General features: G+C 46.1%; 5 protein-coding genes and 4 long non-coding RNA genes across 29 annotated transcripts in view; 6 read left to right on the top strand and 3 right to left on the bottom strand.

Moving 5' to 3' along the window:
- The first annotated feature begins 2649 nt into the window (after nucleotides 1-2649).
- ZXDC (ZXD family zinc finger C) lies at nucleotides 2650-15012 on the top strand. Its single transcript, XM_048070803.2, is given in 11 exon segments — nucleotides 2650-2754; nucleotides 2757-3795; nucleotides 4294-4446; nucleotides 5538-5616; nucleotides 5732-5862; nucleotides 6797-6967; nucleotides 7296-7981; nucleotides 8761-8845; nucleotides 10607-10779; nucleotides 11654-11755; nucleotides 12800-15012. Coding segments are annotated over 11 exon segments (2811 nt in total). The 3' UTR covers nucleotides 12887-15012.
- A 142-nt stretch (nucleotides 15013-15154) lies between these two features.
- On the bottom strand, nucleotides 15155-31568 carry CFAP100 (cilia and flagella associated protein 100). Of its 5 annotated transcripts, none has more exons than XM_013195387.3 (16): nucleotides 31433-31568; nucleotides 29615-29785; nucleotides 29106-29192; nucleotides 28183-28289; nucleotides 26908-27100; nucleotides 26274-26341; nucleotides 25461-25624; nucleotides 24801-24881; nucleotides 22510-22685; nucleotides 22269-22383; nucleotides 20688-20736; nucleotides 19248-19399; nucleotides 18453-18588; nucleotides 17783-17985; nucleotides 16667-16760; nucleotides 15155-15670 (listed from the first exon to the last, which is right to left on the bottom strand). In XM_013195387.3, exons 2-16 carry the CDS (start codon nucleotides 29679-29681, stop codon nucleotides 15557-15559), a joined length of 1806 nt encoding a protein of 601 aa, XP_013050841.3. In that variant the 5' UTR covers nucleotides 29682-29785; nucleotides 31433-31568; the 3' UTR covers nucleotides 15155-15556. The 5 variants fall into 5 exon arrangements, with proteins under 5 accessions (XP_013050841.3, XP_013050840.3, XP_047926795.2 ...); XM_013195386.3 differs by having other exon boundaries at nucleotides 20688-20739; XM_048070838.2 differs by having other exon boundaries at nucleotides 20688-20739; nucleotides 22269-22685.
- Nucleotides 18703-52478, top strand: LOC106045067 (uncharacterized). Its single transcript, XR_007165883.2, has 7 exons — nucleotides 18703-20003; nucleotides 28987-29118; nucleotides 29535-31663; nucleotides 39542-39627; nucleotides 44809-45016; nucleotides 46430-46626; nucleotides 47334-52478. It is a non-coding gene; the product is annotated as an uncharacterized lncRNA (long non-coding RNA).
- Nucleotides 52479-53664: 1186 nt separating this feature from the next.
- KLF15 (KLF transcription factor 15) lies at nucleotides 53665-66766 on the top strand. Of its 3 annotated transcripts, none has more exons than XM_067003006.1 (3): nucleotides 53665-53935; nucleotides 57893-59000; nucleotides 64727-66766. In XM_067003006.1, exons 2-3 carry the CDS (start codon nucleotides 57958-57960, stop codon nucleotides 64893-64895), a joined length of 1212 nt encoding a protein of 403 aa, XP_066859107.1. In that variant the 5' UTR covers nucleotides 53665-53935; nucleotides 57893-57957; the 3' UTR covers nucleotides 64896-66766. The 3 variants fall into 3 exon arrangements, with proteins under 3 accessions (XP_066859107.1, XP_013050846.2, XP_013050845.2); XM_013195392.3 differs by lacking the exon at nucleotides 53665-53935 and adding an exon at nucleotides 55173-56122; XM_013195391.3 differs by lacking the exon at nucleotides 53665-53935 and adding an exon at nucleotides 56263-56826.
- Nucleotides 66767-74631: 7865 nt separating this feature from the next.
- On the top strand, nucleotides 74632-191339 carry LOC136791594 (uncharacterized). 6 transcript variants are annotated; one of them, XR_010833898.1, is made up of 8 exons: nucleotides 74632-75451; nucleotides 92939-93023; nucleotides 98014-98481; nucleotides 102278-102341; nucleotides 102509-102643; nucleotides 132311-132423; nucleotides 172795-172952; nucleotides 190002-191339. It is a non-coding gene; the product is annotated as an uncharacterized lncRNA (long non-coding RNA). The 6 variants fall into 6 exon arrangements; XR_010833896.1 differs by lacking the exons at nucleotides 132311-132423; nucleotides 172795-172952; nucleotides 190002-191339 and adding exons at nucleotides 108070-108187; nucleotides 108321-108413; nucleotides 108499-112479; XR_010833899.1 differs by lacking the exons at nucleotides 132311-132423; nucleotides 172795-172952; nucleotides 190002-191339 and adding exons at nucleotides 108070-108180; nucleotides 108321-108413; nucleotides 108499-112479.
- LOC136791597 (uncharacterized) lies at nucleotides 148641-152421 on the top strand. The gene is made up of 3 exons (XR_010833903.1): nucleotides 148641-148752; nucleotides 149700-149819; nucleotides 150990-152421. It is a non-coding gene; the product is annotated as an uncharacterized lncRNA (long non-coding RNA).
- A 5602-nt stretch (nucleotides 191340-196941) lies between the features above and the next one.
- Nucleotides 196942-223331, top strand: SLC41A3 (solute carrier family 41 member 3). 8 transcript variants are annotated; one of them, XM_067003004.1, is made up of 11 exons: nucleotides 196942-197066; nucleotides 198837-199155; nucleotides 209767-209874; nucleotides 210702-210773; nucleotides 211580-211724; nucleotides 213816-213962; nucleotides 216557-216701; nucleotides 217376-217455; nucleotides 219212-219346; nucleotides 220157-220305; nucleotides 222413-223331. In XM_067003004.1, the coding sequence occupies exons 2-11, from the start codon at nucleotides 198865-198867 to the stop codon at nucleotides 222596-222598; spliced, it is 1458 nt and encodes a 485-aa protein (XP_066859105.1). In that variant the 5' UTR covers nucleotides 196942-197066; nucleotides 198837-198864; the 3' UTR covers nucleotides 222599-223331. The 8 variants fall into 8 exon arrangements, with proteins under 8 accessions (XP_066859105.1, XP_013050816.2, XP_013050826.1 ...); XM_013195362.3 differs by lacking the exon at nucleotides 196942-197066 and adding an exon at nucleotides 197702-197833; XM_013195372.3 differs by lacking the exon at nucleotides 196942-197066 and adding an exon at nucleotides 197709-197833 and having other exon boundaries at nucleotides 198837-198871.
- A 5276-nt stretch (nucleotides 223332-228607) lies between these two features.
- CHST13 (carbohydrate sulfotransferase 13) lies at nucleotides 228608-275116 on the bottom strand. Of its 3 annotated transcripts, XM_067003007.1 has the most exons (8): nucleotides 274851-275116; nucleotides 272025-272095; nucleotides 271248-271397; nucleotides 265604-265742; nucleotides 263888-263976; nucleotides 257616-257897; nucleotides 232386-232468; nucleotides 228608-229888 (listed from the first exon to the last, which is right to left on the bottom strand). In XM_067003007.1, exons 6-8 carry the CDS (start codon nucleotides 257842-257844, stop codon nucleotides 229043-229045), a joined length of 1158 nt encoding a protein of 385 aa, XP_066859108.1. In that variant the 5' UTR covers nucleotides 257845-257897; nucleotides 263888-263976; nucleotides 265604-265742; nucleotides 271248-271397; nucleotides 272025-272095; nucleotides 274851-275116; the 3' UTR covers nucleotides 228608-229042. The 3 variants fall into 3 exon arrangements, with proteins under 3 accessions (XP_066859108.1, XP_047926907.1, XP_047926914.1); XM_048070950.2 differs by lacking the exons at nucleotides 263888-263976; nucleotides 271248-271397; nucleotides 272025-272095; nucleotides 274851-275116 and having other exon boundaries at nucleotides 265604-269370; XM_048070957.2 differs by lacking the exons at nucleotides 257616-257897; nucleotides 263888-263976; nucleotides 265604-265742; ... (1 more) ...; nucleotides 272025-272095; nucleotides 274851-275116 and adding an exon at nucleotides 252976-253180.
- Nucleotides 275117-277311: 2195 nt separating this feature from the next.
- The window catches only part of LOC136791595 (uncharacterized), a 21887-nt gene continuing 15159 nt past the window's right edge, over nucleotides 277312-284039 (bottom strand). The window contains exons 4-6 of the long non-coding RNA XR_010833900.1: nucleotides 281698-281768; nucleotides 279594-279677; nucleotides 277312-278254 (exon numbers count right to left, since the gene is read on the bottom strand). This is a non-coding gene — a long non-coding RNA (uncharacterized lncRNA). The remainder of the gene's footprint in view (nucleotides 278255-279593; nucleotides 279678-281697; nucleotides 281769-284039) is intronic.

Consider the following 284039-nt stretch of genomic DNA (forward strand, 5'->3'; position numbering starts at 1 on the left):
CACATTGACAAGTTGTACGATTGAGACGTGAGTAGATGACAGCCAGATTTGACAGCCTTTGCTTTGACATATGTTATGCGTTACCTATTATTAATAACCACACTGGGCTGGGCCTAAAGTAGCTGTATCATATAAAACCACTCTAGTTTTCACAGCCAAAAGAACTGGGATACTGTTTTGTCATGAGGAACATACAGAAAATATAATGGCTTTCTGTATTATGGAATGTATACCTGCTCCATATTAACCCTAATGCTGAATTGAAAATCTATCAAAGACAAAATTTTGAAGAAATATTATGGAATTTTCACTTTTGTGTTATTTAGTACTGACACCTGACAGCGTGCTCACCTTCACATCCCAGACAAAAAAAAAAAAAAAGGAACCCTGTTTTCTTCTTTGCAACTTTACTGCCAAGAGGACATAACCTTGCAAGTACAACTATATTTAATGTCACCCAAGTCCCTGGGAGTTTGTAACTCTGGGCCACCAGTAGGGAGATACAGAACCTGAAGGCATATACACGAGCTTCTAGCTGAAGATGAGGTTATGAAATCTTTGTCTATTAATTAGTATGAATATGGCAAACGGATTACAGAAAGGCAATGAGCTGACAAGCAGCTGGTCTTATTTAAGACTACACACTGCTGTTAATTTTTGAGTTATAAAGTACATAGAGTTATGTGCTTACTCTTAAGTCTACTTTGTGGTCCTTTAACTGTATATTTCAAAGCACTTAACATATGCAAACTGAGGTTTACAGTACCTTTGGGAAAGCAGGGGGAAACAGCAACCTTTTCCCGCCTGCTGGGAGGAAAGAGCAGGTGCTTTTGAGCGTACAGAAGCCATAGACCAGGCCAGGGTGAAGATTCCTATTCTGAGCTTGGCTCAGTCTCCTTATTTTTTCTGCTCTCTGCTTGTTTGCAGAGAAACTGTGACTATGAATGAGCAATTGTTCTGCCTTGTTCAGTGAGGATGCAGATGTCATTTCTAGGTAGATGACCTCACTGCTGGAAAAGCTCAATGGAGGCAGAGCAGTCTCTCAAACCATGTATCTGCAGTCATTGTATCAGACCCTGACAGTGGATATAGAGGTAGTGAGTTTTTGTAGTGAGGTTTCAAGCTTCCCCCAGGCTGAAATGTCCTTCCTATGAGCTGCAGTACCTCGATGCTTTCCTCATAACACAGACACCTATCTGAAAACCTTGTGCGTGACTGCAGATAGAGGCAAGAGAACATCAGAGCCTGGGGAGGAAAATCAGCGTGCAAGATGCGTGTGTGTCTAAGTACAGTGGCTTTTGAATGCATAAATTTTCTGATGTCTGCTGCTTGCTTTCCTAGTTAGAATCTTGTCAAGTCTCTCCTGGCAATGGCAAGTTAGATTTGCGGCTTTTTTTTTTTTTTTGGCCTTCAGCTTTGACATCCATCAACTGGGGATGAACCTATGGCTTGAGCAGTAGGTCCTGGGCAGATTTTTCTTTTCCTAGGAACATGCAGGAGAGCTGCTCAAAAGTGAAGTCAGGATGGCCTGGGGCAGCCAACAACAGGAGTGACCCAGACCCAGCCCCAGTCAGCAGGGGGGTAAGAGGGATTTTGGGGAGGCTGAGCTCAGGCAACCAGAGCCTTCAGCCTCTGCAGAGTCAGCTGTGAAGGTGCAGAGTGGGGGTACCTACAGCGGTATTGCAGCAAGTACCAGTTCCCCCAGAGCCAAGTGTGGCTGGACAGCAGTTCCCCATCCTTGCTGTTGGAGATTTGATGCAAAATTGCTCTGAGGAAAGTAGAAGTAATTTGCCCAGTGGAATGATCACAGCACCATCTGCTGGGCCTGCTTGAAGGACTTATGTTATTTCCACCACGAACTACAGGAAAATTCTGTTTTGCTTAAAACTGGAGAGAGAAATTCTCCCAAATAAGTGGGGAAAAAAAAAAAAAAGACCCACACCTCTTTTTATGCATTAACTAGCTTTCTAGGTGGTGGTTGTTTTGTTTTTTGTTTTGTTTTTTTCAGGACTTCCACCACCTTCAGCATCCGTATGTCATTTTAGAGCCCCTTTCCTCCTGCCTGTCCCTCCCTCTGTTAGTGACGCTGGCAGTAGGGTGAGGGTTGGACCAGGTGGTCCTGAAGGCCTTTTCCAGCCTTAATGATTCCAGGATTTCTCGCTGGCCTCCCTCCCTCAGGTTCCCTCTCTGAGGGGCTGAGGTGAAGGAAGCAGCACAGCCACGCTTTCAACGTGAGGGAAATAATTTGCATTCCTCCTGGCTGGTTCATGATGCTGTTTTTGTGATCCCAATAACAGTGAATGGGCTGTTTTGCCAAAACATTCACGTATTCCAACTCTCCCACCATGGCTGCAAGTTTAGAAGCGCTCTGCCCTGGCACAACTTCTCCTTTGGCTTTAACAGGAGTAACAATAATAATAATACCGAAACAATTCCAGCGATGCCTCTTTGCAGGGCAGCCAGCACCACATCCCCAACCCCGCTCCTGCAGCACCTCCCGCCCGGCCCCGCTCCGCAACTCCGCTCTCCGCCTTTTCCCCGGCGCCTCCCGCTCCGCTCCGCGCGGCTCCGCGCTCCGCGTTTCCCCGCGGGCCGCGCCGGCCCCGCCCCGCGGCTCCGGTTTCAGCCGCTGCTACAGGGACCCCCAAGATGGAAACGCAGGGGCTGCCCGCCGCGGAGGCGGCCCGGGCCCGGCCCGGCGCCCAACATGGCGGCCCCGCCGCGCCGCCCGCCGCCCCGCCGCCCGCCTGGCAACCGCCGCCCCCGCCGCCGCCTCCTCCTCATCCTCCTCCTCCTCCTCCTCGCCCGGCCTCTACGTCAGCTTCCCGGTGCTGCTGCTGGAGGAGAAGCCGGAGCCCGGCTCCAGCCCGCTGCCCGGCCCCTGCGCGCCGCCGGCGGGGCCGCCGCCGCCGCCGCCCGATAGCGACGGGCTGCTGCTTGTCTTCAACGTGGTGCGCGGCGCCGCCGAGGCCGGCCCGGGCGGCGGGGAAGCGGGGCGAGACCAGCAGCAGGAGGAGGAGGAGGAGGGCGAGGCCCCCGGTTCTTCGCCGCCGCCTCCTCCTCCTCCTCCACCACCACCTCCTCCTCCGCCGCCGCCGCAGCCTCCGTCCCCGGCGCCCCGCGAGGTGCTGGAGGAGGAGGAGGGCTCCTTCTCGGGCACCATCACCATCAACAACCAGAGCCTGGTGGTGCGCATCGAGAACGGCGTCCTGACGCTGGGGCCCGGCGCCGAGCAGCAGGCCGCGGGCTCCGCGCTGCCGCCTCCTCCTCCTCCTCCTCCTCCTCCTGCGGCCGCCTCGTCAACCTCCTCCTCCTCGTCCTCCGAGCCCCCGGGCGGGCCCCGGCCGCGCTCCCCGCCGGCTTTCCCGTGCCCGGAGCCCCGCTGCGGCCAGGCCTTTCCCCGCAAGCAGCAGCTGCGGCTGCACCGCCTGACTGCGCACGGTGGCGGCGGCGGAGGGGGGGAGGAGGAGGACGGCCGGGGGGCGGCGGTGACGGCGGCCCGGCCTTTCGGCTGCCCGGTGCCGGGCTGCGCTTGGTCGTTCGCCACCGCCTACAAGCTGCGGCGCCACCTGCACTCGCACGACAAGCTGCGGCCCTTCGCCTGCTCCGCTCCCGGCTGCTCCAAGCGCTTCACCACCGTGTACAACCTGCGGGCCCACAGCCGCGCCCACGAGCAGGAGGCGGCGCACAAGTGCGAGGCGTGCGGGCAGCGCTTCCCCAGCGCCGCCCGCCTCGCCGCCCACCGCCGCCGCAGCCACCTGGAGCCCGAGCGGCCCTACCGCTGCGATTTCCCCGGTAAGGCGGCGCCGCGATCGTCCCCCGGGTTTTCGGGCCCTTCCTCGCCCAGTGGGGCTGGCACCTGTTGGGGATGGGGTCTCCCGCCCTTGCCCGCTGGCTGTTTCGCAGCCCCCGCTCGGTTTTCTTCCCTGCCGCCTCGCCTTCCCCCTCGGGTCGCCTTCTGGGTCTCCAGCAGGCTCCTGTTCCCCACCGCCTCGGTTGTCTGGGAGTTTGGCACCTTCCTTACGGCTTTGGTAGCCTGAAGTCGAAGCACAGGTCTTTGGCTATGTGCCCTAGGCCGGGCTCTACATGTTCTGATCACTCACCTTGTCTAAGTAGCTATAACCCATGCAAATAACACAAACCTTGATTATGTTTTTCTTTTTTTTTCCTGTGTGTCTGGATGTACTATCCTGGAAGACGATGAAGGTCCCTAACTAAAGCAAAACAAAACAACACACCTTTCCTGAACCACTTGTGTATCAAGCTGATGCGCTGTTTCCCTTCTTCCCTCAGGCTGTGAAAGAACATTCATCACAGTGAGTGCGTTATTCTCCCATAACCGAGCCCACTTTAGAGAGCAAGAACAATTTTCCTGTTCGTTCCCTGGCTGTAACAAGCAGTACGACAAAGCCTGCCGACTGAAAATCCACATGAGGAGTCACACAGGTATTCACAGGGGCACCTTGCACCTTGGGGAAGTACGTAGAAGATGATGTGTGAGCAGTGAATTTCAGTTTGCTGGAAAGGCTGATCGTCTTGAAGAGAGGAACAAAGACATGAGTTACTTAAAGGCAGTGAAAATGTTTGATTCTTGGGATTCTAGGAGTTCACTGGACGTACTTGTCAAATCTGAAATAACGATCGACGTGAGAGATAAGGCTTTTGGCATGTGAGCTTGTTCATAAAAATTATCCTAGCTCTATTCCCAAGTTTGTAGACATTCAGATCATTATGTAAATTCTAATCATGTTCAAAATAAGATGCTGAAAAAGATTCTCAGAACATGTAAAATGTCCGTGCTAAGATTTGAAACAGTGCAAAGATAAATTTCAGGTCAAGCAAGCACTCCTGACTTGGAAGGACTACTGCTGAGCTGAAATCTAGCATTTTAATATTTTAAAGACAATTTTGTGTACTTGCTGCTGTCCTGTGTTTTCCTGGTTTCATGGATTTACAGTGCGTTTCAAGAAGCGTCACTTTATTAAGTGAAGGTTAATAGAAGTGTTGTAAACTAACTTTAAGTACTTCATTGTGCTGTAATCAACATATAGTCACAGGTCATGAAAACAGGAAAACATCATTTCAGTTATGTTTCTTTTCAGAACAATGCCATCACTGGTTATTGAAGCACCTTCAAGATAGCTGTGGGTTATTTGCAAAGAGTATTTGGGAGAAAATTAGGAGAACACTGGGGAAGGTCTGGTTTTAGAAAACAAACAAGGAAAGGTAGGGTGGACCGTGACTGCTGAACATAAAGAGCACAAAACCAGGAAGGACCATGGTTTTTGATAAGCATAAGATGGATTGATAATGATCTGTGCTCCCAGGTGCATGTGAGAAAAGGCAAAGTACTTCTGTTAAACAACATTCAGACTTCAGGAGAGGGAAGGGGACATCGCTACTCAGAAATTATTTACTTGAGGGGATGGTCAAGTCTTCTTGTCTTAATCTTATTCAATTTAAGCAGCTTTTGAGATTTCTTGATAGTAGTGTGTAATTTGGTATTAGATTATTAATGTAACCTTTCTTTGCTTAAGGTGAAAGGCCTTTTATTTGCGACTTTGAAGGCTGTGGCTGGTCATTCACCAGTATGTCCAAGCTGCTGAGACATAAAAGGTAGCCTTTTCTGGTTATGCTCTTCTAAGTCACTTGCTGTTTTTTTTTTTCGTTATTATTGCAGTAGTTAAACAGCGGGTTTAATCTTGCCGTTGGTGGTTTCCTTCCTTTGTAGGAAACATGAAGATGACAGGAGATTTATGTGTCCAGTAGAAGGCTGTGGGAAGTCCTTCACAAGAGCAGAACACTTGAAAGGCCACAGCATAACCCACCTTGGTACAAAACCATTTGAGTGTCCAGTAGAAGGTACAGTTCAGCTTTTGCATTAACTGATAATTGGTGTATATATAGCCCAAAGGTAGTGTGCTTTTCCCCAGACACAAGCTAGTTACAGGATCAGAGAAATTTAGAGTCAGCCTTTTAACTGAGATTGAAGAGGTAAAACAGAAGATGTAACTGAATTTGAGTGATCACTTTCAAATTTATGGATTGCCAAGAAAACAGCGGTTCTTGCTGTAGGTTGTTTTTTTTTTCTTTATGCTAAACAAAAACTGCTTTATTCTGGAAAATCCTACTTCTGATGCTCAGTTTCTGCAGCTCAGATTTATGACTTGGTTCATCAAAAGCAGTGAAAAGTGGTACCATCCAACACTTCCAAGGCCCCATTTTGTTGCTGTGATGTGGTCTTGGCTGTTCAGTGGTTGCTCTGTGATAGGCTCTGCTGCTGGAATGGCCGTGTGAGTGGTTTCTGTTGTGGTTTGTGGTCACGTGGGAACCTAACTGACGCTCCGAGTTTCTTAGCACTGCATCCATCACTTCAGTAGGATTCCAGGAATGTAAATGTCTTGGGTCTGATTTTGAATATTCTTCTTCATAAAGTAAAACAGCTCCATTTCGTGATTGTTTCTCCTTTTAATGTTTTTTTCCAGCAGCCAGCATGAAGAGTTTTCTCTTAAGATGCCGTAGTGAGGAAGGGATGTACTTTACACTGAATGATTTAGCATTTCGTGTTGTTGGAAGCGAGGTTGCTGAACTATTCTACCCGCTGAGATATCCTCAGTGTAAAACAAGAAAGTGTATATGTGGCTGTCTTCTGATTTCCTCTAAACATATGTCCAGACACTGCAAAGCAACAAATAGAGTCTGCAGAGCTCTTTTGATTTGTTTTGTTAAGACACTAAAAAGAAATATCAAATTGAAGCTAGATGAATCTATAAAGCCTTCCATATCTTTTTTGCAGGCTGTTGCGCAAAATTCTCAGCGCGTAGTAGTCTGTATATTCACTCCAAAAAACATCTTCAGGATGTGGACTCATTAAAGACGCGTTGCCCTGTATCAAGCTGTAATAAATTGTTCACTTCCAAACACAGTATGAAGACACACATGGTCAAACAGCACAACTTCAGTCCAGGTAATGTATTTGTTTCAAACTGTGGCAAGGTGTAATCGAACACCTAGAAGTTTTTAAAAGCTTCCTCCTTTGATCTTTCATATTCTTTCATCCCCATTGTCTTATGAAAAGGGGCCCGAACCCTGCCCAGAAAGATTAGTTGCATTTAGTATACTGTTCCTGTTTTATCTTCACTGTGTTCCCCAAGAGCAGATGATAGTATGGTCTGTTTGTGCATTTTCTTATCCATGTTTTTGTATCCTAATAGCTCCTTCTCCTGATAAGTCATAGCATTTTCTCCCTTGTTTGTCCTAGCAATTAAAGATGTTTAAACTGTATTCTGTTGCAGATCTCCTAACTCAGCTTGAAGCAACCAGCTCCCTCACACCCAGCAGCGAACTTACCAGTCCGGGACAAAGTGATCTCAGCAACATAGACCTCGTGTCCCTGTTCTCCAACGTGTCAAGTAACAATTCTGGAATTGCAACAGATATGGCGTTAGTGAACTCTGGAATAGTCACGATAGATGTTGCTTCGGTAGGCTCAACTCTTGGAGGAAACCTGCCTGTCAGTAACAGTTCTTTAAGTCAGGCAGTTGATCCGTTGATACTGGTGGCCAGCAGTGATATGCCGCAGAGCCTGGACAGTTCTCTCTTGCTGGGAACCAGCACAACAGTTCTACAGCAAAGCACTTTAAATTTGGATGATGTACAGACTGTCAACGCAGAAGCCTTGGGTTCGCTAGCGTCTCTGTCAGTGAGGAATTCCAGCCAAGATGTGCACAGTTTGACGTCCAGCAATAATTTAACAATTGACACAGCCACTTTGACTCCTTCTAGTAGCCTTGGTGGTACCAACGTGCCTGAGTTACTTACGCCAACTAAAATTGAACGGAATTTGCTTCCCAGCTCGGACGTTGTTGGTCAGCAAGAGGGCAGCAAAGTAGTGACTCAGTTTGTTTTCTCCAACCCTCCAGGAAGCTACAGTGCTCAGAAAGAAATGGATCTTAGCGCAGTCACTGGCAGCTCATTTTTGGTATGCGGTAGCTATATTCATTTACCCTTAGATGAGTGAGACACCCTGAATTTGGGGATATCCATTGCTACTTACACCTTATAGGCAGACTCCTTTCTTGGAGTTTGCAGGTGATGTGTTTTGGCTTTTATTGGATGAAGGATGTAGAATGTTATGTTGAGTTGTGTGTTGTCAGAATCAGAATGGTGATAAGTTCCCTTAAGAACAGTTGCAATTCTGGTGGGGAGAGTGAAGGGAAAACCTTTCAAAATAAGGGATTTTAAAAATATCCATCCATCTGAGGATGAAATGGGATGTACAAGAAAACCCAAGAACAAGATGTTCTCATGTACATTACAAGTACATGTAACATACAAGATGATCTCATGTACATTAGCTGCAGGGAAAGATTTAAGTTAGGAGAGTAACTGAAACATATTCATCTCAGTCCTCATTCCCATAGCTGTTTCAAATAGTCATTCCTTTCTGCTTTATTATGTTATTGGAAGCCTGTTTACTTACAGCATGAAGTATTCTTTCTATTGTGATGTTTACCATGTTAAAATCTAAAAGCTTACAAATACAGAGCTAACTTCCTTTTGTGTTGAACTCCAGATATTAAGTACATGCAGGTAAGTTATTGAAACCCTAATCTGAACAGCATGGGAAACTAGAATTCAAGTGTTTGCAATATAAAAGATAACCATGACTGGGAACTCAGTCTGTTCTCATTGTCTTGGTTAGTTCTTGCATTCAAAACACTTTGCACCCTTTGCCTTTTTTTTTATTTCTCCCCTCAGGAGAGCAGTGGGTCTGCGAGAACAGACTACAGAGCTATTCAGCTAGCCAAGAAAAGAAAACAGAAAGGGAATGGGAGCAGCACAGGTGAGAAGACGCTCATTTTGTTAAATTTGTTAAACACAAGTATTTAGGGGTTTTGGCAGTGAAATGGGAGCAGCTATCAGAGTACATTCTTAACTAACCCATCCATTTATCGGTAGTTAAAATAATTGTGCCTATGGTGTACCATTTGTTAATAATAAAATCACATTCTGTGGAATATCAAATTCACAGTTTACAAAGAATTTTGCACCCTATGTTCTGTGATTGTTAAAAAGATATGATGCTTCCATCTCTTCATCTGCTGTTGATTTTTCTTATTAAAACAAACAAAAAGCTATGGTCGCTTTTGGTCTTACCTTGTGGGTTCTCATTTATTCTGTACAGACAATGAAAAGATCAGCTGGATTTCTTTAGCTTCTGTTTTTCACTTAGTAACACTGTGTAGGTAGTGTTAAGGAATTGATTTCTTCAGTTATCCAGAAATACTCAAACCTCTCTGTTAGATTATAGTCTTGTAGAGAGCAGGGTGAAATTTAGGTCATAATTTCAGACGTGTCCTCTTTATCTTAAACAGTAGCTTGACTCAAAGCTGTCTGATGTGATCGTACCCAGTTACTTTGTCAGATCAAGTGTGTTCCTTGACTCTCTAGGCTTGCACAGACTTGGGCATTTGAATTATGCCTACCCTTGAGGCTGGTGTGGTCTTTTATACGTTTATATCTAGTTTAGTTCTTCCTTGCTGCCTCTTCTACCTCTGAAAATAAAGGTGGTAAGTTTTAAGGTAAGTTAAGGGACTAGTTCTGAATTGGGCACTATCATGTTTCTGTATCTGTAAAAGCTATAGCTGCATGTATTGTCTGGTTCAGTGAATCATCATGCAAAAAGATAGCTGCTTTATGAAGTTAGTTCTAAGTGTGTTCGTATCATCAAACATATCTTCTGTACATTGGTTTAAACAGATGATTGCACTTAATCTGTACCTGTTTATGAAATGGCCTCAGAAAATGCCTATTTCCTTTCTTACTCAAGACTCCCAGCGGTCAACTTTTCACCAGCTGTTACTGCCTTAATGCTACTATGTGATTGTATTTCTAATTAGGCTAAATAAAAATTGTGGAGAGAAATTTATTTTTAAAAGGAAGTTGCCAAAGCCTTTTATTTACTATAGATCAAAAAATAATCCTGTCATCTGGTTATTCTTTGTATCCTTATGTTTATTTTGATTACGTTTGTGGTTTTCAGCCTTTGATAAAAGAAGCTGGTTCATCTTGTTTTAAGCTGAAAATAATTCTTAAGGTGGTGATAGGTGTACTTCTGTAGCCTATTCTAACAGTACTTCAGTTTTTTTTATCTGGAAGTATGCGAGCTTCATTGCTTCACTATGCTTTTTTTTTTTTTTCGATTTGGAAAAATTGTGTACATGACGTCTCAGGAAATGAGTTGCAAAATTAAAAATAGAAAATGCACTTCTAGTTCCTAATTCCTCTCTATAACTCCACAAATGTGCTGGTATTTCTGTTCTACCAGAGGGGAGAGCCCTAAGCTTAGCAATTTGTGATGTGGTTTTAATGGCATTCATGTTGAAAGATAACTGCTCAGTCAGCAGTTGGAGTTCATCAGCTGATTGCTGTCTGGCCTTTTAGCTATCAGATGGTGCTTAATTATATTGCACTGTTCCAGGCATTTGCTATGTAGTGCTAATTAGTGGTACAGTGTAAATTAACTGCATAAAATTGAAAAATGCTAGCAAGAAACTTTGGCAAATTGCTTCTGACTATCTAAATATTAAACTGTCTTTTTCAGGGGCATCTGGCTCTGGTCAGAGGAAAAGCAAAGGTGGTAAAGTAAGCCCTACTAACTTTTCGTCATCCAATACTGGCAGTCGACTGGGTGGCAACATTGTTCTGCCAAATGGGGGGCTGACAATAAGGGACCCTGCCACTGGAGCACAGTATGTGCAAATTCAGCTTCTTCAGGTAAGAGTCGAAGAGGATAAACATGCTCGTCTCTGTCACTTGAACTAGCACGTTTATAGACAAATCTGACTGTGAACTCAGGTATGACTGTCCCTGGAGAAATACTCTCCTGGAAGTTTATATGAAATGCGGCTTTAGAGAGGTCTAGATGTGCCTGAGAACAGCTGGTTCAGTCATGCAACAGCTGGGGCCAGAACCCCGATGCATTGCACAAGTGGATAAGATATTTTTATTTGTTTTAGTGCTAACATTCAGTCCAGTCTGGACCATATGGGCCAGACTGTAGGGAGCATCCTATTCAACTTCTTAAGCTGGACTTTTTCCTCTTTGAAAAAAGAAAGTCTTTCCCTTTGACAACCCACCTCCACTCCTGTCCCTACCTTCCACCAAAATTCTTGCATTGCTCCATCTTTGTCACATATACAAGGTAAATAAAACTGACACGAAGAGTTTCCTGCAAAATGAAGTTTCATCTAAAACTGGTATTCCTCTAAACTGTTGAAATAAAGTTTGGCTTTTTTTCTAAAAATGCCTAATAATCCATGTGAGCTAGTTAGTGGAGCATGTTGGGCAGTACATTTTTGGTCTGGTGCATATCTTTGTATTATCCAGAGAGAAGGTAAGTTCCACTTTATTCCTAACAAGGATATTCAGTATGGAGGAAGCTATGGGCAGAGTTCTTCCTTTCTGTCTTTCTAGGTTTGGATTTAAGTAGTAGTTAGCTTTATACATATCTCGGTGGGTTTAGGCTTTATACTAGTACAGAGCAGTTGCTTTATCAGATCTTTTAAGACTCTAAGGTTGAGTGAAATTTGCTGTATTGTGCCGAGATGCTTCAGAGTCTTGTAATTGCATCATGCTTCTGCCTTCACAGGATGATCCCTCAGGAGAGGGAGATTTACCCTTTCAACTGAGCTCGCAGTCCTCCTCATCACATTCTCAGCTTACAGTGGATTTACCTGTTCACATACTTCAGGTACAGCATGTCAAAGCTGTTGGGTTTTATTGGCTTGCTTGGAAGTGAATATAGCTTACTGTGAACCCTGATGTTCTGCCTAATGGAAATACCCCATTTTCCATTAGGAGTTCAGAACTGCACTGCAAGATTTATCTTGTGTGTGTTACCAACCTGTGACGCATCATAGCCACTTGTTTTTCTTCCTCTGCTAATGAATAACTAGGCATTACTAATTTATTACTGAAGTGCCCCATTCTTGTTTTCCTGATCCCATTCTGCAGGTATTAAGTAGGTCAAGAAAGGGGATCAGAATTGATATTCTGATCTGTAACAGGCTACGTGAAGGGTGGGAAGTGGGCAATAAAATCTTGATCCTAGATGTCAAAGAGGTGTTTATATGGGCATGGCTGTTAGATTAAAGTCTGCTCACTTCTGCAATCCTTGGTTTTATTGCTTGTTAACTATTCAGTGTCAGTGGAAATTTAGTTGTTTGAATGCCGAAAGCTTCATATGGCTCAGTGTCTTGCTGCTAGCATGAATATTTTGGTATCTGCTGTTCCGGTAAGCTGCTTGTCAGTGAATATGAGCAGCTGAGAACCAAGCAGCAATGAGTGATTAGCACATACATAGACCAGATTTTCTACTTGACCTTGTGGAGCTATGGTTTTGTTAAACTCTGCCATGCAGTATTCTTACCAAGTGTGTGTGTCTTGGATATAGAAAATAATTTTTTGTATTTGGGAGAAGCACTTTACTATGATAAATGTAGAAGTGCAGGAGTACTAGGATCATTGGCTGTGGTAGAGAGTTAACAGGGGAAAAGCAAATAGTCAGTGATGTTAAATTTTATCTCCCTTAGTAATATTCGTGCAAAATTTTCCAAAGAAAAACTGGAGTGGCACTGTCTGAGTGGGTCCCCAAAGTAGGAGAGCTTTATGTTTCCTCTAAACAGCTAAAAGCATTTCTCCGATCTTGGTTAAATGTCAAGGTAGTCTTAGTGATAAACACTAAGAGCATCTAGAGCACCACTGAACTCTTCATGCTATCTATTTGCTTTAACAGGAGCCACACAATTCCACTGAAGATGATGCAGGTTCTGATAACTCTCAGTTCACTGGAAGCACAATAAACTTACAGGATCTGGAGTGACCATTATTAAGAACTATTACTTGAAAACAAATTGGGCAATCATGTCTTGACAAAGTGAGGTAACTGTGTGGGTCTTTTTCCAAGGAAAATATGAAAACTAGGAGTACTGGACTATGGTTGCACTCTTTGCAATTTGCTAAAGACAGTTACAGCTGAAAGATTTTCTTTTAAAAAATGTAAATCCTACTTGATGTGCCTGTGTAGTATAACCTGTCTGCCTAATGGTCACAGAGACTGAGGCAGGCTGCTGTACAGTGTTGTTTCAGGGAGAAGTACTGTATTAAACTTCAAACTGAGGTAATATTTACTGTTTTCACAGGAAAGCAAGTATTCTACAGCTAACAAGTACAAATTTATAAACCTGCCTATGACAGTTCAGACTTCCCTTCCATTGGTCTCCTGCTGGAACCAGTGGCATTGAGGAATTAAAAGCTAAAATTTGCAAGTATTTTACGCGTGCACACACACAGATTGTTTTGGCCCCTGTGTTTTGGCAGAAAACTGGAATAAAATGTCACATACAACAAAGTTAATGTTCTACACCATGAAAATGAAATGCTCTAAAGTCTTTGTTTTAGCAAGCTAGATTCTAAATGTTAACTTAGCTGTGAATCAGTTTGTAGCTCATGTTGAGTTTCTCCCTTTCCTTGCTCCTGCATCCCAAATTATCTGCTGAATTCTTCCAGCAAAACTTGAAAAAAAGAACTGCAATAGAACTGTACTCACTGTAAGTGATTAGCTAAGACTCCAACAGTGTCTGAGAGAGGTTAGTTTTATCTTTGTGTTCCCTTTTTTGGGAGAGATGTTGACCGTCACGTAAATTTTAAGCACCTTGATTATCTCTCATCTATGAACTGCTGCCAAGTTAGCTGTAAACTGGCCACTACCCTTTTTTTTTTTTTTAATGGAACACTGTTAACACTTTTTCTTTATTGATATCACAGAGTATCACATGCACGTGGAGCTTCCGTCTGGTTTACAGAATATGCAGTTGTTAGAATATGTTGGGAGGGGAAAAGAATTGTTACCTAGTAAGATTTGTTCCGCTGAAAAGCTGCAGTTTCTGCCGGGGGGTGGGGGGAGAGGTTGTATGTACTGTACTTATCTGGATTGAATTGCAGACACCTAAGTACGTTTAGGGTTGTATAGGGGGAAAAAAAACCACCATTTGGTTACATTTTAAGGTGGCAATTTAAATGTTTCTTATGGTAATGTACTGAATGCCTATAAAATTATGTATAGGAATTTGATAAAAGGGTGTATGTACTGTTTTTTATTCTCAATGAGGTGTGTGTATGCACGTATGTGTATATTTTTTATGAAATAAGATTATGTCATGCAGAAGAACGTTGTGATCTTTCTAACCTTGCACATATTTATTTATTTTACAGTTTTACTGATGTTGAATTCACACGAGGTCATTCAGAAATGCTTTTACTTCCTGTGCCTTTTGAACTATGTATGTGTCCAGAAAAATACTTTTTTCAGTTAATGGGAGGGGGTGGGGGGGAGCATACAGGTTACGTTTAACTTCAGGTCCTGGTTTATAGGCAGTATTTTATCTTCTGGTTGAACCAGTTTTTATTTTTTCTATCTTTTGCTTAACTATCTGAGCATTGAAGTCTCTCTGTTCCTCTCATCCCGAGTTTACAGTACATGTCCAGGGAATCTCATAACCCTCTCAGGTGGGGTTTCGAAACCAAGCTAATTGGTAGGGGATATACTCGATGGCTGTGACCACAGCGTGGAATCCACTCCTGAGAGGTAGAAGGGTTGAGGAGGAATCATGCTGAAGGGACTACTGGTGCTTTTCCTAGTGGTCACTGTGCTCTCTCTGGAAGCTGAAACTCCTCAAGCTCCCATTGCCTGTGTTAATCTGTTTTCAAGGACCATACCAGTTCTTAATCTAACAAAATGGCCAAGGAACACTCCATCTTTTTATGGGACTTGCAACTGAATCTTTATACTTCTGAAAATGTACCTCATTCAGCTTTGTAAATGAATGTAAAGCGCTAACCTCTGGGGGCCGAAAATTGGATCACTTGGCTTGAAGTCCATTGCTGGCAATGGATACCCGAAGAACTGCTGGTGCAAAAGGGTTAATAAAGCTTTTTTTTTTATGGTCAGTTTGTCACTGGGTGGTGTTCTTTGTATGGATGCATCTGACATAAAGCTAGCGGTCAACAGCTTGGTTTCTATATAGCTTGTTTTTTCCTTTTCTGGAGTTACTGATGTGTAACAAAACCCATCCTTTGGACTAAGGGATAGCCTTCATGTTTATAGTTATTCACCGGATCTCTGATTTTAATAATAAATGTCTGGTAAGTTCCTGACTTAGTTCTGCCATAACAAAAAATCGTTGCTGTGATAAATCTCACTAGTCAGGTTTGTAGGAATAAAGCTTTCTGCTTCAAGAACTGACTGAGAAAAGCATTGTTGCCTGCAATGAAATGAGAGAAAATTTTATTTCCTTAAGGAAAAAAATCGGGGGGTAAAAAGCGTTTACCTGACACTAGCTCTTTTCCCTGGGATGTTGTGGTATAAGATAAGGAATTTTATGAAGTTCATACGCTGAGTAAATGGCTTAGACTCTAACAGACTGTAGATCTAGGAAAACCTTTTTTTCTAGAATGATTATCAGCCCTACGTGGTATAGCAAAGGCTGTGCTGTCAAGTGAAATAATAGAGTAGTTCTTCCTTCTCCTTATCCATTTGTTCTTGGCTGCGCTTCTTCTTTTCCTTCTTGGCGGGTGGGCTGGAGCGGAACATCAGCCTCCTGCCAGTCTGCAGAGAAAGCAGAGGCCGTGCACATCAGTGCTGTGCTGAGCAGCATCTCTGAGCCCCGCGGCTCCTGCTACAGCTGCTTCACGCTGTGGGGCTCTCCTGCTGCCTGGAGCCATGGGCCTGTGCTGGCTGCTTTCTAGGCAGGCTTGAGTGTGTCTGTTCAGCGTGGTTTTTCTATTAAGTATAAGCATCAAGCACCTGAAGACGATCCGTGTGCTAGTACTTCAGCTTCTATAAAGTACTGTAGAAGATGTTTCTGCAGCTGTTTTCTGACTAAAACCTTTCTGTACTGCAAGAGGGTGGAAGGTTGGAATCTGAGGGAATACCTGAGGGAGCCTGCAGAACTATTTTATGTTGAGTAAAGGGGCCAGGACTCATGGTACCTGTTCGTGGTCACCCGTCCTGTCACCAGCTTGGTGTGTGACAGAGATGGGCTGCCCTCACGGTCACCTTGACCTGTGAAATGTGCTCGCTTGGTGTGCAGCAGGAGCCATGGCCTGCGGTTCTGCACGTACCTCTGAGGGGGGAAGTCTCGGTTTGTTGTGATGAGGACCATGCAACAAAAGGTATGGCTTGGTGATACAGCTGAGCTGGTCTAGGGGCTTGCTGCTTGTGCAGGGTGTCCTGCTGCTGCCTTGTTCCTCCTTTGTTGATTTTCCTACCCATTTTTTTTTTTTTTAATATTGCCAGGTTATCAAGTTGAAATGAGCTCAATGAGAAAATTAGCAAGAACCGGAGAGGACCATTTGGTCAAGTCATAAGAATGGGTGGACAGTAGAAGGACACAGAACTGGAATAACTCAGCACAGCTGCCTTCTGTCAGTTGTTTAACTTACATGAATCCTGTAAACTGGCCTACACCTGAGTGTGGGTGTCATCCCCACGCAGCTGTGGAGGCCTCCTTGTAACAGCTCTTCCCTTGTACCTTAATGGTACCCGCAGCTTCTCTGAGGTGGGCTATGGAGACAAGATGTTCCTATGGATTACTGCACTGACCTTTATTTTTATGGTTGCCTGTGCTCTTTCAAGGGCCCGTTGCAATCTTTCCTCCTGCAGCTTCTTCTGTTGCTTTAGCTTTTCCTCTCTGAGCCTTTTGAAGGGAATGAAAAAAGGATTTAAACGTACACAGCTACACAGAGTACGCTTTTGACATACATGTTGTCTAACAGTGTAAGTGCAATGGAGTGTGGAGGTTGAGTATAGACAACGTTGGATTTTAAATGATCTTTGAATGGTTTTTTTTGGCATGGGGGGTGTGGAGGCAGGGGCAGGGGTTGGTCAGATTCCTTCCTGGGTTCCTCTCTTCCATCCCCAGAGAGCACTATGTGTGTGTCTTCTTTCTTTTGTCAGTTAAGAGTGCAAAATCATTCACAGCACATCAGGAAGAAGTATCGCACCCTTTCTACTACAAAGGTGAAGAAAAATGCAGAGAAAGAAACTAAGTAGGAGCAAAATGTCAGTGTTCTGGCTTTAAATGCTCGAGCTATTTTCTCTTCTGATTAATCTGGTTCACCTGGGGACAGCCAGATACAGCCAGCTCTCCAATTACTTCTCTGCTGTTTGCAAGGGGAACTTTCAGGTGGGTAACTGAAGCAATAGCAACATCTCAAAACCTGAATTTATTGTGTTAACTAGCTACTATTTCAATTAAAAAGCACAAATTAAATTTAGAGTTCTTTAGAAGAAACATTTGGAAACTGGTGTTGCTGCCAAGTGCCCTTATGTACTTATACGGAGGATTAATTTTCTATTCAATTACTTTAAATATTGTTAATGCAAATTGTCTTCTTAAAACTATAGTTCTCATCAAATTTGCTCAGACAACTTTTTTATCTTTTCTTTTTCTAGATTTTGCCTTTCAGTTCAGGACACAGGCACCTTCCAGGTCTTTTCTAACATAGCTGTGGGCTGCTGCTTGCCGGTGAAGAGTTGTGAGTACTGTGAATTTGAAGCAATACAGGAGTAAAATGGGATCCATTGGTCACCTGGGCAGTCAGATTACTGTTACAGTTTCCAGGGTTGATTTGACAAATTTAGTTCTTTCAGTGGTTTTGCTGTTGATCCTCAGTGTTTAAAAAATAGAGGCCCTGTTTCCAGAGGGTCTTGTCTTACCTTATCCTCCGTTCCTTTTCTTTGGCTTTCTCAATCTGTGCTATCTTTTCTGGTGGGACTCTCTCCAGGTTGTCCAGTAAATCATTGAGCTGTTTTTCTATCGCTGCTAGCATCTGCAGTGTCGGCAGGTTTGCCTCATTGTCTCCAATGCACTGGCTGTAGACCTCCTGCACCTTTTTGTTCAAGCTTGTGAGCATTTTGTCCTAGGGATAAGAGGAGATAAGGTGAGATGCACCAGTGAGCGTCTGTCCAGTAGAAACACCACATCCCTTCAAAAGAATAGAAAAGGAAATCAGTAGATTTCAATTCCCTCAACAAAACTCAGTTGTTTGCTTCTCAATTTGCTTTGCAGTGCCTGGGTGGATGGCTGTATCCAGCCGTTCTTTTGTTGGCCTCCTCATCCCAGCTTTGCTGTGGCCTGGGCCAGGTTGCAGCAGCCTGGGTGCCTGTCTGGGTCCTCGTCCCACCTCACAGTAGCCGCGTGGTGTGAGCACGTTTGTCCCAGTTTGCTGGCTCTGCAATGCCCCAAATCTGCCCTAGCTGCAGTTCCACCGCTGAGAAAAATGCTGATCCCAGCCCTCTGTCACTTTTTACCCAGGATGATTACGGTCAGTGGAGAGGAACTGCTCATTGCCATGCTCTCCCACCTTGCCTTGATCTCAAGGAGTACCTGGACATCAGCATTGTGTTCTTCAGAAGAAAAGACTTGAACTCTGTGCTTCAGATCTGCTGCCCTCTCTTCTTCTTTGGCGATGGCGGATTTGAGGTTGACCATATCCTGCTTCAGCTGTCCTATCTCTTGCTCCCTAGGCCAGAAGAGAAGGGAGGTATTTTGAAAAAGGAATCTCAGAACCCCTTGGCTGCTCTTCTGCTTTCCAGCCCAGGACCATCCCTCCCGCTGCCGGCAGATGGAGGTAACACTGCATGCCAGTTCTGGACAGCTTGCACTGTAGCTCTGAGAGCAGAGAGCTTTGGATTTTCTGGAATAACAGTTATTGTGTCGGTGTGGGGGAGGGAGAAGTAGCATAGCTAAATAACACTCAAGAATTTCTAATGAGTCAATGCAGGAAGTAGATTGCATTTAAAAACATTCACAAGGGGTTAAGGTGCACTGCAAATGGGAATAGGTGTGCCTACCTGCCATATAAATACCGTGCTGCAATTACATTCGGGTTCCCTGCTGGCTTCCTCTGGGAAGGGTCTGCATTGAGTCAAAACAGATGCTGGTCTGGATCGCTCCAGGTTCCTTGTTTCTTGCTTTGATCTTTCCTTATGAGAATTACATGATACTTCCTGGCGTGTGTACCCCACAGAATGCTAAGTGCATCAGTTCCCCAGCCGGTGCCTTGAGGACTGTGCAGCCTGGTGGGAAGGTGCTAGTAGATGGGGGGGTCACTTGTGTTTGAAAGCTGGGGCACAGGGGACCCCATTCCCATCACTCACAGAATCGCAGGATCACACTTACGTCCTTTGGTGTGTGGTGATGAAAGTGTTTTGGAGCTCATCCAAACATTCCTCTATCTCCTGGGAATTCTGGATGAAGGACAAGTTCTCTTCCTCCATCTCCGTGAAAATAGACAGCAGTTGTTGGGGATCAGTAAAATATAGCTCAGGCTCCTGGAGAGGAAAACACGTGATGAGCTTTTGCCCTTTCCTAGCTTCTTTTCCATTGTGCTACATGGAGGGTTGTCTACAACTGGTGTCATCTGCCAGGAGGTGTTATGGCGTTATTTTACAAACAGCACAGCATACACAGAGTGAGGGCAAGAACTTGTACCTGTGCCAAAAAATTCACACTGGAAAGACTTTTCTTCCATTCAGAAAGAAAGCATTCATTAAGCATTATTAAGGAGTTATTTGTGGCTCCCCCCAGCAGGGCAGCCAGGCATGATCCCCAAATATGACTATGTTCCCTTAAAAAAAAAAAAAAAAAAAAGTTAGGGGAAACTACCAAGTAGACCCTGCCCTAGGTTAAAGAAGTTTTGCTGCTCAGCGGAGTGGCTCTCTGGTTTCTTATGGCAGTGTGGGCTAGAGGGGCTGTGGCAACAAAAAGCTGAGTGTTTTGCGCCCAATTCTGAGCATTGATTTTTGACTCCTGAAACCTTCTGTCTCTTTCTTTTCTCTAGGACCAGGTCTGTCTCTGAAGCCTTGCCTTTTTATGGAGAAGGTTTATGTGATTTGTTATCTGCAGCCAAAGTGATGAACTCAAGAAAAGAGGGAGGTAAGGCTTACTTGGTTAGAATGGCAAGACTTACAAAAAGTCTGTGTGCCTTATAGCACTGGCTGACTTGGGGTGGCGATGCTGTTAGTTTTGCTTTAATTTCATTCAACCGGTATAAAATAGGGGAAGCTCTTATTTCAGTTTTTGCACAGATGGTACAAAACAGGCATGAACTGAAATAAAGGGAGTGAAGAGCTTTGACAGCTGGGGCTGAATAAGTGCTCTTGCATGTAGAGAGGTACCTGGCTGTCCACATACAAATGTCTCCTACTTTCCTGCCAGGTGTTTAGCTTGACACTACCTCAGTAGCTGCACCAAGTTGAATTTTGGGGAGTAAAAAGTGATGCAAACATCTGAGTGAGAAAATTTCAGTTTTGGACATAAAATGATAACTTTCCTAATCTCAAAACCTCCTGTTGTGACATCTCGTATCTTGTTGTGGGTTGGCAAGCTTTGAAGCGATGGTGGGTTTTTGGAAAGCAGAGGAGGAAAGTTATATGAAGATACTTATAATGAAGGTTGCTAAAACCATGAATGTTTATGAATATATAAACATACATTTATAACTAGTGGCCACAATAACACCTCAACCCCATAATGAATGGTTAGAAGGTGAGAGAAATTAATAACATCAATAAATGACACAGGACAAAGTGTAAATATTTCAGTATAAAGACTTCTGACCTCATCTTCTTCGTCTGAGCAGGTTTCGCTGTCTCGCTCTTCCAGGGAACTTCTGAAAAAGCATTTTGTGTATCAGGCCCTTAGAGAAATGACAGCTCAAAGGAGACCTTGTTAGTATACTATGAACATGGCAACTAGCCAACACTGACACCTGCAAACAACATCTAGTTTCAGCTGCAGGTAGCCGGCAGCTTCCCTTTCCGTTGTGTTGGCTGTTTGCTCCTGAATACTCCTTTGAACATTTGCAGGTTTGCCCCCCATTTGTCTGTGGGCTACTTGGGGGTCAGTAGAAGCTAGAGGTCACACCAAGGTGCACTGTAGAAACTGCGTCTGTCCTCAGACAAGATGGTTTTTGAGCTGCTTCAGGCTCTGCTGGCCAGTGGGGTGAGGACTCAACAGATGAGCCTGACCTGAGGGTGTTGATCCAAATGCCTGTAAATGTGGTGGGAAGCTGGGCTCTTGCGTAATGAGAAGGCTGAGGCAAAAGACTTGTTAAAAAGACTCAGCAGCACAGTAAGTGTAGAGAAAGCTTTGTGCTCTGTGTGGAGTGAGCTACTGCTCCCGAACAACATGCTGTGGCCACCACAGGAGTCTGCAGCTTCTACTTGCCCTTGGAGAAGGCTGTTAAGTGCTGCTTCTGCACAGCCATATGCCATTTACCAGCAATGCAGTCTCTTTCTTCCCTGCTCAGCCCCAGGGATGAGCCTGCGCTGCAAAAGCAAGGCAAGAGGAGCCTCTCTGGCACTGGCAGCTGTCTGCTCATTGCCTTCATTTGCACCTATTGCCCTGGGGCCATGGGAGGGGTGAAAAACCTCAGTTTGCATCATTTTAGTGCCAGCCCCGCTTGTGCACGCATTGTTTCTGCCACGTGGCAGCAGCCCAGTAATTGCAGTGGCTTCACAAGGGGTGGCACAAAGCAGCCCTGCTTGGGAGGGCCTGGCACCTGCAGTGCTCTGAGGGGAGGCTGAGGAGCTGGCCCTGCAGGTGGAGACTTGGCTTAAACTCTACTGATAACCAGGTGTTTTTTGGTCTCAGGCTATACAATCACCGCGAACCCATGCTTTGCATTTCCAGGCAACTGTTTAATTTGCCTTCCAAAAAAAAAAAAAAAGGAGTGGGCCTTGCTTGTCTCTTACTATCAGCTGCCCTCCGCTGCTCAGTCTGGGCCTGCCCACTTTATGGAAGCCTCTTACTGAAAGCATGTGGTCAGTGCAATATGGACCTCGTTGATGGGATCGATGTGACCAACAGTGGGACCCAGTAACCCAGCCACAAACTGGCCACGGAGAAGCTTTGCTCCAGGACAGTGCCCAAGGTCTATGATTCCTCCTGGGGTCACCTTTGGGCCCAAACCCTGGGCAGGCTCTTAGCAGAGGATTTGGGGACGGAGCTCTTTCGGGGTAGGTGTACAGGTACTGAGTTGCACATCTTTGGAACATCTGATATGTTGATTCGTTCCAATAAGACCCAGACCTATGCATGCTGAGAGCAAAGGTGAGGAGTAGGCTTTCTCTATCCTGACTCCCAGTTGAGCGTTCTCTGTATTATTTAACTCTGTTGTTCTCGTTGTCTTGCACTTACGTTTTTTTTGTTGAGAGAGGCTTCAGGAGGCTTTTGAGCTGTGGCCTGATCTCACGTAATAGCCTTAAATTCAAACTTTCTGCAGACAGCAGAGAACTTGGCGCATCTGTATAACCTGTAGTGTACGGACAGGCAGCATTAATCCTAGCTGTCAGGTCTGGGCCTGGACACAAGAAGGGGTGTAGACTTAAAGCATGGAGCTGTCCTGGTGAAGAGTGGGCAGCTCTTCCATGGCACTTACCCTCCTCTGCAGCAGTAGGAGGGGAGGCACTTCCTTTGTTAGCTTTGGAGGCTGTTTTCAACTGCTTTGTGTTCTTTTTCACGCGTTCCTCCTGCCACTCTTTTGGAGATAGCTGATAGAGGAAGTCCTTGTAGATCTTGTACTCTTGCAGAGTATTCTCAAATCTGGATATGTCACTGGAGTGAGAGAAGTGGGCAACGTGTTAGCAAGAAGGAAAGTCCCTGTTGAGCAGGTTCTTTCTAACTCTTGACAGTCAGCTCCACTCAGAAAACGGACAAGAAGGCACATGTCCTTGTGGACACACAAAGACAAATGCAAACCTCTCCTGCATGTGCTCGCTATGGTTCCTCATGTGAAATCCCTCTGGTCACATCTCTGTGGCCAGACCCCTTCTGTGGCACTGGGCTTACTAATATAGGAAAAATACTAGAAAAGTTTGTCTAAGTGACTGGCATCTGGCCAGCCTGAAAAACAGGCAGACAAGTTCAGATCTAATTGCACATGTCCAGAGAGAGTTACCTGATGTCAAAGCAGCAGCATTTTACCCACATCTCCAGCAGAGTCTTGAAATCTGAGCAGCAGGCCTTGCAGCTTAGTTTTCATATCTGTCAACTCTGCAAGGCCTGTGCAGCTAGAAGGGAGTGAACAGAGATCTCCCTCATCCACGTGTCTCCAGTAGGAGTGGTGACTTGCTGCCATTTGCAGCTTTGCCAGTGTCAAAATACACTGATGAATGTCAAAATACACTCTGATGGTGTCAATTGAGATGAAGAGGCAGAGAAGTACATTTAGAAGAAAAGAAATGCTTCCATTTTGCTGTCTTGTCCCACCCAAACTTCAGCCCCTGTGCCTTGGCTTGGGAAGCCAGCAGAGAGCACCCATGCTCTGCAGGTATCTCCAGGGGTTTAATGTGGCCCGTGTCACCTTTGGTGTGGAAGACGGAAGCGGTGAGATTAAAGGACCTGACCTGGCTCTGAGCTCAGTGTGAGCAAACATCTAGAAGGGACATTACAATAAAGCAGTCAAGTTACCTTCATTAAACATCTGTGTGTTACTTCAGAAGGGCTCAACAGATGCACGTGATGAGGTATTGTGCCTTGGCTGGCAGGTGATAACTTGTTCAGCTCTTTTACTTTCCCCCAAGTATCTGTCGCCTCAGGAAAGAAATACCTGCTCCCTGCACGCTGCCCATAGGAGGGAGCATGGCAGCATTTAACAAAATGAGTAATTAATGTATTACCAAGTGCTCCTGCTGCCTCTAAAAAAGCTCAGTCTTTCAGTCAGTGAATCAAACCCCAAGCCACATTCTTAGCTTTGGTGCCAAATAATAGCATTTTTACTTGAAAAATGAATACAAATCTTGCCAGCTCCACTTGTCATGGGAATTATCATTTTTAAAGAAACTATTAAAATGCCTTGCTGTAGTTTTATTTGTTTTTAATCTGAGACTAGGCATTTCATTTTGGTTTTAGATTAGTTCTTTTTTTAAAATACTGTTAAACTTGTTAAACTGTTTGTTGTGGTTTAACCCGGCTGGCAGCTAAACACCACACAGCCGTTCGCTCACCCTCCCCCCTCCCTCTCTGGGATGGGGGGAGAGAAACGGGAAAGTGAAGCCTGTGAGTTGAGATAAAGACAGTTTATTAAGACAGGAAAATAATAATAACAATAATAATAATAATAGTGATAATGATAATAGTATTAACAATAATAATGTGTAAGAAACAAGTGATGCACAATGCAATTGCTCACCACCCGCTGACCGATGCCCAGCCTATCCCCGAGCAGCCGGCCCCCCCCACCCCGGCCAGCCACCCCTATATATTGTTTAGCATGACGTCAGATGGTATGGAATACCCCTTTGGCCAGTTTGGGTCAGCTGTCCTGGGTCTGTCCCCTCCCAGCTCCTGCTGCACCCCCAGCCTGCTCGCTGGCAGGACAGAGCAAGAAGCCGAAAAGTCCTTGGCCTGGTGTAAACACTGCTCTGCAACAATTAAAACATCAGCATGTTATCAGCGCTCTTCTCATCCTAATCCAAAACATAGCACCCTACCAGCTACTATGAGCTACTTAACTCTGTCCTAACTGGAACCAGGACACTGTTAAATTGTTTTAGAGAACAAAATCAGCATCTGGAAAACAAAAGCTCTAACATTTTGTCTAGAAATCACTGAAATCTTTTGACTTTTAAAAATAATGTTTTTTGAACTTTTCTCCCCCCTAAGGACTGTAAAGGGTATAGTGCTGTAGGGACTGTTAAAGGCTGAGCAAGAATAACGTGCTGCTCTTACCTTTGGAGGTTGTTTATTTGGGAATTGATCATCTGGATCTCTGTTATTTTCTTTGTCTTTGCTGCAGATTCTTTTTCAGCACTAGAATGCATCAACATAAGCCATGAAACAATTTAGCGATAAGCAGGCAGTGAGCTGTGATGCATATGAAACAGATCAAAGATGGGGAGGAATCCTAGAAATGTTTTGTTTTTTTTTTTTTTTTTAATGGTACAGATGTACCGCAAGTGACACTTTAATCCTGGCTGAAGGCCCCACTTGCCTTGGTAAAGGGTTTGTGGTCAAGGTCAAGGTGTCCCTACTTTGGCTGCTGCTGAGCATCACTTGCTGCTGTACTTTTATGATACCTGTAATGGGACAAAGTGCCCATCTTGCCTCTCTTAGGGAACTGTTCCTGCTGTGATGGGTTGGGGAGAAGAATCTGCCCATTGTAGGGGTGTTGTGAGAAGAACGGAAGTGGTGGGGACAACATTATGTTCTTCACTGCAGCCAAATTTTTGCAACAAGGGGAGAAAATGCTACCGGGACTGTAACTCTGGGAAAACCCAGACACACAGAATTTGAGGTTGGATGCTAGCCCAAACCCTCTGGGGAGGTCAAGGAAAAAACCTTCTGTCCTGTGCAGAAGAGTATATGTGTGGTTCCCTCAACGTCCTTTACATTTTCAGGGCTTGAACGGAATTTTTGTGGTTCTCCTTCAGGAACTCATCAAACATGGCAACATCCTTCTCCAGGCGGTGTTCAGCCTTTTCCAGCTTTTTTTCCTCTTTCTTTGCTATGTTCTCTATCCTTTGAATCTCCTCTCTCTTCACTGCCATGGCATACTGAAATGAACCCAAAAGGCAAATCGGTTAGTATTAGTGGTGTGTTGTTTTGGCTTTGTTCTTGGTTACCTTTTTGCCTTCTAGTTGTTGGCAGAGAGGGTAAGGATTTCAAACCAAGATATGTCTTAGTGCAAATGAGGTACACAGAGGCCAGGAGATGTTTCAGAAATAACATGTAAGTGGTGAAACTGAAGGCAGAATCAAGAAGTCCCAGCACTGAATTAACTCCTAGCTGATAAAGATTGATTCAATGGTGTTTTAGTAAAACAATAGGGGTAAATAATGGGGATATTCCCGCATGGCTCCCATATTTTGATTTCATAATGGCTCCCAGGTATAAACTACATATGGTGCAGCAGAAGCCAAAAGGTCAGTGTATCTGCGCATCTTGTAAATGAAGAGGAAATAGTTGGATGGCTGCCACTGGGTGGTGTGAGTGACCTATGTTCACTTCTTAGTTGTGGATTGCTGGCCTATGTATGGATTATGAGCCTCCAACACAGGGCTTGGACAATCAGTTCATGAGGTCTCGTTTATGCCCTACTAGCGTAACCTCTATGCGATGGATCTCATTATGGGGGGAAAAAAGCAACACAGGGAAGAATAATTAAATGAACAGAGAACAACATCCTTAAAGAAAGCCAAGTACCTCAAGTAAAAATATTTCTCTTCTGTCATTTATGTAGTCGCGGAAGGTCTCCTTTTCTAATGGGTAATCTGAAACAAAGACAAAAAGTTCATCAAAACTGGGGGGGGAAACATGGTCATGCAAAGAACAGTGAATATGGTGGCTGCTGTGAGCATGAATGTGCTTGGCACTGAAGGCAGCAATACCAATTATTTTATTACTATTTTGACATCAGTTAGGCTCAGTTGGCAAAGCTATTCCCCATGTTAGAGGCAGGAAGTTTAGGGTCATGTCTACTAAGCTGACCTAAATGTGAATTTTAGTGGAAATGTCTCCATGACACGAGGTCCAGCAAACTCTCAGCTGTCTTCTGTGCTGCTTCCCAGGACTCCCAGCTACTGTTGTGGCCACAGGGGATGGCGGAACCCCGGATGCTGTGGTGGTGGTGACACCTCCTGCGTATGTAAATGCATGAGATGGAGACAGCCTGGCCACACAGCGGCTGGCAAGATGCAGCAGATAACTATCATGTCTGCAAGAAGAGCTCACCGAAGTCAGCTAGAGCTAACTGCTAGTCCCATCCCCTGTGTGACTTTTGATGTAGTCTGCTATCCAGCTGAGCAGCACTGCTACAAAGACAGTAACTGTTCCCTACCTTTTTTAATGGCTATCTTCCACGAAAGACACTCCTGAAGAGCTTTCAGTCTTTCTTCATCTGTTGCCTGTTTTCTGTTTTCTTCCTCCTCCTCCTTTTGCAGAGCTTTCCTGAACCCTTTTTGCTTTGCTTTTACTTTAGTGGAGTATGTCATTTTCTCATGGATTTTCATGGTCTTCATCTTTTCACGTTCCTGTGAGGAGGAGTCAGTTATGCGGACAGCTTGATAATGTGTTTTGTCTTCTGTGGTTTTTAATGACATCAGTGGTTATTCACAGTCTAGAAATTTGCAGCAACTGATACCCTGCTGATGCCTGTTTGCCTGGTTTATCTGACTGATCTCAGTGATACCCTCTCTTGGTGCAACCAAAACACTGTTTCTTTTCTTAGCATTTGTTCTCATTAGTTTGTTGACTTTGCGTTCTGCATCCAGCCACCAGCTGTGACAGCTGGTACCCACTCAGTGTCCTCATTTTTCCTTCCTGGGTTATTCCTGGGACAGAATGGAAATTGTCAGAGATTCATCCTTCCCCTATTCAAAGGGTACAGGACAGCCCACATTCAGTTACCACCTCAGCCAGCCTTCACACAGGCATGTAAACCCTCAAGTTTGAATTGAGGGTCTCTCTTCAAACCCTCTTTAAAGCTTTGGTCTGAAGTCTGTAATTCATTGCTCCCTCCTCAGTGTGGGTCTGGGTTAGGCTGAGGACATCACGCAGCAGACATCCTTAGTGCACTTCCTGCTAGGCCCTTCCCCATACTTACATAGTGATATTGAACCCAAGCTCAACCCAGACTATCAGTCATCAGTCGGTGAGGTGAGGAGGCTTGCCTAAGCTTGTTTGGAGCCTTCCCTTTGTGATTTAGAAACAAAAAAGACCTCTTGCTTCCACACTACTGCGTGGCTTCTGCAACCACGTCAATGCTCAGGCCTCTCAGAGGCACCATAAGCTCTCCGTGACTTCCCGCCCCCTTGGATCACATGCCCTAGGGAAAATCCACAGTGGAAATAAGGAAGAAAGAGATGTTCCACAGACGCAGCTCTCCGGGCTAGTGCACTAGTGACCAGCAAGCTTATGTTCACATCTGCCCTTGGTAAAGGTAATCTTTCATCATGGACCTCAGTGGGCTTGTAGCTGATTTGGGGGAATCTCAGCTGAATATGGCAGGTGTTGTTTCTCTCACGCAGTAGATTTTGGTCTTACTTTGTATTAGTTGGTTGCCTCCCCTAGTGAGCCCCTTCTATACACACTGGTGTAAAACATGTGTACGTACCGCCTTAGCCTTTTTTCTTTCCTTGTCCCTTATTAAGAAAACATCAAGATCCGGAGGAATTGTAAAAGGATTTTTCATTGGGTTTTCTTCACCCTCTTCTGGGAATTCTGCAAGAAATAGACAAGGATGTAGAAGGTGCAAGGCAGAACATCAGGACCTAGTGCAAAGGGACACTGCTGTGTTGCACCGCAGCAGCACATCTCCTGATCAGAGACAATGTATGCCTCTGGCTGGTGACAGCTGACTGCCTACTTTAACTTTGAACATTAGCATTTAACAATCCCACTCCAAGATTAGGAGCCCCAGTATAACAAGTGTCAATTGTTTGGACCTTCTCCAGCTCTCTTGTGACTGGTAGGCACATAGTCCTCTCAGGAGGGGTACTTGGAAAAGTATTATACATAGGTCATTCCTATTAATATAAATATAAGCTTTTAGTTAATTGTCAAAGCCTCAAAATAATTGGTTTATCTGGAAATCAGGAAGGCTTTAGCCAGACCCAAGTCTGAAGAGCAGAATGCTTTTTGCCCCTGTGCAGGGAGACTCTGGTTCACAATTTAATACTGTGATATAAAGTCAGCCTGGGTAAATGCTCAAGGTAAAATCAGTGTCTGAGAGACCAAGAAAAACTCAGGAAGGACCTCAGATCTTGGCTGTACTAGGAGATCTATCAGAGACCAGACTGATTCCTTTGCTCTTCTCTGAGGAGCTGTTGGTGGCAGAGCAAGAGCTGTGTTCCCTTACAGTCCATCTTCCCATTTCCAAACCTTGTTTACTGAAGTGTTTGTTCACTGTTTTCCTCAGGCAGAACTTTTGCTGAAGCTTTTGGGAGTCTGTCTAACCTGATCATGGGCAGAAGAGTATGAACACAGACCTCTCCTTTGACCTAACAACAAAAAGCTGCCAGAGCGTCATGACCTTACCTGACAGCACAAGGTATGTTTCCATTCCAGGTTTGGAAGAGAGACTTTCAGAGATTGACTCTTCATGTGGAGATGGCATTGTTGACCCTGGCCCAAAGAAAACCATAAACAAATCGATCAATTGGAACCTGCCAGTAAGTGATGCAGTAAGGTTTTACAGCAGTGACGGCCTAGGGGCTTTCTGGATCTTAACTGCTGAGCCTTTTGCATCGGTGGGAATTAAAAAAAAAAAAAAAAAAAAAAAAGCTTCAGCAAACTGGAAAATGTTTGTGTTCTGACACCAAACAGGAGATGTTGATCCTTGGCTGATGTGAAGGTTGTGTAAAACAAGAGTCCTCCTCACATACACAATGATGGGAAAGCAAAGACAAAACAATTTGGAGACAATAAGCAGCTCGAGTCCCTTGTCTTTTCTTGTTCCATCCACAGCTCCAGTTCTGATCCAAACCCATGCTTTCATCTGCCCATGCTGGTTCACAAGCAACATTTTTACTCCCTAAAGCTCTTACCAGAAATTGCTCCAGTACTGTGGGTTTCTTGTGATAAGGCTGAATGACTGCTGGACAACACAGACATGCTGTAGGGAACTGGTTCGTGTTTAATTTTAGGCTGGCAAACTGTTGAAGATTAGCTTTTTGTTTCTCTGAATCCAACCTCTTTTGTAGTCTTTGCTGTGGGTCCTAGGGGAAAAGACATAATTGTAATGATCTCACTCACAAAGAACAGATAGATCATTGTTACAGTTACCCTGTAATCAACAAAGGCAGCAAGCTGGGTCCAGGGAGGTATTAGTTCAATTGATGTAATTCTGCTGCTGGGACCATTCCTGATCCACAGTGGTATAAGACACAGCAGAAAATATCCTCTTCCGCTTGCACTAGTTTTAAGGCTATTTTAAAGCATCATTATTTGCTCTGAACAGCCTCCAGTTTTCATGTATTTTGAGCTAAACTCATCTGGCCTAATTTCCACGTACGTCCTTGGTGCTTTGTGTTTTTTACTGGCTGTGTTTCTGCAGCTGCCCAATTAGTCTTATTCTTCAGAGGTGTCAAACTTTCAGCATTGATGAGACACAGAGACTGAGGTAGAATTTAAGCTGTTTGAATGCACCCCAAATGTTTTCTCTCTGCTTTTCAGATCCTGAAGTACCTTTTCCAAAAGCATCATTGTCTGTTCACTTAGATTTCATGTCTCTCTGAACCTGGGTGTAACTTCATGGGATTTTTTCTCTAGGGGTCTCCCATCTGTGTCCTGCCACAACATAAACTTTGCTGATGTTGTGAGTTTTGGAGGAAAAACCCATCGGGCCAGGTATAGGAAGGCAGTGTTCAGATGAGTACACTTTGTGAAATACACAGAGCAGTTCTAGCAAACATTCAGCCCTCTCAGTGCATACCTTGGCTTCTGTAATCCCAAAACCTTCTCATAAAAATCTTTTTTTTTCAAGTGGTTGATTACAATTTCTGTTATAGGGAATGGGACTGAAAAGCAGAACTAGACAGAGGATACTGATATGTGGGAAATAATTTGTCAGGGAAGCTCCCTGAGATAAAAAGTGCTTTGTAATACACTTAGCTAAGTATACAAAGCCCTGTTTCTAAGATTAACTTATAAATATTAATTTTATGAAGGTATTTTTGTTTTGAGGATATTGTTTTTGCGGTGGTTGTTTTTTTTAATAGATTGTTTGCACAGCACTTTGGAAATAATGCCAAAAGCTACAGAAGCGCTAGTTGTGCTAATTATAATTATTAAGCTCTATAATGCTAATGAAAAATACTTTGTTACTAGAATCATTTGGCATATATTTCACTGCCTCTGACACTTTTATGTTTCAGTAGCTACACATCAATGTCCAGCAGTATGTGAATCAGAAGATAAGGCATTCATGGCTTTAATCTACTGAAACATTTATTCAGTGATTTTCCAAGCACCAATCTGCTGTGCAAAAAAAAAAAAAATTAAAGCCAAAGTAAACATGCAAACAATTCTAAAAATAATACAATAAAATCCATCCACCATGTTCCCAGAGTATGTGATAAGTGTATGTGCTTTATACTCAAATAATTTAAATGATACCATCACTCACAGAGAAGGCTTGTGCTCACTGGGAAATCGCTTCAAGTTCTGAGCTGTGGGGCAGCTATTGTAGGGACAGATGTGTCCCATTTCCCAGCTGGCACGGAGGAGGAGACCATTAGTGTGTGTGATTTCCCACTGAAACACCCCAGTGCCTCTGCTCGTCTGAGCACGTAGTTATATCCGATGCTGACAAGCAAAGAAAATGCTGTGGCTGCCCTCACCCCTTTATTTTTATGGCTTCTCACCCAAAGGAGACCTCCACTGGGCTTCTCTCCGCAGACGGCCGTGGACGCGGTGCAGCAGACGCGGTGCAGCTCGGCTCCGCTCCGGCTGTTGTCCTTCTGTTTGTGCTGCCATGGGAACCCCTGCGCCTGCTGTCGGGTGGCACCCGGCCCATGCACCGAAGGGATGCCTTGGCCTGGGTTCCCTGCAGCAGGGACAAGTGTCCCTGGCCTGATGGCACAGGGCTGAGCCAGGTGGGTCCTCCCAGGAGGCTTCCCAACACAGGTGCTGCTACGTGCCTCCCGAGCAGGCGGCTCCCTTAAGTACAAACCATCTGTCTGGATGGTAAAGGGAGAAAACTCATCAGGTGTAAAAGGCTCCCCTCCCTTGCTGGGTTTCTTTATTTTGATCCACCTGGCCTGGGGATCAGGCATTTAACCCCATCTCAATGAGCAAAGCAGTGGGTTGAGGAGATGAGAGTTGGAGCCCTGGACTGTGGAAGTGACTGCAATTTTTAGTCATCGTGTGACTTCATCTTTTTTTCTTTTTTCCCTCTGCTTTGGTCTTTCTGTTCACAAGGTCTGAATAGTCTCAGTTCAGGGGGCTGACATGTGGTATGGGTGAATGAACTGTCATTTACTGGATTCTCCCGAAGTCAATAATGCTATAGAAACTCAAATAATTTGAAAGATGATTTGATACTTTATCAGTTGAAAAAAGTAATATGTTTTAAGAAGGAAAAGATCTTTAAATACCATTTTTTTCTTTTTCATCTTTCTGAGAAGACCAAATCAATTCCAAATGGACCATGTTCTTCTCTAGACTCTTTAGATTTTCTATTAATATAATTTCAGCTTTCTGAAATAGCGGTTTCCTTCATTTACAGATAGGTTTCCAAACAGCTTTCTCCCTCTGAATAAGTCATGCAATAAATAGCATGATTTTCTGTAAGTGCAAACTCTCATTTGATTGTTATTGTTCTTTTCCGTGATTGCTGATTATCGAGACATTGGATTCAGGCAACAGAAGGAAAATGCTTATAAAGAAAGAAATTTCTCTTCATTCTGCACATGATTACTTTGATTTTAGCAGTGATGCAGAAAAGTGCTATCTTTGGTATATTTTGGGAAATTTTCCAAATGTACTTGGGAGTATGTATCGAAAATGAGACTGTAAAGTAATTTCCATTACCAAAAAAATAATTCAGGAATGAAGTGTACTTAAGACGCACTTTTCTAAAGGCATAATATCAAATGGCCTTTGTTCGGAAATACCAGTTTATTACAGAATTGCAAATTTGCAGTAGTAGTAACAGCAGTAGCCATCACGGAAATAAATAACAGGACTAAGACATTGGAACAGCTACAGCTCTGTCTGGCGTAATCTCTACATCAATGAATGATGCATTTATATAGGCATTGCTCAGTTCTGTGCTATCCTTCCTAAACGCTTATCTCTGTTCCTGTTTGGGGAAATTATTTAAAATCGGAGATGTATTTTGTGAATTCTTGGAAATGCACAAGCTCTTCATAGTTTTGGTTCCTTTTTCATATCCCGCACTTGCCACAAGCCGCTTAGGCTTTTTGTTTCCTTGAGGGCATAGAAGTTTTTAAGGCCAGAAGGACATCTGGGGTCTATTCTTGGCCACCATTAACTTGGTTAATGAATGGAATAAGTATCATGTGCACATCATGGGAAAGCCTGCTTGGTGGCATAGGCTGTACAGCTGACTGATGCTGTAGCTCATTAGGGATTTCCGGGTTGTGCAATGTAGCTTCAGGGCACTGCATTTTTGGGTCTTATTAAATGTCTGGACAGTGCTTCCCTGGTGCAGATCTGAGGAAGACAGGCTGCACGATAAGAATTGCAGATTGCCTCTTGTGTTTCCAACAGAAGGATGTTCTGGGGGCTTTTAGGGGATGGTTTTGTTAGGAACTGGGATTAGGATTGCAAGATATGGTTATTTCTTTGCTCCTTTCATTTTTTTTTTTGCTTGAAGGAGTTGCTTGTCTTCTCTACTAGCACAGAGGTGCTGTGAGGGTTAATTAGCGTTGGCAAAACATTTTGAAATGGCTGATTGAGAAACACTGCCAGAGATGAAAGCTAAGTAAGTATCTAGATAAATAAATATTCCTTTGTAGTCTTATCTTTACAGGAAACTCCCTGTGTACCCAGGATACTGCACAGGTCACTGAGCAGCCATCTCCCCATTGCCTGGAGTCTTCTCAAGGGGAACTCATTTATTTAAGTATTCTGCTTCAGTTTCTTCAAAGTGAGACACAATACGTACCACACAAAGGGAAAAGCCTTAGTAACCAGCAAATGGCACAGGAATACCAAATGGTTTGGCAGCTTTTTCATTCTCTGGAGCTCTTGTTCCTCTGTTTCCTGCTGAGTTGTGTGGCTGCAGAACCCAGAGCATCCCAAGAGGAAGAAGAGGAAATCAGAACCTATTTCCAGTGTTGCACACAAGTTAGGAGAAGGGATCTACAAGTGAGTGTCCACAGCAAAGTGAAGAGTTCCACCGAAGGTGATGAAACCAGCACTCTGCTTTAGTGTGTTCAGTGTGGTCTTACGGCTTCTGGGTGCTTTTCTGCTGGCGGGTCTCTTAGGGAGACTGTTCTTGTGCCTTTTCCCTGCTCAGAGGGGAGCAGCTTCAGGTTGGTTGTGGAGACATGATGGGGAAATTACAGCTGCTCACACCCTTCTTGCAAGGTCCGTACACACCGCTGAGCTCTGTATAGACACTGAGTCAGGGAGGAACACTGACTAGGTGGTTCTCCTCTGTGCTTTATTTACAGTACACATCCCTGCATCGGCACCACAGCTCAATGAAAGACGACATAAAGAAACAGTACTGGAGACCATATCTTATCCCATCTGATCAAGCATTAGGGCTATAGCATGTCTCTGCTTCTCTGCAGATTTTTTTCCTTCCCAGCACCTGACTGTTGTAATGGCCATCCATGCTGAACTGCTACACATACCAACTGCTGCATGTGCACGGCAAACCCAGGGCCTCTTGACAAAAATGTGGATGTTTCCTTGTCTCCTTAGGTTGTGGGGCACAAGGAAGTGGTGGCCTAACAGAAATAGAGGTACCATGACTTGGGCTGGAGCCTTCCCAAACAGGGACAAGCAGCTAGTGCAGAAAGTAAGCAGAAGACCTCCTGTGCACAGCAAAGCTGTGATACCCAGGTGCCCTGGCTCCATGGGGTCTATCTACTGGCACTGCTGTTTACCCCCAATTGAAGCTCACTTCTAGGAGGGATTTTTATCTCATGTAAAATTTTCCAGCTGGAAAAACATGCCCGGTAACCTTTGGACGGCCAGAGCCAGCCATGAGGTGGCAGCAACCTTGTATTGCCAAGGCCGGGGATTTGGCTCAGTGACCCATATTTCCCACTCTTACCATATATGTGAGGTCTCTAGACATGAGGCACACCAAGAAAAATCTGGCCCATCCTCTGGCTGCTGAAGAAAGAAGTGACACTTAGAAGTGTCCCCAGACAGGGGGCTCTGCAAGAAGACCTGTGAGCTCAACTCTCATCATCGCAAACAAACTGATGGAGCAAGACTCTCTCAGGTCTTTAAGTCCTGCCACTGATTCTCACACCCAGTGTCTTCCAGGGCTGCCTCATCCAAAATGAATTTGTGATATTCTTGCAACAAGAATTCTTCTCGATTCAATCTGGTGGTTGAAAGCTGATAAATACTCTAAAGAGACATGTGGAAATGACAGGACAGCCCCTGTCATCCATCCTTTTGCTGAGGGTACTTGTGTAATGACTTGGGCAGAAAGCAGCAAGTGCATGATGATTTGTACTTCACCCTCTCCTTTTCCTGCTGAGATTGTGGATTCTTTCCTGCTGAGAAGAGGAGAAAATACTCTGCAGTCTTTTTTTTGGGACCCTCTCCAGACCTGGGCCAGTTTCTTTTGCAATGCAGACCTTATTCTAGCGTGTGCCATGGTGGCAAGGATCCTCCCTTGCAATGACTGTCCACAGTACTCTTCTTAGACAACTGCATGCAGATAAGCTCTGGGCTTTGCTCTGTCTCCTGAAATAATGCAGCCAACACTGAAGAGTCGGTTGATTCAGGCTCTCTGACTTCTGGCCTGGATTAGTCAGTGTGGGGACACCTGCTGATCTGTCTGCTGATAGTGGCCTAGCAGAGCATGATGCAAATGCAGCTGAAGATGACAGAACCACAGAAAAATACCACCTGGGAGAGACCACTGGAGGTCTCAGGCCCAACCTCTTGCTCCAAGCAAGGCTAACTTCAAAGTCGGATCAGGCTGCTGAAGGCCTTGTGCAGCTGTTTTGAAAACCTCAAAGAATGGACGTTTCAGAAACTCTCCAGGTGACAGGGAGGAGATCTGGGAGGCTGAGGTTGGGCCCCTGAATGGCCTCTCACGGCCTTGTGTTGGTAAGGATGATAAATACATGACATAGTTGTGATTTCAAGGCCAGTTCTGAATACCTGTTTAGACCTAATCCCAAATTGAAAACTAGTTCCAGATTTCCCTCAAAACTGAGTACATTTGGGGCCTAGGAGTTTGTGTTTGGCCCATTGGAAAGAGAGCCACGGAACTGAAGCCAAGGAGACTTTCCTAACCAGGGCTATAACAAGGGCTATAAATTCTTGCTATTTGCAGGGACAAATGACCCAGGAACCTGAGGTTGCAACTTCATGATTTTACATTAAGCTCTTACGGCACAGTTCCAGCTGTTTTCCTGGCCCTTGCTTCATGGCAAAAGTACAGCTGCTGTGACTGTCCAGCTGAAAAATACCCTGCCTGAGGAAAAGATCCTTTTATTTTGATCACTGTGATCAAAGGCTGGGGGAAGGTGGGATTGGCCCTGTCAGTGCCAGTCTCTGCTTAGGGAGATAGAGAAACTGTGGCTTTTTGTTAGTATAACAGGTGGTGCTGCAGGCTCCCTTCCTTCAGTAGGGGCATAAGGATCATACCAAAAAGGATCTGTAAAGTAAAGGGCTGATTTCTAAGAGCTGTAAGAGAGAGCACATGCTTTATGGCTCCAAACAATTTCTGCTCATGTGGAAAGGATTAAAGAGAAAAAACAACCCTGTTATTCACTTTGCTCCTGAGCTGTTTCGGTCCTGTCTTCTTCTGCAGAGAAGCTTTGACAGGAGTTGTTATCTATGGTCCTAAACTGCAGCTCATATCCCCAGGGCAGCTCATGGGATCCGTTTCCCTTGCCAGAGGACTAGGCGTCAGTGGGTACCTGTCATAGCAGTTCCTAAACGTGTGGCGCAAGCCTGGCTGTTTCCTTGCAGGACCTGCCTGCTTGCATCTCTGCTTTAAGGACGGAGTAGTGGGGCAGAGAGAAGCCAAGTGACTCCTCTGATGCCGCACGGTGGGGCTCTGGCAGGTCAAGCCCCAGATCCACAGCTTCTCTTAGCTGTTCAGCTGCAATCACAGACAGCGCAAACATGCCCCTCATGCAACAACAGCCTTGTTACTTGGAAATGCTAGAAAGTTTCCACATCCTGTTCCTATTCCATTGACTGCACCTGCGTGAATGCCCGCTGTTCTCTCCACCAGGGTGTCAGCAGATCCTGTAGCTTGTTTTCCACTGAAATGTCTCCTCTTAGGTAAATATTACATCTGAGGTTGCTTTGCCAGTGGCTTTCCTACCTGGAGTTTGTACAACAGGTCAATGCCCTGCTCAGAGATAACAGGAATACTTGCTGTGAGTGCTGTTTGCTGCTGTGATATGCCATCCTGCTTTTCCCTCACCAGCTTCTCCTTTAAAGGTTTTTGAATGCTGCTGAAGTCATGGAGGTTTCAGCAAAGTGAGGGAAATTTAGGACAAACTCTCTAGTGCTTGGACAGAGCAGAAGGGCTTGTTTATTCCAACAGCCATGGCTTGTAAATTATTCATCTGTGCGTAATTGAAACATGCAGATCCTCAAAGGTCATGTTACAAAGGGTGAGGTGAAGGATCAGCAAGCTTTGAGCAAAACAGGAAGGTTAACAGGTCCTGGGGAACCCTTCTCCATCCACCTGCATCTGCTCAACAGGAATTCTTGCTTGCAGAAGAAAACTGAGTCTCGGATAAGTGAAGCAATGCACAAATGTGTGTGTGGTGGGGAGGACATCTGTAAAAGCTCTTCCTGTGCCTGTTTTCCCTCCAGTGGAAACACAGATGGAAGCTGGTTGCAGTGAAACTTAGAGAGAGCCTATGGGCACACACAAATATCAGTGCACAATAGTTTTTAGCCTCTGTGAAGTGTAGAAAAAGTTTCCAAAGACCAAGAGAGATCAGAATAGCCAACTAAGCAGAAAAGAAGCCAGCACGCTTCTGCTCAGCAATTCTGTCTCCAGACAAAACCAGACTTCAACTAATTAAAACGAGCAGATGCTAGCTGGAACATTAATTGGAACAAGTATCATCTTCTGTCTGCTTAAATCTGTGTTCTAGCTCTCTCCTAGTAGGTTTGGATATATATAGAGAGTTAACTCTTTAGCTGGCTTATTATTTTGTTACACACAGCATGTAGTTAGAAGAGTTTAATGAAATATCTATGAATAGATTTGTGTGTGTATATATATATATATATTTAGGAGCAAACAATTCTCCATCTAATACTGCAAAGACATCAAACCCAGCATTTTCAACCCTTCCTTCTCACAGTGTTAGTAATAAAGCAATCTTCCTCAGCTTTGAGAGGTCTTAGAAGTAGCACTGGGCACAGGGCCAGCTGCTGTTCTTCCCCATCTGCACTGTATTAAAGGATACCTCTTCTCCAACCTGTGCTCATTTGCTGCCCTCAGCCCATGTTCCTTCTCGTTAATCTTGATATATGCTCCATAGAAAGTGCAAAGTGCTTAGCTGATATCTGATACACTTATAAATAGCCTGTCTGCCCTGCTATGGTTCTGCAGCTATCCCAACACGAGTAAACACCCAACGTATTGCACTCTTCCTGGAACTGGGATGCTATTGAAGATTTTCCTCTAAAGCATCCAAATTTGCCTCCTCTGGAAGCCGGGTACTTGACTGCAGGCACCGCTGCTCTATTCCAGATTGGCAGTTCCTCAGTCTCGTCCTAGTCTCTGATTCCTCCCTAAGAGATGAGGGAAAGGCAACATTTGGGATAACGAGGCTCTTTCACTGTTCCCTGCTCTCCCTGCTCCGTGGGTGCAGGTCGGGGCTCCCTCTGCACAGCTCCAAGTCCCAGACCTTCCCCTCTGCTTCACACACAGGTTGCCCCCAGGCTCCTGCTATTCCCTTCATCCTCACGCTCCCTGTTTCCTCCTCCTTCATCGAGGACAGATTCTGTTTCCTTGCTGGACTCACTGAATCTGTCGTAGGTCTGGCAATCCCTGCAGAGATCTGTCCTGCGATGCTTTCCTGAGCACCAGTGCTCCCATCTAAATGCCACACAGTCCTCTGCCTTCCAGGGAACTAGGAGCAGCAACAACCCTGTGCAAACTCCTCCGTCCTTCCTTGGTGCATCTCTCTTAGTCCCTTTTTCTTTTGGTGACCTCCTTGAGTGATAACTTTCATTTCCCACCTGCATTTGTACTGAATGAGCCTCAAATTCAGCTCCCCAAGAGCCCCCCAAATAGAGCTAAATGTAGGCAGGAGAGGCCGATTGGGATATTAGAGATTATCCCTGACTCATTTTCTTGCAAGTCTGATGCAAGAAGTGAGTCAGATCCCTCCGACAAAGCTTGACCCAACAGCCCCAGCCGGCAGCCGGCCGAGTGGCAGCGTGTGGAGCTTGTGTCGTTTTGCAAATGGAATAAAGGTCACTTAGCACAGCGGCGGCTTCCTGCATCTGCCGTTAGATCAGAGGCATCTCGCCTGAAGAAGCCTTGCAGCTCGCTTACCCCATTGCCGCTCGTGGGTGGGATAAGCTCCCCAGAGCCCTCAGCAAAGGGGATGTGTGCTGCTGAGCGGTGACCCTCTTTCTTTACCAAGGTGGGGCAAAGGTCCCTGCCCTGCAATGCTGAGCTGGTCACGCTCAAAATGCTGCCAGTCCTCGGCCCCTTTGCAGCCAGGGCTCAAAAACCCTCTCCCTCCTCTGGGCATTCTCTCGTAGCAATGCTGCCAATACTAATCCTAATGTAACTCTGCTTTTTGGCTGCTTTCTCTTCCTAGGTGTTGATGCTGTCATTACTGAATGACACCTCCTCCTTTCCCCGCAGCTCGGCTGCAGAAGGCATCTCCTGGGGCCGGTGGCTGAGGTAAGCGGCTCCGTCTGACTCCTTGCGTTGAGTTCTCAGTGCCCATCCTCCTTCTGGAGGTGTCTTGTTGACTACCAAGAGCCACGGGTGAGTGGCTCATGCACTGCTATCTGATTATTGAGGCAAGGAGATAAAGTTAATTGATATTTGTCTCCTTATATTCACCTCCCACGTAGCAGCAGCATCTCCCCTTATCAGCGCCCACCCAGCTCCTCTGCCATCTAGGTCTCAGCGGTGGTCTGCTGTCTGCCCTGTTTTCCCTCTCAGCTGGTTTCAGGTTCAGACTGTGCCCATTTTCTCCCAAAAGGAGACAAACTCCTGATGTGGATTCTGCAGCTGGCATCCCCTCAGCCCATCCCCACCTCATAGGGACACCTCGCATGGAGCTGCCCTGAGAGTGGTGCGTGCAGCCGGGCTGTCTGGAGCGAGCACCAGTGTTGCTGCCTTTGGGCTGGGGCCTGCACCACTGCAGGTTTCATGATCCTTAGAGTTGTTTTTAGTTGCTGCTATCTCTAAATGTGCACCCCAGAGAAGTAAGGTGGATCCTGACCCAGGACTTTTCCCTGGGGAGAACAGGGGAAGTGGTGCTCGACACCTCTGATGGAGCTTCTTTTGGGTATGGCAGCAGTCTCGCTCTGCTGAATGCAGACTTATGCCAGGTTAAGCCCTCACCCCTGAATGCCTCTTCTGTTCTTGTTCCAACGCAGCTTCTAAATTGGAAACCCTACCACCTGCATATGATATGAACAGGGATTTTGCAACATTGGGAGGGCTGAGTCAGGGCACAGGGACGAGAGCTATTTCTACTGCCGAAGAGGCTCGATTGCATTCAGGTGCCCACTGCAATGGTTTCCCTTCTCACCCCGTCTCCCCAGGAGTTGTGCAATGTTGGCACCGGTCAGCCTGGTGGCGGAGGAGCGGCCGGAGCAACTCGGTGAGCTCACTGCCTGCCCATCGCTTTTTCCCCTGTCAGCAGTAGCATGTCCAAGGTAAACCATCTCATTTTGGAACCGCTTTGGTTCAGGCTCAGACTGGCAGCCCCTGTCTTGCTGTGAAATTTCTCGATACGGCAGCTCCCATTCAAAGTTTAGTATCGCAGCAGGACACCATCCAGGCATGGAAAGAAGCCTGCAAACCCTCGCCGTGCTGCACCCTCTCCAGTGGCCTGCCCTGCATGTGGGTTACACAGAGTAACCTTCCCTGAGCCCAGTTACCCCAGGCTGTACCCTGCAGCAAAAGCCATCTGGTGCCTGTCCTTCAGATCCAGCCCCTCTGGCCAGCACCCCCTTGTAAGCTTCCCAAATAAAATTTAATGGAGCTTGTTAAAGCTGTTGAGATTGGTGGCAGCTGTGGGAAAGGGTCTTGTAAATAAGAGTGCTTAGATTTCTCTTATCCTCGTATTTAGTTTCCTGTAGGCTTTTCAGTGCTTTCTGAGCCTGAGTTATGGCTAAACCATTCTCAAGGACTAGTTGAAGTCTCTTGTTTGTTTTCTTGATGCTTTTCCTAGTGTCTTGTAAATCATCTTCTGTCTTTGGCAGTGGTAAAGGGTGAAGCAAGCAGTTCCACCACTGCAATATATCTACATTTTGTTACAGCAGGAGAAACAGAGCCCAGCTCCTGACTGAAGGTCTTTTGAGTTGTTCTAAGTTTTAATGTATAGCATCGCTTTGGGATCAGCCCAGTGAACACTCTATCAGTTTGCCTCATTCACCTTCCACTCCCCATGCACTGTTAGACCTGGGACTTCGTGCTATGCTCCTCTGGGTCGTGGCTTGGTCTCTTATCAGAGGGTAAATCCTGCAGCTCCACCAGTGTGCAGCTGCTCACAGTGGCCCCATGAAGCAGCCCACGTGGCTCGTCTGCAGGCATGTGGCCTTGAAGTCTGCCGAAGAAGGCTCCTGGCATGTTTTCTCCTCAAAGTTGGGGATGAGGGAGGAGGAGGCTGCAATAATTGAGCTGAGAAAATTTTTCGTCTCCTGTCTGGGTCTCAGTGGGCTCCAAAGAGGGTTGAGAAGTGCCAAGTTCTCAGGTTGGCCCTGTCCCATGTGGCGGCTGCCTTCCAGTGTGGCTCAGGAGCCTCTGCTCGAGGTGACTTTTCAGCATTTTAATTCCTTTCTGCGCCTCTTCTTCTGGGTTGCTGAAGCTTTTCTGCTGGCTTGTGTTTTTATGAGGATTTGTCTCACCCACTGGGCTCTGATGGCTGGGACACCTTTTGGTCCCTGTTTCCAGAAAAGCATCGCCGCTGCTGGGCCCCTACCCAGGACGCCTGGATGTGTCCATCGGCCGCCCCGGCAGGCTGCCACTGCAGTTCTCTGGTCCCTCTTCGAGCCCATTGCTCCCTCCCCATTGCTCATTTTCTCTTGGCTCAGCATAAACACCAGCCCTCAGCGTTCTCCTTGGAGGTGACAGCCCATGCCTGAGTCCAGCAGTGAACCATTTGCTCCAAGCAGCAAACGGAGCCGCCTGGAGGCCCTCAGGGCTTGCTTTGCTCCTGTCTGTGTCCAGCTCCTTTGGTGCCTTTTGCACCACATGCTCTGCTTTCTTTCCCTTTCCCCAAAACATCATCCCCTTTTGGCTCCCCCATGAACCTTCCTTAATTCTCTTATTCCAAAAAAGACCTGAATGTCTCCATGTACTGATCCTGACTGATTGATCCCTGAGATTTTTTTAACCTTTATTTCTCTTGCCCAAGCAATTGCACTGTCCTAACACCAAACAGCAAGTCCAAGGGGGATTCAAACCCTCTCCTTCTGCCTCATGCAAACTTTCTGGCTTGGGAGGGGAAATAGGTCTTTTGTCTATGATTTTTGCTGCTGCATGTGAGCGTACCCTCTTTTAAAATGTTTTTGCTTGAAGACAAATTATTATAGAGTTTTCTGAGCAGACTTGCACCGATTTCATGTACTTCTGCATGCCCGAGGCCTGATCCTGGCAGTGCTGAGCTGATTCACTGCGAGGCAGAGTTATGCCCGGTTCCTCAGCAAAGTCTGTTCTGGTGTTGCACAACGCATCTGTTCTCGGGGGGGCTGTGCGCAATCTCCCGTCCGGACAGACGTCTGAGCCTGATCCTGCTGGAGTGACGTCAAGGGCTGCAATACTGTACCTCGTCCTGGCACTCTGCTGCTGCAGCAGCTGCAGCCGCGCTGGAGGTCATGCAGCCGCTGCTGCTTTGACCTGCAATTAACAAGTTACCGACAGGCAGCACGGGTGGCCCTGCAGCTCCAGAAACCTCAGGCTGGAAGCAAATGGAAGTTGCTTTTAAAAGGAGGATCCTCGTGTTTTGACCTGTGAGCAGGGCAGCGGCTGGGATAAAACTCCAGCAAATTTGCAGCCTTTCCTGTGCTTGGGGCTCGGGCTGGCACAAGTGAATGCCTTTTGTCATGGAGCTGCAGCAGCCAGCACCACAGAGAGTGCCAGTAAATCACTGGCCTTGGCTTGGTGCTCATCCTCATGGCACTGATTAAGAGAACAAGAGTACATTATCTAGAAGCAGCTATTGTGAATACTTGCTGCTGAGGTCTGCTGAAGGCAATAGTGACGGGTAAAACAGCAGCCTCAGCTTGCACCCAACCCACCATGGTGGAATATAAGGGTGGCAGATACAACGGCTACACCTGACTGCAGCAGGGAGGTGTCCTGGTGCTGCAGGGAAGGAGGAGATCCTCACATCCTCGGGGCAGCACACACTTCCATCCCTGCACCTCGAGGCACCCTGGCCTCTTGCACTCCCCAGAGGCAGGGCAGGAGAGCTGTGAAATGGCGTTGAGCTGCTCAGCAGGAGTGGATTCGCTGGGACCTCCTGGCATCATCACAAGCATTGCCTGCGCCTCGCTGGCCCGGGCTGATTCCAACCCCAAACTAGAGAAATGATTCTTCTAAATCTTTCGGCTGGTTGGCTGAGTGCTGGCCCAGGCTGCGGTCCATCTTGACAGCTCTGCACATAGGTCAGAAGGAAGGAAAGGGTGTCTTGCAGTTTCAATTTTTATATGAATGCCCACGCACTTCTTCGGTTCTTCTTCAAAGCTGCTGACAGAATAAGTACCGCTCCCAATTTTAGATTTTGGAAGTACTTGGATTTTCCGAGTTTTAAGTCCAGCAGGAGAAGTTCCAGCATGACGTGGGGGCACAAAGTGTCCTTGCCTTCAGGCAGATCAGCGCTGTTCAGCAGTAGCTGTGCACAGGGCATGGCTGCATGGGGCAAAAATAGCAATGGGAAGTGGGAAAGTAACAAAAGGTGACCTGCAATGTTAGCGAGAACATTTGTGATGGCTCATGAAGTGAAGAAACTGGAAGACACATAAACCTGTGTAGATATTTTTTAAAAAAGAATAAATTTTCATGGAGTTTAAGAAAATGGGAGAGTGTTTTTTAACGTGTAGGAAAAGAGGTAAGGAAATTATCCTTAAAAAAAATGTAATTTTGATCTGGAAATAGGGCTGAGACAAGTCTTGAGGGTAAATATTTAATTACTGGATCAATTTTAATAAAGATCTAGAGTTTACAATTGATTTCTTTATCCTCTGCTGCACCAACCAGTGAAATTCCTGGTTAGTACTGGTGTGGGTCCTGTCAGCGAGTAACTTATACTTGTGATTATAATTGACTTTACATGCTAAAAGTGAAAAACTTGACATCCCAGAACCAACATGCTTTCTGTGCTCTCTCATCAGTGAAAATTTTTTATTTCTGGGCGTAAAAGCAAAATTAATTTTCTTGACTGGTCACCCTACTGAGGTTGCGATACTTTGCAGGGCAGCAACTAGCCTGTATTTACCTTAGGGGCTATGATATTTAGACAGGAATTCCGTTGCAAAATGGAATTACAATAGTGAACTTTAGCTAAACCTGGCAAGTTAGCATGACCAATACTTGACTGTAATAATGGAGTTGATACTTGTTTATTGACAGGAGCCATAGTGCTATCCAGAGAAGCCCTACTGCATGCACTAGTTCATGGGATGCTGACAATTAAATACAGACTGAAGCACTTCAGTGCCAACAGCTGGTGCTGCTCTGTGTCTCTGCCACAAGTAGATCCCACGTCCACTTCGTCAACTATTGGGTGATGTGCAGTGGTTTAGTGCCTTTTTTTTTTTTTTTACACTGAATTAGCATGTCATTAAGTAGAGGTTATAGAAGAGTGAAATGGTTAAATAAGATGTGTTGTTCTCTCCCATTCAGTGATGGCAGGTTCTTCCTGCAGGAGCTGCCACATTCCCTGTGACATTGGCACAACTCAGGTGTCCTGAAAAAAAGGCTTTGTCATCATCTTTTTGCCATATATTCTGCACTGGACAGTCTAAATGCTTTTTATGAATATCAGTTTGTTCAGCGTCAAGACTGCTATCCTCAGGGAACCATTGGAAAAAACGAAGAGCAAGGAGATGAGGTGAGTTGCTTCTGGCCATATAGACGTTAATTAAATAGGAGCAGAGTTGGGAAAGGACGTGTTTTCCTCCAAAGCAGTGTTTATGGGAAAAAATATATGCCAGTGATCTGAATTCAGCTCTTAGTTATTTCTTGTGACGCTAGTGGAGGTGAATATTTTGCCCAGGAACACCTACAACATAAGAAAATGTGAATTTTTAGATCACAGGATGCATGACTAAAATTTCCCTAAACTTTCTGACAAGTCCAAGGCTGGCGTGAATGAAAACACTTCCTATGATCACGTCTGTATTTTGGGGAAGTATAATCCAGGTCTGCATCTGTGTTTTCTTCATTGCTTACACTGCTACTAAGGATTCAGCGGATGAAGAAATAGAACATTACATCACAGTGGATCATTTTTAAATGAGCAGTCCCTCTGGCTTGTTTATTTGTTTGTTGTTAATTATTCTGTTGAGAATATCTGGCCTGTGGCAAGCAAAGCAGTCAGCTCTCAACAGCAGCGAAATAAATCTCAGTCCAGGGCAAAACAAATTGGGAAGAAGCTCCAGAGAGTGGTGCTATTTGAAATAAGTTGAAGTATTATTTTGAAAGCTTGCATGGAAGAATGGAGTTTTGCCAACTATTACAATTGGACTTCAGAGTAACTGCTGAGTGGGTAATTATTCCCCCAGGAACACGGGAGTCTGGACAAATGTAAGACAGAACAAGAGGGGAAAAAAGTGTATGGAGAATTAACTTTAGAAAACAAGCTAGAACATTAGTCACAGGAGGGATATAACTCAACATTCATTTAATGTTTATTTCTGTGATGAACAGAAACGTTGTTCTTAACCCCTGTGCTGAAGCAGGAAATAGGAGCCTTCTCTCTTCTTTAGGCAGCTGGAACTGCTTTGTTGAAGTTCATATCTTTGATAAGCGGGTGAAGGGGAGGATAAAGAAATGTGCTGAACATGCTGCAAACCCAGCAAACGGGCCTTGTGCTTGGAACAGGGAAAGAAACCACCTGTGGAGCTTGTTGAGATATTATGTGGTGTCTGTTGTGGTCTTCAGTGACTCCCCCAACATGAAGATGGGGCAATATCCCAGGGTTTAGAAGCTAATGCCCCCCTCCCCATAGGAGTACTTGCTCATGGTCTGTCTTCAAGCCATGGTCCCACTTTCCTTTGTGCTGAGCAGCACCTCAGCAGCAAGGAGGTAATTCAGCTCTACTGCAGGTTGGAGGAGCTGAAATACAATGGCAAAAAAAACCTCAAAGCATGTGAGACTTTTTTTGTGGTTATATAGTGCACATGTGGTAACTGTTGAACTGTAGACTTACCTGTAGAGTGTCTACACTCAGCTTTTGTGATTCATTGCTCCCATTCTGATCTTAACAGCAGCAATTCACTGAGCAGTCCTCTTTCTAAAGCAGGATCAGTATTGCTTTGGATGTTTGGCATTTTGGAAGATGACTGTAATTCAGGTGACGCTGGAGAAGAATGAAACTTCACAAAAGCATCTCATCTATTCAACACTGAACCTACACAAATGGGCCATACGCACTGAACTGAGTGCCTGGAGTAACATCACAGCCAAAGGGTCCAAACCCCCAGCCTTGGATCTCCCCAGGTTTGTGAACTTTGGCTCTGTCTCAACTCTATAACCTCCAAAGACGTTGACTGAACCTCCCTGCTGGGCTCTCACCACATCTCTGGCCAAGTGATGGGCTCCCACTTGCCTGTCCAGCACTGGTCCCCCCAGGCACACGCCTGTTGGTGCTGCGGTGTTGCATTTCTGACCTGTCGTTGCTCCGTGACCTGAGCGAAGGTTACCAGTGTTTTTGTGTGGACTCTGTGTTTACTATTTAAGGTGAGCAAGAGGCTCTGGATTCCACTGGTTGGGTCATCCTCTCTGTTTCCCAACTCAATGTAAACGGACAGACAGACAAGGTAGCTCTTTCTTGAAAACCTCCAAATTCTATTGCCAGTTTCTGGCAGACTCGGTGCTGGCAGCACGTGATGGATACAACACAGTCATAGCTGTTCATTTTTGTAAACGTTGTCTGCAAAAGCACCATCTTCTCTTAACACCTTGAGCCATTTCCCTGGAGTCCTCAGCACCAGGCTCCTGCACAAACACACCCAGCTCTGGCGTATTCCTTCCAGGAGAGGGCAGGGGAATACAGTTTATTGCAGATTCACTCCTGAACAGGAGCCAGGTTTAGTCATGTCCCAGATCTTCCTGTATGTCTTCTAGTCTATTTTGCTTTCCTAAACGCAGTAGAGAGGTAAGTGCTGAATCTTGAAGTGAGTCAGTGGATTTTGTCACATTTACAGACCTGCCTGTTCCTGAGTCATCTTCATGAGGGACAGCTTGGACTGCGCTGCTGACTTTGCTCTTGGACCTCTAGGAACGAGCCTCATCTGTCACATTGGAAGCATCATTGGCTCCTGCACAGCCTTGGGACCAAGGTTTAAACAGCTGAGGCCCAGCTCTTCTGCTTCATGTCATCACATCAGGGGAGGCAGTGATGGGACAGCATGTCTGTCACTCGCTTAGCAAACCCATATTCCTGCAGGAGATGGCCTGATTCCCTTGGCCGTTCAGAATAGTAATTGGTGCAGTTCTGCTCTTGGGTGTGTTTGACCACAGATTAAAACCCAGGAGGTCTGCATCGAAAGCCAGGTTTGGAACGGGACCTGGTTGAAGATGGTTTGGAAAAATAGCAGCCAGAAAGTCAGCTGATATTTTCTTTTTCAGTATCTTAATGAACAGAAAGTTTGGGAGAAAGTCAGAAACTCTCGCCAGCTCTCCACAGTTTTTAATATTCCAAAGGGCATTAACATACAAAAATCCTAAAATGAGTTTCTTCCATCTTATCCCCGCCTAGACCTATAACTCTGACTTGAAAAGACCACATAATTTCCAAACTAGTTAAGGAAAGAAAAAAATATATGAAAGAATCAATAAACTGTTGGCCCTGCAGCGCAGATGCCCTTGCAAGGCCAAAGAAATGAAGCCCTGAGATTGCTGTTGCCGTTTCCACCTTGTCCTGCAGAACCACAGTCAGGGATAAACATATTCTTTGTGTCAATATTTCTGTAGTACCGAGAGAACTTGCAGTCCTTATCTGCGAGTGTCAAGGACTGCCGAGTTAAAGCGATCGTAACGTTACTGGGGAGTTTGACAGGCTTGGGTGCTCGCCCTGGGCTGTGTTATGGCTCCGGGGCTGAGAGCTGCAGCCTGGCAAGGCTCGGTCGGACACTGCCACCGGCTTTGTGGCAGAGGAACGGGATCTGTCTGCAGGTGGCTGGTTCAGGAAAATCTCCAAATAGAAGTTGAACTCGTAAATTTTTCTTCGCCTGATTGTTTTTGCTTCTCTCATTGGGAAAGAGCGGCCTCGATTTGTAAATCACATGTAAATGTGCAAGTAATCAATTCAGCCTTGCTAACTCTTCTGCTAAGCGGTTGGTTGGCTCTCCAGACTGCTGACAGTTTGCTGCTGCAGCGACGGGGAATAGCAGGGGCTGGGGCAAAAATACCACAGGTGACCTCTAAGGCAGCAAAGCACTTACCCTGTGCAGCACAATCCCTCTTTTTGCCCATCCGTGAAGCTCAAACACTTTCCCTTCCAGTCCCCTCAAAAGCGAGAAGTCATTTGTAACACAAAACTGCAAAACTTACAGAAGATGGGAAAACCTGAGGCAGGAAAAAAATCAGCCTCAGGACAGCCACATGTGGAAAGGCAAAGTGTGGGCAGAGCCAAACAAGCCTTAGGTGCAAACTGCTGAGCACGGAGCAGCCTTTTGCTCCCTCTCCCACCTTTCCCGGTGCTGTGCTACGTGGCGTAGCAGCTTGGGAACAACTTCAGCCCGCAATTTCTTTTTGATTTTACAATGCAGTGCTATTATTATCTCCAGGAAAATTTTAAAAGCCTTGAATGCTGAGCTTTATTTGCCTTTCCTGACTGGATCTTAGCACACAGCCATCAGACAAAGGACAATGGAAAGTGCCTTAACTACGCCTTAGCCCCCGTGTTTGGCGGGGCAGTAGGAATGCCACAGAGGCTGTCTGAGCAGGGGAACCAGTTTGACCGAAGTTCTCTCCTGAAAGGTGGCAAAAAAGGCGATGGAAATTCCCCAGGCAGGATCAAGCCATAGAGGTGACAACTGATTTTTAAAGAACTTGGCGACGAGCTGGACAGGGAAGGAAGTCACTTAGCAATGCACAAAAAGCATGGGGCAGGGGAAAAGGTGCGTGTATTTTACAGCAGGGAGAATGGGTTCAGTTTTGCTGCAGTACCAAATAAAGCCACTGGACAGAAGAAAGCTGACTTGAGACATTGGTGACAACGGCACAAAAGATCATCCCCAAAAAGCCTGCCCCAGCCCAACAGTCATTGCTGGTTCTTGTGAAAAGTTGGCAGCCAAAAGTGATCAGAGTATAAGTCTCGATATGTGTATTTCCTGCTGTTATGCAAAAGCTCATAGTGTCTCCAAAACCTTGAGCAAAGCTGAGATGTGTGCCAACTTGCTTTCACTGTCACGGGGCTCCAAGGAATTGATCAGTAAATCAGTTCGCAGCTTGAGAGGTTCATTCAGTTATCCTGGATGGATGGAGAAGAGGCTGGCATTGCCACTGCAGCTCGTAAATCTCAGGTTTGGGTTTAAGCCCAAAAGCACTTCTGTGGACCCCAGAACCAGGACTGTGATTTGAGGCCTCACAACAGTCTCAGCGTGAGGCGAAAAAAACCTTCTGAGGTAAAATCTCTGCTCAGAAAAGATGCTGTAGAGGATGAGGCTGTGGGCGTCTTTCACCAAGGATGACCCCAGATCCGGGCTCCACGTGACACTGACTTTTGCATGCATTGTCATTATTCTCTGTTACACGGTAGTGGGTTAGCACAGGAATGAAATTGTTTGTGCTGAAATGAAATATCAGAATTCGTGCTTTCATGTATCCTGTTTGTTTGTTTTTAGCATGTCCCTTGTCTGTCTAGAATTTTTGTCTGGTCAGAAAAAAATGGACTTTGGCTATTTGTCCGGGGTGTCCTAATGTCCGATAGCCTGGACAGAGCAGGAATTTCTACAAGATTGCTGGACCTCCAGAAGTCCCAAAGGCACAGCCTCTGCATGTATGTACAAGGACTTTCCTGAAGTTTCCCAGCACAGCTGATCCCACATGCGTGGCTAAGGGCATCTGGACATGTGCAAGAATTTTGGTGCATCCAGAACCTGTCACACAGTGGGTGAGCGAGCTCACATCAGGGGTTCGTCCTGGATGCTCTGGACTCCTTTCCCCTGGCAGTATGTGTTGCCTGCATGCATTTTTAATTTTATTATTTTATTTTATTTTATTTTATTTTTCCTAGGGAAATCTCCAGGAGAAATACAGAGGCCCTAGTTACACTTGGTTATTTATTGCCATTGCATTTGAACTCCCGAGAATTGCTCTTGCCTTGTACTGAATGGGTATGAAGCTCTGTAGGGTTCTGCAGTGTAGTTGAAGTTACTCATCCCGAGCCATCCAAAGTGATGATGAACTGGAGCTGTGTTTATTCATCCCATGGGTGTCCTTGGGCTCAGACTCACAAGCTCGTTACCTGATTTACCAAATTCCCACCTGCCTCTCGAAGCGACTGGTCCATAGCAGGTGGTAAAAAGCCACGGATCCCTCCTCTGTGTGCAGCCGCACAGGGCTAGCACCAGCACAAGCGGCACATCTGGGTCTGCTGGAGACCCCTGGAGACACCAACCTCTGTATTTGCTTCAGTAAGAGCTGAATGCAGCCAGCCCTGCGGGATACTGGTAGGAAAACAGAAAGGTTTGGGCCTAGTGAAGTGGAAGCGGCTTGAAAAGCAGAACTGGGACATGCACCGGTTCATTTCCATGTGAGTAAACATGGGATTTCCCTACCCCTCCTGCGACTGAGAGACAGTTGGAAATTACTGTAACTTAAATCTAAAGAAGTTGTCCAAAATTCAGAGCAAACACTAATGTGTCCCAGTGCATTTCTAGGTCATAATGATAAAATTAAGACTGTAAATTTGGGTTGTGTTCCTGGCATTAAACATTCTAAGGTAATTCCATATCTGCACAAACCAACAATTCTGATTCCAATAAATCCAATCCTGAGGGTTTGGGATTTTAGCCATATCTAAATCTAATCCTTTGCATTGCATCAAGCTAAACTTCACCTACTCAGGGAACAAAGGGATAGAAAACAGTGAAACAAGACTTGCTAAAAATCTATTTGGGGTACAAATATTCAAGGCCAGTGTTTTTACCAATGCAATGCTTTTTACATCAGTGAAGTTACACTAATGCAGGATTTGGCCCTGGTGTTTGTGTATAAATATAGTATTAGGAATCTGATGAGCGTGCACTTATGCATTATTCATTGCGATACGAGGAAAGGAAGAGCGAGGTCCCTGCACGAGAGCAGGACACAGCGAGCGTGTGTGCGCTGCTCTGTGCTGCAAGCTGAAAGGCAGCGCTGAGCAAGCGGGACGGCTGCAAGGGCACCGAGCATCCGGAGAAAGTGGAAATTGCATCTCTAATTCCTCTGGCTAAACCGAGGGAAGGTGAAAACCTCACTAATCTCTGCTAAAGCAAACTCGGTAGGACAAAACTGGCTGAAATGAGGAAAGCGTTTCCACTTTGTTGAGAATGTGCTGTGACCCCTTTTCTTCACGGTCCTAACCTCCGTGTGTCTGGGGTGGGGAGGACAGGCCACAAACCCATCCCTCCCGTCCCTTGCAGGGCACATCTCCAGCCTACGTGCCTCCTTGCAGACCATTCCTGTGGCCCCTCAGGGTTTTGCCCAGCCCAGCCCGGCCGTTGTAGCCCCTCAGGTCCTTAGGTACTGGGTGCTGCCTGGGCACCCCCAGGTCCTCCTGCATCTGTCGGGGCTTGTCTCGGCTGGAAGTCCTTTTGGAAGAGGCTGTTTGGTGTTTGCCAAAGCGTGAAATGTGCTGCTGGAAATTCTGAAGCAATGAGGACTGAGGAGAGTTTTCCTCTTCAAGGCACTGGGCTGGAGTTGAAAAGAGAATAGGCTGTGGCTTGGTTCTACCAGAGACATTTGGTTCAACCGTCTGTGCTTCAGTTTCACCATGAATTCAGAAAATGACATTAATGCTTCATTTTTCCTACAGGACAGCAATTTGCAGCCCTGAGGCCCACAGTCCTGCAGCATCAGAGTGAAGAGATCAGAAAGGCGCCCAGACCTATGTCACTGGGCTGTGCCCAGCCAGCCCGGCCTGCGCCTTCCCAGGGATCAGAAAAATAAAAAAAATGTGACTTGAAATATCTCTGATGTAGTAGGGAAACCCACTGCTGCAGGAGCTGGCAGCCTGTGCGTCCAAACAGCAGCTTCCTCACTGGGCTTCACCACTGCGGGAGTTAAATGTGGATCCTGATCGCCACGACATTGCATGAATAGTGCTATATTTGCATATATAAAGCTTTAAAATTGTAAATTTATGTATAATTTGTGTATATATAATTAATGCACATGTACCTGTATATACATATATATATACACTAGTTTGTTTATACATATATACATACATACATACTAGTGTATTTAACCAGTGTGTGTGTGTATATATATATGTATAACTGGTATATACATGTGTGTATATATAATCAGGGTATATATACATGTATATATATAACGAGTGTATATATCCGCGTATATATGTAACGAGTATATATATGTATATATATAATAAGTATATATATACACATATATATGTATACAGTGTATATATACATCTATATACACTCTCAGACATATGGTCTGATTTTTGGGTGGTCCTGTGTTGGACTTGGTGATCCTTGTTGGTCCCTTCCAACTCAGGATATTCTGATTCTATGATTCTATGATATATGTAACCAGTGTGTATGTATGTATATATATAATGAGTGTATGTATGTGTGTATATATATGTAATGAGTGTATATATGTACATATATAACCAGTGTATATATACCTGTATGTATGTAAGCAGTATATGAAAGTGTGAGTGTATGTATATGTGTATATATGTGTATGTATATGTGTATATATGTATATACCTGTATATATGTAAGCAGTATATGAAAGTGTGAGTATATGTTTATGTGTATATATGTGTAAGTGTATGTATATGTGTATATATGTGCAAGTGTATGTATATGTGTATATATGTATATACCTGTATATATGTAAGCAGTATATGTATGTATATGTGTAGGGAGTGTATATATATGTACACATATAACCAGCGTGTATGTGTGTGTATGTATGTAACCAGTGCATATATCCGTGTCCATACATGACCAGCATATACATACGGACGCGGTGCACATACAGGTGCATATCCGTGCACATACACACCCCGCCGAGCCCCTACACGCGAGCCTACAGCCCCCCACGCCCGGCAGCGCGATGGGGAACACCCCCAGCCCCAGCACCCCCCTTTCTACCCCCCCCCCCCCCCCGGGCATCCAGCGGCCGCGGGCACGGCGGGGGCCGGGCTCCCATCGGGGCCGGGCTGGGGCCGGCCCCCGGCGCCGCGGGGCCAATGGTGGCGGCGGAGCGGGGCGAGCCTCTCCCCGGCCCCCCCGCCGCCGCCGGCCGCCCGGCCCGCGGGGATAAAGCACTACGCGGCCCGCGCCGCGCTCCGCACCCGCGCTGCCGCCTCCCGGGGGAGCCGCGCCCGCCGCTCCGCACCCCGGGGCTCGGATCTGTCACCGGGGGGGGTGGGCTGGGCTGGGGGCTACTACGCTCCCGGGGGGGGGGTGTCTCGGCTTTGTTTTTTTAATTTTTATTTTTGTATCTTTTTTTGCGTTTTCTACTCTATTTTTGCACCGCGCTCCTTCGCCTTGTCGTCGTTGCTTTCGCATTTTTCTTGGTGATTTTTTTTTGCCCCGGCTCGGCTTGCGGAGGAGTTCAGGTGAGGGTTTGCACCGGGGGGGTGGGATGTGGCAGCGGGGGGGGGCTGCCGCAAGGCTGGGGCTGGGCAGCGCACAAGGGGCGGCGGGGGGGGTGCGCTGCTCCCGGCCATCGGGGCCGGGTGGGATGGGGGGGAGAGCTACCAAAGCCTCCTAAAAAGTAGAAAAAGGATCAATAAAATAGGGGAAAATAATAACAACTTCGCAGCGTTGGAGATCTGGCAGTGCCGGGGTGAGGATTGTGGCCCCCCCCCCCCCGACCGCTGTCACCGCGCGTTGTTTGGGGAGTTCGGTGCCGGCCCGGGGTGCGCGCCGCTCGTGGAGGCCGAAGTTTGGGTCTAAAGGTGGGGGCACTTTGCAGAAAACAGGGAGAAAACAGGGCTTTGGGAAGGGTTTTACAGCATTCCAGAAGCAGTGGCGCTGAAAAAAAAGCGGGGGAGGCCCCTAAATGTAGCCCCCCACCCCTAGTGTCCGATGAGCAGTGCAGCCACCTTGCAGCAGGGCTGAGAGTAAACGGGTTTCCTGGCTCGTGGCTCCTTTTTTTTTTTTTTTTAAATTATTTTTTTATTACCCCCCATGCATTTCCATTTTGATTTCTTAGAAACGCTGGCCCTGGTTCCCTGGCCAGTTTATGGCTCTGTCCGTGGAGCACGAGTCAGCCTGAACAGATATTAAATCTTCTAGGGAGCAAGGGAAAACAGTAAACAGATTAGTCCTAAACTAGAAAGAGCTGTAGCAACATACATGGGAAATGACTGTCAGCATATCTGAACCCACGTACTGCTGTGTTATCTGTGCTGGGAAATGGGTCCCCATGTTGCAGCAAGTTCCCAGGACTTAACGTTTTAAGGTTATTCAGAGACAGAATATGCCTTCTCTCCCTATTTCCCTTTAAGCTGGTGATTAGACGGACAGATTTTAAGCAGAACAACATGTTTCTGGCAGGAAGGACTTCGTAACAACCCAGGGAACTCTTAAAAGTTGGAGCCCGTCGCGTTGCCGTGCGCTGTTGAACAGCTGCTCTATTTCACTCCAGAAGCGGCTGTTTTCCAGTGGCTCGGGCGCTCAGCTCCCCGTATAGGTGCTTACATTTCTGACATGTTTTCATCCCTTCCAGGGATGCAAGTGCTTTATGTAAACAGCATCATTAGTTTTCATAGCTCGCGTAGCCCTGGCTTTTTTTTTTGTTTTTGTTTTTTAAGCTTCTGGTTTTGGCTTCCGACAAAGTAGGGATGAAAGCCTTTTAGTTGTTAGTCTGGCCTTTAGGATAAAATAGAGCCTGGGCCCGATCCCGCATTCCAGGCATTCCCCAAAATCTTCTTGGCTGCTGTGCAAGTTTTGCGAGCAGAAAGCAGCTCTGGCCCGCAGTGTGCCTGGATCTGTTTGCCTCTGACAGTCCCCTGTCTTCTTGAGACGACTCTGGTTACACCGAGTGACATTGCTCCTTGTCAAAAGCAATGGGGAAATGAGCATGCTGGCTGGGTTCTGCTGAGGTATGCTGCTCGCAGCAGCTGCTAGGGCTCGGTTGTTTTTTTCCCCCCTCTCTTTTCAGTCTTCATTCAAAGTAAGGTTTAGTTTTATTCCCTGTGAAATCTACGGATATTTTGATATGTGGCTTCCTAGTTCTTGCAGGCATTTAAAGAAAACTTGAGCTTTTTTTTTTTTTTTCCTTTTTTTCCTTTTGGAAAAGCAAACCTTGCCAGCTGCTCTGAGTGCACGCTCATTCCCTGCGCACGCAGAGCACGCCAGCTTTTCTTAGAAAAAACACGCGTGGTCCAGATTTCACTCACGGCACCGTTCTTCAGCAGTTCAGGCTGGAGCAATGCGGACAGACGAGGGAGGATCGGAAAGCAGCTGAGGGCAAGAGCTCCTCTCTGCCGCCCGTGTCACAAGGCAGTCACCCCTTCCTCGTGCAGGCGCGAAGCGAGCTGCTGGGGTGAATTCTTACTGGGAGCAACAAAAACTTCTCAGAAACAGGCTGGGTTTTCTGTTTCACATCGCTCAGCTCTGTGACTTCTGCCTGGAGGGAAAGTTCCCCCAGCAGAGGTTTTTTTTTTACAAAAACAGACGTCATGTGTCTTAAACACAGCTCTCCTGGCTCTTCACTTTTACTATAAGAGATTATTGTAGGCTGAGGTCGCAAAGCAGAGCCACTAACCTCTGTTTGAACTTCCTCGTGTTCAGCACATGTGAGTATTCTGTTATCGGGTCAGAGGCGTAGCTGGCTGACGGGCTGTGCAAACCAGGGAAATGCCATCTTACTTTTAAGTCTCTTTCTGTCAACCTGTCTCTGCGTCCTCGTGTGCATATAAGGGAGGAAGCTGTGTCTTTAAGAAATGTAGAAATGTGTGGGTTTTTTTTCCTTGTTTCCTGTGAAATATTAATAGGTGCTGCTGGGATGGAGCTCTTTAAGGGTGTTGTGTGAAGCATCTCATGCCGCGTTAGCTGCTAAGCACATAGATGGCTTTTGATTTTTCTCCAGAGAAGGCAAAGACGGGCAAATTCTGGAGCTCAGGCAGCAAGGATGCTCGGCAGTAGCAATAACAAGCTTCCCCTTCCCTGCACAAAACTGGGAGCTATTGACTATTCATGGCAAAACGTCCAAAGCGCAGCGGCAGAGCCTGTGGAAAATGACAGCGTGTAACAAGCTTGACTGGCATTTCCTTCGCGCTGGTCACATGCCTCCTAATTCACACACACACAAAACCTCATAGGCTGATCAAATGACTTCTATCTCTGCGCTCCGCATACCTTCCACAGAAAGAGTTGTTTTATTATGCACATATACAGCTCTGTTTTCAATCAGTCACCTTGAGCGGATGACTGAGAGCCAGTGTTTGCTCCGTCCGGAGGTCTCTGCAGTTGCTCTCTTAAGGGGCACAGTCTCCAGCCCGTAAGCAATTTTTTTTTTCTTTTCCACTGGGGTGGGGGTGAAAAAAGAAGAAAACAGACCCACAGCTGCCCCTCCTGCCTCCCCCTCCCCAGAAACCTTGCTGGGAATTTTGCTCAGCTTAACTGGGAGAGCACGGGACGTGCCCGGCTGCGCTAGCGAGGTCGCGTTTGGCCGCGGTGCCTGCACGGGTGGCAGCGGGGTTAGGGCTCACGGTGGGGTGGCCCCACGGGACACTGCCCCTTTGCCACCTCCACACGGGGGGCACCGGGCACAGGGCTGCCCTCCCCGCTCAGCAACTGGCACGAGGCTGGGGTCAGCTCGATCTCTGCAGCCGGAGAGAGACGGGAGCGCGGAGTGATGGGTGAAACCAGCCACCAGCTGCCTTGCCAGGCCGTGGCAATTAGCTCAGCGCCGTGCCAGCCTGATTAAGGGCAGCGCAGGTGACGATGACGTTGGCACACTGATTCATTACATCTGGAGGGGAAAATCCGCCTAGTAAATGCTGAAGCACAGTAAATATTCCTGGCTCCTGACAGATTGATCCTTGCATTCCGCTGATTAGCCTATATTTGTGGAACGGAGGAAGTTAAAAATAAGGTTGGTGGAAAGCTACAAGATAAGGAAAGGATTTGCATTTTATGGACACCAGCAGTAAACTTGATTATTTTTTTTTATGGGTGCTAAAAATTTCAACACTTTTTTTTTTTTTTTCCTTCTCCGTTCCCTTCTTTGGCTCTCAGTTTCACTGTTAGGTGAAAGCCCGCAATTTATTTCCTCTGGCCAGTAATATTCTGGAAGGGAGCTGTAAATCTAGAGTACACACGGTTGTGAAATGGTTCCTGAAAGAATTCTTTTGCAAATATGTGGTGCAATCCTGCAAGGCGCTTAGGCCCTGACAGTCCTTTGGGGGTGGTAGAGACGTATCGCAGCGTGCAGCAGCATGTGCGCACCGAGGCTGGATGCTTGGGACTTTCCTGTGAGCTACAGGGCTTTGCGAGGGTTAGTTCATGGAGGTAAATGATTACACCGAGTTCTGACTGCTGCTGTTTTGTTTCCCTGCACCCAGGCTCCCACGTGAACTTTTGCCGTGTGGTATATGCTGTTGGGATACCCGTAAGAGATCGCCCAGGAATGGTGGATCACTTGCTGCCTACCGATGAGTCCTTTTCATCTACGAGGTCTTCTCTGGGATACTTTGGGGACATGACGGCAGGGGTGAGGTCCTACCAAATGCTGCCCTCTCCCCTGTCAGAAGATGACAGCGACTCGTCCAGCTTTTGTTCTTGTTCCAGCCCGGACTCCCAGGTTCTCAGCTCCAGCTATGGGAGCACATCCAGTGCGGAGAGTCAGGACAGCATCTTAGACTACTTGTTGTCCCAGGCATCTCTGGGGAACACCGCCGCGTCATGGTGGGACAAAAGGAGACTTCAGCCCATAGTCAAAGAGGAGTACTTTAGGTTGCCTGAATTTGCTGTGGATATGGAAGACTCTGGACCATTTCAGCCCACGCTTGAGGAAATTGAGGAGTTTCTGGAAGAGAACATGGAGCTGGAGCTCAAAGACAGACCTAAAAGTGAGACCAAGGACTTGAGAGCTTGCAGCCAAGTTTCTGTTGCCTCGCTACAGCAAAAAGACCATATGTTACCCAGCGCTAGTTTAAAAGAGAGTAAAAACGAACAGTTGAGCAGCTCGACGGAAGGTGGCCAGGCTTCAAATGGAGGAATGCCCCTGGAGAATGGGATACCGGTTATGCTCCAAATTCAACCTGTACAGGTCAAACAGGAGTCCAACACCAGCCCTAGTTCCCAAGGACCAGCACAAGACAACATTAAAATTGCACAGCTCCTAGTCAACATCCAAGGACAGACATTTGCCCTTGTGCCCCAGATAGTTCAGTCATCCAATTTGAACTTGTCCTCTAAATTTGTCCGCATTGCTCCCGTCCCCATCGCCGCCAAGCCAATTGGGCCAGGAGGCATGATCCAGGGTCAGACGGGAATCATCATGGGTCAGAAATTTCAAAAGAACCCTGCAGCAGAACTCATTAAAATGCACAAATGTTCTTTCCCTGGTTGTACCAAGATGTACACGAAAAGCAGCCATTTGAAAGCCCACCTGAGGAGGCATACAGGAGAAAAGCCTTTTGCGTGCACGTGGCCAGGTTGCGGATGGAGGTTAGTATTGGGGTGCAGCAGGGTCCAGTTCCCCTAGCCCTTTTGCTCGTTTCACCTAACTTGCTGAGCACTCTCAGCATTTGCACTCATTTCTGAACAGTTTCTGTTCCCAAAAGTGGCTCGGTTTGTTTGAGGATTTGAACTTTTTTCTTACTATTAGGTAATCCAGAGGCTTAGATAAATTAAATGGCAGAGCATCACCTGCTGCCACCAGCTGTATGAGTGTCTTTAAAGCCCATTATAACTCGTATTTCATTCCAAGATGGTCAGATTAAGCCTGTTACTGCAGGCAATGCCTTGCAGTCACATTGATCTATCTGGTTGCAACACACCAGCTGCAGCAGATGCTCAGCTGGTACCAGCTGAGGGCTGTAAATGAGCTGGGTGGTTTAGGACAGAGTCACGGTGTGCATGGCTGTGTGGGGCCCCAGCTGCAGGGGGCTAAGCATGATCAGTGAAGGGCTGTGAGATGTGAATGCAGTTAAGAAGAGCATTTTGTGCAGTTTCGTAGAAAACGCACTCCATCCTGTTCCTTCTGGAAATGCTGGCAGTGGCACTCCAGCCTGCTCTGGGTTTTATTCTCTGCATTGATTGAGAAAAATGCGTGGGTGCTGCTCAAAATTGCAAAAAGCTGTCAGATGTAACAGCACACCCAGAAGGCTGAGATGGAATTGAGTGTTGCTTGAATGGAAGATTGCAGGTTTGATTGAGCAAAACGTTTTGTACAGGTGATCTCTACAAAAGTAGAGGTGATTTTTTTTTATATACCAGTAGAAAGCATTAAAACTTTTTAAAGAGAAAAAGTCGAATTTTTTTTGACAGAAACTTTGATGGAAGCCTTCATCCCTCTTTCCAATTAACTGTGCTAATAGTCTGCCTGCTGGCTAGTGTTAATAAAGAGCACCGCAAATTATGATGGGAGCAAAACATAGTCCTAACTCCCTTGTAGTAAATTAAACCACATTTCTTTGAAAGAATATCCTGCAGAACTTCAGTGAGCAACGGCTAATGAGGAAATGGGTGGTGGTCATGGGGAACAGACAAGGTAAAAAGTAACAGGAGAGGGTCGAGTAAAAACGCAACTATGTGAGACATGCAGCAATTAGAGATGGCTGGATTGGTTTGAGGGAAAAGGTCAGAATAGGGCTGAATCCTCTGTTCCCAAACTGGACCAGTTTGAAGCCTCTTGGAGGGACTGGGGGGATCATTGCAATTGATCTCTTTGGTGATTTTTTTTTTCTTCCCCATTTCAGTTTGTGGTGTTTCTGCAAACAGGCAGGGATTTTCTTCTCATTTGTGCCGGTGGCACTGCTGATAAGCTGGGCTCAGGGGCTGCTGCTGGAACTGCACTGAAATTAAAGCCCTGTTATTCCCCGGTTGGTCCCGCCAGGCGCAGGCGGTGCGGTTCCTGGCCTGTCACAGGGGCACTGCTCCTGTTTATTCGGCTGTCAGAGTACGTGCGCGCAGGCAGCAGATGTGCCTCCTGCCTGCGAACGTGCCTGTGGGTGTCGTGTTGGCTTTCCTTGTGCTGGGATGTGAGCAAAACCCTCGTTTCCGTGGCAAATGCATGTGGCACGTGAGAGTTTGGGTCCGGTCCATGCCGAGATTTACGCCAATGCTTCCGGTGACTTTTGTGGCTCAGGCTCAGGAGTCTGAAGCGTTGCCTCTGGGTGACCTCTGGCTCCGTCTCCCCGCAGGGCTGCTGCTTTCCGGACTGCAGAACCAGGGGAAGCATTTGGGGAAATGCCTGAAGCAGTGAGGGAGGGATGCTGACTTTGCAGCCGGGTGCCTCCTGCTGCAGCACGGGGTGCATGGTCGGGTAGGCCAGGAGATGTGCTGATCCAGCAGCACGGAGCATCCGCACCTTTCGCTCTCTGCCAGCCACAGCCCCTTAAAGATGAGGAGCCCAAGAGGGAAGAATTGATCCCCTTAGCTACGAGGAGTTTCTCCTGTCCACCAGCAGCTGCTGGGGGAGCTGTGCAGACTCACTTTGGCTGTTTGTATTGTGTTTGCGTGGCACAGGCAGGTAGCCGGCCCCCAGCACCCCCAGATGTCAGCAGGGCATCCACGGAGGTGGGAAGGGAGGGAGGCATCTCCCGGGGAGCCCTCCTCACTGCTTGCTGGGGCTTCATGTGTCCCACTCCCACACCGAAGGGCAGACCCACCCGAGCGCTGAATTGCTCAGCCCCCTTCCATCAATAAGGCGTGTTTACCTTTTCCAGAAGTGCAGCGAGAGCTGTGGTCTCGCATGACTTATGTCAAATGCATCCGGACTCTCTGTCCTCTCCCAGTTTTGTATCATCTCAAATGAATTTAAGCGCCGAAACACTGCTGGGCTCTGCTTCCCTCCCTCCTTCCCCCACATTCTTGTGCTTGTGTATTTATTTTTCACCAAAGACACTTAAGATCTGAGCTCGCTGAAGATGGTCATTTCGAAAACAAAACAAAGTGTTGCCTAGCACAAGGCGGCTGAGTGGAGGGGATTAAAGCCCGCCCTGCTCGCTGGGCAGCGCTGCCGCAGGGAAGCTGTGTGCCGTAACCACACCAGGGCAGGGCTGCGTGGGGGCTTCGCCAGCCCCCAGGACAGTGGCAGAGCCCTGGAGGAGGCTGAATCCTCCTTGCTTGTGCCCTTCCCTGGTGCAGGGAGAGAAATGTTTTCTGCAGGGTGCAGAGGAGGTGGTGAGGAGCGGCCGGTGACCCATCGCGTTCAATACCCCGCTGGACCGGCCGGCGCGCTGATCCGTGCCCGGCCAGCTTGTGCCTTTGGCAGCCACTGGTTCTCTGCCCCTCAGACATCCCCACCAACACGCAGGGCTGTGGCACGGGCCGGCCCGAGCAGCCGTGCTGCGTCAGGAGCCGGAGAAGCTCTCGCTGTCCCTCCCCTGGGCAGCAGCACCCAAGCTGCCCTTGTTCCCGACACCTGCGGGATTAGGCAGGCGCGTTTAAGGGACCTGCACGTCCTGGGGCTGGGGGCACTGCCCGCAGCTTGCTCTGCAGGTGGCAGAGGTTTGGCTGGGAGGGTTTAGAGGCTTGGGGCAGGTCAGGATGCATGTCCAGAGCCTCCCCTCCACCGCAGAGCAGAAGTACAGCCTGGGGCAGTCCAGTGGCTGGTGGCCATGGTGGGGGCCGTGGAGGACCAGCTGAAGCGCCTGGCCTTTCCTGCCCTGCGAGCCACGTGTCCTCGTGTGGCCAGGAGCTGCGGGACACGTGTCCTGCACACCAGGGAGCTCTGAGGTTTGTCTCCGAGGGAGATGCGCTTACAGGTCTTGTGGCGGTCCCACCAGACAGGGGGATGAAGCAACTCTTCCAGTTGCTGTGGGATTGCCTGGTTCTTGGGTGTTTTCGGTGCCAGAATGTGCTGCAAATATCATTTCACCGTGGAGCCAGGCCGCCAGATCCTCCCAGCTTCCTTGTCCTAACCTTTGCGTTGTTTTTTTGTAAACACACCGATAGCTCGAGGTTTATTTCTGTGGGCTCGTAAGTTGATCTTTCCGTGACTGCTGGGGAACAGTATTGCAACATTCCTGCCTCTTCAGCTAAGGACATCGTTATGAGGCAGAGTGTATTTTTATCGGATGAACTCATCCGAGCTCCCAGGGTAGGAGCGGAGCTGCTCATTCCCAATGTGCACCTCCTTCTCCCCCACTCGCCATGCGATTCCCATTGAAATGCACTTGTGGAGCTCTTGTGCGGGATTAGCCGTGTGCTACGGCACTTCTGTTGCAGATGGTGACCTTAACAGCCAAGGACATGGGACAAAGCAACCCAGCCACATCTGGTTTTGCTCCTTCCCTGGGTGATAAGGCAGTATATAGGAGGACAGCTCTTTGCAAAGGAGCTTCCCTCTTGCTGCTCCCTCTTTTCCTGGATGTGGTTGCTATTGCCATCACTGGCAACTGGTCTATTCCTAGTCCTGAGTCCCTCTGAGACAGCCTGCACAGGCAACAACCTGCGCTCTCCAAAACGTTGCCAAATCCCACTTGCCCATAGCTCTGCAAGACCGTCCCTCTAGGGATGCGGCACTGGGACCAGCTCACTGCTAGAGACTTGGGAGAAGCTCCTGGCCCTGCTGCTCCCAGGCCCAGGCTGTGGTTTCAGGAAGCCAAGGCTGGAAGGAGCAGGGGTGTTAGAGCAAGCAAGTCTGCAGGTCCCAGAGGCAAAGAGAAGCTCCTCTTGTAGCCTTTGTGAAGATGTATCCTGGGTTGGTGGCTCCATTAGAGCACTTGCCTGTTGCTCTTGATGGTGAATTTGACTCTTTCACTGTGGAGACACCACAGCAAGGACAAGGCAGAAAAGCAAGAGAACAGGTGAGGGAATCTCCCCTAGAAATGCCCCTGGGGGAGCTGCATCCACACCACACCTTCCCCAGGGCGAGTATTTGCATCCGCTCTGTGCTGGCTGCGGGGCTCTCTCCGGGTAGGAACAGCAGACCGAAGAGCTGTGGGAACCGAAGGAGCTCTTCCCAGTGTTCCCAGTGCCTGTGCCCTGTTCTGCAACTAGTGGCGGGAGATCACTGCTAATTAAAACCTTTATGTGGAAACTTATTTTTCTTGCATGAAGGACTTATTCATAGGAGCCCAGCAGTCCTGTTTTTCCCCTTTCATAAAAATAGCGTATTCACCCGGTTGGTGATGTGATATTTTGCTCCAGAAGGGCACATTTTTCTACATGTTCTTTCCCCCATTTATTCCACTAGTGCCCATGACTTCATTTATTTATTGTAAATAAACAGCTGATACCATTTCTTGCAAGCTCGCTTTCTGTGCTGCTCTTTGTTACTGTGCTGGCAACAAAACACTTAATTGCCCTTTGTCAGGCAGCAAATTTTTTGTACCCATCTGGACAGGGCTGTTTTAGCATGACAGTGCTAATTAACCCTGTGGCTCCCAGTCATGTCCAAGCTGGAAGCAGAGCCAGCCCTGCTGCCCAGACCAAAGGGTTGGCTGATTGGAGTTCAGTAACGCCTACGAGACTAGCAGTGGGATTTGGGGATTTTTCTGTTGAGGTGGAAAGTGGGGAATATCTAAAATTAAAATGACTCTGAGAGACAATTTTGGTAATTAAAGTCCCCATCTTGATTTCAATTTGCTCTTGAAGTATCTATGCTAATGGCCATGGGGCCCACCTGGATTTCAGCTGTTACAGCCCTGAGCATCTCTGGTACTGAGATGCTAATTGCTCTTCATTTAGCCTGCAGGAGCATGTGCCAAGGCCAATTTTTCAGCTGGATCTGATAAGCCAGATAGCTTCTGGGTAACTATATCTGGCTGTTATCTGGGGTCCATCTCAGATAAATGTGCTATAGTGCTGGTGGGAGCTTGGAGCAGACTTTACCTGCGGGACGTTGGTGGTTACCTCTGCTTGGCTTTGTAGGAAAGAGGCTGGGAACTGACTCTGAAGGGCACTGGCAGAGGGATGAGGAGCAGAGCTGTCTTAGTTGAGCTGCACCCTTATGATTGGGCTTAGGGCAAGGTTTCTACAAATGGTGCTTCCATGCATTGTGCCAAGTCTAGAGTTTACATGGGATGAGGTTGTGAATTGTGTGTTTTCATCACTGTTGCTGTCCTCTGGCTGGGACCAGGGTGGCTCTGTTGTGTGTCCTGGCCCTTTCAGTTTGCATATTTGGGCTTTGCTGCAAGCAGAGTCTCCGAGTGGCCTGAGGGGACATTTGGGGGCTGTAAGAGAATTTATTCATTTTGTCTGAAAAGGCTTCTCTTCTCCCGCAGGTTCTCCAGGTCAGATGAGCTGTCTCGGCACAGGCGCTCCCACTCGGGGGTGAAACCCTATCAGTGTCCCGTCTGCGAGAAGAAATTTGCTCGAAGTGACCACTTGTCCAAACACGTCAAGGTGCATCGGTTCCCGCGAAGCAACCGCTCCGTCCGCTCCGTGAACTGATCGGTCCTGCTTTCCCCTTCCCGCCCAGCCGTCCTACAGCAGCCGATGACAGCACTTTGCTCACTATATTTCTAGTGATAATTTATTTGTCTTCACACAACAGTCAATGCTGTTACTTGATACCACCATGTCTGAGTGTCCCATGTCCTTTAAAGATGATTTGAGAATGAAGTTCTTTTTGGGTCAGGGGAGGGGGGTGTTCTTCCTTTTTTGTCTTTTTTTTTTTTTTAAGGATGTTATTTTCCTTTCCTCCTATCTTTCCCTCCTTTGCTGCTGCTTCTTTTGGAAATTACAGTGTTTTATTTTTAGCTGTTTTCTGCTGCACATGAAAATGTAAGAGTTGCTTGCTGCTAGTTAATTATAGCCCTGGCATTCCTGAGGGCTTTGCTCATGTACAGGCCATTCATTGTGAGTTTTTATTAAGCTGCTCTATTTGTCCAGTTTGGAAACAGCAAATTCCTTTTGAAATGAAAACAACTGCTTTGTTTTTGGGTTGCCTGAGCCAAGGATTTGTAGGGGCTGGCCATAGGAGGAGGAACAGTGGGAGTCGGGGAGAGGGGGAGGCGAGGCATGGCGGGTGCTGCAGCGTGCCCCCACGCCTCTCTCATTTCTCCAGCTCACATTTACCTTTTCCTCAGTTAGGGCTATATATAAATATTTATGTATATATATTCATACATATATATATGTATATATTTAAGCAAAGGTATATCCCAAACAAACCTGAAGCTCAGGCTGGGTAAAATGGCTTGGCGTGGAGGCTTCTTGGTGTGGCTCACCGCGTACCATGTGCATGCTTTTCCTGCCCTGTGCTGCCACTGAGGGTGAAAGGATGCCCACGCATCAAAAGAAATGCTGCTTTCCTTTGACTGTTTGGAAGCATCCACTGTCTTTAGCAGAAGATCTATTGTTTAGAGTGTAAAGCAACAGGAAGCCATTTGTGAGAATGGCTGCGTTCTGCTTCCATCTCCACTCCTGTCCTCTTGTGTGGTCCTTGGGGAGAAACCAGAGCACCAGCCCCCAAGGTGCCCAGTGGTCCTGGTGAGCACTGGGCATCCCGAGCATCCCCTGCCCACACTGGCTGGGGCTGAGCCTCTTTTTCCCTGTCCATTTATCAGGGTGTGCCAGTGGCTGGGGACAAAGGGAGCATCATGGCCTGGTGGGACAGCACCAGGAGATCTTCTGTCCCAGGGTGAGCTTCAGCACTGAACCTTCCCTTACCAACAGCCATGTCAGAGCTCCACACAGCTGGGCTGGGCAAATGGGTGAGAACAGTAGCCAAAAGAAACAAATTTATATGGTAGATGGCTAAGAAGGGAATTTAAGCAAATAATCAGATGGTAGCAGGCAAGCAATTTTGTTTGTGTTTCTTCTTCTTGTTTTGTTTTTCCTTTTGAACTCTGGCGATTGTAAGAAGCTTTAGAAGAAAATAGAATTCAGTAATTAGGAACGATTTTATAATGGATGTTGCATTTCCTTTCCATTCACAGACGGCATCTGTTTGTCTTTTTGTTGGCAAAATGGGAAATAGCTAACTGCCATCCTAGTGCTAGGCAGAGCAGGAGCCCGCGCTGTGTAAGAACAGCAGGTCTAGCTAAAGCGAATGCATTCCTTTTGTCCTCTAGAAATTAATATAAATGAGCTATCATCTATTGACTGGTTTATATCACATCCTATGAATGTATGTAAATAAAACTGTACATAGATGCATATCTATATAAAATATCTTTTAATAACGTATCAAAATTTGTGTAAATTGGAAACAAAAATACCTATAAAGCCAGTGTACATAAGTTACAATTCTGTATATTTTCTTTTGTTCTTCATAAAAATATATTTACTTTGACAATAAAATGAAAATGGAAATTTTATATCCCTTTTTGAAATTATTATTCATCAATTTCCTTTGTAGCCAGCTCTGTAATCAAGAAAGTGGTTGAAATCAAGTTAGTACTTGAAATTTTGATTCACCTGGATGTAAGTTTTCAGGTGCTGGGGAACAGAGAGGTGATGGAACAGACCTCAAGCCGCCTTCAGTTTTTCCTCACCTCAAAGCTCTTGGGAGGTGCGAGATGTTTCACCGGAGCTCTCACGCCTCGCCTGGCAGCCGCTGGGCCCCGAATGCCTTCTGTGGTTTCTGACAGCTGTGGAACAGGTCTGCAACTGACTATTAACCACAGTCAGGCTGTGGTTAATACATTAGAGCAAGCAGGTTTTGAGGAAATTCAAGCTCTAGGGGCTAGCATGAAGGAGGAGGGCTTCAGAGTCTGAGACGGTGACGGTGACTCGCTGTGTGACCCAGGGCAAAGGGCTCACTGCCATGTGCCTCAGTTCCTTGTCTTGTCAAACGGGGATGACAGTTCATTGCGGTGACACTGTGGGACTTGACTGCTGTGCGTGCGATCCGTGGATGGAAGGAGCCCGCAGTAAGACCAGTCATGGGATTAGATTGTGAAAGAATGGCTCAGCACGGCGGAGGTCTTGGTGCCAAGGCGCTTCAGTTGGCTCTGCTGCGAATCCCACATCTGAAGGAGAGATGTGTGGGACCTGCGGTACAAAGCATGCCTCAGGCCTGAGGAGAAGACACCATGTCCTGCAACAACCATTGCTTCCCATGTGCAACAACACAGGCACGAACATGATAGTCTTGTGGTTTGCAAGCTGGGACATCTCTTGCAATATGCTTTCGGGTGCTCGGCCTCCACTGGAAGAAGAAGCCAGCAATGTTATTGGTGTCCGCTTCTGAGTCTCCATGGGAGCAATGGTGCAGCAGGTCCCCATCTTCTCCCAGCAAGAAACACCCTGAGACTAATGGGGATCCCCTGAGACTTGGGGATTAAAGCATCTCCCTGAAGTACAGCCACCAAAACAGGCCAGCTGATGTGCCATGGATCTCCAGACCTTTATTTTTCCCAGAGCACTCCTATGAGCCTGGCAAGAGGACTGAGGGACGTAGCAGAGCAAGCTCTGGTCACTCTGTGGTGGTGTTACCTCCTGAGATGTAGCCTGAAGACCAGAGTCCTAAGGACAGCTGCTTTAAGAGTTCTAATGGCATAGAAGCTTTAATTAGCAAACCTGCACCAAGAGGATCTCCGATTCCCTTCTGTTCTCACCCTATCGACATTATGCATTGAACAAGTGGCTTTATTTTAACCAGCGTCTCAGTCTCCTCCCCATCTCCTTTGGAGTTCTGATATTGCTGTAACATTGGGTAATTCACCCTGCAAGGTACTTGGGGCAGAAGTTGTTATTTTTTTCTGCAAGAGGCAGTACTTACAGCTGAAGTGGAGTAATGCAAAATACCCACTCTTGGAGCAGAGCAGTACAGAAATCTTAAGATCTAAGCTATGTTTTAGCCTGGAATATTGTCCATGAAACACTTATTCTCTCTTACTTTTTTTTTTTTTTTTTCTCTTTTCCTCTTCTAAGTACAGTTTCTGTGTGGTTTGTGTGTGTAGTTTTTTTCTTCTTTTTCTTTATTTTTTTTTCCTGGTTTTAGATGCTTAGCTGTAGGGAAATATAAGTTTATATAAAGTTGCAACATTTTGCTCAGAAGAGCAGGGTCATAGCTGCTGTGAAAGGAGAGTTAGTTCTGCATGAAAATAAATGGTATTTTCAGAGGTTTGTCACACACAAAAAAGTAGAAATTTAAAAAAAAAAAAGTTTTGGGTGTTAGTTTTACATGGAATTACTGGCCTGCCTAGGCTGGGCTGTAGGTCTTGCTAATTCATGAGAAAAAGGTGGCTTTGCCTTAAGCCTGGTTACTCTAGCCACGCGAAGATAAACATATATTTAAGTTCTTTGATGCTACATCTGTAGATAGGTTTATTATGTCTTTGCTTTGGCAACTCTGCACGGTAAAGCACAGCATGGCATCGTTATGCATATACCTAAGTCTCATTGACTTGAGACATCTCTAATTGGCTTTCTGAGGCATGAATGGACACATGTGCAGTGTTACAGCCTTTGTATAATGACTGCAAGCCAGTCCCTAATGCTTGTGAGTGCTCTGTGTAATTCTGAACGGTTTTACTGCCGATTTCTGGCTGTTTATATTTTAGCTCTTCATCAGAGCTAGTGGTGGAGGAACAGTCATCTGGGAAGGTCATTCTCAAGGTAAGGATTAAGTGTAAGGAATGAGAGTAAAGTGACATTTCTGTAAGGTGACCTGACTTCTGTGACCTGCAGCTAATCAGAGGGCAGTGGAGTGATGTGTCCGAGACCACAGAGCAAAGCAGAGGGAAAGCGGGAACAGAACCAAGAAGTCCCAAATCTCCTTTGCCCCAGACAGTGGCACAGACTGCGTATCAATAGCAAACAGAAGGTAATAGAAGGCAAAGAGTGATAGGACGTGTAAGTGAGACATCAGATAAGCAAAGAAAGGTAAAGACGGGCCATGAGATAAAGTCGAGCTGCGCTGATAGCGTCTGCTTTTGGAAAGGATGCCAAGGAGAGAGAAATGAGAGCTCGCTTGCTGGTACATTGTGCTTGGGACTCGTCCAGGCAAAGCTCCCTAAAAAGGGTCCTGCTCCCCGACCACATTACATGTTTGCAACAGTTCCCTGCTCCCTGCCCTCCCTGGGGGTTGTTTCCACTTAAATCCTTGTGCCAGGAGCCTTCTCCTTGTCTAAATGGCCACTATACATTTAATCCAAACAGCCAGGTGACTCCAGCACAAAGCCAGTGGCAATAAGCCAGTGTTAATTATTACCCTGGGCCCCTTGGGTTATGTAAGCCTGGATGTGCTGTACCATGGGCACTCGACTTGGACCTGCCCTCCCCGTCTGGGAGAAATACCAAGGACCTGCCAATGCACATAGAAAGCTGTTTGGAGCCAGCTGGGATTTTCCTTCTCCCCTTCTGACAGCACCTATGAAACCCGTTATTCACTCGGCTCAGTGATTGCCATGCTGTGTTTTCTTGTTATTCAGAGACATTGCTCTTAAAGAATGAGTTGTGCTAAGTTCCCACTGACTTCAGTGCAAGCCAAGGACAGCGACTGCCATGGTTTACCCAGGGAAAAAAAATCCCAGCTAAGGCAGGAACTGCAGATCCCGGCAGGTCCTTGGCTTCATTCAGTTGTTTCTTCTGGGACATCTGTGCTTTTGTGGCTATCAGCCTCTTATCCCACAGGTTTTAGTTTTATTCTAGCTTGCTGGGGGGAAGGGGGGTTGAGGGTGTGTGGTGTGTGAAAAATAGATATTGTAAAGAATCTTCTGGCCTTAACACCTGGTGTGTGTTTGCATGCAGCAGCAGAGATAGGACTTAGTGACTCTTCTAGTCCAATGTTCCTATATTGTAAGGTTTGTAGCTACTCAGTGCTCAGCATTTCCCAGGGCTAAGCTTTGATCTGCTCTGCCCACTCCGCAGGTCTTCCTCCAGCTGGAGCTGGAGCACATCCTCCAGCTCTTGCTGCATTCCCTGCCCAAGTACCACTTTTCTAATGGTTTTGTGGTCAGGCTGACTCAAAGCCCATGTTAGCACTTGGTCTCCTACAGCTGGATGAACCTCTTGGCCCTTGGAGACATTGCTGTGGAGAGCTTTCATCAGCTCACCTGTCCTGCCCTATGGAGCGTGTATGCCTTGGCCAGCATGTTGCTGAGCCCCAGCTCTCTGTCTAAGCATCCTGCAGTGCAGAGCAACATCCAGCAGCGCTCTGGCCAGCAGGAGCAGAGGGCAGTGTTTGCATCTCCACAGAGCCAAGTCGTTAGGTAAAATGGGAGTGAAATGCAGGGGTGATAAGTAACTGTTGGAGAAACCTGCTCTCATCTTGCTTTCATTAGTTGACAGTAACTGCCTCTGCTCATGTTGGAATTGTAACTGTCCTGAAAGGCAGAGAAAATCAAGGTGAATGTGGCCTATAATTTCCTGGAAGGGAGCGGAGAGGGGAATGAAAACAGAAAGTGAAGCATGTTATGGTGTAACAGACCCCATTTGGTCTTTTTCCAGCATGAATAGGTGACAGGCTCATTGCACGCAGGAAGGGCTTTGCGTCTTGTGTAGGAGGAGGGTGGTCTCAGCCAGCAGCCAGCGGCAGTCAGAGTGCAGAGCCCTGGGGCAACTGCAGCTCGGTGGCAGGGATGGCACAGAGGGGAGTCCCTGGGCTGCGCCTTGGGCAGCTGGCAGGCATGGAGAGACAGGGCTGGGATCACTCGCTGTTGGTCCCCTGGGTCCTTCCTGCTATAAGGACACTCCCTTTGCTCTTCTGGACACTGTAGCTGATTCTTGGAGGGGTCTTGAGTGAGTCTTAGCACTTCCATAAGCAGAAATGTTATTTATCCATATGACGCGGATACCGGGAAACTCAATAATTACAAAACTCTCTGAGATCTTTAGTGGAAACATCTATCCAGGAATTGTTTTGCATGTGACTGAGGGTGGAGTCCTGCAACCCACAGAAAGAAAGGTACAAAGAATCACTGTTCTGCATCTAAAAAAGCCTCTGGCACCTGCATCTCCTATTGACTCCAGCGGGCACCAGCTTGAGCCCTGCTAGTTATTCCAATGTTATGGTTGCAAATGCAGAGATGGGGCTGTTGGGCTGAAAGGAGTCCAGGCATTCAGTACGCTCGCCTTCCATAAGTGAAAGAGTGACGTGAATGTTCAGGTTTGGCTGTTGACTGCTGGCTTCTTCTGAGAAGACTATAAGCGGCAGCCAGGTAGTCTCTCACTTTTTGTTTCTCTGGTGTGTGTTGTTTTTCCATGGACAGCATGTCCTGGACCTTAGAGAGCTGGCTGGGTCTTGATTCATTCAGCCCGGCTGTCCCTGGTGGCAGATAATGCATCAGGGAGGGCAAAGGGCTTGGAAATTTTATTATGTCAGAGAGGCTGGAAAAACACCCTGACTGTGCTGAGGGCAGCAGCGCGTCTGCACGCGGGCTGATGGACAGGAACTGGGGTTTGACCATGTGGTGCTGCAGTTCTACGGGGCTGAGGTGGGATGTGAACGTCCTGAGGCAGGGCTGATGCGGGGAGCCCCTTGCTGTCAGTGAGATCTCTCTGCTTTAGCTGATGGGGGAACAGCCTCTGATGATGGAAAGGCAGATAGATGTCTGTCTCTCCTGGAAGTGGCAAGGGCTGCTGGGGAGGACCAGGTTTGGCTGGAAGGGACGAGGAATGATCTGTCCTCTCCAGAAAAGCCAGTTAGGGATTTACTTGGCTGGTGAGCTCTTCCTCTCGCTCCCTAGGAATTAATGGCACAACTGGAGGGTGTTCATTTACCTGCCACCCGGGACCTTTAGTCTCCTCACAGTGTATTCCAACAACTGATAAACAAACACACATTAGTAACACATTTCTCTTCAAGGGAGAGTGGGTTTTCTTTGGCCACCAAAGCTCACAACAGTCCTTCTCAAGCACTGCCCAGCTGCCTGAGTGCGTGCCCCTTGCCCAGTATTGCTGGCAGTGCCTTGCAGATAGTCCAAGCTTCTGCATGAGATCAGAGGCACCCATGAAAGTTTAATGCGAATCAATCTGTGTCATGCCTCAGGAAATGATTAGCAAATTAGAATCAGTCCTGATGACTTCATGAGAGTTACCTGATCCCTGGTGGCTGGAGGACCATGAATCCAGGGAGAGCTGGAGCTACCTCCTTCGTTTTGCTCTAGCAGTCGCATGCTAATCTCCATGGAACAAATTAGCTGTGCTAAGTTAATAACAATATTTGGCACTTCACTAGCATCTCTCAGCTGAAGAGCAGAACGTGCTTCCCACTGGGGATTTAAGCCTTTCAAGCCCCTTGAAGAGTAGTTGTCACCTTCATTGCACAAAGGCAGAAAATGGATTTAAATGATTTGACTAGTATTTCTTGGGCAGCTTGTAGCAGAGCTGTACAGCAAACCCAAACACAACATTTCCTTCTCACAGGCCCAGACCTTCATCACATGAAACGATTTTGAGACATGTACACTAATGTGTAGATGCGATTAACTGAAGCACACTGGGGAGGAGTGGGGATGCATTTTAGCCCTCTGGATAGGCCTAAGATCTGTACTGTAGAAAACCATGAGGTCAAGCACAAGGGGTGACAAATGTGTTCATTTTGCTTATGTAGCATGAGTGACGTTGGAGCAGGTGTACTGTGGTCTCTGCGGCTGCTGCAGAACCCTGGGGAACAGGAGGGGACAGCTTGGCTGTATCTGCTCGTGGATTTTTGAGTCTTTGCAATGGCCCTAGGTGGCCTCTGCAGATGGGTTCATATTCTTCTGTGGGGGCCCTCTTGGCTCCCACAGTAAGTGGCAAGAAGTTCAGCTTGATTTCCTTTTATTGCTGACTTTGTCACTCCATAAAGCACTTCTACACTGTTTAAAACTTCACCCTTATGGTGTGAAGCTGATTAGCACCCTCAGAGAATTCCTTGTGCTAAAATCCAATGTGTACCTTGCTGGATCTTCCTGTTCATCTGCCTGCAACCTTTCCTTCCTTGACTTTGAAACTTTCCGCTTATCAGGAATCTCCTCAAACTCATTTGTTTTAAAGAAAATGACCAGTTGCTGATGTACTGTATGTGAGCTATCTATCTAGCTGTTATCTATTAACACAAACATTTTGGATTGTGTAAGAGTGCTCATTTTGAAAGTTGGTACAGAAGATCTAGTCCAATTTAATCTCTGCTGTTTATTCTGATCTTTTATTCAACTTCTGCAACTAGATAATTTGTGTTGGAATTAATAAACTCTACTCTTTGTTGTGATAAGTGCTAATTATTGTTTTCAAGGCAGTTAATTGGATCAACAAATAACTAGTCACTAGCTAGAGAGATGTGCTGCTGAGAAACAGGTTTTTGCCTGCCTTGTTCATAGTGACTACTTAGGTACGTGTAATCCACCCAGAAACCTCATAAGTAGGGTCTCTGTGACATAGATGCAGTGTATTTGTAGAGGCAGGCAGTTTAATCAGATGGGCAGGACAAAGAAAGCACAGTTAGGGCTGCTCAGAAAAAAAAAAAAATTCAATTTCACTAGGAAATGCCAAAATTGTTCGCCAGAAGATATGAGGGAGCATGAGAGAGAGCTGGACTGCTAATGTGGTGGCAGGCAGTTACTGGGGATGTTGGCTGTCCTGGTTCAGGTCCCAGAGCTACTGGGTTGGTCCCTCAAATTGGCTGCATTGAAATGGTGCTCCTTTCTTGTTTTCTTGCCACTGAGGCTTCCCTTGTGAACTGAACATGTCTTGATTTTACCAGAAAAGCTCTATTGATAAGCTAATGTAAAAGACAAAAGTATGCAAAACTTCATAGCCTGCTGAGGGTTTTACTTAAGTGAGGTGTTGTTTGGGGACTTACTGAGGTCATGCAGCTATGCAGCGAGAGCAAGGAGTGCAATCCAGTGAAAGCGCTTCTCTCAACTTTTGTCCTTGAAGAGCCCTTATGAGTCACATCTGTGTCCACACTAATGGAGGAGCCCTGGGACCATGGGTCACGAAGGTTAGTACAGGCAGTGGACGACTCTCCATAACCCCTTTGTCTCTGCTCTCTGAGCTTCCTCTCTCCTGCCTGGTCAAGGTCTTCCACCAGTCAAAACTTTCCTGTCAAATAAGCTTCAGATTTTGTCTTTTTTTTTTCTTCTTCTTTTTTTTTTTTCTTTTTTCAGATATATATTTTGTCATATGGGAATTTTCAGGAGAACTGTCTGGTTTTGTTCAAACCTCAGCAGCTATCTTTGAATTTGACTTTTCCCTCACTTTTCAGCAACCCCAGAAATATGATTTTTCATGACAAGGCCCTTTTAATATTCCAGGGCAAATGCAACACTGAAGAGATGTGAAGACTCAGCTAAAGTTTTTAGGGCCTTTAATTGGAGGCAGCCACAACACAGTGATAGTTCTGACTAGCGTTGCAATGTGACAGCTACCATCATGAGGGAAAAGAGAAAATATTGCAGAGAAAAGATGTTCAGATCCTCTAGGTCATATTCTCAGTCATTTCTAAACTGTACCCTCCACCTTGCTTTGCTTTCTCTGGTCAGAGATACTGTTTAGGCAATGCAGTGGCTTTAACTCCCCTACATTGTTAGACAGACACAGGGACACTGGTGGCCGCCTTGACAGAGGTGGAAACGTGATTTGCAGACCTGACGTCCTGCCTCGTGTTTGATCTACGTGCCTGTGGCTGCCAGGTTGATAAGCAGAACACGGATTTGGAGCCCGTCCCATTCAGGCTCTGAGTGCGGAGACCAAGACAAAAAAATGGTCTCACTCAAGGGAAGTCTCGGCTCTGTCAGCAAAGGCTAAAGTCTTACTGAATTTATCAGAGCCTTGGCTTTACCCTGTTTGTGCTTGAGCACCTCCCTGCTCAGGGTTGATGACTTCAGGCTGGTCCCAGGTGGGATGCGTGATTCCCCCCAGGGCCTGGGGCTAATTAGAGACCTCGGCAGAGGGCACCTCCAGGCCCCTGTAAGGGGAGGAGCTCAGGGGCTGGGTGGGGTGGTAATGGGGTGCTTGTGGCAGGCCAGGGGTAACTATTTGGGTGCAGGCCTCTCCAAGACTACTCAAGGAAAGTCTGCAGGGAGGAGCAGCTGGCCTGTGCAGAGATGTTTTGAGGAACGAGCCTTCAGCAGGTAATGTGCTGGGGAAGGCGTCACTGACATAGTTGAACCCCTTGAGGTTGTTTTTGAGGAAAAGAGGGTCCTTGCAGGGGTGAAAGTGGCTTGAGGGTAAACACTGTTCTCTTGTGTTTGAGCCCACACAGTGATGAACCGTGCTTGGCTGGGAGGAAGCTGAGGTGTTCTGACCAAGGTATCTGAACTCAGGGCCTGGGTTGAGCCTGGCCTAGCCCAGGGGGACGTAAGGTCGACCCCTGGCTCTGTTCAGGTGGCCAGAACTAGGCTGCACCCTGAAGTGTGACTTAGGGGATCGTGTTCCTGTCTGGACGTGTGCTTGTTTCTCTTCTCCTGGCACAGAATTGAGGACTTCCTCCTGCTCCACTGTCATACTGTGAAAACAAATCTCTTCTCAACTCTTTATTTTCCTCCTCTTGGGATAGAGGAGGCTGTACGCTGAGCTTTAAAGGCAAGCATATAGGCTGTTTTTGGGGAAGTGGGGAGGAGCAAATGCAACTTAGCCTCTGAGCTAGAGAGTTTCCTAGTGCAGGGCACAGTCCAGATTTTTCCACATGTGGGCCTGAGCCCAGACATCACCCTGACAACATGCGGGAACATAAATACAAACAAAAATAACTTCCAGATGAGGGATGTATGCAATGTCTTGTTTTACTGGCATTTATGCTTGCTTATTTGGCTGAAGTCAACAATCAACTCTGCTTATTGCAGCAGGCTAGCAGGAGGATGCTAGGAACAGCAAAAATGCCAGTTCAGCTGAGCCCACATCCCTGGGGGACGTGAAGCCCATGACAGTCATCTCAGGGAGGCTCCACACAGTGGGCAGAGGGAGGCAGGGCCCAGGAACAGCCTTATCAGAGTGAAATCTTTTGGGAGACCCTCACCTGTAATAGTTGAGGAATTCTTTGGGCCCCATCTCATGAGCCTTCTCTCATCTGACCACATTCCTTCAGGTCCCCTCTTTTCAGGTCCATATAGGACTGCACCCTCAGGAAGTGAGAGCAGTCCCCTGAGGACAGGAGGCTTTGCACTTTTTTTTTTTTCACTTTGCAAGTGATATTAGTGGGTTTTAAGGTGTATCTCAAACTCCTTTAAAGTAGTATCTCAAACTCCTTTTTAAAGTCAGAAAATAAAAATTTGATGTCTTATGCTCACGCATACGTGTACATACATAACTCTTTTTCTATACATATGGTTGCTTAGAGCAGTATATTTTTGTACTACCAGGACACTTAGACGTGATTCTGTACTGCAGCCCTTAGAAGAGATTCTGGTCTACCTAACCACTGAATTTCCTGTTGTATTATCCCCAGCAGTTCAGGGCAACATCATGGAAAACACCAGTTTAAAGCTGGTGAGAGGGGAAAAAAAAGGCTAACTGGTGCTGGGTGCCCTTGTGTGTACTTATCTTTTATTCTCTGGAAAAATTAGTCTGTGGCTGTAGCCTGGTTTTATTACAATAGCCAGTCCCTGATGTTGCTGCTTTGAGTCTAAGATGTCTAAAAATAACTGAATAAATCACTCAAATGAGGCAGTAAGCAAATAGATTTGCCCACCTGTTTATTAATAAACACTTGCACCCGAATCTATATTTCTATATTAGAACATGGCTCTGCATCTCCTGTGGGTATAAAAAGAAAAACACCTGGCAAAGAGCGAGGGCAGTAAGGCAAGTACAAAGTTTCCACAGTAAACATATTTGTGTTTGCTGAGCAAGTGTTGCCTTAGGAAGGCAGGAGAGGCAAGCAGTGAGCGCTTGCTTGCAGAGCCTCGGATTACCAAGCACGGGGAGAGCTGACTCCGACAGCTGCAGGTCTGCAGATTGCAGCTAGATTGAAACATGGGCAGTGTTTTTGGGAGAAGGGACTCACAGGCATCCTTCCCAGCCTCTTTCAACGCCGACTGTATGCATGCAAAGTCCAAGTGCGCTTCCTCCTTGGAGTTTGGTTTCAGAAAACAGCCAGGGGATGGTGCAGTAGTGAAGCTGAGCTTTGGTGGGGTTTGTTTATGTTCTGGGGTTTACCACTTGGAGGGTTCCTCCGCAGGATGGCTCAGCATGTGCTCTAATCCTCACCCTTGTGGAAATATCTCTGCTGCCTTGCAGAGCAGTCCTTTCTCAGCATCAGCGTAGAGGTGACCCACAGTGAACCTTTTCTGGTGGGACCTGTGTTCGTTTACTGGCAGAGCTGTAACGTGGGGGGAAAGGACAAAGGAGGCAGGGAGGAAGCTGAAAATGACTGTGCTTGGTGTAGGGTTTATGGGTGTGTGTGTGTGTGTGTTGGGCTGCCCTGATGGTGAGTGTGGTATGCTTGCTGTAGGATAGAGGTAGCTGAAAAAAAAACCAAAAACAACTGGATGTGACCATCCTGATGGCTCCTCTTGCTTTCTCTTCACTGCTAGAAGCTGTGGTGCACGGCTGTCCCATTTGTGTTTCTGCCCCCTCACAAGGTCAGCTGGAACATGCTGAATGAGGGACAGAAGGATAGCAAAAAGCAAGCAAGGTAATATCTGACTGGGATGTGTTGAGGTGTGGCAAATTTCAGGACTGTGTCTGGGTGTCTCAAGTCTTTATATGCAGTTTCCTAGCTCTGCAAGTGAGACCCAACAGCTCGAGCAAGGATGATACCTCCTTATAATTAAACAAATTGTTTTGCATTAGACTAAGACAAAATTTCCCATCAACTACCTCCAGCTGTAATGGTGCAAAGGTGATGACAAGCTTTCATCAAAGCATGATCTGAGCACATGACAGACAGCTGCACCTGGACCTAGCTCCTCTAATGTATTTATAGAGCTTTGGGTTCCCCTCTTCCACCAGCAGTGGCAATAAAGATTGTTTTTGTGAAACTGTTGGTCAGTATTATCATATTTCACAGCTTTATTTTACATGGTGATTTTCCTGACTACAATGTGTTGTGATAGCGACTGCTATCTGCAATTGAGATCTGTCTGCAGTTCCCTCTTGGGAGAGGAGTATCTCCAGGTCAGACATAACTTTTTTTTTTTGAGCTAAGTTAGGGAGTAGGAAGTAGAGAAGCATTTTTCCTTTTAATTTTCATTAAGAGCTGTGTCCAGTAGGGATAGGTATAGTCAGAGACACATGGGACCTGGTCTGGGCAGATCAGAACTGCAGAAAATTGCTGAAAGCAGTGGTCTACAGAAGTCCTCCTTCAGTATATGACTGCCAAAGATGTGTCGCTTTGATCCTGAAATAGGAGCTGACCAAGTGAGGTATCTCTGCAGCCTTCCTTGGAGTGTCCTTGCTCAGCTGGAGGGCAAGCATAAAGTAGCCTCAGCTAAGGGGTCCCTCCTGGCTGTTCACAGGATTTTCATTGATGAAAAGTTCATGTTGAAAGCTGGGAAAGGAATAACCTGCCAGACATTTGAAAAAGCACTAAGGGAGGCTAGACATGTTGAAGCAATAGGAGGGGATGGGTCACTTAATTTTGCCGCAGCAATCTCTTTCCATTTGGTTCTACTTGCTGGGCCCAAGGCATAGCGTAACTCATCCCAGAACAGTTGTCCAAAGGACAGACTCTAATGAGGTTAAAAATGATTCACGCTCATTCTCATTACCTCTTAAAATAATGTGTAATGCCATTAGTTTGTGGAGATCTTTGAGAAGAACATCCTTAGACATGTGTTTCAAGTGATTGTCAGACCTAAAAGATCAGAGGAAGCAGCTCCCTGCCTGAGTCTGGTGTTACATGATTTCTGGTAGGAAGCAGCTGTCGGAGCCTGTGCCACTGAGGATTTGGACGTTATTTGGGATACACATGAAAATTTCAATGGTCTCATGGCTGCACAGCTATTTCTGAAGTACCTCCACAAGGCAACCGCTAATACAAAGTGAGCTGCATGTTTTTAAACAAATAAGAGGATTTAGGTTAAACATTAACTTTTGGTCATTTCAGCTCTGATAGCTTTGGCCTTCAGGTTGATCATTTAATAAGCTCCTTCCTGTTGCTACAGCAACTGCAACCCTGGAACACCTTGATGTTCAAGTCAGCAAAAAAATAAAATAAAGCTTGTTCTGAAATTTGTTCAGGCTTCTATTGATAAGTGTCTGTGCTCAGAGTCAATTGTTCAGACAAACAAGGCTTGGAAATGTACCGTGGGGTTTAATGCAATCCTTGCACAACCCCATCCCAATCCATCGGCTCTTGCGCACAGCTGAGAAAAAAAGACTTGTATTTTTTTTTTGCCCTTCTGACATGCATTAAGCCATTCAGTGATGCTGTTTCAAGAAAGCAAACAGACTCGTTTGTTCTTCTTGGTGAGTTATCGTTGTACGCAATGTAATTCTGGCACAAGAACGTGCATGCCCTCTTCAATCTGCTGTGCACCAGTGAGTGAAGTGCGATGCAAACTGACTTTTAGAAGGACAGCTTTCATCTGCATCTCCTCCCAGCATGTGCTTGAATGCAGCACCATGCCAAATCTCAGCTGCCTTGCCTTCTGTCCCTTTCAAATACAACTTATAGCCAGAAGGTCGTTTCTTCTTTGAGCCCTCCCAGATTTAAAGCATTTGAAACTTACCCTAAATGCTGATCTTATTTTACAAACAAGTTCTGGGATAGCTTCTCAGCTGGTGTAAATCAATATTGCCGTGTTAAATACACTGCAGCTGTGCCATTTAATGCCAGATGAGGTTTTGGCTAGTTGGTTTTGCAGCAGTAGAAACTTTTCAGTTCTCTTGCCTTCTATTAATTTTATTCTTAACACTGTGTTTGAGTTCCTCTCTCTAATTTTCAAGGACAACTATTGTTTTGTATTGCTATGTCTGGGCAATTGCATCTCCATCTCTGACATGTGCAGAGGTCCAGAGTTTAGAGGGGGAGCAGTATGCACTTTTCTTTCTAGGAAGAGTGCTCTCCCTGAGAGGTAGCAATATTTTAATGAGATGTGGGGTTAGCTGAGTGCTCATCAAAGCTGATGGCAAAGCTGTCTTTAGAGCACAGCCCTGAGGGCATCTTGTTTGAGCTGTGTTTCACAATTGTTTTTAAATGTAAAGCTTTATGGCTTAATTTACAGTACAGCTGGCAGGAAACTTTTTTTCTTCCTTATCCTAAAGAACACTTGAAGCCTTCTAAAATAGTCCTGCTCCATGGTGAGATGAACTGACAGCTCCCAAACTGGAGGGCAGAAGCAGCTCACTGGAACTAGCTAAAGGTCCGGTCGTTTGGATTCTTCTGGGGAAGCTTAAGCATATTTCAATCGGCAGTCTGAATCCAGGCAGCCTGAATCAGTCTCCTGTGTTGGGGCGGATGGCCTGGCCAACAGTGCTTTGCTGCTTCATGCTTTTACTTCCTGATCTGGTTCTGAAAAGTACACCCTGGACCTGAGATAACATTTTTCCTGAGCTGTCACTATGAAAGCTATTCCCAGGAACTGTTTCAATTTCTGTGAGTCTGCATTTTCTGTCAAAATAACATTTTTGTCAAAAACCTCCAGACTGTTTCTCATCCAAAGCCTGTTGAAGTCAATGAAAAACATTCCTCTTCAAGGGAATTTTAATTACTATTAAGTATATCAGAATAAAAGCATAATCACATTAGGAATTTGCTCTCTTGACAGAGGTCCATATTGATCTTTGTTTTTTTCTGCACTAATGAGAAGTAGGAATGGGGCTATCAGATAAGGGTCTGGACTTCCACTTGGTCTGAAGAAATGGGGTATGAGACGGGTTCATGCCTGCCAGAAAGCTTGTGTTCCTTTCCCTCCTGGAATAGTCAAGCAAGGATAGCCTGCTGCAAAGGACAGCCTTGGTCACACAGTAATATTGTGGTCAGATGTGTGTTAATATAAATCCATGCTGAATTTAAAAAAAAAAAGGCAAAACAAAAACAGTTCGTAAACCAGAAACATGGCCTTTTCTTCCTCCCTCAAAACTTTTGGCTGATAGAGCATCATAGATCTTAAACATGTCTGGAAGATGTTCAAGAGACAACAGTTGCAACATCATCGCTTAAGGAAAAAAAGTACATAATTAAAAACAAACGACAAAAGAGAAATGAAATCACCTCTCCACCTAACTTCTTCCACAGGCATGCATGTGTGTACACACACACACATACACACATTCTCTCTCTCTCTCTCTCGCTCTCTCTTTCTCTCTCTCAAAATCTTGGTGAGCTATTAGCCTGGATGTTACTCAAGTCTTGGAGTGATCCAGTTCTCTTGGGAAGAAGAAGAAAGAAAAGCTGCCAACTTCATGCATCAAGTGGAACAATAATCCTGAGCTAAGAGAAAAGCTTCCAAGTCTTCAGATGGTGAATTATTTATCTGCTGACATAGAACAATACACACTTTGTAGTTGATGTACGAGATTTCCTATGTGTGTCGCATTAGAAAGCATGGGGGTGTGGAGTTGTATAATTTTACTCTTTTTTTTGATAGGGGAAACACCCGCTCCCTCCACGGCTTTAAAATCTATAATTAGCCACAAGGGAACCCGAATGTCTCCAGCAGCCCTTTCTGAGGTGTTTGGTTATGTTACTAGGACCAAAGGATGCTGTTGGCAAAAGTTGTTGGAGTCAAAGCCCCGGGATTATCTGCCAGCCCCTAGGGCTGGAGCATCCCAAAGGGCCCCAATCAGTGCACTGCAGTTGCTTTTTAATTTCTTCTTTTTTCCTTCTCCTGCATTATTTTTCTTTCTGGCTTTGAATCTGTCATAAGGATTTTGTCTTCAAGACTGCCTGTAAAATACCTCTCACCAGCGTGCTCTTGGGAGGGTAATGGAAACGTGGTTTGTGATTCAGCAGGGAATGCCACCTTAGAAAGTGAGCCTTCATCCCAGGATGGCCAAGCCTTGGCCCTGAAGGTGAGACCTGGCTGAAGGCAACTGCTGTTGGGATTTTGTTGCCTGAAGCCCCGAGTGGCAAGAACATGGCTCATTTTACCTAGAAAACACCTGAACTATTATGACTTAGTCAAAAACAACAACAACAAAAAAAACACCCTATATAAATAGCACCAGTTATCGCAGGGAAAAAGACTTTGTATCCTGTCACAAAGCTTTTGAGTCAGCTTTTAATTGCTTTAATCTTTATTGAAGGTAACGTTCTGTGGACCAGCTGCAGTACAGCCTGTGATCAGCAAACTGGTGCTGTGCTCCCCAGCATCCCTGAAGTAGGCAAGATGCTGCTGCAGCAAGAACTGCTAGAAATAAACCCCGGTACTGTCCTCATGCAAAAAAGCACCCACCCTGCATATTTACTGTGCATAATGTAAGGCCAGGTTATGGGCCATAAAAATACTTTGGAGTTGTTCAGCAGCGTTAACCACAACCATCTCTTGGTGGAATAAGTGCACATAACTGCTAGGTAGATGTCCTCTGCCTGGCCGGTCACGCTGCCTGCCCTCTGTGCTGGCTTTCTCAATGGAGAGGCCCAGGGCTGAAGAGAGCAGCTGGTCGTGGGGGTCAGGGTCAGGGCACGTTGTGTTGCCATTGCCCGTTTGGGAGATCAATATAGGACTTCGGCCTCCGCCACTTCAGCACCTTTCGTTGGGACTATCCTCACTCGCGTTTAATGTGAAACAGGTCGGGTGTGTCCCAAGATCACAGTCTGGGGAGTATGAGTGTTTTGTCCAGGTTGCTCGCGTGCGTTGATTCCTATTTGGATGCATTGTCTCTGCTCCTGGAAACTGTCTTTTGATGTGTAGCCCTCAAAGTAGGAGAGAAGGGGAAAAAAACAGGCATGGAGGAATGGGAAGAAGATGAGGATGCAATAGCTCCATCTCAGGTCCTGCTGTAAAATAACTTCATGCATTGGTTTTCAGAGAGCTCAGTGACAAGCGCAAGGCATCTTTTAATTGAAATACTGTGGACGGGATGCCAAAAATAAACCATTTTTGTCTGTCCAAAGAAGCTACCCTCAACTTGTGAGGTGTCTTTCAGAACAGGACAAAGCTGCATGGAAGAGCAAGAAAACATGGTGTGGGGTTGTTTCCCCTCCCTGACCTAATGTGAAGACTGGTTCTCCTCGTGGTGAGGTGTCCAGGCTTTAAACAAGATAGGAGACTGTTTCCAGTTATACTAATCAGGCCAAATGTCAGCGAAGCTGATTTAAATCCATTCCCTCAAGCTCAGCTCCCTACCTGGGCTGTTGTTTTGCAAAGGAGTGTTGATTACGATTAGTGCTGATAATCACTTTTCTGATAGAGGTGTTATAAACCGCGGTTTTATCTTGTGGTATCAGTACCAGCAAAGGGAGAAACCACAGCCATGAAACTTTACACCGCTTGCTGCATTCAGTCAACCAGCTTGGTGCAATAAAAGAGCTCACACAAATCTCCTTTCAGAGCCTTTGCTTCTTTGTCTCAGGATCGCAAACACCTGCAAAACTCTCTGCAAATATCTAATCGCCACCTGTAACGTGACCAAACGGCGGCACCATTCCCAGCCTTCATCACCTTCACTGTCCTGGGCAGGGATTGCCAAAGTTGCTCTTTGCCTTCACTTTCTTTGAGCTTACGCAACTCTGCTGTTCAGCGTGTTGCAGAACAGCCTGGTGACTGATGAAATAGCTTGCAGAGATGACAGGATGGAGTGTAGGTCTTCTCACAGCACTCTTGGAGCACAGCCACGTGTTGCTATGGGTTGGGGTCTGTCAGAAAGCTTCAGGGTTTTTGACCCACATGTTCATGCTAAGCACAAGGTGATGATCGGATATTTGGAACAAGGAAGAACTCCTTGGACCTTGCAATTAATTTGGGTCTGTATCCAGAACCGATGTTCTTTCAAACCCTAGTATTTTCTGTCTTAAGACCTCCCTGTTCTACAGGCTTGGGATCCCACCAGCACAAAGGCATTTTGTGGTACGTGTTCAGAGTAGCAATCAATGTGCCAAGTGTACATCAGGAGTGGAGGTAACGTAAGGTCATTTGGCCTGCTGGCACCACCAAAACCCTCTTGACCCATAAAGCTGTGTATGCCTAGGTGCCCTTTATTCAAAGTGGGGGACATTTGACATGTGCCCGTGCCTGTGTTGTGTTGGTGGGGCCAGCTCTGCAGTGGGATGTCAGCAGGAGCTCAGCTGAAACCTGCCTCACCTGGGACCTTTTGTAAGCTCTAAGATAGGGAAATCAGCTCTTTATCTCCTTGGAGAGATGTGTCCTGGATCTAAGAAGGTAACTACCTCAGAAATAGGGGTTTGTAGGAAGGGCTGAGATGCTCTGCTGGCTGTGCTTCAACCTCATTCAGTTAGTGACGTTTCCACACAGGGAAAGTGGGCACAGAAGTAGCTGAACCTGACATTACCTGTTGAGTTGGTCTTACCATCGCTCTGGGTCACTTTTATAAATACTTCATCAGCAGGTGCTTGCTGCAGGCTGCAGCACGTTGGAAGATGATCAGGCAGGAGCTTTGCCTTCAATAAAAGTATGAGAGAGAGAGGGGCTGTCTAGTTTGGCCCGCATGCTGTTTTTAAACCTTTTTGGAGAAAGGCTCTTCTGCATTCATTTAAAATACGGTTAAACTGTTTGCAATGAAACAGTTGAGAGCTTGCAGCAAGATATCTGTACATCTGCCAAAAAGCAGGGATGCAGAGGGAGCGATGCAGCCTGGTGGCAGGTCAGTGCTGACCCCCCTGCGCAGGAAGGGGCCACCACGCGGTGCTGCTCCCGGCAGACCTCACACCTCGCCCTGCAGCCGTGTGGGTTGTGGTGCCGAGTGGATTTGTTGAGGATGCCGTGGCAATGCCAGATGTTGTCAAATCCAGACAACTTCACTTCTCTGAGCCTGGAGGAGACTGCGTGCCTTCCTAGGTTAAGGTCTGGTAGGAATCCCGTTCCCAACCAGCATAAGAGCAAACAGATTTTGTGCCTCCGAGAGGCTGAGCTGTGGAAATTTCAGCCTTTAATTCTCACTGGTGTGTGTGCTGACGGCAAGTCCGTTCCTCCTGAGCAAGGCACTGCCCTGGGACAGCTGACAGGGTTCACTGAACTGGAAACTTGAACCTCTGTAACTCTTTTTGGACCCTGTATCTGCTTAGCAAGTCTTTCATTTTAACCAGTGCGCTCATGTGGCACAGTTTTAATCCTTCACTGCTTTTGAAGAACAGTCGCTTAAAGTGAAATCTCGGCCTCAGAGGAGTCAGTGGAAATTTTGTCGCTGACTTTGGGCACTCCTCTGCCTTTTGTGTCCCCCCCCCCCTCAGGGTGCTGAGCGAGCAGAGGGGAGGGTGCTCGAGTATTTCAGGTCCCAAACGAAGCCAGGGGGCTGGGAGGAGGAAGTCAGGGCGCCCAGCTGTGCATTGAGCTGCTACTGCCAAGGGCCTCCTGCCAAGTCCTGGCTAAAGTGGGTAATATGTACTTTACATGCCCCATAGACATGGTCTCTCCTTGCTCGGTGTTGAGGCCACGACGTACCAAGCGCTTCTGTGAGAAAGAAAAATACGCAGGTAAATAGTGGCAGCCCTTAGCTCCAAACATGTCTCGGTTGGTTGCTCCTGTTTTCTTGTCCAAGGAGTGGTTCAGCTAAGGGAAAGGTGATTTGAAGCATTACCAGGGCATGGAAAACACCTATTAAAAGTGGAATGCTTTGAAATACTGGAAATGGCTCCTTTGTGCAAGAGTGGCTGTTTGCCTTGGCCACTGACCTGTCCTTAGCAATATTCTCTCCTCACAAAACTGTCCGAGAGCTCCAGAGTGATCCTTGACCTGGAGGGAGTCGGAGCTGGGTAAATGTCCTCCTCCCCACCAACCAAGGGGCTAGCTGGGAGAAATGGTGAACAACAAGAGCGCCTTTGAACCCTCTGAAAATATCTAGAGAGATGGTGAACACTGAAGGGAGGGAGGGAAGGGAGTAGGGTGCTTACTTTAAGTAATTCAGGTTTGAGTGTCAGGAGTAAAAGGCTAAAACTGAGCAATGGAAACCGTAGATTTAAATGTCAGGGTATATTTCCTAACAGGGATTTCTGTCAAGCTGTTGGATAATCCCAAAGGAAAATGGTGGAAATATCATACATTAGATATTTCTCAAATTAGGTTTGGATAAAGGCAGCAGAGAATAGATTCTAGCAAAAAGCAGTTGAACTAGCTAATCTAGGAGTATTTTCCCATCTCTAAAGTGTGATTTATGCTATAAACGCTGCCAGACCCTGCAAACTAATCTGTTGTGTTAAAAGTGACTCAAACATGATTGCTTATATTTTTATACCCCTCATGATCTTAAGCTTTTGGTTTGCCAGGAAGAGCTGGAGTATCCAGGACACACTTTACTGTGAATGGGTTTCATGAACTATAATTACCAGGCAATAAATCCATACAAGTGGGAAACCTCTCAGCTCTTGTGCTGGATAATAGGAATGGACAGGAACTGACTTTTCTGGGGGGTTACGTTTTTGTGTGAACTTGGAAGGAATTGAAACACAAATGCTACTTTTGAAGGGCCAGTTAGGGCAGAGGCCACAAAATTGCTCTTTACATTAACAGTAAAAAATGTATTTGCGCAGCTATTTCTTGGATGGAGGCTAGTGCAGCGACAGCTGGTTTTAATTATGCAAACAGATGCAATAGCTGAGCAATTACAACTTGATCACGGGCCCATGAGAAGCGAGGGGATCTTTAGCAGTCCGTGCTTAAACTACTTGTGTTGGGCAGGATCAGACCCCCAGGTGAGAAATCTTGCGGTCAGCCCAGTGGTTTGGGAAGTGGCTGGGAGTAAGACTTCTCCCATGGCAGGCTCCGTTCGTGCTCTGGCACATCGCGGTCTGATTTGGGGGTGAGTATGGGTCCTGGGGAACGCCCAGCTCGACTGTGGTTCATTGGCTCTGTTGGACTTTCTTCCTGCTTCCAATGGCGTAAATGACAGGAAAATATGACTAGGAGCATCCCTGGGCAGTTCCCTGCCACCATTTGGGGGAGTTGGCAGCTGTATCTTGCCAGGGGAGTTTGCTACTGATCATCCCTGCAATTACTATCAGGGTAGTGGATTTATGAGAGACCTCAAAATAAGTTTCATATTACTACAGACACACTGCAAAGAGAGTCTCTTGCCCAAAAGAGTTTAAAATTTAAACTCAAATATGGAGCTATTGATCTGTGAGTGTTTTAGGCACAGATCACCAAGTACCTGAGGACAGCCAGGCTTACCACCCCACTGAAGGCAATGGGACTTCGATTGTCAGTGATGATATGAGTAGGGTTAAGCCTCTACAACTGGTATTTCTTTATTCAATGTCTTTAATTATTATTTTCCTCTCCCTGCACCTTAAAGGGGATGTACAAGCTATCAACAGGTGGGCCACAGCTTCATCTGCGTATGAATGTATATGTCTATATATGTATAGATGTATATGTATGTATGTATAGATACATGTTATATATACTATACAGAATTTAAAAAGAGGTAAGTACAAGCTCCCAGCTGCCCAAGTGCAGCATTCTTAATATCATCAGTCACAGGGCTACACTGGAGCAAAGACCTAACACTGCTGAGAAGGACAAATATGAACTTATCAGAGAAAAGATGTGCAGTTCCTTGTGCATTCAAGGAATTGTGTGAAAACCCAGCCTTCAATGGTTTATTATAAAAAGCCATGGTTTCTGCAGGTGGTTCCCATCACCCCTTCCCCTCCTCTGCCCCAGGACAGAGCCTGTTCACTGTGTTCAGCTGAATCGAGAGGAAAGTCATCTTCTGAGACAGTCCAGCCGTCAGGCTCTGGGTCTGACCCTGAAAATAGGAGCTCTGACCCAGATGAGGTTGGGCCCTGTTGCCTTCTCAATCTGTTTAATATCACTGACAGCTCTGTAGGAGGATTGTTCCTGGCATGTGCGAGAGTACAGACGAAGCATTGCTCTGCTGATTAAAACATGTGCAAAGCAAGCTGTGTCAGGTGCTGTCCCCCTGCCTCAGGGAAGTCTGCCCAGCCCGGATGGCCAGCTGAGACCCTCTTCAACCCTTTATTAGAGATAAAGGAGGGTGGGAGACTTCAGAAAGTAGGCCTGTCCTGTTGCTTTTAAACACCACTTTGCAAAAGGCTGACTCAAACTGTTCTTCCATGGACTGTAGTGTGGTGGTGACGCCCACCCAAAGCTCTCTGACATGGCGATGTCTGGCTTGGTTTCTCCATGACAGAAAATCATGCTGAAGTGGAGATCCTCAGGTTGGGTTGAGAAATGGTGACCTACCTGTCGGAGAAAAACATTCGATGCCCAGCCTGAGGGTAGGAGCCCGCGCCTTCTGCCATCTGGTTGGTAAAATTACAGCTGGGACCCAAATCAGCCAGGTTCCTTCCTTCCCACAGCTGGACCTGCCCCTGGGGAACATCCTGCCTGCATCTGGCTTGCAAGTGTCTCCCTTTCCTCCTCCTGTCCCCTCTGGTGCAGATCCTCAAATCCCTCCCTATGTGGCAGAGAAGGAGATGGGGGGGGGATCTTACAGGGCTCCCCTTTAGAGCCGGCTGACATTGCGTTGTCAGCCCTGTTCCTTCCAGTCCTGTTTCCTTTTCCACATGCAGCTCCACACTTCTATTAGTCTGCTCCTTCTGCTTTTCCCATGAGCAAAACACAGCAGGAATTCAGTCTTGTTTTCCTTGTTGTGCTCCTGTTTAAGTTCATTCCCTTATCACAAGTTCTTCCCCTACAGGTGTCCTCACAAATGATGTCTGAACTACTGTCCTAAGCTAGGAGGAAGTGTCCTTGTCTGTTTGGTAATGACTTCTGGCCATCCCAGAGCAGGTGCAGGAGCTCTCTCAAAGAACCCGAGGATGTGCAGAAGCGAATAAATAGGAGGTGCTGAGCACCGTGTGGAATCAGACTTGGCAGGAAAGGGTATCATGAGAAAAGTCTAGGCTCTGCATTTGGTTACTCCTCTGCCATATGGCCTTGGGCAGACCATTAACCTTCAGTCCTACCTGTCTGATGGGAATAACATGCGGCCCACTTCAAATTAGAGCGGAGACCTCTTAATCCTTCCAGAATTACACCCTTCCTATGCAAAGTCTGAGTTTTATTAAAGATCTTAGACCAACCTTTACCTCACAGTGTTTGATCACTTATATTTTTCCTTGGCTAGATGTCTTTTCGCTGCAATTCCTGCTGTGACTTTCCCAACACTGCCCTTTCTGTCAGTCTATATATTTTTGGTTGGAACTGTAGATCTCTGGACGAGCAGTATCAAGTATTGTTTTGAATATTGAGCAATTAGACAATAGAAAGCTCTTCCACAGAAGCCAGTAAAATAGTCTCTGGTGCACACAGAGTTATCACAGCGCTTTGGTGCCCTGTTCCCTTTTGCTTTATTAACCCTGGCCCTGTGGGCATTGAGCAATGAGCCAAATGATATCTGTGCTGCACGTACAGTCCTTTCTGCTGGCCATTTCTACACAGAAAGACTGCAGGTCAGATTTCTGAAGCTGCGTACTTATACTTGCAAATATGTTTGCAACATTAACATAAAATAACTTGCAGATATCCCTGGTGTATGCACGACTATTTAGCCAAGAAATGGGCATGCGCTCGCACTGATGTGAATAGGAGCAATTTTCCTCTGTACAGTGGCTGTAGCTGCAGCAGGGATATTCTACCCCCTCTCTAACACCTTGTATCTGCAGTTATTTTTTTTGGATGGTTCATAAAGTGACTCTGAGGGAGATGATATGCCTCCTTTGTGTGAGATCTAGGGGATTTGTGCCTTTTTTGTGCAAGCAAGCAGGATGTTTTCCAAAGGGGGGACTGAGAGAATGATATGGAAAAGAACTGTCTGACAGGGTACGGCACACATTCTCCGGTAGAAAAGCTTATTTCAGTATCACACAATGGGCTTTATTTTTACTTCTGCTGGCTTCTTTGGGGCTTTGTTGGCTACATGACAGCAACATGCGAACAATATGTTACTCATCCAAAGCTACCTGGCATGACTACCCAAAAAAAGAATAGAACAGTGAATAAATATGGCTCAGAGGGAAGTGACGACAGCACCCACATTTTCAAATAGGTTAATCTTTGTTTAAGTGGTGTTTTGATGAAGAAGGATTAAACGATTTGCTGGAAATGGCACAGTGTGACTAATGAGAGGATTCACAGTTATGTGATAGGAGAGGAAATATCAGAAGGGATATAAGCCATCAGGCATCCACACGCTGGTGGACTGTCAGGAAAACATTTTGTTGATTGGCACACGATACCACTGTTGGCTGTTTTTCTAATTTTCCTCTGAGATGTTTCAGCCCATTAGAACTATCTCCGGAGGATCCAGAGATGAAAACACGGGCTCAGAAGTATCTTGTAGCAGCTCCAGGCTGTGGCTGCATGAACCAGTTGGCCTGAGATGAGTTTGGGCTGATTTCTGGCCTGTCCGTTCCTTCCCAGTCACAGCCCAGCCGCCCACCTTGACACCACAGAGGACTGAAAGCATCTTCCTGGGTGGTTTTCATGGCCAAAGAAGCACACTGACATTTACTGAAGGGTAGGAGCTGCACGCAGGTAGATCTTTCTGGGATGGCAAACTCGTGATTTGTTGTTTGTGCTTGGGCAGGAGGGGACAGAAGCAATGTCATAGCCCCACTGATTTGGTAGGGGAGCTGATTTTTCAGTTATATAATGAACAGTAATGTTGTGTTGCAATTCTATGCGTATTTCCTCAAGAATTTTCCAGTCCTTTATTAGACCTTTTAGTCTGAGTACCAATAGTATTAGTGACATATAATAATAATTAGTTCTACTTTACAGAAAGTAGCACTGAAATAGAACAGTGACTTAGCAGGTGCCTAGCTCAGGGCTGGAATAAAACAAGCCCCCAGCAGCCCTCTAACCAAGAAGATATAGCACCATAGTCCATGAGATGAGTGAGTTTTTTTCTTTCCAATAGTTTCAGTACTTGAGCCACTCCACTATTTGGTCTTGGTGTTTTCTGGATTATAACAAAGGAGAGGACCCAGGAATGGTTCTGTGAATGGCTCTGGACAGAGGCTCCACGTACAAGTAGAAAATATTGTTACAAGAAATTGTTTAGCTAAATACCATCAGGCTGTTGTCTGCATCAACTGGTAAGGTAGGGTAAGTCTGCAGGTAGGCGATTTCCGTACTCTGCAGGGCTGTGCTACACCCACGTCACTGTGCTGTGTTGTTAAAGTCACAGCTGTGTTGGTATTGCAAGACTTTGGGGACACCACAGAGTTTTACAGTCAAAGTCAGTAGAAAGACTGAGATAGCACCTGGCAGCCCAAACCAAGCCCTAGCACCAGTGCTCACACACGAAACAAACCACCTTTTCTTCCTGACAGAGATTTTGATCATTGAGTCCTATGGCACTGGATACAAAAAGAAAAATGCCTGTATCAGGAAAAATCCTTTAAGAGAGAGAAGAGGTCTCTATGCTCTGTTCACTTCAGTTGCAGTATTTCAAGACTTATCCAAAACCTAATGGATCAATGGGAATCCTTCCAGTGACTTCAGTGAGGTTTTTATAAGGCTGTAATTCATGGCCTGGTTGCTGCGATTGTGCATGTTCCTCTCGCAGTACCATTGAGGGCTGTGTCTCTGAAAAAGAATTAAGCAAACAGGGCTCCTCATCGACAGCTTGCATATGGCAAGGAGTTTCCTCACTTGAGAAGGATTTGATAGCGAGGTTTGTCTCCAACTGTCTAAAAGTTTTCTGCAATAAGTGAAGGGAGCAAAAGCCATTTTTGACCCCACTTACAGATGGGTTCCAGCTGTATTAGGTTTTAGGCTAATTTTCTGAGAAGAGGTAAATGTTTAACATTAAGGAGGCTAAAAATGCCTTAGGATTAAGGAGCTCTTTGGAGTTAATGTGAGTGTTTAGTAAGGGACTGCAAACTGTGTCTGATTCAGAGGAGAAAGAGCATGCTCTGGTGTAAAGGTTCAGGTTCCCCTGTGGTTATTTTCTTCCCTTTAGACAAGGGTCTCAGCAGCACGGCATACCAATCCACCTGCTACACCTGGTTCTCTGTTTCTTTTTCTCCTTGTGCTTTTTGAAGAATCTGTCCCATCTGTTTTTTAACCATGCTGCTCATTTGCCCCCCAAATCCTCCCTTTGCTCTCCAGCATCCCCCCTGAGCCTCATTTCCCCACCGGCCACAAAGCCAGCTGTGGTCCTTAAAAGTCAGACAGGGTTTTAATAGCCAGTCAGCCAAGAGAGGCTGGTATTGCGTGGCAGCTCATGTACCTGCTTGCACCCACAAACAAGGCCTTGCAATCCCTGCCTCGTGCTAGAAAATAACTGGGTTTGAAACCACAGAGCTGCAGACACAAAGACAGGGCTGTGGTCAGGACAGGGCTGACTCTCTCTAGGCAGCATTTAGTGATGCAGGATATGAAAAAAAATAAAGATCACAGTACGTACTCTGTAAGAGTGTATATATGTGTGTGTGTGTAAACCCAGAGCCATGCACATTCATAAACAAACCACAGAACACATTGCAATGCTTGAACACACTCCAGTGTGCCTATGGACATCTTGTTCTCTCCCTCCTTCTGTCCTTGAGGTATCAGGTTTCCTTGTTTACTCTCTGCCTCATTCAGGATCTGGAATTCCTAAAGAGAAGCAAAACACAATCATGTGACTGAAGACTCATTTCCAGGAAAAGCGGAAGAGGTTCTAGGAAAGGTCAGTGCTCACATTCTCACTTGCTCCCGTCAGAAAGACAGGATGGAGGAGATAAAACTGGTGTGACGTCCCTGATCCTTTGTCTCCATGTGAAGCCCAGGGTCAGCTCTAAAGGAAAATTCAATGCTTAATGCAGAGTTTCTTAGTCCTTATGTTTATTTTTTTTTCCCTTCTTTAATGGTTTATTCACATGGAACATGTCACACAGAAGCAGGCTTGCTGCCTCCTGGGCTGTCAGTTGTTCCAGTGGCTTTCTTATCTTCTGTAGGGTTATTTTTGCATGTGCTGCCACAACTGGTCATGGCTCTGGCTGTGATATCACTAAAAAGACCACATGAGACATCCAGGCGACATTGCTTACAGGGGACTCCACATAAATGTACTAATAGAAAAAAAAAAAAAATCAGCAGCCCCAGGTCCCACATACCAAGAGCATCAATGAGAACATTGTTAAAGCTCTTCTCATTTTGCGAGTGCAAGTGGTGAACCTTGATTGGGGTTACCTGGATGGGTAGGATCTGGGTGCCTGGCCATGTGCTTTCAAAGGCTCTGTACTATAGCAAGTCTGCAGCACTACATGTCCCAGGACCCTAGCATCTCTCTCCTTGTGATGGGGCTACCTTGGCTTCCTCAGGGAAGCCCTCTGCTTTTTTGGAGGCTGTAGTCATGGTTCCTGGCACACTCACAGTGTTGCTGGTTGTGGATAGGAAGGCACGTAATGGACACGTTCTGCTGAAACTTAAAGCTGACATGCCTTGATCAGCAAAGATGATGATGGATATGGTGGAAGCAAGTGGTAGAAAATGCAATGGAAATTTCTAGTTACCTAGCCAATGGAAGACTGGAGGACAGGGCTCACAGGGTTGGATATTGGTAAAAGACAGGTAAACAGATCCCTACAGGAGCTGTCAGGTGGTTGGCCCTGACCCACAGGGCCATTTTGGCTATTGCTGCCATGAAGGAGGTAGGGATGGTAGCTGTTCTTGGGAGCTACTGTTGAATCTCTCCTAGAGGCTGCAGCTGCAGCTTCCATCCCTCTGATCCTGATGGCAGCAGCAGGATAAATTAGTTGAGCTTCCTTAGGTTCTCCATTTCTGCTTTGTGTGTTGGTCGACCTACAAAATTTCCGAAAAAGCCTATGCCATTCCTTCTTAGGGTGTGTGGCTCTACTTTTGGCCATGCTGTTGTAAAGTGCCCAGCTGGGCTAAGAGCATGTTTTCCTTCATCCACCATTTTCTCCAAGTCCTATATGGCCTAGAAGTCACTTTGTAATGTCAGAGACTGGTCTCTCCTCAACTGATGCTATGGCAGACTACCCTCAACTGGGTTTTGGGGCTGATAAATGAACCCCAGGGTGATGAAAGATAACTCATCTTGTTCTGATAACATTGTGGTTAACAGCAGAAATTCCAATTGTCTAGATTTTTGTGCTGTAGCTGTGTGTCTTGGTGCTTTGTGGTGCTGATTTTTTTATTTTATTTTTTCTGGTCTAGCTCCAACAAGAGCATGTACAAGCATGCTTAAGTTTCAGCAAGAATCTTGCAAAGATTCTCATGTGCTTAAGTCCTGTCTTAGATCCAGGCTCAAACTCTCAGCCCCAGGCAGGCAGGACCAAGCCTGTAACAGTTCTCTATTACTGCACAAAGCTTCTGGAAAATCCATCTGTCTGGAGAGCTGCAGCAGGTCAAGGGTTTAAAACACTCCCCAGACATCCTTCACTTGTGTAACCAGCTCACACATCTATACAGGCAGCCCGCACAAAGTCCCGTCGCGCTGTGTCAGTATTGCAAGGGTCAGTGGTGAAGTTGCAGGGGAGAGAAGTACCAACAAATCTGCAGTTAACACACCGCTGCTCCTTTGCTGTGAAGTGAGAGTGGTAGGTACTCCACGCTCCAGTGACCGTTCCAACACAAATCGGTGTTAGATTATGGAGCAAATCCAAGACTGGGAGAAGCAATAAGGAAAATCAGTACCGTCTGCAGTCTTTGTTCATGAGGCACACTAACTAGGTGTTATTCACGCAGGTGGCTGTAAAATCTGGAATGTGCTGCTATGTTCTGAAAAGAAAAATCATAGCCGTAGCATGGTAAATACCTACAGCACCTGATGTGGAAGCTCAGGAATTTCAGTAAATCCTGATTCACTGGCTGAAGTCTAGACTGCAACTTAAAATTCACCATACGGCCTGAGATCAGGGCCTTAGTTCCTCTTGCTGATAGTGGTCAGTGGTGATTATTTGCAGGCAGAGAAGAAATGGGTATGGCTAAAGCCTGTACTTCCAGCTACAGCCAGCAGCAAATTAGGGACCTTCTAAGCCACAAGTTACTTCAGGTTAATGCCAGAGATCACCCATGGGCTGATCCTCTGTTTGAACACACTCATGCCTTTGGCCTACATAATGTCCTGCAGCAATCAGTTTCGTGGCTCCATGAGGCTCAGCGTGAGATATATTTGTGTTTATTTTAAATGTATGTCATAGTATGCTGTTGTATGTTGCACTTTTGAATGTGTTCCTTTGCCCATGAAACAACAGCAGGTAATTGTTCCCTGAGTTCAAGTCCCTTTTATCAATCAAGTTGTCTCACCACTGGGCTCTTGGTTACTCACAGAGGTGAGACTGTGAAGAGAAAGTCCTGGACCAGAGAAGCCCTATCCCAGAAGATAACCTGACTGACTGCTATGTCAGAGTTTGCACTGACAAACTCTGTTGGGTGCAGTCTGTTTGCTGACCAGTGGGCTGCCAGGCTGCAATTCCAGCCGGTTTGAATCAACAAGCCTGGCTCTCATTTTCCTGAGATCTCATCAGAGCTGCTATCAGCTTGGATCCAACCTGGTGGATCAATGAAAGTTATGACGCTATATGGATTTGTTTTTCAGTGGCATTGATAAAAGAGTGTTGCAAGATCCTCATCTCAGACTCAGTCTGGCTAACTGAAGGTTGTGAAATTTCCAAAGACGACAAGGGGAAAAAAGAGCAAAAAAGCAAAAAAAAAAAAAAAAAAAAAAAAAAAAATCACTCTCCCCTGTGTTGCAACTCTGAGTGCAATCAATTGCAAACAATAATTCTCTCACTGGACACTCAGCTTCATTTTAGTTGGGTCCATGGAAAGTAATTTCTATATATATCAGCTAGATGTCTGACCTGAGGGTTGAAACAAAGAAATCTGCTTACAGAAATGTTGCAAATGCAAAATTCTGGCACTGCAGTCCAAGTTCTGCCCTTGACTAATGTAGTTTGTCTCAAAATTGTGACCACGTTGAGCAATTGTACAGGGGAAGGGAAGAACTGAACCATTCTGAACAACATCTGTAAGCTAAAAACCAAGAAGTGAGTTCCACTAGGAATGGAAATACTTGATTAATGAGCAACACTGAAGCGAAGATATTTGCTGTGAAACAGCTCCCAGATCTACACTGCTGCTTCAAAGCATTCCTCCTCATCTTGGACAACCATGGCTTTACCTGCTCTGTGCTGGATGAGAGGATCCAGTTCCCCTTGCTCAGCATTTCAGCTGCTCTCTGAAATGCTCACCTCTTCTGCTAGCCCACTAGCTGTGGGCTGGTGACTGCAACATGAAAGTGCTGCGTTTAATTGGATCTGATTCCCACAGCAAACTAATGAAGCATCTCTGGTATTAATGGGGACACTTCAACAGCTGGCCATGACATAAAGTCAGGAAGAGTCTGCTGAGTTTTCAGTGATGTTGGTTGGATTATGGCAGAGCAGAGAAGCCCAAGGTCTTTGTGAAGGTAATGTACAGGCAGTCCCTATCACAATGAGCCTGATCAGAGTTTAGCAGGACTTTCCCAAAACATTCTTTTAAGCCAATTCAGAGGAACGAGAGAAAGGGGAAGAATCAACACAATTTGCACGTGGGAGTTGAAGAAAACAACATAAAAGCTCTAGGAAATTTTACTCCAGCTTTTGCATTTGGCAGAATGGCTTCATGATGGGATTTCAAGTGCTCAGAAATCCCCTGGCATATGGTCCAGAACAAAAAATAATCTAATCGAATCCAATCTCATCTAATCTAATTTCATTTCTCACTATTGTGAAATCACCACAAAAGCATCTGAGACATTTTTACTTCTTTTTAAATGCTGACCTTCTGCAGGATCAAGTCACATGTATTACTGCTATATAGACACTGTTCCTTAGCAGAATTATCATTTAACTGAACAGCACTATGTTGCAAGAGGAAATCCTTGTCAATGACAGCTATGACCAGGAGAAGCCTTGTGAGTGTTTTTACTAGGATCACCATAAAAACGATAGGAATATGCCACGCTATGACAGTTGTTATGTTTTGCCCACTGTGGAACTGCCAATGTGGGTGACCTTTCAGCAAGAGCAAAATATTGCAGTTTACTGATACCTCCACGGGTCTGATTTCAGTGACCTTCCACATGCATGCAAGGAAGAGTTAAGACAATCCTGCAACTGAATCTGAAGGAGCAGGTGTAAGAGTAGGTCAAAGCTCTTCATATCTTTTAATGCAGTAAATAATGTTGTATATGCAGTGTAACAACCACTTGAGGTGGTGCTTAACACTTCACTCTTCTATTTTTCCTTGACAAGTATCTTGATCGCTGGATTTCTATATTTGTAATTGATGTTACATTGGACTCTGGATATGAAAAGTAATGACAAGAGAAAGTGGCGGTAATTTCTGACTCAACATTTTCATCAATAAAAAACTTTCCTAAAATGACTGACACTGCATTGGCCAGGGCAAAAGTCTGATCCCTTTGTACTTACTATATTGCATTAAATCATAAAATTGTACGGGATCACATATAGCAAGGTGTATGAGCAAAGGCATCAGCATCTGACGTGTTTTTAGTGAACCACCTTGAAGTCCTCCAAAGGGAGGTGCAATCAGAGGGTGAAGTGTTAGTAGTTCCTCTGGCTTTTTATGACTCCTGTTTTGCAAAGTGTGATCATGTGCTGTTGTTTTGAACTTCACCCTGTGTTTGTTCTGTTTCCTAGATCTGCCTTTGTGATGAGCGCTCCCACAGTAATCAACCCTGAGGAAATTCATGTCTGGACTGATGAAGCTCAGTTTTATTCTCAGTTCCTCACTGAGAATATGGAAGGCTTTATTCCACCTGCATTTTTTTTTTTCCTAAACCCTTCCTAATTTAAAGGTCAATGAATTAGTTCTGGCTGCTTTGCTGTCAACTGTTCCATGCCCTCTGCACATGATCTAGTACTTTTAGGATCTGAAAACCAAAACCACATGTGAAATGCGCCAGGTGGACTTTCTGTTGCTTGGTGTTTTGTGAACAGGGGCACACAGGGTGTGTGTTTAAATTCTGAGCTGGGTGTACTAAGCCTGGATTTCAGTGAACCAAGATACTGTGCTGACACCATAGATATGGACTGATCCTTGATACTGGGTTTTGTTTTTCAAGTTGGATACAATACCAGGCCTGTGTTGAGCTATATCCATGCAGCGTGAGTACCTCTGTATTCTACCTTCTCATGTTTCCTGTTTTGTGTCCAAAAATGTCTTGGGATTGTCATCTTGCTGAAGGATACCCAAGGGCTTCTACTGAATTCAGCCTGTTTTCTCTTTTCTTTAATGAATGGTCACAGAATCGTATTTTATTCCCAGGAGAATCCTTTAAACTCCTCATGTCAACTGTAGACTGTGCCCTGCACAGAGCAAAAACTGTCAGGCAGACAGGAGGAGGACTTAAGGTTGTGAAAATGGCCACTCAACACCAAGGACCTCAAGAAAACTTGGTGTTCCTACAGAAACAGAGCTAACCCGCTTCCACACCAAAGCACTGAAGGCTGGCAGGGGCAGAAGCAGTCCACGTTTGCATGCATGAAGACTCCACATTATGAAAACCTCCCAAAAACAATACAAAAAGAAAAATAAAGTGTTTCAAAATTTGAGCCCAAAGGAAAAGCAAATTGACGTCTAACAAAAGACTGATTTTCTTCTCCCGTAGAGAGGTGTCTGCCACTTACTCGAGCTGGCAAGGCAGTGTCTCAAAGGGCAATTTAACCACATTGCATAAGGCCTTGGCTGGGTGGCTGTAGAAATATAGGGCCTCTTATCTGAATGCTGGCCACAGCTGTTAGAGATCTTGAAGGAATTATCTCTGTGCCTGTCAAACATCTGCTTTGTAAGCAAACAAAGAAGCTGAAACACTAGCAGTGCGCACGACCCACTGCAGCTCATGCAGCAGAGCCAGGAGGCAGCAAATGGGAAACTTTTTCCCTGGCATCAGAAACCTGATGTCCCATGAGTGACTCCGATGGATGGATAGGCCTTCATTCCTCTGTGTTTTATAGACCTGTGCCTTGTCATTGAAAAATAGCCACTGTGGTCCAAGCACTGATCTCAGTGTCTTTGGTAAGCTATAAATCATCTACAGCTCTATGAATACTCTGGCATATAGCCTACAGACCTACATTTATTTTCTCTCTCACCACCCAGGAATTGTTTCATATAAATGTGGGTAGACCCAAAAGGTCTGGTGCTAAAAATCAGGATATGCATTGGATGCCTTGACATTAAATATCTTCTTCCCTTCCTGTCTTCACTCCCTTAGCCATCACTGCATTTTTCCTCCAAAATACATTCACAGTGTTTTGTCTTTGAACCAAGCTAGCTGCTTTCCCGTAGCTGTGATAGTTTCTCCATTACCAACACCCCCCCCCCCCCCCAACACATAGTAAATACCCTTTGAGAGCCTGGCCACAGAGAGTGTGGGATTCTTGTATGCTGTGTAACCAGAATACTCCGTGCTCTTTTGTGTGTTTTTTATATTAACACCAGTCCCATAAAAACCCTCAATAACTGCATTGTTGTGTCTCCTTTTGCACGCATGCATGTGGGTCCAGATCTGGTCCAAGTGCAATGTGAACATTCAGTCTCCTGAATTGTAGGTGTTGTGGGAGAATCTAGTCCAGCTATGAGGACCAGCAACTGTGTGAGGATACTGATTTTGTATTTTGTCCAGTCAAGACTTTCCTCCTTTGTTCTCTATCAAAAAAACACTTGCACTGTAGAGGAGGATGGGGACAGTATGAATGGATGAACAACCAGATGAATGAGTATGAAGGGTTGTCCTTTGTTATCTCTCATCTGTTCTCCTGGTAGAGACCTCTAGGTGTTCCTACAGCGTGTTCCTGAGATGTTTATTCACGTCTTTTTGAAAATATCTTAGTTCAAAGTGACGCAGCTTCACATTTTCTTTATATGTCTAATCAAATGCAAACAATTAAGATTGCCTAACTGAACTCTGTGCCAACAGGTAACTACAGTTCAAAGGGCTTTTTACTTAGTTAACAGGTTGGACAGCATTTTCTCCACACCCTTCAAACAAAGTTATGGTGTAACATCTAACAGGGCTTTCCTGTCAAAATCTCCAGTTCTAGCGTGAGCTCTCAGGCCAACTGCCTGAGGTACTAGGTCATGAGGGACACCTCTGGGCTAAGGAGAAAATCAATGCATGTCATTTAATGTTCATACGGAAAACTGGGAGTGCAACCATTTCATGCTTGATGCAAGACCACAAGGCTATTGCTGGTTCTGCATGTGTCAGCTGGACACTAGCAAAGCAGTATCACCTTGCAATGAAAACAATCCTATCAAGAACTATTGACTAATTTCCATTCCAGTTAAGTTGGTGCAATTTTTATCTCATTAGTCTCAATGACACTGGGCAGAGGAGGTGTTAATATAAAGGAAAATTGTTTTTATGGTTACAGCTTAACACCATAAAGCAGAGAGTGTTTTTTGTTCCAAGCTTTACCATAGATGTGGGTTGCTTAACAAACCTGTGCTGCAGGGCTTTTAATCTACAGCGTGAGCAGTTACATTTACCTGTGAAACTAAAATCATTGCTGCCTTCAAAGCGCTTTTCATGGACAGCGCTGGTGTATAAATACCATTGCAGCGTAGGTGGCTTGGACTTGTCATAGAGAGATCATCTCCAACTGTCTGCTCAGATGCCGTATTTTGAAGATTCACATAGTTAAGTTTGTGCTCATCGTTCATGTGGATAGTTGGATTTACTTTAGTGCAGGCTGGAGGTGGTATTTGGCTAGAACAGTGAGTGTCTCATTGTCTGAATGAAATCTGAATCTTCAAAGAAAGGAAAGCAGCAGGGAATGGACTTGGCCGAGGACTGGCTGTGAGATATGAGGCTCTGCAACTCCCAGGTTCAAATCTAGTAAAGTTAATAGAGATCGCATGGCTTTCCTGCCATCTGGCAGCCAGTTGTGAGTTGCGTGCATTGTATTGGTGAGTTCTACTATCAAGTTTCAGGACAAGTGACTTCATTAGCTTTAAGGACAAGCTGGGAACTGAGAAGGAAGCTGAATAAACCGTATCATCCTATGACATCCTAGGTTTGGTACTTAAGAGTGATGAGTGAGTGGAATGAATCAAGTCTTAGTCTTACAGCTTCCTTTTTTTGACAAAGGAGGAGAGACCTTAGAACAGATGAGCACCAAGTGTTCTTACTGGGAAATCAAGTAGGCTGAAATCTTCTATCAGCTATGTGGTCCTTTTCAAGACACTGGATGACCGTTGCGGTTTATCAGGAAAACTCACAGACCTAAACATACAACTTCTTTGGTTTGGCTCAGAAGACAGGCTAACATTGTGTTTATCCAGCTTCCTTGCCTTTTTTCAAAAGGGTGATTTTTTTTTTTAGGCCTTCAAAGTCCCGGAATGCAAGGGAGTTGTAGAGGGGTGATTTGCCAGCATGGCCAGCGCACCTGCAGGAGCTAAAAATGTCCAATACCCCATGGATATGCAGTGGTGTTATAAAGCCTGTATCAATCTTGCAAATTTCAGGGTTTTTACCCCTGAGGAACCTGAACTAAGAGCCCTGACCCAGCTCAGCTCCAGGCTCGTACCCTGTCATGACTTTCACGCCGCCTCAGCTGCCATCACGCCTCAGCTGGTGGCCATTTTGGAGCAGTTTAGGGCTTTTGTATGCTGTGAAACTACAAGCCCTGTGATTTCTGAAGCACGCTGTTAATTTAAAAACAGCTCTCAAGGCATGTTGTGGTCTACTAGGAGGGTAAAGTGTTTTCCAAATTTCTGCCTACCCCACCTCATTTCTCAGGAGAGCTCTCATTTCTCCACAGGCTCTAGAGTCTGCTTGCAAACAAAACAAATGAGGGATCACTGTGCTTCTTTCAAGGGGGTGTAAATTCGTAGGTGAAACATTGGAAGGAATGTATTTTCCAGCAATTTCTTAGTTTTCCTTTTTCCTCAGCACAGCTGAAGAAGGAATTCACTGAGGGCCACCTGGAAGCAGTGAGGCTGGAGAGCTCAGCTGACGCAGGTCAGGATCTCTGATGGGCTGAAAGAGCCCTGTGTAACTCAGGGAAGCCATTTTAGTTCATGGGCCTGCTTTTTGGCTGGAGGTGTTTGGGTTTGTGTGTGAAATACAGTTGTGTTAAAAGTTTTTTTCTTTTTTTTTTTTTTTTTTTGTTTTTGCTGTTGTTGCAGGAGTGAGTAGGCTGGCAGTTTTGGAGGTGGAAGAAGTGAAGTGCTTGTGTGTTCCCCATCCTCTGAGGGCACCTGAGGAGAGCCCTGTCCCAGCACAGCCTGCAGCACCACTTGGGGAAGCCTCCAGGGTAGCAGGTAAGGCTCTGCGTGCCCCGTGTCATTGCTTATTTGCACAGTGTAAACGCTGTAAAAACTCACCACGGCGTGTGTGGGGAGGAAGTGCTTCACTATCTAGAGACTTGGGTGGACTGTAGGTGCATGGAGCTCCTGGCATGTATTTCTCTGGTGTTTGGTTGCTTTCTTTTGCCTACATTTGCATTATCCATCTTTGTTTCTTATTTGTCACTGCTTACCTGGAAGCTTGTAGCATCTCTCTTTGTCACTGCAACATCTCTTTTTAGGTAAGGGGATGTGTTTGTGTTGTTGGCTGTCTGGAACTGAAGTATCAAAAGGTTGGCTAATATAACTGAGGTCACGGGAGAGGCCTAACTGCAATGTGTGTGCATGTCTCTTGCTGCCTGAGCTCAGACCTGGAGCTGCTTTTGTTACTGCATACGGGGTTTATGCCTCTCTTCACACTTTGTTTTGAGTTTATGGTCACAGAAATGATTTGGCAGATGGTGCTGATGTGGTTCTTGGTTATGAAGTTTCAGTGGAGGGTAGGGTGAGTGTTTCTGGGCATTTTCAGGTGGAACAGGGTGTCCCAGGCCAAGGCTGGAGTTTCTGATGCTGTGGAAAAAAGTCAGTGTTCTTGCATGAAACCAAGCAGTAAATCATGGGCAGTGTGTCAGGCTGAAATAAGAAAACAAGTAACAAGCTCCCTTGTCACTCCTATTTCCTTAGTGCTAGCAAATAGGAACTAAATTGTGATTGTGCAACTGGGGAAACTGAGGCAGGGAGTGACTGAGATCACACGTGAAGTCATTGAAAGGCTTGGAGTGTCATCCAAGCATTCTGGGCGTGACTTGTTTGAAATGATGAGTCTTGGTGTCTCAGTTTGAGGTCTGTAATAAAGTCTGGTGAATGTGTGTGTTTTCCCCTCCCACGGCCTCCTCTATCTGTATGTTGACTCCTGTCTATGAGATGTACAGTGCACAACTCTGAACATTGCAGAAGTAAATTGTCCGGTATAACATTTGGTTTTGAGAAATCCTTACCTTGCATGCAAGTTCTTCCTCAAGTAAGAAAGATTAGCTATGGGAAATGGTTCTATCTACATATAAACTGAAGCTACGGGTCTAACGTAGGGGAACATACTCATCTCTTGTCTGCTGTAGTGCACAGGTGAGAATGGGCTTCCACTGTGCCTGGTTTATACAAAAGGTTTGTACAAAGAACAGCAGGTGTGGCTGCAAACCTGCTAGAATGTATTTTTCTCAGTGTGACTAGCGCATGTTGAAATCAGGGTCTCGTCAAGGAAGTCACAGATGGGTCTTCGAGAGGGACAAAGAGAAGTTAAACCTTAGCGTGTTTGGCATGTTAATGTGGGGGCTGGAAGCTCTAAAGGGAATATCCCAGAGGCATGTGGTGAGCAGTTTTGGTTTGGCACAGATAACGGGAGGCTGCATTCATAAAGGACTAAGTGTACAAGTTTATTAAAACAGTAGTAGGCTGTTGTCTTCCTCCAGGATAAATCTCGTCTTCTTTCGTAACACTTCATAGAGCGTGTTGAGACACAATTGAGAACACTGCAATTCTGGTTTAGAAGCAGGGAGTGTTCCTGTGAATGGAAAGGCTCTATTTGAATTAATCATGGGTGATTAGGCATCGAATGGCCTCTTCATCTTTTTTAGATCTGAGGTCCCCAGCAATAGCTGATGTGAAAATGGTGTGTTGTGCATGACGGTAAAAGCTGGCATGTGTGGGCATGTGTGTAGCCTTGTTTATAGGCATGTATTCAACTTCTACTTTCCCAGCCTTGCAGTTTCATACTTTGACCAGGTTATGTCTCACTGCTCTCTGCATGATCTTTCTCTTGTCCTCAGAAATATTTTTTTGGGGGGGAATTGCAAGGAAGTACTGAGTTGTCAGGAATGTGTGTGCATGTAGAAGCAATACTGGTAAAATCATAACCCAAAAGGGAAGATTGAAATGCAGACTACTTGCGCTTGGTTTTCTGAGGGGGGAAAAAAAAAAGGCATTAAAATAAAACTGCTACAACAACAACAAAGCAATGCACAGAAAAACACATTATTTCATTTTTCTTACTCTTGTCTGGTTAACTTTTTTTTTTTTGTTGATGAATAAAAGCAGAAAACACACTGAGCCATTCCTTTTTGGCAGTGTCCCAACACGTTTCAGATGTAGGCCTGCCATTGATCTATTCAGCCCTTTCTCTGGGGAGTTTCATGGTGAGTCTTAATTCCTAAAGGCTGTCTCTCTTTACACCTCTCCATGTGTTTGCTCATTGCAAGGGAGAAAAATCTTGTCAGATGTCTAAAAACTGATTTCAAAGTGGAGTAAAAGATGAGATGTCTTTTTGTTCTGCATTTGTATAGCCTGTGCTCAGCATGGGCTCATGACTGAGACTCTTGATTCATATATCAAAATGGGAAAACTAGTAAAATAAGCTGGTATCTGGTGCAGGCTAAATTCCTAAATCTGGTCAACGGGCAAAAAGCAGGGCTCTCCAAATGCCAAATAGACCATCTGTTGACATGTTATGCCAGGTCTCTAGACCGGCAGTACAACTCAAATTGTGAAACTGTCTAAAATGTTGCATAGATAATAGTCTGGGATATGAAACTTCTAAGTTGTGATGAATCTGCAAAAAATCCTGCAGTGTAAGTTGCACTGTCTGGGAAGGCAGCGGTCGGACAAAATAACAATTCAACTGACTCCCCAAACCAGCCTACCAGTGAAGCTTGACATATTGCAGGGCCAGGCACTGCATTTGATGAGAATGATGCATTTCAAAAGATTGTCTTAGACTAGGACATTGTAGTCAACTGTCGTATTCGTGTTCTTGAAAGGTACCTCTTGGCAAAATATCTTTATTGAGACTGTCTTTAACATAGTGAGTTTTTATTGTAATGATTCATATGAAAGAAGATGGATCCTTGACCCCTGCTGAATACTGGTTTGCATGCTGATGACTCTTTAGAATGAATAGAATGTGGGGGTAATCAAAACTTAGCCCAGTTTGAGGTAGGTTGAAAGGAGGAGGTGTTCCTAAATGGATGCCATGCTGTTAATTGCTGAGCAGGTGTCTCCCAGACTGTAAAAAGTCTTTACAAAGCTGCCTCTGGGAGGCAAGATGCTGCTGAGTTGATTCTAGTCTGACAAATGGCTACAACACTTGCTTAAAGAGGCTGCTACAATAATTCAGCTGAGATTAGCTATGTTCTAGGTTTGTTTTTACCATCTGAATGCTTGTCCTTTCCTAGTTCCAATTTGTGTGATTACGGGCTTAATCCTTTTGCTGTGTTGTTGTAATATGTACTATTTTGTACAAATACTTTTTTTTTTTAAGTGCCCCAAGTGGGTGCGGATAGAACTGCAGCACTCTTAAGATGGTTGCTTTTTTCTCCTAAGGTAGAGAATCAAATTAAACTGGTCTTGCAGATCCATCTGCTGTGGTAGCTGCACTTTAACCAACAGACATTTCCCTGCAGGTTCCTCCAGTAGTGACCTTATTCTGCTGACTTCCCTTTTGCAGAGTGAGATACTTCCCAGCTGATGCTGCAGTGAGAAGCCATGGTTGTGGGCCCATTCTACAGATGGGAGTGTCCTTACCCTAGTTTCCATAAATTGTGCGACAGAAACTGGGAGGTTTCTGTACTAAAATTAAGCACAGGCATGCACAGAATTGGAGAGAACAGAAGCAGGATGTATCAGTGTGTGATTTCATTTGTAACTGTGTGTGTTCTTTGAATTTGTATTAGAAATGCATTCATTTTTCTGTATCTGCTTGGGAGACCTTTTTCAAGAAAGAAAAGGAAGAACAGAAGTGTTTTACTCTAGGATTGTGATGGTTGCTTTTGGCAAGAGGTGGGATCAGTTTCTAATTTGACAGGGTCACTCCCTGTTATGTCTTACAGCATCTTGTTCAAGCATCTGTCAGTGTGTTGGAGATTTATGGGCACAGATCTTTAATGGCAACAAAATAAAGCTTGTAGTATCAGCAAAATAATGGTCTTTTGGAGACACCTTGGTTGGCTAATTGAGGGGCCTCCCAAGGCCTGCCTGAAGGAAATGTTTAAAGGCAAGGAGGCAGTGTCATTCTGCAGTGTGAGAGGCTTTGAAAAATAAGCATATGCTTGTCTTATGTAGGTGACAAACAGATTTCATGGGTGTAGAGAGACTGTATGCTCAGGGTCCATGCCCCAAAATGTTTTCTGGAGCTGCGAAAAGGACTGAAGGAAGTCTTGGGGAATCTGGGATAAAGCTGTGAGGAAGACGGGCTTTTTAGTAGGGCACTGTAGATTGGGAATTATGTAGATTTCTCCTGGTAGCACCATGGGACCTTTGTATTTTAGAGCTGTTTTATTATATGGAGTCCTAAATTCTGGTGACTCATACCTCAGAAATAGCAGGAAAAGTTTTCCTTTTTTATATGCATTCTTTTTTTCTTCCAGTTTACTAGTGGCTGAAGTCTGCAATATCATAGCTGCAAGTATGATGGTCATCACCTGCCAGCTGTGGGCAGGGTGTGCTACACATTAGGTCTTCATTGAGTCACTGGTGAGGGCTAATTGTGGATGCACAGACTGATCCAGCCTGTGCTAAGGTTCAGATTTAAGAACTTTGAAATAATATTTGGATATGCCTGGCTATCTGTGCAGGCAATGAGGAACAGTTATAACTGCCCCCAGATTAGGAGCATGTGGTAGAGATCAGACCATGGCCTGTGAAGATCCATCTTCTCATCCGTGCTTGTTGCCAGTGGACGCCTATTTCAGCAGGAGTATCTCAGTGTAGCTCTGAGACTTTTTCAAAAATGCTGGTTTCCAACAATTCCTGTTCCTGCTCTGAACTTCAACCTCATTCTGTGCTGAGACTGATAACTGTACTCTCAGTGGTGACTAATGAGTTGAGAGGTGATTATAGGCTTAGGCAATATCCCCAAGCTATGGGAAATCCTTTCTAATACAGTGGCACACTGAAGTGTGACACTTACTTGATAGGATATGGTATAGCTCTTTGCTGTATGACTGGATTTGCTTGCTCGTTTCCAGTCATACTGGACAAATTGTGTCCAGTATGTGGCAGTAATTGTGACAAGGAGATGTACTGAAGGCTCCCTCCCTTCTTGGTTACTTGTGTGTTAATATGTGGCTGTTTCCATGGTTTTCTTGTGTGGCATTTATGGGAGGAACGTGGGACCTAGAGCTAGGAGACTTGTCACGTGTCACCATTCAGCAGGGCTTCAGCAGGGTCACTTGGCTGTGCAAGAAAATGTGCTGACTCTGCTCCCCATCTTCTGGAGCTGTGTGTGTGCATCTGCGTGTACTTGTGCCACAGAAGCAGCCAAAGGCCCTTCCTACTCAGAGCGTCTGTCGTCATGTGTTTTAAATAATCTGAAGCTAAAACGGGAGCATTCACTTTCCCTTCCTCTCCAGGAGCCCAGAATAGGCAGCAGAGTCTGCCTTAAAGACTTGCAAGATGATTGTGCAAGATGTTGGCAGTGAGAGCATGTGGCACGTGTCTCCGCAGCTGGGGAGCTGTTGCAGGTAGGAGGTAGGGGACCCTGTGCAGGACTGCAAAAGATGCCATCATAAAAGCCCAGCCTGTGTTGCCAAATTGCAACTCCTGTGGTGACGGAGGTGAGTTCTTCTAGGAACCATGACCTTTGGATCCGCTTTCCTTACAGTGTGTTATGTCCAACCACGAGTCTACAAACTACGTACAGGAGTCGTTTTCCCAAACAGAACACTTCTGTCTTCCAGTAACACGCAAATATGAGGTAAACTAAGTAAGAAACAAACCATGATTAATTTAATGGCAACAACAGTAGGACAGATGGATGGTGATGGGCCACTTCTCTGCAGGCTTCTGGGTGGAAATGTACCCTGAGAAGGTGTGCAACTCACATCACTGGAGGCCAGTGAGCTGCCCATGCTCATGCTTGCTCGTGAACTGCTGTGGAACCTCAGCTGCACTTTTGTGAACGTGTTGTCTCCATGATGCCTGTACAGGAGTGATTGTTATTCATATAAACATCTTCCCTCTCAGGCAAACAAAGCCATTTGTGCCCAGACAAGTATTTGCAGCCCTCCGTTCTGGTAAATCATTTTTTAAAAAACATTGCCACTCAGCTGTGGAGAGGAAATAATGCCATCCGTGAACAAATAAAGGGCAGCAAACAGTCTGTGGTCTCCTCAGGCTAGAAACTGTTTGTTCAGAAGATTTAGCACTTACTATCAAGTAACAAATATCCTCACGAAAGCACGGACTAGATGATTGGTGTAGGGTGCTTGTTTTGTCTTGTCTTTTTTTGTTGTTGTTGTTCCTAGCCTGCCTTCGCTGTACCCATTTGCTGCATGCATGCTGTACCTGGCCCTTTACGTGCTGATCTCTAAAGACAGTTGCTCACAGAGTATGATTAAGTGTCTTGGACAAGCAAGAGCAGCGATCTCTTAAGGAAAGGCGAGAGCAGTTAAGAATTGCCCTTGATCTGTTGACTTTGTACCACCAGAGATGAGATTTTCTGATTCCTCCTTGTTATGGCACTGTCAGTAAAACATCAGATACCGATATTAGTTTACTTGGGCTGTGTATAACGCAAGACAACAACAACATCTTGACAAAGTAGTCCAAGAAAGCTGCTCAGAGATCGGGAAGGGGATAGCACAAACTGTGTTGCAGTCTGCACCATTGGAGCTGGCACATCTGTCACCTGAGTTTTTGTGTACAGATCTGCAGGTGGAGGAGTACCTCTGAGCATGGTCTGTCTTCCAGTGCACTTGGTCTTCTATACATATATACAAATACCTTATTTATAATCAAATATCTTCTCTCCTATCTTTTTCCCCAAATAAAATGGGGAAGTATCCTGCTATTGTGGCAAAGTCCAGCAAGACCTTCCCCCAAGCTGTCTCTCTCTTTCTCTCCCTGGCTGTTATCTATGCTATTTCTAGTGTGTCTGCAGAGATTTGTTAACTGAATTGGATTGTAATCCATTAGGTGCAACCCTTTGTATCACTAATTGCTACTGAATTCTTTGCTTGGATGTACAGGCCTGTTTCAACTAATGGAAGACTGAGCTGAGATCAATATGGGAACAAATTTTTTATGGAGTTGGGTAGATTGTACTTGAGATTTACTTGAGGAATAAAATGACAGCACGTAACTTGGAGGTTGTTTAACCTGGGATTGGAAGAATTGTGTTGTCTTGAGTGGGAGCCAGGCTTTCTCAGAGGAGCTTGCTAGACTGTAACTGCTTCACCCAAGCAGCTCTGAAAGAATGCTTTTTTGTTGTTGTTTTTTTGATCAGCAAAACTAAGCCAAGGAATACCTGCTCTTCTACAGCTCACTCTTGCTGGGTTGTGCCGAAGTGACACTCTGTAGGGCCTGAATGTAAATCTGACTGCTACTGAATGAATTAGGCTAAAAAAGCCCTTTGGGGCTGGGTGGGAGGAAGACATCAGGCATAAAGGGCAGGACTGTCCTCAGCAACAAAGGCAGTTTAAGAAAGTGTTTGTGTAACTCAGTGGCACCTGAAGTGGTAATTCTGACACTTCAGCTCATCTTGAAAATGTAGGGTGTTTTATTCCAGGCAAAGAGTTATTATTTAAAAGAAAAAAAAAAGGCAAATTCTTGTGGTGGAAATATGAAATTAATGAAAGCACCTGATGTCAAATGATAGGGGGATGTTTTTCTAGTGGCCATTTGAGTGCCGAATGCCAGAAGCTTCTCTGGCAACTTCAAAATTGGCACTATTTGGGATCATGGGCTGGTAACTTACTTAGTAGCATCTGTCATTGATTATTCTTCCCATTCTATGGGCTGTGAAGAACACATTGCATAAAGGACATGGTCATTTATTGCCTGCATCAGGAGCTACATAGCAAGCTGCTGCTGGAATTAGAGTTGAGTACTTATGTATGGTGGTGTAGCGTGCTCTATGTATGGCAGACTACCTAACAGTCCTGCTTAGCAATACATGGTAGAGTAGTAAGATGCAAAGCAGTACATGATGAGATCATTCTACATAGCTTTAAAACCTCTTAAGCTGTGAGACAAAATGGTTACCTTATATTTAGAGTGACCTGAGTCATCCTGAATAATGTTGACTACACTCATAACCAGAACTGCAGTCTTAACTATAGAGGTTACTGCATCAGGACTTGCCTGTGGATACACTTGTCTGTGTGAGTAATTGCAGTGAAGTTTGTAACTCTTATTAAGAAGGTACAACTTCTGGGAACTGGGTCAGATCAGGCCTTGGTATCTTATTGTAGGGTGCACTGTACAAGAACACTTTGTTCCATTACACGTGTACTTGTACTGATAGCTTTTAGTGCTGTAATAGCTGTGATTAGCGGCCGCTCTTCTCCCACACAAACATCTTTCCCATGTAGATTTTCTGGCAATTCTCCCATTGATCTCCTGTTGGATGTTGGTTTTCCCAGAGCCTGGGAGGTTCTGCCGCTTCTGAGATGGGCAGGTATGGGAAAACATGCTGCAAGAACGGCTTTGTGTCAACACAGTAGGAAAGTACCTCTGTCTATGACACAAAGGTCAAAACTTTAAATCTTTAGAATTAAACTGAGGTATTAATAAGCAACCAGAAGGTGGTAAAAGCTAATAGGAGGAAGTACGGTACAGATGAGGTTAGAAGCAATTAAAGCACTTGTTCATCTGCGTAAAGCTCTGCTCTCAAGTTTTTAATGCTACAATCACCAGCAGCAGAATGAAATTGCATAACTAGTCCTGCCCCTGCTCAGGTATGCAGCCACCTTGATGTCCTTGTGACTGTGGGGTGTCCTGGCTCAGAAACCTCCTTCCCTCATTCTACTTGATGAAAACTCAGCCCTGCAGAAAGAGATGGCCACAGTGCTCCTTCAGTGCATTGTGGTTTCGTGTTCATCTCAAGCTCTGAAGCAATGTTTGTGCTAGGAGGTGAACCAGGAAGGTTCTTGTTATGTTGTGCTGTGTTATTTAACTTGTGACAACACTTACAGAGTTGTAACCCTGCTGAATTTTGGCTGAGGTGTGTGGCTGCATGCTCCAGCTTCCCGTGATTAGCGTAGGCTCCAGCAGTGCTCCTTGCCTTTGATCCTAGCGTTCAGTCAGCGGCAGGTATATTTTTAAGTCTGAGGCCAGATTCTGCTTCTATGTGAAGCCCTGCAGCTTAGAATAGCTCAGCTGATTATGTGAGTGCCTGAGACCAAAGCTGGTGTGTGTAGCGCGGTGAGCAATGCGGCCGGAGGAGCAACCAGCCCCTCCGAGAGGGCCAGATGTCGCTGTGACCTTGCTCGATTGCTATTGTATATAAAGTGGCTTTTGTCAGGCAAATTAATTCAAACACTGACATGTAACCAACAGCTGAGAAATCACACCCAGTGTTTGCTTAACCTGTTGCTTTGGGGGTCTGTCTGAGTTATGTCACTCTTCTGAAGCAAATACTGTTAAGGTCAAATTGTTTAGCTCCTGGTTCCTGCTTGGTAATTTTGATCTATTTGCGGTTGTCATGAGGCTTGCTTCAGTGCTCCTTTCAATTTCTTTACTTCTAGCCCAAGTGAGATGTATGTGTCAGATGAGGCAGGGAAAGTAAAGATGATAAAAGTGATATGAGAGCACATTAAGGGAGGAAGCAGATGACTTTCTGTTCTTTCTGTTGCGTGTGCAACTTCCCTGGGGTTACCCTGCCTAGTGCAGTTCAGGGGGAAGAGAGATGCTTAACTGTGCCAAAAGGCAGCTCCGTGCGTGAGTCTGCATCATGGCTGGCTGCTGTTCAGACTGCTGCGGCGTGCAGAGCCTTTGTAGCCACAGATAGGTAGGGCTTGCTCTACTGAACTGGTGTGCAAAGCACTCCAAAATGCAAAATCTCTCTAATTGCTTGAGTAATAGCTTGTGTATTGTGCCCTTCGCCCCTCTTTATTCTTTCTTTGATTCTTGGCTAATTCTAAAATTTAGCAAGTTACCTTTCTAGCTTCTTCTAATTTAGGAAACTAGTGAAGCAAAATGGCAAAATAGCTCACAAGTAGTAGTGCTACCTTACACAAATCCGGTCTTCCTGCCACGTTCATTATTCTCTATTCCCATGTCTTGACTATGTATGTACTTCTATTTCCCCAGAGAGCCTCGATGCCTACTACCTTGCCTGTCTTCTTAGCAGGTAATGAAACAGACACAGCTAGGATACTGCCCTAATCTGATCAGGGAGATTGTGAAATGTTTAATAGCTGTTTATAGACTCTCTGAAAGGTGTTAGCATCCAGACAGAGGAAAAGGATTGCTCAAGGAGCAGCCAAGATCAAGGCTATAACCTGGAGGAATCAGTTAAATTAAGCAATGGAAAATGAAGCATGGATATCAAGTTGTTGTTCCTGGCAGTTAACTCCTTGAGGTTGTCAGAATTTCCCAAGAGGTGAGATGGACTTGATTAAACTAGATGCGTACCTAGGACCAGGTTATGAAGCCGGGATCTAAAAATAAGCTTTTCCAGAGTCTGGAAGTGCGTAAGTATAGGAGACTGGCTTAGATCTTTCTTCCAGACTAGACTCTTTCCCCCTCCAAGCAGCATCTTTCCAGGGCTGTGTTGTTGGATGCAATGGGCTGAGTGGCAGAGGGAAGAGGCTGTCCCGTTGAATGTCTACTTTGTCTTACTTCCCAAACCTGGTGTAATCCTAAAATGAGAGATCTTAAAAGTATCGGATGGTACTGAATGTTAAAACAGTGTTTCTGTGGACTCGAGGCTATTGTTATGCCATCTTTCTTGAGTAGCAAAGGCACACGAGCTTTGCCAAGATGAAGATGTGCAATGTGAACTTCCCAGCCAAACTAACTTCACGATAAACCAATACAGGCCCTTGCTGCATTTTTATATTTGCAATCAGTAACATAACAGCATGGCAGTTATGCAAAGGTTTTAAACAAATCCAACTGCTTCCATAACCAATACAGGAATCCATAGGCAGAAGTTGCCCGATTTCTGTGGGAAGCTGCTGCATTACACAATATTTGGCGGTGTCTTGGAGTACCAAGGGATGGGAGAGAACTTGAGCCCGAGATAGGACTGTAATCTCCTTCAAATGACCATGTCCAGCCTGACTGCCATAGCAAAATCATCAGCTTGCTATTGAGATGTATCCGAGTCCAATTCCCCTGTAGCCACTGTTATCTCAGATGCCAAGCTCAGAGGCTCTGTTTTTCCACGTGATACGATTTCACAGTAGGCTGCCTTGGAATAACAACCAGGCAAGTGGAAGTAGACTCAGAGCATCTTTTTCTAGCAAAGGGAGATGCTGACTGTTCCCTTTAGGATGTGACCTTAGAAAAGGAGAGACTGAAGCCAGGTAAGAGGAACAAAGCATTGGATTCCTCAGTCCTCAAACCAGACTTGAAGCTGGCACAGTCCTCCCTGCTGTGTGGCCTTTACAAATGCATGTTTTGAGACATGGTCTCAGGCTGTCCCTGTGGGCTGGCAGGGCCCACTGGAGGCTGCTGTGGTAGGGACTAGGTGTCCCCCAGCTTCTAAACCTCTGCTCGGCTTCCCCCAGGAACCCCTCATCTGTGTGTGAAGGCATGTTTTGATGGGTTTCAGGGTTTGCTTGTAAATGAGCAGGCCCACTGCTGTCTGTGGCTATTGTTCTGTTTACTGCTGTTAACTCCTGTGTCTCTCTAGGCCAGGCCAGCTGTTTCTCAGCATCTGTGTGGGTTTGGGAACCAGAACAGAGTATGAGGGGAAAAAGCTGAAGTCACACAGCAAGCCCGGAAACTTTGGGTTTGGGAAACTTTGGGGTGCCTATTCCAGGTATCACTGTCATTTGGGGTTGTTAGCTCCTTGTTGCTTAGCCAGTGGTATGGGTATGCCCCTGGAGCATAAGGGTTCCCCTTACCTGCTAGGGGAATGAAGAAGAAGAAGGATTTGCAGCAAATGCAGACAGCTTCCCAGAAGGGAAGGTGTTGAGAGCTATCAATTGTTTTCTTTAAATATTTTTAACAGTACCCATTCCTGTTGTTCCCAAATCATGTGTCAAGCTATGATTCACCTTAAAGTGTGATCACTCTAAGCATAATAACCCTGGGTTTCCTTCTGTTTCCTTTGGATGGCCCCAGGCTGACAGCTTTAAGAGATTGAATGCAAGTGTGAACTGTGTGGTACCTCTGATGTGACATGGGTCATGAACATGCTGGGGCTAAGCCCTGACCCTTGTGTTTTGTGAAATACTGTGTCGTCTTCTCGCTTCCTGCTTTCACCCTTTGTAAACTCACCTCATGGAAGATTCATCAAGAGTGGAAGGTAAGGAAGAAATGAGGCTATGAACCTCTTCTGCTAGTCTTGGAAGTGGACGTTATATGTAGGGCAGAAGAGGTTATGTATGACATTGAATGTAGGTTCAGTGATAGCTGGTTGGATGCTGTATTGAATAGGTGAATTAGAATAATAATGGCTAATAAGAAAAATGTTGAAAGAGCTAAATAGTGAAGATTACACTGGTCTCAAGCGGCACACCACCTTGAGCAGTTCTGGTACTCTCCAGGGGACCAGATTGACCTCTTGCACATACCACAGAGCTACCGTTTTGGTGGTAAAGATGATTTGCAGATGTATTTTCTACTCTCCTGCTTCCTTACCACCCCAGTACTGCAAAGGTAGCTGTTACAGACCTAGAGCATCCCTTCTGTCTCTGTTCAGTTTTTATACCGTGGCAGATATTTATCCTTAGGCAGGAAGTGATGGGGTTAGCCCCTGCTGAGCTGTCAGATTAACAGGAGGTATTCAGGAGAAATCTGCTTTACGCAGGAGTAGCTGTGAGAGGGAATGGAGGCAGAGAAAGGAAGGATGATTCAGGCCAGGCTCAGCTGCAGATACGGGGCTAAACAAAAGGGGAAAGACAGGAAAGCACAGGGTGGTAAGAAATATTCATGCCCCTTTAAACTTAGGAAGTTAAACTCTTTATTTCTCTCTTGATCTGCCAGTAGTCAGACTATGAGGAAATTAATGCTAAGTAAGAGGTTTAGAAAGATAGGCCTTGCTTGCTTTAGTATTGACAGTGTCCATAACCTCTGTAGCAGTTAAATTGCAGTCTAAGCACAACTTTCTCTTCCTCTATCTTTGTTGCTTTTTTTTTTAAAAAAAAAAAAAAAATGAGCCAAACAAAAACTGGTAAAGTTGTGAGCAGAACCCCATGATTGGGAATAGTTTTAGTAACAGCAACCACACAGAGAACATGTTTTAAAGGGTGAAGTAGGGCGGCTGCAGCATCGTCTGTTGTTGCCACGTGCATGCTCATGCTGGCAGATGGTTCCTTTGGCTCTAGCTCAGAGGGAGGACTTGAAATCTCTGGGCATAGAGTTTGGTAAAGGGGAGTAAAAAATATTGGAGTAGCAGAAACAAAGTGAGGGCCAAAGTGGGGCAGTAGTTTTCTGATATGTGAAGCTGGCCTGAGGATGCAGTTTCAAATGTTGCCCTTGAATAGAAAGAAGTTGTGAAGAAGAGCAGAAAAAAGCCTCCTGTTGATAGTGGTACAACAGCCAGGGGCTGGGTGTTCCTGTGCTGTGCTTGCCCTGTTCCTGGGGGCTTCGGGATGCAGGTCCTGCTTGTACCTGACCTGGGTAAACAATGGGACCCACAAAATTGGGGACAGATGGTGTTTTTTATCCTTTTAAACATACATTAGGTATGTAGTGCACAAACCCTTCCCAGCTGATAAATTCATATTCTTCAAAATAGTCTTCAAAATAGCTCCCTTATTTAGGGTGTGGGGTCCTACTGAGCTGTTTTCTTGTGGATGCCGAGTGCCTGCTATGGCTGTCCTGTTCAGGCTGGCTTGTGTAGCTGAGCAGCTTGGGAAATGGGAGTACTTCATGCTGATGCTGATCTGTGTAATGCTTGTGGGTTCCCCTCATCTAGTTCATCTGGATGGACCATGGACGTGGCAGCAGAACTGGGAAAGTGGAGGGGCCATCTGTAGTGGAGGGAGGGTGCAGTGGCAATGTCTGTGGAACCATGGCTTGAATGTGAGTTCTTGTTTTTTAAGGTTTTGTTGACCTGAACAAAAAACTGAACCAAATCCAAACCCTGTTACATGCTTTGAATAAGTTTGACAAGAAAACTGGTGTTCTCTGGGAAGGACTGCTGGCCCTTGGGAGGGGTGTGTGTTTTATTTTCCAGTAATCTGGCTGGAAGTCGCAGAACCCATAAGCAGATGCTTTTTTAATCTTTCTTATTCATAAAAAAATTCTTCACCAGAACTAAGCTGGACAATTTTACCTGAAGGTGAATTGGAACTATGCTGAAAAGGCAACCATTCGGCTTCTTGTTATGAATTTACTCTGTAATTAATATAAAAGCACCTCCCCAGGCCTAAAGTGACAGCCAGGTTTGATGCAGAAAAGTGTTGAGTCTTGTCATGGCTGCTAGGTTCAACCTCTCAGGTTTCTAAGGTGGGTATTATCAGGCTGTCACCATCTTCCCAGGATATTCAACTTGCTTGTCCCCTCTTTCCAGGAACAACAAGGCCAGCGCTTTTGGCAGACCAGAGCTTTGGAGATGGCTTGTGTGAAATGAGAATCTCGTTTCCCCTGTTAATTCCACTAGAGATGGTTGAAACCTTCTCCTTCGAGATGTACATCTAGCAATGTGGAACTTGGAGGAAGGCTTGCAGATGGCACAAGAAAGATCCTGATGGTGATTTGGGAATGTTTAATGTAGCCTGTAGGGCTAGAGTGCTCTCTGCTGTTGCGTTGCATCTCAGAATAGTTGCAAAGAAGGAGTTGGCTGAGGTTTCAATCCAGCTCTGGACAGTATGTTACTCTGCATGCTACTCTGGACAGTAGTCTAGCACAAAAAGAGGTATAGGAACTTAAAAGGCAAATTTTGTGGTGCAAAACCAAACGACTGTTTAGATGTCAGACAGCTGCATTCCTTTCATACTAGGCCCTGAGCAAGAGAAAAGAAGAAAATGACCATATCATTGTTTGGAGTATGGAAGCTGTTCACCTCCTCACCTTTCACCACAGCTGTATCTCTTTAAAGACAGCTTGGAGCTACTTTTAAGGTGATAATGATACTTTTCTGAACCCTCCTTTACTTTTCTCCTCTTCCTTCATGTCTAAGGGGCCTGCTTGCCACTCATAGGTCATTGTGAAAGCAGACTTTAACTTAGAGCTTCCTTCATCCTGAAATGAGTGTACTTGCTCTTGAGGAGGTGGAGTGAGTTATTTTGGCCACTTCAATTTTCATTCAGTTGACTTCCCACTTACTATAGGATGTGGAAAGAAAGATGGTTCTGTCCTGAGAAGTCAGGGAAAACATTTTGAGGATGTTGAAAGCTGCTGGATGCGGTATTGGAGAGTCCAATATTGACATTTCCTTCCTGGTTGTAAAAGTGGAATTTCCAGTAGTCTCTACAGGAACTGTTTATGTAAAGGCTGTATTAAGAGTTTTGAAACAAGCATGCATTTTGGCTATGACCTCATTATTGCTTTTTTTTTTTTTTTTAAGGCAATATCTTGAGGCTATCTTGGGAGGAATTGCAATGATGAGATCAGCAGATAAGGAGTTGAATGAAGGCTTGGAGCTCTCTCCCTCTGTCTAGTCCCAGAGCCCTGGCCTGATTGTTGTTTGTATAATACCATTTTTAATTCCCCTCTATGTTTTCGGTTGATTTGAGTATTCTTTGCTTTCTTGTAAAAGCTGCCATAGAGGATTTTTGTTCTGTGTTAATGATCTGCTCTGTATTGCTTTAAAGGTAGAAGAATAATCCCTGCATGGGGAAGGCTTGCAAAAGCACTTTAGAAAGAATGTCGTGGCATAGATGCACACAGACTATTATTATAAGCATAAAGATTTTTAACTGATCTGTGCAGTATAAAGCTGACAGTTTTGTACAACATTTGACTGAGTCATCCACTGAGCAAGCTTAGAGACCGGACTACTCACTGCGAGTATCTAATATCTAATTTCCCTTGTGTATGTACTTTCATCAGGCCTGGAATTCTAGTCTTATCTGGACCTGTTCAGAACTGCAATCCCCCTCCTGCCCCCAGTCTAGTATGATACAGTTTAAAAAAAATTTTTTTTTAAATCATTATTACTAGGGTTTTATAACAGTCTCCATGTACAACTTTGATTACTAAACTGAATCTTAAATAACTTTTTTTTGAAGTGAAGGAAGAATTTTATCTCTGCCATCTAAGCCTTAAACAGTGACAGTTTGGAACATAAGATAACTCTAAGGCTCTGGTCACTTTTGCTGAAGTCCTGTAGAGAGAACGGTATTAAGGTAAATATATCTCATGCGAGGGTTCCAAATTATTTTTTTAAATTATCTTTGGGAGAAAATTGAATCTTCAAAACAATGGCTGTAAATGAAAAAGAGAATTTCCAATTCTATTTGCTCTGGAAGCAGGGGAAGCCCAAAGCATTATGCCATTCAAGGCTGTTCCTGCTATTCCTAGTCAGTGAAGTGCACAGTGATGCACTTGCTTGAGTAAGAATAAGTCCATTCTGATAGCTCTAAGTATAGTTTATAGTGAAGATTTAAGTTTGAAGCATCAGAAAAGGGAAAGAAATGCCACGTGACACATCAGTGTGTCCTATTAATCTGTGGATCTAAAGGAATGTGTATTCTAAAAGTTACAGTTTCTTCGTACTATGATACCTTACCATTTTGAAGGAAATCTAAACTTAACTTTTTAATTTTTTTCCCATAAAGCAGGAAAGATGATGTTTCATTTCCAAAGTACAGTCAAAAGTCTTTTTCCCCCACAAAGTGTTAAATGTTGCATCCTGTGGCTTAGTTTTTGAACCATATGGGATTTAAAGGTATCGTAGGATTATGTTGTTCTCTATGAAAACAGCAAAACTAGACTCACATTCTAAAGTGGAAGCTGGAACTTTTTGGTAATCACAAGACTGAGAACTGATCACAAGCTCCCCAGATGAAATCACAAGATTTGCAGTGCAGCAAGGGGACGCTTTTCCCTTCTTTCAGCAGGATTCAAATATTTTATCTGTGTTCATATGAGATAAAGGACTTCCCCGAATGTAGCATAGCCTTCTATGATTCATAGTCCATGATGTAAAGATCCCAATTTGTCGTAATGTCTGGAGGGGAAGAAACAAATAACTGAGTGAATCTTCCTTATGGTGGTGGTCCCCTAAAATCAAAGGCAATGCCCAAAACAATGGAGTTGTGCCAGCCATGAGCTCCACATACCAGTCTTCTCCTTTCATGTTTGTCTGCAATGCTTAATATTGACATAGACTTTTCACATCATCCTTGGCACTTATATTAATAAACTGATGTGTAATAAATGCTTTGTATGGCTTATAAACTATAAAGCTCAGGGTCAGGCTTAATAATAATACAACAACCCAAGGACATGTTTAAATATTACTGGTAATAGTGTTCCTGTGAGAAATCCAAATAAGTGTATGACACTGATATTTTGATGGATGCAGTTTAGAAGTGAAAGGTGCTATGACTCCTGATGTACTGAGGTGCAAGTCCCTACAGTCTCTTGATGCCATTCTGCTTCCCCAGTAACGGTGCTGCCTGACTAATCAACAGATGTGGGAAGAAATTGGGCTTAAAGAAGCTCTGAACAGGGACAATTGTATCACTCATCAGGCAGGTCATGTTTAAGCCACTCTTGTTTTCTGTATTGAAAATGTTAAATGTATGTCACATAGTGGGAAGCTAATCTTGTTTCCTTAAACAGTATTTCTCAACAGAAAATAGCACTATATAAAAGAAACTTGCCTTTTGTGTTTTAAATGGGAGTGAGTGGGAAGCTGTGTTGTGGAATTTCATTGTTTTCTTTCTAAATATAATTTCTCATTTTGTTCTAAACATCCCCTCCCCTGAGAAAAGTATTTCTAGAGAAATAAGATCTCTCTCCATTCAGCATTATGATATTACTGCTGCAATGAGTTTTGAAATTTTCCTTTTGAGGGGGGGGGGAAGATTCTTTTGTTTAAAAAAAAAAATTGCTTTTTTTTTGCTCTGGATCCAGAAGCTGGTTTAGGTCATTTGTAATGGACAACTCTTTCACACAAATCAATTTAAAGACCCTGTTTCTCATTGGAAAACATCTGGGAGAAGAGGAAGAGGCAGCTTGCTTTAATTATGGGATGAGCAAGGTTTTCATGAAATATAAAATTCCTTTATTAAAAATAAAATGAACCAGAAAAATACTAATGGAACCAATTGATTAAAATAGTTTAGAAATGGAATTTTAACATCTAGAAAACTGTTCACAATTATTAGAGATGCAAAAACGTACACATTCTTCCCAGTACACAGTTTTGGACAGATGCCATGTGGTATTAAGAGCAAGCAGATACAGAAATCCATTCCTAGGGGACATCTGAGTCTGTTCAACAGGCACTAGTGCCTGTGTTTATATATGGCTTTCTAAATATTGTGTAAGCTATAATAAAATAAATGGCTGGGAAGAGAACACAATTGTGTGTTTGACTGTAGCTATTGAAAGTAAGGGTATTCTGCGGGGTTTGCCCTCTTAAATATTTTTTTCCTCATTGCCCATGATCAAGTCACTTTCTTGTATATCCATGTTCAGGAATTCTGTGTATCGTACTGTGACCTGCTAGGTATACGGAGACTATCCACTTTGTTATAAAGTTTAACACTTCAGACTTCTCTCAGTTTGTATATTAGCATGTGATTCTTACTGAAATTCCTCCCCAAATAAGTAGATGGTTATTAAACAGTGACAATGGAGTCTGACTTTCTGAACTTTTTTTTCCACCGGTTTCAGTGGTATTAAATGAAAGATTTAAGGCATGTTGAGATGGATGTCTATAAAAAAAAAAAAATACAGAAAGTGGGGGAGAAGGTACAGTCCATCATGAATACCTGTATATACCAGTTCAATTCCACAAGTTCTGTCTCTCTGGTGAGAAAGCACCATTCAGCATGCCAGCCTACAAGCAGCTGGACATCTTGGCTTGTGGTGTGGCTGTTCTCTAGTTAGAGGGAAACAAATGTGAATTCATTACAAAGCAAGAACCATTAGGAATTTATTTGAATAATAGGAGAAATCAGTCCAGCTGACAAAGTGCTAAAAAGCTTTTGGACAACTTGAAAACTGGAAGCCATAGCAATTGATGAGTCAACTACTGTGGTCACAGTTGACCAAAGAAACGAGGAGCCTTAACAATAACGAGACAGGTTGTTCTCGATACAAGTGGGCATAGTTCCCTCAACTGTGATTTTTGCCTGTTTAGCCTAGTCATTAGTGTGACACAATGGCTCAGTTATTCAGTTCTTGCTTGGTTTTACGGTTTCCAGTTGCTCTCTGCTACTGAGAGTTCCTTGGGTCCTGTTCACGTGGGTGTATGTGTGTATAAATTTGACCTACAAAGGCAAATCACTTGCCAATAAATCTACACCTGGATTCAGTCTGGAAGATGCTGACGTACAAGAACTCTCTGGTTCAGACTTTAATGAAGCTGGTGTAGTAGCAAGGATCAAAATGATGACTGTGCTTGTGGTACTTCTGAGATCATAGCATTAGGCTGGCTGCTAACAATCCTGTTAAGTCATTTGCTCCTTGAAGACTGAAGAGAAGGAGTCGCTGCCCTTCGTACACATCCGAATTGAAGACTCTGGTCACATTACAGGAAAAAGAAAGCTGGACCCCTTCCAATTTTTGGAAAAAAAAAAAAAAGGCTTATGAATCAAATGTTTATGTTCAGTCTTGTTTTCAATGGGCAACAGTTTGAACCAGTTCTTTGTTTACTGGAAAATATTTGTGTGCTTTCAGAGGCCACTGAGTCAGAGAGCCATACGGAGCAACTGAAACTACAAGCAAATATTTTCCTCTTTCTTGCAGCTAAGTGCCTAATAAATCCCCATAAACATGAGCTGTGCTAAATGAGACAGCATAAATAGGCTTTATTAAGCCCAGACTTAATTTATTCCAAAGCCACTTTGGCAACATCTGGCAGCGAGGAACAGCCTTAAAGTGAAAAAGTTGCTAGTGCTGATGTTGCAGCCACAGCTGTGTAAATGTGCCTCAGTGTGAATGTGAGCTGTGCTAATGGTCTCAGGTGGGACAACAGGGCTTGCTTCAGGGGTAGGAGATTCAGGAGCTGCACTGAGCAGCAGATCACGTCTTTGAGCCAGAGGAAAAGTTAGAGGTTGCTGCTGCAGGTTATCCGTCTCCTTCTGCAGCTGCTGGGACTAAGGAGTGGTAGAGGGCTTGGTGCTTCTGCCACTTGTTTCCTCCACACATCAAAACTGGCAGTCTGCCTGTGCTCCCTGCTGCTCTGGCATAGATGGGGTTCCCTTCTTTGTCAGATCTGGATGCCTTCTGTTTCCATTTGAGCAGCTTAGCAAGTCCAGACTGGGAGCTGATGATGGGAAAGGAGGAACGTGAAGATGCGTAGGAGGAGGGGAGTAGTTGGCAGCTTCTGCAGGGACAGAGGTATGGAGAGGAGAGATGAATCTCCTGCAGCATAGGTCCCGTATGCATAAGAAGCTTGAAGCCTTGAGGTAATGGGGAAAAACTGAAGGAATAAAGCAAGAGAGAGACTGACTATAAATCTGATTCTTATGAAGGTTTCCCAGAATGCTTCCTCAGCTGACATTCCCTTAGGCTCCAATCACCCCCTCCAGAATTCGTTACACCACGTGAGAAAATGAAATAGATGACCTCTCTCGTTCTTGGAGAGGCAAACTGAATGATGCTGTTGCTGCTGAGAAACTGTTTGTTGGCTCTGAGAACTGGACTCTGACTTTAGACATTCTTGATTCAGACAGCAGCAGCTATCTCGTATAGATCTGCCTTAGCACTTGACAGGACGGTCAGAATCCGATCATGACACTGTACCAGGATGGGTGATGCTAAGGAATGGGGATTGTCATCTTTCCTCCTTCCACCATTGCTTTTTGCACTCCATCTGGTACACTCATAGAGCGTGGCCCCTTTCCCTTGCTTCATTGGGATCCAAAGCTGTGCCCAGGTTTTTTTTATAGCCCATGTTTGTGAATCCAGACAAAGACTGATTAGTGGAGTGTGAGGGGAGGGAACTTGGCAAGTCTTTCACTTTTGCTCTTGAAAGAAGATCAGAGAAAGACAGATAACTACTTCATTTCATTCAGGGCTTTGACACTCAGTAGTCTGGGGCCTAGCACAATATTTACTGGATAACAATAAAAGATGTCAGGAAGTTCTCATATATTGTGCCCAAAACCTTCTCATCTTTCTGTATGCTTTCCATTTGTCCATCTTGACTAAATTGTCTTCACCCAGACACTGAAGCATATGTCCAAGTTGATAAAAACAATCGTCATTGCTGAGGTCTTTGCTGAAGCTTTCTGCGTGGAAGAAAAGTTCCCTCTTCTTTCTCAGAAAGGTGTTTCCTACAGCTCAGAGTCAAGGCACACTGAAAATGCATGCATTTCTGCACACATTTCCAAGCAAAATATTATTAAATCCGTGGAACTTCTTTACGTCAGTTGGCATTTTTGTCACAATTACAGAATGTACTTTTAGACTGGCTGAGATGTGCACACAAGAATAAATAAAAAAACAACAAAACCAAAAACGTGCTCTTTAGTATGCAGACATGTAGGGAAAGAGTGTGGTAATGAATTTGGCTCTGTTTGTTGAGCTGGGGCCAAATTCTGATCTCAGTTACGCTGGCCTCAGCTGAGTTGCTCCAGATTTTCACCAGTCTGACTGAAGCCAAATTCTGTTATTTTGTCCTTCAGCATCTGACTGTTGGTATTAATAGTTTGGGGATGGAGGAGAGAAGTGCAAAAGTTTGCTCGAGTCCTGTCCTAAACACATACTCTGAGGGTACTTTAGAAGTGAACCGTGCATGTTTTCAGTCACTGGTTACCTGGTGTGGCAGGTGAGGTGTTCCAAGGTTTTTTTACATACTCTGTTATCTGCATAGATATCACCTTTTGTGCAGAGAAGCACAAAAAGCTGGCTCCAACATAAGTGTATCCATATCAGCTGAGTCCCATGCAAGCTGTTAAAGCTTTTCCCGAGCAGTCGGTTAGTTGCCTTATTATAGAGCACAGACGAGCACATCGCTGGGCAGTGTATGCTTGGGTATATTTAATAGCTTTAATCTCCCTAGACGTGTGCAGCTCCTAGTTCTTTTGAATTGTTGTCTTCCAAGTACAATATTTATCTGAAAAAATATCAAATGCAGTGAATGAGTCTAGCTCTTATTATGACTTTTTAAGGTACAGAATCTTTGATATCCGATATGTAGGTTTATATATATGCATTATATATTGTTTATGAGAGCAGTGGCTGAGCTGTTAGTCCAGAGTGGGTATTACCTCTGTTATTTTGCATGGGTACTGTACTTACACAAGGTAGCAGGAGAAAAATCACTGAAATCCGTAGGTGTACCTCTAGGTAAAGCATGATAGAATTTTTCTCGGAGATGGGAACTCAATCATCTGTACAGTTATATTATAGGTATTGTCCCTGGCATGCTGTTGGCCATCTAACGCTCTTGCAAATGATTCTTTGGTCTCTTAGCTCTCCTTGGCATCAGTCTGCAGAGGTGTGACCGGTCTGTTGAAACGAGTGAGTTAACGGTAGGGCTGGGGGAGGCTCCCGTGCCGGTAGTTCTCATTGCTAAAGAGCAGGCCCCTACGTGGGAAGAAAATCAGACCTTGTACTTTTAATATCCTCCATCTCTGCTTATGCTAGTAAATTAATCAAGAACACCTCTGGTCCAGTCAGTGATATTTCAGTGTAAAACCAGTGTAGCATTAATAATCATAATTCCTGTGAGATGTGTTGTGTCCTTAAATTCCTTATTCAAAATTAAAGTTACTCAGCAAAAAGAGACTGGGAGGGAGGAAGCATTGCACATACTGTACACATATTCTAAAACCATTTACATTTTCTATACACCTTAATTTTCGGGAGGAGGAGGAGATGAGAATTGGACAAAGTTGAAGACTGAAGTATGGACTAGAGGTTGGGGATGTTAATTAGAGGATTCGGCTGAGGGGAAGGGGAGGGGATGCAAATGAAATAGGTTGAAGAGGGCATTAACGCAACAGAAGAGTTGTCCATTTATATAGAAATAGGAGGAAAGAGGCTTAAATACTTGAGCTTGCCAAATCTAGCACTTCATGGTGGGCAAAGGGCAAGATTGAACTTCCAAAACCGTGGAAGAAAAAGGATGTTACATGCAGCGGTGTAAGTGTAGGAAGGATGACTCCAACTCTGAAATTGGGCTGAGTTCCAAATGCCAAGGATGGTGGCAATGTGGTCAGCTTTGGCAGAACTGGACAGTGGATTGGGCTCAAGGAAATGGCTAGGAGTTCAGTCTACTCCTCTGATTCCACCTTGTGTGGAAAAAGTTGACAGTGGAACTGGGAAGGGAAACAAATGCAGGGCACAGTGGAGGAGAGTGACTTTTTGAATAATGTTTTGGTTTGAAACAAAGCGTGTGGCAGTGTTTCTAGGAGTTCTCTTCACTCTAGGTTTATGTGAAGATTGCCAGAAGATGAAGACGTAAATCAGTGTCATGGATTGTCATGGGTACTCTTGCTACTTTCAGCGTATTTTTTAAATTATGGGCAACACAAAGATGTGCTGACCAGCCCTTTTGTCAAACATCCATCTGTAGAATGTGTGTATCCTGACATTAGGAAGGTTATCTTCAGTACTTCCATTTGGTGTTACGTATACGTTACTGTAACTGTTCTTGTGAAATGGAGCATATGCTTTACTGGAAATATTTGAGAGCATTACAAAGCAAAGAAATGTATCGTGAGAGTAATCGTGCTGTGGGCATGTGGTACAACTCTGTGCACCCCAGCAGGTTTGTCTAAATCCATAGCAACTTAGGTAACCTGGGCCGTAGTTTGCCCTTGAGCGTGTGAAGAATTGGAACATAATGTCTGAGAAATTGTTTAAGGGATTGGTTATTCATAATACATCTAAAGAAAGAAGTACAGCACTGTATGTCACTGAAACCTTTCTCTCCTTCACTTTCACACCACAAATGTAAAACTAGGCGCAGTCTTCTAGTATTTGTCCTCGTAAAAAGTTTTTAAACATAGGAATTAAAGGGATAATGTCAACAGGCAATAGTGTGCAAAAAGCAAACTGCAAAGAGGCATAATGTTACTTGTTAAATGAATTTATTTACTTAAAAGGCTCGTCATTACATAACAAATGCCTGATGATAAATCTGATATATACAGAACTGAACCTTTGCTCAAAGGGAGCAGTACTAACTGAAGTCTGTTGGTGTAAAAGTGGTGTAAGAGAAATATCCCCAGTCTCTTTCCACTTATATTGCGCTACTACTAACTTGTGTCCCCCCCCCCCCCCCCCCCCCGAGTCTTCATTTTCCTTATTGTAGTCTATTCACTTCCATATGGTGTTTTTTTCTACTTGGCAAGCACTGCTGTTGGCTTTGATAGAGTCATCAGCTGTAAGAAAAGTTAGAGATGATACATCTGCAGGGCTTTTCATCTTCCCAAGCAGTCTGAGGACTGAACGGAGGGGACTTAAGGGCTGAAAGTCGGAGTTCCCGTCGCCTGAGCAAAATCGCTGTCATGGCACTGAGATGTGGGCACCAGGCAGCGCGCTCACCCTGCCCTATCAGCGGGTCATACAGGCTAAAGTAATGCTATCCAAAAGAATACCGCTACAATCCCGGTGGCTTGCTCAGCTTAAGACTTCTGTTCAGTGGTTCAGGGCAGGTGACTGAGGCACAGACCTGGCTCCCTGTTTTGAGAGAAGCTGGGAGATGTGATTCAATGTGAGGGATTCTGATTTCTGATGGGGAGCTGCATCACCTCTGGATCCAGTTTGGCAAACTTGCATCTCATCCAGGCCCCTTCCTTATGCCTGTGGTGGTCAGCCACATCACCAGGGCCTTTGGCGCAGTGGGGAGACACATAGGGGCTGTCGGGTGTAGCAGACCCAGTGCTACGGGACCCCACGTTCAGCGCTGTCCCTGATACTTGGCCAGAACTGGCACGTTTGCTTCCCTCCCTGCAGGGCTGTGGGTTGCTGGGTCCTGACCTGGTCTTCTAGAGGCAGGTGAGACTTGGCTGCAGTGAGGGTGCCCACTACAGATCCTAGTAGGGATGACAGCAAAATTGCAAGCATTTGATAGGCATCAGTGTAGATACCTGTGTACCTAGGGCTGTATTTGTAGAATGGGCTCAATTCCAGCATATTCTCATTGATTTTAGGGTATCAGGGTAAAGATACAGTTTGTGTTCCTTTCACGTTAGCTGCCCCTTTGTCACTCTTGTGTTGCTTCAGGTGAGCTCAGGCTCCATCTGTGGTGTCAGAAGACAGCTACATTGCTCGTCTGGTTTCTGTAGACCCATTATTTACTTTGGCTGCTTGTATAATCTACAGGACTGGTAACAAGTTCTGATTGCAGTTGCCCTGGAATAGACCTGGCATGGTTCTGGTGGAGCAGTTGTTGTCCTGCCTCAGCCATTCAAGTCAAGAAAGGTCCCTTCATCTGTAAGCAAGTATCAAACCAAAGGCAGAAGAATGTGGGGAACTGTTTTTTTTTTAGAGGGAGGTCAGCCAGTGGAGTGGAAAATTCACGTGCAAAGATGGGATTTCTTATAACAAAGCTAGGGTATGGTGTTTAATTTATAAAGATCTCCAGATTAAGCTCAGACTAGAGCAGCATCTCCTTGTCTACGCTAATAAAACTTGCACAGTTTTCCAAAGGAATCTTGTAATCCACATCCTGAACGCAAGCTTGCATTGCTTTAGATGCAAACATCAACTGCTGCACTATTTCACTGGTGTAAATGAAACCAGAATTAAATCAGGTGCTTGGGAACGCTGCCTGCAAAAGGTAAAGAGTTTGAGCATCTTTCAGCCTTCCCTTCCCTTCCCTTCCCTTCCCTTCCCTTCCCTTCCCTTCCCTTCCCTTCCCTTCCCTTCCCTTCCCTTCCCTTCCCTTCCCTTCCCTTCCCTTCCCTTCCCTTCCCTTCCCTTCCCTTCCCTTCCCTTCCCTTCCCTTCCCTTCCCTTCCCTTCCCTTCCCTTCCCTTCCCTTCCCTTCCCTTCCCTTCCCTTCCCTTCCCTTCCCTTCCCTTCCCTTCCCTTCCCTTCCCTTCCCTTCCCTTCCCTTCCCTTCCCTTCCCTTCCCTTCCCTTCCCTTCCCTTCCCTTCCCTTCCCTTCCCTTCCCTTCCCTTCCCTTCCCTTCCCTTCCCTTCCCTTCCCTTCCCTTCCCTTCCCTTCCCTTCCCTTCCCTTCCCTTCCCCCTACGTTAAACAGCTGTGATTGTGTTCACATTCCAGGTTCTTAGATCAAGAGAATCTTTACTTTGGGATCGTGGATACACATGAAAGTGCATGAAAATCATGTTGATCTTCCCTATCCAAAATAAACAGTGGTTTATTTTTCCATGATGCTCACCCTGCCTTGTTCCTGAATGTATATACTTCCATAGCAGGTCATCAGGCTCCAGGTAGGGAGCTGGCAAGTCCCCAAAGTGCAAAGACAGAGTGTCCTCTGTCCTTTAATGCTGCCTTCACCAGCATAGCAGAGTTGTAGTAATTTCATTCTTGTTTTGAGAACACTGTTTATGCCATTTGTCTTGGAAATAAAGTACTAGCTTCAGAAGGGGAGGGTTTTGTCCCCATCTTATCTATAGCTGGTATCATGTAGCCTAGCAGGATTTCTGTTGTATCATGCTGGGCTGTAGCACCTGAAACAGGGCTTGAAGTTCTGGTTCTGTTACCCCACTTGCAGAGCTCTGTCTGCTCCATGACTTTTGAACTTTATCTCTGACTGCTGCTCCTTCTTCTCCCTTTTACTGGTCTTGCTTATTTAAATTAAAAACACCTTAGGGCATGGATGGCCTCTTGCTCTGGAAGAAATCCTGTTACATAAATAATAAAACTGTATTTCATTTGATGCTGGAGCCTGGATTTTACCCTGCATGTCTATACAGTGCTTAACGAAATGAGACCTTGATCTCTGCTGGAGCCTGAAGGTGCTACTGAAATCATAACAACAAAGGAGATGAAATAAAAGCACGGGAAAGCAATTTCCTTTTGTATTTATTTTGTGCTGGGTGCCCATCTGTTTCTGCTGTGTTCTAGATCTCTTACCCTTCTGCACAGTATTTCCTCTTGAGCTCTTTCCAAGGCGCTGATTTTAGCTTTTACTGTGCCAACCTAAACGTGGAGATGAGTGAACTCATTACTGGGTTACACCTCTCTAACTGAGTCTGCTTCTGCAAGCCATTATCCACAGGGTACCAGCTCAGGCTGATGGCAGTAAGAGTGTTAGCCTGTGACATCCAGTGCCTGGAGGAACTGGAACTGATTCTGCCACATAACGTGATCGTTCCCATCAGATACTAGGTGCTATACCAAGGGCATGCTATCGAGGCTTTCATTGGGTTGGGAAGATGAATAGTGAAGCCTTTTCTTTCTGCTGCTCTTCTTTTCATGCGTTTCCAAAACCATTCTGTTTTTGTGAGAGAGATTCCTTACATTAAGGGTTTAATTTTCAAGAGTACCTCATTGCATCCTCAGTCTGAGCTGAGTCTTGGGGTTTAAGTATAGTTCCTATAAAAAACAGGCTTTGAGTTTGTTTAATATAACTCTAATGCTAAGAAAGAATTGGAAGTCTTGGGCAGTTCCACATAACTGACAGATCACGATGACATCAGTGGTGATGTATTTTGCAGCCTCTGCAGTTGAATCAGAAGTTTCCTTTCTTAGGTTCTTTCTGGAAGCAGTGCATTAGGGGGTTTTGCAGCAATGTACGTACTGGAAGAGGCAGGTTCTCTAGGTGCTGGCATTGGGGGACATCTCTAACTGGGTAGCCTTATAAATAAATGGTGCTTTCTTTGGCATCCCTTGCAATGGAAAGTGCGGTGCACAGGGTGTTCCTGCTCTGCCTGAGCCACGTTCCTCCAAATGTCCTCTCGCTGCAGTAGCTGATGCAAGGCACTTCTGCCAAGTGTGCCTGTTCTCCAGAGCATCTCACACACTCATTTTCTTTGGCTTTAGCTGGAAGTTGCTCTTGAGCTACCATCGTGCTGACTCGTACAGACAAACAGTCATGGCGCTAGTATCCAAAAGGAAATAGAAAAAAGCACTCTCGGAGAGCATGAAAGGGCAGAACCAGCCTAGCTGTTGGGATTCTGGCTGTTCCACTCCTCTTGTTTGTTAATTGGTGCCCAGATTAGTAACAGGAGCTTTGGGGCTGTGACTTCAATCTCTGACGTGGCTTTTTTAATGTTCTTCTGACTGCTCCAGCAGGCTTTCCTAGTGATTCCCTTTCATTCATTGGGGTTTTCACTAGAAATACCTTTTTGCAGCATTGGGGTGTCTTTCAAATGTTGCTTTCAGCATATGCCTTTTTTACAAGTAAATATTTATAGTTAGTCTTAACAGGGATACGTTTCACCTCTATCTAATTTTTTCATGTCTGCACCAAGTTAGTCAATCGACACTTTGAAGATTTAATTCAGTTGCTGGTTGGCTGGGATGCTAATTTAACATCAAACAGGTTTTTATGAAACCATTCCAACCGTTCCCAGTGTTAAAACGATCGTGTTTGATAGAATACTGACAACAGGTGTCCTGTTTTTGCCAGCAGTGATGTTAGACTGGCTGCCAACACGTAGTGTTTGCCAGCATACCACAAGTCTTATGCTGGGCTATTTTAAAACTGTATTCTGTAGAAGAGCTGGGAAGCTTTAACGTACCTACTAAAGTGTAATGGAAACGACACATGACTAGAATATGCAAAGCTGTAAAGCATGGTTGATATAGCCTGTGTTGTATGTAACATGCTACTGATTTGTAGGGCGAAAGCCTAATACGCCCACCCTTTTAGAACAAGTTGGTCAAGGTAGGTACTCCACCCAGAGCTATGCTTTACCAGATGCTTCAGAGCAAGGTGTAAAATCCTGTTAAATAATTACAGGTATCATTACCTAGAGAATTTTTCCTCTGAATTCCTGGTGGTTAAAGTTTGGCTTGTGTCCTGGAGCCTGAGGGTGGTTCTCTCATACCCTACTTAGTGTAACTGGAGATACTTTCTCATCTGTGGAACTGTTGAATCCTTCTCTCAGTCCTCTGATGTGCTTCATTATATCTCGTACTACTTGTTTTACTTTTGTCTTGTACTTTGTACTGGGAGTGCAGGAAGGTGGCATCTCGCTGGTTGGAGGGAAGGGGATATATTTTGTCAAGGCAAAAGAGGTGTCTGCCATTTCTTCTTACCCATGTTCTTGATTTGTCTTGTCCTTCTATAATGACAGAAGGAAAGTAGGAGTGACCACGTGGAAATTTGCCCTAGTATAAGAATTAGCCAAAAGCTGCCACCATGAGCGTTTGCATTGTAGAGCTGATTTTAAAAGCCGTATTTAGATACTTAATGGGTTTCAGAGGATCACCTTTTCGAAGGAGAAGGCATTAATTGTATGGATGCCTGCAGGAAAAGCACTGAAAAAGCTGGGGAGTAGATACATCAATGTGCCATGCATTCTGTTTTCTGTAATCTTTTTAGCAATGACTTACTTCCATAGAAAAGAAGAAACTTGAAAACACTGCAGATTTCCTTGTTGGCCTAGAGGGTAGGCCAGAATGAGGGTATAAAAGGAATTATCAACCAGAACAGGTGTATTTCACAACTTCAGTGTATAATTGCTTTAATGTATTTCTACAGCAGGTCTTATCAGCTGTGACTGGAGATTTTCACATGCTGTATAGAGCAACGCTTATCAAACTGTCACCTTGCCTGTTCTCCCCGACTCCCTGTGTCCTACAGCGCATACCACAGTGAGTACAAATAAAGCAATGCCTCCTTGTTGGTGGAAGAGGCAAAGAGCTATGAAGACTGCAATCCAGTTCATTCTATAGTTCAGTGAGACAAAATGTAACTTATTAATGAGCCTTCTTTGTCAGAATCACAGATTTTTCTGGAAGGTTTGAAGTCTTATACTTCTGGTTTGGAACTTGCATCGGTAGAGCAAAGGAGAATCTCAGTGTTTTATCCAGAGAACTTGAAAAATGCAGCATTTGTGTTCTTAAGCAGTTTTTATAGGTCAGATTTTCATTAATGCCATTAAGATGTCTAATCTCGTTTCAGCTGAGCATTCCTGTTGCAAAGTGTAATAATGCCAGAGGATTAGCCAAGCTGGGGTTAGCATTGCAGCCTACAGGCATTAACTTCTTCAGTGCCAATGGCATCAACAGCAGTAGGAGCTGTATCAGCGTGTGCCTTTGCTGGTGTGAGCTCATCTAATGCCACAGTGTGTGCAGAGCTCTCCACTGGTTCGTAAACACCGCTGTGCTGCTTCACAGAGAACATGAATGCTAAACCTGGGAAGATACATCTTTCTATTTATTTCTGACCCCTAGCTAGGTGACTTATGGTGTAGATAGCTTTAGGCTATTCCTAGAACGACTTCTCAGCATGTGAGTTTTGTGTGTGTTTGTAGCAAATAGACGTTGTGCTATAAATTAGCTTCAGAAACGACAAAGTAAATTGTTCATTCATCCCTACGCAGCCACACTGCTTGTCCACTTAGGAGTCTTTAAAAAAAACTGTGTGCATGCTTTAAGTTTTCAAGTAGCTCAAATAATAATTGCGCTGTGGGTTACTGTTAGAATTAGAATGACAGAGGCTAATTAAAAAGAATGCTATTGCCTTTTAGGAAGAAAAACAAGTTTAATTGGTAACATCCCAGACATGTTCTGCCAGAGTCTTCCTCTCATCTTTTCCTAACTGGTTTTGATTAATGTAATTTTAACAATAATTTCTCTGTGTAACTTGGCTTCTAAGATTCTTTCTGCCAAATTGCATTATTGTTCCCCACTTGATGGAACTGTTTACGAGTGTGTCATCTTCAGAATACTGTTGCGGGAAAGCACTGTACTGTTGCTACTACTTAATGTTCTTTCTTACTAGCTAGCTGATAATAAAAATTAAGAAAAACAAGGTAAGGAGCAAGAGCCATCTCTTCTGTGCATCTAGAAGTGTTTATCCAGTTGTTGTTCCAGTTATTGGAAGCAATTAGTTACACAGTACGTACCCAGAATAACTATGCACTCTACGATTTCTTCAGTATAAACCGTTAGTTTAAAGCAAAACCTTGCAATCAAGTAGCAAGCTGGATACAGGCATGTGTTGGTATTACACCAGGAGTTTACTTCCATTTTTCCACTCCCATTCATTAGCTGCTTTGTTCTGAACCTGTAGCCCACCCTGATCTGTTCCAGGAGCTAAGTTCCTCTGGTTCATCCTTCCCTTGGTCCCTTATTTCCTGGGAACTATCTTGAGATATGGATACGTAGCACCTAGAAAACAGTTGATCTGTTTTATTTGTTTGTTTTCTAAAAGGTTTATTTGCAGTGCAGATTATCAGCTACCATCATATTTTCATTTCTATACGGTTTATAGGGAGATAAGAAAATGGAGTGGTGGTGTTTGGGGGTACTGTGTTTTGACTTGTAGAGTGAGAAGGGTCTCACCCATGCTCTAGAACCTGCAGATCTTACACTATATCCTATAGGCTCTGTTTTGTTCCCACTCAGCTTCAGGAGTGTGTCATGAATGGACTATGGCTAAACCACTCTTTTTTTTTTTTTGGTCTTAATTCACCAGAACATCATCTTCAGCTGAGTCTAACTTGCTGTTGGGAAATGAATGAATGAATGACCTTGGTTCAGTGAAGTTGTGTGATATAGATGCTGTCTCTATATGTAAGGTGGGAAAACCCCGAATGTTGTGTAAACCTTCAGCAGCTTGTCATAGATGTCTGTGCTCATTGTATGCAACGTGATGGGGTTTTGAGGGGAGGGGAAACAGCTGTCTCTTTCTTCTGGCTTCCAAAACTCCCACCAAAGTTTAGGTGGGACGTGGGCCCCTGCTAAGCTGGACATCAGGTCTTGCAGTGCTTGGGGCCAGCCCATCAAATGCATTGGCCAGCACCCATGCACAGAGGGTATGACTTCTTGGCACCTCAGCTGGACACAACTCAAGTGTGCAAGGCCCCACTCTGTGTCTCTTGTCCATGGTGGTGGCCTTTAGCCATGTAGCTCCTGCTATGTGACGTCCTGAAAACAACGTGATGTAAAAGCCTCTGGTTGGCCTGTGCCCTGCAGTAGTCATTGCAAGAGAAACTGAGAAAGGTGACAGTGGTGTTCTGCTTACTGACTGAAAGCACGGAAATGTTTGCTGGTTAGACGCAGTGCTTTGCAGGAGGTGTCTGTCAGACATCACAGGGCGCAGGTGAGCTCGTGTGCTGTGTGCTGAGGGAGCTCAAAGAGGTCTTCAGGCAGTGGGGTGCTTCCTGGAGCTGCCACAAAAGCCAGAGGATCTCAGCTGCTGTGTTGTCCTTCAGTGAGACTGCGCTGTGCTTTTCCTTCACAGCTGGCGACTCTTTGAGAAGGGCCCAGGTAGGGCCAAAGATTACCGTTATGCCTGGCTTTTTAGTTATGGGGTCAAATCAGAAGTTGTTCTTGGGGCTTTCTCACCCTTGAGCATCCAGCAGGAGCTGGGCTTCAAGCCTCTGAATATTGGTTCTGAAACCTCTTGGATGAAGCGTGTGTATCTCTGTGCATCTCGAGGGAGCCAACTTCTTGTTCTGAAGCCCGCCTCGGCAGAGGGAAGGTCTGTGTTTCCAGTAATGAACCAGCATAGCTCCAAATGAGTCCCTTGTGTAACTGACAGATAGGTGCAGAGCAGAGCTTGATTCAGCCTCTGAAAAGAAATAACAAAACTTTTAAAAAAAAAAAATCTTGAAGGCCCAACCATTTCAAACCCCAAATAAAATACTGATTAACAGTAAGCCTGCTCATATATATAACTCCGTATGACAGCTGGAGCAGAACTTCTTTTCCTAGTAGAGTCATTTTTTGCCTCAGCCTAATTCCCTTACCATTGGAGATTAACCTTCTGAGGACAGTGCGTGCGTTTCAGTATTACCTCTGTTGGCAGCCTTTGAGGTAATGTTAGCACTTTCCTAATCCGAGTTCAGAACTGAACCAAGCCCATAGATCCAAACTCTTCTGAACTTGGGGAGGGAGGGGAGGGCAGGAAGGAATCACAAGCAAATACAGAGTTTTCTGGCTCTTGGTTAGCACTAAAGATTACTGGGAACAAAATTATGCTTTCACTTACGGAAATATTATTTATATTCAGTTTTGGGCCCGCTTTGATATTGCATAACTCCCCAGGTTTCAGTGGGGCTCCACCAGCTGGGAATTTGGCATGTTTTACCTTATAGTGTGTTGTTTTTAATTTTCTTCCTTATGGTTCAGAGCAGTTTGAGCAGGGCATGAGAAGATTTGGGGCACGTGGGCTCTGTTCCTGGCAGCATGGTGGGAGCGTGCACATCTGGACACTACTCAGAGCTTGCATCTTCCCTGTCCGTACAATTTCCCTGTATAGCTCATGTCAGGATGTGGAGGGAGTGGGGTGGTTGTAGTGGTAAGAATTATTGCCGTGTTACTACCATGAGGTAGTTGCCTCGCTCTCTTGAGATCATTGTATGGGTGCACAAGTAGAAAGGGGTGTGTATGTGTGTGTTGCTGAATGTGCATGGGAATGGTGGAGTCCATTGCCTGGTAAAGGTTTCTGGGGAGAAAGTAATGATTTTTTTGCAAATGATTTTGTGCCCATGTCTCCAGCTTTTTAATCATTCTCGTTCTCCTACCATCCAGTATCACGTAGGGCCTTCTCTAAGAGACCTTCTTCCATGTATTTCAGCACTTCTCAGGACAATAGAGGTCAGGCTCTAAGAAAGACCTACAATGCAAACTTTCCCGGCTCACTGGGGATGTTTTTAGCTTCTCCTCCCCACGTCTCTAAAAACAGCCAAAAACAACACTGAGTCACTCCAAGCTTGCTCTTCCCCAAAGCATAAGCATGTTCCCCACCCACACCCAGAGATGTATTGCTGCAAGGAGCTGCAAGAAGGGGTGCGGGCTGGATGCTGAGCCCATTCCTGGTGGCCCTTGTGTATGGTTTTTGTAGCTGCACGTTGCGTGGTCCTCTCCAGCTGAGGCACAACATCTGCACAGGTGCTCCATTATGCACTGCAGCGGCCATGGATGGAAAAGGAAAGAGTTGTAAAGACTTGGTTTTTAAGATGATTTGGCTCATTTTTGTCTGGACTGAGGAGCGCTCATGAGCAGCCCTGCTGGCTGGGTGTTGTGAGCAGCTGTGGTACATTGAGGGCCACGTTACAGCCTGGGGAGGATGTTTTTAGAGTGCTCTGCTGAGCAGAACTGGGCTGTTTGTGAATTAGTTGCCTTCACGCAAGTATAGGTTTAGAAGAAAACTGAAAGAAACCTTCATGTCACTGAAAGCACAAGGCTGTTAGTCACAGATTTCTGAATGTTTACAGGCTCCATTCCCCTCACTCATGGTATTTATGAAGTGGCTCATAGGGACACAGTGGAAAAGTCTCATTCCCAGTTCATGTACATGGCATGGGACAACAAATGGGCTTGAAATGGTCCAGGGAGAAGGAGCAGGGTGGGATGTGCCCCAGCTGCCCTGTAGACAGCTTGGCTGAGGCCCCCTACCAGGGGATGCCTGCTGCTGAGGACACCTGTGTTTGCACCTATTCCTGCATGTCAGGGCATACCCCAGTTGCCCCCAGCCCCCTTAAAGTCCTGTAGTTCCTACCAAGTGGAGTCTCTGGGTGTCTCAGTTTGATTCAGTATTCAGTGGCACGTGATTTATGAGCTGTGCTCTCTGATTTATGATCTGTATGGCTGGCAAAGAAAGCAGGATCAGGCACTTGGCTGTTGTACAAACAGAGATGACACATAATATCCAAAGTAGAAGAACACAGAAAAGATAAAATTACACAGATTGTTGAAATACTGTCCTCAGCTGTGTTGCTCATGTTGGATGAGTAAAGCAAGAATAAGGGTTGTTGGGTTTTGTGAGAGTTGTTTTAAATCAGTTTTTTTTTCCTGTTTGTGCTTTGTTCAGTCCAGCCAGCAATGCTGGACTGTGTAGTGTAATTTGCAATTCTGGATTTGGGTATTAACATAGAACTGTCCTTTGGGTTTCTACCAACCGATGGAATTGCTTTATATTTTCCTTTCCCAAGCTCCAAATAAAACTTGCTTTTCTGACACACCAAAAAGCTTGTGCTTCTGACTTACTGGATGTTTTATTAGTTTCTTAACATTTTCCTGAATGTGTATTTGAAGAATTGCCTTTTTCATTCAGTACTTGTTAAACCTCAGCAGCGGAGATTCAGCCATGGGCTACGTGAGAGGAGCTACACCGGGGAGGAAAACTACAGAGTCAGGGTGTGTGCAGCCCTGTCCTGTGACAGCAGTACAAATTCAAAGTGATTTCACTGAAGCTTGTGTTGTAATTGAGAGTAGAACTCAACCTCTTTAATTTCAAAGTGAATAGCAAGCGGTTATAATCAATATCCTCCTGGACAGAGTTCAATCACATTTGATCAGCTGCTGAGCAGTGTGGCAATCACTGTTCTTTGTTTAATCTTTTCATTGAATAACAAGTTCCTCTTCGGTATTTCAAAATTTGAGATTTCTGCTGAAGCAAACCACTTCTTTTTCCACTGCAATTAAACTCTGCTTTTAACGTGAAGTGCTTTCCTTTAAATGCCAGTGCGCGCATCTGTGCGTGACAGAATTAACTTGGTCTGTTTTCTGAGATAACAGGATGAGGGATGCAGAGAGCTGATAGTGACCCAGCTCTAGTGCGTTAACACCAGACCGAACTGTGACCACCAGGAGCTCTAAACCAACAGACTTTCTTCTGTGGAAGATGGACTTGCATGTTTTAGCCTGGCAGAAGGAGAGTCAGCTTTTGAGCATCTTGTAATGGTGAAGGTAGGGAGATACAAGCGCACAACACCAGTATAAAAAGACTTTCACAATAGTAGGTTGAGGAATTCATGAGTTAAAGAAGCCTGTGGGACTACCACTAGCTTAACTTTATGCTGGGGAATGCGATCCCCATCACCAGTGTGATTCCTTAGAGAAGATGAGGAATCATGTGTGTTTAATAGGGCAGAAGGCAAAGTGAAGGCCAGACTCTGGCAAGGTTCAGAAGTCACAGGAGCTGGTGGCTGCCACCTTGCAGAGAGGTGTGGCTGATGGTAATGTATTGTCTCCAAGAAAGGCTGAAATTCCCAGCTCTCAGATGCTGCCTGCCAGCATGCCTGTGTTGTCTATCAGCATCCCCACCCTCTAATTTTGGAAGGAAGACTGAAGTTTTTTGTGGCGCCCACGAAAGGTCACTGACCTGAGGTTTTGGTCTCTGCTGTGTCATCAGCTGGCATTTTGGCTGGTAACATTCGTTCTCGGCTGGTGTAGTGTAAGTGGATCAAATACTTTAAGACATCAGCGTAAAATTTTCCATTTGACTGCCTTTTCAGGAGATGAGTAGATATTGAACTAGATGAAATGAAGAGTGGGAAAATCTCCACTTCTCTTAAGACTGCTTGTTTTCCTTGCTGACAAAACACTGACTCCCCTCTACCCTGCTCACTATTTCGCATTTGGTAGATGAGACCTGAACTTTCCCCCCAGGGGAAAAAAAAAGGGGGGAAAAAAACATGAAAACAAGCGGCAAAAAACAAACGATAGAAAAAACCACAAACCCACACAGGAGAGAGAGGGAAAAAAACACCAAAACCAAAATCTTGGAGCAACTGTTTTAAACCATGTGATTTCTGGACTATGAAAGAATTAGTTCTTCAGGACCTAGCACTTCTGTCCCACAGACTTCCCCCCCTCCCCGGCTGTATTGACAGCAGCATATAATGTAGCTAAGGTCTGTGGCGACAATATTTTAGTCTTGTGCAATTATCTTGCCAGAGGCAAAGGATATTCTGGGAAATCAGCCAGGAGAAACTTACAATAAGCAGTGCAAGTGGTATAAAAGTAAGAATAGGGTGGGATGCTTGGATGTGGAAACAGTTGGCCTGGGATTATGTTCAAATGCGTGGCAGCCTTGGAAAAGGAAGCTTGAGTTGAAGGTATTTATAAATGCCAGGTCTTGTGCAGACCCATCCTATTAATATTAAGAAGCTTGAGGGGAGGTAAAAGATAAACATGTTACTCCTGGGCCATGAAGACAGTTGGATCAACACTTGGGTACATACATCATCAATTTCCAAGTAAAAAGGATCTGGCTTTCTTCGATACTGTTCACATGACAGAGTAGCAAGCCAAGGCACTATAAAGCAAATGAGCAGGGAACACACGTACCAAAGCAGCCAGGATGTTCAATTTACTTATTAGTGTTCCTTTATTTCTGCTTTCTGTGCTGGAATGGAATGGAAGGCACAGAACCTTTGGCTCTGGCCAAGTCTTATCTTCATTGAACTTAAACTTTATTTTTTTCTAAGCACATGCAGAGAAGATCCATTTCCAATGTGGTTGAGCTGATCTCTGCAAGCATGTAAGTGCATCGAGCCGGAAGTGAATGCGGCAACAATTTAGGAGATAAATAGGCTTAATTGTTTTAAATGTGTGTAAGTCTGGGTGTTGGAGGGAGCATGCATCTCTGCTAAGCAGGATGCCAGAGGATATATTTACTCACATAGAAAACAAGGCACTCAAAGTTGTTCTGCAAGTCCTCTGATGGAAAAAGCAGCTGAGGGAGAATGTCCAAGGAACAGAAGAAGAAAACAAACTCATGGAATCTGTACATTCCAGTCATAACATCCCCAAAAGGAAGGAAAAAGCTTGCCATTAAAAAAAATAAAAATAAAAAAATGGTGAAATAAGGCCATATGTTTCTCCATAACCACCAAATGCCTCAACTTAGTTCCTTCTTATGCCAAGTATGTTGAAGTAATCACACTGTGCTGTTTAAAAGCAAGCTTTCTCATTTAAGAGCTGTATGATGCTGAGGCCTCGTGTCTGCCTGGTGTGGCTGTTTAATTCAGTGCTCATTGGATGAGTAGAGGAGAAGCTGCGTGGAGCTGAAGATGGGGCTGGGACCGTTCTGCACCAGAGAGAGTAATCCTCAGATGAGGCAAGGCATTCGTCTACAGGTTGAGTTTGTATACTTAGCACTCCACCCAGTGTGGCCTCTTGGCTCTGCATCCAACTAAATTCCTCTCAAGCGTCAATGTCAAGCTCACCTTCCCACACAGTGCAAAACCTGTACCCACCCTCATGGCTTCCCCCTCCATCGCAGCATGCCCTGAGCAAGCACCCATCTGCTGGTCACGGCTCTACTGTCCCCAAAGCCAAAAGCCCCAAAGGGATGTTGGTGCTCGCTGCTGTGTAAGCCAGTATCTGGGGTGTTGCTGGGAATATGCTGGATCCGGCCTTGCCTTTGTCTTCCTAACTGCAGGGTGATCTCTGTCTGTTGTCTCTGCTGTTGTTCATGTTCTTTATTTAATTCCTGCTACTGGTTCCAGATCCTAAATGGACAGCATGTGCTGGATGGTCAGGAATTGCAGCCCACCCCGCAACTTGTGTGTCGAGCTGCAGTACTGCTGAAAGGAATTTGTTTCTTGAGGTGTACGAGGCTAGCGAAGTGAGCACCCAGACTTGGCAGGGATTTGGGAGCTGAAGTAAGCCCAATGTTACTTTATTTCTCCTTTTTAGTTCCTTTGCAAGAATGGTAGGTTGTATAAAAAGTATAACTCTGTTCCACAGGTTATAATGGTAGAAATGGATGAAGTTGTTTGGGAATTCATTGCTCCTGGGGAGTTCTTGAAGGTAGTGTGTCTGCCTAACCCACTGACTACTCTAAGGCATTTCTGAGTGACAGTTGGAGTCTCTTAGCATGGGTAAAAAAAGCCAGCAGGAAAGTGCATAAATAGCCTTGAACTCCACTATGCAAACGCAACAGGTGCAGTGGAAGAATAAACCTGGTATCTTTCCAGCACCTAGTTAATGGTAAGCTGGCTCATGCTTCATCTAGATAAAGCTGACGCAGTCTGTTGGACTTGGAAGAGGCAAGTAGAAGATCAGAGGACGATGATATCTGTGCTCCAGACGAAGGGAGCGTGCTGATCATTTAGGTCTGGATTTCAATTGCTTTCAGGAGGCCTCAACAGCTGGATATCAGCAACAGCTGGATATCAGCAACAGCTGGATATCAGCAACAGCTGGATATCAGCAACAGCTGGATATCAGCATCTGGCCCATGTTTTTGTGTCTGCTGGGGTTCTCCTCTTGCTCTGTTGTTGTCTTCGTTAATGCTTTGAATGGTAAATGATGCAAAGCACATGAGCAGCAGAACCTCAGAAGCTGTTCTGACTTCAGAGCTTTCCAGTATTTCCAGTCTTAACTTAAAAACACTTCAGGATCTTTTCTCTCATTTCTGCACGTTTAATATAAGCAGAAGTATCTATGCTGAGAAACCTTGTATACAACCTCTTATATAGTGTTTTTCACCTAGTTTTCTGAAGCAATATGGTTTAAGCACTTGTCTTTGTGTGTCAGGCTTCCTCTTCCTGCCAGAACCTTTTGGTTGATTTCAGCTACATTCAGCAGAGAGGTGGTGTTTGTTGGCTTCTTACTTGCTTCAGAAAAGCAGGGAAGGAGGAAAGTCTGTAGCACCTCTGAAAAGGTGTCAGAAGTTGCATAAGAAGATATTATAAGAGATATTAGAGAAGTGTCATAAACGATTGAAGTGACACCGAGTGATCGACCATCAGGATTCAGTGCTATAGAAAGCTGTGCATGACTTGTTCCAGAGGTTATGGAAGCATTTTTGCCAGACTCTTGAAAACATTGGTTTTCTTGGGTAGTCCATGCTTAGGTTTGGTTGCCTTCTGTAAAGTTTACCTTTTTTCACAGACACTTTTGTAAGGGTGAGTTTTGGGGAATATAGAGGGAACACGACTTAAGCTGATTAGTTAGAGATTTTGTGTTCCATGAGAGCTGTTTTACTGTGATTTGGAGGGATTTCTTTATAACATGAATCTCAAGGTATTTTTGTTTTGCCTTTTTTTAACCTCCAATTGCTAGTTCATAGATCCTTGGAGAGGTACCTAACAATCTGGAAAATACACCAGAACGAAATAAACTGAAAAGTGGAAAGGTTGCATGTTTCCTTAATGTATGATGGAATAATGTTTCAGTTGCAACAGATGATTTATTTATCGCAGAGTAATTCTGTACTGATAATAAAAGCACGTTTCCACTTGGAACAGCCCGTAGCTGTTTGCAGATCAAAACTGTTCATTCATGGAGTTCCGCATACAGTCCCTTGTCACTGTGTCTCATGGGTGAGCATCACCAGGCGCCAAATGCAATCAACACAAATTCTGCTCTTGATCACGCTGGTATCAGCCTCATCCAGAGGAGAACTTGGCTTTTAAACCTTATGTCACATTTTAAGAAAAATAATATTGACTCACACTATTTCAAAATTATTGTTTATAGCCAGCAAATTTTAAATCAAAACAGTCAGACACGTTTTCCTTTATGCTCATTGCTAAATAAGCCATGGAAAAGGTTTCTGTTTGCAGAACTGTTTTTTTTTCCCCAAGATTGCTACATTTTACGCGTTCTAGTTCATCCCAAGATCATGGCATTGTTCTCTTCAAAGTGTCCTAGGCCATTAATCTCTCCCTATTGTTTCCATGTGCCCTCAAGATAGGTCAGCTGGAAATTGCATTGCTGGAGAATATTCTACTCTTGACAACACAAAAAAGAAAAAAAAAAAAAGGAGAAGGGGAGCCTCCAAATAATGTTGGTTCTTCATTCAGAGCATACAACTAAGTAAACCTACAAAGGTTGTGTTACTAAATCCTTTATCTTCGCAAGGCCAGGAGAGCATACTAGGCATCAGGCACCATGTTCAACAACAGCTCCTATTCTGCTGTTCAAGAAGTGAGTCTTTCCACATCATGTTTCTATTCTGCTTTATTTTTCTCCTTTGTCTTTAACTATCCACCAGGACCCACTGTATTGGATATGACAGTTCAAAATGTGTGTTTAAGGCTCGGTGCCACACGGCGAGCGCTGTGTCCACAAAGGAGCTGTTATGGCAATCGAAGCGTGTGAGCCGCTGCAGTGTTGCAGATCCATCAGTCTTTCCATTGTAACTCCTTCCCGCTCCTGGAGGATTTATAGGCGCGTTTTTGAGAGGGCTCCAGTAACTAAAAGAAAGATGTGTTTGTCTCCGCAGAAGTGCCGTATGTGTGGCTATTTGTGTGTGTGTGTGGAAATGGAGACCCATCAAACTTGTATGATGTAGTGGGTCTACTGGTAGATTTCCAAAATCTAGTCTTGAAGCACACAAACATATATATATATATATATATATATATGTATTTTACATCTCTGTTTACTGTTTCTGACTAATATAGGGGACAAATTCAAGGAAGGACAATTTTCTTAAGTCACAATTCCTCATCTACAGCATGTATGCCCTATAGGAGAGTAAGGCTCCATTTGGCTACTTTATGAATAAGTATGCAATAATGTCTTTCATGGTTCAGTTCTCTCTCTTTGCGTAAGATCTCTGCTTCATTCAAGGCACACGTTGGTTGTACCCTGGGGCAGAGGGGCAGGAGTATGTTTTGAGCTGGCCCAGGGGTGCAGATGATACAAGAAGACGCCCTTAGAAGGCAGCTGAAGACGACCCAGCTGCACTGGAGTCTACGCCAGCCTTTGCCCCAAAAGGTCTCACTAGATTTCTTGTGGATGGTCATTAATGGTGTGTTCTTTACTTTGTGGGTTGATCAGTTCAAGTTGGTGGTGTTAGTCTGGTGGTTACAGCCCCAAACTAAGTCCAGAGGAGCTGTAATTTTTATGCAGACAGCAATTTGGACGCTCCATCCGTCAGATCTTTGGCTGGAAGCAGAGTGAGCTGTGCCCACATCCTGAACTGGCTTGGTGACGTGTTGCTGTGTGACAGCAGGACTGAGCCGGTGCTAATAAGCCCCGTCCTCTCTGCTGGGGCCGTGGCTTCTCAGAGTCAGGGGACGAAGGGGCTCACTGCAAAGGGTGTCAGCTGAGGACAAGTGCTCAAAGTCTGCTGTTACCTGATGTAGTAAGAAAGGAAGAAAGGGCACAGGCTCACTTCTGGGTTGCACGAGTGGCTTCCTGTGGAAGGAAGCTCTTGGTGGGGGAAAGTTCCGGAATGTGGAGTTCCCCAAAGGTGCTGGGTTCCAGCTGTTCTCTGCACACTGGGCTCCTGAGGAAGGGGTGTGTAGGACCGTGTGACAGCAAACCAACTTCTTTTGTACGTGCACAAAGTGACCAAATCAGATTCACACAAACAACTTTGCCACCTCAGCGTAAAGTTGCTTTGTTAATGCTGTCTAGGTGAGTGGGTTCTGTGTGCTTTTTATTACCAAATATGGCAGAAAGCTTGCGTTTTCTGTAGTCAGTGCAGCAGGTGTGTAACTGAAGGCACTGCCTGCAGGGACTGGTCAAATGCCTACTCCCAGCACTGTTCAGTGGCAGCTGGAAAGGAAAAAGGAAGTCTTCTGAGGTGTGGCAGACAAATGTGACATTTCGAATTAGGAAGCCCAAAGAGCTGAGCCTGGGAGTGCTGGAGATGAGGGAGATTTCCCTTTCATTCTGTGTCAGAGGCCTGTCATTTGGGAGACTGAAGCCAGAGGTTAGGATGTGGAGCTGAGTTTGTGTAATTAAACTTTGTTTTAAAAAAATAAATATATATATATAGAGAGAGAGATTTTGGGCCTTCATAGGTACTGATCTCCAGGAAACACCATAGTTACCTGATGACTGGGAGCTGGCACAATCTGAAGAACTCCAAATTTCACTCAAACCGGAGAACTGTTGTACTATGAGGGGCATAGCAGAACACTGGGGCAGTCATGCCACATCTGCTTTACCCTTCTACGAACACTTTGCATTGCAAAGTTTGATTTATGTTCTATGCAGAAATCCTCATTTGAATCCTAATCTAGCATCTATCCATGCAGCACTTGCTTGTTTGTAGATCTTTCTAGGAAGGATCAGTCTCATTTGGCCTCCAACAATCTGTCTTTGTTTGCAAAGTACTCCAGTCATCTGGATTTCAGCTGTTGCTCTTTTTTTTTTCTTCGAATTATTGGAGACATAGCTATCTCCAGAAAAGCAGAACTCATTGGCTGTACAGAGAGCCCATTGTGCTGTCCAATCAAAGAGAAACCGCCACCATGTGAAATAAAACGTGGCCTGGGGCAAGCCTGAATCTGGCGTATGCTGGTGCTTGCAAACTTGCTCTTGAACTTGAGGCGATGCAGCCCATCCGTCAGTTAATGGTGACTTAGGGTCAGCTTCCTAACACGTTTTGAAGTAAGATAATAGGTATTTGAAGGATGGGGTGATAACATTTGTGACAAGGTACAGGCATTCCTTTATTGACTTTATTTTTGGGTGGGGGAAGTCCCTCTGTGTGCTGATAGAGTTCTAAAGAAATTAGTTAAAAAGGTAAAGCAATACGTCTGATAAGGAACATCAGTTGCTTGTCTGCAGTAACTGGGTTAAATAACTGGGAGAAAGAAGCTTCTGAGCTTTAGTCCTGGTAAAACTGGTTTGCCTAAATTGAAAAGCGAGAAATGAAGGGCAGCACTAAGCTGTTCTCTAACAGCGGAGCTGACAGACTGATACATCTGCTGACAAAACCACCAGCAAAACCGTGCACACACACAGCCCTCATAGTGGAGGTGGTGTTCATGCATGCAAAGGCAAAATTGTAAGAGATGAAAGAATACAACCTGTTATTTATTTTTTTTTAATGTTCACTATTTCACTCATTGAGTGAAACGTTCTGTACCGTTGGAAGAAAGGATGAATGCCTCTTACGAAGGTGAAGTCAGGTTTTGAGACAACTTACTCTTCCTGAGTGTCAAAGGGTCAAAGACCTTATGGTTAGCACATCTGTGGGCCCACAGGCAGGTGTTTTCAAGAATAGTCGATCCAGCAGCCCCAAGGGCTCTTTCTGGTAGTGAGGTGCAGAAAGTTTGGTGTGTTGGTCACTTGGAGGCGGGGGGGGGGGGGTTAAAATAGGTCTGAGGCCCTGTTTGATTTTCCTTCAAAATGACTTCTGAAAAACAAGTGTCGTAACTGAAGGAAAGTTTAAAAAAAAAAAAAAAAAAAAAGAGCAAGACTTGAGTTTAGTCTTGGTTCATGGAAAAAAAATCTCTTCTGTGCAGTGGTAAAATTTGGTGGATATGGAAGGTGCAAAATAGAGCTGAATAGGATCTCATAGTAGTTTCATCATGGAGCTCTGGGTTGCTTATCTTCTGGTGTGCTGCTCTTTTCATGTGGAATAGGCTCATTTTTTTGGGGCCCCCTCAATTAGTGGCATTCAGAACTATGTCTGCAAAAATGCTACAGCCAACAGAATATATCTGTTCAGGCTCTTTTCCTGGAATGTCCCTAAACAAAAGCTAATTCCCTGGAGGGAAATGCTTTAGTGTCCTTTTGCTCGGAAGTCATCAGATTTCAGTCCGTTCTGAAACCCCATAATTGTAATAAAATGATTCTTTCCAAAAGATACTTGGGTTGTTTTCCACTCCGCTCAATGAGATCCATATTCCATGGAACTAACTGGAAGTGAACAGTTTGAATGTCATGTCATGAATGTGTTTTTACTTTGTCACGGGGAGACACTGGCCAATTCAATTCTGAAATAAGAGTTTTTTTTGCCACACACAAAAAAATATGTTTTTTCTATGAAAAATAGCATTTTTTACCCCTGCTTTGGTTATTCCTACAGCAGCCTGAGGAATTAAAGGAAGCTATGGGTAGAACTTCAGTGTTATTTCCAGCAGAGACTTTTGAGAGTCCAAATTTCCCTCAGTTTTTCACAATTTAGCAACAGTTTGGATTCATTTAATAAGATGCTGGAGAAGCAGCTGGGCTTTAATGGCTTGCAAAGAAGTGAGAATAGTTCTTCAAATGAGATGGCAGTGTGGGTGTGTACGTGTGTGAACGCCTGGCTTCTAATCTGTGTGTCTCTGGAACTGGGATGGGGGATTCAGGGCTATTAGTTATAATACTCCATGTTAGTGTACTTAGGGGTCACTTCACAAGATGCTGTCCCTATCATCTGAAAGAGAAAATGAAGAGCAGAGGTAGAACCTCTCTGGAGCCGGACAAATATCACTGTAAAATCTGGTTTGAGTCATAGGCTTCCTGTGGGCACTGAGAGGCAGCGAGCCTGGATGGAGAGTGTTGAAAGAGAGGGCTTTGTGTGAGAGTGCTGATACGTGGGAAACATTAGATTAAAGGGGAATGAGAAAACAAAACTGAGAAATCTGCCGACTGAACAAGGAAGAGAGAGTCCCCAGGGCAAGCTGTGGGCTTGCTCTGTGTTTGTCTTGAGCTGCGATGGGCGTCCGTGTAACTTGCTGAGGCAAGTTGCCAGACTGGGGGGGAAATACAACTGCACTGGGAGCTGGACGGAGACTGGAAAACTGCATCTGATGACAAAGAGAGATGTGCTAATCGGTGGGAAGGGGCTCGGGGGTGAGCTGTGGCCCCTAAGGCTCCTCTTGCTCATACCTGGCTTGACAGTTTAGTTTTTGCTCCGGGTGCTGCTCACGGCATTGAGAAGAAGAATGGAGAGGATGAGGAGACCTTGACCTGCCTTTCTGAACTCCAGGCGATGTTCAAGAACTTTCTGGATTCAGGGTCTGGAACCAATATTTAAGTTTAGCTCCAAGTGACCTACCCACCATACCTTTTTCCTGCACCCACAGTGGATTGCTGAGATGTGATTAATGCAAACACCTGTGTGGTAGCCAGAGTTTCTGAGGCCTCAATACGGAGGTGCAAGGATATAAACTGAAGTAAATTTAAAACAGTAAGATTAAATTCCCTGTTCTTCTTTCCTATATAGTAGAACTTTTTGTTTATTTGGCTTTCCCATTCCCCTTTGTCCTCACAGATCCAGACTTGGTAAGGCACCCTCAGGGTGAGGACAACTCCCTATCCTGGGTTCAGTTCAGCCCACAATAAAAGTCCCAAAAGAGGTGGCTTTTTGTTCTGTTTCTTCTAACCTGACTCAGTCACGAATACTCGGAGTGACCACTTAATCAGGGGCTCCTTTGCGGTTTCAAAGGCTTCTCTTCCAGATTTAGCCTGTTTCCAAATAGTTTCCTACTCTTCTGTTCCTGGTACCGGATCATCTGCCAGCTTTGTCAGCCAGGATGAAATGTGGACAGTGGACTGAAGGTATTTTCATCCAAAACTTTCAAATAATTACAAAGTAATAAGTAGACAATTTTCTTCATCCTTGGAGAGTTAAGTTTTTACAGTTGTTGGCCAGGCTTTTTCATGCAACAAATTCAGAAAAGAAAAACAAGTTTTCTCATAATGAGGAAGGAGAGTATCTCTCTAGTTTTTGATGGATAACCGGTCTTGAATAAGAACTGTCTGACAGGCGTTCAGTTACAGCAGTTGTGTACAAGCAACACAATGTTCACTTTGTAACTCTACAAATCAGGACCCCGAAGAAACTCCCAACAGCTGCCCAGATTTCATTCGGCAGCAAAATTACAAGATGAGGAAGTAATTTAATGGTAAATCCCTTTCTTAGCAGCTTGAGGGCTCCCTTTTGAATTGGATCCTGGAAATAGTTATTCTGGCCCTGGTAATGCTTAAAGATAGACTAAAATATAAGGAAATAAAAAGACAGGATTGAATTGAACTTAAATCTTAGATCCAAGCTCCCTGAATTTCAGGATTGCTTGGATTTGGACCTAAACTGTCTTGAATCCATTGCTGATGAGGAACAAAAAAAATGGTCTTAACAACCAGCCAGTTACTCATAATAGAGAACAGCCCCTGTTTGTTAAACATCTGAGTTCCCAGTGCACTGAGAAGCCATTGTTACTTTACCTGAATTTATTCGAATATAGTTTACATTACTGTGCACTGACTATTACCAGTGACTATTACCGGTGGTTCCCTATATACCTTAATAATTGCTTTTTTTTAATATATAACATTTATTGACTCATGGTCTGAAAGTGTTAAACCCATGAAGGATGTGGAGAAGGCTCTGCTGGGATCCACCAGAGAGGTGTTTGCTGCTCTGGCTGGCAAAGCTATGATGTCTGCATGCTTCAAGGGTAAAAGTTACTGATTTCAGAAATGTCTGTTCACTTTCTCATCCTTAGTTTTCTTGCCTTGCCCTGAAGATCTACTCCAGTAAAATGGAACATCTTAGGGCTTACAAGTGTGAGGAGGTCAGAAAGGCATGTGTAAGACACTGCAGAGAAATAGGCTGGGAAGGAGAGGTAAGAATTTCCTTGCCATTCTGTGGGGAGTTGGACTTCAGAAGGAGGTGGTTAGAGGAGGTTTGGGCCCAGAAGTGCACTCAAAGTTAGAATCATTGTGTGAGTGATGTCTTGGAAACACAGAATTTTGAAGCTTGGGACCTCAAGGCTGTAATACTTCAAAAACTGTGTACCACTGGGCCAGTCATCTGCTTGCATCTGGAACTCAATTGACAGGGGTAGTGTTTGCTTTCCAGGTATGAGGCTCAGGGTATAGATCAGTGTTGGGCCAAAGAGGAGGACGAGGATATACACCCAAAATATAGCAGCTGCATCTCTTCTATTCTTAAATATATCCTAATTTTAAGAAGAAAAATGGCTGTGCTGAGGATGTGTTGATGGGGCTTACACCAGTGGGACATGCAGTTTATGTGAAAAGTGAGTCTGTTAGATGTAATGGATGATCTAGGGGTGAAACAAATTGAAGGGGATGAATTCTGGCAACACAAAAAGTTTGCATCGGAATTTTTTGCTTTCCTTGTATTTTCGAACTTTTTCTCCATTTCTATTCGCAAGACTGTTTAAATATGACATAAGAAAATTTCCACTTGTCACAGCTAATACCCATGTGTGGAAAGGGCACTGAGGGCTGGGCCCAGACCTACTGGTAGATAATTAGGCACTCATAAGAAAGTGACTTTTTACCAACATTGGCAACTTCATTTTTATAATTGCCAGTTCGAGCTGCTGACACAGCAGAGCCTGTAAAACCATGTCTCCTCTTAGCAGGAAGGAGTGGTCCTGTTTTTATAGTGTATCTTAAATGGCCACTTTCAATTTCCTATGTGACTTAGGGGTGAGACCATAATATGAATAATTGAGAGTTTGGGGGAAAAAAAAACAAGCCAGGAGGAGGAGGTGTCAGAGGTAGACAGGTGATGCATGAAAAGACTTAAATCCTGAAATTAAGCACAGGTACATTTAAATGAGAAATTTGGAAAAGCATGTTGATTCTGTGATCAATGAAAAAATAGAGTTGTTTGCTAAGGAGATCACTGAGGGTTCGTCAGAGAAGTGTTCAAGTAGAAAAGATTAAACACTTAAAATTTGCTTGAGGTAGCAAGATAATGAAGGGCATTAGGAGGAAGACCATTTCTCTGTTCACCTGTGTCCTCCTGGTCTGCCCTATAGGTGAAGAGATATGTATTGCAAGTACAACATATATGAAATACATAAAAGGGAATACAATGCAAAGCATCTACAAGCTACCTGGAGAATTACCTGCCACCTCAGCCCATTTAGGGCTCATTCAAAGAAAGGACTAGAATTCATTTGTAGCTGTTGTCAATGCTTATGGAAGAGGATGCACGTACTACTCAGTGGGAGTGTGTGCTACTAGTGTCGGTATCCATGTCCATACAGAAGTTGACATGTTCTTGATGTTCATGATCTAATCTTGAGGAGGCATCTACCATCTCCGAGGGCTCAAAGGCTTGCCCTTCTTTAAATGTGCTAACTAAAAAAATAAGCCCGTTTAGGTCTATCCTGGACTTACTTCAAATTTTGGGCCAGATTCTCTGCTAATGTAAATTGGCAGTATTCAACAACATCAGGAGGATTTACAGCAGCTGCAGATTTGACAGATCTCCCCAGTGACTGCCTTGGGGTTGAATTCTGAGGCTGACAGATTGAGTGGTGACTCTTGTGCTCTTGGGCCCTTCTGTGAAGAGGTATTTTAAATTCTCCAATTCGTCATCTTCCCTAGATGAAAAAGTAAAGGCTGACTTTCAGCCAGGAAGTTGAATCTATGGCGCTTGTAAGCCAAAGGAAGAAAAAGAAAATGGAGGTGGAGAGAACAATCAAAACAGAGACCTGGTTAATGCAGAGAAAGCACACACATTTTCAGTCTTCACTGTTCTAAAATGTGTTTGCACATTGAACTTTTTTCGCCAGTGTGCTCAAGAACACACAGCTGTTCACATCAACAAGATGTTAAAATCTGAAGGGCTGCTCCTGACAGGTACCGTATGCAGATGTAGATGTATAGTGGAAAGCAGAGAAGAATCAGGCCTTTTCAGTTAAAATATTTTTTTGCCCCAGATCATAGGAGTTGCCAGCGAGGGACTTGGTGCCAAATTCAGTAAGCCTCACTAAGAATGTGATGACTGTACTCTTCAACCACTTACACTCCTGTAAATCAGCAACATCTGATTAAAGGACAATGAAGTTACTTCAGTATTAGCTCAGCTGAAATAAAAGGGTTAGAATATTATTTCAGTTTTCATGGGTATCATTTCTGCAAAGAAAATTCTGAAATAGATGATGCAAAAGAGGAAGACGCTGTTATGGGCAAGGAAAGATGGTTGCAATTTCTTTATTAATAACATCTTTTCTATTGTGAATGTGTTTTTAATTAATTAGCCTCAGTTAATCTTCAAGTACATTTTTATTATTAGAATGCATTTCAAAATTGTCCTGAATGCAATTTTGTTTGTATGTTTGGTTTGAGTCAGCAGTTTACAGTTTGTACAGAAGTAACATTTGCAATACCAAGTCCTAGAGGAATTTTTCAAGACAACAAGGTTATTTCATATGAGCAGTTAAAAAAATCAAAAAAATTACAAACATCTGTATTTTCTCAAGGGAGACATAGATTATTGCTTACAATGGTGTGGGCTGGAATGTGCCTCTTTCAGCTGGATGAATCCATGTGCCCTTGCCAAGAAAGTTTTACATTTCCCTTTTTCCTCGGCTGCTGTATCCAGCCTTGGCACTCTATGTACTTATTATATTTATTTCTTGGAGTTGCTGGTTCCAGCTTTGGCATTTACTGCATTTCTGTATTTGTCTCCCTATCCCTGTCTGACATCATTCAAGTGAGATCAGGGTGGGAAAAGAAACCACAATTTGGAGCGTGTAGTCAGGTATAATAATAGGAATAAGAGCTTATATAGTGAGAAAAATGATAGACAGTTGGCCAGTTCTGAGCCAGATTGTTCTCCAGGAGTTTTGCCATTGTTTTCAATGAGATCAGAGTTGGGCATTTGGCTGCGGTGAGAACTGGACCTGGGCCATGTGTTTTTTCATCCAGACCATCCCAAAACTCAGGAGTGTTTAAATCTGGCTTCCCCTTGGTGAGACCATGCAGTGCTTGGATGTACATGTGTGTGAGTTGATTATGAATGTGCCATGTAGGCAGAGCCCTGGGGTTATGTTCCCAAGCAGAACTTGCAAGAGGCATTGAGATTGTCTTTGTGCCATCTCCTTGCGTCCTCTTTTTTTAAGACATGCCTGTCCCATGTAATGGCCAGAGTCAGTCTGGCTCACTGTGGTGTCTTTGCAAAGCTGTAAATGCCCAACTGTTATGTTTAAAAAAAAAAAAAAAAAGTTGGTGCTTTATATATTTTCAGGAAGACAATTCTCTATTTGTGCTGATTTCTTGAAGCCTTCTGATGCATAGCTTGAGTTCAAAGAAAAGAGTCGAGACACACAAGGCTATCCTGTTAGTCACTGCAGATTCAGAACAGTGTTCTTTAATGCAATAGTTATGCTTGGTCTTGGCCCTCTATAATCTCAATTTGATTTATTTAAACCACTGTGAAAAAATCTGGGAGGTTGGCAAGCTGAATTTCTTAATTCCCTGATTCATTTTCTTTATTTTTTAATAAAGAAAATGAAAAGAAAACAAGCCTGAGAATTGATGTATGGCGTATACCACAGCCTCTTTGGATGGGTAACACGAATCTGTCACACGTGCTTCAGTTATAAATCACTCTATGCCATAGGGACATTAAGACTCTTTGTACAAATGTACGTGTTGGGAAATTGTTCTGCAAATGCTACATGTACGTGTTCAGTAGCTAATTTGCAATTCTGAAAAACTTGGCTTGTTTACATCTTCTCTAAAGTAACCCAGGGTGCCTGGTCCATGTTAGGAAATGGGCTGCTTTGCCAAATGAAGTTTGGGGGCGGTGGAAGAAAAAGAAAAAATGGAAAAAAGTAGTTAGTTAGGTAGTATTGTAGCACAAAATGTCCCAATCTGGTAACCTTTTTTTAATTTAATTTAATTTTGAATTTATTTTTAGCACTAATCATTTCAGAGAGATGTTTTTGTCTTTGAGGGTGGAGTGGGGAGTTCTTTACGTGGATGGAGAGGCCATGTCCTGGCACTGCTTCGGTCCTCGGTTCAGGCCATGGGGAGAACGTCATCTATGGGGCGTGCAGGGTAGCATCCTCTGCTCAGTCTCTAGAGGCAGACTGTTACAGGCCCAGCTCAAAGAAACTGGACTTCCAAATTGATTTATAGTGGCTAGTGATTTAAGCTCTAAAGATCTTGTTTTGATCCCTGCTATGTTTGTCAAAGTGAGTGTTTTACCAGTCTTCCCACCTAAGATTTATGTAGCAATGTCTGTCTCCGCACAGTTTGAATCTGCCTCCGGTCTGAAGCCCTGAATACTAAGCTTCATTTTTATGTGATTTTTTTTTCCACAAAATTAGAATTGTCAGATTTTCTTTGGGGGGGGGAGAAGGAGGGGGAGAAAATTTGTGAAGGTTTTCTTGCCCTGAGGGGCAAGAAACTAGTAGCCTGTGACTTACTGTGCCTGTGGACTAGCCAAAAGCCTGATTTCTTATTTTTGAAGGAACTGATAGAGCTAAAGGCCATCTCTCAGGGCAGGCTTTCTGAGATATGAATTAATATTTGATTATCTGTTTTTAGTGTGGACATGGTTGAATATGCCATCTGGAAAGAAGAAGAGCATATATAATTATAAGGCGATATGCCTAGAAAAGGAATCCAAATTTGAGGATGCAGTGAATGAATCAGTGGTTAATTCAAGTGCTTCTGAAGTATTTGGATGATATGATAGACTATTTTAAAAATGCTTTTGTCAAGTCATTGCTCTCTAGTTGTTTACCTGGAAACACAATACCAGCCAATAATAACAGTATGTTGCTTATACGGTACCTTTATGCTCAGCTAATGTGTCTGTAGGTTGATGTGTTCAACAAAACCCAAATCGCAGTGAATTCAGAGGGCGTAAATAAATCTGTTGAGTTTAACCTCATGTGTGATTGCAGATGGGAAGGAAGCCAAGTTGCCATGTGAGTCCCGAAGATGTTTCATGGTTTTTAAATGCAACTCAAGCCATCTTTTCTGGTTTGTGGCTAAGCGAGGACTTCGTTGGTGGACCAGAGGTTTTAGATGTTGATGAGTTCAGCCAGCAAACAGTGCTTTACATGAGAAGGGCCCTCTTGTGTGGTCGCAGATTTTCAAAAGTGGATCAGAGTTTTACTTGGCATAGCTTGAAGTTCGGGCCTGGCACGTCGGTAGGCTACACCAGTATGTAGTGGTTGCACTCCATAGCTGCACAGTGCGCAACAGGTTCTTGGAGGACAGGGTGCCGAGGCTGTTCTCCCCACCGTACTGCTTGCTTTGGCCCAGGGACTCTGGACATTATGTACAGTATGATAAATTGCCTATTTGTGAAAGCTGCAGTTTCTTACAGAATTGAATAGCTTTCGAAGGAGGTGATAGGAAGACTTCTTACATTAAGCCTGGATGTTGTTGCCAGTCACAACACAGTAGGAGGGAGAAAAACTCTGAGGAAGAATTTTCCACAGGGAAAATGGGAGATATTAAGGGAAAAAAAAATCTTTTGGAAACACATTAGATTTCAGTGAGGCTTAAGCGCTTCATCCAGTGATTTTTAAGCAATTTAGACACCAAAGACTTTGGAATAATCTTTAGCATGCTTTAACCTTGTGTGGTACACATAGGTTGTAGAGTCTGCATAAGAAAATATTGTGTAGAGTTGAATTAATTCCCCTTTTAGATGTGTAGTCATGAAGATTTAGTCTGATAATGGAAGCTTAATAGTATCCAAGCATGAATAATGTGCAATTATACTTCTGCTGGATTATTTGTATCAAGGGACGATTTTAAGATTACAGTTCAGTACCTATCATTATAAACAGTGAGCATGAGCTGTTGTTGTAATAATAAAATGATGATAGAGATTGTGGTTTCAGCAGAAAAGTGCTGAATTGTTGCAGGCAGTGTGGTTTCTGAAAGACAGGCATGTCATAGGAGGCTGGTGTCCCTTGTGTGAGCAAGCACGCTTTCTCTCAATCTACTCAAATGCCTACATGTTAAAGAAAAAGAAAAGGCAGTTTGATTCCTGCCTGTGACTGTAAGGAAACCAAATAAAGATGACATTGAAATTATGTTTTTTCAGAATACCTATAATGCCCCCATGGGGGCCTATGCAAGGAGTCTGCCTTTAAACCAATGTAAAATGTTGAAGATGAGGGAGAATGGTGCTGATTTTGAGTAAAGGAGGAAGGGAACTAGCACGGGGGTCGTTGGATCGAGCTTTCTGCATGTCCTTGCCCACAGAGGCTGACCCCAGCTCTCTCCATATAGTCCCTGTTTGTGCCTAGCCTAGCACCCGCAGTGACTTCAAATTGCTGATCATGCTGTTCACACCCAGTAAAACCCAGCTAAGCTCCGCTCCACGCCCCCTAGCGCTGCAGGATCTGGCCTCTCATCCTTCGTGCTCCCCACACCACCTCGCCCTGCTTACGCAAGCAGGCCAGCGAGCCAAGAGAAACCTCTGAACTCGCTGGCTGTGACAGCAGGCGGTGGCAGCCAGGTTTCTGCTGTCATCTCTCGGAGGCATCGGGCAGGCGGCAGAAGGCGCCAGGGTTCGGGCTCCCAGGGCCTGCCCTCTCCCCAAAGCCTCCTGTCGGGGGAGGCCGTGTTGGCACTGTAGGACCTGCCGCTTGGGACCATGGTGTTGGGGATCAGGGTATATGAAAGGGGAGCACAGAGGGTTTTGGATGCGTGTGTAATGCCCGTTCACCAGCTCGGGACTGGTCTGTCTCTCTTCTGAGCTGGTTTATATCCCCAGGTTTTCTGTCATGCTCCAAGTCGCAATTAACAAGTGCTTGTTTATACAGTGCTTGCTCTAGGCCCTTATTTGCCTAGCAAAGCATAATGCGCAACATCTAAACAAAGAGAGCAATGTGGGCTAATTAATTCCTGATTTGGGGAATCAAAAGATAAATTTCTAAGTAAACTAAGCTTTCCTAAAACTGCATAACTCTTCCCACCTACTTTCTCTCCTCGTGCACTCCTCCCTGTGTACAATAAATAAAGCAGCCACCCGTGAAACATGCAGCTCAATTGAAAACATAATGTGCTCAGCTGGGGTTTGGAGGAGCACCAAGGAATGATCTTCAGACCATACTGAGAAGTTTTCTGGACACTATGGGAGCACTGCAGTGCCCCAGGCCACCGTGACCAGCATCCGCTGGGAGACAGTGCCTTGCTTGTCCTGTTGGCCAAGTGGGGCCATTTGGGGTAGGGTTGCCTTCAGAGGTGAACTGGAGCCCTAAGACTCAGGTGTGCTGATCTCTGGTCTTCTGGGTGGAGAGGCTCCTTCAGTGGACAGTGCCAAGTATATAAATTGCTGTCTTCTGACTTTCCTTTCAGAGGGGTGAATGGATAGCTGTTGCCCTTAGCTGCCTTGGTGAGTCCCTTCCCTCCGTCAGGGTCAGTTAAATAAAGCGTGCTACGCTGTAGTTGGAACCCAGGACAGGGGGGTATGGTTGTTTCTGGCATGCACTATGTGTAGGATGTCTATAGCTGCCTGTGTCCATGCTCTGTAAGGAGATACCTGTAACACTAACCTCTGCTTGCAGCAACAGCCGACTCTGAGGCTTTTTGGGGAAGGATTTTGTCTGCCTGATGTTAGCCAGGGAATAGAGAGGTGGCTGGTAGCACCACGCGAGACATCTTTGGTGTGGAGTTGGGTGCACACCCCATCCCTCTGATGTACCCCCCAGTTCCCCTTACCTCTGTGCTTGAATATGGATTTGCATCCCCAAAGTATTTCTCCAGCTCTGAGAGGCTTACTGGGTGATCGTTGCTGGTGACTGTGAGCTGACTGGGGAGAGCTGTGCCTCCTGAGCCCTTTCCATTTGGTTTCTGTTGGGGTAAATCCTGAGGGCCTTTCTTCCAGTTTCAGTCAGACCTGTAATTGAATTTCTCTTTCCAAGACGTTCTAATATCAATGTCACTGGAGGGTGTTCATTAGCTGAACACAAGATACTTACTGGGGCTGGTCCAGGGATGGCTGGGAGGTTTTATATGGGGGCTTAGAGAAGATAGTTGGGTTTTTAAAACTTGGGTTCGGTGGGAATATCACCTGTCAGCATCTGGCACGATAAATTGCTGGGTCAGTTTGTTGACAAATGTTAATGAAAACTAGGAGTGGGACCAGAAATGCCCCTGATCTACACCACTCAAAGCTGTATTTTTGTTTTCTTTTAGCATCAAGGGATACACAGGCACAGCTAAAAAGCCATTCTGGAAAAAAATTTTGAAGTTTAAACACTTTGTTCCTACTCGTGGGAGCTGAAAATTCAAGCTCACTGTAAACAACCTTGGAAAACATTTTACATTTCCGGAGTTTTGAGTCCAAACGTTTCCATGAAGCAGTGACACAGTTCGAGGGTAACAACACACTTTGTTTCTTTTCTTTAACATAATTTTTTTCTGAGAGTTGTACAAGTGTGTGTTTTTTTTTTTTTTAATACTACTCTTGCTTTCTGGGACAAACATCTCCCTTCTCAGAGTAGATTTTGGTCAGAGGTGGGGAAAGGGAAATGTGTACTTCCTTAAATAAATATCTATATGTGTTTTTAGTATTTTGGGTATTTTATTTTTCAAGCAGAAAGTTGACTTTTTTTTTTTTTTTTTTTAACAACCATTGGTTAGTACTATGGAAAATGCACAGAGCTGTTTTGGCTGGATGGAGCAAAGCAGCGGGTTAAATTTTAGCACATTTAGCAGCACAGAGATCTCTCTTCTGTGAAAGACAGGATTGTATTATGTAACAGCCCGGCTGCCAAATACTTCTGCTGGCAGCAGTCAGCCTTCTATGCACCATTGACATCAAAACCTAATGAGGTTTGATCCAGAGGAGGGATTTGAAAGGACGTCTTGTTTTTCTTCAATCTTCACAAACTGAACTTGTTTAAAAAGGGGGAGAAAAAAAAAGATACAGAGTCTTATTTGATAAATGAGGAAAAACAGTGGTTTTTTCTCTGAAGTTTTCGCTGTTTATTGGTTTAACAGCTATTGCTCAGAACAAGTCATTTCTATTTACGGTGTTTATCATATCAGCTAACCTTGTGTGTTGGATCGAGGGGGCTGGAGGTCAGGTCTCCATGTTTTCCCTCCACGGGGGCTTTCTGACAGCTTACCTTAGTATCTCCTGTGCCTAATATTTATACAGCGTCACATTCAGTAAACACAGGACCAAGCAAGCGCCCCACTTTGTATACCATGCACAGTAAGTAAAATGCTTCAGAGAGTAAGTGGCGACAAGAAACACAGGGCTGTAACAAGGTGGTGTACAGGGACACCCAGCTCCATGAAGGCTGCTACAGTGCTAGAAGCAACATAACACGATACTGTGCTATATTATTGTATAATAAAGCAGATCTTGCTAATGCACCAAAAACTGTAAGGAATATTCTGCTGGATAATAGCAAAGATTTATCTAGCCTGGCGTCCTGTTTGACAGCAACTGGCAAGGAAGGCTGAAAGAAAGAGATCAGGGAGCAGGGCATGTGTTGAGTGGTCTGTCCCCTGGAGCAATGCTGACCTGCAGGTTAGCCATCTCCTGAGATGGAGATTTCATAGATTGTGACTCTCTGAGCATGTTTAATCCCATTTAAGCTCTTATCATGTGGTCATAAGCCTTCAGTTTGTTGCGTGGAAAACCTTTTCCTCTGGCTTGTTTCAAACCCATGTGGAAAACCTTTTCCTCTGGTTTGTTTCAAATATGCTCTCTGCTTACTTGGACCTAGGTTACTTTCTCCACATCATCTTATATAGTGACAGAGGAACATGCCAGCTCGTGTGAATGCGGCGCAGCGCTGGATCAGACGTCTCCCTGTCACATGTGTAGCGCAGGCATAGCTGGTATTGGCATAATACAGCAAGATTTTAGCCTGCCTGGTCATCGTTATGTTTTAGGGGGGTTATCATGACAGAACTGTGGTTAAGAATTTGAAGCAAGAATGAGGTGAGTTTACAGACATTTGTTAGGATCAGCTTCCCATGATGTGTAGTGTACTTTGTGCATCTGTAAAAAGGGAATGCGAAGCTTCTCATATGAAATAAATAGCAGAGTTGCCAACACTAGCAAAAATGAAGGCAGATATGAATGTATGCTTAGCATATTGAATGTTTTACACAAATACAGTGCTTGCCTCAGAAATGTATGAAAGATCATATCAACTTTGCCTTGCCCAGGAAATTCACTATCCTTTTGTTCACTTACCAGCAGGGAAAGTATTGTAACCAGCAGTTTAATATCCCAAAAATCCCTGAGCAAGTCAGTGGCAGAGCTGGGAGTACAGTTCAGGAACAATGTCTTTCACTTACATATTTAGTCTCCTGTCCGCATTTCTCTGGAGAAGTATTTCTGGTCACGGTGGTAGAGGTGTTAAATGAAGTTGGGCAGTTACTCTTGTATTTCTGCTTTCATCTTGAAAGTTTCAGGACTCTTGCCTGTTCAACAAGTCTTGTCAAAGCTGTTCAAGAAAAAAACTGCAGAGCCCAGGATTATCAGTACTTTTTTGTATTCAGAGCTTCAGCTGCTGCCAAAGGTCTCTGGTGATGGTAGCATGTGTAAGGAACAGAAATGCGCTGATTAAGTCCAATAAACTTGAGCGTCTGTGCGTGTTACCAAGAGTATGGGAGGGGAATGTGAATGATGAACGGCATTGCTGCGTGATGGGACTGCACTTTGCATGCAGGTCTCAGCATCCGCTTCTCTCCCCTAGAACAGCTCCCAGTGTGCCAGGGTCCTGAGCAGCTACAGAAAGCTGACTGCTTGTGAGGTAACCTGTTAGAGGAATGAGATTTGTTTTTCCTCTCTTCTTTTCTCCCCCTACATTTTCCTTCCAAAGTCCCAGTGTGTTTCATGTCAGTATTGTGCCAATTAAAACATTTCTGTTTTTAAAAATGGTATATGGTAAAAGTAGTCTGGTGTCACAAGATTGGAGATCTCTTCCCTAGGAACGAGTCACTAAACCAAAAGCTTTTTGGTGTAGTGCTATAATGTACGTAGACACTGGGCCATGCACTTGGAAAGATCCAAATAAGACCCTCAAGCCCTGACCCGAGTTAGATTTCTTGAAGTGCACAGATCTGAGTGGCTTTCAGAGAGCTGCAAGAAGAAAAGGTAAAGCAGTGAAACAGTCTTCAGAAAGCAGCTCAGAAAAGGGACTGCCCATAGAGCAGTGAGTGATGGGGCCAAGAAACTGCTGAGTCCCTTGGAAAAGGCAGTGTGTGCAATCACGTCCATTTTGTTATCATATCAGTATCTATTTTGTTACCTTGATTAAGTTAGGGATAAACAGAGGGTTAGAAGATTCTGCTTGTATATCCTGGAAATTGTGGGTGTAATGAATATATCCTGATTTTAACAGCCACAGCATTTGTAGGAATGGGTTGCTTTAACAACAGATATTGGAAAACCAAGCGCACAAGATCAAATCTTTGTTTTCTTTGTCCCTTGAGCAAGCTGGCTGGGGACACATTTTTTATAACCCTCCTCATTTACAGATTGCATTCACGACAGAAAATCTTGGGCTAGGAAAGCATTTGTGCCCGGTTTGAAGTTTGCTTGGTTTTATGTGTGGGTTTGTACCGTCTCAAGGAATCCACACTTGAATTTTGAGTTCCACAAATAAACATCATACTGCTTCCCTAAGTACAACATCAGTAGGACAGCAGAACAGTGCACAGTCCTTTATGCCAATAATCTTACAAGCTTCCTGAGTAGAAGACAGCTAACCTGAGTTAATTGCCAGTACACCAAGGTATTGGAGCAGGAGAACTGCTCTGGCACAGGCGTTGCAGTGATTTTCTTACTTGCATTAGCGGAGGGTCTACAACAAGCATGTGAATTTTAACTACTGCAGCAGCAAATTCTGTCAAAAAGAAAGAAAATCAGGTAGCTCTTCAAGCTTTTAAAGAGTACTTGTTTACTGACAGAATCAGTGCAAGACCATGTGCTCACTGACAACAAAGAATAGAACTTTATCCCACAGCACATCAAGGCCAAAACTCACCTGTGTGAGAGAGAAGATTTTAGTGTGCTGGGAGCTGTAGTCCTCCAAAGGTGCTCAGTCTATAGAAAAAAGCACATATGAGGTATCCAGATACTAATTCTCATCAATGTCAAAACTAAGAACTCTCTAGAAAGGAAAGAGTTAACTTGGTTTTCGATGGAAAACTGCTCATCTTGTCCAGTTGTTGGCACTTGTCAGTGGACCCAATCCATCAGCGGGACATGGTGCTGGTGTGGGGCTGGCATTTGTGATGGGACAGTGCACGTGGCCCTAGTTTTCTGTAACACTTTTTTTGGAATGAATTGAATCATTTTGCAATTCAGCACGGACTTCTCAGTGAAAGTAGAAGTTGCTTAAAGGATGGACTTAGTAAAAACAGTGTTGTCTAAGAGCCTGTTTTAGTACCCCAATTTGGTGTGACTCTCATTGTTTGTGGAAGAGTTGCATTCATGTCAAAATATAGCGATGAGAGGATGAATCATGTTCTGGAATCTTTAATGCAGAAAAGAAAAACATGTAATTTAAGTTGGAGTGATTTATGGTATGAACCCATTCCATCAGGGGCACATCTGAAGAAGTATGAAGGGTGTCCTCATATTTACAATACATGAGCCAAAACCAGAGAGCGTGGTGTCCAAGTTGTTTTTCACAAACCAGGCATGACACCCTCTTCTTGACATCGCCTGACAACTAGACATTGTTAGTGGGTTATGTTAATGTATATTAAGGCAGGAAAATTGTTGGCATTTGCTTGATAATTAATTCAGAAATGATGACATTTGTAAAGCCTTTACAATGCAGTTTATAAGAGGTTATTTCAATACATGTATTGCAGCAGAGCACAAGAGGGGATATTTGCATAATGCCTTGGATGTGCTCAGACTTTCCTCAAATCTCTGTATTGATGTGGCTACCACAGGCTTGGGAAAATGACAGAAAAGTGCCAGACTTGGCAAAGCCCAGAATACAGGTTTGGCTCCCAGTATGTGCAAGCTAGCTCTAGACAGTGCCCGATTTTGAAGCCAGGTGGTGTGCCCCAGTATTTCATCCTGTCCTTGTTCTGGGACCATGGTGAGTCCCAGAAGCCAAGGCAAACACAAAGCTAGCTTTTGCTGGGTTATGTTTGGCTGACATTTCCTGAAGGGAAGAGCTCAGGAAAATAAAAATTTAATATTTATTGGGCATCATAATAAAAATAGGAGTAATAGCAGCTCATTAAACAGAGCAGTTGCATTTCCCTCTTTTACTTCTGAGAGGCCAGTGGGAGAAACAAGCAAAGCAGTCTGTAGCGGGGAGAAGGGATTAATTCTCCCTTTATCTAGCAGAAAGGAACATTTTCTGCAAAACTACTTTGGGAAGAAACTATTTATTCTGTATTTGAAAGGCTGATTAGGTAGCCCAGATCAGGTATAGCCTAGATCACGTATAGCCAACCACTATCTTGCAGGAAACAAACAAACTTTCCATTAGTTCTGCTCTTTGGTGGTTTAAAATGGCCGTGGATGCAGCGTTGGAAATAGCTGGGAACATCTGGAAGGGACTGCATGTTCCACTAGCAAGACCATCTACCTAGACCTGGGGTACAGTGTACCAACCTGTCAGCTGGAATTTTCTACCTGTTCTCTCAGTTGTGCCCTGTTTGCTTTTTTTGTGAGTTCGATGCTGTCAATGTTTAGACTTACCTCTCTGAGCTCTTTGGGTGGAAAAAAAAAAAAAAAATGATGGGGTTTGGATAATTAACCACTATTTTGCGGTATTTACTGCGACGTTGTCTCCTGTAGTGTTTGGCACAGAAAAAGGATTGGGAGCTAAATCCATTAAAAGATGCGAATACCTATGTGTTGTGTAATTTTCCTTGTAGCTATTTAAATTCAGCATTAACAACCCCAAAGGGGCAAAAACTAAGTAATTATCATTTCCTATGAGCTAATGTAAGGAATTCTGAACCGAGCATGGTGGTTTTCATAAATCTCACTCTTGTATGTGCACTCATCTAATGCAATATATAAGGTCCCGTAAAGTCCCTAAAGGTGGGTAGCACACAGCTGGCCTTTGGGGCTGTGGGAAAAGAGTAGCAGGTAAATGAAGGCAGATACTACATCTGCAGGCTCCTCAGGTCCACCTTGCCTGTTGGATGACCCTGAAGATGGTAAAATAGGAAAGGGGACTTCTTCCACATCAGCAAAGGAGAAAAGAGATGTGTGGGAATGTGCTGGATACCTGTAATGGTCACCTTGCTTTTTCTGTCTTCATCTCTAGGGTGGAAAACTTGGGGGTGATAAAATGTGGACGCAACCCCATTTTTCCTAAATAATTTGCAGGAGTTCAGAGAAGGCCAAGAGGTCTTTTTACCAGAACTGGATTATTGTAGCCACAGCTTTTGGTACTAAGGCCATGAGGAGCCAGAGCTGCAGAACAGATCAGTGGATAGATAGCCTGTCCCTAAAGCCTTGGGACTTCATCCAAACAATGCAACCTCAATAGCATTGTCCTTCACTATCAACAAAGCACTCTGCACCTGGTTCATGTGTTACTGATACCACAGGGCTTCCTACCTTACAGTACTTTGTGCCTGACACATATGGAGAAAGGAGCAGATGTGTACCATTGTCATAGACTCATAGAGTAACTATGGGTGGAGGAGACCTCTGGAGGTTTCTGGTCCAACTTCCTTCTCAAAGTAGTGTTAACTTCCAAGTCCACATAAACAGGTCTACCCAGGGAAGCATGAGAATTTAGTCCATCATATTTGATGGTATATTTGGGTACTTACTACAAATAATGTGTTCTAGCTTATTGTCTATACCTAGCATTTTATCCCAAAGTGATCTTCCATTTTGAGGTTCTGCTCGAAAAACAAAAGGTAATATCTTAATATTTAGCAAATGTAAGAATAGGCAGGATAGTAGAACTGCTTTCTGGCACTGTGTATTCCAAGAAGAATCACAAATTGATTAGGGAAGCTTTTTTAAAAAAATGATTCTGGGGATCTGCCTTTAGCCATGTTATGCATTTATTCTTGGAAAGGTTGCCGTGTTATGATGTTTTAGGTTAGACACACCAAAGTTAAAAGTTATACTTCCCTCAGCTTTATCTTCTGATCTTGAAATGAAATCTCAATGTATTTGTAGACTGGGGAAAAAGAAAGACCCAAACCCAGCAGCAACAAATTGTTCCCTTCATGATACAAGGATATACTTTTATTGGTTTATGGATTTGTTTCCCCCTTGTCACTTGGCTGCATTGCAGAGTCATAATCATTACCTTTTAACACCAGAATGAAGCAGATTTGCTCCGTATGTCTCATACTGTATGTTGCTCCATTATCTGCTCTAGCTGTGCCCATAGCCCTGTGACTCCCATGTCAATGCTGCAAGAGCCAGTAAATCGCAAGCTCTTGGCAATAGCAGCAACTATTCCCCCTGCAAATATTGCATTATATTCCCTGGCAAAAGAGAACATCTAATGGAGTACAGATGATGTGAATTAATCTCCGAATAAGCATTTAATTTGTTGGCCAAGATGTGATTGCCCTTTTTTTGTAGCATTCTCATAATGAACATAAAAAGATTACAAGATTTGTGAATGTAGTCAGTCCTGTGGAAGCTCTGGCAGCTGTCTCTGCTTTGACTTCATTTTTTTCCCCTTAGTAATTAAAAACACTTCTACATGTTCAGAACCCAACCATCATTATGGGCACTTCCAGAACAAGATGTGGGATTCAGAGCTCCATAACCTCACTTAGCCCCTTCCAGCCAGAAAAGCTGAAGAAAGGTGAGATGAGACTTTGTTTGAAAAATGTATTTCTTGCACAGGTTATTAGAACTGAATATGTTGGTTTGTCTACAAGCACATGAGTTAAAACTATTGCTGTTGCTGAGATGCAGGACACTGAGACGTATCCCTCCTCTTGGGTAAACCTTGCTTTCATTAGGCTCAGCAAAGAGCACGCCGCAGTGGCCTACAATAAATCTCAACCCCAACCATTTCCAAAGCACTGTATAACATGGAGGAGAATAGATTTTGGTAATTACATAAAACTTTGGTTAAAACTACATAGAATACATGTGAATATTCACAAACTCGTTAGCAGAAGATGAGAGGAAGACCTTGTGACTTTCCGGACAACGGGAGGGTCTTGCACCAGGAGTGCGTTTACATTATGACAGAGGAACTGGAAACGGGGAGGGATGAGAGAGATGAGTAGAAAATCCGGAAGGTTCTTTTGAACTGATCCTGGAAACAGTGGGGTGTAGATAAGATATTGCAGGCAAGCTTGTCTTGGATCAGAGAAATCAGGGGGCTGGGGGACCTGGATCCCAGCAGCACTGCACTAGACTCCATCCTACAGCTTGTGGGGTCTCCGGTTCCTGATGCAGCTGAAGCTACGTGCCTGCACTGACCAGGATGGGGCTAGCCCTCATCTCCACCTTCTGCATGGGGCAAGAAGCTGGGGAATTGCACTGGAGAGGTCGGTGCCATGGGCAGCTGGGGAGGATCCATGAATAGGGGACTTCACCATCCTCTATGGCAAGAAGCAGTCGTGGCCTGAAGGAATGGAGATGCGGTCAAGGACTTAGTGTTTAAAAAAGGAGGTGGTGACAGGAAGATTTGCAAGCAACAGATGTGGAGAAGAAGGAGAGTTCAGGGTCAAGGAGGATGGTGCTGCTGGTTCAGGGGCAAAAAGGAGGCAGCTGGAGACGGGGTGGTGGGTGCTGGGCCATGTTCGAAAGTGGGCTTCTCAAATGGCTGTCACTCTTTTTGGCAGTTAGTGCATGTGGCAGGTTGGCACAGCTCAGAGCCGTGTTTCCAGCCCCTGGGGCTCTTGGTTGCAGGGGAAGATTTTCTTCTCCAGCGTATTTCTGCAGGGCTGGTGTTAGGAGGTGGGAAAATGTCGTCTTCGGCTAAAGCCAAGGAGTGGAGGAAAGATAGCTGGGGTTTTATTTCTGGTCCCAACACAGGTGTAAGGTTTGCAGGAGTCATTTAACCTCCCATTTTCCTTAATATAGAAGAGAATAATAACCTCTTTTTATCTTGTAAGGATATTTTAAGGCTTAATTCCCTAGTGAAGCACATCTGAAGTAAAAATTGCTGGTGAGAGGTAGAAAACTGACAGCAATGCTCACACATCTGGGACTTTGTTAAAAGTATTTGACTGTTAACCCTTACCCCATAGGACATCCACATTTTGGCATCCGTTCTCCTGTTTTACAATGTTTGTGCAAGTGTTGTTTGCTGTTTTCCCGGTTAAACTCATGTGACGAGGTCAGATGGCTTCTTGTCTGATACAGAGATGTCAGATCGACTTTGACAGCAAACTGCAGTGGGGCCCAACCACCAACATCAGGTGCCGTGTTGTAATTTTCCCTATTCTGTAGCAGAGTGCTCAGGGGTGATACAGCCAGGTCTAGATTCAGTGCAGTTCAGCTGACGGGTAACTGGGAACACTAGGAAAAAGAAGAGCAATTTCTTTACAGCAATTTGGGTAAAAATGTACCCATTCCTCCTGTGGCTCTCATATGTCACAAAAATTCCCAGAGCATATGCCGCATGATTTTCAAGGATGATGAACACTCACATTTCCTTGTGTCCAATGGAATCATGACATTAATTTATTTACCGACTGGCTGACTTCTAGCAAGAAACCCCAAGAAGGGGAAGTGCAACGTGACTGTGAGTTTCGCAAATTGACATGATGCAGGAAAATCTTAAACATCTTGAAAATCTTTTTTGTTAAAATTGCATTTTTCACGTTCATTAGGGTTCTCTTTGTTCTGCAGTGTGGGAGGGAGGAAAAAAACAAGGTCTTTCTTTTTTAATGTGCACTTTGCTTTGTGTACCTTAGGACGTTCACCATGTGGAGGAGCCATATAGATTGGCTAACCTGTCCCATGTGTGATAAAAGCGTCAAGTACCAGGTACGATGGGGATACTTTTGTACTGATGGGCCGCTCTGCTCAGGAATAGTCAGTGTTCTCCTGGGCAGATAACCTCTATAGACAAGAGAAGAGAAGCAAACTCAGCCAGGAGGAAGCATTTTTTTTTGTTATTTTATTCCTGTTATATGACTGGGAGAGAAAGGTGCGAAAATGATGCAGTTTTCTTGGGTTTGTTGGGTGTTTGTGACAGAGCTGCACTATAACCTAGTCTACTGGCACCTGGCATTTAACTTAGCCATTGAACTGCACTCGTTCTCCCCTGAGCCTCAGAGGTGACTGATCATTTTAAATTACTCCTCAAACTGATTGATTGAATTCCATCTATATGGATCTATTTTACTGTTAGGAGAGCTGCTGCGTGTTTCACTGGGATTCCCCCCATCTTCCCACCCCTGCCCCTGGGGTTTGCTGTGTGCAGTTTTGTATCCCGTAAGTTTTCCTTGAAAATTCAGATTCATTCACTTCCATGAATGCACGATTCACAGTGGAGCTGACACATTTCATTAAGCTCAGCACATTGCGTAGAGGCTTGGCAAAGGGTCCCTGGGCTTTATTCAACCCAGACACACCGTGTGACCAGCTGTCACAGGCTGTGTTGTAAAATTAGAAGAAAACCATAAAACAGAGTTGAGGGAAAGGAAAAAATTGTCCCTCTCTGGGGACAGCACTTTGAGTTGTGACAAAAGATTCTCAGAGCTCATCAGACGCACACAAAAGCTTTGTGCAGAACTCAGCTGGTTTCATTTTGCATGCTTGAACGTTATACCGTGGGTAGGTGCCACCGTACAAAGGATTCACCTTGTTCCTGCTGCAGCACAAAGTTGTGCTTTTAACCGGCTGTCCAGGGCACATAGCTGCTGGTGGAACAGTGTATCCTTTTAACCAGGCTGCAGGATTAAAAACAACCTGTGAAAACATTGCCTCTGCTCTGTTACATTAGGGAACAGTGTTAAGAGTGGAGAGTTGTGCAGCTCTTTTTGTAAAGGAGCTAAAATCTATATTCACTAGATCTTGCTGAATCTGGGGTAGGTGGCCACACATACTGATTGTCCTCATTTTGCAGAGCTCTTTTTCCCCATGCTGTGAGGTAGCAGCACGTTGTGGCATTCTTCACCATACAGATGCATCTGAGCATGGGTTTTGGGGGGCTGTTATGTGGCCCCAACCCTAAGCACTGCAAAGCTATGGCCTCTCCTGTTGACTCCGCATAGACAATGTAGCAGGGTGGTTATCAGAGTGCTTTTCATGCATAGGATGATGGATCAGGAGAGGGGGACCTGGAATGCATGTGTTTGAGGCCTCCTTTTGGGGAAACATCCAGCAGGAATCAGCTGGTGCGTGAGGTTTGTGGTATCTGATTAAATATTTAGACTTGTACGTGTTTGAATGTTAGGACTCTGTTGCATTTAAGGGATCCTTTGGAGATACTGAAGGCTTTTCTGTGTTTCCTTTTGATGTCAGATGTCTGAAACAGGACTCCCCCAGGTAGTGAATATGAGGAAACTATGTCCTGAGTGAATTGTCCACAGTCAAACAGCAAGTGAGTAACAGAGCCAGGACAGAACTCCCATTTCTTGACTTTCAGTGTTGCAGCCTAACTACCAGGTGTCGTTTTTATTGTCACTATTTTAGATAATTGGATGATGTATAAATAGGTCATAGCTTTGGTAGAGAAATAATTGCAGACCTCAAGGCACTGATAGATGACTACTGTAGATGCTAACAAAATTAGTTAATCAACGGTGGTAAAATTATATCATCATCCAGTAAGTGAAGCATGAAACACTGCGACTGGAATCTGTTCCGCGCCTGCTGTTTACCTTGACTCATGCCAATTTATAAAATGGGTTAAGCTATTTCCATTCTAGCATCATGTTCTCCATGTGGGAGAAAGCTTGCCTAATGAAATGCTTCCAAGTGAAAAATTATGTTCCAAAGCTCATTAATCTCTTTCCTCTGTGATAAGGAGATGCAGTTATATGTCCGTGATGAATCCTGACCCCTCTGGTGCGGAGGTGGTAGCAGAACTGTGTGCAATGTGGAAATGAAATACATGTTAGGTTCACATTTGTTTATATTTAAGGGCCGCACATAACCCTGGATAGAAGAACAGCTTCTTGAAGGCGTCAACTGGCAACTGCAGTGACTGTTCCGTGTGATGCTATCAGTTCCATTCATCCCTTGTAATTGGGTCAGTTTGTTGAAAAGCAGACAACGAAGCTGCTGAGGTGTGTCAGTACAGTAAAGGAAGGTTTCGGTCCAGGCCTGTTCTCAGTTGGACTTGGTGGTGTCAGGTCCCCGTTCCGTACACTGACACAGCTCGAGTACTGGAGAAAGCCCCTGTGTGCTTCATGATTGCTCTGGCTGTGCTCTGGGGTGGATTTGGGCCTGGAAAAGACCGGGCAACCTGGTTTCAGTAGGTATACTGAAGTAGTAGGTGTACTCTTTTTAAGCATAGTACAGATCCTTTGAGTCTGAGTTACAGCAGAAAATATCAGGCTAATCCAGCATGATACACTGCACAGGAACAGATGTGGCTTTTTGCAATACACAGACAGAGATCCTACTAGCAGCATTATTCTCTTCATAAATGGGTTGAAAAGGAACTCGGATATAGGGAAGCAGTAGGATGGTACCCAAATCCACAGGCAGCGTTGTGAATGGGTGTGTGGGGTGACAACGCGAGGAAAACTGAATTATGATCTTAGGGTTCTCAGTGCCTTATCCATAAGGAGGTGGTAGCATTCAGCATCTCAAAAGATTTAACCCAGGAAGGGATATCTGGCATTTTCCCTTATTTTTGTTGTGCTCCTATATGTTTTTTATGACAATAAACATCAGGTACAGCCATTCTATAAGCCATATAGCATGGTCGCACACAGAAATGCTTTTCCCTGAGGAGCTATGGGATTTCACAGCACTTTTTTTTTTTTTCCCCTTTTTTCCAGCTGGGGATCTGAGGAACAAGGCTGTTTGTCAGGCAGCGTTTTTGTCTGAAGTGGGATGTGACTGGCCTTCCCAATGAAGGGCTTTCAAATGGGCTGCCTGGGGGATCGTACAACAAACTTGCCCTCTCTGCAGTAGTAAAAGAGCGGCTCTGATGTAGCTGGCCTAGCAAAGCAGATTTACAGAAGCAAAGGCCTCTCGAGGGAGCAAAGCCAGCTGGAGTGTCCTCTTGACTGAGCAAATCGTAAAGGGGGTCCTTATTCTGCTGGGAAGAAGTTGTGGGATTGGCTTTACTCTCAGCCTTTGGCAAGAGGGACGTGTCCGCAGCAGGGAGAGGGTTTTGTCCTGAAAGTCTGCATGGTATGGCTACACTCCTTCCTCAGCACAGGGCTTTCTTGGCTCTGGTTGGGGGGGCTAGGGAAGGCACAATTGAATTGAGAGCGATCCTACAATCACTTCACTAGCAACAGGAGCTCGAACAGGCCCCAGATCTGCGGAGGAAGGATGTACATTCATGCTGCTTTTATTCTTTTGTCTGCCAGCGTCAGCTGAAAAGTCCTTAGGCTTTGCATCTTACTGTCTGTTTGATGCTCTTTGTTTTTCCAGACAGGGGTTTGTATTGATTCAGAAATAATCAAGTGGTTCTTGTCATCCTCAGTCCTGCTATTAGGCATTTTAAGTGTGTGTATGCGGACAGAACTGCCTGCCTGATGTGTGCAGTGACTGTCACGTGTAGGCTCAGGCGTTTTGTTTGCAACTTCTGAAGCCTCTTCCCAAAATAGTTAGTAGATGCATTTTTACCTTTTGATAGATCAATTTTTCCCTTTTTTGTAAGGTATTATTTGTAAAAAGAAGGAAAATGACTGATGCTGTTCCCTTGGGGTTTTTATATCCAGAATGACCCCTCACCAAATGTAATACTACCAGACTGGGCAGCAAGGTTTGATCCTCAGAAATGTGATGGCTTAGGCCTTTTTAATTCAAATTCATGTCTCTGGTAATTCATTTAGCAAGAAAAGCTCATATGGAAGCAACATCTTTAAGTATATGCAGTTCTTAAAACCTGGTTTTGAGGTTTTGAAGGGTAGTTTAGCTTTGGCAATTGACCGTTGGTGTGACTATTACTGTGTTTTCCATGGTAAGGGCTGTTACTTTTCTTCAGTCCACAAAAAAAAAAACAAACCACCACCACCACCAAAAACTGTAATTCTGTTGAGCAGGGATACCACAGAGTCAGTCTGGTACATGTGAACCAATTGATTTCTAACAGACTTCAGAAATGGACTGCTTTCTGAAATAAGAATTATCACTAGCATTAAAATTAGTGAAGATGAATTTCTGCTCTCAGTAAATCCAAGGTTTGAACATAGAGAATGACAGATAGCATTTCATTTACCAATTGACATCTTGGTAATAATCCCCCTGAATAAAAATCATGGACATAAAAGCATTTGCACAGATGTGTTGTACAAATAACGTACCTCTAGATGTGGAAATACCCCTGGAGCCCTCTAAGGCAAGAACCCAAATCAAGGTAGGACAAACGCGTGGAAAGCGTAGCGTGAGCTACATCCGTGGTTTAGCTGTGGGGTAACTTACCATCTCTGTACCTCAGTCTTCCCATCTGCAGTCTGTGAACAGTAACACCACGCTTCTCAAAACTGTTGGGAAAATTCACGGATGAGAGTTTATAAAATAATTTGAGGTCCTCTGGTAGCGAAGTGACATATTTAAATTAGAGTCAGAACTGCACCAGATACTGTGTTCGGGCATGGACCATGGCTTGATTCAGATGCTGTAGGTAAATCTAAATCCGTGCCATGGTCACTACGTCTGCAGAGAATGGCTGTTTTCCTTTTAATCTGCTGTTCTTCAGTGGGTCTCCAGCCTTTTCTAGCCTGTCTTCGTGAAATGAATTTTCCCCATTCAAAAGCAGCAGCGTTTTATTTTTGTTTTAGCTGTGCTTGGGAATGCAGAGCAATTCAATCAAGAGGAAAATACACCATGAAAAGCTCTGAAAGCCCTGAGGTCAAGGATCTGAAGTTACCCACAATATTAATGACAAACCAGTGGCTGCGCCATGGCAACGGACAGAAGAATATGTGGCGTGGAAACCGTAAGTAGTGTGGGGCTTTGAAAGAGCACAACCGGGAGAAAAATGGAAATTACATGATGTTCTCTCTGTTCTGTGCTAGGACAGCCATGTACAGTCTAATCCCTAATGTTGGCAAGTCCAAGATTTTCAAAAGGGCCCTGTAAGAGATGGAGAAAGGAGTTGGTTTTGCAATTAGGCTGCTGAAAAGTTTTTTAAAAGGAGAAAGGTTTGGGCAGGAGAAAGTTAAATAAAAATGCTTTATAAAAAAAAAAAGAAAAAAAAAGGGAAGGATGTTGGTGTTATGGGATCTCCACGCTTGGATTCTCCTCTGGGATCCCCTGCTTGGTCCAAGTGAGTCACTATGAAAAATCAAGTTGGTGTTTGACTTGATCAGAAACACGAACCTCAGCTCCTTTGTCAGAGCTGGGAATAGCAGCAGTAAGTTGGGCTGATTCAGAGGATGTTTGGGTTTCTTGTGAGGTGAAAGAATTGTTTGCAAAACCACTTCTAGATAGAGTAGCCTGCTACTATTTACTTTTGCTAGAAGGCTGTGCTTCTGTGACCATCTCTGCTGGCTTGTGGTACAGGGGACAATAAATGGAAGATGGGGAGGGCTTGACCCATCCTGCTCTTGCACAGCACTGCTAGGGGAGAGGTATCGAGGCAGGGAGATTGGCAGCTTTCTGCTGCCCAGAGAAAACTACGGTTCTTATGGTCAGAAGTGTGAGAACTGTATCAGAAAAAGCTGAATAACCTCCATAAGAGTGGTCCTGCTGTAGTCATGGCCCTACTGTCACCTTCATTCTGCTAGCAGGTGAGGCACTGATGAGATAACTCTCTTAAACATGGGACGCTTTTACCTTGCATAAACCTCCTTTTGCTGGCTGAGCAGTGTGGCACCTATGGTTAGTCTGCACCAATTTGTACTGCTCTGGTTCAGGCTTCCACAAACGTTTTTCTTTTGGCACCAATGACCGCAGCAAGTAGCTGACAGTGATGGAACGGGGCCGTACAAGCCACTGGTGATCCACATACCGTGACTTGGCTACCCCAATCTAGAGCAATTGTATTTTTGTTGTCATATTGCACAGTGTGCCTGATCTCAGGTGGCACACATCAGCATCAGTGCCAGCACTTGCAACTTTGCATGTTGTTGTTCTTCACAAATGCCCTTTTTGCTCTTCTCTTTAGCTGCGTGAGCACTGCAGCCATATAGCCTTGCACAGAGCTTTGTGTATGTGCAGGCTTTTTTTCCTTTTTTAAGCCATCCCCTACTTTTCAGAACGCTGGTGTTATAGTTAGTGACTCAAAACCGGGTCATGCTAAACTGGATTGCTGAGCAGCCCGTGGTTCTGTGCTGCTGTAAGAGCTGTTGCTGTAGTATTTGTTCTGTACCCTGGCTATCAGATGACCTAATTCTCTTTGTGAGAACAGGCAGCGCACTTGAGCAGGGAGAGATCTGAGGACAGCCCCGTGCAGGAATCTGCCCATTGAATCTGGTGGGTTAAAGGAACTGGCTGGCAACAAGTGAATGAGAACACGGAAAAGAAGCATATAAGGCCTGGGGGGAGGAGGAGAATGGTAGGAAAGCAGCTTGACCTGGAAATGGGAAAAAGCAACAGAGGAGGGTGGCATGACTTTGTAGAAGTTCATTAAACATCAGTAGCAGAGTGGGCAGGGGAAGGAAAACCACTGAAATCAGAGAAGAACATTAAAAAAAGAAAAAAAGTTCCCTAGATAAAGGATAAAAGCAAGAACTGGGGAAGCAGTGAACTTTGCCGTTGCTGTAAATGCTGCAGAGGATTGCTTAGCACCTAAAATATGCCCATAAGACCCTTTTGATGGTAGGAAAGGCAGTAGCTCAGGAGGTATTGAATTCAGAACAGGAGCGCTGTGCAGCTTCTGGGCACTCTGGTGGGCAGTCTCCTTTGAAGCACCCTTTGATTACTTGGGAAAAGCTGGGATTAAATGACAGAAGGGAACAGAAAGTTCAGCTGGGACATGTGGCTGAGAAATGTGACTGTGTTTTCCTCTGCCAGTTGACATTTGTTGGGTACCTTTTAACTTCTTGTTTTAGCGTATTGTTCAGTGGCTACTCAGCTGACTTTGCGTATTTTACTTCTGAACATGGAAGAGTTGCATCTTTGCATCTCTAATGCTTGTGGCTTTGCAGCTCCAGCGATACAGCAAACAGAAACAAGATGAAGCTGGCTCGTCATTAGCACTATTATTTCCTGACGACATGCTGCTTTCCAAAATAATCTTATCTGTAGCAACTCAGTTAACTTTTAACCACCTCCTTCACGTGGATCCTCTTCTCCTTGTAACTGGTATAAATGTCTAACGTGGTTATGAATAGATAGAAATGGTGATGAAGAGTGAGTGCGAGAGCGATGGAGAAATGCACATGCTTGGATTAAGAGTGATCCAGAGTTCAGTTTCTGTGGCACTATTTTGTTGACTGGTGTCAGCAGGGCAGGGGTGTGCTCCAGGTTCCTTCCTATTTTCTACACCTGGCCAGGACTGGCAGCCCCAGACAGTGCCATGGTGGATCTGCAGGAATCTGGCATCTGCCTTAGAATGAAGGAGCAGGACAAGACCAATGACCACGTTTGGGGCAGAAGAGAAGTGTTGTCTCTGCTGTATACTGATGGAGGAACCTGTGTTAGTTTTTAGTCGTTGTTGCTCCCCAAAATTGGGAGAATTTGCTTCCAGCAGAATTTGCTACCGTGCAGGGAGGCTGGGGACAGAGAGAGATGGAGAGGAGGAGCAGGGTCTGTCCATGCACGACTGTGATTGCCATGTTATTGAACGTGTCTAGCGTGATGGATGTCCTTATCCGTTGGACATTTTGCTAATTCTCTCTCCAAGGGTTATAATTTTGCTGGTCAGACTAGGTATTGAAAACTCTGAGCAACTCTTCCCTACACAAATGGCCCAGATGTTGCACTAGGTCTATGGAGCTACAGAGCTGCCTTTCTGGCTGCTTTCTTCACTGTCCTCACTAATCCCTTGCTATTTCATAAGGTAGTTGTGTGGCTCTGGACCAGAGCTGCCTCTTGAGTATAACTTCTCATGCACTTGCTGTGCCCCATAACCAGCAGTGGGGCCTGTGGGGCTCTGGGGACTTCAGATCTATCTGGAATTAAACCAGGAGGGGGCTGAATTTGCTGTCACTGCATGCACAGCCCAGTGCCAACACGTGTTAGAGCAGCGAGACCCCAGTGGAGCTGCTATCCTTGCCTGTGTGGCGTATTCCCAGGCTTGCAGAATTCATGGTGTGTCTCGTGGGCTTTGGCTGCCCGAGACTTTCAGTATGCAAAAGAAGGTTGGCCACTGCTCCTCCAGCTGTTCGTGAAGTGATACGTGTCAGTGGTAACCCCGCGTGTAATATCAGAAACAGCAGCCGCAGATGGAAAATCACCAAAGTGCAAGTCGTACTGACATGTTCAACGCCTGACATCAGATTCCTCGGAAAAGATCCTGAGGAATCTGGGAACCGTGGCACATGATGGATTATTTCTGGTTTGGCCTGTCTCCCCTGTGCAGCTTTATTTCTGTCAGTCTCTGCTTCTGACAGCTGGAGGGTTGTGGAAATGCAGCTCATCTCTTGCTGCCTTTACTATTCCTGCACTGCTAATAGGTTGGCGTAAGTCTGAGTGTGACACATGCGAATGTTTATCATATGTCCTAAGGTGACAAAGTCCTGGAGTACAGTCTGCTCTGTTCTTTCCAGCAAGGATGCAAAAAATAATCATGCATGGTTGCTGGGAGCAGAAGATATGCTAGTACTCCAGCCATTACATTCCGTCAGAGTTTGTGGGCAATTATGCACCCAGAAAAACAGCTTACCATGGCTTGGAGAGAAGAGGCAGATTTAAAGCCCGTTGCTGTCTTCTGATCCCTGGCAATAAAACATGCAAAGACTACATCCAGCTCTTGCTAGCTTATCGGGGGGCATGCTCCTAGCTGTTCTGTCACGGTTTTTCCACTGACCCTCGTTGCAGAATCAGCTGTTGATGCTCTGCCCGGGCAGCGCTGGGCAGGACCTGCGAATTGCAGAGCACGGGGTCCCCTGGATGCCAAGCCCTCTGCATGGCTCTCAGCACTGTGCAGGTGTGGGGTGGGATGCAGGGAGCAATGCTGGTCCGTGTAATCACGAGCTTTGGGCCCAGCCTGTCAAACTCTGAGTGCTCCCGGGTCCATGGTGCTGCCCGTGGCACTCAGGACGTTCAGTACCCGCTGCACAGATCTGGCAGGATGCTTTTAGCCAGGCTGAGGTGGTCCTGCTTTGGTGTGGGAGGGACAACCTAGGTGGCTTCTTTCAGCCTGTTTCCAAAGGGCTTGAAGAACCTACAGACTGCACAATGCTACAGCTTCCACCAAGTTCTTTATAGTTGAGTTTCTCCCCCTGAGGATATCTACCAGTAGGAAAGAAAGAACCTGTCCAAACCTCAACCTGAAGCACAAATACAAACAAAGCTAAGCCCGAGCAAAGCTGCTGGATAATTCCACATCCCATTCCACTGGCATGGGTCAAAAACCAAGGCTGACACCAGGCTGGTAATGGCATTTCAACTCCAGATGCAGGTTTTCTTCTATAGTCTTGCATTTATATGACCGCAGTGTGCTGGTGGATGGACTCAGGCAGGCTGTGCAGCACTGTGTCACTGAGTAGTTAGCGCTGGTGTTGATATTAACTGCTCCGTCCTCTTTAATAACATTATTAGGCAGACTAAAATGAGAGTTAATTTATTTCAGGGCCTAGGCTCAGCTAAGGACTGAACCCCAGCTTTGAGCTCCTGCTGTGCAGCGTGGTGGTTTTCTAGCACAGATCCTGGGGAAATAGCGGTGCTGGTGGGAAGTGTGACTTTTCCTTGTGGATTGTTTGAATCCCATCACAGAGGTAGCAGGAGCAGCGACAGCTTTGGTGGCCTCCTGCCTTGGAAAAGCAGGGGAGCTCACTGTTGGGACTGTTGTTTCCTGGGCACTGGGGCCAAATTTGTTCTGTTAGTGAATCTGCTCTCATAACATGAGTCCTTCTAGGTATGCAAAGGGGACAAAATGACCCATTAGCTCTTGCAACAGTTCCAAAAAAAGAGCAAAAGTCCTGTACTGCTTGTTCACAGCCTTCCTGGCGTTTGCACAGGGGAAGTCTAATGCCATTCCCCTGCCATATTGTTTCCCATGAGTATCTGCCAAAGAATGCCTGATGCAAAAAATAAACCGTGGCAAGTGCCGTCTGTTTCCATTACTGTATGGGGAATCAGTGGCTTATGTAACGTGCAGCGTGAAACCATTGCAGAGATCAAATATAAATATTGCTCTATTGTGGAATGTACTGGGAGCATAGTTCACATTTTTGTGGCTGATGAAAAATCAAAGCTCATTATCACTCCTGAGGTTTACCCTCTCTGTGCGTTTGTGTGCGTGTCTTTCTATTTCTGTATATTAAAGGCTCTGGGTCAAATCCTGATATTCTGAGTCTATTTTTACTCGGTTGCTACTCAGGCAAAACTTCCATTGACACTAACTGGAAAGCTGCCTAAGTAAAGGGCTCTGAGGGAATTCAGAAGCTGGCTGTAACTCAGCTTCATTTTTTTTTACTTCTGAAATTCCCTTTCTTGAGGCTTGTCTTTGTATCTTTAAGCTTGCGTTAGCAAATCGTCGGCCGGTGCAAGCTGGCCTTGCAGTACTATAGCCAAACATTGATTTTTTTTTATGTCACTTGGATCTTTTCTGCTCACCATTTGGGATAAGTGTCCTGGGGGTCTGTCCTCTGTAGGACTTTCCCCATGGAAGGGGATGGGGATATGTGGGTGAAGCCAGCCAGATGGCAGCAGAGCTGTGCTGACTTGCACTGGCTATGGATCTGGCATGCAGAATATTTATCTTTTTTTTTTCTTTCTTTTTCTCCCTCATCATTGGAAACATTTGGAGCGTGCTGGCAGGAATTCAAACAAGTTGTCTCCAATCTCAAAGCCCTCCCTGCTGCTTTCCTCCTATCCTGCAGCTTCCGAGCTTGTTCTTCCTGAACCGGTGCCACTCCGTAGCACGAGGGCAGCAGGTTGGGATCTGGCATGGAAGGCCCCATGTGAAAGACACCTGAGGAGTAACTGGCTCGGGGAGTGAAATATATCCAGCGGATGAAAGGAAAGGGTCCTCTGGCAGCACATTGAAAGTGGATGTCAGGTGGAATCTCTGAATGGGGGGCAGACAGAAAGGAAGAATCATTTCTTTTTATCCTTAACTTGATTTTTGGTTTTTAGCCCTGCTAAAATCCTGCACTTGCTTCCTGGGAATGACTTGATGAGGAAGAGCACAGGCGAGGCCGTCCTAGACAGATGGTGCTGCAAAAAAAGGGTGGCAGTGAGGAGTCGTGGAAGGAAATGGAGGAGTGGGTGTGAAACGAGGACAGGGAGAGAGGGAGGATGTGTGACGCAGGCACAAGCAGGTCTGGGAGGAATGATGTAAAGCGGCACCTGAAGCGAGCAGGGGAGCTTGTGGTACGGGAAAGTCGTGTCCACAAGAAGCAGCTTGTAAAAGATCCCAGGCGCTTTCTGGGTTCTGCAGTCGCACTGATGAGAGGTGCCAAGCTGCAGCTCCTTACCCGACACAGTGAAAGGCTTTGTTCTCTGCTTTCTGTCCACATCCTGAGCTCCGCTTTCCTGGTGCTACCAGTCAAACCAGGTTGGGAACTTGGGACCAACACCCACAATTGCTTTCTTACCATCCTCTGACCCACCTTGGGTTTTTACTAATTGTACCATCTGCTAGCTATTCCTGGAGACAGTGGGTGAAGCTGTGTTCTGGGCCACAATGCTGGTCCTGGAAAATAAGCTGTGTTTTGATGAAAGCTATGTTTTGTTATTAGAAAAGTGGTGGTGGAAGAGTTACCAATGGCTTATTTGCTGCCTCTGCAAAGGAGGGATTCCCAAATTGCACTGTGGCACTTGGTGGAAGCCATAGTCTTATATGCTGGTAAATGTCAAACCTCTGAATCTCTCAAGAAAAGGGATATATCCCTGTTATGCTCCCAGACCCATTAATTGTGGCAGCAGAGAAATGCTATCTTGCCACTATGACCTTCAGGAGAAGGTGGTGAATAGGTTAGGAGGAAAACAGGTCGGCTGCTCTCAGTGACTGCATGGGGATAGCAGAAGGAGGACCGCTACACTGACTTAATGTTCTGCGGACTTAATACACTTCCAGTTTTACATGGTGCTCATTATCTGGCCAGACAGTTCATCCTAACAATTTGTTTGTGTCGACCACTGTTTATTTAAATGCTAATGGAGTATGAGCTTAAAATACACACTCTCTTTAAACCTCAATTTACCTTGACAACGCGAGTGGAACATGAAATTTATCTTTTGTCAGTCAACCTTAGGGAGAGACTTCAGGTTTCTTACCCTCTGATACAACAGAATATCCTAACGGTTGGCCCAGGCAGCTGGTTCAGTTGCAAAAGATAAATTTGGCTTCAAATGCACTCCTGAACTTCTGGGGAGAACATGTTGCCTTTCTTGGGATATCTGCATACGCAGTAAAATGTAGAAATCCCTTGTGCTACAAGCCGTTTCTCAAGGTTGCTGATCAAGTGTTTAGCAAGCCAAGAGGGCTGAGTAATTTGGATAATTTAAATAAGGAGCCCCTCATGCTTCTCAGCTTCATTCATTACTATACTTAATATGTAATTACAGTTAGGTGAAATACCATTAGCCATTAATTCCCTGTTACTGATGAAAACGGAATTGAGTTACCACTTGTAAGAGGCTTATTTCATGCTTTTTAGTGCCTCATCCTACAGCAGAGCATCTCTGAAATAACTGTGGAGTAAGCAAAGCATGACTTTCCTAGAGCTGGGCTGGAGCTGTGAGCCAACCTGAACAATCAAGATTTAGGACTTTTGTTCAGGATTTTTGACATTACCTGCAGCTGAGCAGCTTTAGGGGCTTTTGCTGGTGGATGTTTCTTTCTGCTCCCTGGCTCAGGGAGGGAGAGGCGGGCACTCCACGCAGTGGAGAGCTGAGGTGTTTCATGTGGGACGATGTGCACATCGCAAAGTCTCTGTGAAGAAGAATCCTTGCCAAGAATCCTTGGCTTCCTCCCTTATCTTTCCAGGGTGTATCTATGCAGATGGGAACAGGCAGAACCAAGTCCTGCTTCCCTGTTTCCGAGCTGGCCAGACACAAGCTGGTTCTGGTCCAGGTGCCGTGGAAGTGCATTAGCAGAGTGCGGAGCCAGATCTAATACTCCCTGCCCTGTGGCACAGGTGGGTGAGGAGCGAGAGCAGCTCTCTGCTCATAGACACAGACACACCTAACCCCTTTATGAGGCACAGAACAGCCAGAGAAGGGATGTCCAGGAGCGTGGGCAGCCCAGGAGCCTGCCCAGAACCACCTCCGCTCTGTGTTTTTACTGCAGGGTTGCAGGTTTGGTGTGTGAAAGCACCAGAAAATAAGTTGTTGTACAGAGTGAGAACTTTTGTTTCCCTTTAAGCTGTGGATAATTATGACCTACCTTAAGGTAGTGTTGTAAAGCTTCAATTCTTAATATTTGCTGGTTGGGATCTCAAAAGGGAGGTGTTAGACAGGAATGAGGTATGACTTGAGCTTCAAATCCTAACTTTCTTGCCTCTGAGGATCTCTAAGGGAAGACATGCTTTGTACTGTGGGGCAATGACCAGTTTCATTACCCACAAGGACTGGCTTTGCCTTCTTAAATTACCCTGTTAAAAGGGTAAAAAGTCATGTTGGACTGCATGGGAGAATTTTATTAATTGGTGCTAGAGCAAGAGACTCAATGTGTATGTATACACACAAGATGTACTTTACATTCAGGGTAAGGAGCCCCATAGAACTCTTCCTTCAGTTTCCAGCAATTCTGTGTGTGCCTGGGAACTCTTGTTCCTTGTAATTTCTCAACAGAAACCATGACTCTGTCCACAGAGTTAATTGTGATATATATGACGTCTTATTAAAAAGCACAGCTGCAGGCCTAAATGTATACAGCAGGCTTCCTCCAAGTCTATCACTTAGATCAACCCAACATTGCTGCAAGGTCACAGCTCTTCAGGAAGCCACATTAACTACAAACTGGCACTTATGCTGAATAAATTCACTTCATTCAATATTGTAAAAAAAAAAAAAAAAAAAAAGTCACCAGTTATCTTCTCCTGATGAGGTGTACCTGATAACAGGCTTGTGACTGCCTCTTCATTACTTCATGATCATCTTTCCATTCTGCAAGAGCATATGGGCCCCTTTGTTTTGAAAAGAGAGACTAGATCATGGGACTAAATAAAATGAATCATAGATCGTTAAGTGTTAAAGCCAGAAGGGACCATTATGACCAAATCCTCTGACCTGCATAACACAGGCCAGAGAATCATATCCAAAAATTCCTGGAGCAAATCCTCCATTTGTATGGGAGCTATGAGGATATTTGTTATAAGAATCTTAATTTAAATACCACAAATGATGGAGAAGTCTTTCTGATAACAGTAATTGCCTTGAAGCCATGATAACTCTCTGTCTCCAGCCAAAATATGCAGGGCTCAACTATAATATGACCATTTTACGCTACAAACAGTTTTGGGAGGAGGAGGTCAAAGCAGAAAATAAACACAGAGTTTCAAAGAGATGGCTGTGAACTGACTGTAGCTCAAGAAATCAGTGAAAACTGCCCATTGAAAGGAGGGAAAGAAGATGGATTAAGCCAGAGTTTACTGAGGATGTTTTAAGTCTTCTAAACCAGGCTCTGATATAGGTGGAATAGCTTCCTCTTGATCTTGAGGATTCTGCATTCTTGATCTTGATTCTGCATTTCTCTCTCCACCTAGTTTGATGCTCTGGACAAGAAGCTTCAGACTTGAAACAACCAGAGTGTAAGGTCCTGCAGTGTCTCTGTTCATATCCTGCTTGCTTTGCAAAGTGCTCATTCCTCCCACAGACTGCTTGGAAGCCTGTTTTTTCTGATAGCTCATTTACTGGGAGTGTAACCTGACCTTTAAAGGGTTCATGTTCAATTACTCCTGTGCCACTTTCTGGTCACAAAGCAAAGATCTCCAACAGCTGAGGAGGCAGTGCAGCTGATGAGGATGTTTCCAGCCAAACCCCTTAGCAGAAGGGAAAAGAAACACTGGAGTTTCTCAGAAAGCCACAGGCAAATGAGTGATCTCTTAAGGAGTATCCATTTGTACCTCTCCACCAACTTGCCTCTAGGTCATAACACCCTTTATAAGAAGTTTATAGTGTTTCCACTATTGTGGTTTGGGGATCTACCAATAATGGAGTCTTTAGGGCAAAATAAATATGATTATACCTGTCAACCCCACTGACTATCTTCGTATGCAGCTTGCAAGGTTATCACATAAATAATTGACGCCATGGTTCATATCGTGCCATTGATTAGCTAGCTGCTGACTGAAACATCCACCCAGTGCTTTGAAGATGAAGTGCTGAATATTTATTGTCATCATCATACTTCTGGCTTTCAGTTCCATGGAGAAGGGCCAGCACTGAAGCTCCAGCTCCAACCACCCTAAACATGGGTGTTGTTTGGAAGCTGATCTACAATTGGGTTCCAAGTTTAGCAAATTTTTATCATGGAGTGAATAAAACCCCAGGTGTGACCATCCTGGGGGCAAATCCCTGGTCTCACTGGAATCAGTTGGACTATTGCCAGAGGCTGGAGTTAGAGCGAGGAGTGCATGCTTGAGGTTCGAGATAGGATCGTATTTACAACTCGATCCTAACTCCTTACTTAAAGTTGGGCAGGAGGTGAGAGTGTTGCGAAGTTTGTACCCTTTCCTAAGGATTTTTGAGTAGAAACAGCTAAATAAAAATGTTTTCTTCAGACTCTCTTAGCCTGGGGTTTGTTCCCAGGCAATGGGGAAAACTTGATGATCTGCCCCATCTCCTCCCCATGTGCCATATATGTCCCCTGTATGGGATGTTGCCACTGCAAGTGGTTTAGCATGTTAGCCCAGCATATCTAGAAACTTGGGATGAATTTTATTCTCTGAAAGATGTTTATCTCTGTAGACAGACATACACCTCTGAGAGCAGCCTTTCTGTGTTTTGGGAAAGTGTGAGACCAGATGAGGGTGGGAGCCCTTTAGCGGGGCTGCGTGAAGACCTCAGACAGAGCCAGTCTCAGTTCTCTCTGGCTGCAGCCAGCCTTATCCGGCAGAATTGTCCTCCTCGAGGACAAGTTAGGCTTTCTGTCTGAGGAGTCTTGAACTAAGGCAATATGTTTCTTCATGTTGATACGCAGAGGTTGCAGGCAGAAAGAAAAGGGCTGCTTCTTGCCTCCGCCACTGTTTCGCTTGCACCTGCGCTGCGGCCAAACATAGCGTGTCCCCTGTCAGCCACGCAGACCTGCCAAAAACACACGCAGCTGCTGCCTGCTTGGGAAGGCCGAGAGCCGGAGCTGGGAGCCAGCCCTGCACCAGCTGCAGAGCAGCTGCTGCCCAGAGGCACTTTGTGCTCGAGCTGCTGCGCGCCGCGTCCCGTTGCGGTGCCACGATGCTCGCTGGGGCTGCAGCTCTGGCTTTTGACATCCAGCTTGCCTTCTGCTGCGCTGAAACTCATTAATCCCTTTCCAGCTCTGTACGCTGTTCCCAGTGTTCGTAGCTTCTGATGAATTCAGAGCTTGAGGATTAGTTTCTGTGGCCATAGAAGAAGCAATGAGAAGATGCAATGCACTGAAAAAGGAGTGTTTTAAGAAAGTGGCTGTACTTCTGGGGAGGCTGGGCTGCCAGTAGTTACAGGTAGACGGAGAGCTTGCTCCTGCCTGGGCTGGGGCAGGGTGTTGGGCAGATTCTGGCAACCAAAACAGCTAGGGGACAAGGAAGAGTAAGTGATCTACGTTTTACTATGGCAAACTCTTCTAAGCAGTGTCAGTATATCTCATTGCGTGATTTACTTTCCCTTGCTCTGAAGGGGGCTTTGGATTTAACATTGTGAGTGTGGGGAAACGAATGCTTACCCCTCGGATTTCAGTGTCTCCATGCACAATATCCATCGGTGTATGCAGTAGACCCAGTGAGCCAGAGGCACTTACTGTGCAAAATTTAAGGATTAAGGTTTTAACTTGGCCTGGACAGATCTCCCCTGAGCAGCTCGTTGCTGTGGGGGTGACAGCACTGGAACAGGCTGCCCAGAGAGGCTGTAGAGTCTCCTACTCCAGATACATTAAAACCCACCTGGATGCCATCCTGTGCATCGTGCTGTAGGTGACCCTGCTTGGCAAGGGGTGGGACCAGATGATCTCCAGAGGTCCCTTCCCACCTCAGCCGTTCTGTGATTCTGCCAGCCCTCCCAGTGTTGCTCTGAAATGGAAACCTCCCTGCACAGCTGCGGTGCGGAGATGAGTGGTTGTGCCAAAATAGTTGTTAACCAGATGGGAAGAAACCCAGCTTCATCCACAGGCACAGGCTTTGCTGAACCCCAAAGGCATACGGCTGTTGTGGTCGCTGCACTCTGTGGTAAAAACCTAAAAAAAATTGTATGAGCAGAGACGTCTGCAGTCAGAAAGGGGCAGTGATGTTAGGCTTTGTTTACTGCTGAAGATTTTTTGCTAAGAGACACTTAGAGTAGGATTTGTGTTGTCTGTTTACTGTCCTTTAAAATCCAGTTGAAGGTAGCAGTAGTCAGCGGAGAAAGATAAGCTCTTCAGCTGGGTCCCATCTGAGGAGACGTGTTTAAGATGCATGGAATGAATTGTCCCCTGAAGGTGCCTGACTCTTACCTGCCTAATGTTTAATGGGTTGCATCCAGCCTGTTTCCATTTTGACATATTCAGACAGAGGCTTTAGACATTAGTCAAAGTTACGCTGGTTTAATAGTGCTCACCACTCACGTTTTCCCTCTTATCTGTGAAAGGCAAAGATTTACGTAGCTGAGCTGATGTGAGCTGATGCTCAGAAAACCAGAGGAGCTCAGTTGAGTGCCTGAGAATGAAAATTGCAGCAAACTGCAATTTATAAAGCGCCTGAGGATGTATCTACAAGCATTGGTAGTTTGTTACTTTCAGACGGTAACTAGTCAGTATTTCTCACAGTTAGTAAATTGTTGAGGGGGTGGGAACTCTGAAAGCCATTTCATCCATCCTCTGTTGTAGCTACATGCGTGTAGGTGTTTGTGCTTTTACAGATCTCCACTATTGGAGACATGCTGCCTAAAGCTTCGTTGTTCTGTAGTTTGAAAGCTCTTCTTAAGCTGAAGCCCAGTTTCCCATGTCTTTTTGGGTGCTTGTTAGTGTTTCAGCATAGACAATTAGTGTATTAAAGAGCAACAAAATAAACCAAAAATTTCCCAAAAACATTGCAGGGGGTGAGAGAGGAGAAGGGAGGCTTGTAGTACATTTGAGCACATAGCTAAATTTTGGCAGCAGCAAGTTAACGGCTGTCTCTGATATTAAAGAGGTGCTTTGGAGGCTGCTCTGTCTGGGGAAGTAAGGTTGAAGCATTTAGGTTTTTTAGGCTGGTCTGCTTGAACAAACCGCGAAAGACTTTTTAAGGGCTCACCCAGTTCAAGTTAATGAAATGTATTCAATCAGAATGATTTGAAAGGAGAATATAAGGGAGAATAGGGAGAACTCCAGCAAGATCTTTTTTACACCTGTAAAAGACTTTTTTTGTTTAGCCTTGTGACCTGGTATTTGTTCAGTTAGTGATAGTCCCCTGGTATTATAGAAAGGAAGTTGTTTTAATCCTCATTCGTGGCCAGAATTTTCTGTGAGGGTGCAAATTCCTCAAAAGCTCATTAAATTATTACCTTCATCCTCGACTGCACGCTGCAAAAACATTTCCCCCAGTCTTAATGTCACCGTCTGTTCAGGCTTGTTATTACAGAGCAGATCACAAGACATAATGCACTGCTAGTGCTGCTGCTGCGGGCTCCAAGCAGACCATCACAAATATGGAAAGTGCAGGGCCCATGTACCTATTATGGTTCTCATTACTCCGAACCACTTTGCTGCCAGCTCCAAGTTTCCAGGCGGTGCAGGGCAGGCTAGGGTCTGTTCCTGAGATCCCTCTCTTGTGGATGCATTAAAAGCCCAGGTGCTCTGCGGGTTGGCTCTCGTTATTAGCCCAGACCTCTAAACAGAGAAGCCTGTTTGCCCGTCATTTCAAGGACTCTGTTTTCTGCTTAGCACACAGATACATAAATAGATCTTGCCTTAAGATATCAGAGCTGGTTTGGGTCCTATTTGTGGCAGAAGCGAGCTGCTAATGGAATAAAAATCCATAAGTGCAATGTCTCATGTGTCTGCAGCTTTTTTCACCCAAGTGTTTCAGAAAGCTTTACCCCAGACCATGCTCAGATGTTAATTGTAATTATCTCCATAGTATAAATGAGACGGAGACACAAGAGACTAAATTGCTGCTCAAACTAGCAGTGCATGGCATAAAGCTAGATGTAAGCTTTGCCTTGCCTTCTCCAAGCTTCCTTTCTGAAAGGCAAGACCGTGCTGCCTCTGAAGTGTGCAGACCTGCCAATATCCTTCTGGGTCATATCAAAGGTTTTGGTAAACAGATGAAATATCTATTTAGCATGCGTCATGTGCTACGACTTCTTATTCTTTCTGAATCCACGGGGCTTTGAATCTAATATAAATCACTCACTGCTAATAGAGGGAAGCAATAGCTCTGCTTATGGCCAGAGGCACAGAGAGGGTTGGATAATACCGAGTGTACGGATTCCTGAAAAGCCAAGGCGTGTGATGGCTACTCTCAGCATGCTGGTATGAGACTCACAGGCAGCACGTGGGCTGTATACCCATGGGCAGGCTCTGGACCAGCTCTTGCAAAAACAACACATGCACTTCTTGCATTCAGGAACTGAGTGTTTCCATGCACAAAATGAGAGGTGGCATGCAAGCAAGAACGGGCTGTCTTTTCCCCTTCTCCAGCCTGCCAGTGAAAAATCAGGATTTCCTAGTATGATACTTGTCTCTGTTGTAATGTCTCATATATATTTATGTATGTATATGTAATATATATGTATATGTATGCATGTATACATATACACACACTTGCATGCAGTCAGATTTTTAAATTACTTTGCTGTGGTTGCTATGTCAGGACAAGATCTCCCTGCATGGTGGTGAATACAAATGCTTGAAGTTAGAGTTTGAGCCTGGAAAGATGCTCCTCGTTAAGAGGGAGAAAGGTCTGGACAAGAAGAGATCAGGGCGTAATGGAAGGTGATACAATCTAGTGGTTACAGCATTAAGGACAGCTGGTTTTCTGCTTGGAGTCTTCTGCTGGTATCTCTGTAGCTTTGCATAAGCTAGCTAAAGTGTCTCGTGTCTCAGTTTCCTTCAACGTACCACAAGGGAAATGCAATCCGAGTTGTAAAGGGAGAGCTGTCTTTTTTTTTTTTTTTTTTTTTTTTAAGCCAAGGATCCCCGAAGTCTTTCACAAATAGAAAGTCAGGTTCAAAACAAGCTCAGCTGGTCTGGGTTGAAGGAAATGCACAGAAATAGTGCCCCCTGCTCCGGGAATGTACCCATGTCTGGGACTGAATGTTACCGCAGTGCTTTCTCACAGCCTGGCACAGCAGTTCAGAACAGGGTAGGGAGATCAGGCACTGCATACCTTTGAAGGAGGAGTCAAAATGCAGATTTGAAGAATGTAATTTACCCAGGCTGGAGCTAGGGGATAACAGCGTACTGCTCTTTATTCCTTCAGTCTGCACCCATGTTTGACAGCCTTCCTATTGTCGTGTTTTGTCCTTCATGCTCTGGTGGCAGAAGACTGATTCCAGAGATGCTGCCTTGTGCTTGCAGGGCTGCTCTACAAGCAGCTGTAGGTGAAGTGTATGCTGCATCCAGCTGTCCATGCACGTGGGCACCACAGCTACTGGGTCGCCTGGCTGGATGTGTCTAGTGGCTTTCCAGCCATGGGAAGCACTCAGGCAAATGTGCTTTGAAGAGTGCATCCCCCAGCACAGCTGATGCAGCATTTCTAACCTTGCTGTTTGGATGGGAACGTGCCCTTTAGTTTGGCTTCAAAAGGCAGAAGTGATCTTTCTAAAGTAGCACAGGATAGGGGTTCCTGTGGTATCTACGGCACAGTTTCAAAGTTACATCCAAAACCAACTTTTATTTTTCAAAATTCAAATAGACTCAAAAAACCCTTGCAAGTTCTTGCCTTTCTTTCCAGAACTATATGGTTCTTAGCCTGGTTCTTTTGAAAGGTTGAAAATAAATCAGCTCCCCTCTAAAGAGTAAATAATCCTGCTATCTGACACTAGCTCTCTGTTGGATTAGACCTAGAAGGAAGGTAAGTGTAGTAGCACATACTCAAAAAGAACCCACCAAGTCCCAAAGCCCAACACTGCCAGGGTTAATCTGCCGGGAGCACTTTCTATTAAATATAGAAACCAGTTTTCCATCTCACAAGTTGGATATAAATAAATAATATATATATTTGAGGAGAGCCTGGCATGGCCCCAAGTGAACCTGATCAGCCTGTATTGCAGAGCTGTCACAGAGAGCTGTAAGCCTCCTTACCACATTGTGAAAAAGCTGACAAGCTGCGGCTCAGTCACGGAGCAGGGACGCAGGTTTTTCCCCTTGCTTCTCTTCCTGTGGGTGATGTGCCAAGCTCTGAGCAGGGCTGCAGGGGCTAAGGATGAGCTCTGCTGGGACTGTTGTGTTTGTCCTCTTCTGCCTGTGGAGGAAAATAGCACTGATGGGGGAAAAAAAAACAAAACAGCAGGAAATTGGTGCTTGGTGTGTGGGAGAAAAGTCAGGACTGAAATAGAACTGAAAGTGCTGGAAAAAGTTGTTACTTGCAGTTTTCGCAGTGAGGAGAGTTTGTCAGATTGGGGCTTGCACAAATAAATGGTACTGCGAGCAAGAATTTAGAGGTGTGTAGGCCTTTGCCTGGGTAAGCGAGGGAAGGAGCACTTGGTAATTAATGCGGACAAACAAAAACTCAGGGTTTGAAGCATTCCATAGTTTGAAGGAGATTGAGTTTGGATCCAAACCTGCTTTTTTGGGTCTAATACCAGCAGAATTGGGACATTTATATAACTTTTTTTTTTTCTCCAGAATTCTACTTAACAAATAATCTGCTTGAGGAAGCCCGTAAACTAGATGGAAGGCATTACAGTATTGATCTATTATTTATATTCTACTAATACGTCTTCCCTGCTACCCAGCCCACAAATGGTTTCTGCCCGTAAGTAGTAAGTTACAACAATTCTGCACTCAGCAATAGCAACACATTGCTCCCCAGGTGACCAGGGGCTGGCTGAGCAAAGAACATAGTATTTGGGGGTGTTAGCAGAGGTGTACTGGTGTGTGGCTTTGGTCGTGTTCAGACATGGAGTGGAGAGGAGAAAGGCCACATGCGTGAGGGTGGAAACTGAACAGCGGCTTTTGGCTCTAGTAATAGGGACATAGGCAAATGGCAAAATCCTCCTCGTTCTGTTTCCCTCATCGCTGCCTTCTTGCAGGGCACTAGCAAGGAGACATCTCCTTGCACAGGGGGTATGCTGGGGACAAGTGGCTCTCTCACTAGCTGCAGCAGGGGTCCTGTGGTTAGGGAGGCTGTAGCCACATTCCTCTCCAAGAAGGCTTCTGCTTGAGTTTGTGCTCTGATCCATCCCTGCCTGAGAAGTACAAGCATGCTATTAAGTCAATCTCAAAATCCATGGGATTGAGTTGAGCTTGGTGCCTCCCATGGCTTGCAAAAGGCCTAAATGCTATTTTATGGGAGTTTTGTATTGGAGTGTCTGGGGGTTAAAATGCATTTGTGCAATAACTGTGCAGTTTGCACACACATTTGGTAAGTCTTGAGACAGGGTACACAAAACTGCATCTGCTTTGTTAGACAATGACCTTGAAAAGGTGCCCCTGAAAGCCTATGGCTATAACCGTCCTTTTAAAATGCTGCTTTTTGGTAACAAACGTGTCTGTGCTCAGTCTTCGTAATCCCATTCAAGCCCTGTGTTTTCTGTTAAGTCTTGGGCCAAGCCTGAGGCCATTTCTCATGGTGATCTCTGGAACACCTGTCAGGCAGGAGCTGGACTGAGACCAGCAATTCATTCCAGATGCAGCCAAGCAATCCTTAGCTTCTAATGACTCCTAGCCATTAATGCTCTGAATACAACTATAATTGGTAACTTTGCAGTGGAGGGGTTTCTTCATTCCTTGACTAATTTCCTCTGCCATTCAGACCTGCCAAATCACTTTGTTTGCATACCCTGTTTTGCCAAACAATATTGTTTGGAGTCCCCAGACCCTTTCTCCACCAAGATGCAGCTTTTCAGACAGGAATGTTAGCTGCTGTCTGCAGCAGCAAATAGCTAAGAAGTCAAATGCAAAGATTCAGAACACAGATCAACAAAATCCAAGAATGAAATGGCTGCTTAAGAAAATATTCTAGCAAACCAGAAAGATGTTTCAGAATGATCATTTCTGAGTCACTTAATAAAATCACTTCAGCACAGCTGTGCCCTAAGGAATAACCATCTAGATTTAATTCCTCTTAAGTAAGAGCCATTTATCTGTGGGGAAAGGATGCTGGATGAGAGCTTTGTTCCTTTTCCTTGGGAGCAATGACGTGTCTCCAAATATATTTAGCAGTGCCAAACATTCTCTGCAGGACTATGTTTTTGAAAGGTGGTTTATTTTAACAGTAACAAAAAATAAAATAAAAAAATACAGTAAAAGGATCACTACCTTACTTTAAGAAATCACTCCCAGGCAGAACTGAACGGTAGAGATGATGCTCCCATTACCTACTTTTGGAGCTGCTCCATCCCAAAAGAAAGATTTCCTACTGTCATCTCCCTCATACTCAAAGCACCTAAGAAATCAGAGATGAGATTTACCACTCACAGGGCTGTGTCCTGCATCAAGACAGTTTGGGTGTCACACATTCTTGAACGGTTCTGCAAATTATCTTGAAGTGGTCACTACAAACCAAGAACCACAGAAAGACTGAGTAGTGCCAGCTTTTGCCCAGTGTCCTGATGTGCACTACAGGGAATTGATATGAGTGCTCCGCATAAATACAGCCATCTTGTTTCTTGGCGTAGATGCAGTTATGTTAAACTAAGCATGCTGAGATGGCTACGAGTAGTCATTCATCATGATATCCTACTAATTTTCAGGGGTCAGGAACAATGTTCCTTTTTAATAGTTAAAATTGCATTAAGTGAACAGAGCATATTTGGTTAGCACCATTAATGTTTGGGAGGTGATGTAGCCTGAGTAGCTGCCCCTTGGTAGATAGGAAAACTCTGTTTTTTCTTTTTCTTTCTTGTCTTACTCAGTAGCCTTAACTGTCAGTGGTGGTAAGAAATGGACCCTGCGGGAGCAGCAAATAACTGGGAAGTTCCAGGAGAACGGGAAGAAAGCTGCGCTGTGTGCCAGCATTTAAGAGAGCTGATGAAGTATCATTAGTCAAAATAATGGAAGAGCTTACAGGTGACTCATGAATGAAAATAATAGGGCAACCAGTAGCAGTGAAGGTTTATTTAAGAACCACAAATCCCTTTAAATTAGCCTAGTATCCAGTAGGGTTGACAGCTTACAGGCAGTAATCTATTGACTGGCTGACAGTGGCACTGTGATACACTGGTCTCCTGTCAAACATGCAACCACAGCACATTTCAGTTATGAAACCTCACAGAACAATGTGCCGGTCTGTAGAGGTCCAGAAGGGCTACAGTGGTCACTGGATTGATGGAGTCTTCTGCTGGCACAGAAAGGTTCGGTTTTATCCACATTCAGTGCTATTGCCCAATATTGAGCCCTATTCAGTAGTACGCTGTTTGGAAACTTTTGGGAGCTTATCTGCCTGCCTAAAGGTGGGGGACTTGAGGAGAACCACAAGAAGAGAAAGGGTAATTTGGAAAAGAACTTAATAATAAAGATGTGAGCACATCCAGGGGCTAAAAGCTGAAGCCAGACAACTTCAGCCTCATAAAGCAATGTACACTGGATGAGTTCTTAACCCTTGTGGCTGATTCTCCTCCACCACTGGCTGTTTTTATGTAGGTCAAGTACTTTTGTAACAGAAATGCTGCAGTTCTAAAGTTGTACCATGCCTGCTGAGTCACACAGGATAAGGCCAGTCCCTTCTGGCCTTCCAAGGAATCAGCCAAAGATGGACTGAAACCAGTGGGTTCTAGCCTGGGATCTGAGCCTTATGCTCAGGCTGGTGAGATTTGGGTTAAAAGTACTATACAACACATGCGTTACAGTGTACTTTTTCTTTTGGTTTTCCCTCAGAAAGCTATCTGTGGAAAAACCACAAAAGATTTTGCTTCTTCCCAGGCATATGCAGTTGCCCACGTCTTAGAGAGGAGATGATACATGAAACATTTCCTCTGGTCAAGCATTCCCTCCTGAGGCACAAGGTATGTCTTTCCTGAAGCGTCATGCAGAGCTATACCAGCTAATTCAGCCACGGGAAACAGTCTAGCAGCACAGGGCTTGGGAAAGGACAGATTCCATGATGCATGCGTCTGTTTCCCATGCTGTATTGCTCATGTTGACTGAGAAAGCCTAGCAATGTAAACATGCCTGGAGGTAGAAAACATACCCTTAGTCTCCTCTGACATTCTGCACTGGGAGCGTTCCCATCTTGTGTTATCAGCTTCCATGGAAGGGGGCTGTTTGTGAGAATAACAGCCACGTGTGCTGAGGGACCTGGGTGTGCGTTCTTGGAATGAGGCAGCTGGATCCCATCCCTGACTCTCACTGGCATTTTCTGTTGTGTGGAGGCATTGGCACCACGAAATGTCAGGTCTCAAAATGGAAATGGCCTGACATTGTTTAGGACCTATTCCAGGAAATGCCTCTTGGATAGAAGCACTCTCTTGCTGCCCCTTCTCCGTGACCGCGTGAGGAGAAGTATCTAAAATAGGTCATTGTTATGCACGGAGAGGGCCCTGTTCCCTACGCTCCCTTGGTTTCCAAGTAAACGAGCTTTGGAGGTAAGTTAGCAAAAGAGGCTGATTCATTAGCAGCAAGGGAAATCTGCGCATTGGAGGGGTGCCCAGCTGCCCAAAGGGATTTACGTAGTGACATGCTTCTCAAATCTTAACAGAACGAGCTGAGTGATACACATGCAGGCTTGAACTATATCACAATCACATGCTCGCTAGGCTCATTTCTTATCTCATGGATTTCTCTGGAGAGTATCAGTTGCTCCAGTCCCTCACAGGGTTTTAAAATTGTAAGGGAAGGAGTCACAGTGAGGTATCTTCTAATGTGAGAAAATTCTCTAGGTTTTCTTTTCCAAATTAGGTCACCTTGTAAGGCAATTCTGGATGGAGTTTGTCCCTGCAGTTATAGAGGCTGTAAATAACGTGTGTTACAACATGTTTGATGGGATTTCATTGCGCCATCATTAGTCTATCTGAATATCATATCCTAAATTAATAACAAATTAATTTTATCTGCTGAAAGACCCCAACTGTCACACTCCTGTCCGGAATGAGATCATTTTGGGCAGTTATTTACTCGCAGAGGGAACAGAGCCAATGCATTCTTCTGGCTTTGTTACTGAGGGTAGGCTCGTGCTCCGAGATGCACAAGATCCCTTTGTCGAATTGTCTAGAGCACGGGAGGAGAATTCAGTCTTTTTGGAGCATCTTCCGCCTCTTCGTTATGTGTCAAGTGGAGGTGCCAATTAGTACCAGTGATGAGACAGACACTCATCCACAAGATTAGAAACAGAAACCTGCAAACTGCTCTCGCAGAGGAGGCTGAGCAGCTGTCGGATTGTGAAGATCTCTGGCCCCTCCTGACCTGGGCCAGATTTGAACCATTGACCTAGAAGTGAAAAGCTTGAAATCTCTGCACAAGCTGTGCGGTAAGTAGGACTTGCAGAGCTGCACGCTCTCATTCCACATTCAGTTGCTGCCATCTAATGGCAGACTGGGAGTAGAAGGGCATCGTGCATTATAAATATCTTGTCCTTGGTTATCTAGTATGTGGGAGAACACGTGCAAATAGCTCTCCTCAGCTCCTGAGAGTGCCACATGGTGGCTTAGGCTGGCTTTATTCTTCTGCAGAGTAGTTCAACAGGGGCCTGTAGCACTGCAGGTCAAGTTAAGAGGTGTCCCAGGGCACAAAAAGAAGATCTTTGTGCTACATTCACTCTCCTACACTGGGTGATTTCTGTATATGAAACCTGAATGAAGTCTGTAGGGTTGTTCTGAAAGGTTGTAAACTGGCTTAACAACTGTCCAAGAACAGCAGTAGCTGCACGGCGGGTGCTTATGGCAAGGGAAGGTGAGGAGAGAAAGCAGGTAGGAGATGGCTCTCTTAATTTCTCTGAGTATTACTGCTGCTCAAAACATCTGTGCTTTAAATAGTTTAAAAAAAAAAAAGATAGGAGATAGAGACTGAAACTAAATTAACTTAGCTACCTGTAAATTACTGTGTGTGAAGGCTAGCATACCATAAAACTGACATCAAAACATACATAAAGGAAAAAAAAGCAAAGGAGGAGAGATGTCTCCTTCTCCCACCCACCCAACTCGAGGAAGTTCCTGCTGTGTTTTACATCTCTCAATCCCCAGATTTATAAGGCACTAAGCATATGTCGTGTATTGGTTTTGTACTGCCTGTTTCTATCTGCACACCAACCTCCAAATGATACTTTTAACCCATAATAGCTAACAGTGTTTCACAGTGCAGAAAGGTTAGGCTGAGCATTTCTTCATGCATCTCAGCTGTTGGATGTCCAGAAGCATGTCCTATGATGGGACTGCAGCCCAGTGTGCCATGGAGCAGTCACCAGCAGCTTTAATGCAGTGGTGACAAGGGACATTGCACAGCCTGGCCGTCACACTAAGTCTGTCGCTGGGGCTAACTGCATTGAAGTCATAAATCAAGCTTTATGGTTGAGAAATGTCTTCAGTAGTCCCTAGTCATCAAAGAAATGCCATTTTATAACAGGAAACTGGGTAAAAAACAAATGTCGTGTCTGGACAAAAGAGTGGAAAGAGCTGTAAAATTCCCCTCTGCTTGGCTGAAGGAATAGTTGTTGGAAATAAAGTCCAGGAGCAAAGCAACATGGAAGACAGGAAGGAAACTTATCTTCTTATTGCAGAAAAGTCTTTGTAAGCACTATGGAGAAATCAGAACAAGTGCAATGAGTCCCCTAACGCCTTTGACACTGCTGATATCACTTGTACCTCTGTGAGAGCAGAGAGAAGTAGCACACGTGAATTGCAGCTGAGTGAAGAAGAAAATCATTTTAGCGTGAAGCTGCTCAGCTTCATGCCACCGAGCACTTCCCAGGCTGCAGTGAGCAGCTGAACTGTTCCTATCTGGGAGCTCAGGGGCTCCTAGGTCACAGGAGCTCTGTTTGCAGTCAAGGTCCAGCAGCCGTTCCCTTGCGTCAAAGCCAGGGTGTATCTAAACACTGCCGCTGCGCTTCCAAGAAATGCAGTTCTGTGCTGCTGCTGAAAGACAGCCTTCTCAAATACGTACCCAGTGGTGATGCACTGGAGATTTGAGGTTGGTACACGAGGACACGGTGCATGTGCCAAACAGTTACATCCCTTTTTGTATATAGGATGAGGTGTGGCAGGGTGCTGGGAGTCCCTGTGCTAGCTGGTGGTTGGATCCAGGTGGGAGATCCCGCAGCTGGAGCCGTTACCAAAATGCCCTTGTCAATCAGTTTCCCCAGGGGGATTTCTGCTTGCTCTGTAGATATTTTTCTTTGAAGCTCAGGGGTAAAGTGATAGCAGAATACATTTTTAACAGGTCTAAAAACGTCTTGGCAAGGTCGCAGGTTTTTGATAGATGTCCCTTCCCTTCTTATTTCCCATAGGAAAACGCTGTCTTCTGGCCATTCTCAGGGAAGCACTGGTTGCAAAGGGATGACATAAAATTACACCAAGTGAGCTGAAATTTAAGCCTTGCTGTTACAGCAGTGACATTCAACAGTTAATGCGCACCCTCAACACGCAGCAGCTGCAGCGTTTCGTTACTGTCACTTACAAAAACCTTCAGCTCCCTTCAGTGTACCCTGCTTTGAGCCCAGAGCTTGCAGGCCCAAAGGCACCATTTTGTCAGTAGGAGCCCTTTAGCGTAGCGTGACACCTGAGAGACTTCAGCAGGATATAACATTGCTCTGGTACTGAGGTATGATTTAATATCCTTGATTGTTCTGGAAATTTGAGCTGCATGATTCAGGAGCCGTGCATGAGTACGGTTACTTCAGTGCGTAATGGGATTTATGTGCTCAGACGTGATGGATGCTGCAATCACATTTCTAACGTTGGTTCAGTAGGGGAGGGGGATGAAATCAAGTCTCTAGGAGTCTCGCTGTTGATTGCAGTGGAGGCGTTTGCACAAGAAGCTTGAAGTGAGAGATGTTGTAATGCCAAACTGGGGGGGGGGGGGGGGGGGGCAGGAAAAAACTGAAAATAGAGGAAAAGTCTTTCCTCAACTCCCAATTGCAGCCTCAGGTTTCTTTCTCCTGTGTTCAGGCGTTTTCACCCTTGCTGATAAGATCAGCCGGGGGTTCAGGCAGCCTGCAGGCTCGGGGGGCAGCAGCTCCACCTGGGGAGCGCTTCCCTGCGGGGCTCACGTCCCGAGGGGGCTCCGGGAGCCCTCCGACCCCCTTCCCCTCAAGCCCCGTCCCCTTCTGCCTTCCGTGGGCCAGGCAGGGCCGTATGACAGGCACCAACAACACAGCCCGGGGGTTGGAGCAGCGCGGCCCCCCCGCCCGCCTCACGCACGGCGCCGGGGCAGGCCCGGCGGCTGCCACTCAGGGCGCCGCGCCGCCTCCGAGCCGCCGGGGGCCGGACTCGAACCCGCGGCCGCCGCGCAGGGCGGGCTCGGCCCAGCCGTGGCGGGCGCCTCCCGCGGCCCTCTGAGGGCAGAGCCCCGGGCAGGGCGAGGAGCCGGTAAGCGACGGGAAGGAGACGGGGACGCACACACACACACAGGGGTTTCCTCCTCCTGTAGAGCGTGGTTTTAGGGTTGTCCATCCTTCCTTCTTCCCTCCTCCGCCGCCCAGCTGCGGCTGGGGCCTCCCAGCGGTTTCCTTCCGCTGCCCAGATGTTGGGTGAGGAAGGGGATGGGTCGGGGCCGGGGTTTGGGCAGCGGGGTTTGGTCCTGCGAATGGTGAACAGCGGGCAGGCAGCGTTAACCTCGGTGGGTGCTGGCGGGAGGCGATGGGGAACGATCCAGGCAGGCAGGATGAGGAATGGTGATGTGAAGAAGTGAGACCAGAGGAGAGGAGAGGAAAAGGGCGACTGGTAACAATTTTGCATGTTTATTTTTTCTCAGAGGATGCTGCTGGGGTCATGGCAGGTTCTCTGTAGGTAGGTGAGTCACATACTGCGTGCGTGTGTGTCAAAGGAGGTGCCAGAGGAAGTGAAAGTGTTCAGATCGGACGGAAGATTAGAGAATTACCCTCTTATTGGGGAGCGATTGGCAGCTGGCTCTGTTATGCTAGGTGTGAGTTACACCTTTTGCTGGACTGCAGGATGCCAGGGTGTGAACTGCTCCTAGTCAGATCCTAAAAAGGGTTGGGTTTTGCTGGGCTCCTCAGTTCTCATGACCCCCTTATGAGAACTGGTGGGTCCAGCATGCAGGCTGCCTGCAGCACCCGCCGCATCCTTTCAGGCATCCCCAGAGTAGGAGTCAGGATGCACGACGAGCACTCCAGTGTGAACGCAGGCCTGGGAAGAGAGATGCAGTAATGGAAGGAGAGTTTGGTTTGACACAATGAAAAACTGAAGGTAAACTAAGCACCAGCATCTGGGTCTAGCAGGGCATCTAGGGTTTTGGGGATAGGTGGTGGTTTGCCTTCAGGTTAATGGAGTGGAGTTGCCAGGGTCGCCAGTCCCTGACCCACCCAGCACCTCCTTTCGTCATCTCACTGATTCTGACTTTGTTTTTCAGAAAAACTCCTTGATTCAAGAAAGCCACCATGAAAGGTGAGGAGGCTCGGCAGAGGAGAAAAGAGGGCAGAACTAGAAATGGAGAGCGATCCAGGCACAAAGCAAAGAGCAAGGGTAAACACAGAGAGAGCAGACTTGGCAGCCAGGAGGCAGAGGATGTCTCTCTGCCCGCACAGCAGAAGCTGTTGGCTGAGGAGAAGGCATCCATGGCAAAGTCACGGGAAGAGTCAGCCATCGCGATTTGCCTGCAGGTGCTCCTGCCGTACCTCCTAGCTGGGTTTGGCATGGTCTTGGCAGGCATGGTTTTGGATTATGTTCAGGTAAGGGAAAGGAACTGATCTGATGTACCTGGTATGGGATAGGTGGGAAACTTCTTTTCAGAAGCAGGGGATTTCCTCCGGGGTTAGCAAGTAAAGGAAAACGTGCAGCAGTTTCACATACTAACATGTCCTTCCAAGGCAGGTATTGTATAGCTGCTTTTGTGAAGCTCTCAGTAGACAGCATATGGTGTTTTTCTGGCCCTTTTTCTGGTTTGGATGTAATAGACACCATGGTGCTGGAGAGTTTGCAAAGGAGCTGAGCCATCTAAGTAGGAAGGTGCAGTCCTGTGCAGTGGTCTTAACTTGGTCCCAGGAGGAGGATGGCTGAGTTGCAGCCCCAAGGGCTGTGGTGGCACAGTGCTTTTCTGCAGTAGGTACAGCTGTATTGCTCCTGGCTCTGGATGTGGCTCTGAATAGTCCTGCATCCCCTGCAAGGAGCCAACCCAGCACTGTTAACACTTTATATATCCAGCCCAGCTCAGGCTGCGCCCCACATCCTTCTCTAAGGCCTTGTAGCAAATAACATAAATCCTTGAGTCTTCAGTCTTCCAGTCTGACCTCTGTTTTTGTGACAGTCAGGACCAGACCTTGCCTCCCATGGCATAGCAATACAGAGCTTTAAAGCAGCAATGAACGCCTACTTCCAGACAGTTTAAAGCTATAGTTAATTTACAGATTATAAGTTGCTATGCCTTTGTACTCTAAGTGACTCTTATTGCTGTGTGCCTTTTAGTTAACCTGTGTTATTTAACTAGCTAGCTGTTGGGTCAGACTGCCCTGAGTTATCAGATACAGTGACACTGAAACTGCTGTGCTTGTATTGATATAACTTTCACAAATCTGGAGGTGTGTACTTTTGCTATTAGCCCCAGGCTGATCTCCCTAAGCTAGAAGAGCTACAGAGGCTTCAGTGTAGGAACAGAGTATCCTTAATTGACCTTAGCATGTGCTCAATACCCAGCAGAATGTCTGCTCCAGAAAATACCACTTCAAATCCAGAACCCCTTGGCAGACTACTTTTGTCTCATTAGACATTGTTCTGAGAGTCTTAAGCAGCCACTTGACTTGCACAAGTTTGTGGTTTTCATTTTTATTTTCCAGAGTGCTCAGACCTGCTTGTTCCTATGGGTCTCTGAAATTAAATGCATGTTACTTCCCATAGTGAGGTATTAAAGTGAGAAATATATTGCAGATAGACTTACGATCTTGGAAGACTGTTTTTCTTTCAGTGTTTTTCCTTTAAGAGTGTTGGGTTTTTTTTTCTTTCTTTTTTTTTTTTCTAGGAAGTATTGGGCCACTAATTTAAACAGAATGTGAAACAAACCTCTTACTCTTCTGAAACCCCAAAAGTCTGGTTTCTGCTTTATGCAAATAAAGAGCTCACAAAGAACATTCACGTTAGTGCTTAGAGCCTGGGGAATGAAGCCATGCAACATCACATAAGAAAAATAGGTCTTTGGCAATTAGCAAAATGACTTTTCATGGGTAAGTGTGGACCACCTGAATGTGTCTCATTATGAAATCACTGCTGCTGGGAACTGCCCTTCCCTTAGCTAGGCAGTCCTGCCCTCAGACCTGCTGCTGTTTCCGTGGGGCAACAGGAGATTCTGCAAGGCTTTGGGCCCCAGGCATTTGCAACTTGCTTGCTTTCAGCTCACCACTTACTCTCAGTCCCCTTCCCTTTCCTTTCCTAAAGTGGGGAACAGAGGAGCAAGGTAGGAAACAGGAATAATACACAGCCTGATCTGATGGAGAGCTAGCAGAGTCAGGAGTGCCGGTGCTTCAACAACCAGGACGTAGGGTCCCCAAAAGGCATTGCCCTTTGAGGGCTCTGAGATGTTAGACTAGCACTGTCTGCTGCTACTGGTTCTGTGTTGTAAGAGTGCTCATTGTATCCTTGTCCCTTCTTTGCAGGGATGATAAGGTATGTTTGAAACTGCATTCCTTGGCACTTGCTATCTTTCTGTCCATTTTTTGAACTGCAGCAGTAGATGGAAGCCCTAGATCAGGATGAGGGCTCCAACAAAGAGGCTGTTTCTGCTTTGGCTGCTTCAGGGCAATCTTACCTGTTGGCTAATTTATGAGAGTAGGGGTATTGGTGTATTTGTGTGCAGAGAAGGGCAGCAGAGCACTCACCAGGTTTTGCCACGAAGAATGCTACAGCCATGAGGTGCATTTTTTTCCCCAACTAGTTATAATCTGTTTCCGGCTGCTTGGCAACGCTCTTCTTCTTCTCAGATGTGGTATGTCTCTTTGCCAACAAATACGATATATCTCTTTGCTAGGAAAATGTGGCACATCTCTTTGCTGGCAATAATGGCATGAGACTTTATCAGAGACTCCTTAAATGCATAACAAAATGACCCAGTGTACACGCACAGGTGCCCTGAACCAATTACCTTTCTGTACACTGATTCATCGGTCGAAGGCTTTTTATGGTGCTTGCTTAGAAACAGAGAGAGCTGAAGCATGATAAACTTGTAACCCCTGCCAGGTTGAAGCTTTAGAACAGGATGTGTTGCTGCTGTGTTTTTAATGTCATTTGAGTCATTCGAGCTCATTGATATTTCCTTTACATTAATGTTGCTGCCTGTCAGCAGTCCTGTTGATGGATGTGGTCATATAAGGTATGCATGTTATCAGACCTTAAAAAGCGTGTAGCTGCTGCCCAGAGCTTGTCCTTTGTTCTTTTTTGCTTGAAGCCTCTGAGTTTCTAACCAGAACTGCGCCTTCATGCCATCGCTGCCCAGTTCCTGGCTGGTATAAAAAGGTCAGATGATGTGTGGTTATTACAGGATTTTTATTAACCTCCCTCTTCCAGCTATTGTGGACTTTTTTCCAGTTAGATTAGCTGAAATATACTCCCTTTTTAGCTTTCAGCTAACCGGACTATTGTTAGGTGAAAGAGGTGGACAAGTACACACCAAGCTATCTGGGAGTGGAGGAGGCTCTAGGGGCTGTCCCAAAATACTAACCTAGGAAGGACGGAGTTTCCCATTTTGTAGCTAGGGCTCTTGTTTTCCACCCTGCTGTGCTTGCAGAGAGGTGTGTTGTGCCGCCTCAGCCCACTAGGCTTGGTACTTTGCTGTGTGTGATACCAGACGAAAAGAAATGCACCATCCAAATGGCTGAGAATGTCCTTAGTTCTCCGTTTATCTACAAGGCAGAAGTATGCCTTGTTCCGTCCAGCCTTGCTAACGCACTTAGCTGCAGGCTGGGAACCAAGTCACGGGGGCAGAGTCCACAAGCCATTAATCTTTACATCTCTTTGCAGAGAGTGTCAGGGAGGTTGATTAGTACAACAAGTATTAGTAAGTCAGTGCAGTTCAAACATTGAATTTGAACTGGATTGAGAAACTTGGATCTTTCATGCCTACCACTGAACACTTTCTTTCACTCATTTCTTTCAGTAGGGCATAGCTGGATTTGAACGTGTGGTTGAATAGTGAAAAAGCCCAGCTGCCAACCTGCTAAGCCAATCCTATACTCTTTCATCCTAAATTGAGTTTTTAAAGCCTTTTCACCCTCTGTTCTAGTTAGTTTTGCCCAAGTTAATTATTGGAAAGGAGCCCCAGCAGAATACCCAGACTTCCCTCTCCTCATGCTTGACTTTGAGCTGAATAGTTCACTGCAGTCTTTACTGAGCAGGATATAAATTCTTTGTATGTGGCTGTGATGCAGCTCTGGTTCTTGGGCTTGTGTCAGCTGTTTGACCAGGGAGACTTCGGGATGAGACCCCCTCTCTAAGTGACGGTTTCTTCCTGGGAGTATGCAGAAGCAGGGTGTTTTGCTCTAGGACAGGAAGGGAGACCAGCTCACAGCATGCCCTGGAAATATTCGTCCTTTCTCTCCTTTGCCTGTGGAGTAGCGAGATTACGGAGCTACCTTAAATAAGCTCTGGCTATGACTCTTATCTTGGCCTTTGCAAACTAGCAGAAAGTTGAAGTGATGACAGCAGATAAGGGTGTTCGCTTTTGAAGCTTATTGGCTGGTTCTCTAGATTTTTTTTTCTCCCCTGAAAGCCAGTCATTCAGAGGTATAGCTGGCACAGAGCGATCGTTACATCCCGTTGAGACCATGGAGGGGACGAGAGGGGCCAGGGTCTAGAAGGGCAGATCTTCCCTCACCAGCTGGCTTAACTGTCACTTGCCCGGGGATGGAAGCTGCATAATATAGTCAGCCGGCAGAAACGTCGACTCATGTTTTCCTTGACCTTTCTTCACCTTGGAGGAGAGCAAAACGGATCCTGGCTGTTAACTCCCCACCTCCTCGGCCTTGGGACAGCGAGAAAAGTTCAGCGTTGCTTATGGTGGGAGTGAGGGAAGTGGGGCCGGCTCGCAGCAAGCTTATATATTAAACCATCGCATCAAAGGCAAGCCGCAGTCTGACAAGAAATGTAACCTGAGGAGAAAGGACACTAGTGCGTTTGAGCACGCTGAAGGATTCTTGCATGACCTGTCACTCTTTCAGTGCTGTAGCCTGAGCAGGTCTTACTGGTTTTTACCGAGCTGGTGGGAGCTGAATGGGGTGTGGGCTCGTTTCTATTCGTCCACGGACATCTCTACAATCTTCTTTTATCTTTTATAATTCCCCCCTGGATATAACTCAGAGAAATAGTGTCCGTCGGGTTTGCTGCCACCTGGGCTCAACCCAGCTGAACCAATTTTGGAGGATACCCTTGCTGCAACCCTCTGGACGCGCTCCTAGGAGGAGAAGAAGATAAAACGATTTGGCATCATTGTTGTAGTTTAAGGAAAAGTTTATTTCTTTTGACTTCGGAGTGAGCTACCAGGAGGATCTGTGTGATGACCTGATCTCCCTCCACTTGCGCTGCTGAGCATGGGGTAACGGTGTTCGACCATGGTGGTCACCCAGTTAGAACTGGAGCTGTGCTTTCATGGCCAGAAGCTGCGTGGTTTCACCTGCAAGTTGACTAGGTCAGCCAGTGGATTTCTCCCAGAGACCTCGTTCTCCATTGCTTCCCAGATTTTCGTGCCCTTCCTTCTGGCTGGCTTGGGCATGGTAGCTGCTGGCCTCTTGATGGATGTTGTTCAAGTAGGTACATGTGGTTAGGCAGCTTCAGTAGTGAGGGGGTGGGCTGCTTCACTGACCTCGAGTATTTGTGGTTTGCTGTGTTTAATGCGTGTGGTCCTGGTAGCCGGTCAGCCAAATGGCTGTGGGCTTTTCCTGTGCTAGAGAGATGCTGTCTGTCTTCTTAAGATCGGTGCATGGGCTCCTTGCGAAGTGGGACAGCGGCTTTCAGAGGGGCTGCCTGATGCCGCTCTTGATGCTTTAGACTGGGTGCTCACTGTACTGCATCCAGCTAAACACTTTGGTGATGACTGCTATGAAGCAGCTGGGGTCAGGCTGCAGTGTATTCCCCTGTTGCATGATATTCTTTCTTCAAAAATGTCTGATAAAGAGATCTAGGTCAGGGTTGTTACTACCTACCGGTTTCACTTGGAGGCGAGTTTATATGTTTTCAGTTCTTTGCAAACAACCTAATGTAATCTTTGGTCTAGAAGGTATTTAGATACTGTGATGAGACGCGTGCCAGCATGAAAAGATAAGCATTGCCTACAAACTTAGTGCTTCTTGGCCAGATTCTGAGGTGGGTGTAAATTTGGAGTAACTTCCATCTACTTCCAAGCAGTTGTGCTGGATTTACACCTTTGTGCCCACAGCCAGAATCTATCCCGTCTGTCTTTCCGTTGTACCAGTGGCACAAATAGAAATGCAAAATTTGATCTAGTTTGGGCATCTAATGCCAGTGGATTTACAAATCAAAAGGCTGGCAGAGTTTCCCAAGGATATATCCTGCAGTCTGAGCTCACTGGAGTACATTAGATTCTCTGGCATTCGTACCACAGCAGGATCTAAATATGGACACTTGAGTGTTTGGAAGGACAATACCTTGCTGTTTTTTTCTTGCACTGGAAAAAACAAAGAAGGCAGCGAAGCTTAATAAAGGGGAATATGAGGAATATCAAAGAAGGGTTAACTGGAGTGCACAGCTGTTGCTATGCTGTGTTTGTTGTCTCCACCTTGTTGTGCAGCGCTCAGGCACAGACCTGTCTTGCAGCATTACAGAAGTTCTCCAACTACCCAAGATGTTATGTTAATATTTAGCAGTTATCTTTGGCCAGATACCTCCGAGAAGTATAAAGACATCGTACGTACCCGTTCCGTACCCTTGGCAGGTGAATAGGTCTTTGTTTAAAACAAATCCAATGCACTTGCTGAGAAGCGGGCTCTGTTAAAGAATGTGACTATAGCAAAACTGATGGAAAACACAGTCCTTGTGTACCTACATTGCACATGTCCTTTAAAATACCAGAGCACGATCTACTTTGCTCACTTTGCAGTATTTGCTCACTAGACTCTTAGAAATGGGGTCATGCATGAAGCATAATAATAGGAAGTATATTTTTTGGTGAAGGTGTTTCCAACTATACTAAAATAGAAGCCATCAGCTCCCAGAGGAGGGAGCTAGTGCATTGAGAATCCCAGCCAGCATCGGAGGGATGTTATTGAGGTAAGCTGGCATGATGTCAACAACCCTCTTTTTAAAAACAAAACTGGTAGTCGGAAAAATCCAGGGATTTTAGCCTTTAAGGATTCGGATTGTTTTTCTGTGCCTTTTTGTCTGTGAGCTGCTTATTTTCAGCTTTTTTTCCTGCAGCATGAGAACTAGAAACTCGGTGTCCTGTCCAACTAAAATCTGAGACTTGGTTTGCTTGCATGAGGCTATGTATCATGAGACTCACGGTGGCAATCGTGAGGGCTCACACTGCAGAGACTACATTTTTTTCTAGTCCAGGAGTCTGTGATTTGCCCATTTTTCAGGGGATGATCTGACCGAGGAATGCTTTGCACGATGTGTAGTTGCTACAAAACATTCTTAGAAAACTCCAGGTCTACCTTTGACAGGGAGATGTGTGGACAAGCTCCAAGATGGTATCTAAAGCATACGTGTGAGTTTAATGGTGCTGCTCTGTTTTGTTACGTAGAAATACAGTGGCTCTGCTGGGAGTCCAACTGTTTCTATAATTTGCAGAGCTGATATTGTTATAAACTGTAGAGCCAAGTGGACAGTGCTTATTTGTGTCCATCAAACTTTACAGGACTTCAGCAATTTCTGATCCATCAAATCAAGAGAGATCTGTGTCCAGCCCAGTTGACATCAAACTCAAACTTGGGTCTCTCACACTGTAAAAGGATGCCCAAAGCAATAGCCATTTGCCTTTTTCTCTTCTTAGGAGCACAGATGATGGATGCAGCCTCTGTGAAGGACCAAGATCACTGCAAGGGTCTTTTCTTGCTGAACGATCCCACTTCAGCCTCCGCTCCAGTGAGCCCTGGCCGGCTGGTCGGTCTGGATTCCAGGCTGGCTGGCATTGCTGGGGAGGCACAAACCCTGTGGGACCCCGTCAGTGTCTGGTCCACTGTTTTACAGTAAGGTGAAGAATCAGGTTGAAGCTGGATGATCAGATTTCAAACCAGAGAGTTCAGAAGGAGAGCTTCCCTTTCATTCTCCCCTTCCACACCACTGCAACGTGACACAGTCCAAACAGAAGTCACAGACATAAGATATTTCTATCCTTTGTTGATAGAAGCCCATGGGATGATTAACATTGAAAGGGATTTTGAATTGGCTTGGGTTTTACAGTCCAGGATCTTTTGATCTTTCTGTTGACTTGTTCGGGGCAATGGAAAACCTGTGAGGTTTCTTAGCTGCTGCTGTGGGAGGATGGAGGGGTAACAGAGGACGTGGCTGGGATTATGAGGACAGCACAGTGTGGGATGGTGGGGTTAGCCTGGAGCTGGAGAGTCAGTCTCAGTACATCACAGCCTCTTTTCCCCTCTGGGATCCCATGAGCAGATCCAACTGCCATGGGGATCATAGGATCAGGTGGGTCAGCTGCAGTGGATCATAGGGTGTCCAAATTCTTCAGTGCCGTGCTTTGCGAGTTATGGCTCTAACTCCATTATGGGTGCGTGAAGTGGGAAAAAGTTACTTTCTCCCTCGGTTTCCTTGTGTGGATTTGATCTAGGCCAGTTTTCCCCTCAGAGGACAGAGATGCCTGCTTGGCTCCATCCAGCTGTCCTTGTTCTGGCAGCTCCTTGCCTGAACAGCCCTAACCCGCCACACCCACCTGCTCCTTCTCCTGGCAGTCCTGCGTAGCAGTGGCACGGGGACCCGTCCATTTATTCTGCATTTCTGCAATCTCTAACACAATGGAATCCTGACTGCTGTGGTATAAATTAGTGTGAATCTGTCCTCAGGCTCTTGGTGAGTCACTAATGAGACTCAAATGGAAGCAATTAAATCAGCTTTGTTTTTATTAGTACAGCTGTGTGATTTTTTTATTAGTTGTTCAAAGCTTTTCAGTGGAATTATATATAAGCCAGCGTCCCAAAAAAATCATACCTCACATGCTAAACCTTCCGTTGTGATGGCTTGAGACCTGTAAAATCCATCATTAACACAAGGATTGAAGCATACATTGATACAACAAAGTCCTATCTGCCAAAGGTGACCTACATGTAAAATATAGACAGTTGAGTTTGTCTCTTTCTTCATAGTTATGTCTTTTTATGTGCAAAATGTGCAAGGTCTTACATATGAATGCCTGCACATTTGTGTATTTTAAATGGTTGAGCTTTTTTACATTGCGGCTAAGAGCTATTTTTTCTCCTCTTTCTTTTGAAGGTGTCAAAGATGGGTTTGGATCTTTTTTTATTCTTAATTAAAGAGGTAGGAGAGAGGGCAATTTGAGTCTTTAAGAGATGTCCGCCCCTTTTCTCAGGTATTTAAGTTCCATGTTAACAAATCCAAACAAAATTGCAGTGTACCAAATAAGGTGACTCTTCTCGTGTTGTCTGTTATTTAGTCACAGTAGATAACTTTTAACATTTTGAAATGTGCCAGGTTCCAGATCAGCAGTGCCAGGAAATAAGCCTCCTCATATTGATAATAACGTTTTGCCTATTATCTGCACTCCTGAGGGGTGTCTTGCACCACGTGTTCGGGGCTGGCTCACCCCCTCTATCATTCATATTGACTCAGAAGGAAGCTGTTAAGTCTTCCCAGCAGACAGCCACACCACCGACTTCCCACAGCTTCTCAGGGCACAGCCAGAGCAAAACACCGAGCCGTTACACCCTGTGTATGTTTCCCAACAGGCTGGATGGTGAATGTGTTGACATCTCTTGAGTCTGTCTCACCTCCCGGATATTCAGGTTTACAAAATCCCAAGGGATGTGGAGAAGGTAGGCAGAGGTCTGTTCATATTTGTCCTCTTGCACAAGAATTCAGGACCGTCATGTGAAACTCACCAGTGACAAGTTCAGAATTAATGAAAGTTCACGTGATGTGTAGCTAAGCTGTGGAAATTTTTGCCCCAGGATGGCACATGGGCTGGAGGGGGTAGATTGCATGAGTACATGAAAGAGAAATCCTTCCAGCAGCGCTAAGTGCACAGAAGCCCCTCCAGCTTAGGACCCTGTGGCAGATAATTGTAGGCTGGAAAATGTACTGGAGAATTATCCTGTATGCTTGTCGTGTTTATAGGTGCTTATTTTATACATCTGAATTTGACCAGTGATAGAGGTAAGAATAAATTAGATGGATCTTCAGTCACTGCAGCTGCTATTTTTTCTTGTATTCTGCTCTTAGATGTTAGGTTGGCTGATTTTACTTCACAGTGAGCTGCTCTGTTCTGCAGTTTCATTCTGATGTGAGCCTCTCTGGCTACAGCGTGACTTTGCAACATCCTTGTACGCACAGGGGGTAAATGAATTATATTGAAAGGCACCGCGTGGTAGATACACTAGAGAAGATGTGTGTTAATCAACAGAGTTTAAGGTTTCAGATCATCTCCAGCGTTGCAGCTGATTCAAGAACTTTGTATAGTTCAGCTTCAGAGGAGCAATGATAATGAAGATTCTGGCCCAGCAGTTCAGGCTTATGGGATATCTTAATTCAAAATCCTTTTTCCAGCTGTGCTGGGAGTGTGCTTGGTAACAGGAAGATTTAGGAACTGCCTGCAGAGAAGACATACAAAAAAGTCTTTCAGTCCCACCACCAGTCTTAGATGCTTAGTTTGAGATTTGGTAAAGAAAGACAGACGTGACTTTTTGTTGTTAGATCATTTCCAGATCTTTGTGTTTGTTCTCATGAGTCTGGATAGCAACGGGAGTTCCTGTGTCTAGTGTCAGTATAGAGGACGGAGGGCGTGCTGCATTTCATTTGGCTTGTGAACGTTAATAATTTCTGATGGTGTTGGCTAATGCTAAAAGGTACATTTTAAGTTGTGACTTTCCAAAACCTGCTGCTGCCTTCAGGAAGGTTTCTACACTGTTAGGATAGTGCTTTGTTGTACATGAGATCAGAAAGTATCCTGCAAGCTAAAAATTGCTTACTTCACTCGCAAAGTGCAACCAGCCTCGGGCAGGATCTGCACACATGTGCCTAGAAAATACCTGTTTTTCTATATACCTGTTTTTCTATAATACCTGGGGCCGAGTTGGGAACCTGCTCCGCTCTGAAGCAACAGCATTGCAGTGGTCAGCATCACAAATTGAGTTATTTTGTTTTCTCCCTTCTAGCACTGGGCCGTGTTTCAGACGATTACAGAAGTTTTTATCCTGGTTCCTGCCTTGGTTGGCCTGAAGGGTAATCTCGAGATGACGCTGGCATCCAGGCTCTCTACTGCTGTGAGTGTTAACCAGGCGGTGGTAGTGGGAGGGAAGGAGTTAGCAGGAGGCATCAAGAGATTCTGCTTTTATGTAACCACTCTGTGTATGAGACAAGCCAGTTTCTGCTAAGTAGAAATTAGCGGTGTGTGAGTGTTAAAATAATGTGTTTGCCCTCATTTTATAAATGGAACAGAGAATTTCTGTCTGCTCTTTGAATGTGAATTAATCCCTGTGAGGCCAGTTGCTCCTATCTAGGGCCTGGTGACACATGAAGGAGACAGAGCCGGGGATCCAGAGCTATCAGCTTTGGGACTGGATTGCTTTTCTGCGGCTATTGACCCTTGAGAGAACCAGGGCTTCCCAGCAATTCCATCTTGGGGGGAGTAGCCTGAGGCTTCTTGGGACCTGCATTAGCTTTTGTTTCTCTGGATGTGATCTCTCAGCAAGGTTTCCTATCTCCCTAAACAGTTCTGTTTGCTTTCAGCTGTTTGGGAGAAATTAGAGCTTAACAGAGCAATTTAGGGGGCCAGAAAGAGGAAAAACAGTTTAATTTGTCCAACATGTGGTCTGTGTGAGATTTGGTGGATGTGCTCACTCGGTTTTAAGGTGGGTTCCCTACAATGCCTCTGCACTTCCTTGTGAGCTTCTGATGCCCCTGGGGTGCTGGTTGGGAGCACATTAGAGATGTCTCAGGAGGGGAGTGCAGGGAAGGCTGGGAGATGCTGACTTGTCCTTGTTTCTCTGGCTTTTAGCAGCCCCTTTCCCACAGGGGCCAGATGAAATTGCCTTCGGCAGCCACCTTTGCCACGGGGACAGGTTTTCAGGGTGTCTCTTTTGATTCCTAGGCTAACACTGGACAGATGGATGATGCTCAGAAGCAATGGAAAATGGCCACCTGCAATTTAGCCCTTATCCAGGTGAGTCACTCCAGCTGGGAGAGGTAAAAAGTCCTTTTCTCTTGTTATTCTGTAGTCTGACGGCATCTGTTCCCAGCAGTTCTGGATCCAGAGCTATTGATTCGGGGCAGATATTCTCAACAGAGCCAAGCAAAGCCTTGACCTCCAATAAAGCTCTGTGTAGCTCTGGAGCTTGTAGTTCATCAGCAAAACAGATCTAGACATACGTTGCCTTTGTGGACAAACTGAAATAATGAAAGAAACTCCTTTTGCAGGGGGAGCTGCAGCACAGTCCCTGTTTCACAACAGCCCCCAGCTAAAGCCTGTCATTTACAGGCAGAGTTTGGGAATCAGCCTGGGGCAGGAGGGGAGAGATGGGAGAAACAAGCTCTTTCTGCTTGTTAAAATCCAGCAACTAGCCTAGAAGGTTGCACATGGCAAGGCTAAAGGGCTTGCAACATGTGTCTGTGTGCTTTCCCTTATCTCCTTCCACAGCTTTCAGCTTGGTAGGAGTGCTGTGTTGATGGGAAGCCCATTTTTGTGTTGACCGGGGCTATTCCTTCACTGATGGACTCAGTGTCCTTTGCTAAAGTGTTATCTGCCCTTTGCAGGCCTCCAGAGTTTTTCTCCAAACTTTGTCAGGATTTTTTTTTTTTAATGTAGCAGAGCCTGACAGGGATGCTGCTTAAATACACAAGCAATCAGCATCTCTGCAAGGGTTTGCTTTTTGCCCTCCTAGCTGTGCAGAAATGCTGCAGTCACGTGGAGCCAGGACTGCCTGGGAGCAGATGTGGCTGATTGCTCACCAGCTGTCTTTTGGCCCCTAGGTCCAGGCCACCGTGGTGGGACTTCTGGCTGCCGTTGCTGCTGTAATCCTGGGAGCCATCTCCAAGGGCTCTGTGGAGCTGAGCCAGGCTGCTGTGCTGTGTGCCAGCAGCGTGACCACGGCCTTCATAGCTGCACTTTCTCTTGGTGAGTTGTTTTAGTTCCTCCTCAGATTAAATGCGCAGTACTCAGGTGCAGAAAAAACCTGTCCCTTCTGCCAGGGAGGCCCAGCTGAAATCCTTTTCGTTTGGCATGGGGATGAGGGGTGGAGGGAGCATTAGTCCCATGTCCACTGCTTCGCTCCTTCTGCTCCCTGTCCTTGCTTCTCTTCTCCCAGGATCTGCTGTTTGCTGGGCTCTTGGCATCAACAGCAGCAATCAGAATGTCCCGTGTTACCTGACTTCCACAAAAAATGCCACGTATCATGGGTGGATGTATATGCACACACACACTTTCTCCATTCAGCTTGGGTGACGTATTAGCCATCCACACTGTCCCTTTCGTAGGGGAGGATTAGCTGATGCCTTGCACAAAGCAGGGTATTGAGAGTCTGTTTGCTAGCAGACAACTCCAGGCCGTGCTCAAGATGGACACCAGAGGATTGGGGCTGTCCCTGTGCCTTACGCGCTCTGAGCCCTGGCTCTTCCTGTTTGCAGGGCAAACACGATGGGGTGGACGGGCAGGAGCTGCTCTGTGACAACTGAGGAGGAACATTTTGTAGGTCTGCCATGTGAGGGCAGCATGATACCCTGAATAGAGGGAGCTGGCAGAGTTGGGTATAACAAGTTTTCTAAGTGAAAGGAGCAAGTCGGAGCAAGTGCATATCCTGAAGCTGGAGTCAAAGGGTGATCGTAGATGCCTTTGATGAAGAACATTACATGAGGCAGTTGTTAAAAGAGAAAAACAGCAGCCCAGCTTTCATTAAACTCTTCCCTTCAATCTCTCTGCTCAGTGTGATACAGAGAGGCTTTGCTGCTGAGCCATTGCAGGCTTTCAGCTAGCAGTAGTTTCTTCCCTGGGCATGGCCACAGCCGGCCTGTGTGTGGGTGTGCACGATGGGAAACTGGTATTTTTATGGCCAGGGAGGGAGGCAGCGGGAGCTGTTCTGTGGGGAGGGGAGTGTGGGTGTCTGGGAGGGCTTTGGTGGAGAATGCTACAATGTGAGGATGTGCTTTTGTATAAGGCACGTTGTATTGAGGAAAGTGGCATTTTTTAGGGGAGAGCTTATGCTCCTGTGCATGCTCAACTTCTGTGGGCCTGTGCAAACAGACACAGAGGTTGTGAGCAGGAGCAAATCCTTTCCCAGGCTTCCTTTGGCTGTCACGTACAGGACGATTTTGAAGAGATGTCATATGTCCTGTCCCAAGGCTGCCCTGGCCAGTCACACAGCAGCGAAGGTTGGCCAGATGGAGTTTATGCCAGGGGACCCTTCCACAGACCTGTGAGAGATCTGGTGGCTGAGGATTCTCACGTGTTCATCAGGGCTGGGATCTGTGCTAATTAACCTACTTGGGCAAGACAAACTTCTCTCCTTTCTGACAGTCTTGAAAAGCTGCTGAATTTTCCAGGTGCAGCTCAGAGCGTGGGGGTAGGCGGGTGGTGTGAGCCACTTCCATAAAAACCCCATGGCTCTGGAGCTGCTCCCTGCACCATCCCTCACCATGTGCAAATTAAAGCAGCCCAAAGACTCTGGGCTGCGAGGGGTCTGTCTGATGGCTGAGCTGAAAAGCTAATTCAGGCTTTTGCTTACTGTGAGTAAGCTCGCTGCTCCTTGGTGGTTCAAACTCTCAGAAATTATGGTCTAATATGGAAAATATCTTTGTGCTGCAGAATCCAGAGTAGGAGATGGCACCAGGAGGCTGCCGCATGCCTGCTGTGTGCTTATCTATGAGTGTGCTTCGTGCCTGGTTCTGCTTCAAGGCAGCAAAGATTAGGCTGCTCAGGAGGGGAGCTTCTACATTTGGGCTGCCTGCTGGTATCTCCTTTGATCCCTGGAATCTGCTTGTGTGCCTCTGGGCCTTTGGTGAAGTTCATAAGGGCAGAGGCATGCCCTTCAGACTGGTGAAAGCAAGAGGACAAATTCCTGGGGATGTCCAGTATTCAGCGGTGTGATTCCGCTATGGGTGATCTGCTGCTTGCTTTCCCCAGACCCTGCGTCCCTCTGGGAACCAAAATAGCAGCTCCAGGGTGAAACGCAGCAAGATGCTTCCTCTGATGCCTGCTCTGTGTCTTCTCTAGGTCTGGTGATGATTGGCGTAATCATTGGAGCAAGGAAAGTTGGGATCAATCCAGACAACATCGCCACACCCATAGCAGCAAGCCTTGGAGACTTGATAACCCTTTCCCTGCTGGCAGGAATCAGCAGTACCCTCTTCAAATACATAGGTAAGGTGTTTAGCAGGAATTTGCAGCTCAGCAAGAGATGAATCCTTGTTAAATTATTGCAGGGCACTTGCACATTTCTGGGATGTTTCAGAGTGGAGGCTGTTCGTGAGGTGGGAAAATGACCACAAACACTTTTTCCAGGCAGTCTTTTAGCAGCAAACTGGAAGGCAGAACCTAAGAAACACAACTAGTATGTCTAAAAGAAATGACCAACGTGTATCACATAGCTTTAGATAAGAAGGTTGATGTATGTGACACTGTTCGTACATCTGTCATTAGTGCAGCATAACTACTTTCTGTGCATGGTTCATAGCATGCCCCTCCTCACAAAGCTATTTTAGGGTTTTGGCATTTGTAAAGTATTCTCATGTCTTCTCATGTGGAGAGTCGTGGATGAACAAGATGATACTGTATTCTTGGAGTTAGGGAGATAGTGCTGCATTGTTTAATGCTCACGGGGCTCTGAGTAGGCGTTGTGGCTATGAGGTTAGCTGTGCTGCTGGTTGGCAAAGACTTGGGCACCTGTTGACATTGAAAAGCACAAAACATGTTGCAACTTGGTGGTATATGTTTGACTGTTGCTTGTAAAGTGCTCATCTATTTACCATTAGCGTAACCTAGAATAGGAACAGGAAAATAAAGAGATCCAGAAAGCTCAATACCATTTGAAACCTAAACTGTTGCTTCAGACTGTGAGCAGCAGTGAGAGCAGCTGTTCCCAGTTTGCATAACTCATTCCATGTGCCAGAAAGTGAGGGAGCACACATTGCAGGGAGAGGCCCATCAATTGCTTCCATGCAGTTCTCCTTGGGCTTCAGAGGTGCATTTTTTTATTAGGCTTTTTCCATGACGCCATGACACCTGCCTCTGTACAGTTCATTTGCCTTTCAGTTGCTGTGCCTCTGATAACATCTCCCAGGGAACACATGGCAGAACAACATGATAGCCTCTGTGGTTGTGACTAGAGAAGCATCTGTGATGCTTTCAGAGTAGTTTAAATAGTTTCAGCCTCCTGATATGGATAATACTCACCGCACAGACACCTGATTGTTGAGAGCAGAAAGTGAGTCAGGTAAAAGGAAGGCACCATTGATGGCGGTTAAATAAATCCATTTCTCTCCCCAGTGTTGTAGTAAGGGATAGAAGATGATGTGACTTTTGGATCCTACCAAAATGTATCCTTCAAAAATACCAGTGGGTCTGTAAGTTTGGGGTACCATGTGCCTTCTGGTACAGTACCTTCTCTTTACAGAGAATACACCCTTTCGCCAATGAAGATTTCTGATTTTTTAAAATCAACCTTTGACCTCCCCAGTCCATAATGAAGATATGAACTGTATCAATGGGTTGCAGCTTGCTTAGGGGCTCTTCATGGTGTGGCAGAGTTGGTATGCAGAGACCTAGGTCCGTTCATTCCAGCAGGAGTCTTTCTGTAGGCTTCGTAAGCTTTGATAGACACCAGTGCTGTGTGTATGCATCGTTCAAGAAGGAATTAATCGCCCAAAACAACGAGGGTGGGGGTAGGAAATCCAGTACAGCAGCTAAGTCTGTCATACAACCCGTCTGTCCTAAAGGTGGGTAAGTGCCCTGACAAAACAGCGACTATTTACACCCCAGAAGTGGTTGCATTTCAGTGCTGACTAAAGCCACATGTAAAGAATGCATCCCTTTGTGTAAGAGCCCTTGATTCTGGGAAGATATCATCAAATCAATGCTATCTCATCCAGGTAGCCTGAGGCCCTGACAGTGTCATTTTGAAAAATGTGCACTTCGAGCCTGCAGTCTCCCAGATTACCTGCAAAGCCTGTGTTACAAACCACTGGCAATGGCCCCAGCACAGAGACCAGATGGAGAGCTTTGTCGAAGAAGTGTTTTTATATCAGAAGGGTTGGCATCATCCCCATCGCTTGAAGGTGTTTCTCATGGTTCTGAGTCATGTTTATTTTCTTTTAGTTTTGCACATACACTTATTTTTTAAAACCTTTGCTTCTAAAGGTCACTTCAAGGTTATGCCCCTACTGAACGGAAAAAGCACCTAATGGAAACACATGTTAGCTAGCATGAAAGAAACCCTGGATCGTAACTGGCTAATACATGCAAGAGAGCATTTGTCCCTGTAGAGCAGGCCAGCTGCTCACTGAGCCTGCTAGCTTATCACAAAAAGTACCTATCACGTCTTGTTTTAGATGAAGGCATGAGGTGTCTGTCGTAAATCTGACGCAGCTTGCACATAGGAGAGTTCCCCCTCTTGCCCTGCTGTTTTATTTGTACCCTGAAGCTGGAAAGTTTGTAACTTTTGTCTTGCTTAGTTGGAGACAAAGTTGGAGACTTGCACATCTTCAAATATTACTTGCTTTGAGTCCTGCTGATTTTCAAATAGCATCCTCTAGCAGTGAGTTTCAGAGGTTAATTATGGATTTCTGTGGTGGAGTGAGGTGGTCATGTGGGGAATATCTTGGTTCATATGATTTTTCTGTTAACGTATCTCAGTCTGAGCCAGATCCCTGCTGCCTTTCTTCCAGACTTTATGCAATACAATTTTGGCAGCCCAGGAAGCCAGGGGCATTTAATTCAAGATTTCTTTTCCTTGCCAGATATGAAATACCTTTCTCCTCTGATCTGTGCTGTCTTCATTGTCATGATCCCACTCTGGGTTGCTATCGCCAAGCAAAGTCCTTCCCTTGCTGAAGTTCTGAAGTCTGGATGGCAGCCGGTCATTGTTGCAATGAGCATCAGCAGGTAAACCAAGAAACAACCCCCTCTAGCCCACACGTTTGCGTGTTACAAGGAGACCCTGTGCTTATTTAGAAAGCCACAGAAAGGGAATCTGGAAGGGAAAGCGGAAGGGTATCTCAACAGGCTATGAAAAGCAGATAGGGAGCTCACAAATGACTGGAAAAAGCAAGTCATTGTTTTAAGTCCCACTCATACATTCACGTACCACATGGGTGCGAGCCAGGAAACCAAAAAGGGAGATGATAACCGTCGCAAATAGTCAGACTTCAGCCTCATTTTTATCCAGCTGTAAACGACTCTAGTGAATGTAGGGCCAGGTAGTTCGTTCCCCTCTGTGCTCCATCATTCAGACCCAGCTGAGACAGAGTTTTGAAAACTGCTAAAACCAGTATAGAGGTTTAGCAAAACTTTTGGCAAGGATGGTAAAGCTTCCCTGACTAGTATTCGTTTTGCTCAGAGGGGGTCCTTGCTGATCTTCTTATGCTATTAACAAAAAATGCAAGGCTGTCAGTGAAAACAGATGTAAAAGGAGTAAACGTCTGCTATAGGGAACAGTCCAGCACTTGCAATGGGGAAGAAGCAATAATCTATCTCAGTGTGCTGTTTTCACAGCATAGGAGTTGTCCTGGGGAAGAGATTGATTCACCCTCTTTGCCTGTCCTTTTTTTTTTTTACAGCATTGGTGGACTCATCTTGGACAAAACTGTAACTGACCCGAAGTTTGAAGGCATGGCTGTTTTCACACCTGTGATTAATGGTAGGTTGGCCAGGGAGGTTATGTGCATGCTTTTATTTATTCCTCCTCTGTCTTCTCAAGGGTTATGCTGTCCACTGTTGTCCCTATGCAGGAGTCTCTTTTCAAGTCCCTGCTCCCATCACCAGTGGAAGTGCAGCCACTGGTCCCCATTACATCTCTACTTACTGGTATTTTGAAGCATCTCTGGTGCAAAATAGCAGGCAGGGCTGAAACATACTTAGAGTTGTTGGAAAGGTTAACAACGTCTGATGATTATCTGTGATAGCTATGCTGACACCTTCACTTTCATAACATCAGACCTACTAAGGATGTCACAATAAATCCATTTTCTGTCTCTCTTCACTCACTAATTTGAGCTGTGCAATCATCCCCTAAACAGATTGATGATAAAGACTAATATATTATGTACACATATATATGTATACAAGATTATGTGTATAGATTATATATATACACATAAAAACATCTTTTGTGTGTATATTTATATTTGTAAGAAGCCTCACAATACTCTGTTATACACACACGAATGTATCAATATAAACTGCTAGGGATCACTGAGAATCTACTGGGTCGTTTTTCTGCTCTTCTAATGTTCCTTGCAGACCAGGCCCATTCCAAGGGAAACCCATGTTCCTAGGGAAGGCTTGGCCTCATGCCACTGTCAAAGCATGGTGTCATCTTGAAATGTCAGAGGGTGTCATCCAGCTGTCACCTTGCTGGATCTGCATAAAGACAGCCGCCTTGGTGACAAACTCTTTCCAGCATGGTTAGCCAAAGATCCCGATTAGGAAAGTCCATATGTCAACAGCCGTTTAGGTGAACAATGGCTGACCCAGACATCAGTCTCTGGGGGTGGGTGACTGTTTGGCAGAGCTCTGTGACTTTGCACAGGTAACTACGTTGCACGTGCACGAGAATCCTGCAACGAGTTAGCAGTATGTGTTTCAGAAAGCTTCTGTGTTGGATGTGCTGCTCTGTCAGGGTGTTTTCGTTTTGGTTCCACTCTGGCAAATCTCACATTTAATGATGGATTATTTCCTTCTTTAAGGCAGGGAAAACATGAGAAGCCTGTGCAATCCAGCTCAATGTTACCTTTTCTGTGTCATTTCTACCCTGCACACACTCAGGATGGTGGAAGTTTGCTCCACAGATCATCAGCCCTCTATTTTCTGCTGGAAAATATAGCAGCTTTTTCATATTTGCTAGAATTAATCAGTCTGGAAGGAATTAATTTCCTTTTAATTGCCTAACATATTTGGGCTCTGATTCATTCTCATAGGGTTCCTTCTTTAACAAGTGTGTCAGATGCCTTCAGACAGACACATAATCACTCTCCATGATGTTTGTTGTCTTGTTCTCTGACTGAGTAAATCCAAGCAGTGGCCAAGAGCAGCAGCTGCCATTGCCTGCACTGCTTTCCCCAGGTATTGCTCACAGACTGCACCAAACCAGGTGCAATTACATCACCTTCAGAGGCACGTTGCATTTACTGCTGATGCTGGGAAGCCAGGGAGAACGTTTCCAAAAAAGCAATGAGAAGGAGACCATCACTGGAGCCATCCTGATTTTTTAAAAGTTGTTCCTGCCAGGTGAATAGCACAGCTTCACCATGACATGTGGGATCAGATTTTCTCACCGCTGCTCCTAGAGAGCTTGTAAGTGAATGCAGATTGACCTGTCTTGGGCTAGGTTTGAGGCTGGTATTTCCTGCTGCAGCGAAGGTGGTGTACTGGTTTACCATCTTTTGTCCTCATAGGTGTTGGAGGGAATCTGGTCGCCATCCAGGCCAGCCGTATTTCCACATTCCTGCATTTCTGGAGCATGCCTGGAGTTTTGCCGTACAAGATGAGGCAGAATTGGCCCAACCCATGCACCACATTCTTCTCATCAGGTAGACCTTGAACTCTAGGTGTCCATGTCTCAAGGCCCGTCATCACAGATAGCTCCTTTATCAAGCCTGGTTGGCGCGAAGGACTAGGTGGGTTTCAAAGGCAGAACTCCCTTTCTCCCTGGTGGGGAAGATCCTCAGACAGGCGAGCAGCATCTTTGCAGTAGGCAGTTTGAAAAAAAGCTTGTGCGTCTTTGCTCACTAACATGTAAAGAAACTGGTTTTCAGGGAACGCTAAAGAAAGTAACTGAAAAGGAATCTGAGATTTTATCTGATAGAAGGTGATTTTAACCGTGGCCAGCCTAGAGCCATCGCCTGTGGACAGTGGGCTGAATAGTGTTACCTTACTGAAAATCGGTAACTCCTCCACCTTCAGCAGTGGATAAACCTAAACATCATTAAAACTCAGTTTGGGTCTGTTGTCTTTTTAGACTGCAGGCTCACTCGATTTTCCCTGCTAGAATGCGAGTTACTGCTGGAGCAGACTAAAAGCTGGGAAAGTGGGTTGCAGCAAGACAGAGCAGAAGCAGTGGGAGGCAGAGAGCTGCTGAGAAGGAGTGTTTAGAAGATGTAGAGTGAGAGGATCAGCATGGAGCACGTCTTTGGCACAGTTTTCAGTGCCAGACAAAGCTGCTGGGCTCATACTGCAGATGCTCCAGATTGCTGCATGATCTAGAAAAGGCATTAGCAATGTGTTTGGTGGGAGGGGACAGACCCAACTCTACGTACCAGCATTAAAATACACAACCATCTTCTGTTTTTTCCCCACTGTCTGCAGTCGCTGTGATCACTGTCTTTGTCTGTCCTCTGCAGAGGTGAATTCCAAGTCAGCCCGAGTCTTGTTCCTCCTGGTTATCCCAGGGCACCTCGTGTTCCTCTACACCATCCACCTGCTGCAAGGAGGCCACACGTCTCTGTCCTTCACCTTTGTGATGTTTTATCTGACCGCTGCTTTGCTTCAGGTAAACCCCAGCTTTTCTTCCAAAAGGAACTTCTTGGATACCACAAAACCAAAACAGTCTCCAAGCTAGACAGGAGTCATGCTAAAGCTCCCAGCAGTGGCCCCCATTTCTGTTCATTTCAGGCGTCCTTCCTACCAAGCAAGCTCGATTTTCTACTCATCCAGTAATATTTCACCCTAATTGCCACCGTGCAGTTTCCCACAGAAGCACACCTGCCACCAAGGACGAGGGAGGGATTAGAATGAGATGAGGAACAAATTACTGTCATCCACAGAGCTGCAGTAGGCAGACACACGTAGCATAGGTACCGCTCACTGTAGGTGGCACCTTTTTTTTTGTTTTTTTTACCATATTTGCTCCTTGAGTTTCTAAGCCACAATTATTCCTACTGGTCATCCTAGTAAGGAGCAAGTGAAAGACTATGAGCCCCAGCCAGCAAGTTTCCCCACTCATTTTGGAAACCAATTTCATATATCATGATCTCTCTGGATGGGGCCGTATGAGTCAAGAGCGAAGGGAAAACCCAGGCCTGGGAAGCTCGTCGCTGAAAGTAAAGGTTTGGGGTCAGCAACGGGCAGTTCAACCAATTTGTTCTGCCTGTTCCCTTTCAGTATTTTCACTGCCCTGTAAACTTTGTCGTCTCACTCAGAAATGCATGCATCTGTCACAGACTCACAGAGGCTCTGACTTCACTTGCCCTTTTAAATCAGTAATTCATTAGGTTGTAGGGCGAGGCAGCTGGCTTCTCACTTTGCCTTACAAGCAGCCTTGTGTCCACGGGTGAATTCCTTGCGTGTGTAAACAATCAGTTTTTCTTGACCTTTGCACAACCCGAAGCCCAGCACCACAGCCATAGTTGTAAAGGAAAATATTTATTCTTCTCTTTATGCATCGAGGTAACTCCTCAACCAGAGCCAAGCATGAAAATACACTGAATAAATGACAGTGTAAAGAGCAGAATCCCAGCAACGCCACTGACCCCAAAAGACTCCCATGGAGCCCAGCAGAGGAGAATGTGCTCAGCCTGGTTCTTTCTTCTCCTCCATTACAATTTACAAAGAAAACCAGAAAGAATGAGAGGGGGAAGTTCAGTTCAGCTGGAGGAAGCCCAAAGAGAAAGATTAGGGGCCTAGAAAACATGACCTTAGAGGAACAATTGAATGGACTGGGGTTAGCTAGACTAAAGAAGAGAGGCTTGAGAAAAATCTGGTAATAGCCTTTAAACTACTGAGTTTCTGTGGGGAGGGACAGAATAACGTTTTCTCTGTGGTCACTAGGAATGAAACAAGAAATCCTGGGTTTCAAATGGAAAAAGACAGATTTATGTTAGACCTTGGAGAAAAGAAGAACAGTCAAAAAAAAAAAAAAAAAGCCATGGGGCTGATTGCTTACAGTGTGGCATCTCCATCTTTGGGGGTGGTTTAGCATACATTTAAACACTGTCAGGAAAGATGGGGACATATTTCACCCTGCATTGAGGCAGAGGGATGGACTGTATAAAACTCTCAAGTTTCTATCCAGCTTTAATTTCTGTGATTCTGCTGTTTAATTTGCTTCCTCCACCTCCCTCTCCCTGCACCCAGCTTGCATTTTGCACCTTTAGAAATGCTGCCTCTCTCTTTGGTTCCTGTTGTGCTGTGGTCCCCTATGGAGGGACTGCAGATGCGGAGTGCAAACTCTCCCTCCTTAATTCAGTTAACTACACGGTCTTTAATCTTTAAGAGAAGTATTTTCTCCTCCATCTGTTTATCAGAAGCAGGAGCAAAATAGGAATTAAAAGATTCAACAAAGATTTTAAAATTGTTGAGATGAAAAAAATATTTATTTTTTTTTTAACGTGTCAGTGCTGCTTGGGATAACTTTGATGTAAAAACTGCCTCAAACTCTAGTTGCCCACTGAGACTTTTGGGAAAAACAAAGTAGACGAGATTTGAATTTCTGATGGAAAGAAGAAGGATGAGGAGAAAAAAATCTGGTTGCAAACTTACGCATTGGGGCTGCCTGCATATCCGCAGCAACCCTGTTTCTGCTGAAGTGAATGGGAGCTGAGGGAGGGTGTGTGTTGCCTTCTTGCTGCATCACAGCAGGGCCTGTCTTGCCTCTCCAGGTGGGAATCCTGCTCTACGTGGCCGACCTAATTGTGCGCCTGATGTGGAGGAAGGCGCTGGATCCAGATAATTTCTCTATCCCCTACCTCACTGCCCTGGGGGATCTCCTGGGCACTGGATTCCTCGCCGCCTGTTTCCGCCTGGCTTGGCTCGTCCACGGCGCAGACATGACCCTGGGGAACTGAGACGACATGCGCTGCTCCACATCACTCGTTCGACACGGTGCTTTCCTCCGTGACAGTGGGGTGCTTGGCGATGAGCGCTGGGTCACCCGGCTGGGTTGGGCCTCCCCTGCTGCCCCCGCCGCCCTGCCTCTCCTCCCCGTCGTGCCTTACAGCTGGGCTCGCCCACCCGGAGGAATCAGCACCCACAGACTTGCGCCGTCGCATCTGAGTAAGCCGGGTTTAGGCAGTGCCTGCTGCTCACACCCGCACCCGGCCAACGTGGCACTAAGGAGCTTTTGGGCTATATTGTATTGAACGAACGTTTCGGTCGGCTTCAGTCCCTAGAACCAACACAGCCCGCAAGGCGGCTCCAAAGCCTGCTGAGATCGCTGCGTCTGATCCTGCAGGTGTCACAACATCTCTGTCCAGCTCTGACTTGCCATCCAGGAAAATATTGTATTCGCCCCCTTTCCCTGGAGGAGGAGAGCATCCGGGTCTTTAAACTCGTCTCCTCTCTGTCGCTCAGATGCTCAGGGTCTGACGCAGTGAGTGTCTCGCTGGCTTGCGCCCAGCAGGAGGTTATCTAGGGATACCACCTACCTAAGCCAGCAGCGTTGCTGTTGTCTGACCAACGAGCTGGATTGAGTGCATTTTGGGGGTAGGAGGGCTGGTTTTGTTTTTACGGTTTATGAAATGTCCAGTAGTTACAACGTTTATAGAAACACACACAAATAAAGTGGTTAAAAAAATGGAATGCTGTGGATTTGAGGATGTTTTTTCTTGCCATGGGTCTGCCTGCTAGGAGACAGTCGCCTTGTTTGAGGACCCACCAGCTCTTCAACATCTGGATTTGAGCTGCGTTGGGTGCCTGCTGGCCTGCGGCATTTTCTTTGCTCCTGGTGCTGCTGTGGTGCTGGGGTTCTGCACAGGGTTGACAGTGGCTGAGGGTCCCTAATGGCAAAAGCTGTTCATTGCTGGGAGACCAGGTGTGGGGAGAAGCACTCCCTGGACAAAACCAAGCTGTTGTTCCCCTCCTTTCCCAGCCTCTCTTCCTTTTTTAGATTTGAAGGGTAAATAACCCCACACCAACTGAGCTGGGGAGCATGTGTGCACCAGCTTCGTGGTGGGGACGTGACAGCATTTGGGGCACCCTCTCCACCACCTTGGGCCTCGCTGTTTTATCTCTTGCTGCAGCCCAGGCACTGTCAGCCCTGAGCACCTGCGATAACTGCAGCAGCAGCGGTGGCTGTGGGGGCTTGCACGGAAAACAAAGCAAGCGTCTGATTGCCAGTCCCAGTTTGAGGGAGCTGCACTAAAAGATACATACATATTTTAATAACTTGAGCTGAGCGTTTTATTTTGTGCACTTTTATTAGTGCCAATTTGGCACTGGCTTGAGCAGTCCTGGCAAATAACTCCTCCTGCCCCAGCACCAGCTTTTCTCTTCCCCACCTTGTTGCATGTCCCTGCTGCCTCAGAGAGGTGCTTTCCTGCACAGTCACCTCCCAGTCACCTCCTCCAGCACCAATTCCCAGAGCCCAACACACGGCTGCTCCTCTGCCACACGGCTCCAACAAAGCCGTGGCACGGGTGCGTCCCTTCTTCGGGGGATTTCTGGGCAGAGCTCGGCTTGTTGTGGTTGTAACTGTTGACAGAGGACACGAATGGGAACACGTAATGGAGGCCATCTGTGTCCTACTTGTGCTGCCCAGCCGGGACGGGTTGACCTGCACTGCACCTTGCCCGGGCCAGGCTTGGGCCCCCTGTCACAGGAGGTGCTGGGGTGCGAGTGATGTCTGGGTGTCACGAGGGTCCCCGAGAGACTCGCTGTCCTCGGGGGACCATTCGGTGGGCAGCCAAGCATCAGCCTCCTGCCTGTGCACTTAGTGTGGGGAGCGCTTAAGACTGAAAATTGCTTCCAGGCTCAAGAGAAATGATATAACCAAAGGAAATGGTTTCAATAAAGGGATTTTTTTTTTTTTTTAATTCAGGGGCAGCGAAAGGCTAGCTCTTTGGCTATTCAGCCTGTTTACTCTTTTTCCTTCCTCCTTTTCTTTCTTTCCCTGTGCAAATGAGAAAGGGCTCTTACTAACAAAGGCTATACGTAACCCAGCTGCTAGTTGCTCCCCAGTAAACTAAATTTCAGGTTCATGCCCATGTTTTGGAAGGGTGCTGGGGTTGGGAGGAGCTGGGTGCCTGTCCTGGTGCTGGGGTGGCCTTGGGGAGATCCTGGCGGTGCTGGGGAGGAAGGTTGGGTGTCCTTTGCCAGACAGGGTCTGTCACCTGCCGTAGGGTCTCGAGAAGAGCAGGGGTTTGCTTTCAGGGGCAGTCAAAGGATTTATCTGCCTCTCCCCAGCTTCCATACGCTGCCTCCATCCTAGTACAGTATTTTTCCAGAAAAACTACTTTGTTTGAGACACTGCATCCTCACCAGGGACAAGTGAAGTGTCAGCCAGCAAACAAGCAAGCCTGAAAAGCCTCCTTCAAGCGAGACACCACTTCCAAGACATACTTGAAAACATTTTTTTCCCCTTCAATGGAGGTCTATTTAATCCTCCAGCTGGTAAACAACCCAATCTGCGGTGCACAGCGAGCTCGGGAAGGAAAGCTCCCCATCACTGAAGCTCGGTTGTGTTGCGCTGGATGCAGAAATGCGATGATTTCAGATGGGTCACCAGGGACAGGGCTGGCAGCTCCGCAGCACGAAGCATCCCAGCATGGGCAGCGCGCCCGCCGCATGCTGAAGGCCGGAGCAAGCTGCGAAGGGAGCGGTGTGCAGAGGACGGGGCTGGCTCTGTTAGCTGCTGAGCCACATTTGCCTGAAAGCTCAACATTGTGGGAAGGGAAGGGGCTCCTCTTGTATGGGGAGGGAGTCTCGTGTGTGCGTATGTGTGTAGGTATCACATATACACACACACACGTAAACACATAAATCAATGCCTATTAAATACTACAATCAGATACAAATATAATTGCTCTATTAAACATTATAGTATAATCACATATGCTAATTATTTTTGTAACAGATTTTATATACATACTTATTACATGTGTATTAACATATAACTATTAAAAGTATTTGCAATAACTATTATACATTATAATATAATCATTATTTACACTGCATATGTATGCATGTCCACACACACACATAAAAGTGATGCTGTTCTTATTTTCTCTTGCATCCCTTGGGCTCTGAGAGCTCCACAGCAGCTCCCAAGCATTACTTCGAACCCTAGGGCCAAGCTGGCTCCCTCAAGGCTGCTTGTCCCCAAGCCCTGCAGCCTGTTTAAGGCCGGGGCTGGCAGGGTGGGTGATCCTACTGAGCTCCTCGCTAAGCACTGCTGGGGAGTACTCGCCCCATCTATGAGAGGGGTACTCTGTGACCCAGGGGTCTGAACACTGCTTCGTATGGCAACAGATGTGGTGTGTTGGTTTTTTTTTTCTAAAAAAATATTATTTTTAATAGGCACTTGATGGGGAGGTGGAGGGGAAGGGAGGGTTTAAATAGAGTGTGCAAGGTTATTCCTTGCCCGAGGCCAAGCCGTGTGCAATTATTGCATATCACTTGGATTTTTCCGTTTGTCTTCGAGCTCCCGTTGCTGAGCCGGGGTGACCTTGGCAGCACCGGCTGCTGCTGTCCCCCAGCCTCCTGCTTCTCCGGCCCAAACCCTCTGGGGCCACCAGGCTGGGTGAGGAGCTGCTCCTGGCTCCCTGCCTGCCAGCAGCCGAGCTTCTTCGTAACGATGTAGGTGGCTAATTGCAGCCATGCTCGCTCGGGCACCTCTGCCCCTTTCGGCAGGGTCATCGCAGCTGGGAGGGCCCCGCGGTGTCACCTGGCGGCTGTAACACCTGGTGGTGTGTGGTCACACAGGTCGGCCACTGCGAACCCCAGTGTCACGGAGACCCTTCCATTTGGGACCCCAGTGGGGCTCCTGGCTTTCATCACCCGACCATCGTCTTCCTCCTGGATACTCTCCCTGCTCGCAGCAGCGGGGTTCCCTCAGGGCGGGGGGCGTGATGCTCAGCCCCCGTGCAGCCCCGTGCGTTTTGAGGTGCCGCCACGTTCCCATCCTGAGGCAGAGGAGCAAACAGAAACCCAACTCCATTTTCGAGGTGGCCTCGATTCCCTTGATGCTTTCTCCTCCGGCAAGAGGAAGGGATGCGGTGGAACAGCTGGAAAACAAAACAAAGCAAAACCGAAAAACCGGTCCGGCAGGCCTGCAGTTGTGCCCCGCTGTCGCACGGTGTCCCCCGAGCTCCACGCCGGCCCCGGGCTGCAGGCCGCAGGGTGGCCATGTTCGGGGGGCAGGCCGCGCTTCCGAAGGGTGCCTCTGGGCAGGGGGAAGGCCGAGGATCTGACCTGAATGTATTGGGTGGTGGTGGTTTTTTTTTTTCTCTAGAAAAAGCCCGAAGGTGGGTGTGCCCAAATGTGTGACCCAAATGATGGCGCGTTGCTGGCCGCCTCTGCCACCACCTTCAGGACACCACCATCGCACAAAGCTGTGTCAGACCCTCGTTGTCACACCAGAGAGCCCAAAGGGGCTCCCAACCAGCCAGTCTGAACACCTGTGGGCAGCAAGAGACAGTCTGTGTGTCTGTCCTTGCTGCTGCCTGTCTGTCCTTGCCGCTGTGTGCCCACCCTTGCCGCTCACCGTGCCATCAGCTTTTAAGAGCTACCTGCAAGGAACGGTATTTCGGAACAGAAATCCATCTAAAAATCCATCCCTTTATGACTCTGCATCTGACTCCAAGATATGATTCATGACCAAAAGCAAAGAAGAGAGCTTGTGGTGACTTGAACAATGATTTTTTTTTTTTTTTTTTCCCAAGCACAGGCAAGTGCTAACCGGGGAACGTGAGACTCCTGAGAAAACAGGAGGAAGTCACTCCGAGCCTGAATGCTGCAGACGAAATTTGTTGCATCATATCAGCTGTTTCTGTGCTTTGACTTTCAGCCAGCCAGAGAGATACTAAGGTAGCACGAGAAAGGCCGTTTCTCCGAGAGCTCCAACCCGCGTTGGGAGAATCGGTCAGGCTGCCAGGATCACCAGCAATTTTATTTACTTTTCTTTTTCAGTGCTTTGCTAAACCCACTGTCCAAACAGCGTAACCAAGGAGGGAATGTCAGCAGAAAGGGACAGATCAGAGGCGAAGAGCAAAAAAGGTTAAGACGTAGCAGCCGAAAGTTGTTAGATGAAAACATTATTTTTTAAAACAGTCTGAGCACACTGGGGTTTTATAAAACCTCCCATTGTATTGCACTAATAAGTCAAGTGCTCGCAGCTGAGCCAGCAGACACACTCTACAGCAAATTCTATTACCGGCGTGTTTATTTACAAAGGCAGCCACTGAGCCAAAGCTAAACAGAAAAGAGGAAAGACTGAAATATGGTTTTAAAGAAATACAGCTCTTTGGACTGCTTGAATTTAAAGCCTTAGGACGGTGTCTGTCATTTTCTTTTGTGTCCTCCCCATTTCTTCTTCAAAAAAATGAATTGTCCAAAGCCAGCCAACCAGAGGGGAATTTTCCTCTAGGTGTCTCTGTCCCCATTCTTAATTCTCTATTTTTTCTGATGCACACGCGCACACTCTCACAACTAAGCAGGCACACATAGACACGCTTCTTCTCCAGCCCTCCCAGTGCAGTATCACCTTTACCTCACCATTGCTCTCCCCTGCCCCAGCACAGCGCTCCTCGAGGCCCTTCCCAACCCCGGTCTGCCCCAGTGCTGCTCCGAAGGATGATTTTCCTCCATCCCTGGTGCAACGCAGCCACCCCTGGCACCAGGCTCTGGCTGCGGGAGCCCATGCCAGCTGCAAACGTGCTCCTCTCTCTCTGTTCACAGTATTTTTCACATTCCAGCCAAGAGCACGTGAAGAGGAAGAACAAAAAACCCTCCAGGCTTTGTCAGAGAGAAACACTGCTGCACTCCTTGGAGGTGGGGGACAGTGTGGGAAGCTGGTGTGGAGGGAGAAGAACAAGGCAAAAAAAAAGAAGGTGGGAGCAATTAGAAACAAATGGAAAAACTTACATTAAATTATTGCTTTATTTCTGGTCCTATGCAAGTCTCTGACACACGCCATCCTGTCCCCCAAGTCCATGCCCAGTGAGGAGGAGAAAGACCCAAAGGGATCCTGCCCAAAAAAAGAGCCTTCCCCAAACTGGACATACAGAGGAGTTAAAAGTCCCCAGACAAGGCACACCCTCAAAGCCAGCAGCCTCCTGTCCCCCGCAACATCTCCTGTTGGAGATGAAAGGGAAGGAAAGCTCCAGCCCCAGTGTTTTGTGAGGCCTCCTCCTTCCAGACCCTGCCTGAATGAGGCATCAGGATGTGGAGCAGACCGTAACGGAGAGGGCACGGCAAGAAGTGAACCACGAGATGAGCTCAGGATGGGAGGAGAAGATTTGTGGTAAAACGAGAGTTACCCAGCTCTCTCCCACCTCTCCCCCCCAGCCCCTGCCTCATCGGATGCGGAGGTAAGAGGGGATGGAGTAATTGAAGAGCAAGTAGTCCATTTTGTATAAATTAAAGAGCCTCCTCTGGTAGAAGGGGCTAATGTCCTGGAAGAACTGGGCCGTCATGTCGTCCGTTGTCCTGGTGGTCTTGGACGAGGACGGGAACTTGACGCTCGTGTCGGCCCCCACCAGCTGGAGGATGTAATTGGCATCTTCAACCAAGGTCTCGTACTTGCCCACCACGTCGTAGTGGACAATGCAGGGGTGGCAGAGCGAGTGCACCCGCTCCCAGTGCTCGTTGAAGGGCTCCTCCCGCTGCGTCCGTGGATCCAGCAGGTAGTAGACGAACTCCTCGAAGCGCACGTCGTCCCCGCGCTCCAGCGCCCTGTCGCTGGGCTCCTGCCGGTGCCGCCGGATGATCTTGGTCCCGTAGCGCTTGTGGAAGGCCGTGTTGTAGCTGCGGGTGAACTTGTTGCGGTACGCCGAGACCAGGCGCTCGAAGGGCTCCCGCACGAAGATGAACTTGAGGTAGCTGCGCAGGCGGTGGTTGATCTCGGGGATGCTGTATTCGGAGAGGGTGCGCAGGTTGGACGAGACGTGGGCCTCGTTGGCGGGGATTTCCAAAGGGTCCCGGTACTTGCCTTGCCCCGTCAGGACCATCATCACCCGCTTCCAGTTAGTGCAGGCCACTTTGGGCACGTAGCAGTAGAGCAGCCCGTGCGTGTCATCCACCACCAAGTGCCGCAAGTCATCCGGCCGCAGGAGACGCCGCTTGCGGGTGTAACGGCTGCAGACGTTGCTCAACAGCTCGCGTCTCTGCTGGTGAACTGCCTGCAGCGATGACTGCTCCAACTGGGGAGGAAAAAAAGCAATGGTCACCAGCTCACCCAAAATGACAGGAATCTACGTAGAACGTCAGGCCCACAACTGCTCCCATCACTTCCCCTTCCCTGTTTTTTTGGAGGGGACTTCCAAGGGATTTCCATGGGCTTTTGGGGGACATTACTGACTTTGAACTCAACTTGCTTTGGTGTATTTAATGCTTGGACATGCTGGGGGCAAAAGAGAGAACAACATGTAATGAGAAGCAAGATGAGGAGACAAATCAAGGGGTGAGAAAAGATCAGGAGTGCAGAAAGGGGCATGAAACGAGTCATGTTACAGCCTCTCCCCACACTGGCTAATGAAGCTCTCTTACACCAGTCTGGGGACGTTCATGGGCCCCAGCTGAAATCCCCTTGCACTCTGGAGGCGTGTCCTTTCCTGTCCAGGTTTTCGTCAGAAACTCCAAAAATGTCAATAAAACATCTGGGGAAGGAAGCCATTTCCAGGAACTCAGAAGAGGAAGTCGTCTCCTCCTGCCTGCTCCCTCTGCCTTTTACAAGCCGAGGCTGGGAGATTTCATGCTCAGCCCCAAGGCCAGCTCTGGCAGCCTCCCAAAAGCCTCGTCTTGGCCACAGCCACTAACGGTCTCACCATCCGTTTCTAACCCAGGGTGGCTCTGACCCCATGGAGCAGTTGCTTTAATGCCATGCAATGACCCTGTGTTGCAAGACAACGGTGGCTTCCACTCTGGGTCACGCAGGCGTCACACAGCCCCACGGCACTGTCCCTGCAGCCGGTGCGTCCCACTTGTGGCCACCACAAGATGAAGGGCAAAAGGCAGGCCACCTCCTTGGTGTCCCCATCCTCGCTGCTGACAGCTGTCATTGCTTTTGGGAGGCTCCAGAGCATGGGCGAGGCAGCACTGCGTAGCTGGGGCTTTGTAAAGCTCCTGCCAGGAGCTGGGACGCTGAAGGAAACTGCCTGCACCATGCGTGATCCAGCAGAGCCCTCACCTTCAGGGTGGCACTAACACCTGGGCGAAAAGCTCCTCCTGCAAAGGACGAGCCAACGGACTCTACCTGCCTCTGAGAGATGATTTTGGCATTGTTGGCAACTTGGATATGAGGAACACTGGATCTAGGGAGGCAATGATCATAGCTGAAGAGGTGTTTTCATGGTACAACTTGCTACAGAGCCAAACTTTTTGGAAGAAAATTCTCTTGCTGGATTTTGTTTGGAGGCTGCCCTCCACCTTTTAAAAATGGAAATGCTTTTTGCAAGTGCTAAAAAAAAAACCCAGACATTTAAAATGATCTGTTTTTTTTTTTTTCAGGTGTTTTTCCCTGCACTTGCATAATTCAAAACTATAGGGATGGATAGACAGACAGACAGACAGACAGACAGACACTGTCTGCAGGCATGGCAACAAATAAATGTGACTTTTTAGCAGCCGCCCACTGGAATAAGTGCATGTCTTTCAGTTAATTCAGAGCAAAATTGCTCCCTTCTTTCCCTTCCTTTTAAAAGCCAGAGAAATTAAGCATCACTTTTAAGGAAATAACACCAGGACATTCCAGCAGGATTAGGGTATGCAGGCATCATGGCCAAAGAAGTCCGCATTTGCCATTTTCCCCAGAGCAAATGTAATTCGGCTGCTTATAGACGTGTAAGCACCACCCCAGGCTGGAACACAAAGCGCTGAGCATAAAAAAGGGATCTGGCTCCGCTGCAGCTGAGCCCTGCATGGGCAGGGACCCACCAAGCCCCTGCATCTCGGCAGGTGCAGCTGGTGATGGAAAGGCCTGAAATGTCCCAGGATTATAAACCCATCATGACCACAACCAGCTTTATATACACATATATATGTATATGCATATACATCTGTGTCTGTGCATGTATCGATATGCATATATATATATATATATCTTCCAACACAGAATCATAGACTATTATATATATCCATATATAATTATCCTTTATTACATTATATTTTAATATATTATATTATAATTATATATTATATAAGGGATGTATTATATTATATTACATTATATTAATTATATTGTATTATATATAAGGAACATATTACATTACATTACATTATGTTATATTAATTATCATACTATATTATCTACAAGGGATCCACAAAGATCATCACAGAAGGAGCTATGAATGATGAGCTCAGGAAGTCCAGCAATGATGCTCTTACCCTGCCATAATGGCCCAGAGTTTCCTCTGACACCCCCAGATGGCAAAACCTCACAGGTTTCCCACCCAAGGCTCAGCCCACCAGCACTGAATCCATTTATCCCAATTCCAGCAAGGGCCGTAAGCAGGTTTTGAGCACCAATTACCTCCCCAAAGTGGCACGGTCTTTTCTTTTGGACACAGGTAGAGGTTTGGGTGCGGGCCCTCGGGCGGCTGGCAATGGCACAGTGCCCATGTACTGGAGGGCTGGGAGAAGGGGTCAAAACCTGCCGTCCCCTCCTTCTTCACCCCCATTTCCCTCGCCCTGTCCCCTCACCTGGTCACTCTCGTACAGGGCCTGGAGCGGGCTGCGACCGGCCTTCCCCTGCCAGGCCGTCCTCATGGCCCCGTCTTCTGCAGCTGGAAAAGGAGTGAGAAAAATCAGAGGGGTCGGGGGCTGCTTCCTTCAACCCCTCTTTTGATGCCCAACCTGGTGGTGGGGGCCTTATCGGGATGCGGCGATGTAACCCACACAGAGATGAACCCATTTGGCTCTGGGGAAAGATGCTCAGCTACAGGGGAAGGTGATGAAGATGAGCCAATGAGCCTTTTTTTTTTCTCCATCACTGATACTGTTTTTCCATTGTCACTTCTAACTTTTAGCCAACCTGAATGGAGCAAATCCAATCTGTTTAATTCAGAACCCGTTCTCAAATGCTAACAAGATGTTAAGTGGACTGCAGAGTCTTCACAGGCTGGATTTTAGTCAAAAGAAAGGGCTGATTTACATGAAATTAAAAACCACAGCCACCAGCACAAAATTTATGTGGTATGGGACTTTTCACTAATAATAATGATTGTCCCTCCCCCTTATTTTTCAACAGAGTACACAGTTAGGGTGCAAAAGGTCCAGAGAACCTTTAAACAAATGAAAGGCCATACATAAAGATAGCAGCTTGTTATGATTTCAAGAGCAACTGGGAAAAGCTGACCCCATGTGCACGCGGGAAGTGCCGCGGCATGCCGGCTGCACTGGCCAGGGCATGCCGGGCTGGGAGTCTGCATTTCCAGGCTCAGTCACACAGTAATTAACAGGCAACTCGGTGACAGGTTTCACCCAGTTTTAAGGTCTTATTTGCTATTTTTGATTTTTGCCCCCATCCAACCAGTGACTTCCCCTTGAGCAGCTGAAGATGCAGATGGCCACCTAAGCATCCTCGCTGCCGCCCCGCAGAGCGGCTGCTCTGATGCCGGAGGGCTATCTATGACAGCAGGTATCTTCTTCATGTGCTTATATTTTGTCCAAATGAGAACCGCCCCAAAGTCACCCAGGTATAAGCTCAACATTACTCTTTCTTTGGGCTGTAACGGGGGAAATGCCTGGCCGGCCTCACAAGATTTCATCACCGGCACATGGTCGCTTGCGTGTGCATGGGACGCGCCACTTCCCGTGGCACTGTACGGTGACTCAACGAGGTGCCGCTTCTTCCTCAGCGCCCTGCACCAGTTACCCCACAGGAGGGGGAAAGGGCATCTCTGCTAACGAGAGATAAGCACAAGACCCAGTGTTCACAGCACTGGGCTGGGACATTTGTCCCAGCAGGTCCCAGTTCACATTTTCCAGCTCAGCTATCTGCAAGCAGAAGGGAGCGAGATCAACCCTGAAAGCTGTGCTCGCCGCGCCTCCAGGCTGCCAGCAAAGGGCACTGAACTCCAGTCCCTTTCCCTGCTGGGGCCGACAAACTCCTGTTAGTTACTGGTGTGACTTCGCTGAGGGCTGCCTGCAAGCGTCCCACACCGCAGGCACTGGGCCTGCGTTTAGCAAAAGCAACCTGGGGACGGTGGTTTTTGAGGTTCACACGTGCATCACCCAGAGGCTTTCTCACAGGAGACATAAAATAAGCCCAGGATGGTTCAGGCTGACCTAAAGCTGCTGGAAACACGTTATACGGGGTTACAGAAAAAAAAAAGGAAAAAAAAAAAAAAGCAGGCTTGCTGCTCCCATGCCGCTGGAGGAGCCCGGCAGTGCTGAGCACACATGGCATCTCAACAGCTTCTGCTCTCCCTGCCCAGGGCTGTTGCCAACCCCTTCGGAGCAGCGGGCGGCCCGCCGGCAGCTGGCACACGGCTCAGCCGCAGGGCGTCTCCTCGCTCAGAGCCGTCTGTGCTGCACGCGGCGTCCCAAGGAGAAAGGCAAACTGTGCACGGCTCGGCACGGCACCGTGTTGCCCTCCTCGTCCTTGCTGCTCAGCCCCAGCTGGAACACAAAGCCCTCTTCCCCTGCTGCTCTGTCCCAACCAGCTCGTCGTGCAATCCCATCCCGTAGTGCCTCCCCATCCTGTCCCCTACCTGCTGTCCCCATCCTGTCTGTCACCACCCAGCCCGACAGGCAATGGCTCGCCTTAGAGCTCCAGGGATCCGCAGCTGGCTGGGCTGCACGGCTAGAGAGGAAACCTAGCGTGTAAGTGGGAGCTTGGGGAAAGGCTCGGCTCGGTCTGTGCCTGTTTCTTCTATCAGGTTTGGGATGCAGCCTGGGCTGCGAGGAGGAGGGATGAAGGGGGCAGATACAAATGGCCCGTACGTGTCCTTTTTCTTCCATTCATTTATGCTGAGATGGAGTCAGCCACCCCGTGCCCTGCACTGCTGGCTTACCCATCTTTGGGATGCTCCTGGGACTCCAAGCAGCTTGGGAAGGCCAAGGAGTACTGAAATATATGGCAGTGTTGAGGCGGGAGGATCATCAGAGCAAATTAATAGTTCGTGCTGCATTTTGGCACCACGGCCCTGAGTACAGCAGGATCTTCCATCACGGGGGAGCTGCCAAGATCTTTGCACGCTGGCTTGCCTCCTGACTTTATAGCTTGTTATGAGGTTCCCAGATTCCCCCACATGCGATGGCAATCCTCAGAAATTTAGCATCACCATAATTGCATCCGTAAGCAGGGATCAGGGATGTCAGTTAGCCAAGGTATATCCAGTTTCTAAAGGGGAGAAAATGTCACTCCCTGGCGACACCAGGATCACCGCTTGGGTAACAAATATGAAGACAGTGTATGTCCCTCATCCAAATCAAAATGTTTCTCACTGAGACGGGCAGAAGGAACTACCACATTTGCCCTTTGCATGCTCAAGGCATGGGAGTAGCAGTGATGTAGAGCAAGGGAGGGAAAGCCCCGTGCTAAAGCAGTTACATTGACCTGAAATCACTGAATGAGAAGAGCCTGAAAAGCTGCTCAGGCACATTTTGGAGCCTCCTGTACTACAAATGCTTTCAGTCTTTCATTCGGAGCTTGGAAAGACAACACGCTCCCTCCCTCCTTCCCTCTGCAGCCCAGAGTTTTGTGCTAGCCCATCGAAACCAAAGCGATTCTCTTGCAGCGGTGTGACATCAACACCGCAGCGGGATCTAGGCTTCAAATGACTTGCCAGCTCTCTTTGGAAAAGCGAATTGATTTTAAAGCTGTGACTATTTAGGTGTACAAGCTGATTATGAAGACAGTCACTCATGTGTGAGGTGAGGGAAAGACTGGCTCATGCCCATCCCAGGCTTCTGGAAGCACTAGCGAAGGAATTTGCTGCTTTGGCTGCAGAGACTTTTAATTACGGAAGGAGGTTCTCGGCGACCACAACAGCAAATCCAGGGCCTGGATTTAAGATTTTGGCGAGGAGACAGGATTCAGGCAGCGACAAGCCTGCTCCTCTGACATCAGCATTACCAAAGCTCTAGGAAAGGGCCTGAAGGAAGGAAAACGGTTGAAAATGTGGGCACAAAGCTGGAGAGGGGAATAAAACGCAAGATGGCAGTTACTGAGTGCAGCTTACACCCATGCAAGCCGAGCTGTCAATAAAATAAGCAGTTTCTGTAGATTGAGCATATGTGGTAGATAGTCACCCAGATACAAGTAAAGCATGAGATATGACCTGCCACAGGAAATAAGTACTTCTTCTAGAGAAGTTTAAAAGGGGAACTGTAAGGGACATGAGCAGCTGGAAAACAAGCGGTGCTTAAAGGGAAATATTCGGCAGAAGGTGGATATCCAGAAAAACATCTCTAAGATTGACTTTGGGATCGATACTTCAGGAATGAGCCTGACATAAAAACAGAACGATACCGATGATGGACAAAGCACGGAGAATGGCTGCCATGGCAGGGAAAGACTGAAAGACCAAACAGGGAAATTGAAGCTTTGTCCTGGACCAGGGGAGCAAGAAATACAACAGAATTTAATTTCACCATGCTGGAATTTAGCAGTTTCTGCTACTTGGCTGCTGGAAGTGGCAGGAGGTCCCAGATGCATTAGTTCAGGGCTATCAATTGCCAGTGTGACAGTGATAAAAAAAGCAAATGAATTCCTGAAACGTATCAAGTGAGGTATTTGCCACAGGAGGAAAAAAAAATAGAAGGAGCATGAATACCATTATCCACAGCATCGTCGACCTTCACTTGCAGCACTGACAGCTCTGCTCCCCTGGGACCAAGGCAGCTGCGGAGCTGCGGAGAAGGGCAGCGAGGTGACCGGGCTGTCCCCTGGCAGCCAGCAGGGGCTGGGATGCGATGCTGCCCTGGGAGAGCACCAATGGAGAGGGACAGGATGTGTTTCAGGTGCGGGACACCTTGATGCCCACCTGCTCAGGAGCCAAACGGCGCGAATAGGAGGTTTGGAAACCCCGGGGTGGTGGGATTCTGGATGGGAGGAATCGCAGCTCCTTTTGGGGTGGAGGATGAGCTTTTAGGGATTTTGCAGGCTGGGCCCTGGAGCCACAAGGAGCCAAAAGCTCCATTCGTCGTCTCCAATCCAAGATGTTGGAGAAGAGTGAAATCTGCAGATGTGGTGATCTCTGGCCCGGAGGAGTGAGGAGTGAGCACACGTGCCTGCACGTGAGTACGCACCCAAGAGGCCCCAAAGAGTTAAACCTGGCCCTGCCACTATCGCCCCGCTCTGTCGCACAGCCCCAGCTTCGCTTCCTGTTGTGTCTATGCAAAACCTAAAAAAAGAGAAAAAATAATTGTGCTGCCTGGCCACCCGAAATGATCAGTCTGGGTGTTAATTACAGCCTGCAGCTCCCCGCGGGGAAGCGGGAAAGGCGTGTGTTTGTGCTGCAGGGAGCTCTTGGGGCAGCCTTTTTTATACCACGGGGAAACAACACCCAGAGCTCCACGGCTTGAAGGGATCAGCTTAAAACCACTTGCTTCAAGTCATGCTGCCAGTCATTGGAAGAGCCAAAAATTAGGAGCTGGGTCTCCTTGTGTGGAGCTTTGCTGTTTCTGACCCCTCGCTGGCACGTGACACGATGGGGCAGAGCAGGACCCCACTGCAGCCCTACCGTCTGATTTAAGACAGGACATCGAGACTGCATTATTCAAAGCCAAATCCTAGCTGCGTCCACTGACTGCTGAATCCGTCCAATTTTCGATTTTAACGTCCAAGAGGAAAAAAGAAAAAAAAAGTGAGAGAGGATGAAAATAGAGCTTGGCATCAGCAGTGGTAGATCCAGCAGTCTGAGCCCTGTTTTCCCTCTCAGTTTGATACCAAAGCCTGGGACACACAGCCTGTCTGAAGATGGACCAGGGCACAGAGGCCAAGAAATCACACGTGGAAGCAGCAGCCGAGCCCCTGGACAGCAGCCCATGGTCTGTGCAAAGAGCCCTGGCTGGAAGGATCAGAGCTATTGGAGCCAACAGGGCTGCAAAGAAGCAAAGCTTAGTTCTAGGAAGCTCTGGCCTTTATATTCGGGCTTGTACTGATGGAGAACACATTTTCTCTATTTTCCCCTAAGCACAAAGGCTGACTGTTGTTTTGTGCTTTTACTTATTTATTTTTTTCTTTTCTCAAAACGATGGTGATCTTAAACACCAAAATCCCAAATAAAGCTCCAGACCCACTGACCTGATGAAGGTTATAACCACTGATGGAGACGATGACCAACCAAGTGACCCTCTGCCTTCGTGCGTGCTGCATTCAGCTGTGAAGTGCGGCCGTTCTGGTGCTCACATCCTTCTGCACCTTCAGAGCTAAGGGAGCACCTCTGGGAATTAAAACCCAAACCATTCCAATTTTTATTCTTACAGGGAGGTTTTGGATTGGGAACACCAATTTTTGGCTTCAGCAAAGAGGCTGAATCCAATCTGCTCAGCTGTCTGTGACCACTCAGTTTTACTGCAGCTAAAAAGCTGGGGATGTAGACAACGGAGGCTGAATTAAATAAAACACTAGAGAAGGAAGGAAAAGAAATCTAACAGAGTCACATGTCTGACTTGTTTAAACGCACCCTTCAACACTGTGAATTCAGACACAACCACCTCTGCTGGTGTCACAGCTGGGCTTCATCCATGCCTTCGCCCCCAGGACCAGCTCATCAGCTTGCTGAACCACCCCAAAAACCTTAAGTCTGCTTGAGCATCTTCTCTGTTGAGGCTGAGGAGCCCACACGCCCCCGCCCCCCCATCACACTGCTGTCACATAGATGATACCTCCAGCAGGCTACATGGGCCCCTGTCTCTCATCATCTTGCTGCATCACTGGAAAAATGTGCATTCCCATGGCTCCCCAGGGAAACGGGAACATCCCAAATATTCTGGATTTGGGGCACAAGACTTGAGGACACCGGACAGGAAACCTGGGGTGGATGGCGAATGCCAGAGACCTGGCTGAGGACGCGCAGGAGCATGGCAGATGTGGGCCATCATTTGTTCCCATCAGCACGGGACGAGCAAGCGACCCTCCTGCGCTGGCAGTCGCGTGGATGTGGGCCACCGGTGTCCCCCTGATGCACCCCATGCAGCGTGGCCATGGGCAGGTCCCATATAGCCCGGTGTATGACTCGTCCTGCCCTCTGTGCTGTGGGGCAGCCTCGGGGAAGGCTGCCTGGCTCCGCATGGCTCTGCCAGGGCAGAGGCCTAGCAGCAGCCGCCTGGCAGAGGCGTCTGTCTGGGCTCGCTCCTTAGGGAACGGGAATAATCATCCTTCTCCATCAGGCCTCTCCTGCCAGCTCCCCTCCCGTTTCCTGCAGCAGGGTGACAGCCGACACGCCCAGCAGAGCAGGGCCTTCCCCTCGCTTGCTGCAGAGCATTTCCAGACATTACAGCAAAGCCAAGGGGCAGGATGCCACCGGGCTGAATATTTAGGACGGCTGGTGCAGCCTCTGAAAGCCTGGCGTGGGCTGCCCAGGCCCCACAGCTGCCTGCACCAGGTCCCAGATAACACCTATCCCTGTTGGGATGCCCAGTGGGAGAATTAGGAACAGGACCTCCAAGGGGAGCCCAACACCTGTAGTTGGTTGTACCCCTGCATAGGTCCTGGAGCAAGTCCCTCCCCAACAGCCAGCATATCAGAAGGGCTGGATTGAAGTCACCTTTGTGGTCCTGCCTCCTTCAGCAGGTCAACAGTAAGGCGCATCCCTGCGCCCCACAAAGCCACCATGTGGTTTGATGGCATCCCTCCGCGCCCCCAGCTGAGCCACAGCCCCCTGGTGCTGAGCACGGGACCTCCACTGAGCTGAGGTTCAATGGTCAGTCTGAAACCACCGACTGCTGCCCTGAGTTTGTACAAGGCGCTTCCCCACAGCACCCATACGACACGGTGGGCTTGAAAACATCGACCTGCTTGCTGTGTGGCTGAGCAACAGCTTATTGCAAATTCGGGATCAGCTGGTGCAAAATACCCTCATTTCAAGGTCCTGCTGAATAAACCTAGTATGGGATTGTGTGCAGAGCCACGCCAGTAAGGGCAGCCCAGCCTCCTAGGACCACTCACCATGGAAGGAGAAGCTTGGAAGATGCCCCAAGTGGAGGTTCATGTGGTCCTGATTTAAAGCTGTTTCATTCATCAAAAATGAAACCAACCGAGTGACTTGGCTGGATCAGACAGAACCGAATCCCAGCAGCGTGGGGATGCTTGAGAGCTTAGCTCAGGCTTTTTTACCACTGCTACGCATTTTCTACCATCCCCCCCCCAGCCCTTTTGAAAGAGCCAAACCAAATATTTAACCCCCCCCTGCTCCCCTCGCCTCCCAGCACTTAGAAACTGCAAGAGGGCTGAACAGAGATTTGTTGCAAGGAGGTTACCCGCACAACCAAGGGAAAAACCACGAATAAAAGCAGATTGGAGGAAAACAGCTCGGAGGCAAACCTGAGCGGGACAAGACAGGACGTGCACGTGAGGAGGTTTACACAGACAACAGCCCGCGTCCAACAGGCACGATGAGGTGCGGCAGGGAAAGACAAATCTCTCCCATCAGCTCCAGCGAATAAACCTCCCCATGTTCCCATAAGGGTAAAGGTTTTGCAGCACCAGATGCACCTAAAAATGATGTTTTGGCCATAAAATATCATTCCAGGGAAAGATGAGGGAAGGGTGCAGGGGTCCACTTGCAATGGTCCTCCGTCTTCCTCCTCCCCAGCAGCCAGCTAAAACACGCACCACCCCTGTGGAGCTGATGGAGAGGTCCCAATAAACCCTATAACTTCCCCTTTTTCCCCAAATGACACCTTCAGCTTTTGGAAAGCTACCTAAGGTCAACTCCAAGCAGCCACAGGAGGCTTTTGAAGGGCAATGGCACGCCCTGTCCCCAGCAGCCATCTTCAGCCCACATCTCTGCTGACGCCCCAGCATCTGAAAGTGCCCCAGCACCTTCCAGACAGGCTCCTTACAAGAGTTACCATGGGCAGTGACTCCTGAAGTGATGCTTGCCACTCCTGAGGCCACCTCGGGAGCTGCCCAGATGAACCAACCTCCTAGAAAAGAGGGAAAGGAGCTTTTTGCACTGTTACTAGGTGTGCATGATGTCCAAGATGTTTTCCTTTGGGAAGGAGACGGAAGGAAGTGTTGGGAGCAGTTCAGCCTGCTCTAGTCTGCAGGATTTAACCACTGCAGCCGGGACCTGGCATCTCCCTGGCACTAATGACAGCCTCCCTCCAGCCAAGAAACACACTGTGAAGTGTTTTACATGGGATAATTTGACAGACAGCGCCGACTTTAACAGGAAAAATCAGTCACTCTCCTAGGGACATGCCCGGCTGGCTGGAGGGCAAGAGAGAGGCACGAGGGGGTGTGATACCCCCAGGCAATGTTAACTCAGGACACGGAGGAAGGTCCTAAGTGATTCCCTATGGAAAGAGATGGATGGGAGAAGCCACGCACAGCGGTGAACACACGTCCTGCTCTTCTTCCAGCCAGCCAGGGACCAGCTGAGCCTGCCAGCAGCTGCGTGTGGTGACCATCTGGGGGTGGATTGCATGGCCTCAGGGAGCTGAAGCAGGTCCAAAAGCCCAAGCACACCTGCCTCCACCTATGCCCGTGATCCGTGATGTCTGCATGCACATTAATGCCACCAGCACTAAATGCCACCAGACCTCAGGGGACATGGACTTTCACAGGGAAATGCCTCAGCCCGGCCTCCGCAGTGCTGTGGCAACCTTTGTAGGGGCGGCAATGCCACATTGCCCAGGAAGGACGGCACGTGCCTCCTGAGCGGCCCTGCAGCTGGCCTGACCCCCTCCCAGCGGCAGCCTGCTGGTGGCTGTCCCCTCGTCACCTTCGGCCACCCTTCAGTGGTTGATCTTCTGGCTCAGACGTGGCTCGTGATGGGAGGTGATGGGACGTGACACCAGGCATCCCTGGTCGGGACTGGTCGCCTGGTGTACGTGTGATGGTTCATTCATTAGGGTGACAAGAGCTTGCCCAGTGTCCCCTCTCCCGTGCCCCGGTGACTGTGGTCTCCAGCTGGAGAACAATCAGAGATAAGGAACAAAAAGTAAGCAGGGAGTCTGAATTAGGGCGCTGCTTTTCAATGGGTTCAACGGGACTAACACAATCCTAACAAGAGGGACCAGAGCCCAACACTCAGCGCTATTTGGATTTCTTCTGCAGTTAGCGCTGGGGCTGGGACACGACTCAGCATCAACGGGTGTGCAGCCAACGCTGTCCTCCGTCTGGGAGCCGTGGCTGCTCAGGCAGCCGCCACAAAAGCAGCGGGGAGATCTGAGGGGGTGTCAGCAGATGCCGGTGTTTTTTAAGCTGCTGCAAAAAAGAACATAAAATTCCTGATACGAGGTTGGGTTTGAAACTTGCTGTGCAGGAAGACTTCTACTGCACATCATATATGCTGGGCAGGAGAATAATTATGCTCTGTTTGTGTGTTTTCCCTTTTTTTCCCCTAACAGAAGGCCCAGCCTTTAACAACCAACTGCCTGGAGGTGACTCCCAAAAAGGCTTCAGCCAGTTGCCTCCTGTTTGGGCAGTGCTGGCTGTACCCAGGGCCACTGGTTCCAGCAGTGAATGTCATTCAGGGACCTGGCTGCTGGAGATGCTTTATAAACACCTGAGCATCACTGTCGACGCTCAAGATCCCAGGAGGTTTAGTTAGCATTGCCACTAGGAAGACAACTTTACAGCTGCATACAGAAGTTCCTTGTTTTCTATAAAGCCTCATGAAAGTGCTTTCCTCTCTTGACTCCTGCTCTCTTGTGCAGATTACTTTGCTTTTATGTTTCTGAAGGTAATTTGCCTTCATTTCTCGCTGAAGGTACCACTTGGATCGTCACAGCATCACCAGCTGCACCCAGGCACTGGGGCTGGCACAGCTGGCGCTTGGCTGCGCGGCTCTCTCCTCTTTGGAGACAGCGATGTCTCAAGCTCTGTTTTTCGAGGAAGGCTTTCTTATTCCGACTTAGTCAACTTGAGTCAAGGATCAGCCAGGGAAATGCTAATCAAGCGATGGAAAAGGGCGACAGCTATAGGATTAGCTCACAATAAATCACGCCGAGAAGGAAAGAAGGAATCCAGCTGCTACAAGCAACCTGCCAAATGCCACACTGTCGTCAGCAGGGCTCAGAGCAGGACCAGAGCCAGCAGCGGCTGGTCTGGACGCTCTGTCCCGTTCAGCAGTTCCTCCTGACCCACGTGTCCCCTCGGTGGCAGCAGGAGGCTCGGGTCACCTGGTTCCAGGCTGAGGCAGATGTCAGCTAGGTTCAGGAGGAGGATCATGGGCACTGGAGGCAGGGGCATGTATTTCACTGGGGCAATGTGCCTAGCTCTCCACTGTCACAAGGAATGCAATTGACATCCTGATAGGAAACACAAAATGAACAGCATCCAGGAGGAATACGGCCTACGTGCACAAATAAAATATCTGTACATAAGCACCACACAAGCCTCTGTTTTCAAATGGTTAATTCCTCCTACAAGCCAAGCTAGAAGCTTTCCAAGAGCAATTTCTCTTCCCCATTATGCCTGTTGCTCTCCTGGCCCCGGCTGGCTGCTTGCACGTATGATGCAAGCCCGAACTGCCAGCTTTTCCATTCCTCGTCAATAAAACCTCTTTCCAGGCCGCTGCTCGGCAGGAATTGCAGCAGAAGAGCTTGCGATGGCAGTGCCAAGGCAGAGATCCCTGCTGGGACATGCAGGGGCTGGCTGGCAGCTGGCAGGGGTCTGGGTGCAGGGTGCCCCGGGCCAGGCTGGACGTGCTTAAAACCTGCCCGCAGTTAGGTCTGGTTTGGGCAAACATGGTTTATGCCCTCTGCACACAGGCTTCCTACAAGTAAACAAGAAAAAGGAAGCCTCTCTAACGTCGCATGGCTCAGCAACTTGCCTGCTGCATGCGTTTCAAGATGTCTTGTCAGCTCTGCGCATCTGGAATTGATGAAGAGCTCAACAAGCACTTGGAAAAAAATGCGCACTCAGCAAATGCTTCCCATTGCACCACCTTGTGCATGGCCACTCCCGTCCCGGCTCTGCTCTGCATGCTTGGCAGAAGCAGCTGAGGATCTGTGCCCTGTGAGCACTGTCCTGACAGTGCGACGCTGACCTGTGAAAATCACTGCCACGAGGTATGGAGCAAGATGCACAGGCTTCACAACATGTATAAGAGGTGCATGAGCTTGCAGAGCAGGACAGGAGCTAATTATGGGCCGCTGCAGGATAGGGAGAAGTGTCTCTAGTGTGTAACTTCTTACCCTGTGATGAAAAGCTCCTTGTGCCCATTTCTGCTGCATTTAGTAGTGGGCATTGCCTGAGGCCACCGGAGAACCAGCCTATTTAATAGGGGATGCAAACATTTCCAGAGTCACTGCAGCACTGAGACACAACAGATCCATCATCACTGGCAGCAACTTGTCCGGGGGGCCGGTGGATCTATTTCCCTGTTGCCAGCCAGGCCCTGAGAGTGGCTGTTAGCAGCAGGTGCTCTGGAGACATCTCTTTCCTTTATGCAGGGTGTGAGCAAGGTCTAATGGAGACCTCAGGAGGAAGGGAACTGGTAGTCTTGCACCTCCACCCATCCACCAGCAGTTCATGGGCAATCGAAGCACAACTCCTCTGGAGTCAGGCCAGCCTTGTTTCAGCCTCACGGTGCCTGCGTCTGCCGGCCCTATTAAGCTAAAGGGAAATCAATCTCTTCAGTGCTGCCAGGAGCAAAGTTGGAAACGACCCAGCTGTGAATACGCCACCACTGCACCCTTGCCAGAAGGAACGGGCCGGCTCTGCAGATGATTGCAGGACTGAACTTGCCACCTTCCCATGCCACGGAGAAACGTGACCATGTGAATCCACTCCCATGGCCAGGGGAGGGGGCAGAGCTGCACGCCTGCATCACGACAGAAAACAGGAATTCCCGAGGAGCTTCTGACCTCCAATTAGTTTGTGCTAATTTCCCAGCTCCCTGCCTTGAAGGAAGCCCTCCGGAGCCCCAGAGATACCCGCGCCCAGCGGATCCAAACAAACAGCACCTTTGAACCTCGTGTCAACACTGCCCTCCTTGCTGCAAGGTCACTATCCCATGGCAGCAAAGCAACATCTGGCTGGATCGGGTTTCATGTCGGTGACAAATCCCCACAAAAAGCCCCGTGCTCCCACAGACACCGCTCCACGGATGGCTCCAGCCCACTGCCGCTGCTCCCCCCCGCAGAAGGGCTAGAATTGCCAGGAGATGGAGGCCTGTTAGACTTTGGCACTTCCCAGGAGAAGAATAAGCTGTTGTGACATGAGGACTTGTGGCCGAGGTGTCCCTTTGTGCACAGAGATGGGATGGGGCCTGTGGGGCACGCCATGCCCTGTGTGCTGCCGTGCAGGGCCCAGACTTCAGCCAGAACATGGCTGCCGTGCGCTCGCACCACAGGGAGAGCTGCCAAGTCGTTTATCTGCCACTTCAGCCACCACAGAGACAGTGCCGCCTTCAAAAGAGACTTTCCAGGGAGAAAGCAGCTTCCAATCCAGCTGAATAATGCTCCAAGGGACTCTTTGAAAATTAAGTCCCGTTCTGAAGAACCTGGCTCTCATCGGCATCAGGCGCTTCTTCAGCACGGCTGCGCTCAGCCGCGGTTTGTGTACGTGGTCATGTACGTAACACAGCCGTCCCAGTATGACACCCGCCAGGGCGGTGTGGTTTGCAGCATCTCCCAGCTGCAGAAACGGCTTCACGACGGGACACCTGCCCCCAGGGCTCGGTGCCGGCCAAGCAGTGCTGCAGGGAACCTGAAGGCATTTCTCCTTCATTGCCCCAGGCCATTGGGGATGGTAACTGATAAGGTAGAGGGAAGGTAGAGGAAAGAGGGAGGCAAATAGGGTCTGAAGGAGCCAGGCTGGGCTCTCCACAGTGCTGCGAATGGTTGTAGAGCTGTAGCTGTAGTAAGCTCTTGCCACTGCAGGGAAAAGGACCGGAGCCTGCAACTGGGACAGCACAAGGAGGCAGACACTGAGCCCACAAGCTTTGCACCCTCTAAACCAAGTTCTCAGCCATTTTAAATGCTGAATGGTGATTTTCACTTCAGCGCAGAACTGCTGAAGGATGTGGGTTGTGTGGCCATGCTTTCCTGTACGGGGAGACGGTGCTGAGCCACCTCCGCTGCGGATGTAGCTGCTGAACGAGGGTGTCAGACCTGCAGCAGCAGCAACTGGCTGGGAGAGAAACTGCTTTGTTCTCCCAGGAAATACCGACTCCCATCGGTCCCCGCCCAAAAATGTACAACAGTTTTATCTAATCAGAGCTCATCCAAGTATGAGGAGCTCCGGGGCTCAATGGGAAAAGCAGAAGCAGCCAGGCCAGCCAGCCCCTTCCTCTGCCCCGCTGCTGCAGCTCCCCTCGGGCTGGCTCCAGGCTGGGCACCTCCCTGCCCTGCAGCCCAAGGAAGGCTGGCCCCAGGACAGCTTGGAGAAATCTGCTCAGGGCCATCCCAGCAAGCTCGAGGGACATGGGTTTGTGCGATTCGAGCAGAGTTTGAATTCCTTCCCTGAGGCAAGGACGATCTTGTCTAGCTAGAAACAAAATTCAGGCTTGTGCAGATTTTTGTCTGCGAGTCTTCATAAGTTCAGAGCTGGAAAGTGCTACGAGGCAGGGAGCTTCAGGAAGCGTGTTCACCCAGCTGCCCCTGTAAGAGCTGCTGCAGAAGGCCAGGTGAAGACAAAACCTGCCTGGGAGAGCTGCGGCCCTTGTACTAACCTGTCCCCAGCAAACCAGCAGAAAGACATCCCCAAATCCACGTGCTGCCAAGCTTCATGGGTCAGCTTCAAGCCAGATCTCCGATAGGGTGGCCGGGATCCAAACCCCGGGCCTGCGCTCGCCCAGCCTTTCCCCAACTTTTCATAGAAAAAGGCCAGTTTTTAGGCAGCCGCCCAGGGCGAGTCACAGCAATGCCTGGGGCTGGCGCTGAGACGTATTTGCCGACTGCAGGGGAACATGTGCACGAGGCAGGGCAGTGTGTTTGCCTTTTGCAATTGCTGTCCTGTCTGCGGGGCTCAGGCCATCGGTCGGACAAAAAAGCACACTTCAGGGCAACACTGGGCTCTGCCAGTCAGCCCGGTGAGAGAAGCAGGGATTCTGGGGCTGTTACATGGCGGGGTGACCAGGTTCATCTGGCTACGAGGTCTCCTTGGCTTGGGGACCAGGCGCTGGTGGCTGCTGAAACCAACTGCGCTGCCTCCGTAGATGTCCCAGCGTCACTGCAGCCCCCGTTTGCCGGCTGGCTGGCTCTCCAAGCCTCCGGACCTCACAGGGCTCACTGTGCACTTGGCACCAGGGAAGGTCAGGTATTGCTTCTGCGTGGATCCGAAATGCACAAATCCACTTCTCACAGCATGTCCTTTGGCTCCCCTCTCCTTCCCTGTTCTCATACAGGCTGCGTGCTCTCTCAGAGCATCACGCTCTCCTTCCAACACAATAAACATAGCATTAGCTTTGCTCCCTGGCTCATTAAAACTATGAGAGAAACAAAACCAAACCATATGCCCGAGTGCTACCTCCTACGCTGGGAGATCTCCGTGAAGAACATGCAGGAAGAGGAGTTTATCCAAGCAGTGGCCACCCAGCTCCTGAGGATGCAGAGCCACTCTTTATTCCACCTTTGCCCATGCTGGGCTTTGGTTGAGCCTGAGATTTTGGCTTCGCAGGGTGGGGCAAAGGCAATTGGGAAAAGGAGAACGGGGCTGCAGAAGGGATGTTTGGGAGTTGATCCCTGTTTATCAGAGCTCTACAAGTGCATAGTTTGCTGGAATTGCAAGGAGTGCAAACCTGCAGCAGAGAGAAAACTGGGCTGGTCAGAGCAAACCTTGACAGCCAGCAATGAAACAAGGATCCCAGCATCTGGAGACGAGTGTCTGGAAAAGGGGACATGCACTGGGCAGCACCATGCGTGGGGTGCATGCGAAGTCAGGACCTAGACATGGCAATGTTCACCCCGGGCCTTTTAGGCCACCAGAGCTGCTGTATGAGATGCCCCCTCCCTCCCAGACCTCTAACTGCCTTTTAACAGGGGAAGTCTGGGGCATTCACCCAGCTGTGTCTCAAAGCCTGGATGTGTAACGTTCCCTGCTTGGCCCCACAGAGGTATTTGGGGAGTTAAGCTCTTCTTTGGGTACTCAGCTCCGAGGGGGAGTAATGGGAGTTAAGCACCTAATGCCTTTGTAGTTTCTTGGCTTCTAGCAAGCCCTGGGAAAGCCAGCTGTGTTTGCACTGGGATTAAGATGGAAGGCTTGTCATGCTCTCCATTCAGACACTGTCGGGGAAGCGGCTAAAGAAAGAAAACCCAGCGAGCAGCAAGCCCCAGTACCCAGGGAGAGCTGCTCCCTGCAGGACTGGGGCTGCCCAGCCACTGGTGTCAGCAGCAATCCCTTCCCAGCATCAGTTCTGGGCACCACACGAGTGCTCATCTCCCACCTCGGACCTGACTGAGGATCACCAGAAGGTCCCACCTGCACCAACACGGAACGAGGTCCTCCTGCTCCCAGAAGCTGCTTCTGCACAGACCTATTTGCAGGATCAATGGGAGCGGGAACGAAGCACAAGGTGCAGGTGCAGGGTGCTCCTGGAGAGTGGCAGTGGGGCCAGGATGCCAACGGGATGCGGGGCCAGCGAGGACTGCAGAGCCATCAAGGCACGAACCTCTCCTGCAGGCACAGAGTTAACTCCCGGCACGCCAAGCGCCCTCCTTCCCCTTCCCAAACCTCTCGCACGTATCAGAGATTCTCAGGAAACTGTACAGAGCCAAGACGGACGAGAAAAAACATTCCTCATGGAAGGGCTGGTGCTCGGGAGCAGATGGGCTTCATTACTGCTCTGCTTCCAGCACTGGACTGGGCTGATTTTTCCACCATCAGGGGTCATGGCTACGGCACTCCCCATCTTCAATCGTGGCAGACCCGGGGACCTTCCAGCCCGCGTTGCCCAACGCTGCTGCTGACAAACGCCCTGCACTTTGAGCGCTGCGTCCATGCACCGGCTGCCTCACAGGAACCTGAGCCCGGCAAAACTGCCCCACGACGAAAGCAAACGAAACAGAAACACAGCAGAAAAACCAACGCGATCTCAGAGGGCTTCTTAGATTTCACACCCCTGCCCACGCTTGCAGTGGTGGCCGGCGCGCAGGCAGCGCAGCCCTGCTTATCGGGAGGGCGCCCACCCCTGACTTTGGCCATGCCTGAATTTCAGCCTCAAAATACTTTTAAACAATGGGGAGGAACTGAGGTCTAAAATAGGCTCTTTCCTGTTCTAAAAAAAAAATCCCTGGTTTGAAAAGCTCTGCTGATTCCTAAGTGTTTAAGTGGCTCCGTTCTGGCTAGGTGCATTTGTAGGCTCCGGCACCAGCGCTCTGCAGGACCCCAGGCAAATCGCCTGTAATCTGTGCCCTGAAGGGACAAATCTGTAGGCGGAAGGACAGGGCTGACTGACAGCTCGCACGAGCAACCACTCATCTTGGATGCATGGCTCGGAAAACGTGAAAGGCCAGATCTGCAAGGATCAGAAGGCCCAGATCTCGGAGGCAGAACTCAGTGGGTGTTAAAACCAGACACCTTCTGGCCCAGAAAAGCCATTCGGTGGTCACTTCAGGAAAGCCAGGCCTGGCTGACATGACCAAAGCCCCACAAAGCCAGCTCCCAGTGCAGGCGATGCCTGGGCTGGTAGCTGTCTGCCAGGCAGAGCTGAAAGGCCTCAAGTCTCCCCAGTTCCCGGTGCTCCCAGCTTCGGCATTATTTCACGTCCCACTGTTAACGCCGCCGTTTGGTGCAGAGCCATCCCACGTGCACGTGCCCCCAGGGGTTCCTCTTGCCACGTGCTTCATTGTTTGGTTTGGCAGGAGCAACCTGCGATGCTCAGTTGGGTGCCTCAGTGGATGCAGGAGTGGACCAGATGGAGAGAGGGGCCTTGGTGCTTCCCTGCTCCCGCACCTTTCTGGTTCCTCATCGAAAGGTTGGAGTGATATCACGGCATTGGTGCTACTACGATTGTGGTGTCTCGTTACGCAGGAGTCATCTCAGAAGCTGAGTAAGGCTAACCCGCAAAGCCCCGTGAAGTCCCACAACTCATGCTGACAGCAGGACGAGAAAGAACAAGGAGTGCAGAAGCCAGCGTTAAGCAAGTGCTGCTAAAAAGAAGAAACAACAGCTGGATGCTGCAGTCGGACAGAACCAGAGAAGAAATAAAGCCACACTGAGGAGATTTTTTCCTTCTTGCTGGAGAAGGTGATTCAGCACTGGAACGAGCTAGGAACAACAGGAAGCGGGGAGCTCCCCATCCTGCAGGCTGCTGCTGGGTGAGGTCTGCCTGCGATGTCCCCCATCACCTCCAGCACGCACAAGCCACTGTACCTGACAGACCAAGCACCAGGTAAGAACAGAACAGCTGGAGCTCTTACGCATGGATCTCCTGGGGGCAGACTGAATGATCTCAGCCTCCCCCTTTGCCTCAGTGCAGTTCCCTCAGACCAGCAGCGACCAAAGCTTTGGTGCAGACAAGGATCAGCAGCCTCCTGCAGTTACCACGGTCTAGACGTTCTACAACTGGAGTTAGACGAAAGGATGGTCAGAGATCCATCCCCACTACTTGTTACCACCTCCTCTATGCCGAAAACATACGGCATGCAGGTCAGTGTGGCCACCGCTAACGATACACCATCCCTGGAGGAGACAGCACAGGAAAATCAACTCAGAAGAGGGACGGCAATAGTGCCAGGTGGGATCTCCTGGATGGCTGCGGGCTGACACCAGCACAACCAAGTCCCTCTGAGGGACCACACCGTGCCCAGCACCACGCTGAGACCGCACGAGGTTTGCCTAGGAATGGACCAGACCTGCCCACACCACCGGTCCAGGAGGAGCCTGGAGACGCCAGAAGACGACTGCTGCGGTTGAACCCCGTAACTACCCATTGTGGCGGTGCTTGTGAACTCCACCTGACAGCGTGCTTGGCACCAGCTTAATATTTCCCTGCAGTGCAGATATCCTGCCCTTGGCCACGTCTGTGAGCCTGGAGTGCAGCAGCCGAAGGCCAACAGGACAGACGGGTCACCACCGACCCCAAAGCCAACGGGGGACAGACCGTGGGCTGCCTCCAGGAGGTCCAGCGGGGGACTCTGCTACTGACTGCAGTACAAACAGCCCAGCACCAAAATAACTGGCTCAGCGGCTATTTAGGAGCAGAGTTATTTCAGCACACGCTGGTGTGTGGGTGTTCCTGGTGCAGAACAAGACAGCCTTATTCCAGCACAGCCGCTGATTCAGTGCAAACCGCTCTGTGCGCACAACTGCGCGGATGGAATTAGAAGTGGGAAGTGCAAATGGAGTTAATTCCTGCTCCCCGAAATGAGTCCTTAGTCTCACCTCCCGGACTTAAAGGCTTCTGTTTATACCATCTTTGCTCCCATGTTGTACGCCTTGTCCTGGTCGCAGGATGGTTTCAACTCTCCGTGCTGTTAGCAAGGATTAATTCAGCACGTTACTTGAAATGGAGCATGAGCAGCGCAGGAAAGGCAACCTGCTGAATCCTGCAAAAGGTGGAGAAAAGGATTGGCTGCTCCAGAGGGGAGCTCAAAGCACTGCTGCCTTTCCTAGCATTTTTCTTCATTATTATATAGAAACCAAATGACACCAGGCAACCAAGAACTCCAAATAACCTCAAGGCAACCATCACTTTAAAGATGACTTTTTTGCCTGCAAATTGTTTACTTATTATTGGAACTAGCAAGTTCTAAAATTCAAGTAATTGGCTCAGTTTGCTTTCCCTTGGGCTAAAAGAAAAAGAAGCAATTTTTAGCTTATGTCTTTTCAGTATTTGGTAACGACCTTTCCTCTGCTAGTGTGAATTTTTCACGGAACTGAAGAGGGAAAATACTGTAATCTGAAAAATAACAAGGGAAAGAAATGGCATAAAAGTGTAGGCTGGGCTCCGGGAAACAGTTACGTGGCAAGAAAATAACCAGATTTTAGAGAACATGAATCTCGCTTTAATTCACCTCTTTTGTGAACCTTATGGGACCAGTGTGCAAAGGGTGTTCACCATCACAAACAGCCTCCAATGAGTCAAGCACCACTAGTTTGCACCAGTTCGGGATGCCTGCGCCAGTCCCATCACCACCAGCGGGACCCTTAAAAAATGCCCCTTGTCCTATAGCAAGGAAATCGTTTTGCAGCCTAGTGAGGGCATTCCCCAAAGCCTCAGCTGACCAGCCTGCGGCCAGCGCCTCTAAAGGGAGCGCTCCAGAGAGGAAATCCCCCAAACCTGTCGGGAGATGCCATCGCCCTTGCTGTCACCTGGTTTGCTCTGACCCGGTGGGAACCCCGTACGAAACTGCGTGGGGACCACGCAAGGCGTTCAAGTTGAGGACGCACAGCAAGTTCTGCTGACTCAGACCCGCAGAAGTCTCCTTTTGAAAGCCAGGCTCCCAGAAGAGCCACGTTACCCGGGTCAAACACTGTCAAATAGAAAGTGCCTCCAGCGTCCAACACAGTCCCCTCTGTTAGGAGCAGTGGAGGCTGGAGCCGGTTCGGTGCTGCACTGCTCGCTGAATATTCCTGGCATTAAAATAAGACGGCACAGATTGCTTCTTTAAAAAAAAAGTTACTGAGGAATAAAATACTGAGCGTGGTCCTCTGGGATTACTGACTTCATTTGATAAACTTCACAAGCTATCCTAGGAACAACAAATGCTCGCCGAAACCTAACTCCTCTTCAATCTTACTCAGCAAACAAGTTAAGCTTTTTTTTTTTTTTATGTTTAGGATAAAAACACATTAAAGTGATGGAGCAGCCCCTTTAAAAGGAAAATCGCATTTCATGTAGTCCATGCCGATAACATTCCACTAACATTTCAGTCAAATCAGTCTTCCCAATTTCCAGAACTAACTTTAAAGGCCCCATTGATGGATTGCTGCTGTAATCAAGAAAACATTAGTGCATTGTTACAACGACAGGAATTACCCAATAACGCCTCTTAGGAAAGAGGAGCTGATTTCCCCAGAAGAGCAGGGAAATAACGAGCCCTCCCAGCACAAAGCAGTTCATATTTTACTTCTGCCCTTACCGCATCGTTCCCCGGCACGGGAGACAGTTCAACGGGAGGAGCCCGGATCCCCGGCTGCGGGGTGCGTATGGGGGGGGGATACGGGGGTATATATGGGGTCCCCCCCCCCATTGAAAGCCACCGACCCCCGCAGCGAACCCACCTGGCTTGAGGCTGCTCTGCAAGTAGAAGGCGCCCAGCACCAGCGAGCCGAGGCAGGCGGCCAGCGCCAGCCGCCGGGGCGCCCGGCTCCTCCGCATCCCTCCGCGGCGGCTCGGCGGAGCCGCTCAGCCCCCGGGCCCCCGGTGAGCCCCCGGCGAGCCCCGCACCGCCGCCCGCTCGCCCCGTCCCGTCCCGTCCCGTCCCGTCCCGTCCCGTCCCGCTGCTCCGCCCCGCTCCGCGGCCGCGGCCGGGGCCGCCTCGCCCCGCCGCCAGCGGCAGGAAGTGCGAGCGGGGCCGCCCCGCCGGGGGAAGGGGGAGCTGCGCCCCCCGGCACGGAGCCCCGGGGCTGCCGAGGTCCTCTCGGGGGTGGGGAAGGAGTCACTGACGTGCTGGCGAGGCTGGGGGGAGAGAGGGGGGCTGGTGGCTTCTGGCAGCGGGTTCAGTAAGCATCGAAAAGTTTTGGGGACTTGAAACATGCTTCTTTTTTTGTGCGGTTAAAATCTCTCTTTTTTTTTTTTTTTGTGCACTTGAAATATATCCTTTTTTTGTGTGTGTGTATGTGTGTGCGGACTTAAATATATCTTTTTTGTGGACTTAAAATATACCTTTTTTGTGTGGACTTAAAATATACCTTTTTTTTGTGGACTCAAAATATATATTTTTTTGTACATTCAAAAAATATCTCTTTTTTATGCATTTAAAATAAACTTTTTGTGGATGTAAAATCTCTCTTTTTTTTTTTTTGGACTTAAAATATACCTCTTTTTTTTATTTATTTATTTATTTATTTTCATTGGTAATCCCTCCTCCCGCAGACTTTAACTGAAAGCAGTAAGGCTTGTAAGTAATGTTAATGCAAGCAATAAAGCTATATAGAAGGGAACATCCTTTCTCCTGATCTCTGTGGGTTTTTTAAGGCAGGAGTGCAAAGCTCCCGGTTTGCCTAGGAGGATGTGGAATTGAACTCAAGCTCTGAGCTCCTGAATTATAAGTTGTGGCCAGTTCTGCCTGCACTGGAGATGCCCCGTTTCTCCCTCCCTGGGCCCCAGCAGTGACAGGAGCACAGCTGAGGCGTGCAGCAGTTTTCAGCACTGAGCCTGGCTCTCTCTGCTTTGCCAGGTTAATTGGAAGAACCAAGAAATGGATATTTGCTGGAGACTGGCAGCGGCTCCTTCCCTGCCAGCCTGTGGACCCCCTACCGAAGGGTCAGCCTGCTCCCCACTCACACCGTGCCTCACACCCTGGGCTCAGACCGTGGCTAGAGCTATTTACCACTGCAACAGCAATACTGATGGTCCGTAATAATGGCCAAAAGCTACTAATCACGCCATGAGGATGAAAATTATTTGTTAATGCATGTGACTAGCGGGCGAAAAGGCGGTGCTTTTTGCCTGCAGAAAGATGCTGTGCCTTTGGTGCAGTGCATGCTCCATTCCCCCCCTGCTCATTAGCAGCGCTCGTTACTGTCTTCTCAGCAGGTTTTGTCCAAATGCCTTGCTGTTTCCCAGGCTCTTGGTGCCACTGAGTGAGATTAACCCCAAGCTCTGGTCTGATAACCATGCTGAAAAGAAAGTTAACAGCAGCTAGTGTGAGCTGGAAACCCAGGAATTTGTTGAACTCCTCCCCAGGTCCTGGTTTTCAGACTACTGTGAAAAGGAGCCCTTCTTGGGCATATTTTGCTTTTGCACTCAAATTCTGGAGCCTGAATGCCACGAAAATAGTTTACTCTGGCCTCACGCTGGTGAGACCTCCATCTGCTGGTGGCCAGGCTCTGGTGCACGCTGCCTTTGCTGCCAGGGCCCCCACATCCGACCAGGCCTGCAAGGGTTTGGGCAGATGCCCGAGGAATTACACTGTGATGGTCTTCTTACCTTATCTGCACCATCCTTCTCATAACTGGGACCCACTACATTTTGCCCCAAAAGATGAGCAGGGGCCCCTGTTCTGTTACATTTGTGTGTTAACCAGGAAAGGCCAGTTCTGCTCGTATAACCATGCTGGGACACTTTCTCAAGCAGTTCACTGATTTTCCACCGTCTCCTATAGTCCTTTTCATCAGCAGAATGTGGGTTTTCAAATATTATTTCATCAAAACACCAGTGTTTAAGTCCACTTGGCACCAGTTTACAACAGCTGTCGTTTGAAGCAGCAGAGAATCACGCTGGGGTGGACCTTTCACCATTAAGAGTAACTGTAGTAACTTTGCAGGCTCAATACATAAGAGAAATAGGTTGGATGAAAGGTAGAATTTACATTAAATACCTCTGCAAAAGTAACAGGAGAGTTAAAGGTAGATATAATAAAACGAGAGGCTTGGTGAATCTTTAAAATCTACGGTCAGATTTGGCCAGTTGTTCATACAAAGTAATTCTGATGCCTTGAGGAATCTTCTTGGTCTTAGGGGGACAGGGCAGGGAGTAAGCAATCAATCCCAAAGACACTGCACACCCTGGGGAATCCCCCTGATTTGGGGGGTGTGACAGCGTACAGTCCCTAGAGCTAAGCAGGTTCATACAGCTTGTCAGAAGAAAGAAGAAAAAAAGAAGTAAGGATTAGGATAGCGCAAATAGCATCTGGTCCTGAGTAATTACGATTGTAACCTTGCTAATTCCATAGCTTGCTGACCTTTCTGTTCCTGAACAAAACGCTAATCACTTCCCAGAGATCCTTTGGCAACTGTCTCATGGGAAGTCTCCCTGGAGACAAGGAAACTGAAAGCTGGTCCCGCTTCTCATCGTGAAACGCTGGCCTCTGTCAAAAGAGACGTCAAGAAATCACTCATTTAACTTTCTAGCTGCCACGATTTAAAAAACAAAAATAAAAGAAGCAGCTGTTTTCTTTTAAAAGCACCAGTGGTGATGGGAGCAGGCCAAATTACAGGCTCTGAGGACTACTCCGCCTGCAGCGCTTGCATCTACTGGCAGTGCTGTTGGTATGACGGAAAATCCCATCAACCATTTTATTCAGCAGTGGCAACTAGAGACCACGCTTGCCTTTCGTACCAGGCATTTATATTTCATTAGTTTATATACTGTGACCAGCTGGGAGCTTGTTCTCTGCTGATGTCTGATTTAGAGGCTTGCACGCAGGAGGAATGGGATTTACAGGTACACGGTGGAAAACCAATTGCCCTTGATCTTGGCTGGGAACTGCAGCTACTTCCGACAGCAAGAGCAACAAACCTGTCAGGCCTCCCACCAGCAGCACGAGGCTCCTGCTGTCGGCCTCTGCCCCGTGCTCTGCTGCTTCTTGCACTTCTCCAGCAGAAAGCCTCAGCCTCTCGCCTGGCTGCCCACAGCACTCCTGCAACTGGGCAGCTCTGTCTGCTGTCCCTGTGACATGAAGAGATAGGGATGCTGAGATCTTGCTCCTGGCTGAGGTGGGGGCCAGCTGAGGGCTTTTCTGCTCAGGGGAAGGCTGTGAAGCCCTGCAGCAAGCTGCCACTGTGGTCCTGCCCATCGAGTGTCGGTGCACAGTGCTCGAGTCAATGCACAGCTTCTCTTGCACTGGATGGAAACATGCTTCATGGGGAGGAGGTGGAGGGAAACAGGTTTTTTGTTGTGCCACATGGGTCACAGTGCGGCATGGTGATATTTAAGTCACTGTCGGATTAAAAGCACAGTCCTACCACTGAGTTTGGGATTAAAAACAAATTATGGTTGATATTCTCAAAAAACAACAACAACGAAACAACACAAAAAACACAGGTCCTTCTCACAAAGCCCAGGTCAGCTGCAGCTACACTTCTGTAACTTATGCCAGGACTGGGACATTCCTCTCAGTGTGACAACCATGCAGGTTGGGGCACCCACGGGCTCAAACACAGCGGGCGGTCCTGCCCTGAGCCTGCCCCTCCTGCACATTTACATCATGGTCCTCATAGTTGCCCAAGGCCCCACGGCTGGATCAGCCTTCCCATTTTGGACACCCACATGGGTTTCTCTGATGGTGTGTTCATATTGAGTGAAGGGGAAAGTGTTAATTTCTAACCACACATCACAGTGCTTGAGAAAACAGCAGATAGCAGTGAACAAACCAATGGATAACCACGGGGAGTGAGCTCTGTTCCCAGCCCCGTGCTTTCTGTGCTTGCCGTGCAGCACCAGGTGCCCCATGTCCCTGCTGAGGTTTGGAAGCTGGAAGATGCAGTTCATACCACTGTTCAAATCCACCTGGCACTGCTGAGCAGGAGCAAACCATCAAATTTCATCAAGTGTCCCCAAAAGCTGGTTTAGACATGTTGAAGAGGGACTGGCACGTGTGAGCAGGATCGCCTCATCAGCTGCCAGAAAACAAGTTCTTCTGTCAGCACGGTGCCTCCCCAGTAGAAATGTCTGGGCTCAGACTGGTAAATAAAGATGCCACGTGCACACCAGCGTGTTTTGACTTGATAGTCTGGTGACATTAGCGCTGGAGAGCATCCATGTACACAACAGCCAGGCAGCCTGCCTCTGGGAGCTGCTGTTAGCTTCTAGGAAAGCAGAGCATGCACACAAATCTCTTTGTTTCGAGTATCACAGCATCACAAACAAGATACCCCCGGTACTGAAGCCAAGGAACAGCTTTTGTTACACTGACAAACATCTAAACCCAGTAAAAGCCGCACGAACACACCACTGAGCTCCCTCTCACTGCACTCACCAGTGTAGCATCCTGATACCTTCCAGTTGTGCACCGAGAGAAGTGACTGAGAGCTGGCCAAACTTTGTTTCAAAGCTCTGCATCTGTAGCTGGGGACACGCAAGGTGGGAAGTCTGCATGAGTAGGTGACACCGAACCTCACAGAAATTTGTTGTGACCTTGTTAGGGTGTTCAGGAGCCCAGTTCTTGGCAGCCCTCCATCTGTTAAGTCTTTGGCTGCCATAAGCATTTTCCCAGAAACTCCTCATCTTTATCCCAACTGAGGGGCCAAGTCCAGGAAGTCTATATAACATAAATTTGATAAAAGGAAATTTGTTAACAGCATGTTTTATACCTTCACAATGGTTATAAAGCATTATGCTAAGCTGGGCTTTATTCCCTTGGAAGTGTATGACTCAACAGCAGAGACAAGACCAGCATCTCAGGAAGATAGTGGAGATCAAAGACTGCTGAGAAATTTCTATGAAAAGTCACATTTTTTTTTGACTTTGATGACTTTATCTATTTAAATCGACTTGATCATGAGCAGAACTCCAGGCCCAAATGATCTGGTCTTATGATCTGCAATTGCCAGCCAGCAATTATAAGATATTATATATATATATATATATATGATATATTATAATTACAAGATATAATGAGACAGAGAGAGGGATGGCTGCTGGTTTAAGAATCTTGTCCAGAAAGCCCCCTTTCTTAGCACAGCAGCCATGAGCACATGATCCTGATCTGGGGTGTTCCATTCCCCAGCTCCCCAGAGCTGAGTAAAGGCACTTCTGTCCCTGGGGGCACAGCGAGTGGATGTGCCCTGAGAGAGGTGCTCTTGGCCACACGCAGCAGCTCCGCAGCCTGGCAGGGCACAGTGTGCTGGAGAGTATGCTCTTCCCTGCACCCCTCACGTTGCTGCTGTGCACACACCCATCTGAAGTGGCTCCAAACAAAAAGGGGAAAAAAAAAAAAAAAAGCAACACATGCAGTCCAAAGTCAGTCTGACCCTGTAAATAACAACATAAATTGCCATCAGTGGTCAGGGCAGTGCTATAAAAGTCTCCTCAACCACGGAATGAGCATGCTGAAAAAGTTCCCTTTCTCCTTAAAACCTTGTGTTATAGGCAGGGATGAAAGCCCTGCATGTCCTTGTCCTTCTCACATCAGGGAAGCTTGGGTAGGTCTTTCCATGGGGCTGCAGACAGCACCTGCAGCTCTCTGGGATGGAAGAGGAGGACTTATTTTGTGCCTGAGAACTCCTGTGGACCGAGCCATCCTTCCAGTTGCCAGTGCTGTACACGGTGGTGTGCAGTATAACAGTGTTCAGTTACAGCGTGCTGCCTGCCTCCTTCCAGGGTTTACCTTCTCCCCTTCTCACCCCGTAGCCCTGTCAGCACAAGCAGGCCACCTGGAAATACTGACTTTGCTGAGACTCCCTGCAACAGAGCAGACTGGCCTCAGAGGAAAAGGAGAAGGAAAGAAGGCAACAGAACGGAGCAGTGTTTCCAGTGACACCCGTGTGAATTAGGTACTGCCCTCACTGACCACAATTAGATGAGTCTTTAGGCTCCTAAATCCCGTAAGTACCACTGAAACATTCCCTCATGACTAAAAACAGAGTTTCTTGTTTACTAAAGGAGAAAAGATTAAAATAATCATCACAGTCCAAATAGTATTCGACAGGCCGTACCCTGCATATACGGCCACAAACTCAAGCCCATAATTGTTCCTGCAATTTTAAGCACAGAGGACTAATTGCATACACCTAGGCATGACAGGGCTGGTCAAATCCAATCTAAGCAGCTTCAATTTCTTGGAAACCTGGCTGAAAAATCATATAAATATTCTTTGTCCATCAATCCTTCATGACTCTGTTTTCACTATTCTAAGAAGCCTGCGATACTATTTTTATTTAGACTAAAAATAATAAAGGCTACTTTCCAATCCTCTGGATGCCCTAATTGAATTATTTCTGCATTAATAAACTCTAGCGCTGCTAAAATCAGACAGCCACCTACCCATAATGTCTAGGAGGCACAGTGTCTGCCTCCTCCAGAAACTCCATCCAGAGGTGTCTTTTGCAAGAAGTTTAGCCCTGGAAAGTTCCCAAATCAGGTTAGTTGTAATTATGGAGAGGAGAAAGCGCATTCCAAGTCTCTGAGCCATCGCAGAGAAAGCGCAGCTGCCTGGTTCCTCTCTTTTATAAAGAAATCTTTCAGACAAGGGCTTTGGTCCAGTGTTTGCACAGTCTGTTGTAGATAGGAGGGGACAGGGCACTGGATTTGAGCTGGGGCTTTTATTGCTACCACAACTAATGCAGAAGAAACAGCCCAACTACCCTCCCAGCCCACAGCCCAGACAACTCATATCAAAGGACTGCAAGCAAAGCCTTAGCCACTTCTTGCAAATACTGACTGTGGAGTGAGGACTCATGAGTTTCTGCATTGTGTTCCTAGAAACATCATCCAGTGAGTCCCAGGCTTAGTTCCCAAATGCTTTTAGGTGCAGCCTGCTGAGCACACACTGTCCAACCTACTCTGGGCAACCCCTGCGGCCATACCGGTACCACCTACAAGATCACCTCTCATTTAAGCACAGGTGCTCTGGCTGCCTGAGTTACTGATGCTCTGCCTTGTTCAGGCCGTGGCTTGACTTCCTCTTGGAGCACTTTGCTCGTAATGTTAGCACTGCTGCAAATGTTAAATAGTCTGGCTGCTACTGAGTCTACGTATTATGGCAGCTAATTCTGTACTTGTTAAGCAGTCGCTCTATTTCCAGCTGGTTGCAGTGGGCTCTGCACTTTTCAGTGCAGCTAAAATAATCCACAGAAACACCCATAAGCCTGACCTTCTCTGAGGTTTGCTGTCACGAAGAGAGGGAGAGAGAGAGAAAAAGCTAATTCTTTTCTACAGATGTTCTCAGCATTACTATGATTTCAGTAAAACCAGAGAGCGTTCAAGTGCCTCGCTTAGCTAAGGAAGTGAGCACAGTCAAATGCACTCCCCAGACCTTCCTTCCAACTAACAGTGCAACCAGTGTCATTGAAGAAAAAATTAGAGAGAGAAAAAAAAAAGCAAATACTGGGGATTTTTTTTTCCTGTGATTTCTGTGGTTAAAGCTACAGCTAAAAGCAGCTGTAGCAGGTTACAGCAGAAACTGAATACGCTACTGTGTAGAGGCTTGATTCAGTGAACTGGGCAGTCTGAAAGGGAAATTGATTTGCAAACTTCAGAAATGGATTTAAAAAAAACGAGATCCTTTCTTTCAATGGAGACATGCTCTTTTCTCAGAAAACACCAGGACACAGTACAGGACACCTCAGGCATATGTTGCAATGTTTAAAACCCGAACCAATGAGAGCTGCACTGAAGCTCGCTCTGTTTTACTTCCATTTGGCATCCTGGAGCTAATGGAGTGGAGGAGCTCCAGCAAAGTGCTTCAGCCAGCCTCTCCGTGGCTTATGCCCTGAAATGCCCCTGCCCAACAAATCAGTACTGCAGTCCTCTGTTCTTTCAGAAGCTTCTCCCAACTATGAGACGTGAGAGTAAATCCTCCCCCATCCTTCCAGTTTTGCAAGACTAGGAATACCTAATAGCTAATAAGGAAATGAAAGGCTGCTGCTCAAATTGCAGGGGTGGCAGAGAAGGACATGCTCTGAATGAAGTGTAAATCCACACGGTACTGCAACACAGCTCTCATCCAAGCTTGTGTGGGGCATGGGGGCTGAGACCCCCGGTTCAAAGCTCCCCTTTGCACCATGAAGCTGGTTAGGTCCAGGGGCTGCTGCTGTGCCGCAGAGCTGAATGGGGATCAAATCCCTCTGGGCTGGAAGGACCATGCTGGTGTTGCTTTTTAAGGATGCCCACCACCCATGTGCTGCCCTGCAAAGTGGCTGTAACTGAACAGCAAAATAATCAAAGAGAGGGAACCATGATTATACATTTTCTAGAAATACGGCTGGCCCAGAATATAAACTCTTGCTCCATGCAAAGAAAAGATAAGGAATTGTGGAAAAAAATGTAATAAAGCTGTGTTATTCTGCCAGTTAATCCTCATCCACGCTGCAGTGCAGCATATATGGTTTTACTGTCCTCTCCTATTCTGCTCTCTTAGCTTTATTTCCCCTGGTAGTTGGTCTGTGGCCAACAAAACTATTCTTGTGGAGCCTGAGGGAGGCTCATGGTGCTAAAGCAGCCGGCCATGCAGTCAAGTCTAATGCTGGCTTTCCAGGACCTCCTCTCAAGATTTCCAAAGCTTGACAAAGTGGGCACAACTCCATGGATCTCGTGAGCCACTGTTTGACTACCCAGGAATTTATAGTTATGCAGTTGCTACAGCTTTAGCTAAAGGAGATATACTTTGCTAGTTAACATTTTCCAATGAAAGCTTAATTGGAGCATGCAGTAGCCAAGAAAAGAAAATCATTCTCAGCTGAAGTCTCTGAAATGTATTCTGCAGTCCGTCAGGACAAGTGCACATTTGAGACAAGCCTAACCCTAAATCCCACCCTTCGTGACCACGGCTAGGAAGGGCAATGAATGACACAAAGCAAAATCTCCTCGTTCTGAGCATAGTATCCCCAGTACTTGTCATGGGTTCAAAGAAGTCAACTCCGTGTTGACATCTGAGAAAATAATCAAGGAAAAGGAATCAATCAATAGCTACATGAAACCACTTCACGTGCTTTGTTAATGTGTTAAATAATAGCCGAATAAAGTAAGAATATGTAACAGCTGAGTGAAATATTAGACCATAGAGAAACACAGGGCAGTGCTAAAAGCATCAGTTTTTCCTGTGAAGAGAAGTGGTGGTATTTCTATACAGACTTGGCCAGCAAATCTTTCCATCCACTCCAGCTTTTCAAACAATTAATCTCATGGAAACCAGAGAGGGAAATCCTGCTGGGGAACCAAATGCTTTAAAAACAGTACTTTGGTGAAAGGTCCAATGGCAGTGAAAGCAAATGCACCTGACTTTCTGGGCTGCACTCAGAGAAACCTCCCTCTAGTTTCAGTGACAAATGGGAATATCTCTGCTCTCCAGTATCTAGCCTTTCTTGCCATCTTTAAATCACATTAAGTGCAAAATGAGGGGGGGAGGATCTTTCCTTTACTTAGTCTCAGAGATCTGTTTTTCTTCTTGTCAAAAAAACCCTTCCACCTGCCTGCCCTCAGGAATATTGGCTGCAAAATCCGTCAGCAGCCTTTTACCTGAAGAAACCCACTTAGCACAAGCATTTCCAGCAGAACAGGGTCTGAACCTCCGGAATCAGAAGATGCAATTTCTAACAGTACAGGACCTGGTGCCAAATCAGCATCTGCATGATCTTACAACACGAGATGCTCTCTTACAGTGTCACCCAGTTCAGGGACAAGGACAGATTTGCAAGGGGTCAGCCCTGCCACACAGAGGGAAAAGGAAAAGGAGACCTCACATGGGTTTGGTAAAGAAGGGCAGAGAAGAGACAGCAGTGAGCTGCCTGAATTGGATGATGGGACAGGAGTAGGGAAAGCAAGTTATCCAAGAGACAGACTGTAACAGAAGGCAAGGAAATGGACTGTGCTTTCACCAGTTGTTTCATACAGGTGCTCGTATGCACAGCCCTGCCTGACACCAGAAGGCACATCCCAGACACGACAAGTTTCGATCCAACACATGTTGGTGGCAGAATTTCTATTACAAAAAGGAGAAGAACCTCCACCACAGGCCAGTAAGTAGTCAGAACAACATTCGATAACACATTTCCTTCATCTTGGTCATCGAACAGCTGAAACACTTTGGCTGAAATTTAAAGCAAATTAATCAGCATGAAGCAGAAGGCTCTGGTTGGGAAGTTTCAAACCAAATAGCAGCAATTTGGCAAAACTGTAAGCAGCTGAAATGAGTTATTGTTGCTGGAAGTGCTGATCTATTTTAACAATAGGTGGTGTACCTGCATCACTTACTGTTTGCACAAAATCTGGTATTGCAACGACAAAGGTAGAAAACAAGGCTGGTAATCACTAGCACCTAAAGTAGCATAAGGAAGTCAGGGAAAGCAGCTTTTCCTTGGAGTCAAGAGGTGCTAATATCACCCTCTCTTGCAGTGGAAACACTGGTTGCTGAATTTAAATTTTCACAGATCAAAAGAAAAAAAGCCCTCAAGGTCATTTCTAATCCATGCAGTTAACCGAGCCCATGAATTCCGAGATCCTCTCAAACAGACAGCATCTCATTTCCTAATGTTTTTCAAAAAGCCTAATAAATGAATTGAATAAAGATGAAACAAGCAACATTTTCATTACCCATTCCAACACAGAAGCCAGGACTGGAAACATCGGGGTGACACCACTGGTTGAGTAGACAGGTGCTGTGGCATCTCTGCATTACAAACCTAAGGATGAAGGTATGGGTACGTTATAGAAAATGTAAGCAGAGCTGTGTAGGGGCCTGAAGTGGGAGAATGAGCTGATGGAAAGGAGCAGCACGCAGAAGGAGCGCACAGTGGGTGCACCAGCCTACAAGCTGGATTGACAGTTGTATAAAAAAAGATTAGTATAATGACAGCATCCCAGGTTTTGAATTTAAATTCTTCAGCCAGGTTCTAGAGGACTATTATAGCTATTACCTAACCACGACAGGTGAATTGTCAAAGCAATTTCAAACACAAAGAACCCTCAGGACCCGCTGAGATGAATGCTCTTGCAGGGCCATGCCCTTTGGGATGAGACTTGTATTCACTGACATCAAGAAAAAGTGCAACAGTATGTGTCCTCCCCAAATTCCTCAGCAAAACAGCGGCAGAACCCAAAGGCCACATTCACTGACAAGCTCTGTTCCCAGTTACCACGTTGCACAAGTCCTTTGTAAAACCAATAGGGAAGCAGATGTGAATTCAGAGCTCTGCTCACACGTTCAGCAGGACTTCCCACAGGCAGGAGGAAAGTCCAGTGGCCCACTGAAGTCAGCAGCTTTCTCCCCACACTTCTGCTCTGGATAGGGGGTACTTGATTCTTCCTGGCAAGCTCCAAAAGGGTTTTAGTGATTTGACTGTAAAATGCCTTGATTCAGACGGACTGTGCTGCCAGACAAGTTAATGCCATGGGGAGCACAGCACATTCACGGCTCTTTATGGCAAAAAGAACACAGCCAAGTGTACAATGAATCTTGAAAGCCTTGTAGGAGCCCCATAAATGTTTCCAAATGCTGATGAGGTGAGAACATGGAGCTCTGTGCCCTACCAGTAGCGGCGGGTTCCTTCCCACTTAACTACCTCTTTAACCAATTACACATTTGCTCCCATTTTAAGTCCTCTGTTGCTCATCTGGCTATTGCAACATGGCCTTCTAATCCACACTATCCTCTTCCAAACACAGAAGCCCTGACCCCACAACAACTGAGCAGGGACAAAGCAGAAAGTAAACAACCATTACTAGAGAGGCATGAGAGGCTGTTCTCCTGGGGGCTTGATCCTTGCATCGAGGTGAAGTGACTTGTACATGATTGCAAAATGCGTCAGTGGCAGAGCAAAATAGAGGATTGAGCTAACCTGTTTCCTAGCAGCTTACTCTAAAAACACACATCTGTCCTCCTACTAATTCCCATCTAGCTAATTTCTCTGTAGGACATCCAGGCTTACTTACCAAACCGACCTCCTCCTACCTCCCGAGAAGGTTAGAGGTGGAGAGAGCCATGTGCTTCAGTGCTGAAGGTCAGTCTCTGATGACAAACTTTTGGGAGCTGTGGTGTTGGCTTCTGTGGACACCTCCACAGCCTGCACCCTGTGAGGGCACCGCTGGTCCCATGTTGCAGGAAGACAAATGGGTTTAGAAGGCTTCTCCCCAAAGCACCCAGTGCGGTGACATAGGATCCCTCCAAGGTGAAACCCATGGGGAAATTTCTGTGCTGTGGGCTCACGCACTGCCATCAGAATCAGGAACAGCCTGGTCTTAACTTGTACTGAACACCCATCCCGTGTGAGTACCGTGGACCCGGAGGGTTTTTCTGACTGTTTGACTGACCTGCAAGAGAGCCTGGAGAGGGGTAAGCAGTCCTCCCACAACACAAGGCATGGAAGGGAAGATGTGTGACTGCCTGGAAGCAGCCAGCAGGCAGCAGTTGCAGTCTCCAGGAGGTTTTCAGAAGACAGCAGGTTTTGCTCTAAAGGAAAAGGAGAGAAAAAGCTGCAGGACTCTGTGACATCCAGAGAAGTCAGGCATCTGGCTGAACCTATACAGGTACACGGGCATGTGATGGAAACACGGATCTGCATGGCTCTGAGGGACTGGAAAACATTCAACCTTCTACTAAACTCTTTTTATGCACAGATTTATTTTATACGTTGAGGGTCTCTTACTGTTCAGGAGTACACAGAAGAGTTAATTTAATCTACAATGAAGTGCCACAGTGTGGTGTGAAGTGTGTCATACACAGACAGGATTAAAAGGTTTCACTGAATTGAAAAGCTGAGTTAATTTTGATTGCATTCAAAAGGGTCAGAAAACAGAAGAATGGGAGGAAAATCTTCTTCCATAGGGTGAAAGGAGATGGAAGCCAATGACGGTTAACTTACAGTCTCTTATGCTTTCTGGGTGTTAATGTTAAATCAGCTAGACTCCTGCCAAGTTATCTCCTCTAAGATACCTTTAAGAACTAATTTATTTTTTTCCATTCACTTCAAGTTCCTGGACTTACACATCTCAGTGTAAGTTCACTTGAGATTAACTTCCAGAGTAAAGGGGAATGCTGTTATTTTGCTTCAACTTGCCCAATAAATATCATATTTTCCATACAGCAAAACATGAGTATACGTATGGAGCCCAGGTTTTTATCATTTTAGCAGGTTCTCCCTGGCACACACACAGTTTGAGCCAAACCACCTCCCCCAGAGGTTTCGTTCTCCATTGTAGCACACAGGCATTCTGGAGTAGAAACTAAATGTTGCAGACGAATTGGCTGAATTTCTACAAAATCTGATGTTCTTCCTGGGGAGCACACCAAGCTTTCTCCCCATGCTGGGAATGCTCTAACCCCAAACCCGTACTTTTCCCAAGGATGCCCACCGCAGCAGGAGGCTGCTCCGGCTCAAGCTGTTCTATCAGGGCGCTCACACCCAAACGTGTTCGCGGTGCTGCTGACTGACACAGGGAACAATGCCGTTTCTAGTACAAAACAGCCTCTATCTGCAGAGAGCTGTTGCTGCTCTTTAAAGAGCAGCCAAGAGCAGAGCGTGCTCTCGCATCCCTCCGAGCGCCTGCATGCATCTGGAGGCACTGACGGCACGCCGAGCTGCCCAGTCTGCTCAGAGCCACCAAGGGCCATGTGCTCCCGAAACCATCCCCTGCATGTGTCCTTCAGGTTGTCTAATTCCACCCTTGGCCCTCGTGGGCATCGTAGCCCCACCCCGGCAAAAGGCAGTGCAGACAAACCCTCTCCTCATGTCGTTTAGGGGAAGGCACATACATCAAAGCCCTAATAAAGAGGAGCACACTTCCCTCTTTGTGCGTGGGGAGCATCAACTGGAAAGGAGCCAAGCAATTACCGAGCCCTAGAACTAAAAAAAGCATCGAACTCATTACCCAGAAGACTTACAAACCGAGCCTGAAAGAGATTATAAAACCCCATCCAAACAGGCACAAACAGCAAAGCACCCACCCCGCGGGAGGGAGAGCGTTCACACCTCCCGCAGTGCTGGGCAGCGCTCTTGTAAGCGCCGGGGCTCTAACGAATTCCTCTAACACCCCTCAAAACACGTGCCAGGCGGTCAGTCCCACCCCACCAGGAGACGCCTGGCTGAAATCGCAGCAGTAAATCAGCACAGGACGGCTCCCTGGAGGTCACGGCTCTGCTGATGAAAAACCCGCTGACGGCCCGCCACGTCGCGCGGATGGGCTTTGCTCACGTGCGGCGCCTGCAGTTGGCTTGTGACCTGGCTGAACATTTGCATAGCCTAAATATTCCAGGCATTTATTTCACAATGCTCTTTTAAATCTTAGGAAGCGTGTGCTTTGGCTGTTTCATTGTCTCCTCCCTGCTGCGGTTACAGGGAAATGGATGACTGATGATTCTGTGATTCGGTGTGCAGATCCTCTGCTCCGGCTCGAGCAGCACTTACCAACGGGTCACAGCTTTCCCAAGTACAACTGCTATTCAAGCTGACCCTACACATCGCACTGGCATTTTCCTTTTTGGCTCTTTTCCCCCTTCTCTGGACTTGTGACAAGGAGGTCACTGACAGAGTGGGCTACGACAAGCCTAGAGCTGCGATTGACCATGTAAGATCACAAGATCTGTTTGTTACAACCCCTATAAGTAGGGGAAAGACATGGCTTTGAAGTAGAGAAGTTTTTTTTTTTTTCCTTTGTTTTCTTTTTTTTTTTTCTTGAGAACATCAAATCTCCCGGATCAGACAGGCCTTGCCCAAGGCGTCGTTCCTAGAAAAAAAAAGGATTGTTTTAGCTTTAACCTCAAACTGCACCCTGAGCCGTGTCGGGCCACGGGTGCAGATGGATGTCAACTCCTCCGGCTGAATTTTCAACTGGCCAGATGCAAGCCAGCTACAGGCCAGATGCTGCAGGGCTGCACGGGTCAGAGTAAAATCCCCTCCCCAACCTGCAGGGAAGGGTGCCCACATGTGGACAGGGCACATCTGCCTGGTACAAACCACCTGCTAACACTCCTGCCTGGCCAGCTTGGAAAGCTCTACACATCTTTATTTTTTTATTATTTTTTTTTTAGTAATATATTTAAATACAGTTCTCTTGTAATTTGTACTTGCAACCACTTGGCTACCAAGTGAGTTGTGACTTCTAGTAAATTACTTGCAACATCATCCATCTATAGGAAACACCAAAAATTAAAAGCAGCAAAATTTGCAGGGGCGCTTGGCGCATCTGGCTGCCTGATGCCAACTGCAGAGGCGGCGGCTCACTCTTTGCCCTCTTGCCCTGATGCTAGGGATCTAACAAGGCAGCTGAGAAGCTCTGGATGCTATATGAAGCATGGTTTAATTAAAATAAAATATCCCAAGCACATTGCATGTATTGATTTATAACTCTCACCAGCGGTTGTTTTCATAAAGTAATTGCAGATGCTTGCTCTTGTGCTTGCAAAAAGAGTGGTCAGACCTTAGTCTGTCTCGCTGAACAGTCTCTGCATCAAAGATCTCATGAGAGGTTTGGGCACTTTAAAAGGATCAGCAGTTATCTGTGGCTCTGGCTTTGCATTTACTTTCCTTGCATATTCGTGCCAGCAATGTTTTAGCATTCTTATAACGGGAGGAAGCAGAATCTGACAGTGGGGGATACAGCTGAAGTGAAGCAGATGTCTTTTAAATTCGGAGCACATAGAGCATAGAAGCACTGACTGATCGAACACAAACCAGAAGTGAAACCAGAAAAGCCAAGAACTACAGAAAGAACAAAGTGCAAAACAAACTTATTTTAAAACTCTTCCCTTCTTTGAATACCTCATTGCATTGCCAAGTAGCACAGGTAAGGAATTTTCACTAAATTCAGTCTTACGTTGACCCTGTCCCTTGCGTTATTACTTTTTGGCACAGCACATAGGACACCTCCGGGCCAAAACACAAATGATGTTGAAAGTACAACTTCTCCTTCCCTTTGGGAATGCAAGTTTTCTGATAGTTATATAAACACATTTGGATTTTTTTTTTTTTGGATATTCATCACATTAGCAATTATACTATTAATGGTGAGTCAGAGAACATTTTGCTGACATTTTAAAACACACAACTTAAGGTCAGAACCTCCTAAACTTCACAAAGCAAGCAGACCTGATGTGAAACAGCCTCATTCGCTCTGATAGGACTGCTCTAATAAGCAAGGATTTGCAGCATGTGATCTTAGGTTGGTAACCGTATAGAGCTGCTTCCTTTTAATTGCAACACTGGGCACATCCAGGCAAGAGCAAAATATACGGATAAAAGAACAGCTCTGGAGAAACAGCAGATAATTATAAAATGAAAAAGGGTGGAGGTTTTTTTTTTTTTTTCTTTTTCCTGGTTAATCTAGGAAACCTATTCAACCGAGGCAGCAACCAGTGATCGTTAGAAAAGTGCTGTGACACGCAAGCAGCCAAAAAAGCTCCGGTCCAGGCTTTTACAATAATCACAGACCCGAAGACAAACTTCCAACTTCTCTTGGAACAGCTCTCCCCTAAAAGCAGACCTGGAACGTAACCCCCACACCAGAGGCTATCTTTGGTGCAGAAGCCCTTCTGGATAAATCAATGCAGGGAGTTTCTTGGCAGAGGAGAGGAGTTACTTATAACTCTGCTTTGGCTGTCGCACAGCACAGACAGAGGCAGGCAGGGAGGCTGGTCGAACTCGGCTGCTTCACTGTGCTGCAGCTCGCAGCACATTTTGCTGAAATTTCGATCCGTGTAGAGCAGACAACTGCCCCTTCTCCCACGCTTAACTCACATCTGGATTTGAGATAAAGCTGAAAAAAAAAAAAAGGAATACAATTCAACTTAAAACACAGCCTTTGTTTAGCATATGTGCCCAGTTGTTCCAATCACACAAAATAGTCGCTTTTACCTGATTTTGACAGAATGCCAGAATATCAGCCCCTGTGTTCTCAGGAAGCCTGTGGGCTCTTGTGCGCCTTGGCCTGGCTGGTGGCTGCGTGGCAGAACCACACAGGTTTTGCACAGCTTTGCTTTTTGCCTGGGTACATTTCTATGAAAACCGTTTCCCTGCCATAACCACAAAGGATGAGGTAAAGAGGAAAAAACTCAAAGGCTGTCACAGTGAAACCGTTCTCGAATAAGGCAACATAAGCCTCACATAGAGGAGATTAAGCTTAATCTCTGAAAAGGGCCAGCAGAAAAGGCTGGTGGACTTCAAAATGAGCTGCAACAGCTGTGTTTTGGTTGGCCAACAACTGCTCTCCCTTTGGCTGCTGCTGGCTCTGCTCTTGTGAACAAGACAGATTATTAAAATACAGCGTTTGGGCTCCTTTGTAGCACACTGCTGGGGCTGAAGGTGGTACCAAAGCTAAGCAGGGAGGTAACGAGATGCTCCTGCCACAGCAGAGCCAGCGCTCATCGGGCAGTGCTGCCCGCAGGTCGAAGCGAGAGATACCATTTATTGGCTTCAAGACTGCCTTTATTTTTGTTTCAGGAACACCTTTTGATGTGAAAATGCATGCCCTTCTGTCTGTCTGCTTTAACCGCTGGGTTTAATTGGCCTTTTTTTTTTTAGAGCATAATAGATAAATCAGCAAGACGCGGTGGAAGTCAGAATAAATTGAGCTCAAAAGCTTTTCATAACTTACTAGTCGCCACAGAAGGAGACGAACTGCCCATTTTCCATGGTAATAAGCTATGCCACCAACCTGAAGAGAAGCTTAAAATAATTAACAGTACCAAAAAAAGAAAGGGTGTGTATAGGAGTATCTGTGGAGCCACTCCACCCAGTATGATAGGAAAAAAATGAACTGGGTGGACCTGCATTCCAGTGGCAGCTCCAAACGACTGTGCTTTGTATTTCTGTGCCCGGAGATATACATTTCTTGCATGCGATCACAGGCAATGAGAAAAAATAAGAGGCAGCTTGAAAAGCAAAGCAAGACAAAACAAAGCACTCAAGGAAAAAAAAAAAACACGAAAATAATTTGTTCGACAAGACAAAGAACAACTCACTGTGTGTGCTCAGGAGCGCTGGTTTTCATCTTTGCAGTAATTGTATCGTTTATTAGGCGATGTTTCCTGTGATGGTATTTAGAGTTATTGTGCAAGGATGTCATAACATCCCTGTTTATTAGATAACTTTGGGGATGTTGCTGTGGGAGACTATAAGAGAAAATAACAAGAGAGAAATTGTCTGAGAAAGATCAGGTGCTCTGCTTGAATACGAAGAGCACAATGCACAAAACAAGATGGGAAATAACCAAGTAGCAACCTTTTTTTTCTGCAGGTGTAAGATGCCTGGTACTCAGCTCTAACCTTATGACTAGGACATCTCTCAGACCGATGAGAATCAGGGAAAACTGGGTGCAAAACCCTTGGGTCCTGCTGCAAAGGAGGGAGCTGAAAGGAGAGATGTGGGTACAGAACAGCTGGGAAATAAGGAAAATTAGGAACCTTGAGGGGACAGAAAGATTTGTGCCACACACACAAAAAAATATACTATGCTGTTAAGCTTTTCTTCTTCAGAGGAACTGCTCTAAACGATTTTCCTTCCCACTGAAGGGTTTTGGAGTAAGGCTCCTCAGGACTGCTGCCGATGGCAGCCTGGGAACCACCAAGCGCTGTGTGTGCTGCTCCAGTGTGGGACTGGAGGTTAAGGTGAGACAAAACCCAAAATACAGAGGGTTAAGGTCAGACAACACCCAAAATACAGAGGTATCATCGTCCATGCCCTGATTAGTCTGTCCTGGTGGACTGGCCTCTGGCATAGCTTCAGGCAATGTGTTGTACCTTATTAGAGCTTTGTTAGTCCAGGTCTGGTCACTGTCACTTCTTCACTGGTTTGTTTCCTCAGAAAAGTCCTAGAAGGAAAGTCAGTGCCACTCACTCGGTCTTCATGATAAGAAATCGAAGAAACTTAAAAGAAAAGAAAATGGAAGGTTCATTTTTGCTCAGAAAAATAATAATAATAAAAACTTGATATCAGTAGTACAGAAAGAAATATTCTAAGTATTCAATTTTGATTTCTGGAGTTAAATCAACTTGATTTCCTTTTGCTCAATAGGATATTCCTTTGGTATTTAATATCTTTCCTCTGTTTTGGAATGTCAGTCTTGTTGTCGTCACTGAACGAGATGTTAAGAGTCCTCAGAGACTGCACTCATAAATAAATGTTAAATTCATTCATTTCCTAAAAATCCATCATCTTGGCTGCACGATGCTACCCAAGGCAACGATGCTGTGAGTGGGCTGTGGGGCCCGCTCCCAGACTCTGCATGGCCCTGGAGCATCGCTGCTGCTGTCGGCTTTGCCAGCAGATCTCAGGGCAGCGGGGTCAGCCACGAACCTCTCAGCAGCACTGCGATGTGCCTGGTGTGCCTTGAGGAGGAAGGGCCAAATCAAAGCCATGCTCAACAACGCATAAAGAATGTGGGTAACAACTGAACTGCAGGCTCACCTCATACCAAGCCTTTTTTTTTTTTTAATGGTTCAGACCTTTGCATCTCTTGCTCTGCTGTGCTCTGTGTTTGTTGTCACCATCGTATGCACAAGGCTGTCACTGCCTGGGTCAAGCAGAGCAAGGCTGGTCAGAAGAGAACAGACTCGATGGAGGATGCGCCTGCAGGTCAGGCGGTGCACTCGGGATGCTCGGGAGGATAAAGGCTGCACACAGCTATGGCTTTACTGTGCAATTATTCTTGATAGCTGTGCCTGGTTTATGGATCTGGGAAGCTTTTTTCTTATTTAAAAAGTAAGCTTTATGGATCAGCAATAAAATGGTAAGGCGTGTCTTCACTCTGAGGTTTTTATTTACAGTAGTGATGAAGGAGAGAAAGAAAAACTTGGGTTTTAGCTCTTCAGAGTTTGGAGAGACTGCAGTTAGAAAAATCACCTTCTGACTTGTAAAAGGAGCACATTTGATCTGGGAATTGCTCAGACAGGAAAAATCAATATGGACTGGTATAATTTGTTATTTACACAAAGTCATTTTACTCTTGACTGCTAAAGGCCTTACACCTTTTATTAATAGACATTTTTCAAATAGATTGCACTGAAGACTCTAAAACCGCACACAGCTCTTCTCTCCCTCTTGGCTGATGGTTGAAGTTTGGGGTTTAAGGAAGAGGTAAAGCAGCCAAGTGAATGAGGGGGACACCCGCAAGGCTGAGATCTGACCTGGGCACTGGTGACCTTAACTCTGGAAACCAGTTTCTACACAGAGGCTTCAGCTGGGAACCTGCTTTCCAACAGAGCCTCTCTGGATCCCCAGCCGGGTGAAATCCTCCTCACCAGTGCAGCTCCGAGTGCAGGATCAAACCAGTGGGTGAATCACGGATGTCTGTCCCTACAAGCTTCATGTCAGATGAGGAAAGAGTAGGGGATATCTCATCTCTGTGAGCTGCAAGGCAAAGCTAGTTGGGAAAATTTTGTGCTCAACAGGAGAGGTCTGAGACCAGCTGTCCAGCTCCTCTGTCCAGGTGGGTTTTTCCACAGCAGCATCACACCCTGTCCCACACAGCCCCACTCAGCAGAGCAAAAGAGAACACCATCTGGCTGCGTCCTGCAGCAGCATTTTAAAGCTGAAGGCAACCAGCATAACCATCCAGCTTTGTTCATGTGGAGAGAAGAAATTGCTCTTCGCTTTTTGCATGCTGGGTTTGTTCTGCACTGCAAATGAAAGCAGTTGTCTAAACTGACTCTGTCTTAATGCAGAACCAGATTATTTCCTTTTCTTCCATCTCCATCTGCTGCCTGCTTAGAGCTGCCCAGGTTTACCATATCCAATGCCTGTGATTAATGCTTTCTGCAGGAGTATTTTTTTCTATCCTATTGCCACAGTGTCTTCAATATTCAACCCGCGGGACAAGGGTGGCATCCCAGTGTTGCAGCCATATGCTCCAGAGCCCTTTCACCGCAGTACAGAACTGCACCTCTCTGAAAGTGCAGGTGTCATTTGGGCTGAGGTGCTGTGCTTTCAGGATGGAGAACTGCACATGCGGATCTGAAGCCTCTTGGAGCAACACTGTCGTAATAAAAATGAGCCTGGTTGCAACAGTTTCCATTACGGTAAAGCAGATGAGTTCTTATCTCCTTTTGTCAAAATTAAACACTTTTGCTTGGCCCAAAAAAGATAATTCCTCCATTTGAAATGCAGATCTGATATTTTGCTATTCAATTAAATTTCTCTGCCTTCTCAGCTAGACTGCAATTGTTACTCAATTTCCTAACTGTGGCACTCTGAGGAGGGAGGGATATGCTCACCATTCTCCTCCCCAAGGCTGTATTTTGCATCTGCAAGAATCAACCTAGAAAAATATCTTACAGTGCCGCTCTCTTGTATTTGCTGTGCCACCTTCCCCGTGAATACAGTCCCTTCATTAAAATGAGCATATTACACTCCATCCATTCCCTGTCGCTTCCATGACCTCGGGAGGTCAGAAAGCCCACCTGGACATCATTCCTGTTTGAGAATGACTCTAGCGAGCAGAACATGGGAACATACACATACATGCTCATCCCTTAAAAAACAAACAAAACCAAACAAAAACCACAGCAAAACAGGATGTTTCATTTTACGTCAATCAGCCCTGAGAGCATCTTTTTAAGAGACCTTACCTTGGTGGATTGGCGAGAGTCTCTGACAGTAAAGGTCTTTCTGATTCACTTCCTTCACTTCAGATGCTCTTTGTTCCTTCTGTTTGCACTTCATCACACCCACACATGCTCCTATCACACAACCCCTCCTGGCCATCCTTCTAAGTCTATCATCTGGTTGCACTTCAGCAGCATTCAGGCTCCTTGCTCCAGCCACCCCTAGGAAGAGGGGATCTCCATCCCTCTCCGGGGAGCAGGAAACGAGCTGCTTCCCCTCAGCACGTCTGTGCCAGGGCACATTTCCTTGGGGAAACTTCCCACAGCTGGGAGGTGATTCTCTGTGTAGCAGCCCAGGTAGCACCACCTGACCTTATTGTGCAGTTTTTAAGCAGTGTTGAGCAACTAAGTGCATCAGGAATGCCAAAGCGTGAAGTAGTGCAGAGTTACAGGGGAGATATCTCAAACTGAGATACAGAAGGGACAAGGGATTAGTTACAAAATCAAGATGGAAAGGAGTGATTTGGAAGCTTTACCCCTTCCCATAACTACAGATTCAGTGAAGCATTTTTTCTGCACTGCAGTCATAGCCAGCAGCATATACAGAATAAGGATTGAAATATTTTGAAGTGCTGTCACAGTGTGAATGATTTTCTTTAGAGCATAAAATCAGACTGCAAAGTTATTTTCTGTCTGTGGCGACACAAGAAGAATGTGAATGTGATCAGATCTGGCCCTGGGCATAGAGGAGAGCAGAACTGGCCTTAGCCAGATTCTCTCTTTTTTTTTTTTTTTCCTCAGAGTCCTACTAAGAAATACAAAATCCAAAAGAAATTCTGAATCTGACTGGATGTCTCATAAGAGGAACAGGATTTCAGCATAGCTGAAACAGCATGACTTTGATTATTTGAAAACGCATGATTTAATCATTTCATTATGCATACCTTTTCACAGCAGGCGCCACAGCCTAAAACAGACAGAGACAAGCATTAGATGAAACAACATACTTTCTAGCTAAAGAGATTGGAATCAAAGAATTTAATCTTGCAAGGCACTGATATCCTTGCTGCCTTTAGACTTGGCTGCAAACAGTAGGTGAGCAGCACAGTGCAAATGGAGCCTTAGCGGAGCGCTCTGCTCAGAAGTGACATCCTGCAGCATGGCTTTGGTTTCTGCCTTCCACAGGGCACACCTGCCCACGTCTCACCTCCCTGCACACACACATCATGCTCAGAGTGCTGTCAGCATCCTGACACCCACCCTTAGCCCAGGTTGCCCTGACCACCCCTAAGTCCCTGCCACGCGTCCATCCTGCGTCTGTCCAGGCTGAGGTCACCGCGAGAGGCACCCGGGTCTCAGATCTGTCTGTGGAGCACCCAAGCAGCTCTCTGCGCCACACAGTGCCCTCAGAACAGCATCCTTGTCATGACTCAGAGGGCTGCTCAGTAACAACGCACAACACCGCGGGCTGGTTAGCAGCAGGCGGTCCCATGGTTAGCGTGCGGGTACACGATTTTTCCCCACACAGAACACTTGGTCTGCCCCCTTCTACAACGCCAGATGCTTTTCCTCTACTAGGAAATGGAAACAACCAGGGCCACAAACAAAGCTGACCAGCGGTTCGGCAGCACCCTAACATGGACGTGCTCGTGATGCTGCATTGTTCAGCGGGGGCAGCGTCCAGAAGAACGTGCTCTGATTGCAGAACAGAGCCTGTGTTCACATCCCAGCCCTGCCATCCTCCACTTGTTTTGCCAGAGCTAAACCAAATGGCCTCCAATTTCCAACAGAAATAAAAGAATGTATATGAAAATCCCGCGTGAAAGAGCGCCCAGACATGAGCTTATGAAATATTTTCACAGTGCTGGAAATGAACAGTTTGAGCCGTGACTTGCAAGATGAAGAAGGCCAGCCAGATTGTCCCTCTGGAGAGGGCACCTGGAGTATCCCCACCAAACAGCCCATGCTAATGGGCTTCAGCCAAGCTTGCGGAAACCCCCTCTGAGAAAGAACAACAGCTGCAATTTCAGTGTCTATACCCCGACCCTCTGCAGGTATGAGAACCAGAGCAATGGGAATAGCGATGCCACCCTCTCCCCACTAGAAAGGCGGCTGAGAACACCAACCAGTTTCCTACAGACCTAAGTAGGATTCACCCAGTCACCCAAGGAGGCAAAGCTCAGTCCCAGGCCCTAGTACTTGGGCTCATGGCCAATTAAAAGGTGTTCGAAGGGCAGCAGAGTGCCAGAGAGTGCTTTGATCTCACAGATCCCAGCCAGATGTGTAATAGCCGCTCAAGGTGTTTGTGCAGGTATCAGTAACAGTCCATGCACATCAGACAGACAGCTTTCTTCCTGGGTTTGCTAACAGAAACAGCGGTTGCTCGCAAATCACAGAGAACAGAAATAATCCCTACCTTTTTAAACATCAAAAATTGTAAAGCTTCACAGCTGCACTGTTCTGAAATTGAATTGAATGACTTGACTTGCCAAAACCTGAGATCAGAGTTCCAGGTCTTTCATGCCACAGCTGAAAGTATCAATAGCGCTCAAAGAGGAGCACAGAGCTGCCTTTCAAACACCGATTGTGGCTTTAGAGGCACTATTGGGTCTTATCCTTCTAGCACAGTAGCCTCGATTCAAAGTGGGTGTGGGAGTAAAGCAAACTGTTTTTCAGCGTGAACATTTTGTTATTTAAAGGACTGTTTTTTCTTTCTGAAGCTATATCTAAAGCCAGTTAAGGAATCTGTATTTCAATTAGTGTTTGAATTTAAAATATAAAGCATTTGAGTTTTTTTAAGTAGGAGAGCAGTGGTGTATTTTCTCTGCAAGCAATGCAGCAATGATTCAAAAGCAATATTCTTGCAAGCACAGACTTGCTCATACAGAAAAGCTTTGGGGATGAAGCATTAAATTCCCAGAAATTGCTTTCCCCATTGATCGAGAGGGTCCCAGGCCTGCTGACTTCTGATGCTGTAGGACCACGTTTGCTCAACCAGAACATCTCTCTGCTTAGACACAAATCTCTTGCCTTCACACGTTGCCCCAGTACGTGAAATGTCTCAGCAGCTCAATGTCAATTATTTATTTATCCCCCTAATGCCCTTTTGAGTTCTGGCACTGTTACTTGCCTAACTTTTGCAGAAGAGAATACCAAAGCATAGTAAATCTAAATAACCTGTTAGCTTCTATTTTACTTGTTGGTCATTGTTTTATTCATTACTGGTAAAAAAAAATTTCATTAACAGTGGAATAATTGATTCCAGCATTACAGCATTAAGATCAGAGGTGATTTTTTTTTGCAAGCAAGAGGATGTTAGCTTGTTACTCATCACACTCTCTCTTCAGTCAAGCTGAGCAGGAGAGTTCAGTTATGCTCAGAGAGGTATTTCCAGTCTCTCACAGAACAAGGAGACAACCTGTGGGACTCTAACGGGAAAGGAAAGACTAGATTTGTACATATATATGCACATATATATAATATAAACATACACACATATATACATATATCATATATTTAGGTAGATAGATGGCTATATTTATGTCGATAGATGTAAATATGTAGAAACAATAACTGCTGTAAAATGAACTGTTTTCAAAGCACATCATTCTGGTCCTGAAAACCCTGGAATCTTTTTTCAAATGACAAATACATCCTCTTCCTGCCTATCCTGGACCTCAGCTGCAAAACACAGAACCACTTTGTGTCATGGCAGAGAAAAGAAAAAGGAAAACAAAGCCAAGACAATGAAAAAAATTAAATTCCCTCTGCTAACGTTGCCAGCACTTTCTGAATGAACTCTGTTGTGTCTGTGTCTGATGTTCACCTAAAAACCAGCGTAGATAGTCCAAAAACTCAAGGCCCATTCAAAATGGTCTGATTATGTTGGCACCAAACCAGAAACAACCCAAACCCCTGAGCTGTGTGCCCCTTCTGTCCAAACCTTCATTTCAATTTTCCTGATATCTGGTCATTGTATTCAGAATGCCCCAAGCAAGAAGCTGCACCCGAGTTTCCTGCACTTTTGCAGTGTTTGGAAAGCAGGATCCAAATTTAGCATCTTGAGCCCACTTAGACAGTGAATGACTTAAAGAAGAGGAAAAAAAAAAGAAAAAAAAAGAGCAAACCTGCTGCTTATTTTACATTCTCAAGCTTCTTTGAATCTGTACAAATGCTAGGAACCAGCCAGACAACAGATGCATCAGGAAATTAGCTTGTCTCTTCCAAGAGCACACATTAAAATGAAGAAAGAGATGAAGATCAGGAGACCTGATGCCCTTCGGGGACTGTTGCTGGAAGCTTTGCCTTCAGGTGATAAAGGGGGAGGTGGTTAATCCAGGGCAGACACGGGCAGATAGCATTGCTGTACTTGTACCATTCTGTACAACATTAGTCCAGACAGGAGTCTATTAACAGTGTCTGATGGAAGCAATTGTATTATTTATTAAACTGACAAGATCAATTGGCTGCTTTGTACCAGTATAAAGAGAACTATTGTACTTTCATGTCCTTTTAAACACAGAGAATAAAGCGCTCCCCAGGGTGCTTTCATGGGCTGCCTTCGATTAAGAGTTCTTAGAACATTTGATATTGTCAGAGATCAGCTTGCCAGATCCCCAACTGGATTTGCAGCCCTTACAAAAGAAGGGAAGATGGTAGCAATTATAATTAAAAGTGAGCTGAGAAGGAAGGACCTTACCTGACTTAGAGGAGTGCTTTTACTCACTCTTCCCACAGACTAGGCTCTCAGACCTGAGGGAGACTGACCTGCTTTTATAGCACCAGCAGCAATGTCAGGAGTAGCGTCATGGCACCGGTAGCTGAAAATGGGATGTTAATTCTCTTCTTCACCTGGAAAACGTGGGGGGAGAGGAAGACGGCATGAGTAATTTTTAATAGGGCCTAATTCTGACAGGCCCTATTATTGCGTAAATTACCAGCAGGTTTTAAGATGAGCTGTGCAATGTGTCTCTATGTTCTCAGGTGTGGGAGATGAGGGCAGGGGGAAGGCTTTTTCATGACGCCTCTGACTGATAAAGCACTTGGCTATTGTAGCACTCTCGTTATTACCTTTCATCCCAGGAGCTGAGAGCAGCTCAGATGCAGCATGGAACGTATGCCAGACACAAATATTTAGGAACCGGTGCCACTGTGTAGTTAAAGGCCTTTGACTCTACAGTTTCTTTCTCAAGGGAAAAGCCCAAGTCCATTGCTATTTAGGACACGATGCTAACGAGGTGTGTTAACACAAAACTTTACCTGCAGGGTGTTTTGGGAAGTACATCCAGAGGATACAATTTTATAAACTACACAATAAACAGTTTCAGTTAATTCGGAGTGGATAAATATGCTAACGTTGTGGCATACTTAATAAATCAGCAGCAATGCTCTCTCAGAGCAGATATTTATGGGCAGTTGTGGAATTTTCCAAAAATCTGAATGCCCCTTTTACTACGTGCTCCTAAACAGAGGTGTGCACTGACTGCACTGAAGCCAGGCGCCAGCTTGGAGGGGGGAACAAATTTTTCATGGGTACCAAAGCAGGATTGTTGTTATTGTGTCATGATAAGCCACATTTGTCTGTCACCCTAGAACTGAAACCTCAAATATTCATATTCAAATGCAGTTGTTTCCTTTTCAGTTGGGTTTTGCCTGGTCCTTGCTATTAATACAGAATATACATATATTTCATGCTGAAATCTGTGCAACCTAGTGTTCCCAGTTAATTGCTGCCCAAAACAGTTTCAGGACCAGAGGCAGATGACAGCCACATGACATTGGCTTCTGTTCAGTTCCCTGCTCTTCTTTATTCCCCAATTTCTTGCCTATGCCACTTGGGTGTGCAAGCCTTTGCTAGCTCCAGGCCAGCCAGCTTCAGTTTTGAGAGAGATCTTAAAAAAATATTCAAATTTTCTCGTATTTTACTTCTGAAACGTTAATCTGCAATCTGCTGCTGCTTTATCTCTGTTGAACCTAATAAATCCCAAAATTAGAGCTCAGCATCAGACCGTGCAACTCTTAGCATACCGACATAAACCAGCAAAGTCTGTGCCCCACCTTCCGGCTGCCGAACAGCACTGCACGGAAATCATCCGTCAAAGGCTTGGTCGTCAGAAAAATTAGTACCTTTAGGTATGCAGTGCCAATTGTTACGACTTGTCAAAATACTGCTCTTTCTTGGCTGGTGAAATAAAAGGTGGCTAAAAACGTATTAAGAACAGCATCCTATGCACCCACAGTGGAGATCTGCAATGCAGAACGATGGGTATTGTTCCCAAATTTAAATCTGTGGGCCTGTTTAATTTTACATTTTTTACAAGCTGATTTCCAAGGTGCCACAACATCACACCATGAAGTCAGTGCTCAAAAGCACAGGAGGAGAAAAAGCTCAAATTTTCCTGCTGCAAAACCAGAATTCCCCTCCTAGGTTTGGGTACTTGATCCCGTCAGGAAGCTACATTGCTAAAGTGCTCTATAACTGCATTACTATTGCTAGATCATTCATTGTGACAAGAAGACAACAGGGAAGATATTGAACAGTGGAAAGAGATGGCAAGGAATTACCTGTATAAATGAAAGGAAGGAAGAGCAAGGTAAATATTTGTGGCAAGGAAAGAGGACAAAGAACACAGGCAAGCACTCAGACTTGGCCATCACCAGTCAGTGCCCATGTTCCCAGGCCTACAGTTCCCCTAGATTTGGGGACAGTCAGTGCAGACAGGCACTGCAGTGCAGTCAGCTACATAAGTTTTCTCGTTCACCTTTAAAGTATCTATCAAGAGATGATTTATTAGTTTTCTTACAAATTGCATTCAGAAAAAGAATCCGTAAGCCTACCATTCTATGTGTAAAATTGACAGAAAGAGCTGACCTGGCCTGCAGGAGTAGCCAAATGTGCTCACAAGATGTTCCTGATGTCTTTAGCCATCCTGTGATCCTAGCCTGCACAGAAAAATAAGCATATTTCAGAGAAACAACTGTGTGAGGGTACAGCTTAGTTTACCCTGCTGTGGGTCATTAGAGTCTCAACACAGGGACAAATGTGTCGCTCCCTGTAAGTTATAGTTACATCTTATAGGTAGATAACTCTGGAAAATACCCATCCAAGAATACAGTGGTCCATGGGGATCACAGGAACCTTCTGCTTATCACAAGCTTTTCTCAGGAGTCCCTCCTTTTCTGTTGTACTGTTCTGTTGCTGTTCTGTCGGTACAGACAATTTCAGGAAATCTGTAGGACTTGCTTTTGAGATATCAAAAAAAATATCACATACAAACACTATTCTTTTTAAGAGGCAAAACATCAAAGCTTTCAATGTCCTTTCCGATGTGGCTATATTCCAAGAGACACATCCTAGTAAAGCAGTTTAAGGTGAGTTTTTTTTTTTTTTATTCTATCATCACTCATGAGTTTTCGTTCACAACATCATTCTTTCATTGCCCAGCTGTAGTCTAAGAGCAGCAGGGTTTTTTTCCACCTCTTACACAAGAGCAATGGTGGCAAACTGAGAATACTTTCATGGAAAAACACCTCCATTTACAACAGAAAGTGCCTGCGTCACTAAGGGAACTCTTACTTGTTTGGGCATTTATGTCTTTCTGGGACCAGTATTTCCTGGTATAGGAAACTTCCTGGATATAATCTTCTAAGCTGTAATTAACAGAAGACAAGTTAAAGCAGATATTGTGTAATGATCTGACAGTGAGTGTAGCAACGTTCTGCTTAACAGCTCAGGATATAGCTCTAAAGTATATGTTTTATAGGATCATATTTAAATTACTAATTATTATAAATGAGAGCAAACAGAATCTCAGGGGTATACTTACCCCTCAGGGGTCCTCAAAAATCCAAATCTGTGTTGGGTTTTTATGTCTGCTTGTTGCAAACTCAAACGCAAATGCATAGGAAAATATACCGAAGTCAAATATTTTTTTGCAATCTTGATTTGCCTTCCATGACTCAGTGATTCTTGTTTGATCCCATTTTTCCCCACAGGATTTTTTCTTGCTTGTGGCACTAAATATGCTTTACAATATTCGGATGTTTGTCTCCATTTTTCAACAGGCCATCATTGTGCTTGACTATTTCCAATTTACCTCTGAATACAGAGAGCTTAACTTTCTTACTGTCCCTTCTGCCATGCTTACTCTACAATTTTTAGGACTCTTGTAGGAACTTATTAAAAGTACAAACCCCTGGGAATGCCCTGCCAACTCAGGACCTTACAGTGATGGAGAATACCTGTTTTTCTGCACTGAACACCTACCGTAGAATACTTTTTTGTTCTTTTTCCAATGCTGCCAGGACAGGATCAATGAGAACTTATCACATGGCCAGTCTCTTGTGCTTAATTGTGTGCATATCGATGTGCACGGTCAGAAGAACTGAGCAAGCCTGACTTCAGCTCTTGGGTATTGGATTTAGAAAACATTTTGAATAGGCCTCTGATTTTCCTACTCTGTCAGCAAGGATCTCCAGTGTGTTCATGTTTCACAGGAGCAAGGCACAGAGAATGTGGACAATGTTCATGCTTAGTCTTCAGTCAAGTACTTTAATCTATCAGCAGGAAAATGCTTTCCCTTCCAGCAGGCCTCAGAAATCTCTCAAATAGCAACTGAGCCATATAGTACCTCATGCAAGTTTACATGGAAAAGCTGGGAGATGGGCAGGCAGATGACAGCTCTGGGTGAAGCCAAAACAGCTGCAGGCACATGAAGGGAATTCAAGCCCCCAAAGAATTAACCATTAAAGTTAAATTGGATTTTGCCTCTGAATTCACAGACCAATGTAAATATATCATCACTAATAATGCGGACAGTAGACTCAAATTAGAATATCATCATTAAATAGTTGGGTTTTGTATGTTTGTTTGTTTTTGTTTTGAAATCTGTGTCTTACCCAAATAGAACTTTCTGCCTGCCAAAAGGGCTAGAAAAAAACACGTTTTGCTCTTTCTCCACTTATAACTTTTTTTATTCCTTTTTCTTGGGGTCTTATGAGGTCTCTCTTTCAGGGGATTTATTTTCAGTGTCAGGACCCAAAAAGTAAAAGCAGATAAAGAAGGGCCATGAGCAGAAAGAAAAGCATACCTTACCCTTGTTTCCTAAACCAACAGCCCGTGCCATGCCAAAGCCAGAAAGCATTGACTATAAACAAAAAGCACCTTCTCAGATTCCCGTAGTGAGTCTGGCTTTCAGTATCCTCTGACAGTGT

The sequence above is a fragment of the Anser cygnoides genome, chromosome 10 (genome assembly GCF_040182565.1).
Source record: "Anser cygnoides isolate HZ-2024a breed goose chromosome 10, Taihu_goose_T2T_genome, whole genome shotgun sequence".
NCBI lineage: Eukaryota > Metazoa > Chordata > Aves > Anseriformes > Anatidae > Anser > Anser cygnoides.

Coding starts and splice junctions, on each gene's coding strand:
- CFAP100 (XM_048070838.2), bottom strand. CDS start 29,681: ATGTCTGTGTTGTCCAGCAGTCATTCAGCCTTATCACAAGAAACCCAC. Junction 28,290..29,105: donor AACATACCTTGTGCTGTCAG/GTAAGGTCATGA, acceptor TATTTCTTGCAG/AATTCCCAGAAGAGGGTGAA. Junction 19,400..20,687: donor GCTCAGACGAAGAAGATGAG/GTCAGAAGTCTT, acceptor TTTCCTCTCCAG/GAGCCTGAGCTATATTTTAC.
- SLC41A3 (XM_067003004.1), top strand. CDS start 198,865: ATGAAAGGTGAGGAGGCTCGGCAGAGGAGAAAAGAGGGCAGAACTAGA. Junction 199,156..209,766: donor TGGTTTTGGATTATGTTCAG/GTAAGGGAAAGG, acceptor TCTCCCTTCTAG/CACTGGGCCGTGTTTCAGAC. Junction 216,702..217,375: donor GTTGCAATGAGCATCAGCAG/GTAAACCAAGAA, acceptor TTTTTTTTACAG/CATTGGTGGACTCATCTTGG.
- KLF15 (XM_067003006.1), top strand. CDS start 57,958: ATGGTGGATCACTTGCTGCCTACCGATGAGTCCTTTTCATCTACGAGG. Junction 59,001..64,726: donor TGGCCAGGTTGCGGATGGAG/GTTAGTATTGGG, acceptor CTTCTCCCGCAG/GTTCTCCAGGTCAGATGAGC.
- CHST13 (XM_067003007.1), bottom strand. CDS start 257,844: ATGCTTATGGCAGCCAAAGACTTAACAGATGGAGGGCTGCCAAGAACT. Junction 232,469..257,615: donor GGTATCAGGATGCTACACTG/GTGAGTGCAGTG, acceptor CTCCTTTTCCAG/CTGCAGAAGACGGGGCCATG. Junction 229,889..232,385: donor CCCTGTACGAGAGTGACCAG/GTGAGGGGACAG, acceptor TTTCCTCCCCAG/TTGGAGCAGTCATCGCTGCA.